The sequence below is a fragment of the Carex rostrata genome, chromosome 12 (genome assembly GCF_964058835.1).
Source record: "Carex rostrata chromosome 12, lpCarRost1.2, whole genome shotgun sequence".
NCBI lineage: Eukaryota > Viridiplantae > Streptophyta > Magnoliopsida > Poales > Cyperaceae > Carex > Carex rostrata.
The window spans coordinates 7,008,724-7,270,698 of record NC_135929.1 but is presented as its reverse complement, the minus strand read 5'-3'; the positions used below and the strand labels follow the sequence as shown (position 1 = coordinate 7,270,698).

The window sequence follows — 261,975 nt, the reverse complement described above, 5'->3', positions numbered from 1 at the left end:
CGTGTATGCTTACAAGGCAATTAACAATTCAAACCCAACAACAAGCAACAAAAACAAGTTTCTAATATAAAATCAGAGTACACAGTCTGGACAGTAAATAATACAACAAAAGTATCTCATCCGGATACCAACCACGAGGCCTACCCTAAATCTATACCACCAAAATATATCTAGGGTCATATACTGGTAAGCTACTAAGGCCTACTCCTCTCGTGCCTCTCCGGAATCAGTCGCACCAGTACCTGTAAAATAACCGGGAGGGTGGGGGTGAGAATAAATTCTCAGTGCGAAATTTGCCACAGTTTAGATTATTGGACTTGCAATCAAACTCTATATTCAACAATGAAACCCAAACAATAACAATGCAAACAGATATATGTATAATCATAAATAGCAGAATGCCAATACTCGACAACAATTTATCAACCTCAAAACAGTTTACGGAATTTACAAGATGGATTTCAAAACACAACATATATTTTGGCTTAACTCGATTCATAACTCAGTTCATTAGGGCTTGTAGCAATTACAGATGTTCTCTCGAGCTGAACCGTTATCAAACCCACATCTGTAGGGTTACAGACGCCTACAGATGGCCAACCAAGCTGGACCCTTTTATCAGACACCCATCTGCAATTGCTGTTTGGCTTAACCATTACCTAAGGTCCGGTTACAAGTCACCAATACAGGTCAACTTGACAAATGCAATCACCCGGAATCAAAGTTACCTATACAGGTCAACTTTGTTAAATCTCAAGCAAATATATATATCAAAGCCACACATACAGGTCAGTCTCGCAAAATCATAACAGGTCAAACGGATAAGTCAGCAGCGTCACCCTATCCAGCCACCTAAACAGGTCGGCCTGGCAAATTCTAACAGGTCAAACGCATAAGTCAGCAGCGTCACCCTATCCAGCCACCTAAACAGGTCGGTCTGGCAAATTCTAACAGGTCAAACGCATAAGTCAGCAGCGTCACCCTATCCAGCCACCTAAACAGGTCGGTCTGGCAAATTCTAACAGGTCAAACGCATAAGTCAGCAGCGTCACCCTATCCAGCCACCTAAACAGGTCGGCCTGGCAAATTCATAAACACAGGTCAACGGATAGGTCACCGTTACCTTATCCAGTCACCTAAACAGGTCGGCCTGGCGGATTCATTCACATCAAGAACAATTAATAGAACTAATCAAATAATAACCATACCAACATGCCAAGTAATCTTAACCAAACAATTCAAATCATTCTCAGTTATGCAAGAATCAATCTACAGCATGAATTCCAAAATATGCAACCATTAATCATTCAACATGACAAACGAATAAACAGTTTAATTCCTGAAAATAAAGTATCAAACAAGTCCAAGAATCCCGCACCTGAATAAGACGAGCGTACCGCTTAGCTACGGATCGGGCGTCTCGAATTGCCTCGTTAAGTCTTGCTCGACCGAGCCTACCCCTATATTATACGTATACTTGGTTTAATTCGGGTTCAGTGGTCTATACGTTTACTTAGGGTTTGTACAGTCCTAAATCAATTCTTATGTTTTGGTATCGATTCTTTTCGGTTCCTTCTTTCTTATTAAAAATCTCATATAACGGTGCACAATTGCATCTAGGCCCTCTAGCCATATACCCTTTCACTTTGGTAACCATCAATCACCGTTTCACTACTTTGGTTCTCGGATCAATTCAATTTACCGATTGGTTAAACCCTAATTTGGTCAAAACCTCAAATCAGCCGTTAAACGTTCTAAAAATTCAAGATCAGGAAGCAACCCTACCGATTACAAGTCTAATTGGTCGGGTTAAACAAATCAAATCACGATTATGCCAACTTTCAATTTTGGCACGAAACCCTAGAAATCAGATTTCACAAATCGGAAGAAATAGGGAAAAAGATTGACAAACAAACTAGTAAGGAGTGTAGAGGAACTAGTCCTCGAGCAATTTGAACACAAATCTCGAGTTTAAAACGAGAATCTGAGAAATCGAGAAAATTCGAGGTTTCGAAAGCAAAAAGGAGAGAAAGAAATACCAAATAGAAGGGTTCGGAGAGATCCTCGGCTGCTTTCTCGGTTCCAGACTCGATTTCTCGCAACAATCGGGAGTCTGAAAGAAACGAAAACTCACGGACTCTTTTCCTTCTCTCTTGGACGAAAATAACTTAAAAATGGGGAAATGATGGAGGAGAGAGAGAGAGAAGCTTTGATTTGGATTTTAGGGTTAATTTTACCCTGAATGCGGATGTACCCATCCGCACTGCGGGTGGCTTGATCCGCACTCGAGACTTAGTCAGTTGTCAACAGAATCCAGGAAAACTCCGAGCCTAGTGCGGATGAATCCCACCCGCACTGCGGGTCAACCTCATCCGCACTCACTACTTAGCCGATTTCAGGAAAATTCAGTGCAATACAGAAATTCATGAGTGCGGCTGGACCCATCCGCACTGCGGATCCCTCACCCGCACTCACTACTTAGTCAATTTTAGACACAAGTCTAGAGAAAGTCTGAGCCAACTGCGGATGACTTCCACCCGCACTGTGGGTCCATCCATCCGCACTCAGTACTTAGAAAAATGCAGACCAACATAGAATGGCATGAGTGCGGATGCACCCACCTGCACTGCGGGTCAATCTCATCCGCACTGAGCCTATAAAGTTCCGAAATCTCGAAATTTCGACGCGGTTTCGATTCACACTTAACTTAATTATTTAGGGGAACCTTAATTAAGGTTTAAACTTCTATTTTGTTAACATGATTTATCGATTCCTTCTATTAAATCATTTGAATTTAATTGTAAAAATTTCGTAACGTAACACAATTCCTTCTTCCTTGCACATCTACCCCTGACTTGTGAATGAAAAATCTCCCAACTTTCATCTATTTCACCGTTCAACCCATTAACTGCACTAAAATTGATCCTGGCTATCTCTACCAGCTTAGCCCACACCACTGTTGCATACTGACATTGAAAAAACAAATGAACAGCCGTTTCAACCGGACACTCCGCACACAAAACACATCTCAAACTACAATTCATGTGCCTAATCCTCATGTTATCATGTGTCAGTAGTTTGTCTTGTAGTAGAGTGTATGCAAAGATATGCACTGTTGGTGGCACCTTAGATTGCCACATGTTGCAATATCGAAATGCAGTTCTGCCCCCACCCATGAGCATCTCATACAGTGATTTAGAAGAGTACAACCCCATGTTATTCCAGTTCCAAATTATTGTATCGCTCTGAGTATTAAATGTCAGCACCAATACCTTATCTATGTGATCTGGAGCAATTGTAGCCACCAAGGGAAGCACTTCTCTTATCGAAATCCGGTAGTGAACTGGCCTCCAGTCAGCATTGCTCTTAATAGGTTGGCCACACCAAGAGTCATACCAAAAAGAGATCTGAAACCCATCTCCAATTTGCCACCTTGTTGATGCATGAAACAGGTCTTTAATGGTCTGTAATTGCCTCCAAAAGAAGGATCCTTCCTTAGTGAAGAGTTTTGGCCCTTGGATGTTAATAACAATAGCATGGAGTTGCTGCACAGTAACTGCCCAAAGGGAGTCAGGGGCATGACACAATCTCCACCACCACCTACACAATAGAGACTTGTTCTGAGTCTTGAGATCTGAAATCCCCATTCCTCCCCATTCTGTAGGCAGACATACTGTGGGCCAGTTAACCAAGGACACACCTCTACCATCCATCTTCCCCCATAGAAAGTCTTGTCTCAGTTTATCAATTCTCTTGATGACCCAATCTGGTAAGAAGAAGCAACACATGAAGTAAATCAGAATAGCTAACATTACCGATCGTACGAGTTGCCTTCTTCCACCTCTGGAAATTAGCTTCCTTTTCCACCCATCCAGTCGTTGTTCCATTTTCTCAATTAAGGGTATGAACGCAGACTGAGTAGGCTTGGATGTAGTTAGTGGCATCCCCAAGTAGGTAATTGGGAATGAAGCTTGCTGACATCCCATGATCGAACCCACTATTCAGACCCAAGATAAGACTGAATAATCTTAGGATAATCTTTAGAGTTATGATAGTGTTGAAATCACCGTCGCATTTGCAATGATAACAGTATCATCCGCATATTGTAGTGCTTTAATGGATTCATGGATTATATTAGAAATTAGGTCGTGCCTCTTCATAAGAGGGGCATCAGGCAGGGCGATCCGAATTCGCCCATGTTGTTTATCGTGGTTGTTGATGCCCTGCAGAGGATAATTAAGATAGCCGATTGCTCACCATTAATTACCACTGATGAAGAGGCAGTGTTTAGTATAGTTTCAATCCAACCAATCCACTTATCCGGGAAGCCCCGTGCCCTCATGATTTTGAAAAGGAATTTCCAGTTGACGGAATCAAATGCCTTAGAGAAGTCAATTTTGAGAAAAATGGCCGGGAAACCCATTTTTTCAATGTGTTGAATCATCTCTCTCGTTGCAAGAAAGGACTCTGCTATGTGCCTGTTTTTTATAAATGTCGTTTATTTTGTTGAGATGATGTTAGGCAAGAATTCTCTGAGCTAATTAGAGAGAACTTTGGAGATTAATTTGGGCAATAGGTTAACAACACTGATAGGCCTGAACCCGCTAATCTCGCTGGCATTATCTAATTTTGGAATCATGATTATGTTCGCTCTATTGATCTGAGCAAGGTGTAGAGTACCATGATAGAATTGATGAAAGGCTAGCATCACATCCGGTTTTAGAGTGTCCCAGTATTGCTTAATGAACTCATGAGGAACTCCATCTGGTCCTGACACTCTATTGGCCGCTAACTGCCTTACTGCCACAGTGACTTCTTGCTCAGTGAAGGGAATATGTAGACCAAATAGGTCCTCCTGCTGGGGATATAACTTGGTCGGATCAAAATCCAACACTCCCTCCTCTTTCCCAAGTAAGTCCCTCATCTGATTCAGGAATAGACCTCTAATCTAAGCTTGATCAGTTACAGTCTGCCCTTCATGATCAATCGATAATATAGCCTTTCCCCTTGTTCTAGCTGATGCGTAAGCGTGGAAAAACTTGGTGTTTTTATCTCCACATGCCAACCATCGGCATCTTGCCCTTTGCGACCATCTCATCTCAATTATGTTTGCCAACTCGTATGCTTTCTCCTTGATTTTCAATCTGAGTCTGAACTCTCTTTGGTCTAAGGCTTGCTTTTCTTCAATTCTATCAAAGAACAACACTGCCTCTTTACTTCCCATGAGTTGTTGCTCAATCTAAGAGTAATTAGCTTTGTGCCAGCTTCGTAAAGCCTCATGCACTGCCCTTGTTTTATCCCCAAAACTTCTTGCCACATCTTGAGAGTTGTCTTGTGCAAACATCCACTTCTGAAGAACTATTTCATTAGGTTCACGGTATTTTAGCCATAACGACTCAATTCTCAGAGGTGCCTACTTGGTTTGCATCCTTGCACAAGTTAAAACCAGTGGCACATGATATGACATAAGCATCTCCATTGCTCTAATCTTGATAATCAGATAGGAGGTAGTCCATTGAGTAGTGAGCATGATCTGATCCAATCATGAGAAAGATGGGTTTGGTCGTTTATTACTCCAAGTGTAAGATCGGTTATCCAATTGAATGTCTTGCAGTTCCAAATCACTGATTAACGAATTGAAAGCCGACATCAATGAGAAACCTCTCAATTGGGATGACATGTCAACTTACCATCTGACAAGGTTAAAGTCGCCCAATAGAATCCATCTGTGCCGAATTAGCTTATGGAGTGATCGAATTTCATTGAGGAATTGCCATTTCAATCCGTCTATTGATGGTCCATATACATTTATTACGGTAAATATCATCCCCGTACTAGTATGCTTCAGGATCACAGAAATGGAATGCTTAGTAGTTCAGCTATTGATTAACTGGAAAATTCACTTCCATGTTATGATACAGCCACCTGCAGTGTTGTTAGAAAACAAAGAAGCACAATTCCTATCGAAAAAAGAAGGCAAGACACTGTGAACATAGTGAAAATGATCCATGTTCGATTTCATTTCTTGCAAGCAAATTACATCACATCTTGACATCTTAATTGTATTCCTAACAACTGCGCACTTGGAGCTATCTCCAAGACCACGCACATTCCACGACAGAACTTTTAGATTTTTGTAATTCATAAAAACTAAATTAAACATCCCATCTTACAACAACAAGGAAGAAGCATCATCTATTCTTTCCCCGAGTCCAAGTCATCATCAGAATCAGTGTAATCGAATCTGACCTGTGCATCATCTCCGTCTTGGTGTTTTGTCTGCTCTTCCTGTGCTTTGAGGTGGTCATCCTTCCTGAGCCTATTATCTTCCTCAATCGTCTGAAGTACCGCATCTGGTTTGAGTCCCAGATTGTAAGCAAGGTCAACACATCTATTGTATTGAACACTTACTTCAAAAAATTGGCCCGAGTTTAATTCCATCACGGGCTTCTCCTTTCCTTTGCCTTTTACGAGCCTAGATGATCCTCCTTTTTCTTGTTTGCTGAGATCCGCTATTTCTACAGCCTTTCTTTTTTGTGGTCCTGCCTTTTGGGCCTCCTTAGCATCCCTGTTGGGCCTTTGGTTAGAGGAAGGCGCACGTGGTTGCTTGGGGTCACGTGGCACACTCCTCTTAGGATCACGTGTTAGGATGACCCTGGGTTTTTTAGCCATTGTGGCCTTCAGATCACGTGCTCGTATCTCCTTCGGGTCATGATCCCAAACCTTCCCATTCCCTTCCGTACTGCTTTGTCCCCGTGTGTAGCGATCCCGAGGTTGATCCTCTTTTTCTTTCCCCTTTTTAGGTTGGTTGTTTGGCATATTGGACAGGTCACTATGGGGGCCCACTCTTCCTTTTTTAGCTCCGAAGCTGTGCCCGTACTGCGGTCTGTGTAGCAAATGCCTCCGAGTTAACCAAACTATTCAACACACCAAAGGGAACATGCGGAGCATTCAAATTTTTCTGTGCCCCTGTACTGATTCCCTGTGTCCCTGAATCATGCATAGGCTGTTGTCCTTGTAGTGCGATCACTTAGCTTGTAGCCTGATCTTCACTTTGATTTTCTATGGTCATCGATTGGCTTGGATTTATGTTGCTGCCTTCTTCCTGGCTAGCCAGTAGCTCTCTCAGCTGCTCCGGTAGTGAATCAAGATCTATACCAGCGCAAATTTCTCGAATGGCTTTGATTGATACCAGTATCATCTCATCTTCATCCATGTTGTCCCCATCTTCTGATGAGTGTGGGGTATCTGACTCCTACCTTGAGTAAACTGGTGGTTGTTGTGACATATCCTCTACCTTGTACAATGGTGAGTGACTCCATGTGATGACTTTAACCAGCACCAATTTCTCCAGGCCTCCTACTTGTTGAAGTCCGCTGGGTTCTCTAGTTGCACCGATCCCAATAGGGTGCCAAATGAGCTGACTGCTTTGATGACCTCTTCTTCTTTCCAGAGTTCAATCGGAAATCCCACCAGCTCAGTTAGCACCCTAAAGTGCAGTACATTGACCTGTGCATCTAGCAATGGAGTCCATGGAGCAAAGGACAGCCCAAAGTCCCAAAGATCAGGTGGTGTCGCCCTGATGAAGGTGTTCGGCAGAAGGATGGATGGCAAGTGAATCAGGTATCTTCGTCCATGTAGTACTGCTACGCTGATTTCATCCCTTGAAACCAGCCCAATTCTAACCACATAACTGGCCACAATGTCTGGTTCAAACTGGACGTCGTCTCCCACCCACGTCATAACCACCGCATTTTTGAGTCTATCAACCTCCTGGTGGTGTTCTTCTTCCTGAGTAGCATAGTAATCCACCTTATACGGCCTATTGTCTGGCATTGGCTCCAATCTGGGGAAGGAACCCGTGAGGAGGTCATTATAGGATGTTTCTCCCCTAGGGTTGTTGGTTAGCTTACGCACTGAAATATAGGCCGGAGCTTCCGGGTTGAGAGGCTGTGTAGAGCACTTAGAGCCAGTATGCGCTGTCTTCCAACATTTACCACAACGTAGTGGGTTACGGCACTCAGTTTTGGTGTGGCCCTTGCTGCAGCACTTGAAGCAGCAGCCACGCCATGTTTGGAGGATGGCAGGAAGCAGAGGCCTATCAGGCTGTAGGGAGAGATGTAGACACCAAGTTTGGAGGAGGCTGTGGGAGACTGAGGTGGTGTGTTAGTTGGGGTGGTTCTTGTGCTACCGCCGAAAGCCGCCATTCTACCAGCTGAGGAAGGTGGTACGCGTTTGACCACCTGAGCGAATGAGCCACTGTGAGGGAAGGGTGTGTAGGGCTTGACCATGGTTGGGTTTTGGTGAGGTTGGGTTCTCTAAGCGTCTGGGTAGTGAGTTTTCCTCTGGGAGACTACTTGCCACTCTGTAGTAAAGTTTTTATATTACAAAGTTATCGTCAATTGCTTTTTTTTATCGTGACTATGAGAAACAATTTCATTATTCTAGATAATCTAAACGAGCTGGGCCGGCTCATGGGCTTTGAACTAGGCTCTTGAATGAGCCAAATTGAGCTGAGCTCAATTCGAGTTGAGTCCAAACTCAACTCGAACTCAAAATAATTTATCATTTCCCTAACCGAGTCAATCTGACCTGAGCCAGGCTACCCATTGAGTCTCTCTCTCGCGCACAGCCCTCGCTTCTAGCCAAAAATTTAAAGATTCATTCTTTTGCAATTGAAGGATACTCACAAGTACCAAAACCATGCTAAAATGGATTTTCTTTTCCCCTCACCCGACCTTCGAGCGAGATTCTACCTCGGCTTCTGTTAAAAGCAGCTCTAGCCTTGTTCCATTACATGCTTCCTCTATCTCCCAATTTGGGTGGCCGATTCGATCGGGGTTTATTGCAAGCGTATGTCTCAGTCAACAAAATATTTGTTGATAACAAACTATTAGGTTTAAACCTACCCACTTCTCTTTTCATCTGAAGACATTATTGGAGTGCTGAAAAGACATTCAATTGGAGTGTTCTATGAGGGTTGCAAGTAACAACTCTCAATGCCATTTGGAGACACATTTAGAGTACTACAAAGACCTTCAATTGGAGTGTTGTATTAGGGCTGAAATTACCTTCTTATTTTGCTATAGAAAGACAATGCTAGAGTGCTACAAAGACATTCAATTACAGTGTTGTACTAGGGTTGCAACTACCATCTTCTCTTCCTATATGGAGACATTACTAGAGTGGTGCAAACACCTTCAATTGGAGTATGTATTAGGGTTGTAACCACCCTCTTCTCTTGATGTATTGAGGCACCACTAGATTGCTGCAAACACCTTCAATTGGAATGTTGTATTAGGGTTGCAACCACCCTTTACTCTTGTCATCTAGGGACACTAGTGTGCTACAAAGACCTTCAATTGGAGGATTCTATTTGGTTTAAACTTACCCTCTTCTCTTGCCATATGGAGACATTACAAGAGTGCTGCAAACACCTTCAATTTGACTATTGTATGAGGGTTGCAAGTAACCTCTTCCAATTCCATATAAGGACACTACTACTGCGCTGCATAGCCCTTTAGTTGGAGTGTTGTATTCGGGTTGAAACTATCATTTTTTCTTACCATTTGGAGACAATACTATAGTGCTACAAAGAGCTTCAATTGGAGTGTTGTAATAGGGTTGCAACTACTCTCCCCACTTGTTGTATGGAGACACTACTAGAGTGTTACAAAGACCTTTAATTGGATTGTTGTACTAGGGTTGAAATTAACCTCCTCTCTTATTGTATGGAGACACTACCAGAGTGCTACAAAGACTTTCAATTAGAGTGTTGTATTAGTGTTGTAAATGCCCTATTATCTTTCCATATATAGAGACACTACTAGAGTGCTCCAAACACCTTCAATTGGAGTGTTGTATTTCAATTGTAAATGCCCTATTCTCTTTGCAATATGGAGACACTTATAAGGTGCTCCAAACACGATCAATTGGAGTGTTGTATTAGAGATGTAAATGCACTATTATCTTGCCATATTGAGACACTACTAGAGTCCTCCAAATACCATCAATTAGAGTCTTGTATTAGTGTTGTAAATGCTCAATTATCTTGCCATATAGAGACACTACTAGTGTTCTCCAAACACGTTCAATTGGAGTGTTATATTCGCGTTGTAAATGCCCTATTATCTTACCATATAGACACACTATTAGAGTGCTCCAAACACCTTCAATTGGAGTGTTATATTTCAATTGTAAATGCCCTATTATCTTGCAATATGGAGACACTAATAGGGTGCTCCAAACACGATCAATTGGAGTGTTGTATTAGTGTTGTAAATGACATATTATCATTCCATATAGAAGCACTACTAGAGTGCTGCAAATACCATCAATTGGAGTGTGGTATTGGTGTTATAAATGCCCTACTATATTGCCATATAGAGACACTACTAGAGTACTCCAAACACCTTCAATTGGAGTGTTGTATTAGGGTTGTAAATACTTTATTATCTTGCCATATACAGACACTACTAGAGTTCCCCAAACACCTTCAATATATGTGTTGTATTTTGGTTGTAAATGCCCTATTATCTTAATAGACGCACTACAAGAGTGCTCCAAACACCTTCAATTCGAGTGTTGTATTTGGGTTGTAAATGCCCGATTATCTTGCCATACAGGGACACTACTAGAGTGCGCCAAATACCATCAATTAGAGTGTTGTACGTGTTGTAAATGCCATGTTATCGTGCCACATAGAGACAGTACTAGATTGCTCCAAACACCTTCAATTGGAGTCTGGTATAATGGTTGTAAATGCCCTATTATCTTACCATATAGACACACTACTAGAGTGATCCAAATACCATCAATTGGAGTTTTGTATTAGTGCTGTAAATGCCTTATTATGTTGCCAAATCGGACCACTATTAGAGTGCTTCATATACCTTCAATTAGAGTGTTGTATTAGGGTTGTAAATACCCAATTATTTTGCCATATAGAGACACTACTAGAGTTCCCCACACACCTTCAATTGGAGTGTTGTAATATAGTTGTAAATGCCCTATTATCTTACCATATAAACAAACTACTAGAGTCGTCCAAACACCTTCAATTGGAGTGTTATATTTGAATTGTAAATGCCCTATTATCTTGCCATCTAGAGACACTACTAGAGTGCTCCAAACACCTTCAATTGGAATGTTGTATTATGGTTGTAAACGCCCTATTATCTTGCAATTTGGAGACACTACTAGAGTGCTCCAAACACCATCAATTGGAGTGTCGTATTAGTGTTGTAAATGCCCTGTTATCTTGTCATAGAGAGACACTACTAGAGTTCTTCAAACACCTTCAATTGGAGTGTTGTATTATGGTTGTAAATGTTGTATTATCTTGCAATCTGGAGACACTACAAGAGTGCTAGAAACACCGTCAATTGGAGTATTGTATTACTGTTGTAAATGTCCTATTGTCTTGCCATATACAGACACTACTAGAGTTCTCCAAACACCTTCAATTGGAGTGTTGTATTTGGGTTAGAAATACCCTATTATCTTGCCATATGGAGACACTACTAGAGAGTGCTCCCAATACCATCATCCAGCGTTGTACTAGTGTTGTAAATGTCATTTTATCTGGTAATCTAGAGACACTACTAGAGTACTCCAAACACCTTCAATTGGAGTGTTGTATTGGTGTCATAAATACCCTATTATATTGCCATATAGAGACACTACTAGAGTACTCCAAACACCGTTAATTGGAGTGTTGTATTAGGGTTATAAATGCTCTATTATCTTGCCATATAGAAGCACTACTAGTGTTCCCCAAACAACTTCATATATGTGCTGTATTTTGGTTGTAAATGCCCAATTATCTTACCATATAGACGCACTACAAGAGTGCTCCAAACACCATCAATTGGAGTGTTGTATTTGGGTTGTAAATGCCTTATTATCTTGCCATATAGAGGCACTACTAGAGTGCTCCAAACACCGTCAATTGGAGTGTTGTATTAGTATTGTGAATGCCCTTTTATATTGTAATCTAGAGACACTACTAGAGTGCTCCAAACACCTTCAACTGAAGTGTTGTATTTCAATTGAAAATGCGTTAATATCTTGCAATATGGAGACACTAATAGGGTGCGCCAAACACGATCAATTGGTTTGCTATATTAGGGTTGTAATTGAACTATTATCATTCCATATAGAGAACTACTAGAGTGCTCCAAATACCATCAATTAGAGTGTTGTATTTGTGTAGTAAATGTCCTATTATCTTGCCATATAGGGACACTACTAGAGTGCTCAAAATACCATCAATTAGAGTGTTGTACTAGTGTTGTAAATGCCCTGTTATCGTGCCACAGAGACATTACTAGAGTGCTCCAAATACCATCAATTGGAGTGTTGTATTAGTGTTGTAAATGCCCTTTTATTTTGTAATCTAGAGACACTACTAGTGTACTCCAAACACATTCAATTGGAGTGTTGTATTAGTGTTTTGAATGTCCTATTATCTTGCCACAAAAAGACAATAGTAGAGTGCTCCAAACACCTTCAATTGGAGTGTTGTATTTTCAATTGTAAATGCGCTAATATCTTGCAATATAGAGACACTAATATGGTGCTCCAAACACGATCAATTGGTGTGTTATATTAGGGTTGTAAATGCACTATTATCATTGCATATAGAGGCACTACTAGGGTGCCCCAAATACCATCAATTGGAGTGTTGTATTGGTGTTATAAATGCCCTATTATCTTGCCATATACACTACTAGAGTGCTCTAGATACCATCAATTAGAGTGTTGTACTAGTGTTGTAAATGCCCTGTTATCGTGCCACATAGAGACACTACTGGAGTGCTCCAAACACCTTCAATTGCAGTGTTGTATTATGGTTGTAAATGCCCTATTATCTTACCATATTTAGAGACACTACTAGAGTGCTCCAAACACATTCAACTGGAATGTTGTATTTCAATTGTAAATGCGTTAATATTTTGCAATATTGAGACACTAATAGGGTGAGACAAACACGATCAATTGGTGTGCTGTATTAGGGTTGTAATTCAACTATTAACGTTCCATATAGAGGAACTACTAGAGTGCTCCAAATACCATCAATTGGAGTGTTGTACTTGTGTAGTAATGCCCTATTATCTTGCCATATAGGGACACTACTATAGTGCTCAAAATACCATCAATTAGAGTGTTGTACTATTGTTATAAATGCCCTGTTATCGTGCCACATAGAGACATTACTAGAGTGCTCCAAATACCATCAATTGGAGTGTTGTATTAGTGTTGTAAATGCCCTTTTATCTTGGAATCTAGAGACACTACTACTGTACTCCAAACACGATCAATTCGAGTGTTCTATTAGGGTTGTAATTGCACAATTATCATTCCATATAGAGGCACTACTAGAGTGCTCCAAATACCATTAATTGGAGTGTTGTATTTGGGTTGTAAATGCACTATTATCTTGCCATATAGGGACACTACTAGAGTGCTCCAAATACCATCAATTGGAGTGTTGTATTAGTGTTGTAAATGCCCTGTTATCGTACCACAAAGAGACACTTCTACAGTGCTCCAAACACCATCAATTGGAGTGTTGTATTATGGTTGTAAATGCCCTATTATCTTACCATATAGACAAACTACTAGAGTGCTCCAAATACCATCAATTGGAGTGTTGTATTAGTGTTGTAAATGCCCTGTTATCGTACCACAAAGAGACACTTCTAGAGTGCTCCAAACACCATCAATTGGAGTGTTGTATTATGGTTGTAAATGCCCTATTATCTTACCATATAGACACACTACTAGAGTGCTCCAAATACCATCAATTGGAGTGTTGTATTAGTGTTGTAAATGCCCTTTTATCTTGCCATATAGAGACACTACTAGAGTGCTCGAAATACCATCAATTGGAGTGTTGTCTTAGTGTTGTAAATGCCCTTTTATCTTGTAATCTAGAGACACTACAATTGTACTCCAAACACGTTCAATTGGACTGTTGTAAATTCTCTATTATCTTGCCATAAAGAGACACTACTATAGTGCTCTAAACACCTTCAATTGGAGTGTTGTATTTCAATTGTAAATGCGTTAATATCTTGCAATATACACTAATAGGGTGAGCCAAACACGATCAATTGGTGTGTTGTATAGGGTTGCAATTGCACTATTATCATTCCATATAGAGGCACTATTAGAGTGCTGCAAATACCATCAATTAGATTGTTGTATTCGTGTTGTAAATGCCGTATTATCTTGCCATACAGGGACACTACGAGAGTGCTCGAAATACCATCAATTAGAGTGTTGCACTAGTGTTGTAAATGCCCTGTTATCGTGCCACATAGAGACAGTACTAGAGTGCTCCAATCACCTTCAATTGAAGTGTTGTATTATGGATGTAAATGCCCTATTATCTTACCATATCGACACACTACTAGAGTGCTCCAAATACCATCAATTGGAGTGTTGTATTAGTGTTGTAAATGCCCTTTTATCTTGTAATCTAGAGACACTACTACTGTACTCCAAACACGATCAATTCGAGGGTTCTATTAGGGTTGTAAATGCACTATTATCTTGCCATATAGGGACACTACTAGAGTGCTCCAAATACCATCAATTAGAGTGTTGTACTACTGTTGTGAATGCCCTGTTATCGTACCACAAAGAGACACTTCTAGAGTGCTCCAAACACCATCAATTGGAGTGTTGTATTATGGTTGTAAATGCTCTATTATCTTACCATATAGACACACTACTAGAGTGCTCCAAATACCATCAATTGGAGTGTTGTATTAGTGTTGTAAATGCCCTTTTATCTTGCCATATAGAGACACTACTAGAGTGCTCGAAATACCATCAATTGGAGTGTTGTCTTAGTGTTGTAAATGCCCTTTTATCTTGTAATCTAGAGACACTACAATTGTACTCCAAACACGTTCAATTGGACTGTTGTAAATTCTCTATTATCTTGCCATAAAGAGACACTACTATAGTGCTCTAAACACCTTCAATTGGAGTGTTGTATTTCAATTGTAAATGCGTTAATATCTTGCAATATACACTAATAGGGTGAGCCAAACACGATCAATTGGTGTGTTGTATAGGGTTGCAATTGCACTATTATCATTCCATATAGAGACACTACTAGAGTGCTGCAAATACCATCAATTAGATTGTTGTATTCGTGTTGTAAATGTCGTATTATCTTGCCATACAGGGACACTACGAGAGTGCTCGAAATACCATCAATTAGAGTGTTGCACTAGTGTTGTAAATGCCCTGTTATTGTGCCACATAGAGACAGTACTAGAGTGCTCCAAACACCTTCAATTGGAGTGTTGTATTATGGATGTAAATGCCCTATTATCTTACCATATAGACACACTACTAGAGTGCTCCAAATACCATCAATTGGAGTGTTGTATTAGTGTTGTAAATGCACTTTTATCTTGTCATATGGAGACACTACTAGAGTGCTCCAAATACCATCAATTGGAGTGTTGTATTAGTGTTGTAGATGCCCTTTTATCTTGTAATCTAGAGACACTACTAGTGTACTCCAAACACGTTCAATTGGAGTGTTGTATTACTGTTGTAAATGTTCTATTATCTTTCCACAAAAAGACAATAGTAGAGTGCTCCAAACACCTTCAATTGGAGTGTTGTATTTCAATTGTAGATGTGCTAATATCTTGCAATATGGAGACACTAATATAGACAGTACTAGAATGCGCCAAACACCTTCAATTGGAGTATGGCATTTCAATTATAAATGCCCTATTATCCTACAATATGGACGCACTAATAGGGTGCTCCAAACACGATCAATTGGAGTGTTCTATTAGGGTTGTAATTGTACTATTATCATTCCATATAGGCACTACAAGGGTGCTCCAAATACCATCAATTGGAGTGTCGTATTTGGGTTGTAAATGCACTATTCTCTTGCCATATAGGGACACTACAAGAGTGCTCCAAATACCATCAATTGGAGTGTCGTATTTGGGTTGCAAATGCCCTATTATCTTACCATATAAACACACTACTAGAGTGCTCCAAATACCATCAATTAGAGTGTTGTATTTGGGTTGTAAATGTCTTATTCTCTTGCCATATAGGGGCACTACAAGAGTGCTCCAAATATCATCAATTAGAGAGTTGTACTAGTGTTGTAAATGCCCTATTATCGTGCCACATAAAGACACTACTAGAGTGCTGCAAACACCTTCAATTGGAGTGTTGTATTATGGTTGTAAATGCCCTATTATCTTACCATATAAACACACTACTATAGTGCTCCGGATACCAACAATAAGAGTGTTGTACTAGTGTTGTAAATACCATCAATTGTTGTGTTGTATTAGTGTTTTGAATGTCCTATTATCTTGCCACAAAAAGACAATAGTAGAGTGCTCCAAACACTTTCAATCGGAGTGTTGTGTATTTCATTTGTAAATGCGCTAATATCTTGCAATATGGAGAAACTAATACGGTGCTCCAAACACGATCAATTGGAGTGTTGTATTAGGTCTGTAAATGCACTATTATCATTCCATATAAAGGCACTACTAGGGTGCTCAAAATACCATCAATTGGAGTGTTGTATTCGTGCTATAAATGTCCTATTATCTTGCCATATAGAGACCCTACTAGACTGCTCCAAATACCTTACATTGGAGTGTTCTATTAGTGTTGTAAATGTCCTATTATCTTGCCATCAAGAGAGACTACTAGAGTGCTCCAAACACCTTCAATTGGAATGTTGTATTTCAATTGTAAATGCGTTAATATCTTACAATTTTGAGACACTAATATGGTCTGCCAAACACGATCAATTGGTGTGTTGTATAGGGTTGTAATTACACTATTATTATTCAATATAGAGGCACTATTAGAGTGCTCCAAATACCATTAATTGGATTGTTGTATTTGTGTTGTAAATGCACTATTATCTTACCATATAGGGACACTACTAGAGTGCTCCAGATACCATCAATTAGAGTGTTGTACTTGTGTTGTAAATGCCCTGTTATCGTGCCACATAGAGACACTACTAGAGTGCTCCAAACACCTTCAATTGGAGTGTTGTATTTCAATTGTAAATGCTCTAATTTCTTGCAATATGGAGACACTAATAGGGTGCTCCAAACACAATCAATAGGTGTGTTGTATTTGGGTTGTAAATGCACTATTATCATTCCATATAAAGGCACTACTAGGGTGCTCCAAATACAATCAATTGGAGTGTTGTATTGGTGTTATAAATGCCCTATTATCTTGCCATATAGAGACACTACTAGAGTGCTCTAGATACCATCAATTAGAGTGTTGTACTAGTGTTGTAAATGCCCTGTTATCGTGCCACATGAAGACACTACTGGAGTGCTCCAAACACCTTCAATTCCAGTGTTGTATTATGGTTGTAAATGCCCTATTATCTTACCATATAGACACAGTACTCGAGTGCTCCACAAACCATCAATTAGAGTGTTGTATTAGTGTTGTAAATGCCCTTTTATCTTGTAATCTAGAGACACTACTGGTGTACTCCAAACACGTTCAATTGGAGTGTTGTATTATTGTTTTCAATATCCTATTATCTTGCCACAAAAAGACAATATTAGAGTGCTCCAAACACCTTCAATTGGAGTGTTCTATTTCAATTGTAGATGCGCTAACATCCTGCAATATGGAGACACTAATAGGGTGTTCCAAACACGATCAATTGGTGTGTTGTATTAAGGTTGTAAATGCACTATTATCATTCCATATAAAGGCACTACTAGGGTGCTCAAAATACCATCAATTGGAGTGTTGTATTGGTGCTATAAATGTCCTATTATCTTGCCATATAGAGACCCTACTAGACTGATCCAAATACCTTCAATTGGAGTGTTGTATTTTGGTTGTAAATGTACTATTATCTTGCCATATATGGACACTACTAGAGTGCTCCAAATACCATCAATTAGAGTGTTGTACTAGTGTTGTAAATGCCCTGTTATCGTGCCACATAGAGACACTAGTAGAGTGCTCCAAACACCTTCAATTGGAGTGTTGTAGTTCAATTGTAAATGCGCTAATTTCTTGCAATATGGAGACACTAATAGGGTGCTCCAAACACGATCTATTGGTGTGTTGTATTTGGGTTGTAAATGCACTATTATCATTCCATATAGAGGCACAACTAGGGTACTACAAATACCATCAATTGGAGTGTTGTATTGGTGTTATAAATGCCCTATTATCTTGCCATATAGAGACACTACTAAAGTGCTCCAAATACCTTATATTGGAGTGTTGTATTGGCGTTGTAAATGCCCTATTATCTTGCCATATAGGAACACTACTAGAGTGCTCCAGATACTTTCAATTATAGTGTTGTACTAGTGTTGTAAATGCCATGTTATCGTGCCACATAGAGACACTACTAGAGTGCTCCATACACCTTCAATTAGAGTGTTGAATTTCAATTATAAATGCGCTAATTTCTTGCAATATGGAGACACTAATAGGGTGCTCCAAACACGATCAATTGGTGTGTTGTATTTGGGTTGTAAATGCACTATTATCATTCCATATAGAGGCACTACAAGGGTGCTCCAAATACCATCAATTGGAGTGTTGTATTGATGTTATAAATGCCCTATTATCTTGCCATATAGAGACACAACTAAAGTCGTCCAAATACCTTATATTGGAGTCTTGTATTAGTGTTGTAAATGTCATATTATCTTGCCATATAGGGACACTACTAGAGTGTTGTAGATACTATCAATTAGAGTGTTGTACAAGTGTTGTAAATGCCCTGTTATCGTGACACATAGAGACACTACTAGAGTGCTCCAAATACAATCAATTGAAGTGTTTGTATTAGTGTTGTAAATGCCCTTTTATCTTGTAATCTAGAGACACTACTAATGTACTCCAAACACGATCAATTGGAGTGTTCTATTAGGGTTGTAATTGCACTATTATCATTCCATACAGAGGCACTACTGGAGTGCTCCAAATACTATCAATTGAGGTGTTGTATTTGGGTTGTAAATGTACTATTATCTTGCCCTATATGGACACTACTAGAGTGCTCCAAATACCATCAATTAGAGTGTTCTACTAGTGTTGTAAATCCCCTGTTATCGTGCCACATAGAGACACTACTAGAGTGCTCCAAACAATTGGAGTGTTGTATTTCAATTGTAAATGCGCTAATTTCTTGCAATATGGAGACACTAATAAGGTGCCCCAAATACAATCAATTGGTGTGTTGTATTTGGGTTGTAAATGCACTATTTTCATTCCATATGGAGGCACTACTGGGGTGCTCCAAATACCATTAATTGGAGTGTTGTATTGGTGTTATAAATGCCCAATTATATTGCCATATAGAGACACTACTAAAGTGCTCCAAATACCTTATATTGGAGTGTTGTATTAGCGTTGTAAATGCCCTATTATCTTGCCATATAGGGACACTACTAGAGTGCTCCAGATACCTTCAATTAGAGTGTTGTACTAGTGTTGTAAATGCCCTGTTATCGTGCCACATAGAGACACTACTAGAGTGCTCCAAACACCTTCAATTGGAGTGTTGTAGTTCAATTGTAAATGCGCTAATTTCTTGCAATATGGAGACACTAATAGGGTGCTCCAAACACGATCAATTGGTGTGTTGTATTTGGGTTGTAAATGCACTATTATCATTCCATATAGAGGCACAACTAGGGTACTCCAAATACCATCAATTGGAGTGTTGTATTGGTGTTATAAATGCCCTATTATCTTGCCATATAGAGACACTACTAAAGTGCTCCAAATACCTTATATTGGAGTGTTGTATTAGCATTGTAAATGCCCTATTATCTTGCCATATAGGAACACTACTAGAGTGCTCCAGGTACTTTCAATTATAGTGTTGTACTAGTGTTGTAAATGCCATGTTATCGTGACACATAGAGACACTACTAGAGTGCTCCATACACCTTCAATTAGAGTGTTGTATTTCAATTATAAATGCGCTAATTTCTTGCAATATGGAGACACTAATAGGGTGCTCCAAACACGATCAATTGGTGTGTTGTATTTGGGTTGTAAATGCACTATTATCATTCCATATAGAGGCACTACAAGGGTGCTCCAAATACCATCAATTGGAGTGTTGTATTGGTGTTATAAATGCCCTATTATCTTGCCATATAGAGACACAACTAAAGTCGTCCAAATACCTTATATTGGAGTCTTGTATTAGTGTTGTAAATGTCATATTATCTTGCCATATAGGGACACTACTAGAGTGCTGTAGATACTATCAATTAGAGTGTTGTACAAGTGTTGTAAATGCCCTGTTATCGTGACACATAGAGACACTACTAGAGTGCTCCAAATACAATCAATTGAAGTGTTGTATTAGTGTTGTAAATGTCATTTTATCTTGTAATCTAGAGACACTACTAATGTACTCCAAACACGATCAATTGGAGTGTTCTATTAGGGTTGTAATTGCACTATTATCATTCCATACAGAGACACTAGTGGATTGCTCCAAATACTATCAATTGAAGTGTTGTATTTGGGTTGTAAATGTACTATTATTTTGCCATATATGGACACTACTAGAGTGCTCCAAATACCATCAATTAGAATGTTCTACTAGTGTTGTAAATCCCCTGTTATCGTGCGACATAGAGACACTACTAGAGTGCTCCAAACACCTTCAATTGGAGTGTTGTATTATGGTTGTAAATGCCCTATTATCTTACCATATAGACACACTACTAGAGTGCTCCAAATACCATCAATTGGAGTGTTGTATTAGTGTTGTAAATGCCATTTTATCTTGTAATCTAGAGACACTACTAGTGTATTCCAAACACGATCAATTGGAGTGTTCTATTAGGGTTGTAATTGCACTATTATCATTCCATATAGAGGCACAACTAGAGTGCTCCAAATACAATCAATTGGAGTGTTGTATTTGGGTTGTAAATGTACTATTATCTTGCCATATATGGACACTACTAGAGTGCTCCAAATACCATCAATTAGAATGTTGTACTAGTGTTGTAAATGCCCAGTTATCGTGCCACATAGAGGCACTACTAGAGTGCTCCAAACACCTTCAATTGGAGTGTTGTATTATGGTTGTAAATGCCCATTATCTTACCATATAGAGGCACTACTAGAGTGCTCCAAATATCATCAATTGGAGTGTTGTATTTGGGTTGTAAATGCCCTATTATCATGCCATATAGGGACACTACTAGAGTGCTCGAGATACCATCAATTAGAGTGTTGTACTAGTGTTGTAAATGCCCTGTTATCGTGCCACATAGAGATACTACCAGAGTGCTCCAAACACCTTCAATTGGAGTGTTGTATTATGGTTGTAAATGCCCTATTATCTTACCATATAGACACACTACTAGAGTGCTCTAAATACCATCAATTGGAGTGTTGTATTAGTGTTGTAAATGCCTTTTTATCTTGCCATATAGAGACACTACTAGAGTGCTCCAAATATCATCAATTGAAGTGTTGTATTAGTGTTGTAAATGCTCTTTTATCTTGTAATCTAGAAACACTACTAGTGTACTCCAAACACGTTCAATTGGAGTGTTGTATTAGTGTTGTAAATGTCATTTTATCTTGCCATATAGAGACACTACTGGAGTGCTCCAAATACCATCAATTGGAGTGTTGTATTAGTGTTGTAAATGTCATTTTATCTTGTAATCTAGAGACACTACTAGTGTACTCCAAACATGTTCAAAGAGACACTAGTAGAGTGCTCCAAACACCTTCAATTGGAGTGTTGTATTTCAATTGTAAATGCTCTAATATCTTTCAATGTGGAGACACTACTAGAGTGCTCCAAATACCATCAATTGGAGTGTTGTATTGGTGTTATAAATGCCCTATTATCTTGCCATATAGAAACACTACTAGAGTACTCCAAACACCTTCAATTGGAGTGTTATATTAGGGTTGTAAATGCTCTATTATCTTGTCATATAGAGACACTACTAGAGTTCCCCAAACACTTTCAATACATGTGCTGTATTTTGGTTGTAAATGCCCTATTATCTTACCATATGGACGCACTACAAGAGTGCTCCAAATACCTTCAATTGGTGTGTTGTATTAGGGTTGTAAATGCCCTATTATCTTGCCATATAGGGATACTACTTGAGTGCTCCAAATACCATCAATTAGAGTGTTGTAAATGCCCTGTTATCGTGCCACATAGAGACACTTCTAGAGTGCTCCAAACACCTTCAATTGGAGTGTTGTATTATGGTTGTAAATGCCTTGTTATCGTGCCCTGTTGTATTATGGCTTCATCTAGGGCAACTTTCTTCTCCTGCAATTCAGATAAATAATCAGGGTATTTTTTAAAAGGTTTAGCATAATCCTCACAGCTTTGTTCCTTGACTAATTGATCAACTACGTCGATTGCGTAGCATGTTTCTAGTTCAGATGGTTCAGATGGGTACTTCATAGCTCGGCTGAGGTTGAACTCAACTTTTTCATCTCCAATCCGCAGAGTCAGAGTCTCATTCTCAACATCAATGAGTGTTTGAGCTGTTTTTAAAAATGGCCGTCCCAGAGAACGATTGGGACTTCCTTGTCCTCCTCCATCACCACAAAATAAACGGGTACATAGAACTTGCCAACCAGAACTGGCATAATGAGCACCAATTATGTATACTTTTGTATAGGATTTTATATCAATAACTTGACCAATTTCCATACATTTAGGTTAATTTAGTTTAATTTAGCTTAGAATTATACCAAGAATCAAATTACTGCCCTGTCTATTTAAATTTTAGGAAATGGAGCAAATTATAGATTTTCTCGCAAGCTTTCCGAAAAGTGGTAGAACACTGAAAACAGAGTTACGGATAATAAGTTATGCCCATTTGAAGTTTGGTTCATAGTAGAAACAGAGGCAGGACGCGGGCCGCGCAGAAAGCAGACAGAGCAAATATGGAAATTCCAGCTTTCGATATCTTTTCATATTTTTGCCATATCTTGGCCATAGGAACTCTGTTTTAGGCAAATAAAGGCTTGCTCAAAAGAGGACAATGAGATCTACAATTTTAGGAAGGTTATAAATCAGAATTTGTAATGTGCAAGTCGCAGGAACCTTTTTAGAAAGGCATCAGCTGAAATCTATTGCCATATCTAATGAAATCTTGATTGATTCACCTTTCATTCTTAGTTGCTTGCTCCCCAAGGCACAAAATAGCTATAAAGGAGAGGGAGGCAGCAGGAGGAGGGGCATCTTTCCTTTTGGGGGATCTCCCCTTTGGGGAGGCTATCTCTGAGATACCACCATTCTTCTCCACTTTGTTTCAAGGGCTTGGAAAGAGGAGACTCGGCTTGGAGCTTGATTTCTTTGAGTTTTTTCATTTCTTTCTTCTCTCTATTTGTTTTATTTGCTTTTTGATCATGTTAGGTTAGATCTTTTAGTTTCTAGGGTTATGATGTAGTCGGATATTCTATTTTATATGCATGTTATTTGAATCTATGTTGATGTTTGTGTTTGCTTGTTTGAGTATTAATTTAATTACTTAGTTGAAATTGCTTGAATTATTTTTGGTTTACTGTTAGATGTACTGCAACATCTTTCTTATAATTTGGCCTAGATATTTCTCTTAACCAAACTAAGTACATGAGGTAGGTTTGTAAGCCGAGAGGTAAAACCAATTATTAGCCGAGAGGTGAAACTTTCCATGCATCGAGAGATGGTGGATACCTTTAGTAAACCAAACAAGTAACTTAGGTAGAATGCCAACAAATGAGAGTTGAGGTTTAGAAACCTAAGAGGGTACAAATTGCAATTTTAGTATCGTGTTTATTAAAGCCAACAAACAAGAGTTGAGGTTTAGGAACATCGGGTACAGTCAATAGAACCCTACACATAACTATTAATACAGAAATGAATGACTTCTGTATTAACTTGAGGGCCATGCGCGCGTCAGGTATCGAGAGACAGAATTGAAGACGTAATCAGAAACCCTAGAAAAGCCTTTTATATTACTGAATTAAACCAAAATTTATTTACTCTTTTATTTGTTTTAATCTTTGTCATTGAACTATTTAGGAAATATAAACAACCAAAACCAACCCTTTTCCAACTTCTAGTTTTTAATTAATTTAAGTAGAGTCCGGTTTAGATTTGAACCGTCCCTATGATCGATACCCCACAATATACTACGAGATAGGATTGTGCACTTGCAATCTGAACTGAAACTTTGTGCATACGCTTTTGTGTGAACACGGCACATCCTCCACTATGCCAAGTGGTACCCTGACAGAAGAATCAGCAAGTTGCAGAGTCATGTACGTGGGTCTGAGCTCGCCTACTCCCATGCGCTCACGCTGGCCTCTAAGTCAAATAGTGCTCACTTGATTGTAGCTTTCTCGATTTTGCAAGGAATGGAGAATTTGCCAGGATCTTCTAGTTTTGGTGGGAGCTTGCTACTCAAGATTGAGCTGCACTGCTCCATGAGTTTCACCATCTCACGTCCCCCCCCCCCCCCCCAAGCTTCGCTTGTTCATGAGGATGTCCTTAGGAACTTGGTGTAGGTTGGTATTTGGTTCAAGACATCTGTGAATGAAATGGTGATGTGTAGTTGCTTGAGCACTTGGAAGAACTTGGCAAATTGCTCGTTAAGTCTGGACTCAGGTAGCCTCTGAGGAAAGGGGACAGGTGGCCTGTAAGGTGGTGGTTTCTCGGCCCTTTGCCTTCTCTGACTGTCAGTTTCTTTTGATGCGGCCCGTGTGTCAATGATGCGGTCCGCGTTCATAGGGTTCTCACTGCTGATGGCTGGGCGAGTCAACTCGACGTGGCCCGGGTTTTCTCCTTCAGGTTGTGACGCGGGCCGTGTGGGATCGACGCGGTCCGCGTGCCTTGCGGTCTGGTCCGTTGGCATGGCTGGTCCTTCATACTGGGTCCCACTTTGCAATGTGATTGATTTGACCTCTCATCTCGGGTTGAGCTCTGGTTGACTGAGTAGTCTTCCAGGAGGTGGTTGTGCAGAGGCAGCTTATTGACCCAACTGCGCCATCAACTTATTCTGTGCAATTAGTTGAGCATTCATTGCTTGCAATTACTCGAACATCATTTGGTTCATCTTCCCTTACTCATGCATGAAATCGCTCACAGCGGGAGCGATATACGGCTTGGGAGGACCGTATTGAAATGATCGATTGTTCAAGTCGGGAAAAGAAGCATTGTGGTAGAAGTCTCAGGTGTTGCCGCTCGAGGGATTGTTGAATAGTAGTCTCGGAAAGTGGGATGATTCATTGTTGAGATAGTTTACTTGCTCAGGTTCCTCATCCTTTTGCGCCAGTGGGCAATGCTCATAAGAGTGCCCTTTGTCTCCACAGATGACACATGGTTGTGGTTGATGGTTGCCGACTGCCTTCACACTCAACTTGTCAAAAGCCTTTTGCATGGCATCTAGCTTGGCAGATATTGTTGTGATCTGATCAACCTCGAATCGGCTGCCTCCTCAAACTCGAGAATTGTCATGGCCGGACCACTGTTGGTTCTAAGCCATGCTATCGATTAGGTTCATTGCTTCATGAGGTTCTCTTTCCATTAAGGCTCCACCTGCAACAGCATCAACAGAGGTGCGTGTACTCTCAGTCAAACCATCATAAAAGTCTGAATAAGCAACCAATCAGGTATACCATGGTGTGGACAAGAGTATTGCAATTCCCTAAACCTTTCCCAAGCCTCATTTAGGGGTTCATCAGACCTTTGTTTAAAACTGGTCAGTTGGGTCCTAACCTTAGTAGTTCTTTTATGATGGAAAAATCTGGTCAAAAACAATTTGGACAATTCCCTCCAGTTTGTAATAGAATCCTTTGGTAGTGACCCTAACCATTTTTTGGCCTTATCCCTAAGAGTAATATGAAACAAAGAAAGTTTGGTGTAATCGGCTGTTGCCCCATTGGTCTTAATGGTGGTACAGCACTCGAGAAAGGTTTAGAGATGGGCATGTGGATCCTCATGATCCATGCTATAGAAGGTGTTCTGTTGCACAATGTTGACAACTCCCGGATTGAAGTTCGGGGCACATTAAACTCGCGAAGAGTCCTTGGTATGAAGTCGGCCATGTCCTCTTCGTCAGTCAGGTTCGCTTCTCTATCTCTTTCGTCTCTTTCCCTGGCTTCTCTTTCCAGGTCGTTCATCCTTACTCGGCTCTAGTGTACTAAGTGTTGAGATCTTGTCTCTTCAACATGGGGCGTGTCGATTGTGATGCGGGTCGCGTCAAGAGGTGGTTGTGCAGGAACAGTAGCGTCTGAAGGAGTTTCTGTGATAGAAAGTGGTCCTTTGCTCCTCAGTTAGTAGTCACCTATGGGAGGTGGTACGGATGCCAGCTTTCCTGAGAGAGAGAAAAAGAAAAGAACATATACAAGTTAAAATCTAGATTAAATAAAGTAAGCAAAAATCCAGAAAATAAATGATGTTGTCTTCGGCAATGACACCAAAAACTTGTTCGCACAAAAGTGTATCACAAAGTTTTAGTATAGCAAGTTGTACCTTTTAAACCTTGATATAACTTCTGATTAAGACTGCAAGTGCACAATCCTATCGTATAGTAAAATCAGGTATCGATCCAAAGGCCGATTCAAATCTAAACTGGACTTTACTTAAATTAATTAAGTGCTAGAAATTGGAAAAGATTGATTTGATTTGTTTAATTTTCTAAGTTCAATAGCAATAATTAAAATGATAGAAAGTAAAATTTGATTTAAATCAATAATAAAAAGGCATTTTCAGGGTTTCTTATTTCTCGTACGCGGCTCGCGTGGCCCCCGAGTTGATACAGCAGCTACATATTTCTGTGTTGTTCCTTTGTGTAGGGTTCTATTGACCGTACCTGATGTTCCTAAACCTCACCTTTCATCTATTAGTCTTACTACCTAGGTATCTACTATCTTTCGATTAATAGAAAGTACATCTTTTGGCTACTAATTGATCTCACCTCTCGATTCATAGACCTACTTCATATACTTAGTTCTGGTTGAATGAATGTGCAAGGTCTTAATACAAGCTAGATGTGGCCAACATCTAAGAGTAAACCAATCAGAAACAAACAATTCAAACTAAGCAATTAAAATACTACACAAGCAAGCAAACACAAATTTCAACACAAATTCAAACAACTTGCATATAAAACAGAGTATTCGACTAGATCATAACCCTAGAAACTAAATAAACTACTCAGCATGATCAAAAAACAAATAAAACAAGTGATAAAAGAAATAGCCATGACAAAACCCGAAAAACAAAGAGGATCCGTGAAGAACTTGCGTCTTTCACTTCTCAACTTCGTCTCCTAGCTTGCCGTCAAGTCCAAACCCTAGTAATTGCTCTCTTGCTCCAGAAAATGCAGAATGACCCCCCTCTAGCAAGAAATCTCGTATTATAGCCTTTCTGGCCAACCTTTCCTTCATTGAGCCTCTGTTTCCTATTTTGTTTTGTTTCCGGAAAAGGTTGACGCGACTCGCGTCGGGTGTGACGCGGACTGCGTGTCTGTGTCTCTCACGTGAGTGTTGAGTGATCGCATCTATGGTCACGTCAGGGTATGATGCGGCCCGCTTCGGATGTGATGCGGCCCGCGTGTAGAGCTTCAAAATTCAACAACTTCCCTGATTTCGCTTGTTTTTTGCAAAATGAGAATAAAAGCGCAACAGTACCACATTCGATAGATATTCAATGTAATAGACACGATTTGGTGGTTTAAAACACATATTTTGGTACAAAAATTGGTCAGAATAATATGTCAAATTACAAGACATCAAGATGATAGAGAGGCAATATGGAGTATTGATCTTGTCATTTTACAGTATTCATCATGTTAATTTTATAGTATTCATTATGTGATTTTTATAGTATTCATCTTGTGGAAATCTGGAGGAAAGAGATGATAGAGAGGCGATATGGAGTATTGATATTGTCATTTTACAATATTCACCCTGTTAATTTTACAGTATTCATTTTTTGAAGAGTTACTAATGTTTAACAATGTGGTTGTGAATATTTGATGAATTGATGATTTATAATTTGCATCTGTTAGTTTTACTATTTACATCTTTTAAATTTATAGTATTGAATTTTGTAGTGTCTTTATCCCAGTTTTATAGTGTTTTAGGTTTCAAATTTATAGTTTGCATATGTTAGTTTTATAGTTTACATTTGAAAATTTTATATTATTGAAGTTCTATAGTTTGCATCTGTATGTTTTACAGTATGCGTAGTGTTAATTTATAGAATATAAATGCATATATAAATATTAATAATTGAAGAAAAAAATTATGAATTTCTTTTCAAAAAAAATAAATTAAATTTTAATTTTGAAAAAGAAAATTTGATTCAAAAAAATTAATTTTGTATAATTTTCAGGATTATTTTGAAAAAACTACAAGTTTGAGAAGTGGTTCAATTTTAAAATATTCTAGAAGGTTTTAAAACTGTCATTAACTGTAAGTTAGAGAAATACATCAAGTAGTCCTGCATCAAGTACAGTTAGTTTTGCAAGTTGTGCAAGTTGCAAGTACACAAAGTGGTCTCACTGGATGTTAGAATTTTAAAGTGCATTTTCTATAAGATTAGTTACATAAGTTTACAGTATTGAATATGATATTTTACAGGATTCGCGCAAGTCAAATGATAGTTTTTTGGTGGACAAAACATGGACAACTAGTTGTGAACAATTAGATGCTTCATAAATCTTATATTTTCTGAAAGTTATTTTTAATGCATCTGCAAAACTGAATAAATATTGTATGTATTTTATTATGTTGCTATAAGTACAAAATTATCCTAGGAATTTTTAATTTTAAAAAATAATGAGTTGGACGTCACATGGCATTCCACTAGTATTTTGGATGAAAATATTAATTACGTGACTTAATTAGAATAAATAAAAACTTCATTGATCGCTGATGACAAATTAAAATTGAGTTATTAATTCATGACAAAAGAGTAAAGTTTAGTGACCTCGAACGAAATTTACCCTTTATTTTATATAAAAAAAACTATTGTCCATTTCATTAAAGAAACTATTGTTAATTTACAACCATGACCTTACCAAGGACGACTATTAACCAGTACTACTTTCAAATATATATCCCAACACTAGTGCTCATACATAGCACAAGACAAAATATAACCCTAACATGACCAAAAGCAAAACATCAAGGGCTCCAGGCTAACAATGGGGCCTGTTTACTAATCAAGTTAGTATATATCCACAAAAAGTTCCAATAATTCTAAGCCACATAAACAAAACAAGGGCTGAGGCTATATCTAATAAGGTTAGGGCATTTCAGGCTATACAAAAACTTGGCTTTCCCAGATTAATTAATATAGATAATATGAACTAGGTCTAGCTATTCTTATCGAGTACTGGTCTAGTCACTGTAATCTTCATGTAGACTAAGCAAACCTAGGTGCCTCGCTGGAGCTTCGCTGCTTCCTGGTTCATGCATCTCTGCAACTGATAGTGCATGGTTCAAAGTGGAGGTGGAGGAAGCATCACCAACCTGAGAATCAACCAGCTGCTCTAATGGCTGGCAAGCCAAGGGCAATTCGCTTACTTCGATCGCCACAGGCTCAGTAAGGCTCTGCTTTCGGTCACGGGGAGGCGAAAACATTACCGGCATGTACTCGTGGTTGTCACATACAAACTTTTTATATTTGAGGTGCTTATTCAGTGCTTCAAGCAGAGGCCTGGGCCAGCCTGGGCCTTGGCCTGGCACCCTTCTCTTCACGCGGACTTCTCTTCATGCGAAAGGTAAACTGGCGAAACCTTGGTTCCGCAGCTTCCACCCCTGGTCCTTGCTGTTCTTGCCCCCCCCCCCCGATCAATCATTTTTGGTTACGCCACTAGCTTCAAGACCCTACATATGAAAACCATCCATATGAGAAAGCTCGTGAATATAATGTGCTTGACTATGACTTAGAATTTAGTTGAATTTTTAATATAAATTTTATATATGACAATTTACCTCATTGTAATTGCAAAATAAATGTTAATAAGCCAATTAACATTCGCATGACAAGGAGAATTAAAAACATATGTTTAATGGTTATGCAAATATTTTACCAGCTTATAAATCATCATGTCCTGAGAATTTCCATATAAAAAACACTAAATTCCATGCCGTCAATTAAAAGAAGGGGAAATTGGTTATTTGCCACTCCAAAACCTTCAAATTAGAAAAATGCCACTCCAAAATTAGAATTCATCAAAATGCCACTCTAAACTTAGAAAATTCAGAATTTTGCCACTCTAAATTATTAATGACCAAATTACCCTCCCATCTCTTCTTCTCCTCTGCCTCCCTGGTGGTTCTGTCCCGTGTTCTCTGTAATGAAATTGAACACTGCCCCGTCAGAGCTCTACCAGTGCCCATGTAGAGAGGATATTTGGGTGGTGCAGCGATTTAAGGAGGCCGACCCTAGAGTTTAATTTTGAAAGCATACTAGCAAAGGATCTTAGCTTCACCTGATTTAGATAGAAAAAAGAAAGAACTGAAATTAAAATTAGTAATGTTTCACTAATTACCCTGTAATTTTTTTTATATTGCAAATACAGTTGTTATGTTTAACTACTATATTGACCCTGACTGTACTGAGAATTTTTGCTCATTCAAAAAGTTTTGAAGATAAAACACATTCAAGAAAAAAGTTTAATTATTTAAAAGCATACCAAGCTTTCCTAGCATAAGTAAAACCCTAACAATAATTGATAATTTCAACTATGGAACAAAAGGTGCCAGGACTCCAGGACGCTATGCTTATCTCCTGATTTCAAACTATAATCAATTGCAAAAAATTATCACAGGCAAAAACAATGAAATACAAAAATAAAGAAAACCTAAGATTTTTGTACCTTGTTCCAGGCGACTTCAATGCCTTCTTCATAGTTAAATGCTCGGTACACCTTCATGGCACCAGCACCTAGAAGCTCTTTGTGCTGTCCATACCGACTAGTGGGATCAACCTCCACAAATGCTTCGCCATCTTTACACGTGTCTATGTTGTCAACCTCCGCCATACCTTTACCAGTGGGCTCACCCGATTCTATTGTTTGAGAAGTACTAACCATATCAAGCAGCAATTGTTCCTTGTTTCTACCTATCTATCAATTATGGCGAAAGAATGCTTGAATTGGAAGAGATTTAATTTTTAACGGATTGCTTTGAAAGAGTAAAAGATGATTTGTCGGGACAGAACCACCAGGGAGGCGGAGGAGATGAAGAAAACGGAGAAGAAGAGATGGGGAGGGTAATTTGGTCATTAATAATTTAGAGCGACAAAATTCTGAATTTTCTAAGTTTGGAGTGACATTTTGATGAATTCTAATTTTAGAGTGGCATTTTTATAATTTGAAAGTTTTGGAGTGGCAAATAACTAATTTCCCCTTGAAAGAAATGAAAATAACAAAACAACATGCTGGAAAAGAAAAACTGCAAGTTATCAGCAAATATTTCTGCACCAAAACATACATTTGACATAGCTATCAATTGAGTTTGACAAAACTGTTACACAGACATATAGATAAAAACTTAATGAACATTTCTAAATAAAGAACACAGAATTTAATGTAGCCAATTGGCTTCAAAGTTCAGTAGCTCAGAAAATCACTTACCAGAAAACTGCACCTTCTTGCTATTTTGAAAAATTAATAGAGCCTTGTACATTAGGCTTTAAACCATCAAATGTTTACGGCTTAGATAAAAAACAACAAGGAACAACCTGGAGAAATTTCAGCTTCAAATGATAAGACGACAGGGAAAAATTCAAATCACAATGTGGCACCCTGCCACAGTTTGGCATGGTCCAAAAATGAGTCTTTAAACCAGTTCGTCTACCCCTCTTTCAAATTAATATAAATTAAACCAATGATCCAAATGACCTGATTCCACCTCACAAAGACTCTCTGTTCATCCCTCTATGAAGTCATGAATTTTAATCATCAAACTCAATCTCTAAAGCTCTCAAAATTAAATCTCAAAATCTAATTTACCTCAATTTGAGAACCCAAGTAAAATTCGCCCAAGTCTCAAACTTTCTCCTGGCAAAATGTAAATTTATTTTACTGTTTACAAACTTTGCATCATATTTAATTTACCAAATTGAATACACACAGGGCATCATATTTGATTTTCTAAATAACTTGATTTATAAAGGGCATGTGCCTACTGTTGTGCCCTACAACTGTCATATAGACGGATTGTGTAAAAAAGGTGAAATTGAGAAGGAAATGGAGTTTCTAGATGACATGGTTTCTAAAGGGCCGTGCAAAAAAAGGTGAAACTGAGAAGTCAATAGATTTTTCAAGTATGCATAGGGACAAAATTGTCATATATGCTGTGTATAATATGCTGTTTTTGTATTTTTAAAAAGTCTTACTTTGAAAATAGCTAGAAAATAATAGAAAAATCCAAATGGAGAAAACTGCAGCTCTAAATCACCTGTTTTTTTGTCCTCTATCTAACTGTGTAAGTGGATTTTCGATTTGGACTTTTGATCAGCCTATATTGGCTAATCTGTCACAGGAGGTCAAGAAGGGATCTTACCCCAATTTAAAAATTCATTCAAAGAGTTTTACTAGTCAAATTTCATATTCTTTATATGAAAATTCTTAGAACATGGTGTTCTATATTTTGGTAAAGTTTCATAAATTTTGAGACTTCCTAGCTATAACAAACAATATGCTAAACACAGGGATAAACTAGGAACAGTGGTATCATTTTTGCTGTTTTTTCCTATTTCAAAGACTAAACTTCAAAATTTATTAAAAATAGCAAAAAAATCCAAAATGATCAAAATTTGGGCCTAAATTGCATGAAATTAAATCCTCTATCTGTCTGTCCTATTTATTTTACCAGAATTAGAGTTTATGTTCTCTGATTTGTCAGTTTTCAACATACGGATATTTTTGATCCTAGGCTATTAAAATTTAGGAAAAATTTCCGTTGTACCCATCCAAACATTCAAAATAGCTAATTTCTCCATAAATACATGATAATAGCTAATATTCCCATACAAAATTAATTTTCTTTCTTCTATCCCCTTTGATTTATTTTACTTTTTATTTAATTATTTTAAAAAGTAAATTAACCACTATATCCTTTAAAAATAAATGGAATGTCCATTAATTTTAATTGTTTCTTCATCTCCACACCCACTTCGTTGGTATCACTTTCATAGAAAAATAGACTGAACAATTCCCATTTCTTTTTCTTACGGTGGAAAAAGTGTAAGAGATCTTTCCTTCGCCAAATCTCATCTATCAACTCTATCAAAATTAAACAAGAGAAAGAGAAGTACAGTGAAGGATCGGATGAACAACTTGTCGAAATTGAACAACCCTGTTGGATATAGCTACCCGACTCTTTAAAAATTGACATATTTCACCTATCCTTTTCTCTTTTTGCGATCGCCTCATGTCTCCTATCCAATTATTTCAACTTACATTGTATTAATTTGACTATGGAAGCTTCTTTGACACACTATAAATGCGTACCATCTGTTTCAATTTCACAAAGCCTTATTTGAAGAATCTTATTCTCAGTATCAATCAAAATTAAACTTAAGAAAAGATGAAAGTTGTGCAACATCGGTAGTGTGGAGGCGCGCCTTGAAAGTGTCTCCCTATAAGAAGGAAAGGCGTCACAAAACAGCGAGCCTCAAAATTGACTCTGCTTGAGCTTTTATCAACTTGAAAGTGTCTTTCTTTTTTTGAAGGTTGAATGTTTTGGACATATTTTGTTTAGCTGAAACAATCCACTGTGGTGTATTGAGGCTAGATAAACAACTCAGGATTTGAAATTCTTTTGCTTTCTAAACAAATCTTGATTGCTCATTGAGTTTTATTTGAATGTATTGATCAATTTGATTTGATTAGTTATAGTTGCTAAAATGATAGATAAAGTTAACATATCAGTACCAGATACAAATTTTTTAAGTATTTATTTTGTCTATAATCAAAATTAGTGGCTACTATTGTTCATGTTGTTGCGATTTATAATAAAATTCTGCATTTGCAAGCATTTGCATGGACTTTTAATAAAATATAATATCTAAAAAGTGGTAAAGTATTTGCAAGCGAAGGGGGTTAAGTATTTGCAAGGACCTTCAATTAATTATAATATCTGACTTTCAAAATGTATTTACAAGGGAAGGACAAAAACATTTACAAGGTTGCAGATTACACATTTCCATGCGATACAATTTACAAGGGACTAGCCTTGCAAAAAGTTTGAATATTTCAAAAATGTCATTTCTTTTGCAAGGACCGTCCTTACCTTGCAAAAAACTAATCCTATATTTGCAAAAAACTCAGATTCTAGTAGTGGCGGCCTCCTTGTTTTGTGCCGGAGTTAATGGTACTAGAGGGCTTGAGCCCTGCCCTTATATTAATTCTAGTTTGGTGAAGGAAATCTCATAGCTCTATCTCATCCGATATATCCTTCGCTGTGCTCCTCTTTCTCTTGTTTAAATTCGTTTTAGTTGATAGATGAGATTTGGTCAAAGCAATCTCTCACACTTTCTCCCCCGTAAGAAATTATAAAAAAAAAGGACATGTAAAATGAAATGGGAACTGTTTAGTTTTTCTTCCTGATAAAGTGATACCAACAAGGTGGGTAAGAAGAAGAAGAAGAAACAATTAAAATTAATGGGCATCTCCATTCATTTTTAAAGGATATAGTAGTCAATTTACTTTTTAAAATAATTAAATAAAAGATAAATAAATAAAAAGAGATAGAAGAAAGAAAATTACTATTTTATGGAAATATTGGATATTATGGTAGTTTCATGGGTAAATTGGCTACTTTGAATGTTTACATGGGTACACTGAAAATTTTCCCTAAATTTTAAGTTCAAACATAAATAAAATCTATCCAAGAGAGAGGTTAGAGGGGTTACCTTATTCTTGAGATTGACTAGAACAAGTGGTTATCTGTGCCACCAGAGACAAGTTCATATCCTTTGGTAGTCAACCGCTGCACAGGTTTTTGTAACAACAGATTAAATAAAAGAAAGTTAAAACAAAAATTGTCTCCAGCAAACAATTTTTTTTTATCATAATTCAATTATTAATCACAAATAAATATATAGTTGATGTATGGACTTTGCTTACATTGATTGAAAATTTTAATTCAGTAGCAATCTTGAACTGGACCAAATACTAATACTAATTGCTCTGTATTTTATTCTTTTTTTTCTCATAAGCAGTAACAGTTACCTATCAAGCAGCATACTATGATAACTGTTGAATTGACTGGGTTTATATGTGTGGCAAAACCAATAATATTAAAATAAATTGAAAGTGCAGCCAAATCTAATAGTCAGATTTGTTGCTTGTAATGACATCGACAATACCTTAGATGTTAACATTCACCACTATAAATATGACAAAATATCCAGTGGCACAACCAATTTATCACAAAATTTCTCGCAAAATCAATTTAAAAATTCAATTTCTATACCTTAGATTCCAGCACAATCAAGTTCTCACAAAATAACAAGCATTTCATCAACAATTCAAGCAAGAAGTTCACAAGGCTAATCGCAAATTATTTCACAAATCCACAATTAAAAAAGAGTATCCATGATATAATTTTGTTTTATTAGTTGCTTTTTATTTTTTTAAATTTGTAGCTTTTTTTCCTTCTATTAGTTGCTTTTCACACTAACTATACACTAAGCAAATTGACATTTGCAGCAGCTTTTTATGTACCAGCTTTGCAATAAGTTTAATTCCTTTATTAGACAAAGAAAATTACCAGTACAAAATTGGTCAGAAATTATCAGACCAAACAAAGGAAATAAATTTAATGCCTTGACACTTTTTAGAGCTGATTTGAAATACAATTTATGGCCAAATATAGGGTTTCAGTCAAAGAATAATTATAACAAACCCCCACTCCCATCCCCCCATTTTCCCTGCACTCTCTCTCTTCCTTAACTGTCATATATCTCCCCACTAATTTATCTAAAAGTTTCCTTTTATCCCCCCACTAATTATAAGAAATCCCCCACTCCCATCCCCGCATTAATTATGCATTCCTCTAATAACAATTCTCGCGTTAATTATTGCTTTAAAAACAATCTGCGCATTAATTATACTGTTATCTAATAACAATCACTGTTAATAAATGCTTATCTGTTAATTGATGTTCAAAAAAATATTTATCATTATTTCTGAGAAGTATTTACCCTTGTAACATATAGTTTTTATCCATGTAACATAGAGTATTTATCATTATGTCTGAAAGTATTTATCATTAATGTTTTACTGTAAGTTGCAATTATGTCTGAGAAGTATTTATCTATGCAATACAAAGTATTTATCCATGTAACATAAAGTATTTATAATTATGCATTAGAGTATTTATCATTGACGTTTTACTGAAAGTTGCAAGTATGCCTGAGAAGTATTTATCCATGTAACATAAAGTATTTATCTATATAATGTAAAGTATTTACCCATGTAACATAAAGTATTTATCATTATGTCTCAGAGTATTTATCACTGGGTGAGATGATTGTTTATTTAATGGTCTCCAGTTGTGCGGGGACGATTCAAAAAAAAAAAAAATTTTGTGCGAAAACAATTAATGGATTGATTTATTCTTTCATAAATAGAGATCATTGCATAGGGTTTAATACCTGATAAATTCAAGTTAAATACTTTGATGCTTCAAGTTAAATACTAACAGTTTTTTAAACGCTCATTAATGATTGAGCGGTCCCCCCATATTTAATGGTCCCCAGTTGTGCGGGGACGATTAAAAAAAAAAGGAAATTTTGTGCGGGAACAATTAATGGATTGATTTATTCTTTCATAAATAGAGATCATTGCATAGGGTTTAATACATGACAAATTCAAGGTAAATACTTTAATGCTTCAAGTTAAATACCCGCAGTTTTTTAAACGCTCATTAATGATTGAGCGGTCCCCCCATGTTTTTTTTGGCAGTATCTGCGGGGATAAACCTGCGGGGATAACAAGCCCCTCACCCCTGTCCCCCCATTTATCCCCGCACTCTCTCACTTCCTTAACTGTCATATCCCCTCACTTATTTGGCTAAAAATTTCCATTTATCCCCGCATTAAATTAGAGTAATTTAATACCAATCCCCGCATTAATTATGCTTTCCTCTAATAACAATTTCCGCATTAATTATTCCTTTAAAAATAATTTCCGCATTAATTATACTGTTATCTAATAACAATCCCCGTTAATAAATGTTTATTTGTTATTTCTGAGAAATATTTATCCATGTAACATAAAGTATTTATCATTATGTATGAGAGTATTTATCATTGATGTTTACTGTAAGTTGCAATTATGTTTGAGAAATATTTATCTATGTAACATTAAGTATTTATCAATGTAACATAAAGTATTTATCATTATGTCTAAGAGTATTTATCACTGATGTTTTACTGTAAGTGCAATTATGTTTGAGAAATATTTATCTATGTAACATAAAATATTTATCTTTGTAACATAGAATATTTATCCATGTAACATAGAGTATTTATCATTATGACTTAGAGTATTTATCATTGATGTTTTTACTGAAAATTGAAATTATGTCTGAGAAGTATTTATCATCATTGGGTGAGGGGATTGTTTATTTAATGGTCCCCAATTGTGCGGGGACAATCCAAAAAAAAAGAAAATTTTGTGCGGAGATAACTGACAAGTATTTATGAGAGAATTGTTTATTTAATGGTCCCCAGTTGTGCGGGGACAATTCAAAAAAAAAAAAATTTTGTGTGGGGACAATTAATGGATTGATTTATTCAGTCATAAATAGAGATCATTGCATAGGGATTAATACTTCGCAAATTCAGGATAAATACTTTGATGCTTAAGTTAAATACTAACATTTTTTGCGGAGTATTAATAATTGAGCGGTCCCCCCATGACTTTTTTGGCAGTTAGTGCGGGGTTTTTTGCGGGGATTGTTATCAGCATCCTTCAGTCAAAACCATTAACATAGCAGTACAACCATTAATCCTCTAAATCAAGACCAGACTCTTTCTAAATTTTTTTCAATTTTGACCATGCACCAGATCTAAGAGTACCAAGTATGAACCAGTAAAACCAGCAAAGGAATAAAAAAAAAAGGAAAAATCACCAAGCACGCATTCAAGCTTTAAGTCAGCCATTAATGGCTATTTTACCCAAAATCAAACTAAACTTACAAAGAGAAAAAAAAAATGAATTATACCAATATCAAGAGAATCGAGCAAAGAAGGGTCTTGATTTAGTGCCTCTCCTCAGCCCTGTCTCGGTCTGGCTACTGCACCATTCATTTTACTTTTGATTCTGCGACAAATTGAAAAAGAGGAGGGTTTTGGCGAAGAGGAGAAGTGGATCGGAGGAGAAGAGGCGCGGAGGAGCTGCTAGGGTTCTGGCGCAGAGAGATATGGCGCCATTTTTTTTTTACGCCAAAATTTTCATCGACCGGCATTGGCACCGGTTGCTGATATCATTGGTCGCCTGATTTTGGGTGAAATTCTTTTTTTTTTGGGAGAAATTGAGTATCAGCGACCGGTGTAAGCACCGATCATTGATACCGGTTACTGATGCTCCTTTTTGCTGTAGTAAAAATAATTATTTATTTATTACGTTCAATATCATTTGTATTTTAGGTTTTATATATAAAGTATGAGTATTATTCACTAGCTGCTAGGTTTATTGATTAATAATAATAAATAAAAAATGAACCTGACATAATATTACAAAAAACTAAATAATTATACAACTGCTACTACTTTTTTTTCACTTATAAATAAAAGACACAAAATACTCTAAACCATTGCAGTAAATCGTTTTTTGATGAAAAACAGAAAAGTTACAACTGATACCTACTGGTACGTACCGTTCAGCTTAAAGAAGCCAACAAATCAACTAGCTAACATACATCTAAACAAAAGAAAATACATAAACTGAAATTTGCCATAAAAAAAAGAGAGGAAAACTACAAGACCTGCATCTTCTTTTGAAACTTAAAAAAAGCACATAGAGATAAAATTAAGAAAGTAATAGATTATCTACCTACCCACTCCTTTCGTTTCTCGAAAATTATTTAAAGGGCGGGGGAGGGGAACCTATTCATAACTTTCCTCAATTCTCTTGAGAACCTCACACCATTTACCAGTAAACTGTGAATCCTTCTTGTTCCACCGCCTTAGCCCCAATTTTACCAGCAAAAGCTGCTGACTACTACTTGTCCATTTGTGTTACTGTTCCATTGCCAGCCGCAGTATGTAAGCAACCTCTTGAGCATGTAATTAGTTTCTTGAGCGTGATAAATCTTATATTTTCTTGAAGTTATTTTTTAATGCATCTAACCTGAATAAATATTGTTATGTATTTTATTATGTTGCTATAAGCATAGTTCAAAAAATAGGCCGATTCCGAGTCAACTCGGTCGATTCAACTCGGAATTGGACTGAGCCGGGCCGAGTTTTACCCGAGAATTCGGGTCTATGTGATTTTCTCAGAAAAAATCGGATGAACAGTGACGGAATCGGCCAATTTTCTGACTTTTTCCGCCGAGTCAGCCGAGTTTTGTCCGATTCTCACTGACCTATGCGAGTTTTGTCCGATTCTCGTTGGCTGAGTTGTGCTAAGGAGAAGAGAAGTGGTCGGCCGGCTGAGGAGAAGAGAAGAGGAGAGAGCGGGGCATGGCTTCTCGCCGAAGCAAAAAGAAGAGGGAAAAATCCCTTCTCCTCTCTTCTCCACCTCTCTTCTCCAGGAAGGAGTAATGGAGAGCACAAGAGGGATCGGTGGGGTGTGCTAGTCAGCGGAAGAGAAACAGAGAAAGGGAGGTCGGCTCCTCTGCGTGGAAAGGACAAAGAGATGGAACGGGAAGAGGAAAAGAGAAGAAAGGAAGAGAAAAGGGCTGTGGGGTCCGCTATCAGTGGAACAAAACATTAGAGGGAATGGAGAGGAATGTGATGGACCCGAAAATTCCATTCAATTGGGTTAATTTAGCACATGAAATCAAATCAAAGCTTTGAGATCCGTGCTAGCTGTGATCCGACGAAATAAGAAAGGATTTTGAAAGAAATCAAATATTTGAATGTGGACCCGAATCCTTCAATTAAATTTGGTTAATTTCATTTCTTCTTCAAGACTTTGAGATTTGTACGGCTGGTATTTGATTGGTTAATGTACTTCCTAAATTCTAAATTGTCATATAGCACTTCAAATTTAGCTAGCTAAGAATCAACGGATCTATTTATTTATTCATAATTAACATAATTTTTTTACAAATTATTTTTATTAATTTTTTCTTATTTTTTGCTACAAAATAAGGCTTTTGCCAAAAATACCCGAGTTACCGATCCGATTCTTCCGATTCCGGTCGATTCATCTGATTCTGATTCGGCGGTCAAAAATCCGATTCCGATTCCAATTTTTTGAACTATGGCTACAAGTACAAAATTATCCTAGGAATTTTTAATTTTCAAAAAGATGAGTTGGACGTCACATGGCATTCCACTAGTATTTTGAATGAAAATATTAACAAAGTGACTTAATTAGAATAAATAAAAACTTCAATGGTCGCTAAGAAACAAATCAAAGTTGAGTTATCATGACAAAAGAGCAAAGTTTAGTGACCTCGAACGAAACTTACAACCATGACCTTACAAAGGACGACTATTAACCAGTACTTTCAACACTAGTGCTCATACATAGCACAAGACAAAATATAACCCTAACATGACCAAAAGCAAAACATCAAGGGCTCCAGGCTAACAATGGGGCCTGTTTACTAATCAAGTTAGTATCCACAAAAAGTTCCAATAATTCTAAGCCACATAAACAAAACAAGGGCTGAGTAATTAATTTAGATAATATGAACTAGGTCTAGCTATTCTTATCTAGTACTGGTCTAGTCACTGTAATCTTCATGCTTCTCTGCAACTGATAGTGCATCATTCAAAGTGGATGTGGAGGAAGCATCACCAACCTGAGAATCAACCACCTGCTCTAATGGCTGGCAAGCCAAGGGCACTTCGCTTACTCCGATCACCACAGGCTCGGTAAGGCTCTGCTTACCATCACGAGGAGGCGAAAATATTACCGGCATGTACTCGTGGTTGTCACATTCAAACTTTTTATATTTGAAGTGCTTATTCAGTGCTTCAAGACCCTACATATGAAAACCATCCATATGAGAAAGCTCGTGAATATAATGTGCTTGACTATGACTTAAAATTTGAGTTGAATTTTTAATATCAATTTTATATATGACAATTTACCTCGTTGTAATTGCAAAATAAATGTTAACAAACCCATTAACATTCGCATGACAATTTAAGAAGAATTGATAACATATATATGCACCATTAAACTAAAATAAAAATATGAAAATATGAGAGCTAGTATATATTGTTGTCTTCCAAAAGTTATTACTTTTACCGTCAAACATAGCATCTAGGATATCTGCAATATTACGAATGGCTTAGTAATTCAAGTTTATGCAAGAATAAAAAGAGCGAAACTAATATTAAAGAAAATGTCAAACTTTATGCAGTGACACATAACAGCTAGACCAGATTAAAAAAAAATCACCACCTGCAACTTAGCATAGGTTACTTCGCAAATCTTGCGAGAATTAAAGAACTCCCATGGCTGCTTGTGTAATGCTTTGTACAGACGAGTAGCTGCTTGAGGGGAGGTAAAATTCACAAATCCGTAGCCGACATTGCTCTTGGTTCTAATTGAGTAAAAAAAAAAGAAGTGCAATTTAAGAAGTAATCCTTGGTCAAAGTTCATAAAATATAGAATTGTTAACAGACAACAATACTACCTTAGTCAAAGTTCATAAAATATAGAATTGTTGATTCTTCCCTGATAAAAAAATATCTCGTCAGAACAAAAGAAACTAACAAATCTGAATTGTTCGAGTGTCGAAGACTACACGACTTTATTAAGCAAAGGGCAAACTGAGAAAAATGGCAATTTTACAAAAAAAAATAAAAATAATAAGCAACAAAGTTACAAGCAAATCTACTTACCTGAAATCAATTCGGAGGTAGACAAAATCATAAGCTGATGGAGGCTCTTTTCCCTCCACAATTTGCTCATTGCAGTGCATGCAATGGTTATCAAGCTTGTTCAGTAGCAATTTCTGACTGCACACAAAATAGACAAATAAAAAACAATGAAATATTCTCCATAAAATAACAGATATAAATAAATCAGAACAAAATAATACCTAACTATACAAGTACCTATAACTGTTGGGAATGTTTCTGATCATAACTGTTGTTCTCCCGTCATTGGAAGAGCTTCCATCTTCTGATTCTTTGAAAAGAAACTGAGAAGAGGCACTGTTGAAAAGTGGTGCTACTGAGTCATCCTCACTAGTTCTTTCAAGCTCCACATTGCACACTGCAAAGTGGGCCCATACCGCCTGCCCGCAAATCAGACCACTCCACATAGCACCACTACTGGTACTTGCCTCCGGCAAACCCCACTGTCTGACAGCCATAGGACAGCCATACAAATACAACTGTCCCAACCGGCTCTGCTGCCTCACATGCTGCTCCCTCACTTCTGTAAAAGCCGCTTGAGCACTTCTAAGATCATAGAAATGGACAGTCACAATTCCATCTGTGCCAAGGGACGACACATCAATGGCACGCACAGCACCGAAGCACTCCATGGCTGAAAGCACGTCATGCTCGGTCACGTGGCGAGGGACCATGCTGAGGACAATGCCATTTGTCGGGACAGCATTGTCGTTGACCCTGGTGGGGTGAGCATACTCAGCCGGAGGGGGTAGAATGAGAAGAGGAGGGTAGTAAAATAGTGGGAAAGGAGGCGGAACTGAAGGTATTAAGACGGCAGGTACATAAGAGGGGAGAGAGGGGTAGAATTCTTGAGCGGAGGGGTGTAGCTGGTTGCCTCCTACTTCCATGGCTGGACCTTATGGGTGTTGAGAGAGGAAGGGGACAGGAGAAATGAGGAGTGGAGGGGACGGGTTGGGGAAGGGAAAGTTTTTAAAGTAGGTTTTTGTTTTTTGTGAGAAAAAAGACTTCTATGTGAATGTAGCTCACTGTATGTCATCCGATCTAAGAGTATGCTATAATATTATTATTTAACTTATGTTTTATCTACTGTGACTATTTTATTTCTAACATGATACTTCCTTTTGTCTATTGTTTATGTACTTTCTTTTCTGAACAGAAAAAAGTTAGTAATCCCAAACTAACAGTGACCCGTAAAGTATATTACCACCATCTATAATATACATCAAATTGGAAATTTATAGTTCATTTGTATAAAATTCGGCCAACAACAAAATATCATTTATTACGCACCAATAGAAAAATATCATATAATACAAATAAATACTTAAAACACCTAGAAAACAGTTTTTCAATTATGTCCCATACTGGTCCAGTATTATAGATAGAAATGAATAACATTCTAATAATATTTTATAATTTAAATGTATCCTTGCCTCAAATATTTTAGGCTTGCTTCTTATCAATACTCCAAAAATGTTTATAATTAATATAGAATTTATACCTAAACCTAGGTTTATTTATGCATATATATATATATAAACTTTAATAACTTATAAATTAAAATTTAAAATCAAAATAAAATCGTTACATATTATTTATATTATTTTCTTTATGTACACATAAAATATTACAATATTTTGACTTTGCTTTGATCAGTAATGAGTTTGCAAAAATACACCAATGGAAATAATTTTAGACCTTGATCTTTTAAGTTATTGTAATTTAAAATTAAATAAATAAGTGAACTTATTACTACTAAACATGCATATATTCTAATTGAATTTTTTTGGGTATAATTATATGACGAGCTTTCATTAATATAAAATTAAGAGAGCAATCTTGGTATCAACCTGTTATAAATCAAACACTAAATATTAAGCTACATAAGATGTGTGGCTTTCGCATGATCTCCTGTCATTTGAAATTGACAATATTATTTTATAATGAAGATAAAAAAATGTTTGACCTCGATCCGATCTCCCTGTCAATTGAAAGTGATAATAATCTATAATAGTTTATAATGAGGCTCAAAGGATGTGTGGCCTGCGCATGATTTTTATGTCATTTTGAATCGAAAATGAGGGGGTCATGCATGCTGAGTTCTTACTTACGAATGATTCCTTATTGGTCATGTGCATGCAGATTGGAGCTGCATGAGTGTTATATTTTGAATTTCTCAGATATTATAAAATCAAAAATTTTCAAATATTAAGATGGTAACTAAGAAAATTTCTGATCGGAAACAAGGGACATAAAATAGGAACCAAGAAGCTCAACGCGCGTCTCTAGCTATCAGCTTATGAATTTGTCTATACCATCGAATTTATTTCTGGTATATTTATAACTAGAGTTGGTTATTTGTTTTTTCTGTGCTTATTGGGTTTCAAAACTGACAAAAACATTATTTGATACGTAAAAACAAATTGCACTGACATTATTCTCAGTTTGGGTTTTTTTTATTTTAAATTTATTTCTTTGTACGAGTGAATTTTGCAGACAAGATATCCCAACCCAAAAATGTAAGAAGCAGATCCTTACATAGTTAATATTAGATTGAGATCCCGACAAAAGAAGGTACAGGTCTGAACATTATTTTGGAAAAGCTTCATTCTATGTTGTTCTCTCACTCTCTCTCTCTAGAATCCGTACCCTGAACAAGCCATAATTTCTCTCCCTTACTGTCGCAGTCTGCGAGTTCGAATTTTTTTCATAAACCATAATTAATAAATCAAAAATTATGAAATCAATATGAATATTTTTTTTTCTTTGAAAAACCATAAGGACCAAATTGCATTTCTACAAACAAACACACACTATTTATGAACTTAAAATTAATGCCATAAAATAATGATATATGTATGAATCGTTTGAATATTGTGCTGTCTATTGACTGTCCTTATTGAATGAATATATATTATTATGAGATTATTATTATTATTATTATTATTATTATTATTATTATTATTATACTTTTATTATGTAAATCAGGTTGTAAATATTAGATACACCGGATATTAACTTCAATTTATTATTGTGAATTAGACTTTTTGAAATGAGCAAGAATTAACTAATAAAACCCTAGATTGGTAAAACATAAATTGGATTAATTGGATATTAAATAAATAAATAAAACACATGACCAAACAGAAGTCAGAAACTAGTCTTGCTCTCTGGTTTGACAAATCAGAAAAAAAGCAACCAACAATTTTTTTTAGAAAACTGACTATCATATTCGGTTTGGCAAACAAGCAAAATAAAAATAAAAATAAAAATAAAAAGAAACCGATTATCATGTTCGGTTTGATAAATTGGAAAACCGGTCATCTTCGGTATGCTTTTAAATTGGAACGAGTTGTGTTGTTTGTAACCATATGTCGCATTCAATTGATATCCGATTTCAAATTTTTATACCGAAGATCATCTTCATGGCAATTATTTCCGTTTATTTTCTTTTCTTTTTTCCCAATTCATAGCAATCAAACTGTATTGGACCATTTAATATATTACAGCTATCACTTTTTACTTAAAAAATATTAATTAAACAGATAGGCCATGTGTCACCTTTACATTTGTTGAAGGCAGGAAAATCCTGCCCACATAGGGGAGAGGCCAAGTTTTTTAAAAATAATCAAATTTATAAATATTTTATTAAAAATAACCACGTTTTTGACGAATTTTCAAAAATACCCAACCTGTGAAAAAATTCCACGGCCCGATTTTTTTATTCAGCCCAGCAGAAAAAATTCACGGCTCGACTTTTTTATACATTCACGGCCCAACTTTTTTATTCCGCCTCGCGGAAAAAATTCACGGTCCGACATTTTTTATTCCATCCCGCGAAAAATATTCACGGCTTGGGCCTATATAAGGGTGTGAGCTGTGGTTTCTCTCTCCTCAAAATCCAACTATCTCCTGTCATCCAAATTTTCACCAAAAATTCTCCTCTCTTCACCAAATTTGCAAGTCCCCCTATTTTTTTTAAATTTCATTTGTAGTGTAAAAATATAGATTAGTCCAATTATGTGTAGAATGTACCAAAATTAGTATAATGTAGTTTTAATTAACGTTAATTATATTTAGTTAGTTCAGTTAGTGTTAATTAGTTTTAATTAGGATTAATTAATTACAGTATCGAATTTAGTGGTATGTTAATGTAGGTACCAAAATTTTTGTAATTGGTGATAATTAAGGTACCAAAGTTAGTTTTAATTTTATTTCGAATTTTTTATTTCAAAATTTTACCGTAATTAGCCTATTTTAGAATATTTTTACCACAATTAACATATTTTAACATATTTGAGAATAGTTTTTCATATTTTAGCATATTTGACCCAAATAAGCATATTTTGACCGCAATTAGCGTATTTTAAGCCTAGAAGCTAGCAATTTAATTAAATCCTGCAATAGTTTTAATTTTGTTGAATACAAAATTAAGATTATATTTTTCTGGTGGCACGAGAGAAGTAATATATTCTAATTAATTTGTTTCTTTCATCTAGTTAGTACTTGAAGGAAGGTATGTGCAACGTAATTAAAGAATTAATTGGCTGTCATCTAAATATGGTACTGCATTTAAAACAAGAATCATTTAGGATATGAAGCAATTGATTTATTATCATTATTTCAAAAGAGATATATTTCAAAAGACCACCACCAGCCGACCCAGTTGATGAGCCCATTTCAGTGAACAGCCTGGAATATTTCAGTCCTTTGTTATGACTAAGTCACAAAGAGTATCGAGTCTCACTGGCATCCCGAGAGGTATTTTATTACTTTTTTCTTTGTTTTTTTTAAGTTTAAATTTTGTCGAGTTCTCGTATTTTCAGGTTTTTATGTTGTCTACTGTTTTCAACGCAGAGTGAGGACATTATAGATACCAGGAGTCGGTATTATGCATGCAGTACTACTCGCTAATGGACCCGTATCTACGAAATTTGGAGTTGCACCATTTGGTCGATATTCTGGAGGAAGAGACTAAGGCCATTAATGGGTCCCTTATTGCAGGACTAGTGGAGCGATGGCGTCTCGAGACGCACACATTCCACTTATCGTTTGGAGAGATGACAGTGACTCTCCAAGACGTTAGTGCCCTATGGAGTTTGCCCATTCAGGGCGAGCCCTTTGGTGGCATATCTAACCCCACCGAAGTTGATGAGAACATGATTAATGCTAGACTCGCAGAGCTGTTGGGAGTGGGGCTAGATATACACGATAATGATGGGAAATCTAGGTATGCTCTGAAGAGGACGAAGCTGCGAAATATGTTTCAAGCAGGTGTGCATTGGCGTTCCACACCACTCCAGATTGAGAGGTACTCATACAAACTACTCTAGATATATTTATTTTGTACTCTATTTTATGCCGAAAAATGAGTTTCTTTGTAATTTTGACATTACAGATACACACGAGGATTCGTGATGGACTTATTTGGTTCTGTCATGTTTGCTGATTCAAATGGTGATATCACTCCAGTGTGCTATCCAGAGCTGTTGCGAGACCTTCAAGGATCAAAAAAGTACAACTGGGGTGGGACTGTCCTGGCACATCAAAAAAGTATGATATTGTCATGCACCTGCAGTCTTATTTTAATTATCTAACTTGTTCCTGACATCTAATATTCTTCAAATTACAGCCGAAAAGTAAGAATATGTATGGGCCAGTACTTCTACTGCAGCATTGGTCATAGTCACGGCTACTAGTGGAGGTACCTGAGTCAAATGACTTGCCTGATTAGGGAGAACCCGATGGTGGAAACTGCCTGGCATTTGGCAAGAAATGGTACGGACATTACGAGTACATCAAGCAGCCTCACGGAAAGTCAATAGGTATCAGGCTGGTCCGAAGTCATATTCAGAGTCTGGGTGACACGCAGGTGATATGAACTCCATACTAAGAGCTATACAATAAGGGGAGGCTGCTGCAGATTGTAGCGGATGATCAGAATATGTGCTTCTGGATAGTGGAGTACCATTATCTAGACCAGGTGCTCCATTAATTTGGATATCCTCCACTCATCCCCACAGATCCAGACATCCCGAGATTTATGATCAGGAGTCTACATGGGTGAGTTATGTTATTTTAGCATTTTGTACTTAATATTAGTTCTTAGCTTTAAATTGCAACTAACATGTTAATTACAGGACGACCCATGGTAATCACCCCGGCTGAAATTGGACTATGCATCATCAAACCCACTACCAAAAGGTAGCGAATATGAGTGGCCACTTGTGGCATATACCGGAGGATGATGGGATGCAGTTCCAGGGAGATATCAGGCTTGGTTTCTGTAGGTCGGCATGGCATCAATATATCTAGAGGGAGAATACGGTGATATTTTTCCCTCAAAGATCTTCACAGAAGATGGTTATACCCCCACTGGCCAGAAAGGTGCTCGCGATGTAAGTAATGCACCTAAAACAATACATTTTTCTATCACCTTTAACATTTTTCCTATCTTCTTTTTGTAGGGATTTCATGTGTATGTCTATGTGGTGAGAATTTTAAAAAAAATTTCTATCACCACTTGGCTCAATACACAAAGGACGTTATTTATATGACAATTACAAACAAGAAACTTCTTAATAGTTTCATTAAGCACCTAATGTGTACTAAATAAAAATAACTAAATTTATTCATTTCTTATACAAGAGGAGATAATAATTTATACCTAAAGAGATTGTCAAATCTCTTGTTAGAGGGAAGTCGATTTCCCTTCTAGATCTCTTGGAACCGCCGTTCTCTTAGAAGCACCTCTTGGTTCACCTTGAACCTAAACAACGAACTACCACACCTCTTAGATAGATGGATGTGGAGTTCAAGGCTTAGATACAACCACCTCTTAATCTTTAAATCAACAAACTATTTAATTTCTTGGTGGCTAAACCTAACAAGAGAAGATGAGAGAGCAAGCTTCTCAACTTTCGATCAAGGATAAGAGCATATTTTGCGTTGATGCATTTCGATCATCTGATTGTAAATGGAGTCCATCCAGCTTTCGTCTATAGCGTAGGATTCTTTAATATTAGTGTGGATCTAAGAGCATCTACATCCCTGAAACTTTTAGAGTTTCTAATCTGATGTGGCAGTTTCTAAACCAGTTTCAGAGATGCAGATGAGTTTCTTATTTAGCAATTTTGCTTCAAAGTTTATTAATAAGAAATCGTTTATAAACTCTGACGTGGCCAAATAATTCGCTGAAATATTTTTCTCTTGTAATTTATTTGCTGATGTAACAATTAAGAAACTCTAATTTTAGTTCAGGGATGTGGAGGTTTAGAAACTTTCAGAGACAAAATTTTAAAAAATTAGTTAACAGTTATTTAGAAACTTCAAGAGTTTCAGAGATGTAGATGCTCTAATTTGCACAAATTTTAAAATTAATCAGACAGTTCATATACATAAACTCAAAATATTCCTCTCTGAGTTCATCAGTGAAGAATGGATAATTATGGTTGAATTTCTTGATCTGATCTGCAATTTGAGAATTCTTCTTCTTTTAGTTAGAAAATATTTTGTCTGCGAGGATAATCGTAGCTTAATATGCCAGTTCTGCTTCAGATAAATCGTGATTGATAAAGCTAATTATATCTGAGTCAAAATTTTTTTTTTTTACAAATTGAAAATTGAATTCAGTGAGGATTAGTCTGCAAAATGGATGCACTGTGAATCCAGGACCCTGTACAAGGGAGAACCTCCTGTGTGAAGCAGACATAAAATGACAATAGAAACAGATACTTGTGAGGCATTCAAATTTTCAATTTATATTTTGATTTTACTTGTAAAATGTTTTTATTGACTTTGGTTCTGAGTTAAACTATCTTCTAGCTTGCTTAATATTTGTGAAGAGGCTGAAAAACTCAGAAATTATGATTAATCATCGTTTGAATTGAAGTTGTTGGCTTGTTGATTATATATTGTTGGAAACCATTAAATTATTTTGATCTTGTGTAAAATTTTTTTGTCTATCTTGTTCTAACTTTTCTATTGCAGAAAGTGATATGGAAATAATTGTCACTAAATGATATTTTATTTCTGTTGGTGTGTGGTTTGTTCCGTACTTCTTTTTTTTTTTTTTTGTGATCTAGGTATTGAATTGTGTTAATTTAGTTGCGTTTATGTTTTTCAAATGCCGTCTTTTAATGGGAGATGAATATTCTGTGTTGCTGAATTTATGAAACTAATTTGCAATTATATTGGACAAATAGTTAACCAAAGCAAATCTTCTTACAAATTATTACTAGCTCTTTTAAATTTGACGATGTCATTTGAACATCAATTCTTAAATTTCAGCTTATTCAATTCCCTGTTAAGATATATTTTGTAATGTAAGGATTTGATCAGAAGCATTGAGGATGAATAAATGGGTTCTTCATTAGAAAAGAAAAGAGAAGATTTTGAATTGAAGTTGTTTGATCGGAATTAAAATTTTGAGGGGTGGAATTTATTGACTTTTTTTTTATATTTGCCAAGTCTAATAACAAATTTTTTTTTTTTTTGAACTCTTGGCAGTGACTGTCAAGTATAATTTTTATTAATTAAAACATAAAATTGCATCCATTGTTCTACATTCAGAACATCACACACATCAAACTACATCAGCATTAAAAAAAACATCCATATCTAAGCATCAACTTCTAAATCTTAACATCTAACAACACAAACAACTAAAACAACAAAATAAACAAACCCTCTCCTTTAGTGGTAAACACTATGACCTTCAACATCGGCTAGCCAAGTGCGGAGAGGGGGATGTTAGGAGATGGGAGGGATGGCAACTAGGGCTATTGCCATCAACGCTCCGGTGATTCTCCCAACAGTAGTGAAGGACGACAGAAAAATGCCAATAGATGAGAGAAATGACAAATTGGGTTATTATCGTAAAATATCTCTTTTTCTGACGGATTGGAGCAGAGATGGGAACAAGGAGGGGTAGGGCTTGATGGCGATTAGGGTTTCTTGATGAGAAGGGGTGATGGACAAAGGTGGAAGAGAGTGGATAAGTGAGACGAAAAGGAGTTGAGAAGGCAGAGAGAAGGGGGGACCTGGTAGTGTAGATTACCCACTCCCCCGAAGGAGAGCGAGAGGCAGCGATGGAGGAGGAGCGAACGATAGCTGATTGAAGGAAGGCGATAGGAAATAAGAGGAGGTGGATGGCTGAGACGACTAAATTTTTTTTACGAATCTTTTCTATCTTTCTCAAATACCGAATTAACCGCGGTCGTTAATAAAATGTAGATAATTAAATATGGAGAAAGGTAAGTCCAATAACAACCTTAATTTTAAGAAATTCGGACATCGATATTGACTCATTGACACAACAGAAATTGTCATTGACGCAATGTATATATAATTTATATGTTTATGGACAAGTTTGCCCCTTTTAAGTATTCCCTCTAGTAACAATTTTTGTTTGGTGGAACTGGTAGCAATCTTTTCATGCGCGTCGGCATACGCAGCCATACATCACAATGATATTTTATCTCCGCATCACCGAGGCATATGGAAATTTAGAGTCCCGATGAAGGTAACAAATTTTCATTTGTCTAATGCTAGACCATAAACTGCTAACCCAACATGTATTATTATATAGGGGGTCCTCAATCCAGACAGTCTGTCATCTATGTTCGACAAATATTGTCGAGACTAGAGATCACATTATGTAGGAATGCATTTATGCGAAAAGTTTTTGGACAGGGTTGATGGCGCAACACAACATATCAATTCAATGAGAGGTGGATATAGTTACCATATGGATTAAGGGTAGAAGTCAATTATCATCAGAGACAAACTGGGAAATGATTTAGGCAGCGGGAGCTTGGGCTCTATGGCGGGAGAGAAATAGGAGACTGTTCTCTGCAAAACAGAAAGCGGTGCATCGGCTAATCAACAATACGACACTGAAAATAGAGAACTGAAGAGCTAATCCTTAGAAAAAAATTACGGTACTATCACGAGTGTATGGCATGTCTGAGTGGAGTGATCTGTTAGTGGCAATAATGGTTAATAAGTCCCAGTGTATGGCATAGCTGGTAATATAAATGTTTTTTTCTTTTAAGAAATGATAAAATTAACGGTAATATAATTGATTTTTCCTCCAATTTCTCATGATTATTGTGTAAAACATAAAAATCTTAATGGCAAAAATACCAACTTACAAACATATATCCATGTATATATATCTATTAATTAAAGGGTAAGTGTTATCTATTACATCATACTAGCTAGATGCACATACAGTTGTCAGATTATTTTACTTTATTTTTCCATTTTCAAGGATTGCTGAGAGATTGCAAAATTAGGCGTGTTATATATAGCAAGATTTCATGTTTGTTGCATGTGTTATCTTTACCGACTCTATATCACTAATTTATTGTGTTAGCGGTACAAATAACATTTTAATATCATAGTCATATAGATATTGTGATTAACCAACTATTTCAATTGATATTTGATATTGAACTCCATAATATGTTGCAAGATTTAAAATTTTTTAATAAAATATATTTGACGAGAAATATATAGTCTGCTTTATTCTTTTAAAAAATTGTGTGGATGCATGATGACATACGTACTAATTTACTATAAAAGTATAAAGTAAACATATATTTCTCATTACAAGTGATGTAATGACTAAAAATTATAGAAGTCAAGAGTCATACCACGTAAAGGAAAAAAATTAAATATAAAAAATATCATGAAATTATAGTCAAATAATTGAAGAGTCATATCAAAATCTCATAAATGACATTATTGTCAATGTTCAATATTTTATACATAAGTAGGCCTGCGTATGACAGTGGGGAACAATTTGGATCCGGCAATGGGTTCCACGTAGGTGAAAACGGATCAGATAGTGGTAAAATCATATTCTTATCTGTTTTATTTTTCAGATACGGATACGGATCGGATACATACGAATACGGATCGAATAACGGATATCCGTATATATATATACATAAATATTTTTATAATTTATATTAAACTATATGTTGTATATATACTATTCGGATACGGATAATTATAATTCAAAACCATATTGGTACCACTATCCGTCCAGATATTAGATATCCGTATCTAATTTCCGAATACGGATCCGAATTCGATCGGATAATATCCAACCGTTTTCACCCCTAGTTCCATGTAAGTCATATCTGCTTTAAGATATATGGACACTAAATTTGTACAAATATTAAAGCAGATGCACAGGGATCTGAAAGAAAATCAGACGAACGCAGAACCCATAAGACTCAAATTGAGCGTCGGCCCCAAATTGTTCCCATGACAATGAAGATGAAATAGATGATTATATATGCTAACAATATTTCATCTCCACAGCACAAACCCTCTTGGCCTACTTGTTTGGATGAAGTGAGAATAGCTAAAAAAAAGTTAGGATTAGGCTATTCTATGTTTAGTTGGCACTAAAAAAGTTAGAATTAGCTTAGAATAGTTTACTATTTTCTATTCTAACAAAAAATTAGGTTGGACACTTGGACTATTCTAAAAGTTGGAATTAAACTACTCGGGGAAAGGCTATTCTAAGAAACATCCAAACATATATGCTTCTCAGGAAAAAAACCTTAGATACCGTCATATACCGTCATATCAGGCACCTGACTACTCGTACCAGTAAGGGTTATACAAACTGATCATACAAAAAAACCTGAATCAGTTAACATAGATTACCCTGCTGGAGCATCAACAAAATGTTGCAAACTCCTGCTGGAGTCCATGCCATAATACTACATCATCCGAATTGTGCGAGGGAATCGAAACTAAAATTATAATATACATCTTACAAAATATAAACTACATCATCTGAGTCAACAAAATACCATATAAACAGATTCAATAATATCGTTTTTCAGGTAACTATGTGAACCAACTTAATAAATATCAAAACACAATTAAAAACATGAGAAAAAAAATAGTGTTTATCATCTATACTATTCGTGTTTTTTATTAAAATTGCTTGCTAGCTTCCCCATTTGGAATCGCCAACACATAAAGTAGGCCAATCCCAAACCGAGGAGGACGAAGCCCCACACCATATCTCCCTCCGATTCCTTCTCCCAAGCCACCTCCTCTATCTGATATCCTTCTTTTCTTTGAACCAACACATAAGCTCTTATGCCTTCTCGGATTGCAACTGCAATGGCAGTTTTCCCCTCCTCCAACTCACTCTTGTCAGGCACTGCCGCCTGACTCCAGCTGTCGTCACTTTTAACTGAGAGAACAGATCGATTGGTGGCAACAACGAGTGATAAGTCACGATGCAATGCTATGGCATGGCCGGTTGGCATCAATAGCTTTGAGCTGCTGCTAGAGATGACCTCTTTCACAGCCCCATCATCCGAATCAACTTTAAAGATTTTCCCTGTCTCCGGCTGTAGAGAAAATAGAAGAAAAACTTAGTATTTTTAAATATGACATCAATAATTGAGAAATTTATTTAGAATGAAAATAATGCGACAAACTGCAACCAGTGCCCAACAAGGACAGTTGTGACAATTGCAATATTTTTTTTTTTTTAAAACCTTCGAAGAGGCTGCGAAGTCGCGACCTTTGGGTAACCAACAGTCCTGAGACTTTTTCCCAGCCAACTATGCTACCTCCCCTTTAGGCATTCATTTTATTGAGCTAATTACTACCAGTGCCCCTACATACTTTTGTTTTCCCTATTATGGTATCTCTATCATGTCCATAGGCATAGCTTTTGATTGGGTTCATCACAGAACCACTATTTTTTTTGTATGCCAAATGATTAAATAAGGGAACCATTTGACACAACCGGTTTCTGGTTTATTTTGTAGGTCCAATGATGGTTTACTAATTTTTTAATTTTGTTTTCAGTATCTTTATTAACTTGTGCTTAATTGCACAGCACAGGTTAAATTGAAGCTACATTATGTTGAATACATGTCACCTGGACTCTTAATTGTGACAAATTTGCACAAACTCAGGGTTGGCCTAGCAATTCAGCATTACAGTTTTGAGTTCAATTGCATAGACAATCAAAGCTTGTTTTGGTACATGTTAAGCATATTGCAAACTGTACCATACTCTTACAGGTACGGTCTTGATACTAACCGGTACAGGATGTAATCTCTGAACTGTACCATACTCTTACTGGAACGGTCTTGATACTAACCGGTACAGGATGTAATCTCTGAACTGTACCATACTCTTACTGGTACAGTCTTGATACTAACCGGTACAGGATGTAATCTCTGAACTGTACCTGTACAACAAGGAGATAACCACGGCTGACATGCACGACCCCACCGAGCCCTTGATCTCCGAAAATTTTAGATTCCAAAAGTACCCTCACTGTCCCTTCTAGCCCCACCTTCCAAACAACGCCTCTCTTGGTGCTGCTAACAAAGGCCTCCCCGCTTTTCAAATCCACAGCGACTCCACCAGGGATGGTATCCATCTCCGGCAACGGCGCCGCAAATATTCTCCCATAGGATTTCAGGTCGTAAGCTGCAATTGAACCAGGGTTTGAGAACCCAACTATGAGACGGCGGCGTATATGGTCAACGGCGACGGAGGTGGCGGATCCGGAAGCTCCGGCGACGGAGGGGTCAGAGAGGAGGTGCTCAACCACGCCAGCATCAGAGATGGCGTGGACTGTGGGACCTGTGATTGAACCCACCACAAAATGCTGAGCGATGGGGTCCCACGCGAGGCCAGAGGGTTGGAGAGGGGTGGAGGTGCGAAAGGTGATGACGTGGCTGGCGGAGGAGAACTTGGGGCATAGAAGGGAGAGGAGGAGAAAGAAGATCAAAGATGAAGACATTGATAATCAAACTAAATTTTGGGTTATTGTGATTTTCGAAGCTTATGACAATAAATTGTATTTATATGCGTATGTAGGTGTATATATGTATGTATTCTCATTTTCTCATTTTTAACTATGCACTAAAATAGAAATCTGTTTATATCTGTTTTCCTTTTAGATTTATGCACTAAAATTGTTTTCAGTCATTTTTAATGAAGTTATAAGTTTAAAATAGAAAATTTATCTAAGTATAGAAGAAATAAATGAAGGAAAACCAGTCGTATGCGGTGGCGCACCCGGGTAAAGATTTTAACAGGGTAGTTTTTGCTTCATGCAGCGCAAGAACCATATATAGCGTTGTTTTGATTTAATAGTTCGTGTGCTGCATGGCACCAAAACTACTATGTTAAAATCTTTACCCGGCGCACCCTCATGAAAAATTTAACTATACAGTTCTTCTTCAGTCTTATATTAATTTTTCTTTAAAAATAGAAGTTTGTATTTAATTCTGTAAAATAAAAATGAGAAACACAATTTTTATCTTCAAATATTCACGTAATTATTCAAATAGAATATTTAAAAAGGATGTTCATTTCGAAAATAAAAGTTTTGTACATAATTATTTATTTTTTTAAGATAAAATGAGATAATAATTTTTATTTAACATAGTCACATGAAACATTATTCGAATTTCGTTGTTGTATTGATTTTAATAAAGATTATCTTATTGTATATAATATAATTATCTAATGGTACTATAGTTATTGATTTTATTTTCTCATGATGCAATCTTTAAGCTATTTCATGAGCTTAATTGAGTTCAATCCGGTATTTTTCATATCTCGCCTTTTTTTTTTCCAAAATATTGGATATGTCAAATAAACACTTGGCAATTGGCATACATACTTTTTTAATTGTTTTATTCTGCTGAGAATATTAATTTGACTATCTTGTTACGTTGTACTCCGAGTCATACATTATAAATTGTTGCTTAAAGTAGCTATTAATAAGTTGTTTACTTCCTATAAACAAATCATTTTTTTTTTAAATTTGAATATAAACAAATCATTGCACAATCATTAATAGCTATAAATTGAACTTGGGTCCCATCCAGCCGATCCACGTTTGGATCTGTGGATCCAAATCTGCTCCTTGATAAGCACCCTCAGTGGCGTAGCTAGGAATTGAGTCAGGGGTGGACAGAACAATTCAACAATAGATACAAAATTTTCAACAATTCAACGATTTATGCAATGATATGATAAGTCCAACAATTCACCAAAAAATATAAAAATTTCAAAAAAAATTCAACAATTCAAGAATTCATCTATTGATCTAATAACTCCAATAATCCAACAATAAGTACGAAATTTTCAAGCCAATGACATTGAAGCGAGCAATCCTCTACAATTCTTCATCTTTTGAAATCTTTGCATAATTTTCTCATTATCCACACGAGCAAACACATTCTTCTCAATATAAAGAATCAAACAATCATTCATCAATTGATCTCCCATTTTATTCCTTAAGCGACTCTTCACTACATTCATTGCCGAAAATACCCTCTCAACACTTGCGGTAGCCACCGGCAATATCAAAGCCAAAATAAACAATTTAGGGTTCAGCTCTAAACAAAAAATTACAAAATCAACCTAAATCGGGTATAAACAGAAAAATTTAGTATACATACTTGAATAAATTTATATACTTGAGAAATCAAGTATAAACATACCTAATTTAATCAATTTATAAGGAAGTGCAGTCGTCTCGATTTTACTCAATCCATGACTCAATTTAATTAATTTATAAGGCATACGCCGCTGGACTCAATTTATAAGGCATACACCATTGGACTCAATTTAATCAATTGAGAAATCAAGTATAAACATACCTTATTTAATCAATCCATGACTGAATTTTACTCAATTTTATCAATTTATAAACAGAAATCAAATAGAGTTAGGGTTCAAATCGCCTAAATACCTCTCTTCTTGAATCAGCAAAGGGTCCGCCTGTGCTCAAATCGCGAAGACCGCCTGTGCGGTTGTGCCCTGAATCAGCGAAGGCCGAAGGGTTCGCCTGTGCCTGTGCTCAGCGAAGGTCGAAGGATTCTGGATGCTAAATAAGGGTTCGCCACTTCGTCTCCGCCTGTCTTTTTGAATCGCCTCGTCTCCGCCTGTCTTTTTGAATCGCCTTCAATTCTTATTATTTCTCCGCAGCTCCGCTTCTTTCTTTTGAATCAACGAGCTTGGTGAATTGTGAGTCCAGACGTCCAGTAGCTTTCTTTCTTTTTCTTTGAATTGGACTGTGGAATTAATAATAAGAATTTGGGCTAATGTATTAATAATAAGAATTGGGCTAATGGATTGATGTATTAAAATTGATTTTGTGGGCTGCAGAGGGAGGCAACAACTAATTCAGAGGTGGGCATCAATTGAAACCAAGCTTCTAAATAGCTAGCTATAGCTAAGCTATAGCGCCGCTATAGCGGTTTTGGACCCAAAAAGCTAAGCTACGGGCTAAAACTGCGCTAATCAAGCTACGACCGCTATAGCGGTAATAGCGGTTCGCTATAGCGCGTAGCGGCAATAGCGGCAATAGCGGTCCGCTATGCTACATGGGTTATAATTTTGCAATTTTTTTTTCTGAAAACATGATTTTGCAATTTTAATGGGCCTTAATATCTAGATTGATTTTTTTTTTACTTTATTAAGCTATATCAATACAATGGAACATGTGCGGGCTATACCGCTATATCAATTAAATTTTGTATCATGCATTAATATATGGTAGTGGTATATTTTGAATATAAAATATATCGATAGTTTTTGAATTAGGGATATTTTGAATGACAATTTGAACTTTGTATTGGTTTAATATGAATAATATTAGAACTTCTTAATTAATTTGATATTTTTTTTCTTAATGAGACATTTTTACTAGGCAAAGCCTTCTATGGACATAAGGACCTATTTGTAAAATGAACATATTTTTATTTTTAAAGTTCAAACAGTCGATCCGAACCGTTCATCTTGTTCTCCATATTAATATGTGCTTGGAGACCAAATTTTACATTTTTCTGATTTTTTTTACTATTTATTAAGATGGATACAAAATTCAATGGTCTGAATTTGATATTTTTTATACCCATCTTAATAAATAGTAAATAAATTCAGAAAAATGTAAAATTTGGTCTCCAGAGATATATTAATATGGAGAACAAGATGAACGGTTCGGATCGGCTGTTTGAACTTTGAAAATAAAAATATATTCATTTTACAAATAGGCCCTTATGTCCATAGAAGCATCACTCTTTTTACTATTAGTAGAAATATAAAATATAATTTTTGAAATAAAAAAACGCTATTTATAATAGCTTTCGCTATAGCTCCGCTATTCGCTAAAGCTTTTTTTTTTGTCTCCCCGCTACACCGCTATAAACGCTATTTAGAAGCTTGATTGAAACTCATATACCCGGTAAAAAAAAAAACAATTTCCAGGGGTGGGCAACTGCTCACCCCTGCATTGAATTGGCTCCGCCTCTGAGCACCCTCCTATTCCTCCATTCAAACCGTTCAAAATCGATCATACGGCTTTAATTATTTTTTTATTTTATATCAATATACTATATTAAAACAAATCATATATAATTGAAGTTGTACGATTGATTTGAATCCGGAATCTGTATCTTCTCAGTCTCATGTATCTTACTCAAACAAATTATAAATGGACGATTCAGATTAATTCCAGTATGACCAAAATCAGTACTTATAAAAACTATAGAGGGTCCGTTTTAAGATTTGTGTCAAGTTAAGAGAACTAATATGGACTGCCTGTTTATAATGAGGAGATTTGATTTCTTCATGTTATACAAAAATATAACGACTTCAGGTCTACTCTGTTCTAGTACAAATTGAACAGATAAAATCACCTCAAATCTCAATATTTAATTTTTTAATGTTTTTAAATTATACGTCCACAGTATTTTCAGTTTTCACCCATCTCCAAAGTGTCAACCGAGTTCAAATTCCGTAATTACGGAAACATATATTCAAATCTGAATTTAAATATGAACCATTCGTTGTAAATTGACATGAATTTTAATAAATTCCTAGATTAGTTTATATATATTGGTCTCAATTTTGATCGAACAATTCAAATTTAATTTTAAATTTACATCTTGTGTTACCGGCACTGCAGAGAATACCGACTCACGTCCAGACTCCTTAATTTTCTTGGTGGTCAATTATATCTATAATTTATTTATTTATTTTGAAAAAAAAAGGGCTGCTCTTGGCAAACTTCATTTCATCATTAAGTTAATATATATTTTTAAAAAAATATTCATCCAGCGTATGCCTATCAAATAATTTAGATACATAGAGATACAATTGTTTTTTTTTTTTTTTTTGAAATACTTAGCAGATACTGCTAAGTTTTACATCATGATAGAGATACAATTGTTATAGTAATAGATTAAGGAGCGGATCCAGTAAAGTCCAGAGAGGAATTCACATCCTCTCCAATATCTGATATAAGGGAATCTTTTACAATTATTAGATCTGAACTGTTCTTTTTAGCCTGGCACAAATCTCAAAGCCCAAAAATACTGTCCCCCTATTGCGGCTCGAATATCAAATCGGTTGAAATTTAATCTCAAACTGTAAAGTGAGGGTGATCCTCTGCAATACCGGAGAGAATATGGATTCATCAGAGAGAGGGACAATTGTTCCTCTTGAATTTTGAAATGTAGTAGAAAAATACAGACCCAATCCTTCTTTGCCTCCCTCGAAAAATTATTTCTCTCTCAAAATCCAGTAAGTCCAGACTTTCCTTTCCAGTGCAGTTAAAAAAATATATATATAACGGGCCAAGGTCGAAATCACTTCATCACTGCTTACAGCGCAGTCTGAAAAAGAAAATGATGGACCAAAGATGAAATTCGCTAACTCTTCTTCTAAGCGCTCAAACCAATTTGTCGCTCTCCATTAGCGCAAAACAAAGGTGAAATTGCCTGGCTAAGTCACTGGCTACGCTGGTTCCAAGTCGCTGGCTCTAATTCATCTCAAATTGTGAGTCTCAACCATATCTAGATTTTTCCATGTTTTATTTCTCTTTCAAATATTGTGGTATTTTTTTAGGTCTTAGGTGGAGAACAAAATTTAATTGGTATTTCTGAATGTTTTTTTCCTCACTATTTGATTTTTCGTATTTTTTTTAAATTTTTGATTTGCATGAAAAAAAAAATGTCACTGCTTTATGACTTCTTTCTGACTTCAAGTGACCAATTTTTTTTCTTTTGTACCAGATAAGTCTTTTGAATTTGATTTTTGCTCCTCAGCAAATAGATCTGCGTATGAGTGCGTATCCTCTGAGATATCTCAACTTTTGCGTGACCGACGTGTCTGGTGCCTATTCGGGAGTAATGTATGGGGTTAGTATTATGTGTGCTTTGAGATTCGTGCATAACGTATTAGATTTTCCATAAAGTCACGCAAAGCTTGAGATATCTCAGAGGATACGAATTCTCTGCGTATCCATGTACTGGGGGACCCAATCTGCCGCAGGAAGCTTCTAGAGAAGTACAAAGAACATCTACATGAAAATTAAATTAAATATAATTGTCATAAAAAATAAAAAATACTTCAAAAAAATCACTTTGAATTATAAGTTACAACTAAAAGTTCAAAATAAATTACCAATAAACAATCAGCGAATAAAAATTTAAACCTTTATCAATGTGAGAATTATAAAGTAATTTTTTAAATAAAGTTTGTTAATTACGAAATTTTGTTACATCTTCAAAATTGAAAAGAAAAAAACTGTCACAGAAATTAGAATAAAAAAATTCATTATAAACGTTTTTTGCATGTGTCAAATTTTTGGTTGAAAGTTTTAGTCCATGAAAAATGCCTCATAATTATAATACCATCATTAGTTCATCCGAAATTTTAATTTATATCATATTCTTAAAAAAAAAAACTAAAAAATCAGGTTTTTTACAGAATTCCAAAAATATCAAGATTGTCAATTCAATCTGCGACCTCATATTTAGTGGCACAGATTAAATTGGAGTTCTCCAAAAAACTAAATGTACTGTAATATATATATATAGAGTAGGACTAGGGTGCTCTTAAGTTCACCAAAGTGTTTGGTGAGCTTGACTCTAAAACCTATCAAATCGATTTCAAATGACGAATTCGAACCGTTGAAACCCGCCTATCTTACGTGTGATGCATCTACATGTGAAATTTTTAAACATTTGAATTAGTTTAGTATAAAGTCAATCGGTCAAAATTAGAAGGTTAATAAATTAATTTTAGTGCATTCATTTTTTGAACGTTTTTTGACCGCTTGACTTTATACTAAATTAATTCGAATGTTTAAAAATTTCACATGCAGACGCATCACACGTAAGGTAGGCAGATTTCAACGGTTCGGATTCATCATTTGAAATCGATTTGATGGATTTTAGAGTCAAGCTCACCAAACACTTTGGTGAGCTTAAGAGCACCCTAGTTCTACTCTATATATATATTTAAATTTTTAGAAGACCTCCAATTTAATCTGCAGGTTCCTAAAAATGAAGCTGCAGATTGAATTGACGGTCCTGATATTTTTAAAATTCTCCAATTTCATTTTTTTTTTTTAAATGGTTTTAATAAAAATTTCGGCTAGTTCGTTACTATTGAAGCATGTTGGAACTTGAACTCCATGACCTCACCATCTCGCAGCCGCAGGAATCGTGACCGTCCGATTGGGACAAATTTTCCACCTCAGGCATCCATAGATTTCAGCAAGTAGATCTGCATATCCACGTACAATGGGACCCACCCTGTCTCTCAATTAATTATTGCAGGGAAGCTTCTAGAGAAGTAAAAAGAAACAGTACCAGCAATTTTCTTTTAATAAATCTCTTACTTATTGTAAACTAACATGTCTAATGAAAGTATTATTAAGTACCGAATTTATAGTAGCTAATATCATTAGAAAATGAAATTGAATACAACTGTCATAAAATTAATAAAAATCAACTTAAAATATCTTCATTTCTCAAATTTATTCAAATTGCAACATTGAATTAGAAATTAGAATTAAAAGTTTGAAACTAAATTTAGTAATTAACAATCAGCCAACGAAAATCCATAATTTTATCAACGTAAACATTAAAAAGTATTTTTCTAAAATAAAATTTATTAATTATTTCCAAAAAATAAAAATAATTGTCACAATAATCAGATTTTTTTTTTTTTTGCAAAATATAAATTAAAGTTTAGTATAAACATTTTTAGCATGTGTCAAACTAAGAATATCTTCCATTCCCTAATCGATTAGAAGTTCAAAGAAACTTCGAAATTGTGACACGGCGACATAGAGACGCCTTTTGAAAGATTCAAAGGTGAAGCACCGTAGCGAGCTGCACAGTCTCGAACCTTCTTTTTTGATATATTTGGCAGGGGCTACCAAATTAAACAGTCTCGAACCTTCTTTTTTGATATATTTGGCAGGGGCTACCAAATTAAACAGTCTCGAACCTTCACGAACCCAAGATCTTTTCCACCGCCTTTGTCTACTAAATTCGCACATATACCCTTATAGAATCTATAATTAGATATCTAACTCTATCCGCTGAACAAAATAAATTACTCGTGTACATAACTAATTATCCTAAGTTGTATTAAGATATTTTGCGATGTAATAATTACTATTTTAATTTGAAATTTTAATTTTGAAAATTAAAAATAATCCAAACGGATCAATGTTATTTATATATTGTGTTTTCTTTTTAAATAATTTTATATTTGAAATGTTTTTTACTATTTTGTGGGCATAAAGAAATCTATTTTTTATGAAAATAGAATACTTCAATATCAATAGTTTTCTCTTATTCAAGAAATATTAAAAATGTATAACAAATATAAATTTGATATTTAATAATTTTTAAGATATGGATCATAAAAGATATTTCTGTATTTTATAAGGGAGAAACAGAAAAATTCCCGGTCATTAATCATTATTCAAGCGGAGATATTTTTGGATACATGCTTCCCGCCTCTTCTTTCCCTTTCTTTTCGATACATATCAGAGTAACTATAAATACACATGCCTTGATAGCGATTGCTTCATAAGTTCCTCTACCAACCTCCAGTAGAAAAATTCCTTTCAAATAAACAGTGAGAAGCATCGATCGGCACGATGGGAATGGAACACATGGAGCTCAATGGAAGGCGATCTCTCTACAGTATTCTCGGCGTTGCGCCTCGTGCCTCCTCTGCTGAGATTCGCAGAGCCTATCGAAAACTAGCACTGGTTTGTACTTTGTACAATCATTTAGGTTTTAATTTTGCTGTTTCTCCTTTTGTTTAAATAGATCTTCTTTCAGTTAATCGATGATTAACAGAGTTTTTTTTTGTTTTTACTTTTAATACAGAAATGGCATCCGGATAGGAGAGGAAGAGTGCCATGGCTTGTAGAGGAGGAAGCTAAGCGCCGATTCCAGCTTGTACAAGAGGCTTATGAAGGTAATAATTAAACCGACCTTCGCTACTATGGTAGCAATTGCTGAATATAAATTTATAAGTCAATTGGTTCCTTTGTGAGCTTAATTCAAAAACTTATTAAATTGGCTTTAAACGTTGCATCCAAACAGTTGAAATCGATGTACTTCACTGGTGATGATTTACATGTCAAATTTATAAATTTAGTTAGTATAAAGTTAGCTGGTCAAAAATGATGAATGTGTTTATTTTTATCATGTTTTGATTGTCTGACTTTATCCAAAATTAATTCGAAAATTTCTGAATTTGACATATAAATGCATCACTTGTGAATTAGGTTGGTTTCAACGGTTTTGGTGGGTCGTTTGAAGTCAATTCGATAAGTTTTTGAATTAAGCTCACTAAGGGGCTGATGAGCTTAAGAACACCCTAGTTCTACTCCAATTGGTCTGCTTTAATTTGTGTGCATATAGAGTTGATCAAATGATTATATAATGATCTGGTTGTTACATATTGGTGATTTAGATTATTCAATACACAACTTGTAGTAGTGGCTTGTGGGGTTATAAAGTTATTTGGTTTTTTAGGTAAACAAACTTACAATAAGGTAATTTTTTTTTTTTTTTTTTTTTGAGAAACGTAATTTTTTTATTTACTGCAGTATTATCAGATGAGAAGAGGAGAGAAATGTACGATGTGGGTCTATTTGACCTGTTTCAAGATGATCTAGGGGAAGATGAGGTGAGCATTCGCTTTTGTTTCAAATTGGAGTCTCTTTTAGAAAAACGTAAAGGAAATTGATTGATGATGGATGTTAACTAAAATTGTTTTGTAATTTGCAGGGTTTTCAAGACTTCATTCAGGAGATGGTATCACTTATGGCTAATGTAAGAAGAGAGGTAATTAAATGTGTTTTGAACTTTTTTTTCTTTCCCTTTTACATGCTTTTGTCCTTGCTTATTTGTGAAAAGAAAATTTGTTAATATCAGAGCTTCTTACTTTAGTTACACAAAACAGAGCCAGATTCATGACATGTTTATTTAGAATCAAAACCAGTAGTCTGAGGACAAGCCCAAATTAGTTTATTTATAATGTGCCAGTTAGGTTTAAAGCTGGTACCTAACAAATTCTCTAATTGGGCCTCTCTTTAGAAAAATTTTTCATGGTAATGTTTGTAAGATATCAATTACTATTTTCACCCATACCAAAATGAGGATACAATCTAAAAAATGTTGGACATTAACCTGTTTTTAAGTTCCAAAATGATTGTACTTCAGAAAAAATAATTACTGTAAATATTGTTTATCCCCTTTCAAAACAAGCCATACTCTTTTTGAATTGTTTGTGGTCACAAATGATGAAATAAGAAGGGATTAGCACTGGATCTATGTGGAAATTTGAGAAGGCTGTAGACCATAATTTTTTATATATTTTATTGAGTAGGACAAATATGATATATCATACATAAGAGGGGCATGGATGTCATTTTCAGAAAATCTGATATTCTGTTTGTAATTTTTTTCTTTTTTGTTGTTTGCTGACTACGAGCTAATGAGACAACTGGGTCTTATTTTCAGGAGCCAGTTTACAGTATGGAAGACCTTCAAAAAATGTTCAGTGATATGGTACAGGGCTTTGCAACAACTTTCGAGCCCACATCTTGTGCTTTTGACAGTACCAATAAATCAAAACGTCCCGAGCGTGACAGTACCAATAAATCAAAACGTCCCAAGCGATTTGGAAGCAATAAAAAAAGCTGAGGCAGCAGCTCAAATGGGCATGCATAGTTTTCACTGGTAGAAAGTATGGGGTGTTGCCAGATGTGTATATAACATTTAGATGCAAGATCAACCCGCTCACACACCACAACTACCACTACTGCAAAGCCCACTGCAGGCACACGCACGCAGAAAATAAAAGAGAAAAATTAGCGTTATATTGCATGTCAATTGATACTGTTCTGAGAAAAACTTCTGTCAGGGGCAAGGAGCAGCTAGTCTTTCAGAAAGCATTGCAAAATTTGCTTCTCTCTTTGGATTGGGTGGAGTTGGGAAAAAATTGGTAGTCATAGATGAGTGTTTCTTCTGTACAGACATTTTTTTTTTTTTTTTTTTTCATTTTTCCTGTTATTTTGATTTTCTTCAATGAGACTAGTGGGTTGTGTTATCATGACTTCCGTCTTGTGTGTGTTATGAACTGTGACTGAACTGGTTAATTTGCCAACAATACGGTTAATTTTGCAACTACACTGTGCATTCTCAAAAACAAGCGATCCGGTTTTTAAGTGAAAGATAAAACAAAATATTTGATTCCATGTTGGTTGATTAAAATATATTTTTCACTAATAACTACCAGCGTTATTATTTCAAATTTGGGTAATCAGGACGAATAAAATAATGCCCCAAGGTACAACTTTTAATGCAAAACTCGATTCCCATAGTATTTTTTTGAAAACAAGGTCGTAGGTATTTTTTTCTACGACTCGTTCGGTGTTCAAGTCTTATTTCCTATTTCACAATTTCTATAGGAGATTTATTTTCCTCTGTTTTCTTCAGATTTTATGAGGAAAAAAAAATAATTAGGAGCTGTGTTTTTCTTTTTTTCCAAGATGGTACAGCTCTTGCAAAAAATGAAAAAGCAATTGAATTGTTGATTGTTGACAAAATTTAAAATTGGTTGATCCTTATATTGTGATTGTTCCTGTGACATTGTTTCATATACTTCTACAGCTGTCTCAAGAAAATCCTTTTTGTGCCATGTCTCAAGTTACAGCAGTTATTGATTCATTAATTAAGAGATATAGTTAACTTGTTTATTAATTAATTAAAAGAGGAATTATACTCATCAATTTGAATTAATTAAATTAAAATTTTACTTGTATAATCAAGTACTCAGTTAAACAAATACAATTTAATAATACAGTAATTAGTATTAATACACTTAGTATAGTTTAATTATAGTATTACATCTACTATAAAAAGAAAAACAAACCAATATTCTAACAAATTTTCTATGTATTTGTTAAACACCTGTATTATAGAATTTTCTATGGATCAAATGACTTTGATTTTGACAAATTGAAATTCTCATTTCCACAAAATTTCTATGTTACCGAACAAACCCTAAGGTTTTATTAATTTGGGTCTTTGAGCTGTTAATTTTCAAAGTCAATTGAACAGATGAATAGAAATTTTTTTTATTTCTTGTTGATAATGTCATGATGTTTTCAATTTAAAAGGAATCAATTTTGTTAGCTCAAAAGGGTTGTCCACAAGAAATCAGTTTGGAGGCCCTTTCAACCTAATGCTCCAACTTACAGTCATTATACTGATACAAAAGTATTTCTTAGCAACTGAGACACTCTTCTGTTTACCTAAGTGATTTCATTTCGTAGGATCTCAATTTGATTGTTAAATGCTCACTCTTTCAGTTTGGTGTACCATGCAATAATATTAAAAATAACACGAGTACTAAAAAAAAAAATATTAATTTCACAACCTTTCTTATAAATCCAGACTAGCAGGCCTTGATACCCAATTCCATATCCCAAGTCCTAACCAAATCATAGAGGTAAAATATGAATCCTCTCAAATTAGCCCTTCTCATCACATGTGCATTAGTTTTAAATGCAACAACCGCAGCAACACTGACAAAACCAGATACTTCAGGAACCGTGCACGACGAGTCTGAATGCCCATGTCTTCTCTGCTGGTGGTGCGAGCCAGAAGAGCCGCACGAACCACCCCCGCATGAACTACCGCCACACGAGGAGCCGCACGATCATCCGATTCCAGAAATACCAGAATTGCCACCTTTGCCAGATCTGCCACCTTTACCAGAACTTCCACCAATACCGAAATTCTGTCCCCCTTCAGAGGAGGAGCCTGTAATCCCACACTACCCACGACTGGGACCGCCACCGTCACATGAGTACGTGTACCACCCTAATCCTATAAATATTGCTGCGGCGAGTGATTATTCTGGTTCAACGAGAAATTACATGGCGGTGCCGTTGGCTGTTGTAGCATGTGGATGGGTGGCGGTGGCGGGGTACCTATTTATTTGATTTTGCTGTTGATCTTATACTATTTTTAAATGCTTTTAAAAAAGAATTAGCATATGTACACATCTATGGTTTCTGCAATGTTATGATTATGGGCCTATTATGGGCCTTTTACTTTCTTGATTTATGGTTGAAAGTAGCTGATTTGCATTACATTCTTCGTTTGTGCTATTTTTACTGTCAGGTCCAAATGGTTTTTGTCGGTTTGGACAGTGAAGCAGCAAATTACAATTGGGTGCTATTGCAAACCTATTTGAGTGCGGGTTTTTGTGGATTTGTACAAAGTTTCATTCAAAATCGGACCTAAACCATCCAATTTAAATCAAAATTCATATAGACATTTAGATTCAAGGAGCTATTTAAATTTATTAAATTTTAAATATATTAACACAAATTTCAATGCAAATTGAACGTTTTAGTTTAGTTTTGAAGGAGGCTTTGTCCAAAACTCAATCCTGAGAAACAAAATGGTCCCCATGGATGTTAATCTTTAATTTAAACATCCATAATCCATCCAAACAAAATTTATGAAACCTTATTTTTCTCCCCAAATATGGGGGTGGCGCGTTGTTGTTTTGTATTTGTATATTTCAGATGGGCCATTACAATTAAGTTACGGTGCAAAAAATTATAATTTGCTTTAATTTATTTGAATAATTATATGCTTTTTCAATCGGTGACGAAAAATGTTGATTTAATGAACCTTCTTACCATAGTAACAAATGAATGTTTCGGATTTGGTTCGGCGGGGTTAATATTTCGTGATTCGGATATAATTTGGGTATAATTCAAAAATAGTTTGTAACTTAAACAAGACGTGTTACGAGTTTAAAAGTAGAATTTAAAATTTTTTAATTCTATTTAACAAAGTAACAGCAAATTACAAATTATTAAATTGTTTCTGTGTCAAAGTTACATGGAATTGTTTCACATTGCATCCTAGATTTTTCTTTCTTTTGAATTTTATTTTTTTGAGATTATTCTTTTGAAAAAGTTACTACCAAGTAGGGGTGGCAACGAACCGAACCGAACCGAACCGAACTTACCTTAGGTTTGAGTTTGGTTTCAATTAATTTCGAACCGAACCTGGTTTGATTCGTTTCGAACCGAACCCATTTCGAATCGAATTAATTGCGAACTACACATTTTTCGAATCGAACCCGAATCGAATCACGAACTAAATTATTTTTTAGCAGCCCTAGTTATACCGGTAGTTTATACATTAATTTTTTCTCGCGGGACAAAATTCACATGGCTTCCTTTTACCAGTATGAACTATGAAATAAGCGTTTTTAAGTTGAAAAATTGTTCATGAAAAAATACATCAGAGACGGCTTTCCTGGTATAAACTATAAGAGACGACCGAAGAGAGAGGAGAGACAGTCATCTAGGCCGGAGAGACAGCCAGTCGCCGAGAGCGTCGGCTAGATTTTAGAGCTAGAGGGAGAGTGAGTTAGGGAGAGGTGGAGAGAGAACTAGGTTATTGAGATTTGAGAGCGAGGGAGTGTCGGCTAAGTTAAATTATGACTCTCTATCTTGAATTTTAATTTCATCAGGTAAATGGATGGCCGGTGATTTTATGAGATTCGAACCACAAAAAAATCACGAACCTATTTCGATCGAACCAGGCTAAATTTGAGTTTGATTTGAATTAATTCCGAACCGAACCTGGTTTGATTCGTTTCAATTCAAACCTATTTCGAATCAAATTAAACTCGAATCAAATCCGAATCAAACCCGAATCGAATCACGAACCTCGAATTTTTTTGTCAGCCCTACTACCAAGTACTAACATTATAAAAGTTACTGCCAAGTTAAAGCCAACAATCACGTAATGGGCCCACAGATGAAAATTTTCATTTCTTGGCACTTTTTTCTAGGTGAGACCATGTGATGGCGTGAAGAATAGCGCCGAACTTTTGTTTAAAAAACGCGTTTAACTCGTAAAATACGTTAAATGCGAGAATAAAACGTTTACTTCGCGAACCAGTGTATTATAAAAACGTTTAATTTGCAAATAATTTGCGAATTAAACACGAACGTTGTTACTATGCTTCTTACACTTGTTATTTTTCAGAATTAATCTATATTTGAAAATATTTTCTGCAAATATATTCAAAATTTAATAAATTTAAATGGCTCATTAAATTTAAATATATGTATGTATCAATACAGATTGAACGGTTTAAATCCGACTTTTAATGAAATTTTATCCAAATCTGTTTAGACAAAACCCCACTAGTGTTTCTCTTGTGACCACCGAAATTTTTTATTTTGTTTTTTTCGAAATCTAACTTCTTTTTTTGTTACTCACCAAAGTGGAGTATTACCTCTCTTTCCAAACGGATTACGGACACATCCGACCCGATCCCCATAATTTTTTTTTTTATATGGTAAAGTTCATATTTAGTTGATTGTGAAGATATACACGGAAGAATAGATGGTCCGATGGGCATCAGCTTTGGTCCAGAACGATCCAGGAAAGTATAATAAGATGGATTTTTTTTTTTATTAAACGATCGAATCGGATAAAATTTAGGATGTAATAAGACGAATAATTGACAAACTTAAGATTAAAAAAAATTAAATTGTCCTTGTCTTCTTTTGTGATTCCCTGGACGTGCTTTACAAGCACAGATTCATTGACCATGGAAAGGTACAGTGAAAGAAGTCCCCTCTTTATGGTTTGCTAATCCCTCCATTTCACATATCAATGGAGATGGCCATTTAATTTGGGAAAAAGGCCACTGTGTACTAAAACAGATGAATTGTATGGTACGATTAAAATCGGAAGAAATTATTTTGACAATGATATTCTTCTTCACAATCTTTAAATTATATTTTCGAACCATTTATAAACAAGATTGAAAATAAAAAATAGATATATATTGATGGATGTATAAACAGTCAAATGTGCATTAAATTTCATTATTTTTCACACGGATGATATTAAAAATATATAGATGATAATTTTATTCTTGAAATTAAAATTAAACCTTTGTTTATTATTGTCAAAATTATATAGATAAATAATTATCAATTGATCTTTTTTCTTAAAATTTCATCACTTCCCTAGTTCTCAATTCTCATGGGACCTTTATAGGGCATAGCCAACATAAATGGAGACATCCAGTTTCTAATATGACTGGAGAGAAACATCTTTTTCAAGGTCTGCTTAACGTACTAAGTGGAGCCATAAATCAGGAAGTCCACTCACCACTAAAACGGTTATACCTGTTATTATTAACATGACTCGTTCAATGCCATCCATTACACGAACTAATTTTGTTTATTTATATATACCCCTTAAAACCATAATCTAATCACAAAGGCATCTTAAACAAACATTTTCCCACCTTAGTTAACAATGGAGGGCATTACCTCTAAGGTTTGCAAAACCATCAAAGAATATCTGAGACATAATACTTACCGCCGGCTAACAACACGACCATGGAAATCAAGGCCGATATTGCTCAGCCGACGAGCTTGGAGGGTCAAGATCGCTCGACCCACCATCAAGCTTCAATCGAAACCTAATTCACGGGTACGAATCAAACGATCTTATGTGACTGACATGTTGGTGTTTCTGTCTGGAGGAGAAGGGGGGCTGGTTTCAGGTCGGCGAACCGACAAGAAGTGCATTGATGATGATCAAGTTTGCGGCCAGCAACGCTCGATGTCTCGTCAAGTCAGCGGAAATGGTTGGGAATTCAAGAGGAAAATGATGCTCAATGTTAACGTAGCCGAGTTGTTGTTGCCGCGAAGGAGCTATAACGAGCGACATGGATACGCTGATCTTCGAGCAGTTAATTCGTTTCGAATTAGGATAGTACCTGAGCACTCTAACTAAGAAATTGCTTAATTGATACTGGTTTTTCTTTGTTCTTGCACTGAAATTTGTAAACAGTTAACAGGAATAATTCATTTGTAATTAATTGCTTGAAGAGCTTTATTTTTTGTCCTTCTTCTTTTTAATAAATTTTGAGGGTTGAGGGGAAGAAGAAGATTTTTCTCTTGACAGTGTGAATAAAATCCTCAAAGCATGATTTGATCCAACATTATTATAATGTTATATATGCTTTACTGACTTGTAAAATGCATGAATTGACTTTGGTTTATTCAATGCATCTATTTTCTCCTTTTTGGTGCTGGAGCTGGGCCCAGTGGAGATTTCAGATATCATAAGAACATAGCAATTTCTAGCAAAATGAAAATGAATATATTAATTTCTCAAGTTTACATTTTTCTTTCTTTTTCAGTCTTCTTGTAATGTCATGTCCTGACTGTCAGGGGCCTATTATTATTATTTTTTTTTTCTTTTTCAGTCTTCTTGTAATGTCATCTTTGTAAAATAAATTTATCTTAATGAGGCTGAATAAAACTAATTAGCCTTTTCTACTGCTGCTATTTTGAGAGCATGATTTTAATTTTTTTCTCATCTTGTTGTAAAAAGAAGATGAAACCTTTTTTTAAAAACTCTTTCGTGCCTGTCATGAGAGGATGAACAGGAAATAATAATATTATTTTTCGACTCGTGATTTATGTGCTACTCACAACATTAAATCGACGAGATTTTTATAATCTTTGAGCTGATATGTGCGGTTCACAACATAAACGAACTCTTAACGAACAAACTAGCTCTTACCGAACAAACTAGGCTCATTCTGATATGAATTGAGTTCAAACTTTGCCTAATTAATCTCGGCTCGGTTTGTACCGAACAGTGTTTAGAAATATTTTTCTATTGGGTTAAATATCCAACTAATTCCTCACAGGCCTTAAGGCTTGCGGAAATGATGTAATTGTTTGGGCTTGAATTGTCCTATATGGGCTTAAGGCCCATGTTTTCTAATTCCACATAAGGCCTCTACCTAACCGACATATCAATTGCTTTGCATGAAGATTCCGCGCACAATAAATCTCGAGTCCGGATACGTTACGATAAGATAAATTTTTAATTTGAATTCGAACCGTTGGATTAAAATTAGAATTCGGATCAAATTCAATTTAAAAATTCATAGAATATTCGTGAAAATTTGACCACTTCTGAACGAAAGAATCAATCAAATCTTTTGTTTGAAAATCTAATTTTTTAATTTCTAAATTATAAAATCCAGAATATCTGAATGACGTACACCTAAGCTCCAGCATTCTTTAATTCTTTATCATCTTTTTCTATTTTGGTGTGAATCACGCAGGAATTTTGAAGAGCTGGATTCCGTTGTATGCATATCACATTTTTTATATAAATATTACATTTTGTTTTGTTAAACAAGATTCGATATGAATGATTATTATTTTTTATTATCCAGTCACGTGTTTTTTCTGTACAAAGCGACTAGACTGCATGATTACGGGATTTGTTTTAATTTTTTATTAGATCCAGTCACATGTTTTCTCTCTAGTCTCTACAAGCCAAACCAAGTGGATCGCTGCAGCGGTGAAAACGGATCGTATACGGATTGGATAAAGAAAATCACATCGGCATTTGTTTTGTTTTTTCGATATGGATGCGGATTAAATATTAGATGAAGAGTTAGGCTGGGGTGCTATGGATAGCATAGTGGCCTCTATGCTACGGCTCAATATTCGAGTTTTCAAAATCCAAACGGTCGATCCGAACCGTTCATCTTATTCTCCATATTAATATCTGCTTGGAGACCAAATTTTATAATTTTATGAATTTTTTTACTATTTATTAAGCCACTTTGAAAATCGCTAATCCAACGGTTTTACTGTTTTGTGCAGCCACCGTTGGATCAACAATTTTGTAAAATACTTAATAAATAGTAAAAAAATTCAGAAAAATATAAAATTTGGTCTCCAAGCAGATATTAATATGGAGAATAAGATGAACGGTTCGGATCGACCGTTTGAACTTTGAAAACTCGAATATTGAGCCGTAGCATAGAGGCCACTATGCTATCCATAGCACCCCAGCCTAACTCTTAGATGAATATAGATGGGTTATACATATACGATTGGATATATGTTTTTCAATACTACTATTTAATAAAAAAATATATTTATTATTAAAAAAATATGGAAGTTTATAATATTAATTTTATTAGGGTGTGATGTTGTTACCAAGGTTTGGTGAGAACTTTATTATTAGTACTATTTCATCTATTTTTAAAAAATATAAAATATTAATCACTCTCTTTTTCGAAAAAAATAAATTTTAGTTTCTAAATTAAAAAAATCACGATAACGACTTATATATCCATGTTTATCAGAGAACATGTAGTACTGCTGGACCAAGGCTGATGCTTAATCAGAATCCATTATTGAGCCTCTGAAGTCTGAATATATAAATCTCCAACCTTTCGTGATAGCTGCTTCTGTTCATTCCATTAAGTCCATAAAGGTGACAACCATTTCACCACACTTCATATACAAATTTCGAGCGAGGGAGGCTCTCTTATATATATATATACAAATTGTGAGAGATGGAGGCCAAGGAAGAAACCAAGGGGTCTTATACAATTTTCATGGACAACGATCTTGACTCTGGCCAAGCACGCCTCCTTGAGCTCGGCTACAAACAGGAGCTCAAGCGCGACCTCTCGTAATTCTTCTTTTCTATTATGTTTTTCCTAATTTATTAATTGATCTTAATTTCGAGATAACACTATATATATGTTGATATATTGTGCTAACGTACAACCAGTTGAATATATATTCAAGCCCTTTTGTTTTGTTCTTGTTTGATTTTCCATAAATGAGGTTTAGCCGATGTTTTTCTTTCTCATTTCTTTTTTGGATATGTTGGTAGACAAAGCTTCTGACTTGAATTGGGATCCTTGAGCATTCCAATTTGTGCTATTTCAGTCTAATTGTGTACTTACATGGGATAGGTCTAGTGATTCTTTTTTCCCTCCTCTGATGCGGCATTGTACCAGGCATTGTACCAGTCATAGCGGATGCCTTTCAATTTGTCATATTTATTACTAGTATGAAGTGGTACCTGGTACCAAATTAAAGCCAACAATATCAAATGTTATCTTACTATTCAATCATTTACTGGGCACATTAATTAATTAGTTAAATGATTAAAACTCAATAGGTTTCTCTCCAACTTTGCGTTCTCTTTCGCAATCATTTCGGTTATGACGGGTATCACCACACTATACAACACGGGTCTGACGTTTGGTGGGCCCCTCACTATGACATATGGTTGGTTCATTGCCGGCGGGTTCACAATGTTGGTTGGTTTGTCAATGGCTGAAATATGTTCGTCTTACCCAACCTCGGGTGGCTTGTACTACTGGAGTGCCAAGCTGGCGGGTCAGTCATGGGCCCCATTTGCTTCCTGGATCACCGGCTGGTAATTGTTAACTGTTTGCTTCCAGTTCATAATGGAAAAATTATTTCAACTTGCTGCTTGACTATTGAGAAGAAGAAACCTCCTTTACTAATGTAATTGCCAATTAGAGGAACTTGCTTTTGTTATTACTAAAATCTTGACAAAATAATGCAAAGCCCTGTAGAATGTAAGGTTGGAATTTTTTTCTTCTTTTTCCTGTTCTAAATTTAAGCATTCCCCTTGTATCAAGTTACCTGGCTATTTTATGTAGCAAGCCTTGTTGAGTTCCAATTATTAACCAATTACTTTTCTTGTAACTGCAGGTTCAACATCGTCGGACAGGTAGTATATATATATATATTTTTTTTCTTTTGAAAGAAGTGGAGAATCCCACCGATTTTCATTGCAAAACAAAAACCATTACAACATTGAACTGTTCATGGTACCACCTTTCTGGTACCATTCAACCTAAAAGAAGACAACCTAAGCAAGTATGAAGAACATACCTACAGCACCCTTACAATAAAAAAACCCAAACTGAAACATTCTTAAAACTGACATGAAAAGAGATTTTAAGCACAAAAGACCCTGAGAAACATAAGATTCACAAAAAACATAGCAACTTTGACTTCTTTCTCAACTTCTCTTCTAACTTCTCTTCTGCCTTCAAGAATATTCATTTGTGTCGGACAGGTAATATTAAAAGAATAAAAAAAGAAAAAAATTTGATCCCCCAAAAATTTCCAAAATTCTCAGAATAAAATGTTAAATTTTACAGTGGGCAGTTACGACAAGCATAGATTACTCGTTGGCGCAGTTAATTCAAGTAATAATTCTGCTCAGCACTGGAGGACATAATGGAGGCGGCTACTTAGCTTCAAAATATGTGGTCATTGTTTTCCATGCCGGAATATTATTGATTCATGCTATTATCAATAGCCTATCAATTACTTGGTTATCTTTCTTCGGCCAATTAGCTGCTGCATGGAACATGTTGGGTAATCACAGTTCTCCAACCTATATACAAAAGAAAGAATCAAGTACATAGTACACCCAAATTGTAACAGTGCAAATTTGTTGCGGTAGACCAGTTGTAGAAAGTTTCTTGCTGTAATTGATAATATTTTCTCTGAATTATTCTCACATATGCAATCAAGCACCACATATGTATAAAGAATAAAGTACATGAATGCTTGTTTATTTCTACAAACTCTAATGGGGCTATTTCTTAACAGGTGTATTTGTTCTTATGATTGTAATCCCCACAGTAGCAACCAAGAGGGCTAGTGCCAAATTTGTATTTACGCATTTCAACACAGATAATAACGCAGGAATACAAAGCAAACCTTATATCTTTTTGATAGGCCTTTTAATGAGCCAGTATACATTGATGGGTTACGATGCCTCTGCTCATATGGTGAGAAAATATCTTTCATACTTTTTTTTTTTTTTTTTTTCTATTTTAGCAGTATATCAGTATATGTAGAGGACATATCAATTTTTCACTGAACAAAACTAAAGGTTTTCACATTTTTTCTGGTCTGTCCTGTGTTTCAAACTTTCAATTGCACACAACCATGGTGATTTGAGGCCTACTGACGCTTTTATTTAATCCCAGTTGCACAGCACTGAACTGAATGGTTTAGGTTTTATAAAGGCCCATTTTGGTCTTTTGGTTGGTAACCATGAACTGCAATCAAGGAAAACCAGACCTGTAAACAGCAACCACAACTGAAAATCATCTGAAAAACAAAGTATTTTTTTTTGCTGTATCAAACAGACAGAGGAAACAAAAAGGGCAGATATAAATGGCCCAAGAGGCATTATAAGCTCCATCGGCATATCCATAATTGTCGGGTGGGGCTACATTCTTGGCATCACCTTTGCAGCAACCAACATCCCTTACCTGATCAGTGAGGATAATGATGCAGGTGGATATGCAATTGCTGAGGTGTTCTACCTTGCGTTTAAAAGTAGGTACGGGAGTGGTGTTGGTGGGATTGTTTGTCTGGGAATTGTTGCCGTGGCGATATTTTTCTGCGGCATGAGCTCTGTTACTAGCAACTCTAGGTAACATATTGTTTAGTTAAGTTTTTATTAAGACATGTAAATTATAAATGGAATGATTTGAGGCTCAATTGCGCCATTGGAGATTCAAATTTTCATGATTGAGCCTTATTGGGTGTGTGTGTGGGGGGGGGGGGGGGGGGGGGTGGGGGGTGGCGTTGCGGGTGAAAAATCAAAATAGAAAAATTGGGATGGGGCTATTTGCATTATTCCTGTTGTTTGTTAGATTGCATAAAAAATGTGTCATTATGCAAATTGATCTGATACATCAATTAAATACTAAAATGTAAGAAGATCTATCATTTACTAGCGGTAATATTCTTTTGTGCCGCTTTGAATTTAATACTCTTTTCAAATTTTTTTTTTTTTTTGCAAATTCAGAATGGCATATGCATTTTCAAGAGATGGTGCAATGCCTTTTTCTTCACTGTGGCATCAAGTGAATAAACAAGAGGTCCCGATCAATGCAGTCTGGCTCTCAGCAGCTATTTCTGTCTGCATGGCTTTGCCGGTAATATTCCTCATAACTCATGTTTTCTCAGAAGTTACATAGCAAAAAAAATATGTGATAGAAATCTTATATATATATTTTTTGAAATACCTGGTGGAAGCTATCAAGGGAATCTTATATGTATTATATTTAGTTTATGTTGTTTTCACATTCATGCCAAAAGTAATAGTTGAAAGCTTATTTTTGCTGGTAAGTTGCCATTATTATACCTATTGAGTGAGTCTATGGTACTATGCATATCACAGGTTGTTATCGTGCTACGGCTTTATATTCGAGTTTTCAAATCCTAACCTTTCATCTTGTTCTACATATTAATATGTGTTTGGAGACCAAATTTTACATTTTTTGAAAATTTTTTACTATTTTTTTAGATATTTAGAAAATCACTTGATCTGAAAATTCTGGACCATCCAAAAACAGTGATTTTCAATAAATCTAAAAAAATAGTAAAAAAATTTCAAAAAATGTAAAATTTGGTCTCCAAACACATATTAACATGGAGAACAAGATGAACGGTTCGGATCGACCGTTAGGATTTGAAAACTCGAATATAGAGCCGTAGCACGGTAACAAATCGTAATATGCATAGTACCATAGACTCACTCATACCTATTATACCAGCCCAATCAAAACAGTCCAAAGAAAAAGATAGTTGATTAATAATAATTAATAATAATAGTACTAGTAATAGTAACAGTAGAAGAAAAGGTGCAGTGAAATTTTATCACTTGACAGCCATATCAGATAATATTATTTACCTGACCAACTGGGTCTCGCATTGATGCACTAACATTATGTGCCAGATGACACCAAAACAAGATTAGTGCATTCATTATTTCAAAAGAAAAAGAACCAGATTCTTAAAACTATTATGGTTCAGTATGATTTGGGTACCTTAATTATGTCAGTAATCCAGTATGCACCTGCCAATTTTGCAGTATGTGGTTTCAGTACCAGTCTGGTACATAAACAAAAACAGACCCTAGTGATGATCAGCACCAAACAACTAATTTCTTAACTTTTTATCCTTCTGTACCAGTCCCTGGGAAGTCTGGTTGCATTCCAAGCAATGGTATCAATCGCTACAATTGGGCTATACGTTGCATATGCACTCCCGATATTGTTTCGCATAACTTTGGCCCGTAGAACTTTTGTTCAGGGCCCGTTCAACCTGGGCCGGTACAGCCTACTTGTAGGATGGGTTGCGGTGCTTTGGGTCATCATCATTGCTGTTTTATTTTCTTTGCCGGTGTCTTACCCCATAACAAAGGATACATTTAATTACACACCAGTTGCTGTTGGTGGTTTATTCATTTTGGTGGTTTCATCTTGGGTTATCAGTGCACGGCATTGGTTTCGGGGCCCTGTAAGAAATATAAACAAAATAGAGGATATTGTTAGATTGATTGATTGATTGATAGAAGGACACAGAAACAGATATTTTGTTATTCATTATTTGACTACTTCAATTGTAAGATTACGCTACGAATGGAGAAAATCCAAAAACTTACTAAACTCAGGAAGAAAATTGTGAGTGATTCAGCTATGGCAAAAAAATGGCCCAGCAAGTGTTCTGATACCATTTGGCACATATCTGGTTGACCTTATTGAAAGCTTTTGAGTAACTAATATGAAATTTAAAGAATGTTTTTAGCTAGGGATTAGCTTTTGCATAAGGAATTTCAATTAGTTACTTATGGTATCAGACGTGATCGACCATTGAAATTCCTTATGGTATGAGAATGTTTTGAGTAATTAGCTTTTGCATCCTAAAATATTTTTTGTTAACATCAGACGTGACATATGGACATTGACTCTTTCAAAATGGTGACAATGGTGAACATTGATCAAAGCATGGCTGATCATTTTGCGATTATTTTTACGAAATACTAATATTAAAAATAGTTTTAATTAGTAAAAGTAATAAAAAGTAAATATTGGCTCTTTCAAAGTTGAGATATATGAATGTATGGCTCATGCTTATTTACTCTATAATATTAATTAAGCTCGTTGTCAATAATTATTTTCAATTGGCCGATCACGTCTGATGTTAACAAAAATATTTGTGAAAGTGGACTTCTTCTTGTGGGTTATTAGTTTCTATCAACACAGATTATATATATTAGAGCAAGTATCATACCAAGAAATCATTAAATTATTTGTTGAAAATTGGAATTAATTACCGTTTGTTTGTTAATTTATGGATAAAAATTCTAATTAAAGCAAATGATTACCAAGTATGACGACTTATAATTTCAAATATGATTCTATTAAAAAAAGTAAAATATTATAACATAATAAATTAACTTTTAAATGAATTTTTTTTTATCATGTGATGTATCTTTCAATGAGTCTTCTCTGATAATATACATTACGAGGTCAACAATTCAATTGATATTCAAAGTTGAGCTGCACTACAAGTTACCTAATATAATATATAGTATCAAATGGGCCTACGTTTTTTAAAGAGCCTCCGACTCGACTAATGTTGGATCGATCCATTCATAAAAACTAGATAAATTAGTAGATTAGTGATGCAAGTACTACGTAGCTTACACAGTACTGTGATGGCAATGATACTAACCCAACATCTCCACCTCCTCTTCCTCCTCCTCCTCCAGTTCAAAAGCACTGAATCTGCGAATGCCATCGCTCTGCCCGGGTGCCCAGAGAGCTGTGAGGGTAATGATATTCCCATCCCTTACCCTTTCGGTATTGGCCCAAATTGCTTCTTGTCTCAAGAATTCAATGTAACTTGCGAAATAATTAACAATGGTGTACCTACTCCTTACCTTGTTGCAAACAGTCTCCAGATTCTGAATATAAGTCTGTCCTCGGGACAGGCACGTACAAGCAGCCATATATCTTCCCAGTGCTACAACAGCACAACAAAGGAAGTAGAGTATAATGATAATTTGGGAAGTCAGCTTTCTGGCACACCATTCTGGCTCAACACCGAGAAGAACAAATTTACAGTTATTGGGTGTTATACACTTGGCTATCTCCGCCTCGACGAGAATAGTAATTACTCAGTAGGGTGTCTTTCTTCCTGTGATAGCCTAGATACCCTGAATAAGTATGGATCCTGCTCTGGAATTGGTTGTTGCCAGACAACTATTTTTAAAGAAACAAAATCTATTACGGTTACATTTGATAAGAGGTTCAACAACTCAGAGGTGTACAACTTTAGTCCTTGCAGCTATGCTATGGTGGTCGAGGAGGATGAGTTCAAGTTTGACACAACTTACATCACTACTAATTGGCTAAGTCCGGCACAATTTTCTGTGTTTTACTCTCAACCACTGCCGATGGTGGTTGATTGGGCTATAGGAAACACGACATGTGACATTGCACAAATTAACAAATCCTCCTTTGCATGCACAAGCGATCACAGTGTTTGTTTAAACTCAAGCAGTGCTGGTGGTGGTTATATCTGCAAGTGCTCCGATGGTTATGAAGGCAATCCTTACCTTGATGGAGGCTGCCAAGGTATCTCTCTCTTACACACTCTCTCCTGCTCTTCCTTCATTTTATTTTTATTTTTCTTTTGTTTATAATATTTGCAGAGATATGTAGACTTATAGATATTGTGTCATATTCTTTCAGACGTCGACGAATGTGCCAATCAAAATCCCTGCTCCAAGGCAGAAAAATGTCACAATTTTGAAGGAGGATATCGTTGCTCTTGTCCTTTCGGCTTACATAGTGATCATAACAATCCAGGAGAATGCGATCGCAACATGGAACTAGTTATAGGTATGTTATTACTTATTACCTTTACCAAATAACTTCCATGCAATTTTGAATGTTGTTACAAATGTACAAATAGAGTGTGTAAAGATTGCTTCCATGAACTTCGAAGTTTGAACATGGTACTTATTTCCTATCAAATTAGGACCAGTTGTTAATATCAAGTTGCTGGTACAAGAATAGAACAGTATCTGTGAGGGTAAAAGTTTTTTTTTTTTTTTTTTTCGACGGTATCGTCACGGATACTTCTGTCGGTAATACCGATATGCTCAAAAATAACACGTTTTTGTTGGTGTACCTTTGGTAATTGTAAATTTTTAGCCTTGCGGATATTGTTCCATTCTTGTAGATATATTTTGAAAGATTTTTGGAACACCCCGGCCTGCTTTTATTTAAAAAGTATATATATATGCACAAGCACAACTATATATACCACCTAGCAACGAAAATTTTTATTTAACAAGTATTTGAAGTAACGTCAAATGGTTCTCGTGTTACCAAAGATTTGATCAAGTCCCTGCTGAGGAAAAATTAAACCATCTGTCACTAAAGTTCCCCTATTGATTATTAACATCAAAGTACATGAAACTTCAACTACCTCCTCTTCATCTTCTTTAATTTAACTTCTTTAGAAGGCCCACCGTCAATAAAATTAAGAAACAACGATTTGACCTGCTCTTCACCAATCCCCTTGACAGTAGACATCTTCATACTTGAGAAATCTCTGAATAAATTATAAATGGCAACTGATCAATTGACCTTTAGAACAATGAAAGAGAGAGAAAAACAACGATGTTACCTGATGCTTCTTAACATTAACCTTAAAAGGTTAGTATTGGGGTTGTCTCTAAATTACAAATTGGAGATACCTAATTTGACAATAGCAAATTTTAAGAAAAACAGAAACACACACACACATACATACAAACATACATACATAGAGAGAGGGGGAGAGCCTGAGAGATCGGATAATTGGTCTGAGTGCAATCGGGGTCTAGGAGGTAACATATCTACTTTATTTTAGAAGAACTAAAAAAAAAACATCAAACATAAATACAACTAGGTACAAGATTGATCAGAAATGAAATTATCTATATAGATATAGTAGTATTATATATGAGCAACATTTACAAAACTTTTGTACTGGAAATTAAAGCAAATTTGCATGCACTAAATATTGTAGGAATTGCTGCTGGTATTGGTGCTTTATTATTTTTTGGAGTTGGTATCTATGTGGTCCTGGAAAGAAGAAATCTTTCTAAACTAAAAAAGAAGTATTTTCAACAACATGGAGGGTGGATTCTGTTGGAGGAGATTAAATCAAATCAAGGTTTTGGCTTTACAATCTTCACAAAGCAACAAGTAGAACAAGCAACAAACAATTTTGATAGTGCAAAGATTATTGGTCATGGAGGTCAGGGCACTGTCTACAAAGGAACACTGAGAGATCAAATGGTTGCCATTAAAAAGTGTAAGATAGTTGATGAGAGCAAGAAGAAAGAATTCGGAAAAGAAATACTTATTCTCTCACAAATTAACCACAAGAACATTGTAAAAATTCTCGGTTGTTGTCTCGAGGTTGAGGTTCCTATGCTAGTATATGAGTTCATCCCTAATGGTACTCTATATCAATATATTCATTACAAAAAGCAAGGATCACGCATTTCTCTTGCAACCCGTCTGAGGATTGCACATGAATCGGCAGAGGCACTTGCCTATTTGCACACTTCAGCATCTCCTCTGATTGTTCACGGAGATGTGAAGTCTGCAAATATCCTTTTGGACCACGATGACACGGCGAAGGTGTCTGATTTTGGAGCATCCATACTAGCTCCAACTGATGAGGCACAATTTGTCACGTTTGTGCAAGGAACATACGGGTACCTTGATCTAGAATATTTGCAATATGGCCAACTAACTGATAAAAGCGATGTATACAGCTTTGGTGTGGTTCTTCTCAAACTCCTAACCAGCAAACCCGTAATTGATTTTGATGTATCTGAAGAAATGAGGAATCTTTCATCTCGTTTCCTCTCTGCTATGAAGGAGAACAAAATGCAAGAGCTTCTAGATGATGAAATTAAACATGAAGATGACATGGAATTAATCAGAGCAGTTTCTAAATTAGCTGAGAAATGTCTCAGTATGAAAGGAGAAGAGCGACCTATGATGAAAGAAGTAGCTGAACAGCTTCATCGAATCAACATGCTTAAGCAGCATTCCTGGGGACAAGAGTACAATCTCGAAGAAACAGAGACTCTGATCAATGAACAATCTCAGCATGAGATAGAGATGGAGCATACAGGATATTATTTCAATATAGATAAGGAAGCTGAGGAGAGCATTGCTTTTGGTCGTTAATTAACATTCATTTTCTTCAAGTGTTGTCTTCACAAAGACACATACGTACATTTCTTGTTCTATTTTATGTCAGTTGTATATTTTATTTTCTTTGTAATTTCTCAATACTAATTATTACCTTTCTCGTTTATGTACACAATTGTTTTCGTTTCCTGTACATGCGTAGTATTATGTTGTGTCACAATGCTTTTAAATTTCATTGCAATCTTCTTATGGTGATGTATCATTTTCTTTTTGCTTGATCAGTTTGTATAATTTACTCTGCTTCGGTGCTTCCTTCTACTTTTAAATTTTTTTTCAGATATTATAGTTAATTCCAAAATATGTGATATATAGCGAATAAAATTCATCCTAATATAGATTAATTCTACGCTAATTAATAATATGATATTATGCATTGCAATGTGGTTGAAAGAAATACGCACATGAAATCACTAGTACGAACAGCTACATGCATCGAGTCTCTGTCATGTTGTTATATAAACTTTTTTTAGTCAAATGGATTCGCGGAATACTGGGAACCTACAAAAATAATTTGACATGATAAATAGATTTTAACATGCAAAATGATTACAGTAAGAAGCCGGAGGGGGTTTACGAAGTAAACTGTCTGAATGTGCATTACAAACTTGCAGGTGTAAATCTTGTGGGTCATGACTGATTGGTCGGTCTTACCATGCTCGAACACATAACCAGCTTCCTTTCACTGCTAAATCATCACTGATTCAGTGTAGAATGCAAAAACTAGAGATTTGTTGCGAAACAGAAGAGCCATTCTCCAACACCACAGCTCCCTAGCTTGGCTGGTACTGGGGGAGGATAAAATAATGGGTATAATATCAGTGTTCTTGAATGGTCCAAAATTTTCAGATCAAATGATTTCCTATCAATCTTAAAAATAGTAAAAAGATTCTAAAATATATAAATTTTAGTTTAGAAATACATATTCATATCAAAACTATGCTGAACGGTTCGAATTGATCAATAGAACTTTCAAACTAAAAATTTGAGTCTATAGCGTTGGCTAATATGCACTATGCATAGTACCATAGCCTCACTCTAAATATATTATAGACTTGTAGTCTGTTCCTTTTGGAATTTAGATTAACTCAAGATTTGTGTTTGCATCCAGACTGTTCGATCGGAGTTTGCACGAATATCAAAAGAGCCCAAGCTCGGACCAAATTTACACGAATTCTAAAATCAAATTTTGAGTTTCTATAGGAGATACGGACCCTCGAGTTCTTAGAAATATACTTCTGTTGGGTTAAATATCCAAGCAATTCCTAACAGGCCCTAAGGCTTGAGGAAATGATGTTTTGTTTGGGCCTGAATTCTGATATATGGGCTCAAAGCCCACGTCTTCTAATGCCACATAAGGCCTCTACCTGACCGACATATCAGTTGCTTTGCATAGAGATTCCGCGCACAATAAATTGAGGGTCCGGATATGTTAAGATATGATAAAATTTTCATTTGAATTCAAACCGTTGGATCACCATTTGGATCAATTCGATAAATTTAAAATTTTCATAAACCTCTTTTAATATTTGGATTACGGTCCGAATCGTAACTCAAAATTTGATAGCTGATGAACACTCCAAAAAAATGTGTCTGATCTGATTTTACACGGATATGAAACAAACCCGTACATTTTTAAATTGTATTTGATCATCCGAATTCTGATCGGACGGTATGGGATCAAAACTCAAATATAGAGTTACTTTAGGATCCATGTTAGAAGTCGTGAATTCTAACTCGAACCAGATTTACCTGAATTCTAAACTCAAATATTAAGTTACTTAAGGGGCTACAGACTCGTGAGGATTTAGGGTTATGGAAAACAAACGCAGATATCAACGCTAGTTCTCTCTCTCCCTCAATCTCTGAGTTGTAAATTTTAATTCTAGCTTAGATTTTTCAATTATTCTTTTCTTTTTAAATCTTCACATAAGCTGCGTTGTAAGAGAGAATTAAACTCTCGACCTTTACGTATAATGATCCTAAGATATTTTCCTAACCAACTATCCTACCTCCCCTTTCTTGATTTTCAATTATTGTTGACTCGTTGATTTGAGGTTTAAAATGGAGCACAATTGAGTAACTTTGGATGTTTCCTGGGCTTCTTTATATATAATTGACTTTTCATTTTTATCAATGCATGGTAGTATGTAGCAATACTTGGATGCGAATTGTACCACACTTACCAATTACTATATGCATCAATTATTATCAGATTAAAGTAGCCTTTTGAACAATTCCCCAAAGTGAAAGTGAAAGCATGAAACTGACATGATCTCTGCATTTGCCGTAGCCTTGCAATCCTATAATTACCTCAGATCAGGGGGTGTGGGTAGCTGTCAAGATCTTACAATATGAAAAATTGATGTCTTGTTGAATCAAGGCAGAGCCTTAGTTCAGACTTCATATAACCATAATATCTGGTACGTTTGTCCGTACAATGATATAAAACATGGCTAAGATCTTTTTGTTTATGTTTGTGGTCTGAGCCATCAATTTTAATCTGACATGAATGTCAAAACGAACCTCTTATATCTAAATAAACATTGAATTTCAATCGCTTTGTCGCAAGAAGTGGTGCACAAAAAGCTCGTAGCTCGTGATTCGATCAAGTTTGATTCGGAAAAAAAAATTCGGTTCGAAACAAATCAAACCAATTCGGTTCTGAAACAAATCAAACTTAGTCCGGTTCGAAATTAGTTCGAATCAAACTAGAATTGAGTATGACTTGGTTTGAAACTCTTTTTTTTTTAGTTCTAAACCCTGCTTCAATTTCAAACCAATTCAATTAGAAACTGGTTTGAATTGCATCGAATCAAACTCGAATTTTTGTTTTCAGGTTGAAACGCTGCTACAATTTCAAGTTAGCTCGGCTCGAAAATGATTTGAACTCGAACTGGATTAAGTTCAATTGATTCGATTCGTTTGCAGCCCTAGTCATAAGCTAATTTTCTGAGTGTGTTGTCTACTCCAAGATAAGGACTATAGATTAGGCGGTGCAAAATAATTTTTTTTTCTGATTGTTGAAGTCTGTCCGAGGGAAACGAATCTGCTGAAATTCTCGCCTGTGAACAGTGTTTCTAAAATTTCTGCTTTTCTGAATCCAACCGTTAGACTGTTTCAAGATGCGTGCACAGAAAATTCAGCTGTTTTGAGATGTGTGCAGAGGAAAAATTGAACGGCTGGATTCATAATTTCAGAAATTTCAGAAATACTGTTAACAAGCCAGAAATTGCAGCATATTTTAATTCCTGTCGGAGACCAAACTGTATAGTCATATGCCGTATGCGACTGAATGCTAATTAATTAATTCGGAATTTTAATTAATTAGCACAAGCGTGTTTGAAATGGTCGTCAAATTATGGACCAATTGACTGTTTAATTAAGAATTTGTATTAATTGTAGATTCTCAAACAGCGTTAAGCACATGTACGAAAGCGTGTATTTGAAATTAGGTTTGCATTTAAATTCAGATTAATATAAGCGTCATACTCTTTATGTTCTACCAATGACATTTATTGAGATTAAATAGTTTTGATATTTGATGTGCCAATCAGGAAAAAAAATGGAGAAGTTGTGCTCAAATTAATTTGTACGAAACATATATTTTTCTAATTTTACAATATCCTAATTAATATAAAATTTGCCTATATTTGTTGATGTTTGTTTTAATGTTTATAAAACCGTTTTTTAGATAGAAAGATGGAGATCAGTCTTGCAATTTATATTTAATGTTCATAAAAAGATGTTATTCTTTGTCACTAGACTAAATGCTAAATGCGGTTTTTATCAAACTTATAATTAATATTTGATTTTAGACAGTTGAAAAGTTTTTTAAAGGGCGAAAAGGAAATTTGCACCAAATATTCTTAAAAAAAAAGGTAATGAGAAATTGTCAAATTGATCATAATGCATGCTCGTTTTTTTTCATCCCTTTTAACTAATAATTTTAAATTCTAAATTTAAAATGACTGAAACGGAGAAAAAAACATAGAATTTGGTCCCAACTATTTTTTTATTGTCAATTGCAGATAAAAACAAACGAAAAGGTAGAGCTAGAAATAAAAAAAATTTAAAAATTTGTCCTGACTCTGCCCTTGCAAATAAATTTAATTTTGGGATCTTAGTTAAGGAATATGGACATAAAAAAGATTTCTTCCCTGACACCTGACTAGGACCAAAAAAAAAAAACTTTTCAACACAGTCACCCCGGTCCCCGCTCCCGATTCTTACGACTGACTCTGCCATTTAGAAATAGAGTCGACCAACATTTTTGTTATTTTATATCAAATAGAAAGCAGCACCACGGGACTGCATGATGAGGATCTAGCGGTTCGTAGTTTCTTTCATGGTATGACTTTTAATTTTTATTTATACCATATTTAGAAAAAATAAACCAAAAAACTACTGAAATTGAGAAATTCGAAAAATACTAAGGTATTTTTAAGTTTTTGTGGGGGGCGTTAATTCAATCTGTAACCCCTCACCTCCAAAGAATGAGGTCACATATTGAATTGATCGTTCTTGAATATATAATAGTAACGAGTCAGTCAGCTAGGGATGACAGATTGCTGAGATCGAAACTCCAAAATCTAATATATATGGAGTATAAAATTTAAAGAGTGAGGCTATATATGGTACTATGTATCACGGATTGGTTCGTATTATCGATCAATATTTTTATTTTTAAATTTTTAACAGTCCATTCGAACCGTTTAACATGGTCTCTATATGAATATGTACTTGTAAACTAAATTTTTTTTTTTTTTTTTACTTTTTTTTATGGGTAGAAAATCACTTGTATAGAGACCATGTTGAATAGTTTGGATCAACCGTTTAGACTTCCAAACTTAAAATTTTAGTCCATAGCGTGTGCCAATGTGTGCTATATATAATACCATAGCTTTATTCAAATATAAATATACTCATATTTTTTATTGCTATTTAGAGTCAGCTCCAGAAAAGAGTATGCAGAGGGAGGGGAAGGGAGAAACATTGTGCGAAGGGAAAATTTAGCCAAACCGCATCTAACCGCTTGGTTCACCTGCTACGGACGAAGCGAAATGAAGGTGAAATGGAGAGGGAGTGGAGGGGATATAGACTGAGTGGAGGGAAACTTCCTGTGGAGTTTTGACGAAATCCTTTGCCCTCAAATCGGAGTGGAAAGGAGGTGAAATTGTTGCATTCTCTTCCTTTTCTTTCATCCCGTTTTGTAAAACACAAGCTTAGAGGAAAAAAAAGTTGGTACCAGATAGAATATGTATTAGAATGTATATAATGTATGTATGATGTAGTTTGGGGGTAGATTTAATACCAAAAAGTATTCCTATGCGGTTAATTTTGAACCTAACTAACTTCATTTACTTCTATTTTTTTTATAAAGGGGTCTTCAAAGTTACCATGCAGCTATTATCGTAAATTCTGTAATGTACCAGCACTACTAATTTTTAATTTTTCCCAATACAACTGGTAAAGGTGGTAACAACCTGGCATGTTAATTTGGATCAGGTCCACTTCATATTGGGTCGGAATTTTTTGAATTCAAATTATTTTAATAAAATCACTTGATCTAAAAATTTTGAACCATCCAAATAAAATAGTAATTTTCTATCTATCTTAAAAAAAAAATCTAAAAAAAATATAAAATTTGATCAGCAAGTGCATTCATATGGGTATCATGTTCAACGGTTCGGATCAACTATTAGAATTTTAAAAACAAAATATTGATCCGTATTACAGATCAATCCGTGCTATACATAGTATCATAGACTCATTTTGGATTGTCAGTATAATTAATATCAAAAGAAATGATCTGCCGTGTGAAACGATTAATTAATTACTTTTTGACTGTTGAGTACCAGACCTGGAGATTGACAGCTGAACAACGACTCATTACATTCACACAACAGCAGACAGAGAGATCACACACGCATATATATATATAGAGAGAGAGAGAGAGACAGACAGACACAGAGAGGAGAAAAGAGACGGCAGTAGTTCACACGTTTTAACTCTTTAACTATTCGTTGTTTCATTGAGAGAGAGAAGAGCGCAAGAGCCACTAATTAATGACAGGCATTATTGCGAGCGGCATCAAATGGACAACTGAGAAGCTGTCTTCTCTGCTTACCTCGGCAGCCTATGCTGCACAAGAAACAAATGAAACTCAAAATGCATCTGTGTTGGAGGATCTGAGGAAGCTGGAGAGGACAATGAGGCGGATCCAATCCATCCTCATGGACGCTGGTGAAAGGGATGTTGAAGAACATGCCGAGAAGCTTCGGCTCAAGGAGTTGAAGGAGGTCGCTTACGATGCTGAGGATGTGGTGGGTGACTATGAGTATGACGTGCTTCATGCGAAGATTCAAGTGCGGAACAGGATGCTGCTCGGCATCGATGGTAGCAGCGGGCTAAAGCGCAAGCGTCAGGGGGAGGTAACATTTAAAAAAAAAAAAAAAAAAAAACTGGAAAATGCTTGCAAAGTACTTAATCTTGTTCTCCTTTTATTTGATTAAGAAAATAGTAGGCTATTCGCCTACTACAAAAAAAAAAAAAAAATAGGAACGAAAAAAAATCACATATAATAGTTTGGCAAGTTTTTCAATTATTGCTACTTTATTCATGAGAAATAATATAACCATTGCTTAGTTCAGATTTAGACTATTGTTGCATTTTAAAAACAACTATTTAAGGATAAAAATTCACTATTGCTGAAGTAGTTCATTATAAGGATTTTATATATATATATATATATATAGTGCAAAATTAGAGTGTGATGTGTTTATCAAGAGAGGTTGGTGAGCACACCTCCAAAAGATTATCAGATTGACTTCAATTCAAATTACGAATTCAAATCATTGAAATTTAAGTACTTCGTGAGTGATACATGTACATGTAAAATTTTTGATGTTTTGAATTCATTTAGTACATGATCAAGCGGTCAAAAAAATAATGAAAAATTAATACATAAAACAATTAAAAAAAACTTATAAAATGTTCATTGTTTTGACCGCTTGACCATATGCTAAATAAATTCAGAACTTAAAAATTTTGCATGTACATGCATCACTCACGAAATGCATAGATTTCAATGGTTTGAATTTGTAGTTTGAAGTCAATCCGATAGTTTTTTGAAGTTGTGCTCATCAACCCCTCTTGGTGAGCACATCACACCCTATGGTCAAGTGGTCAAAACAATGAACATTTTATAAGTTTTATTTTTTAATTGTTTTATGGATTAATTTTTCGTCATTTTTTTTACCGCTTAGCCATGTACTAAATGAATTCAAAACTTCAAAAAAATTACGTGTACATGCATCACTCACGAAGTACTTGGATTTCAACGATTTGAATTCGTAGTTCGAAGTCAATCCGATTGTATTTTGGAGACGTGCTCACCAACCCCTCTTGGTGAGCATATCACACCCTAGTTTTGCTCTCTATATATATAGAGAGAGAGAGATGGACTTGGGTGAGACGCGGAGCACCACGCGTTTGTACTTCACGCCATATTTTCATTTTGAAAGTCCAAACAACCGATCCGAACCGTTAGATGTGATCTCCATATTGAAATGTGCTTGGAGACCAAATTTTACATTTTTTGGAATTTTTTTACTATTTATTAAGCCACTTTGAAAATCTGAAAATCCGGGTGAACAGTAAAAACAGTAAAAATTTCTGGACCACCGGATCAGTGACTTTCAAAGTGGCTTAATAAATAGTAAAAAAATTCCAAAAAATGTAAAATTTGGTCTCCAAGCACATTTCAATATGTAGACTGTGTTGAGCTGTTCGGATCGGTTGTTTGGATTTTCACAATGGCTAAAATGTACCATGGAGCACCAAACGCGTATACTCCGCATCTCACCCAAGTCCATCTCTCTCTCTCTCTCTCTCTCTCTATATATATATAGAGTTTGGCTAAGATCAAAGTGGTAGTTCCTGAGCTTTGGTGCTACCAATTCGTTTTTCAATTTTTAAATTTCAAAACGTCAATCCGAACCATTCAAGTTGTTCTCCATATTAAATTGTGCTTGGAGACCAAATTTAACATTTTTCTGAATTTTTTTACTATTTATTAAGCCACTTTGAAAACAGCTGATCCAACGGTGGCTTCTGATTTTACTGTTTTGTTAAGCCACCGTTGGATCAACGATTTTCAAAGTGGCTTAATAAATAGTAAAAAAAAATTAGATTTGGTCTCCAAGCACAATTTAATATGGAGAACAATTTGAACGGTTCGGATCGATGTTTTGAACTTTGAAAATTGAAAAACAAATTGGTAGCACCAAAGCTCAGGAACTATCACTTTGATCTTAGCCAACCTCTCTCTCTCTCTCTATATATATATATATATATATATGGGTCTGTCTAAATTGCTGCTGGCAGCATTTCAGTAGAGGTGCTGCCCGGGCTATATTTAGCTGTGTGATGTCCAAACAACAAATCCAAACCGTTAGATGTTTAATCTATATTATAATCTACTTGGAGACCAAAATTTACATTTTTTGGAATTTTTTTACTATATATTAAGTTGGTTTGAAAACCGCTGATTTCAGTAAATTTCTGCAGCATTGAAATCAGCGGTTTTCAAACCAGCTTAATATATAGTAAAAAAATTCCAAAAAATATAAAATTTGGTCTCCAAGTAGATTATAATATAGATTAAACATCTAACAGTTTGAATTTGTTGTTTGGACATCACAAAACAGAAAAATGGGCGGCAGCACCGCCGGCAGAAATGTTGCCGGCAGCAAATTAGCCACAGCCTATATATATATATATATATATATATATATAGAGGTAGGCTAATATACAATCGATTGTTCCTAAGGTCCCGTACAACCAAGTCATTTTCCGATTTTTAAAGTCCAAATTATCGATCAAAACCGTTCATCTTGTTCTCCATATTAATATGTGCTTGGAGACCAAATTTTACATTTTTTTGAATTTTTTTACTATTTATTAAGCCACTTTGAAAATCGCTGATCCAACGGTAGCTTCTGGTTTTACTGTTTTGTTAAGCCACCGTTGGATCAGCGGTTTTCAAAGTGGCTTAATAAATAGTAAAAAAATTCAGAAAAATGTAAAATTTTGTCTCCAAACACATATTAATATGGAGAACAAGATGAACGGTTTGGATCGATCATTTGGACTTTAAAAAATCAGAAAATGACTTTGTTGTACGGGACCTCAGGAACAATCGATTGTATATTAGCCTACCTCTATATATATATATATATATAGAGAGAGAGGTGGGCTACGGTGAGTTGCGAAGTAAAACGCGTTTCTACTTCACGCCGTATTTTTATTTTGAAAGTCCAAACGACCGATCCGAACCATTAGATGTTTAATCCATATTGAAATGTGCTTGGAGACCAAATTTTACATTTTTTGGAATTTTTTTACTATTTATTAAGCATTTTTGAAAATTGCTGTTTTGTTGTGAATAGTAAAAAACAGTAAAATTTTCTGGACCATCAGATCAGCGACTTTCAAAATTGCTTAATAAATAGTAAAAAAATTCCAAAAAATGTAAAATTTGGTCTCCAAGCACATTTCAATATGGAGAACAAGATGAACGGTTCGGATCGACGTTTTGAACTTAAAAATCGCAAAATATGAGCGTGAAGTAAAATAGTCGCTTTACTTCGCAACTCACCGTAGCCCATCTCTATATATATAATCCTTATAATGAACTACTTCAACAATAGTCAATTTTTATCCTTATCTAGTTGTTTTTAAAATGCAACAATAGTTTAAATCTGAACTAGTTATATTATTTCTCATGAATAAAGTAACTCTTGGAAGGTAGTACACTTATTTATTAATATTATTAGCCCCTAATTATTTTTTTCATCTCTTATGGTAGACCCCAATTTAAGAAAGGAGTATCTCCAACTTAAATTGCACCAATAGTTTAAAAGACTGGACTATAGGTAAGCTTTCGTTGTCTCAAGAATAAAGTAACTCTTAGAACATAGTACATGCAACTATATATATATAGAGAGAGAGAGAGTAAGGCTACGCTACTTCGCGAATTAAACGTGTTGTTTTAATTCGCGCTCATATCTCTAGTTTCGAAGTCCAAATAGCCGATCCAAACTGTTAGATGTTTAATCTATATTAAAATGTGCTTGGAGGCCAAATTTTACATTTTTTGGAACTTTTTTACTATTTATTAATATGGTTTGAAAATCACTGTTTTTATTAAAATTCTACATCATTAAAAAACAGCGATTTTCAAACCATCTTAATAAATAGTAAAAAAATTCCAAAAAATATAAAATTTGGTCTCCAAGCACATTTTAATATAGATTAAACATCTAATGGTTTGGATCAGCTATTTGGACTTCGAAACTAGATATATGAGTGCGAATTAAAGCAACCCGTTTAATTCAAAGTCCAAATCGTCGATCCAAACCGTTAGATGTGATCTCTACTATAAAATGTGCTTGGAGACCAAATTTTACATTTTTTGGAATTTTTTTACTATTTATTAAGATGGGTACAAAATTCAATGGCTTGAATTTGACTAGTTTTTGTACCCATCTTAATAAATAGTAAAAAAATTCCAAAAAATGTAAAATTTGGTCTCCAAGCACATTTTATAGTAGAGATCACATCTAACGGTTTGGATCGACGATTTAGACTTTGAAAATGTAAAAAATACTTGTTGTAACTCAAAAATTGTTGTAACTTGATCTCTCCTCATATATATATAGAGATGGGCTATGGTGCATTACAATGCATGGAGGGGTTTGTGCATTGGACCATAAATCTAAAATTCAAAATTCAAATGGCCGATTCAAACCGTTCATCTTGTTCTCCATATTAATATGTGTTTGGAGACCAAATTTTACATTTTTCTGAATTTTTTACTATTTATTAAGTATTTTACAAAATTGTTGATCTACGGTGGCTGCTGATTTTTTTACTATTTATTTGTATATTTCTCTTTCATTCGGTGAGCAAACCATAATAATAAATATCATCAATAGTGATGACATCAACATAGAACAGCAAATGGCGAAGGAATTTCACAAAAACAATATTGGGCCAATTTGGCTGAATTTGGAAAAATAAATCTAACAGTGACATGTTATGATATAATTAATGAGATCAATATATACAGAGGCGGACCTAGGTCAAAGAAATGGGTGTCAACTGACTCCCATTTTTTTTTTTTTTTTTGTATTTACTTATGATTCTTAATATAATTTAGAGTAAAATGTTATGGTATAGAAAATTTGACACACATTCTTCATAGAAAAAATTTATATGATTGATTTTCATTGTGTGTTTGACTTTCGTAGTTTGAAAGTCTGATTCCGCTCATGTATATATACTGAACATCATCTCAACACATTAATCACAAAATTAATTTTCTCAACATATTGATATAAACTAAGTCCTCCAAAATAAAAATAGAACCTTTTATATACAGGTACTAGATCTGCACTCGATTGCTGTTATTGTTCCTGTATCTGATGAGATAGCCAGTAGAGTGAAGGAGATTACAGGGAGATTTGAGGAGACTACTCAGGTTTGGGATACCCTCAAGTGGGATTATTCTCTAAGTTCGATGCATCAAGGTCTCAACATGCCGACAAAGAGACTGACACGGCAACCTAGTAGCTCTCTAGTTCAGGAGGCTACTATTTATGGCAGAGATGAAGACAAGGAGAACATAATCAAACAATTAATATTTAACCAGGATGGAGGTAGCAGGGAGGGTAAATTGAAGGTACACACAATAGTTGGGATGGGTGGTATCGGTAAGACTACGCTTGCGCAACTGGTCTACAATGATGCAAGGGTGCGGGAACGTTTCGAATTGAAGGGATGGGTTTGTGTGTCTGATGATTTTGATGTTGTTACCCTGACTAGAAAAATAATCACATCTTTCACCAAGAAGAATTGTGATTTCTGTGAATTGGATGATGTTCAATCAAATTTACAGGAGGAGGTTATAGGAAAGAGTTTTATTCTTGTATTGGATGATGTTTGGAATGAGGAGCAGAGTCTATGGGATTCTCTGCTGCTTCCTTTACAATTTTCAAGATCAGGCACAATTTTAGTAACCAGTCGTAGTGCCGTTGTTGCTAAAGTTGTGCAAATGAGGCCACCTTATACTCTGGATTATCTCAACTTTGAAGCTTGTTGTTCGTTATTCAAGCAATTGGTTTTTTGTTTCCGAGAAAGAGATATAGATGGCCCCATGATGCAAGTTGCTGAAAGGATAGTTGCAAAGTGCAATGGATTACCTTTGGCCGTCAAAGCAATTGGAAGTGTTTGTCGAATTGAATATGATGTGAACTGTTGGATGGAAATCTTAGAAAGCAAGGAATTGAAACCTAACATTCGAGATGGTGATTGTTTTCTCATTCTAAAATTAAGCTACGACCGCATGCTGCCACCTCTGAAACAGTGCTTTGCATTTTTATCCTTGTTTCCCAAAGATCATGTGTTTCATGCTGACAAGATTATAAAGTTGTGGATGTCGGTGGGGCTTATCAATGGTTCTAACAGAAAAATGTTAGAAGATATTGGCAGAGAATATATAAATCATTTATTAGAGAGATCAATGATTCAACGAATAGAAAATCGGGATGTTGAACCTGAACAATTCTTTGCTATGCATGACCTTTTGCATGACTTAGCAGAGCTTGTTTCTGATAATGAAGTTGCAAGAAGGAAGCTGGAAATGACCGAAACCCGAATAGCAAAGAAATTTGATATGTCAGAAGCCAGTACAGTTCGATACCTATCAATCGTTCCGAGTCAGGAGGATCCTGACTGCATTAAGCAGAACAAAACACTCATGGATATGCTTCAACATTTTCAAGGATCGAGAATCATGCGACTGGTACAAGTTTTGACATGGGAGAATCATGCGACTGTTCGAGTCGAGATTCCCATAAACATGTTAGAAACCTGGAAGCATATACGAGCCTTAGATTTCAGCCATGCTGCAATAATTACCTTGCCTGAATCAATTGGGAACTTAAAACTGTTACGCTACCTCAATGTTTCCGGCACTGAACTAGAATTTCTTCCCAAATCAACTTTCAGTCTCTATAATCTACAAACCCTAGAATTCGATCATTGCCCCCTTAAGAAGCTACCAAATGGCATTGGGCAGCTAGTTAACCTCCGGCACCTTAATAATGACTCCGAGTATCCATGTTGTTTACCATATGGCATCGGGCTGTTAACAAACCTACAATCTTTGAAGACTTTTGTTATCGGGAAAAATAGTTCAGAATGCAATATCGGTGAACTTAAAAATCTGGCATTTCTCAGTGGAAGCTTAAGCATTTTTGGTCTCAATAATGTGAGTGATATAGAAGATGCTAAGGAGGTTAATTTGCACAAAAAGGGTTACATAGAGCAGCTAATATTAAATTTTAGGTGTAACTCTGAATTTGATATCAATGACCAAGAACCCATCGGAATAAGTAGGGAGTTTTCTGAGACATTGCTTGAAATACTCGAGCCAAACAAAAACCTTACTGAATTACAAATATTCAATTATAACGGCACAAGGTTTCCACGCTGGGTTAGTGACAAATCTTTTTGTAAACTGGTTAAGGTAAAACTCGCCGCGTTTCGCTGTGAATTGCTTCCTCCACTAGGTCAATTGCCGTCACTAAAGTATCTACAAATTCATTGGGCGTACAACGTTCATCAAATTGGACATGAATTTTTCGGCGTTGATACCATACCCGAGGGATCCCAGTCCCTTGATAGAATAGAAACAGAAAAAATGCCCATATCTACAGACCCCCAATTGGTTGCCCTTCCCTCTACTCGCTTTACAACTCTAACAACATTGGTGTTAATGGATTGCATTAAATTGAGCAGAATTCTCACTCTTCCTTCACTCTCGCACTTGGGGCTATTCGGGAAATTTCATGAAATGATTTTGCTGAATTCTCACTTACCAAAGCTTAAAACCATAGTTGTTTCATGGTCACATGAGGTAACCAAGCTAGATTTTAACAACCAAAATGTTCGTTTACTTGAAGCGCTAAATATCTACGGATGTGCATGTCTAGAATCCATTGATGGGCTTGCTAAGCTGACCTCTCTAAAGCAACTCACCATAACTATGTGTCCTCAGCTTAAAATCAATCCAGAGGAAGACTTTCCACCATCTCTTGATCGCTACGAAGTTCGTGGCTGTCATGATATAGATTATATGAGTAAGGTATACAATGAACTATATAATTATATATTAGCACTGAATGTTGCTGTTAAGTTGTTAACACTTTTTATTTTTAAATTTAACTTACGAGGCTACAACTCTTTATTTATTTTTTTCCTTTTAATATTTATTTTTGTTACCATTTAAAATTGCTTGTCAGGATTATCGACCGGGTAATGAACTCGCTGATGATGATCTTGGAGTGCGGATTAACATGATGTCACTTAATTAACAAGGCATCTCCCTTAAGGCCGTGCTCCACAAATAGGCGTGTAACAAAAAGGGAAGAGGTGGGAAGGAAGAAAACACTCGACGAGTTCACATCCTCCACACCTTGATTTGGAGATGAATAAATTTGCTAATTTTCTATATGCAGCTCATCCTCTCTTCCTCCTCCTCCCCTCCACTCCCTCTCAATTCATTTGGTTCTGCAGCAAATAACTGCCTCCGGTCAGCCACAGTCACACCCGTTTTCTTTCCCTCCCCTCCCTTTCCTTTGATGTCACCATACTCGAGCAGACCCTTAAGAGAAAAACGGTACTATTTTTATGTTAATAGGGATGCAGTAAATTTAATCCATCTTACCGAGGTTTTTTATATATGTCTTCTATTAATTTAACGTTATATATCTTGGTATGCAAAATTTTCAGATATGCTGGAGTAGAAGCAATTTCCGCAGAAGACACTAAACCAATTGCTTCAGTAGAGACATGTAAAGTGCAGGTAATTAAGTATGGTGAATTTTAATCACTAATTTAAAGCTAAATTGACATTGTGCCGCATGGGCCAGTTGCACCAATTATTACAATAGAATACATGCCCTGCATTGATAATCTAAAACACTCTGTTAAATTATATACTTCATTAATATTCTATGTCAGATTCAGGAACTTTCAAAACAGGATTTCCGTGCCAAACTTAAAATTTGTTGTAACTAATTGGTAGGTAGTAATGTTTATCATATGTGCTTAATGATCTAAATTTTGGTCGTATCGTCACACTAATTCTGACACTTTTTCAGCAGATGGAGAAGCAAAACTTGTTGGTTTTCTTTCAAAATAACCCTTTTACTTGACATATTGCGACAACAGCCTCTCTAACTTTAAAGGCTGAAAAACAAGTAGAGACGGAAAGAGGTTGGTGCGGAGATGCAATCTATGATTGGCACCAAGATCCGCGCAAGATCATACACTATGGTCCAGTTCTCGACCCTTTTTAGCCATTTTTTTTCTCTCAGAAACGCACGTTGTATGACCAAATATTTAAAGGGCTGTCATTGCTCTATGATCATGTGTAGCAGGAGATTGGTGGAAAAAGACAGAAAAGCATGTGTCGGAGTTTTTATTTCGCCCACTCACTGATTGCAAAATTTCAGTCACTAGACGATTGGATGGATTATATTTTTTTTTTAGTTATAGAATATATATATACATAATCCATCCAGTCGTCCAGTCACTATCTATTTATTGGCACTACACAAGGAACGAATCTTTGATGTTCGATTTGGACAGTTGTTTTCTTTATTGGGCCTTTTTTTTATAAGATTTTCTCTGTTGCGCTGGACCGCTTGTTGCATTCCAGTGGAGCAATATGTTCAGTGACTGGGAAACAATTCGAATGCAGCAACTGACTAAGAGCATCTTCAGTAATTAGAATTAATTACAACAACAGTTATGAAAATTTTAAAAATTAATTTAAAGTTAATTGCTAAGCGTTCGCATCCGTAAAATTAACTTTTATACCACGTCAGCATTATATCTCCTTCTTTTCCCGGATCCGGATCTGAGAGAGAAAGAAGAGAGAGGAGAGAGATAGGGAGAGAGGGAGATTGCAGGTAGGGGTGTTAATGGTACCTTTTTAGCCGTTTATCTGACCCGTATCGTATTCGATAAGGCGGGTATGGGTAAAGTTTTTTTTTCGTTAGCTTATTGGGTATGGGTATGGGTAATAATTTTTTTTTCGTTAAATAAATAGGTAAGGGTATGGATAATGACTATTTCGTACCCGTTACCCTATAAGGTAATTATAAAATTCAAATATATATTCAATTCAATTTTCAACCCACTTAAATGTATATTTAATTCAATTTCTAACCCACTTAAATGTATATTTGTGTTTTTGAATTTTTATTCTTTATAAAAAATAATTTAGTTGGAATTGATTGCACATTTATTTTATTTTTTATTAGAAATGCAATTATATATGTGTTAAAATGAATGAGTTTTTGATGTTTAATTTGTAAAATATAATAAAACTAATTATTATACTAGTATTATCCGTTATTCACCCGCTACCGTTTTGTTACCCGATAATATTAACGGGTAAGGGTAGGGTAGGGTAAGATCAATTTTTAATGGGTATGAGTAGGGTATGGGTAGGATCAATTTTAATAGGTATGGGTATGAAAATGTCTCCACCCGACCCGTACCGTACCCATTGACACCCCTAATTGCAGGGACCCTAAAATTTTCTTTGAAATTTCAGCGGATCTGAATTCTCTTTTTCCTGGCTCCTACCGACTCTGTTTATTTCTTCTTCTTTTTTTGTTCCAGCAATGTCTTTTTTCTTTTATTCTCTTCTCACATTATAACAATGACCTCCCTCTTTTATTCTCTTCTCACGTTATATCATTTCTGTTAAACTCGGATGTTAGGACGAGGTCGCACATGGTGGTCCCCATAGGCCCAGTGCCAAAAATTTTATTAATAGAACAATAAAGAAGCAATTCTCGAAAATTTAATATATAAACATGATGATCTATAATATTTAGAGGACATTATAGACTACAACATTCTGATTAACAAAATCAGATTATCGTTAATTACTGAAATAACCAGAGGAAAAAAAAAAAGGGATGTTGTAGGCAGGAACATCCAGAGATTTCAGTTTGAAAGTAGATTGCCTCATCATTTGTTCCCTCTTGCAATTACATCATTTCGAGTGTTTACAAATATTTTTCCCAGAACAGTTCTCTCTCCCACCCGCCCTCAAGCACCGAGTGTTTACAAATATTTTTCTATTGGGTTAAATATTCAACCAATTCCTCAAAGGCCCAAAGGCTTGAGGAAATGATGTTTTGTTTGGGCTGAATTGTGATATATGGGCTCAAAGCCCACGTCTTCTAATGCCACACAAGGCCTCTACCTGACCAAATGCCACACAAGGCCTCTACCTGACCGACATATCAGTTGCTTTGCATAGAGATTCCGCGCACAAAAAATTGAGGGTCCGGATATGTAAAGATACGTTAAATTTTTCAATTGAATTCAAACCGTTGGATCAACTTTCGGATCAATTCGATAAATTTAAAAATTCATAAACCTCTTTTTATATTTGGATTACAGTCCGAAACGTAACTCAAAATTTGATAGCTGAACTCCAAAAATTGTCGACTTCAGATCACTATACATTCAATTTTTGAATTTCAATTCCAACCGTCCGATCTGATTTTACAAGGAGATGAAAAGAACCCATACATTTTTAAATTGTATTTGATTATCCGAATTCTGATCGGATGGAATGGGATCAAAACTCAAATAGTTACTTTAGGATCCGTATTAGAAATCTCTCCCATTCGAGATTTAAGACGGAACCCCTAATTAATAAAATAATTATAAATTTGAGTTTGCACCCGGACCGTTTGCAAAAAAAAAAAAAAAAAATGTAAGTTTCTTCAGGGGATGCAGATCTATTTATGTTTGATCTCCATAGTTCGAAGATCTGACTCCGACTTCGCCTCCGAATGAAACTAGAGATTGAATTAAAATATTTCTAATTTGATGAGATAACTTTTAACATTTTTTGTAAGTGCTACTGATAAAAAGATTGGAGTGACATCAATTAGTTATGGATCCAAACCAACAGTAATTCTGATCCAGTGCAATACCTGACCAAGTAAAAGAGCAAAATGAGATCTGAGCCATCAATTTTAATCTGACACAAATCTCAAAACGAACCTCTTATATTTAAATAAAAACCGAATTTCATGTTCTTTTCTGATTGTTTAAGTCTATCCGAGGCTATGTTACTCGGATGCTTCATAGAGGACTCTGTACCAGGGATGTCAATGATACCCTTTTAACCGTTTATCCGATTCGTACCATATTCGATAAAGTGGGTATGGGTATGGGTAAGGTTTTTTTCGTTAGCTAAACGGATAAGGGTATAGGTAAAGGTTATTTCGTACCCGTTACCCTATAGGATAATTATAAAAACTATAATAATATAATAATATTTGAGCAATAATTAGTGTACTTTTGTTATTTAGTGTATCGTTTTTGTTGTAAGAAAAATTATTAACATACTACTTTTATGAGGAGGGTTCCAATGCCTCGTGTCTTTCATACCTCATATTTTATATCTTCATTTTCAAAGTTTAAATTATCGATCTGAACCGTTCAACATAATATCCATACTAAAATATGGTTAGGGATGAAATTTTATAATTTTTGCAAATTTTTTACTATTTTTTAATATGGGTAGAAAATCACTGTTTTTTGAACGGTACAGAAACAGTGATTTTGTATCTATCTTAAAAAAATAGTAAAAAAATTGCAAAAATTATAAAATTTCATCTCCAACCATATTTTAATATAAATATTATGTTGAACGGTTTGGATCAAGAGTTTGGGCTTTGAAAACAAAGATATAAAATATGAGGTATGAAAAGTATGAGATATTGGAATGCTCCTCTACTTTTATTTGGATATCTTGTTCTTTAATTAAATAATTAAATTTGTTGAAAGATATATTCTTGTTTTATAAAAAAATACAATTTAGTTAAAATTGATTAAATATTTATTTTTATTTTTTATTAGTAATGTCATTGCATATGTGCGAAACAAATGAGTTTTGATGTTCTATTTGTAAAATATAATTAAACTAATTATTATATTAGCATTATTAGTTATTCATCAGCTACTGTTTCATTATCCGATAATTTTAACATATAAGGATAAGATAGGATAAGATTAATTCTTAATAGGTAAGAGTAGGGTATGGATAAAATTATTTTTAGTGGCTATGGGTATAAAAGTGCTTCTACGTACCCTATCTGTATCGTACCCATTGACTCCCCTACTCCGTATTTGTGTTAGATACGATATCCGATACAGCCGTGATACGCATCCTTTACCACTCGATACGTACTTTGGCAGCGATACGGTTCTGTTAGGAAGAAGGACATGGCAGCGATACGCTAATCTTGTTTTTCACTTTATGCGCTGTCTGGATTCGTGAGTGCGTAGCCTCTGAGATATCTCATATTTTGCGTGACCGACGTGTCCGGTGCCTAGTGGTTTGCTAGTGACCCGTTCTGGGTAACCCGTTAGGGGTAACGGGTAGGACGGGTAAAGGGGTAGGCCGGGTACGAGTAAAACCCGTGACGGGTAGACGGGTAATTTTCCCAAAACCTCTATCCGGTCCGTTTATTACCCGTACCCGTTGTGGGTTGACGGGTACGGGTACCACGAGTACGAGTCCGGTCTGGGCGGGTTTTTTTTTCTGTTTAATAGAAACGAACGGCCCAGATTTACATAGGATTGTAGCAGATTTAAATAAAAAGTTGGATTTGGAATTGGAGGGACCCTACAATCCCTTAGGATTGTAGCAGAAGGGATTGTAGCAGATTTATTTCTACTCAGTGAGGAATTGCACTGGATCTGAATTTTAAAAGGAGGCCGCCAAAAAAAATTTGAAATTCAAATTTTGTAACGGGTCGGGTCGGGTACGGGCAACGGGTACAGGTAGACGAGTAGACGGGTACAACGGGTTTTTTTTTCAAATGCCTTGTCCGGCCCGTATATTACCCGTACCTGTCTACCTGTTTGACCCGGGCAACGGGTACGGGTCAAACGAGTAACGGGTACGGGCCGGGTAAAACGGGTTTAACCCGTTTCGGGTATAGAAAAACACTACCGGTGCCTATTCGGGGGTGACGTAGGAGGCTAGTATTATTTGAGCTTTGAGATTCGCGCAGAACGTATTGCAACGGTTGAGATATTTCAAAAAGTCACGCAAAATATGAGATATATGTGAATTCTGGATTCGTTTCCTTATTGGAGGAGGAATCACGTGGGTGTGGGGTATGCTATTCTCTCTCCTCTCTCCAATGCCTTCACGTGGGTTATGATGGGCAGTATATTATAATCATATTCAATTTTAAATTATAACACCTACTCTCTCCACTCTACGTTTGACCTCATTTTCAGTATTGTTTATGCATGTGGGACGAGTGCTTATCCTCTGAGATATCTCATATTTTGCGTGACCGACTTGTCCGGTATCTATTCGGATGATTCATATTTAATTTACGAAAAGTTGTATTTATTTTTGAAAAAAAATAAAAACTTTAAGTTATTTAATAATTATTATTTAAAAAAAATTCTCAAAATATATATAACTTGTTATAAATTAAATGTCCTAGAAGGATTACAATATTTTTTAGATTACATAGAAATAACTTTTAAACTAGAATCAATAACTCAGAATTTAAACATTTTGATTTTTTTTCCAATAACACATAAAGAAATATATTAATTTTTCTTACCGCCGCGAAAAATTCGGCCTGAAAAATATTGATCCGGGTTATTTGTTGCAGTCTTTCTAATAAATCAAATTATATTGTATTCCATCTATTTTTAAAGAAATATATTCAACATTTCTAATATTTCAATACAAAAAATATAAAATATAAAAAAATTTATGTTTAAAAAAAAAAAAAAATACAACTTTCCAACCGGATATGTTGTTTTAAAAAAAAAAAAAAAATTTCCGGTGAATGGTTAACCGGATATATTGTTTTGAGTCCGGGAATCCATTGACCGGAAATTTGTGACAAATCCGGTTATTGGATAATCGGATTGGGTATTTTTCGAATTTCATTCAAACAGTGGGTAAATTCCGTAATTATATATTTTTTTTGGGTATTTATAAAATTTTTGGGTATGATGTATATAATATATGCATGGTGTATTTTGGGTTAGATTTGATACCAAAAAATAATTCCTATGGGGTTAATTTTGAACCTAACTAACTTCAATTACTTTTATTTTTTTGATAAAAGGAACTTCAACGTTACCATACAGCTATTATAGTAAATTTTGTAATGTACAAGCACTACTATTTTTTAATTTGTCCCAATACAACTGGTAAAGATGGTAACAATCTGGCACGTCAATTTGGATCGTGTTGACTACATATTGGATCAGAATTTTTTTGAATTCAAATTATTTTAAAAAATCACTTGATTTGAAAATTTTGAATCATTTAAAATAATAATTTTCTATCTATCTTATAAAATAATAATAAAAATTCTAAAAAATATAAAATTCGGTCTATAACTATATATTTATATGGATATCATGTTAAACGGTTTGAATCGACTGTTAGAATTTTAAAAAAAATATTAATCCATATTACCAACTAATATGTACTATACATAGTACCGTAGACTCATTTTGGATTTTCAGTATAATTAATCTGTACTATACATAGTACCGTAGACTCATTTTGGATTTTCAGTATAATTAATATCAAAAGAAATGATCTGCGAGTGAGACAATTAATTAATTACTTGTTGACTCTTTTTCTGTGACTATTGAGTACCTGACCTCGAGATTGACAGCTGAACGACGACTCATTACATCCACACAACAGCAGACAGATAATGATCACACACGCATTTATATGGGTAAATATTTTAACAGAGCAGCTTCAGCTTCATGCAGCACATGAATCGTATGAAGAAGTGTTTGGATTTATTGTCCAAGCGCTGCATGAAGCGAAACCAGCTCTGTTAAAATCTTTACCCAGAGATAGAGAGAGAGAGAGAGAGACAGGAAAAGAGACGGCAGTAGTTCACACGTTTTAATTATTCGTTGTTTCACTGAGAGAGAGAAGAGCGCAAGAGAGTCACTAATTAATGACAGGCATTATTGCGAGCTGCATCAAATGGACAGCGGAGAAACTGTCTTCTCTGCTTACCTCGGCAGCCTATGCTGCTTCATCTTCGTCAATGGCACAAAAAACATATGAAACTCAAAATGCATCTGTCCTGGAGGATCTGAGGAAGCTGGAGAGGACGATGAGGCGGATCCAATCCATCCTCATGGACGCCGGCGAAAGGGATGTTGAAGAACACGCCGAGAAGCTTTGGCTCAAGAAGTTGAAGGAGGTCGCTTACGATGCTGAGGATGTGGTGGGTGACTATGAGTATGACGTGCTTCATGCGAAGATTCAAGTGCGGAACAGGATGCTGCTCGGCATCGATGGTACCAGCGGGCAAAAGCGCAAGCGTCAGGGGGAGGTAACATTTAAAAAAAAAAAAAAAAAAAACTGGAAAAATACTTGCAAAGCACAAAAGGAAAAATTGGTCGATTTCGAGTTGACTCAGCCGAGTCGGACCGGAATCAGCCGGTGGCGAGCCAATTTTTCCCAAGTTGACTCGGGTGTGAGAGTTAGATGCAGAAAACCGATAAAATTGATTGTCAATCGAAATAATCGGCCAAATTTTCTCTATTTGTCTTGCGTTAAGAGCAAAATTAAACTGTCTGGATGATTAAATCGAACCAATTTGTATTTTTCCATTGCCATCGAAGAAAATTGGGGAAAATAGATGCGGCTGCGGTGTAGAGAAGAAGGTTTAAAGCATTATAAAATGTTAAATAGATTGGGTGTACGTGAACTATACTGTTTTATTTTGAGAACATAAATTGTTTCATCGTAGACCATGTTCATACCAACTATTGGTATATTATGGAGTCAAGTAGATCCGAACAAATTGATGTGGACAGCTGATGACACTCAAAGTGTTTTGTGTGTGTGTGTGTTTTTTTTTTTTTATTTATTTATTTGACTAAAGGATGGGAGTATGGTCGTATGGGATTTACTAGGTTAGAAATTTGATTGTTCTAAAAGTATACAAGTAGAACTCAAAAATTTTATTTTTCTCTTGTAAATATTAGTTAGTATTTTTTTCCTATATTATATTTTAAAATTAAATACATTTTATTATTTTAAGTAATTACAGTACAAATTTGATTGTTATCACATTAATGACTTTATTATTTAGCTCAATACAACAATATCCTCTTTTATATTTAATATATAGGATGTCGGGATGATCTAGCCAACTCGTCATAACATTTGACAGTTAATTTTTTTTTTGGTTATAATGCATGTATTATACCATATTAGATTATTTGAGTATAATCTTTTGTTTTAACATAATTTCTTGACAAATTATTTTTTTTTACCAATTTTTTTATTATATTTTGGCTACAACAAGCTTCTGCCAAAAAAAAAATCCGAGTTTTCGATTCAATTCTTCCGATTCCAATCGATTCATCCGATTCCGATTCTGAGTTTCAGAACCATGGTCGGTACTCTTACTAATGTTTTTGTCGGTAATAACCATATCTTGGAAATAACTATCTCCATAGTCATTTTTTATCCTTATCTAGTTGCTTTTAAAATGCAACAATAGTCTAAATCTGAACTAGGCAATAGTTGCATTATTTCTCATGAATAAAGTAACTCTTAGAAGGTAGTACACTTATTTATTATTAGGATTCTTGATAATTGTCCTCACACCTCTATCCCCGCATTATCCTCTCACTTAATTTCCATAACTACTATGGGGGATAATAAAACATTAATAAAAGGGGCTATTTAACATAAAACATCAAAGTATTTAACATGAACAATATAAGTATTAATCTCTATGAAGGAAACTATATATAGTAGTTACGGAAGTTAAGTGGAGAATAATGCGGGGACAATTATTAGGATCCTTATTTTTCTCCTCTCTTACGGTAGACCCCATTTTCGGAAAAGAGCATCTCCAACTTAATTGCACCAATAGTTTAAAAGACTGGACTAGGTAAGCTCATTGTCTCAAGAACAAAGTAACTCTTACAACATAGTACATGCAGCTATATTATTATTATTTGTATAGTTCTTTTTGTCCCTTTATCTTTCATTCGGTGATCAAACCATAATAATATATATCATCAATAGTGATGACATCAACATAGAACAGCAAACGGCGAAGGAATTTCACAAAAACAATTGGGCCAATGTGGCTGGATTTGGAAAAAGAAATCTAATAGTGACATGTTATTGTATAATTAATGAGATCAATATATATACTGAACAGATCATCTCAACTCATTAATTAATCACAAAATTAATTTTCTCAACAAATTGATATAAACTAACTCCTCCAAAATATAAATAGAACCTTTTATATGCAGGTACTAGATCTGCACTCGATTGTTGTTACTGTTCCTGTATCTGATGAGATAGCTGGTAGAGTGAAGGAGATTACAAAGAGATTTGAGGAGACCACACAGGTTTGGGATACTCTCAAGTGGGATTATACTCTAAATCCGATGCGTCAAGGTCTCAACATGCCGACAAAGAGACTGACACGGCAACCTAGTAACTCTCTAGTTCAGGAAGCTACTATTTATGGCAGAGATGAAGACAAGGAGAACATAATCAAACAATTATTTTCCCAGGATGGAGGTAGCAGGGAGGGTAAATTGAAGGTACACACAATAATTGGGATGGGCGGTATCGGTAAGACTACGCTTGTACAACTGGTCTACAATGATGCAAGGGTGCGGGAACATTTCGGACTGAAGGGATGGGTTTGTGTGTCAGATGATTTTGATGTTGTTACCCTGACTAGAAAAATAATCACATCTTTCACCAAGAAGAATTGTGATTTCAGTGAATTGGATGATGTTCAATCAAATTTACAAGAGGAGGTTATGGGAAAGAGTTTTATACTTGTATTGGATGATGTTTGGAATGAGGAGCAGAGTCTATGGGATTCTCTGCTGCTTCCTTTACAATTTTCAAGATCAGGCACAATTTTAGTAACTAGTCGTAGTGCCGCTGTTGCTAAAGTTGTGCAAATGAGGCCACCTTATACTCTCGATTATCTCAACTTTGAAGCTTGTTGTTCGTTATTCAAGCAATTGGTTTTTTATTACCGAGAAAGAGATAGAGATATGGATGGCCCCATGATGCAAGTTGCTGAAAGGATAGTTGCAAAGTGCAATGGATTACCTTTGGCTGTCAAAGCAATTGGAAGTGTTTGTCGAATTGAATATGATGTGAAGTGTTGGATGGATATCTTGGAAAGCAAGGAACTAAAACCTAACATTCAAGATGGTGATTGTTTTCTCATTCTAAAATTAAGCTACGACCGCATGCCGCGACCTCTGAAACAGTGCTTTGCATTTTTTGCCCTGTTTCCCAAAGATCATGTGTTTCATGCTGACAAGATTATAAAGTTGTGGATGTCGGTGGGGCTTATCATTGGTTCTAACGGAAAAATGTTAGAAGATATTGGCAGAGAATATATAAATCAGTTATTAGAGAGATCAATGATTCAACGAATAGAAAATCGGGATGTTGAACCTGAACAATTCTTTGCAATGCATGATCTTTTGCATGACTTAGCAGAGCTTGTTTCTGATAATGAGGTTGCAAGAAGGAAGCTGGAAATGACCGAAACACGAATAGCAAAGAAATTTGATATGTCAGAATCCAGTACAGTTCGATACCTATCAATCGTTCCGAGTCAGGAGGATCCCAACTGCATCAAGCTGAACAAAACACTCATGGATATACTACAACATTTTCATGGATCGAGAATCATGCGACTAGTGCAAGTTTTGACATGGGAGAATCATGCGACTGTTCGAGTCGAGATTCCCATAAACATGTTTGAAAGCTGGAAGCATATACGAGCCTTAGATTTCAGCCATTCTGCAATAACTACCTTGCCTGAATCAATTGGGAACTTAAAACTGTTACGCTACCTCAGTGTCTCCAGCACTGAACTAGAATTTCTTCCCAATTCAACTTTCAGTCTCTATAATCTACAAACCCTAGAATTAGATCATTGTCCCCTTAAGAAGCTACCAAATGGCATTGAGCAGCTAGTTAACCTCCGGCACCTCAATAATGACTCCGAGTATCCATGTTGTTTACCATATGGCATCGGGCTGTTAACAAACCTACAATCTTTGAAGGCTTTTGTAATCGGGAAAGATAGTTCAGAATGTAATATCGGTGAACTTAAAAATCTGGCATTTCTCAGAGGAAGCTTAAGCATTTTTGGTCTCAATAATGTGAGTGATATAGAAGATGCTAAGGAGGTTAATTTGCACATAAAGGGTTACATAGAGCAGCTAATATTAAATTTTAGGTGTAACTCTGAATTTGATATCGATGACCAAGAACCCGTCGGCATAAGTAGGGAGTTCTCTGAGACATTGCTTGAAATACTTGAGCCAAACAAAAACCTTACTGAATTACAAATATTCAATTATAAAGGCACAAGGTTTCCACGCTGGGTTAGTGATAAATCTTTCTGTAAATTGGTTAAGGTAAAGCTTGCTGCGTTTCACTGTGAATTGCTTCCTCCACTCGGTCAATTGCCGTCACTAAAGTATCTACAAATTCATTGGGCGTACAACGTTCATCAAATTGGACATGAATTTTTCGGCGTTGATACCATATCCGAGGGATCCCAGGCCCTTGAAAGAATGGAAACAGAAAATATGCCCATATCTACAGACCCCCAATTGGTTGCCCTTCCCTCTACTCACTTTACAACTCTGACTACATTGGTGTTAATGGATTGCATTAAATTGAGCAGAATTCTCACTCTTCCTTCACTCTCGCACTTGGGGCTATTCGGGAAATTTCATGAAATGATTTTGCTGAATTCTCACTTACCAAAGCTTAAAACCATAGTTGTTTCATGGTCACATGAGGTAACCAAGCTAGATTTTAACAACCAAAATGTTCGTTTACTTGAAGCGCTAAATATCTACGGATGTGCATGTCTAGAATCCATTGATGGGCTTGGTAAGCTGACCTCTCTAAAGCAACTCACCATAACTATGTGTCCTCAGCTTAAAATCAATCCAGAGGAAGACTTTCCACCATCTCTTGATCGCTACGAAGTTCGTGGCTGTCGTGATATAGATTATATGAGTAAGGTATACAATCAACTATATAATTATATATTAGCACTGACTGTTGTTAAGTTGTTAACACTTTTTATTTTTAAATTTAACTTGCGAGGCTACAACTCTTTATTTTTTTTCTTTTAAAATTTATTTTTGTTACCATTTAAAATTGCTTGTCAGGATTATCGACCGGGCAATGAACTCGCTGATGATGATCTTGGTGTGCGGATTAACATGATGTCACTTAATTAACAAGGCATCTCCCTTAAGGCCGTGATCCACCAACAGGCGTGTAACAAAAAGGGAAAAGGAGGGAAGGAAGAAAACACTCGGCAAGTTCACATCCTCCACACCTTGATTTGGAGATGAATAAATTTGCTAATTTTCCATATGCAGCTCATCCTCTCTTCCTCCTGCTCCCTGCGCTCCCTCTCAATTCTTAACTTATTGGAGCAAATAACTGTCTCTGGTCAGCCACGGTCATGCTCCCGTTTTCTTTCCCTACCCTCCCTTTTCTTTGATGTCACCATACTTGAACAGACCCTAATTAGGAGAAAAACGGTACTGTTTTTATGTTAATAGGGAAGTCGTAAATTTAATTCATCTTACCGCGGTTTTTTATATACGTCTTCTATTATTTTAATGTTACATATTAAATTTTCAGATATGCTGGAGAAGAAGCAATTTTCGCAGAAGGCACTAAACCAATTGCTTCAGTAGAGACATGTAAAGTGCAGGTAATTATGGTGAATTTTAATCACTAATTTAAAGCTAAATTGACATTGTGCTGCATAGGCTAGTTGCACCAATGATTACACTAGAATACATGCCCTGCATTGATAATCTAAAACACTTTGTTAAATTATATACTTGACAGCCATATCAGATAATATAATTTACCCGACCAACTGGGTCTAGCATTGATGCGCTAACATTATGTGCCAGATGGCACCAAAACAAGATCAGTGCATTCATTATTTCAAAAGAAAAAGAAACAGATTCTTAAAACTATGATGGTTCAGTATGATTTGGGTACCTTAATTATGCCAGTAATCCAGTATGCACCTGCCAAATGTTGCAGTACGTGGTTTCAGTACCAATCCGGTACATATACAAAAACTGACCCCTAGTGATGACCAGCACCAAACAACTAATTTCTTTAACTTTTTATCCTTCTGTACAAGTCCCTGGGAAGTCTGGTTGCATTCCAAGCAATGGTATCAATCGCCACGATTGGGCTATACGTCGCATATGCACTCCCGATATTATTTCGCATAACTTCGGCCCGTAGAACCTTTGTTCAGGGCCCGTTCAACCTGGGCCGGTACAGCCTACTTGTAGGATGGGTTGCGGTGCTTTGGGTCATCATCATCGCTGTTTTATTTTCTTTGCCAGTGTCTTACCCCATCACAAAGGATACATTGAATTACACACCAGTTGGTGTTGGTGGTTTATTCATTTTGGTGGCTTTATCTTGGGTTATCAGTGCACGGCATTGGTTTAGGGGCCTTGTAAGAAATATAAACAAAAAATTGAGGATATTGTTAGATTGATAAAAGGCATAGAAACAGCTCTCTCTCCGGCTCTCCCTCAAACACCGAGTGTTTACAAATATTTTTCTATTGGGTTAAATATTCAAGCAATTCCTGACAGGCCCTAAGGCTTGAGGAAATGATGTTTTGTTTGGGCTGAATTGTGATATATGGGCTGAAAGCCCACGTCTTCTAATGCCGCATATATAAGGCTTCTACCTGACCGACATATCAGTTGCTTTGCATAGAGATTCCGCGCACAATAAATTGAGGGTCCGGATACGTTAAGATATGATAAATTTTTCATTTGAATTTAAACCGTTGGATCAACATTCGGATCAATTCTTTAAGTTTAAAAATTCATAAACCTCTTTTAATATTTGGATTACAGTTCGAATCGAAGCTCAAAATTTGATAGCTGAACTCCAAAAAATGTCGACTTCATATCACTATATATATTCAAATTTTGAATTCAATTCCAACCGTCTATCTGATTTTACACGTATATGAAAGGAATCCGTACATTTTTAAATGGGGGAATTTCATGTATCCCCTTCAAAAAACTTCAATATTACGTATTTCTCCCTCCAAGTTTTGAAATTACATATTTCCTCTTCTAAACTTCCCAAACTCACAAATTTATCCATTTAATCAATAAAATATATTTAATATATTTAAAAGTACTTAAATAATAATATTTCACATTCTAAAATTTATTTCAGACCATTATACCCCTTCCTCCTTCCAATCTCATTCTTTCTCGTCAATTACATATTTCAGATTCTTTCTCATTCTCTTTTTGAAAAAACAGGCAGTAGCTGCCAATCAAATTGAATATGAAATTGTTCTTACATCTTGGAAAAACAACAACAGACAAATAGAACCCATCTCTTATCACCTCATGGTGGGTTTAAAACCAAACTCACTTCTGTCTGGTACCCGGTACTAGCCGAATCCACTAGCTAATTAAATAGTTCCATTTTAGAAAACCACTGTCTTTATTCATCTTTCTGTAATAATTAGAATCAGGATCCGACCTGAGGTTATAACCCATTAATCTCCTTATACTGATATTGCAGAATTTTAACCACAAACACCCTTCTTCCACTATCTGATCTGCTAGAACTAGAGAGATAGTGAGCCATCTCGAGAAATTTTATTCGTTTCATCTCTTCCAGATGTTCCAACAAGCGCATAAGAATAAGAGCCTCTTCAGTTTTGTGGTCGGTACCATCAGCCTATATCCACATTTCTCATTCTCACAACTGCCATTAAATTGCTTCCCTCAATTAGAACCTCTCTAAATGGAAGAAAAGAAACAACGACACTCATGTATTCAAGAAAAGATAGAGTAGAGAAAGAACCGGAGTGAAGAACGAAAAAGAAAGGGATAGAATGGTCTGAAACAAATTTTATAATCTAAAATATTATTATTTAATTACTTTTGAATATATTGAATATATTTTATTGATTAAATGGGTAAATATGTGAATTTGGAAAGTTTAGAAGGAGAAATATGTAATTTCAAAGTTTAGAGGGGAAAATACGTAATATTGAAGTTTTTGAGGGGATACATGAAATTTCCCCCTTTTAAATTGATTATCCGAATTCTGATCGGACAGTATGGGATCAAAACTCAAATATAGAGTTACTTTAGGATCAGTATTAGAAATCGCTCCCATGCGAGGATTTCAACTAGAATTTGCACGAATATTAATAGGACTGTGAATTCTAGCTCGGCCAAATTTATCCGAATTCTAAACTCAAATTTTAAGTTACTTCAGGGGATACAAACCCGCGAGGATTTAGGGTTCTGGAAAGCAAATGCAGATGTTGACGTTAGTTCTCTCTCTCCCTCAAACTCTCGTGTTCTAAATTTTAATTCTAGCTTAGATTTGCAATTATATTGTTGATCACTCGTTAATTTGGTTTAAAATGGAGCACAATTGAGTAACTTTGGATGTTTCTTGGGCTTCTTTAAAATTGACTTTTCATCTTTATCAATGCATGGTAGTACTGCCGAACGAATTCCTACACATCTATTGGCCTTTATTAAAAGATGATATTATGTCAATGGTACATGGTTTTTTTCATGGCTCGCTGGATTTGAGCAAAGTCAACAACGCTAATCTGGTTATGATACCAAAGAAGGACGTTCCTGATGAGGTGGGAGATTTTCGGCCGATTAGTGTGATTAACTTGATACCAAAACTTCTTTCTAAAATTTTGGCAAATCGGTTAAGCTCAAAGATGCCGGGTTTAGTGTCGGCAAAGCAAACGGCTTTCATCGGGGGTCGCCAAATTGCAGATAACTTTGTATCGACAAGAGAGGTTCTCCAACATATAGCTAAAGAGGGTAAACCGGCAATCTTTTTAAAGCTGGATTTTACTAAAGCTTTCGACTCGGTCGAGTGGGAATTTTTAACTAAAGTCATGGTGACAAGAGGCTTCCCAGAGAGGTGGATCAACTGGATTAATATGCTTCTAAGAACTGCTTCTTCAAGGGTTTTGATAAATGGAGAAGCATCACAGTTTTTTAAACATCGGCGAGGTTTACGGCAAGGCGATCCTCTTTCGCCCATGCTTTTTAATATAGCTGTTGATGTTTTTCAACAAATGGTGGTGGCAACAAACAAAGTTATAGGAGAAGGGATCACAAATAAAATCACAGATTCCATTCTAGCCTTTCAGTATGCGGACGACACGGCCATCGTGGCATCAGCGGATATTACATCGCTAATTTCCCTCAAGTTAGTGACCCGTTTATTTGCATCAGCTTCAGGGCTGAAGGTAAATTACAAAAAAAGCAATTTCATTCCTCTGAATGTGCCCGAATTGGATTTGGAATGGGTTCAAGCCGTGCTGGGCTGTCACAGGACAGATTTCCCGACTACATACCTGGGTATGCCGCTATCAATAACAACACCAACGAGAGAAGCATTTATGCCCCTAATAGAGAAGGTCGAGCGTAAACTAGGGGGTTGGAAAGGCAAAATGATTTCCCGGGGAGGGCGATTACAATTGGTTCAATCGGTGCTCTCCACAATACCGGTTTACCATATGTGTTGTTTTTGGTTACCACAGTGGGTGATTCAAAGGATTGATAAAATCAGAAGGGGCTTCTTGTGGGCTAAACCGAAAGATGGCAGTAAGGGAATATCCTTAACAAATTGGGAAATGGCATGTATTCCGAAGATATGGGGAGGCATGGGACTTTTTGATCTTCATTTCTTCAATTTAGCTCTTTTGATAAGATGGTGGTGGAAAGCTTATTATGACAAAGAATCCCTCTGGACTGTAACCATCCACCTACTGAGAAGAAAGGGCTCTCCTAATCGAGAAACTAACATTTGGGTCATCAGCGGATCGTTCTTTTGGAACCAATTACAAAAAATAAAATATCTCTTCAACATGTGCACTGACTGGAACATAGGTGACGGTAAAACAGTGGCCTTTTGGTTTGATTCCTGGAACTGTGAGCCGGGGAGGGTGGGCAGTGGGTTCGGTTTAGTCAAACCAAACATTTGCCTGAGAGATGCATGGCCTCAGCTAGATGTCCTAGACCCGGACTTGACGGTTTCAAAGGAGGTACACTTCAACCTGAATAAGGATATAATAACTTGGAAAATTGAACCATCGGCAACTTACACTTCAAAGTCAGTGTATCGGGCCCTGACTGGCGTGGGAATGACCAAATGGGACTTCCATTTCACGTGGAAATGCCCTGTGCCCCCCACAGTCAAGATTTTCATTTATCTAGTTTTAAATGATAAAATCCTTTCAAGGGATGTGCTGGGGAGAAGGGGGATGCTTATAAACTTGCGATGTGCTATGTGTTGTACATGCCAACGGGAAACAACATTACATATGCTCTTTGTTTGTTCATATGCTACTGCCATATGGCGAAGGGTCTCAGCAATTTTGCAGGTCAAGCTCATGACGGTCGCAGATTCTATACAGGAAGTTTGGATTAGATCATGGGCAGCAGTCAGACAGACCAGAGGTATGAAACGTAAAGCATGGGCAACCAGCTTCATGTGCACAGTCTGGCACATCTGGAAGCAGAGAAATAGGGTGGTTTTTGGAGATGAGGCAATTCATACAAATATAGTGGCCGATAGATGTATACAGGAGTTTGGGCTATGGTACAAGCACTGCTGACAAATTGATGAAAATGTACCATTGCACTCTTGCACGGTACTGTGCACGCAGATTTAAGTTTATGCAATGCTGTTGCTTGTTATTTATTTAGTTTATTTTTTTCCTTAGACTGTTTACAACTTCTTGTTCTGGTTGTTTTATTTTCTTTTTATTTTATTTTTATTTTTTTCGTGGTCCTGATGTAATAGGTGTTTAAGGATGTCTGTAATGACTGTTTTTTTTTCTGGTAATACAAACCTTGGGAGTCACTTCCAAGTTCTAAAAAAAAAGCAATACTTGGATGCGAATAGTACAATACTTACCAATTAGGCAAATACTATATGCATCAATTATTAATTTATTATCAGATAAAGTAGCCTTTTGAACAATCCCCCAAAGTGGAAGCATGAAACTGACATGATCTCTGCATTTGCCGTAGCCTTGCAATCCTAATATGCAATGGCATGCATCGATTATAATTACCTAGTGTATTAATAATACCCTTAACGGGTTACCCGTGCCTTGCCCGCCCGTACCAGATGCCCGGGGTACCCGTGCCCGAGCCCGGGTATAGGTCGGGTACGGGCAAAAAACGGACCGGATCGGATTTTTTGGACAAATACCCGACTATACCAGTACCTGACCATACCCATACCCGACTTTACCCTATTCGGATAACCGCCTACCCTTACCTGTACCCGTACCCGTACCCGTACCCTTATACCCGACCCACTTTAATTCAAATTCAAACCCAAAATTTGATTTCCCCCACCCGGTTCAAAAAAAAAAAGAAAAAAAAAAGAAAAAAAGAAAACAGAAAAAAAAGAAAAAAAAAAACAGAAAAAAAAGAAAAAAAAACCAGACCGCTCTGCCCATCAAGGGTACAACGGGCACGGATATAGAACGGGCAGGGTACGGTTTTTGAAAATTATACCCGAGATACCCGTGCCCGTATACCCTAGTACCCGTCATACCCGTACCCGAGGCGTACCCGTGCCCGGGTATGCCCGGACCGCCCGTGCCCACCCGACCGTTAATACACTATAATTACCTCAGAAGTCAGATCAGGGGCTGTGGGTAGCTAAGCGGTCTAGATCCTACATTAATATGAAAAAATTGATGTCTTGTTGAATATAATATCTGGTACGTTTGTCCGTACAATGATATAAAGCATGGCTAAGATCTTTTTGTTTTTGTTTCGGGTGGTTAATGCCTGTCGACAAAAGTATGGCGGCTAAGATCTCTGCATCGTCATATATGAAAAAGAAAGGTACACGAATCTCAAACCGAACCTCTTATATCTAATAAACACCGATCGAATTCCAATAGCTAATTTTACTGAGTGTGTTGGCTACTCCAAGAAAAGGACTAGTAGTCATATGCCGTATGCGACTGAATGTTAATTAATTAGCACGCGTGTTTGAAATGGTCGTTGTTAAGTCAAGCACATGTAGGAAAGCGTGTATTTGAAATTAGGTTTGCATTTTAATTTAGATTAATACAAGCATCATACTCTTTATGTTCTACCAATTGCATTTATTGAGATTAAATAGTTTTGATATTTGTTGTGCCAATTAGGAAAAAAAAAATGGAGAAGTAATTTCAGTTACATTTCATGAACTAAAATGTGCTCAAATTAATTTGTACGAAACATATTTTTTTTCTAATTTTACTATATCCTAATTAATCTAAAGTTTGTCTATATTTTTTGCTATTTGTTTTTATGTTTATGAAACCTTATTTTAGATAGAAAGATGGAGGTCAGTCTTTCAATTCCTATTTAATGTCCATAAAAAAAAGTTATTCTTAATTTACTACGAGATTAAATGCTAAATGCCATTTTTATCAGACTAATGATTGAAATTTTATTTTAGACAATTGAAAAGTTTTTTAAAGGGCGAAAAGGAAAGACACCAAATATTCTTAAAAAAAAAAAGAAAAAAAAAAGCTAAAGACGCTAAATAAATGCGTTAAAGATGGCACATCGAATCAGCTATAATGAAATTGAGAAATTGATAATGCTCGTTTTTTTCATCCCATTTAACTAATAATTTAAAATTCTAAATTTAAAATGACAGAAACGGAGAAATAATAAAATTTGGTCCACAACTATTTTTCATTGTCAATTGCAGATAAAAACAAACGAAAGTAGAGCTAGAAATAAAAAAATATATATATAATTGTCCTGACTCTGTCCTTACAAATAAATTTAATTTTGGGATGTTAGTTAAGGACAGAAAAAAAAAAAAATTTCATAAACCATAATTAAAAAAAGAATTCTTAGGGAACGATATGATTAATTTTTTTTTTCAAAAATCATAAGAACCGTGGGAACGCCACGGTCTGTGATTTTTTTTTTCCAGACCGTGTGGTCCTCACGGTCTTGCAATTTTTTTTTTTATTTCTCCACACTTGCACGAAAATTGGCACAGAAAATATGGAAAAAAATTCAAGACCTTGGGAAGCTAACGGTCTTAACAAATTCAATTCTCAAGACCGTGGCAAGGGAACGGTCCACCCAAATTAAACTCAAGACCGTGGGGTTCCCACGGTCCGGCCTCCATTTTTTATTTTATTTTTATACCGTGACTCTTACTTCTTCCTGATCCAGTGAGTACATCTCTTCCCCATTTTTTTCATCTTCACTGTTCTTTCTTTCTTCTTTCCTTCATCTAAATTTTTTTTTTTTGCTCTCTCATAATTAGATTGATTTTTATTTTAATTACATAAGTTTGTATATTTTTGAAAGAGGAACAAAAAGAGCTTCAGATCTACAAATTTCGTTAGGTATGTGTTTAATTCTTTTATTTTTGATAAATAATCCGCAATTATGAATAAATGATTAGAATAGATTGTTTATGTAGTATAAATGGTTTATGTATAATTTTTTCTTTTTGTAGTATAAATAGTTTATGTATATTTTTTTTTTCTTTCATCTAAAGATTGTAGTAAGTTTTTTTTCAATGACGATTATATTTTAGGTTGTAAAATTGAAAATGATATCGATTATTGATTGTGAATTTTTTTTGTTCAGATAATGTCTCGAGTGATAATAAATGTTTATTATGGACGCAAAATTTCAGACGCATCGACCTGCACATTTTATGTTACTAATTTAATGAGTCTTGATGAGCTAAAAAACATATATATTTTAGCATTCATTTTGTCACACCCCAAATCCACCGGGTCTGACAGCCTGCCACGTGTATAAATCAAGCGTCACATATACACGCAAGGCAGTGGATCTTTTATATGCATTGCCAATATCCTCACTCGCTGCATCCGTAAAATAAACCTGAAAATAATCGGGAGGGTGGGGGTGAGAATAAATCCTCAGTGCGAATTTGCCACAGTTTAGATTATTGGACTTGCAATCAAACTCTATATTCAAAAATGAAACCCAAACAATAACAATGCAACCAGATATATATAAACATAAATAACAGAATGCCAATGCACGACAACAGTTAAATCAACCTGCAACACAGTTTACGGAATTTCCAAGATGAATTTCAACACACAACATATATTTTGGCTTAACTCGATTCATAACTCAGTTCATTAGGGCTAGTAGCAACCACAGATGTTCTTTCGAGCTGAACCGTTATCAAACCCACATCTGTAGGGTTACAGACGCCTACAGATGGCCAACCAAGCTGGACCCTTTATCAGACACCCATCTGCAATTGCTGCTTGGCTTAACCATTTCCTAAGGTCCGGTTACAAGTCACCAATACAGGTCAACTTGACAAATGCAATCACACGGAATCAAAGTTACCTATACAGGTCAACTTTGCTAAATCTCAAGCAAATATATCACAGCCACACATACAGGTCAGCCTCGCACAATTCATTACACATGGTCAACGGATAGGTCACCGTCACCCTATCCAGCCACCTTAACAGGTCGGTCTGGCAAATCCATAACAGGTCAAACGCATAAGTCAGCAGTGTCACCCTATCCAGCCACCTCAACAGGTCGGTCTGGCAAATTCTAACAGGTCAAACGCATAAGTCAGCAGCGTCACCCTATCCAGCCACCTAAACAGGTCGGCCTGGCAAATTCATAAACACCGGTCAACGGATAGGTCACCGTTACCTTATCCAGCCACCTAAACAGGTCGGCCTGGCAGATTCATTCACACCAAGAACAATTAATAGAACTAATCAAATAATAACCATACGAACATGCCAATCAACCTTAACTAAACAATTCAATCATTCTCATTTATGCAAGAATCAATATGCAACATGAATTCCAAAATATGCAACAATTAATCATTCAACATGACAAACGAATAAACAGTTTAATTCCTGAAAATAAAGTATCAAACAAGTCCAAGAATCCCGCACCTGATTATGACGAGCGTACCGCTTAATTTAAAGATCAGGCGACTCGAATTTCCTCGCGAAATCTTGCTCGACTGAGCCTACACCTATATTATACGTTTACTTGGTTTAGTTCGGTTACATTATCAAAACTTAAATTCCAAAAGCCGTCTTTCAATTCGTCAATTCTTTTATACCTTTCGGCTCATTGATAATCATTTTAATTTAATTTTATATTCCAAGATTGGGCTCAATTATTCATATACACACATCATGTCATTTATCAAATCAATTCAAAGGCCCAATCATTTAAATCAATTTATTGACAAGCCCAATTCATTAAGGCTCAAAGCCTTCTTCTATTTTATTTATTATTCAAGGCCCAAGCCTCCTATGCATGAATTATTTAATTCAATTTAGGCCTATTTATACAATTCAACTCAAAGCCTAATTACCACAATTTAATTCAAGGCCATGCCATAACAACTTAATTCCAAGGCCCAATTACTTAAGCAATTCAATTTGAGCCCAATTCCATATTAATATTCATAGGCATGGCCGGCCTTATACACCAATTTCACCATATTTACAATTTGGCCCCTTCATTCATACAATTTACAATAGTCATATACTTAACAATTCAGACCCTAAAATTTGCAATAATTGCAACGAGGTCCTTGTCTGGTCAAATACTGGTAACCAAAAAAAAAACCAGACTAATCACAGCACCACAACAGTACCAACTTTTGGGTAATTCGCACAACACAACCAAGGCCGGAACAAGACACAAGACAAGGCAATAACAAGGCAGCAGCAAGGCACAAGCCAAAGTGACAACAGGTCACTACTGAACAGACCAGCAGAGCAGAGCAACAAGGCAAAATAGAGCAAGGCAACACAACCATAACCAGAACAACAAACAAGCCAAGCAAGGCAACAGGTCAGAGAGGAAGGCAAGGCAAGGCAACATAGAAATCAAGCACCACAGAACAGGCCAGAACAGGTACTGGTACGGTACCAGTCAAGCATCAACCCAAGTCAGATCCTTGCCGAGAAAATCAACAACTCGTGCAAGGACAAATTCCGATCAATTTAAACGAGTAAACTAGAATTTTACCCGAATTGAGCTAACACGAGATGGAGTGGGAACAGAAACGGCCAGCTCCTAGAGAATACCAGAACAGCACCAGGCTGACACCAAGCACAGCACCAAGAGAGCACCGGGAACAACCAAGTCACAGAACCGAAAACCCTAACCTAGGGTTTGGAGAGAGGAGGGGAGGCAGAAAAGAGAGAGAGGGGGCGGGCGGGTCTGGCGGGTCGGACCGAGAAGAGAAGGAGAGGAGAGAATAGGGGCGGCGGCGGCGCTGCTGGCCGTGGCAGCGGCGGAAGGGGAGGGGGCGGAGACCCACTTGGTTTGGCGTAGAAGAGAAAACAGAGAGGGGGGGGGGATGTCTCACGGGTAGGGAGGGAGAGGAGAGAAAGAGAGAAGAGTTATTAAATCTGGGTTGCTTTAAGATTCGTGCTGGATCAAGATGAGAGGTTGATATAATTCCAGCATTTAAATTACAATATTCAAGATCCGTGTTAGATTGAATCGGATGGTCCTAATAATTCAGCATTTCATTATGGTCATTTTAATTGGTTAAAAATCTGTTTCTACTATAATTTCGAATCGAAGTTTCGTAAATTTTGCGATTAATTCCGTGTGAATATTTTGTACTTTTATTTCTCTATCCTAATATTCAAATCATTCGGTATTAATTGTACATCTCTATTTATATATATATTTATTTAATTAAACTTCTATAATTCATTAATAAACAAGATTTATAAATTTCATAATTTATGTGTACAAATAATTCGTATTGTTATATTTTATTTTATGTTTAAACTCTAAATTTTATTATACATAATTTCATACATTATTTATATTACGAAATTTTAGTTTCGTTTTAGTCGGTCAGAAAATTTCTGAACGATCGTTAAGTTAATTAAACTTTTTTTTTATTTAAGCCAATTGATCGATTTATAAATTTTAATCAAATTTTAAAATTTCGAAATGTAACACATTTGCTCCCTAGTCAGTTCGATCTGACAATCAAGGCTCGTTTGAACACGGCACCACCTGGCTCAACAAAAAAATATCAGTTATTTAGAGTAGACGAGGAATCGATATGGCACATGATGCTTGAATATGCCACTCCGGTACTGAATTTTAAACTTCTTGATTTAGTGGTTGAGTCAGTACCAATTGTTAGTCATACCAATTATGACCCATATCCGGGTAGTGTACCTAGAAGTAGTAGAGACACAACGGTGTCTGATTCACCCATATATTGTGATGACCCACCCGAAATACCGATAGTGGCTGATTTGGTAACTCGTTTTAACGAGATGAATAATAATACTAGCTCAGACACAAATCTGACCTTGGTGGCTCAGCTGTCGGGGAAGATGATATGGCTGAAATGGAGGATCAAATTAGAATGCAAGATGTAATGAAGGAGTGGGTAAATTCTATTCCCTTTATTAATCGAGGATTGCAGCATCTTTTTCTGGCATTTAATGACGATGTGCCGATGTCGTACAAGGATGAAGCTTTTTTTGGTTATCCACCCAGAATTGACGGTCAATTTTTAGTGGGACAGATGTTTGAATCCAAAGCCGATCTTAAATCCCAATTGGGTGCATTTGCCCTAGATAATAACTTAGAATTACAACGACAATATACCAATCGTACTGGTTATGTAGTTGTATGTAGAGCAGAGGGATGTCCATGGAGGGTATACGCAAAAACCACTGAGACGGGAAATTGGACAATTGCAACAAACTCAGACGAGCACAATTGTTACAGTATTGCTTGTAAAGTAGACAGTCGTCAGCTGAATGCTAGGATGATTGCAGATATTATCAAACCTGGTCTAAAGGAGGACCTGGAGATGTCAATTAAAGCATGTCAATTTGCAGTTAGAAGTCAATACAAAATGGTTGAGCCTTCATACAACAAGATTTGGAGAGGGAGGGAGTTGGCTATTGCTGATTTATTTGGTTCTTGGGAAAAAGCCTACGAACTGCTACATTCCTTGCTTGGTGCAATCCAGATGTCTACCCCAGGAACAAAATACGTAATTGAGCACGAACCATCTACAAAAATGGGCATCCGTATTTTCACCCGTGTGGCATGGGCTTTCGGTCCATGCATTGAATCCTGGACATATCTCTGACCAGTTATAAGTGTAGATGCCGGACACCCATCCGGCAGGTATAAAGGAAAATTATTCATGGCATGCGCTTATGATGCAGAACAACAATTATTACCAATTGCGTTCGGAATTGCGGATGAGGAGAGTTCATCCAATTGGGGCTGGTTTATGCAATTTGTACGTGAAAATATTGTCGGTCCTGGTCGGATATGCGTTATGTCAGACCAGCATGCTGCAATCCGTTCAGTGTTTGATAGACCTGATTTAGGGTGGTGTGAGGAAAGGGGTGAAACAGTTCATCGATTATGTTCTCAACATATTGCGTCAAATGTTTATAAGTTGTGCAAGGACCAAATTATCAAAAAATTATTCAAGAAATTTGTGTGTAAGATGAAACCTTGGAGGTTTTATGAGGGTATGGATTTGATAAAAGGCAGGAGTATTACTACTCATCAGTATGTCATGTGGTGTGGCAAACGGTTGCAAAATCTCGAAGAAGAGCCTTTGCAACTCCATAAGTGGGCACAATGTCATGACGGAGGCCTGAATAGGTGGGGTATAATGACTACAAACGGATCATAATCTTTGAACAACGTATTTCGAGTGGCTCGCCAGCTGCCTGTAACAGCAATAGTTGAGCGCATATTTTACAAAATTGTGGATTGGTATGTGAAAAGAGGTAAGGTCGCTCAACAGTGGGTTCAAAGAGGAATGAGATTTTCAAATAACATATTATCAGTTTTACAATATCGGACTTCAAAAGGATTAAAGCATGAAGTGATACCAAAGGGACCCAACATTTGTGAGGTCGTAGTTCATGATGGAGTCGTCAGAACGGTATGTCAGCTGTTTACTTAAATTATCAGTTTAAATTTATAAATGGTAACATTTAATTATTTTAATTTATTTATTGTAGGGAGTGAAGGGAGACATGAAGTATGAAGTTAGATTTTCATTTGGAGAGAGGGGGATGCCCGTTTGTCAGTGTCAAAAACCGTAATTTACTGGCATTCCTTGCGACCATGTCCTAGCGGTGTGTTGCAAGTTACGTCTAAATTCGACGAATTATGTAAGCCACTATTATAGCGTTGAAAATTATGTCAACACATGGAGAGGTAATTTTTTCGGCTTTGGTAACACCCACAATTGGCCATTTGAAGCTGGAGCACCCACAATCAGGCCGGACCCAAACAAAATTAATTATAAGGGTAGGAGGAAGCACAAGAGAATTCCAAATTCTATGGATGATATGGAAGCTCGAATTAGGCCTCGCAGTGCAGTACATCGTCCAAAGGGATCAAATAGAACAAGAACTTCAGGTTGGAAATTACATAGTGAATAAGTGAATATTTTAATTATTTGATACACGTAAACATTTTTTGTTATTATTTCTTAGGAGCAACTGGTGGAAGACGAAGAAGCGTATCTGGTCCACGTCCAGAGGCATCCGCTATGTATGCAGAGGCAACTGCTACACATGGTTCACGAAGAAGCGTATCTGGTAGCTAAGCAGAGGCATCCGGTATCCGTCCATCTAGTAACCAAGCAGAGGCATCCGGTAGCTGTCCATCTGGTAGCCAACATATAGCTAGTCTCTGAGTAGAATATTCAGATGTGGTAAACACTGAAAAAATTTGTAGCTGTTCTGACCTTTGCCCATTAATCATTAAAACTGTACTTATCTGTAATATTTTTGTATAGAGAACTTATGTTTTCTGGAAACTAGACTTCCATACCTTTAATTTGGTATAAAGTATATAAAAATCCATGTAGCCGTTTTCTCTAAATCGAACTTTTAATCTGGTCAAAAACTGGGACTTCAAAGTTTTCAAGTGTTACACTAAGCATAACTAATCTAAATAAAATAAATAAGTTAAACATAAACTAAATGAACTAAACAAGATAAATAACTACACTAAGTCTTCATCTTCATTTATAAATTCTCTGTCCCTAGCATGTCTGAATTTCGAGTCGCTATATTTGTTGGGTGTTTTTTTTTTTCCGTCGAGCAGGATTTGCCATTGATGGACTGGCACCACCACTTTCTCCTAGGGTATGCCCTTCTATCCTAATGGACCCCATCGACTGGAAAATGTCAGACATATCACCATACATGCTGGTCTGAGGAAATTCGACCCGTGGTTTCGTTGGAAATTGGTTTGGAAAATCAGTACTGATATCGATATTTCTTATATCAACTGGAAGTTCTGCCTGCTCGAGCATGGCTCTGAACAGTGCGGCCTGCCTGAGATCGGATAGGACATTGCGACAATTTTCAAGTATTATAAGTCCAAAGGCCTTCTGTCCAGGCGTCTTTATCATGCTAATTCCTTTTGCGGTATGTTTCAACTGGCGGAACCTCTACAAGAAAACAAAATATTTAAAAGATAATTTGTGCGATACAATAAAATAAAATAAGCTATTAAAAAACCCATGTACTTACCAAATGAGCTTGAATCATGGCATCTGGGACATACCCAATACCTGCTACATCTCCTTCCTGTTCGGGTACTGCCTGGCTCAGAATTTCTTCATTGTCTTACTTTGGATACACACTTAACATGTCATGATAGAAGAACCATTTCATATACTCGTGATACCTTGGGTAAAAATGAAAATTAATAAATATTTTCTAGCATTGTCAAATGTAAATATTTCATTTTATAAGGGTAGGATTTAACCGTACCTATCTAGAAGATAAGGATAAACTTGTCCATGTTCAGAACGCTGTGTAAAATTTTGGGAAGGATCCACGATAAATTGGTGAAAATGTTCGCTCCAGTCCACAGAGGATCCGTCTTCAAACAACCCTCGTCCTCGTGTCCATTTGCGGATATCCTCAAGTAAGCTGAAGGCTGGCGGAGCCGACGGAGGAATTGCCTGAAAGAATCCGAACTGTCGGAAAACTCTCTCGGGAAGGTGATACTCTACCTCCCAGAAATGGATGCACCACACGCGACATGGAAAGAACGCCTAGTCTCTTATCTAGTGCCAGTGCATTATGTTTTCGTAACCTCTGTACGGCGTCCAATTGACAACATTGGACTTCAAACACTCAAACTGACCCCGATAATACGATGTGCCTAAGTTGTAAACACATGACAATTATAAGTGTACATTCAACACAAACTTATATGGAAAAACATAATATTTATTATTCAAATGTACCTTTCCTAGGGTTACTCTTCCATCGATGCGGAATAGTCTATTTTGCTCCATAAGCCCGTCTCTCATCCACTGGTTCGCTGTTAGATGGTAAATCATGTGGTCTGGGCCGGCCTATAGGAAACCGAATCCAAGACCACATCTGCAGCAGTAGTAATGGACCATTAATTGAACTTGTTTTATATCTGCATGCCCATGACAACTCCCGATATAGGCATGCTAGTACAGTACCTCCCCAGTTGTAATAATTATCACTTCGAGGTACCAAATCCTCCAGGAATTGTAAATACATTAATCGAACGGAGCTTGAATTCGAATCGGGAAACATTATAGTCCCGAACAACTCCATTGCATATGCTCGTGTGTGCCGATTGATAACATCCTGGTCCTCCTCTCCATCCAAATCCGTATTTGCAAAAAAATTTCTCAACCATGCAAGACGCACATAGTTTTGTAAGATTGATATTTTCTCATTGGGTTGACCCGAATTCTCCACCTTTTTATGATAAAAATCATTATCATCCCATTCATAATCATCATACACTTCATGTCCTAGGCAATCTAGGATCAATTGTGACCAATTATCATCGGTACATCCAGAGATAGCCTTCCCTGTAAACATAGATGTTAAAAAAAATTATACTAGTACAAAATTTCATTTAATAACAAAAGTTTAAATTAGTAGCAAAAAATATTGTACCGGTAACAGATAAGCCCCACAAACAGCTAACATCTTCCAATGTCACTGTGCACTCCCCTACCGGAAGATGAAAACTATTTGTCTCGGGCCTCCACCTCTCCACGAGAGCAGTGATCAACTCTTTATCAACCTGGCAGTGGTGGACTTCGACCATCTGATACAATCATAAATTCTTCAAACCTTCTTTCATAGTTTCATGGTAGTCAATGTGCATTTGCAAAGCTCCAGGACGCAGTGCATGATCAGGCTGGAACAATAATTGTCATGCAAAAAAAGTTTAACCAAAAATTAAATTTGAATTCAAGAATTTAATAAGTAAATTTAAATCCAAACTGATATTAAACAAACACCTTTATAGATGCCGCATGTGATTGAGGTTGTGCATGAGGCAACTGCAATAAACATTCTTCACTTCTTTGCATTTTTCACTGCAATATAAATAAATACATACAAAAAAAAAATTAACATTCAATATTGACATGCATAACATGCAAACCCAATCAAATATTCACATTCATTCTATTACTTTACATTATTTATACTACATAAACCACTTATACTACTTAAAAAACAAAATAAACATAAACCATTTATTTATACTACATGCAAATTGTTATCACATTATTAGACCTATCATTTCGACTTGTTTCCATATGAAAATCTATGTTTTGAACCAATAAAAGGTGCCTTTTACATTGAACATCCATAGAATGTGGTACTGCTAAGTTTTGGTTCTTACTTTGCAGGAATCAAGCGAAATTGGGCAAAATCAGGCAATTGGCAGACTTCAGGAAGCTCTGATGCGAGTCGCATTCATCTGGTGCGAGTCGCATCCAAGCCCAAAGCGACCTGCGATGCGACCCTCACTGCTCTCTCTTGAAGACCATCTGATGCGAGTCGCATCCACCTGATGCGAGTCGCATCAACTGTTGCCGCCCAGTTCAAATTAAATCTGACAAGCCCAAAGTCAACTATGTTGCCTATATAAGGAGGTCCTATGCCAGAATTGAGGAGGCTTTTTCCCCCTCTACATTCCAGAACACAAAAAGAGCGAAGATCAAGAGAGAAGAAGGAGATTGGAGCTTGCTTGAAGAAGAGGAGAAGAAGAGAAGATTGCAAGATCCTCTCCAATCCACCTTGGATCTTCGAGCTCCATTATGATCTGCCTATTCTCTCTCTCTTTTTCATGTTTACTTTTGTTATGCTTGAGTAGATCCCTGTTTCATTGCCCCTGCCAGACGAGCCGGCGCCACCTTCTCCTCCTATCCAGCCCACTTCTCCAGTCCATGATGACGTCGCCATGCCAGATGTCCCTCTCTCTCCTGCCCACCCTTACACTTCTCCTATGCACTTCCATGATTCCACATTCCAGGCAGCCACATCTCCCTTCCAGGCAGGCACATCTACCTATCATGCTGGCCCCTCCACTTCATATGCTGGTCCTTCCTATCCACCACCAGTTCCCTCACCCACTATCCAGGATATCTACAGCCTCGTCTATGACATGAGGTCTGAGCAGGGTGCCATTCTCTACGACTTACAGCGCAGAGTGGGTGACATTGAGGATGTTTTGCGCGATTGGAGGTTCGACCCCTCCGATGACTGAGCAGGTTTGTTTTTCTTCTCCCCTTCCTTTTGCTTTATCCTAGAGTCTTGAAGCATTGAGGACAATGCTCAGACTAAGCTTGGGGGGGTGACTTTAGGATTTTTAGGATTTATTCGTTCTTACTTAGATCATGTTTACTTGTTTATTGCATTTTTAGGTAGGAATTTGTGTGATTGTGTAAATTGGAAACTTTTTGAATAATTGTTGGTGTTGATCAGGATGACCCTAGGAGATTCGAACTATCCCATAATTGACCAACAAACTGATGAGGACGAATGTTTTGACCATTTGTAATGATGAAAACTTGAAATGTATTGAGAAACTCATTTAGAAATTGACTTGTGCCTTCTCAAATATGGAAATGGGGGTTATTGATAAAGAAAGTTTGGGATATCATTTGGTATGAATGAATATCAAAGGATGTGTGTATTCATGATATGTGCAAAAGAATAAAAATATAATAATAGATGGAGAAACCAAGAGTACTGGCAATAAGTCCTTTTTAGGGCGCCTTTGAGCTCATCTCCTAAATAAAACAAAAAAAAAATATATAAAAAAAAAAAAGAGAAGAAACGAAAAGACGGAGAACATAAGAGTACTGGCAATAAGTCCTTTTAGGGCGCCTTTGAGCTCGTCTCCCACTTAGAAAAAAAAAGAGAAGAAAATTTTGCACATATCAACACGCGAAGTCTGCAACTTTCTGACCTAAGCTTGTTCCAAGCTTGGGGGGGTTAAAAAGGGAAAATCTCCACAAATGAGGACAATAGTTAAATAGATAAATGATAACTTGATTGATTCAAGTGCTCAGCTTTACAAGTATTCAAATATTTCAGAATTTGAAGTTTGGTTGGTCGATTTGTGTGGAGAATCAAGGTTAATTAGGAAAGTCCAAGTTATACCAACATGATTTTTAAAGTTCCCAATTGAAACAACTCATATAAATTCTTGCATTTAGGAAATTTGCATTTAGAGTCCAAACCGGTACCAATTTTTAGATTTCTGCTTGAGGACAAGCAAAGGTTAAGCTTGGGGGAATTTGTTATCACATTATTAGACCTATCATTTCGACTTGTTTCCATATGAAAATCTATGTTTTGAACCAATAAAAGGTGCCTTTTACATTGAACATCCATAGAATGTGGTACTGCTAAGTTTTGGTTCTTACTTTGCAGGAATCAAGCGAAATTGGGCAAAATCAGGCAATTGGCAGACTTCAGGAAGCTCTGATGCGAGTCGCATTCATCTGGTGCGAGTCGCATCCAAGCCCAAAGCGACCTGCGATGCGACCCTCACTGCTCTCTCTTGAAGACCATCTGATGCGAGTCGCATCCACCTGATGCGAGTCGCATCAACTGTTGCCGCCCAGTTCAAATTAAATCTGACAAGCCCAAAGTCAACTATGTTGCCTATATAAGGAGGTCCTATGCCAGAATTGAGGAGGCTTTTTCCCCCTCTACATTCCAGAACACAAAAAGAGCGAAGATCAAGAGAGAAGAAGGAGATTGGAGCTTGCTTGAAGAAGAGGAGAAGAAGAGAAGATTGCAAGATCCTCTCCAATCCACCTTGGATCTTCGAGCTCCATTATGATCTGCCTATTCTCTCTCTCTTTCATGTTTACTTTTGTTATGCTTGAGTAGATCCCTGTTTCTTAGGGTTAAGATGTAATCTCCAAACCTTTTCTTTGAGTTGAATGATGTTTTGATCTAATGTTGAACTTGTGTGATTGTTGTTTGAGTATTCATTGTTTGCTTGATTGTGATTTCTTGATTGATTCTTGATTGTCTACTGTTAGATGTCTATAGCATCTCTTCTAGTAATTAGGCCTTGATGTATCTTGCAATTGTAATTGAGCACTTGAAGTAGATCTAAGATCAATAGTAACCGAGAGGTGAAATTTCTATTATCGAGAGGTTATAGATACTTCTAGTTAACCAGACAATCAATCTAGGTTAGATACCAGTAGGCGAGAGCCACAGGTCGAAGCCTCGCACAAGAAATCAACTTAGATACGAACTCATGTCAGCTCTGCTCGAGGGCCATGCGACCCGCATCAGAGATGATGCGAGTCGCATCACACAGGTCGCATCAGAGATGATGCGAGTTGTATGATAGGTCCAGAGAAGGAAAAGTTTGGAGATGAAGTCTGAAACCCTAAGAACACATGTTATAATTGATTCAAAACCAAATCTTTTAATCGCTTTCATTTACCTTTAATTGAATTGTCTTTTGAAATTTAGAAATTGAAACAAATCAAACCCAATTCTTCAAACTTCTAGTACCTAACTTGGATTTGTGAAAGTCTAGAATTGAGTTTAACCGTCCCTGAGGATCGATACCTTATTTTACTACACGGATAGGATTGTACACTTGCAATCCTAGACGTGAGTGGATTCAAGGTTTAAAACAAGTACAATTAGTTGTATTTGGAACTTTGTAAGCACACTCTGAGAAGCGAACAAGTTTTGGCGCCGTTGCCGGGGAACGGCTATCAATTCCTTTCTAGATTTACACTTTTCTTAGTTAATCTAGATTTTAGTTTGTATCTTTTCTTTTGCTTTACTTCTTTATCACTAAAAAAAAAAAAAAAAAAAAAAAACTGGCTTTCATCCCCCCTACTGCAGGTAAATACAAGCTGACTTACCAACTGAGGAGCAGAGGACCACTCTTCGACGAAACACCTCCAGAAGACACAGTCCCTGCTCAGACATCGACTGAAGCGACCCGCACAGAGGTTGACGCGACTCGCATCACAACCGAAGCGACTCGCATCACAACCGAAGCGACTCGCATCACAGAGACAATGTCAGAACATCCGAGCAGGGAGGACAGGGATGCAGAAAGAAATAGAGAGCGAGAAGACTTGACTGACCAGTCTGACGACGACATGGATGTCTTCATGCCAAGGACCTTGCGAGAGTTCAATGTACCAAGGGCTGGAGATGTGAGAGGTGCAATCCGGCTGCCGCGCATTCCAGGACAACAACCCAACTTCAATCCGGGAGTTGTCAACATGGTGCAGCAGAACACCTTTCATGGACTCGACCACGAAGACCCGCACTCTCATCTCCAAACATTCCTCGAGTGCATCACGACCATCAAAACCAACGGTGAGAATGCTGATTACACCAAGCTTGCTCTATTTCCTTTCACTCTTAGGGACAAAGCAAAGAAATGGTTAGGATCTTTACCTAGGGACTCAGTTTTGACTTGGAGGGAATTGTCCAAATTGTTTCTGACCAGATTTTTCCCTCATAAACGAACTGCCAAGGTAAGACATGACCTGACCAGCTTTAGTCAAATTTTTGATGAACCCCTGAATGAGGCATGGGAAAGGTTTAGAGAATTGCAATACTCTTGTCCACACCACGGTATACCGGACTGGCTCTTGATCCAAACGTTTTATGACGGCTTGAACGAAAGCACTCGTGCTTACGTCGACGCTGTTGCTGGAGGCGCGCTGATGTCAAGGGAGCCTTTAGAGGCTATGAACTTGATAGACAGCATGGCGCAGAACCAGCAATGGTCCGGCCGTGACAACTCACGACGACGAGGAGGCCAAGGAGGTAGCCAAGGAGGTGGCAAGTACGAGGTGGATCACATCACGGCTCTCACCGCTAAGATGGACGCCATGCAGAGAGCGATGGACAAGCTCAGCGTCAAAGCAGTTGAACAGCAACCCCAAGCATGCGTCATGTGTGGTGATGAGAGACATGCTTACGAGCAATGTCCATTGGTGCAAGCTGATGAGGAGAGCGAGCAGGTCAATTCCATCAACAATGAACCTTCCTTTTTCCCAAAACCTCCCTTCAACCGATCCTACTCCAAGGATCCAATGGAACAACAGAATTGGAATAGGAATCAAAACAACCCTGCGCCTTTCAACAATGCTCCCAGGCCCCCTTTCACCAACCCCACCAACAACAATAACTCCTTCATCAATCCATCATCCGGCAGCAACTGGAACAATTCTTCTGGAGGAGGCAACAACAGAAACTTCTACCAGAACGCCTCCTTCCCCAATCAGAACAACCGAGCACCTCAAGCTGGCCCTTCCAAACCATATGTGCCTCCCTATGCGACGAACTTCACACACGAGCAAGGGAAGATGAACCAGATGATGTGGGAGCAAATGCAATCAATGGCAACTCAAATGGCCACCCAAAGCAAATTGTTGGAGCAACTGAGTCATATCGTCACTTCCAGCCAACCTCAACCTGGCAAACTGCCAGCGCAGCCAGAACCAAACCCCAGAGGAGAAGCTAAGGCGATCACACTGAGGAGTGGGACTCAGTACGATGAACCAGCTTTCCCAACTGATCAGATTCTAACCGATGCGACTGGCACCACCATTGATGCAACTGGCACCACCCCTGATGCGACTGGCATCAACTCTGATGCGACCTGCACCACCACAGTGCGACTCGCATCGACTCCAGAAGAACCTCTGGATGCGACTCGCATTGGTACAGTGCGACCCGCATCAAAGGAATCTGACAAGTCTGACAGAGAGAAAGGGAAAGGAGTTGAAAAACCTTACAGACCACCTGTACCCTTTCCCCGACGATTAGCTGAGAACAAGTTGAACGCACAATTCGCGAAATTCACTGAGGTGATCAAAGGCCTGCAAATCACGATCCCGTTCACCGATGCCTTGACTCAAATGCCCTCCTATGCCAAGTTCCTGAAAGATATTCTATCCAATAAGCGAAGCTTGGGGGGAAATGAAACGGTGAAGTTGACAGAACAATGCAGTGCCATTCTGAAGAACGACCTACCTCCCAAATTGGACGATCCAGGTAAGTTCTCCATTCCTTGCATCATAGGAAAGGCGACAATCAGGAAAGCTCTCTGCGATCTAGGAGCAAGCGTGAGTCTCATGCCACGCACGATCTACGAGCGAATGGGGGTAGGTGAGCTCAGACCAACGCGAATGTCATTACAACTAGCAGACTCCTCGGTACGACTACCACTTGGCATTGTGGAAGACGTACCAGTTCAAGTCGGTAAGTATTTCGTACCTGTCGATTTTGTTGTCATGGAGATGGAAGAGGATAAGGAAGTCCCCATCATCTTGGGACGACCTTTCCTCAGAACGGCAGGTGCAATCATCGACGTCTCTCAGGGAACGCTGACCATGAACTTTGGAGGAGAGAAAGTGTGTTTTCAAATCGACCGCGCCATGAAGTATCCTTCAACCGAATCTTGTTTCCGAGTAGATGTGATCGAAGAATGTTTAACGGATTTGGTAGAAGACTACCTTCTTGAGCGGACCAATGAGAGTATGAACGAGCATTTCGAATTTCTGTCTGAAATGCAAGTTGAAATAACGAATTCGGAAGTATGTGGAGCGGATGTGAAAGCAGCTGACTTTGGGGAGACTGGATGCAACCCGCATCAACCCCATGCGAGTCGCATCCCAAGGTCTGGAGAATTTGGAGCTAATGGAGGCGACTCAAGTACACCTGATGCGACTCGCAAGGAGTGTGATGCGACTCGCAAGGAGCATGATGCGACTTGCATCAAAGCCCAGACAGAGAAACCCACTCTTGAGCTCAAGCCTCTACCAGCCAACCTCAGGTACGAGTACCTTGGACCAGATCAATCTCTCCCCGTTATAGTAAACGTCGAATTGAATCCCGAACAAACCGCCAAGCTTTTGGAGAAATTGACACTTCATCGAGGGGCGATTGGGTATTCGATCAACGACTTGAAGGGGATCAGCCCGTCCATCTGCTCACACCGAATCTTCTTGGAGGATGATCACAAGCCATCTGTTGAGCACCAAAGACGGCTCAATCCGAACCTGAAAGAGGTAGTCAAGAAAGAAATTCTCAAGCTTCTAGACGCCGGTATTATATACCCTATCTCTGACAGTAGATGGGTGAGCCCAGTCCACGTGGTGCCAAAGAAAGGAGGGGCAACGGTGGTGAGAAATGCGAAGAATGAACTGGTCCAAACCCGTGTGGTGACGGGACATCGCATGTGCATCGACTACAGGAAGCTGAACGCAGCCACACGCAAGGACCATTTCCCTCTGCCATTCGTTGACCAACTCCTCGAACGACTTGCAGATCACTCCTATTTCTGCTATCTGGATGGTTACTCTGGTTTCTTCCAGATACCGATTCACCCACAAGACCAAGAAATGACCACTTTTACCTGTCCCTACGGTACGTACGCGTACCGTAGGATGCCATTTGGTCTGTGCAATGCACCAGCAACCTTTCAAAGAGCCATGATGGCCATCTTTTCAGACTTCATTGAGAAAGAGGTTGAAATTTTTATGGATGACTTCTCGGTGTATGGAACATGCTTCGACACTTGTCTGACCAACCTGTGCAAGATCTTGCAGAGATGTGAGGAAGTCCATCTCATTCTGAACTGGGAGAAATGCCACTTCATGGTCCAGTCAGGAGTCGTCCTTGGACATGTCGTGACCTCAAAAGGCATCGAAGTCGACAAGGCCAAGATCGAAGTGATCGAGAAACTAGAGATTCCGACGAGCGTCAAAGGAGTTCGAAGCTTTCTTGGACATGCTGGATTCTACCGTCGGTTCATCAAGGATTTTTCCAAGATTGCTAAGCCATTGACCAATCTGCTCATCAAGGAGTCTGACTTTGTCTTCACTGAAGAATGCGTCAAATCTTTTCACAGCTTGAAGGAGTCTCTCATCTCAGCACCTATCCTGCAACCACCTGACTGGTCTCTTCCCTTTGAGATCATGTGCGATGCGAGCGACTACGCAGTAGGAGCTGTTCTTGGGCAGAGGAAGGGATCGATGCCATGTGCCATCTACTACGCTAGCAAGGTGCTAGACCCTGCCCAGATGAATTACACGACTACCGAGAAAGAACTTCTTGCTGTTGTGTTTGCTCTTGACAAGTTCAGGTCGTATCTGGTTGGTTCGAAGATCATCATCTACACCGACCATGCCGCGCTCAGGTACTTGTTGAAAAAGCAGGACGCAAAGCCTCGACTGATAAGATGGATTCTTCTCCTGCAAGAATTCGATCTTGAAATCAGAGACAAGAAAGGGGTCGAAAACACCGTAGCCGACCATCTCTCCAGACTCCGTTTGGATGACGAGAGTTCTGCCGACTTGCCAATCGATGATTCCTTTCCCGACGAGCAGCTCTTCTCCGCTTCAACTCTGGCTCACCTTGATGCGACTCGCATGGAGTGTCTTGCGACTCGCATCCTTCATGATGAGACTCGCATGGGAGTCAATGCGACCCGCTTGAGCAGGTATCCAGACCCTTGGTATGCAGACATGGCCAATTACCTTGCCTCTGGGATCCTCCCAAACGCCATGACTTACCAGCAGAGGAAAAAGCTAAAATCTGACGCAAAATTCTATTTCTGGGACGATCCCTTTCTTTTCAAGTTAGGGATCGACAGCCTCCTCCGACGCTGTGTACCACATGAAGAGACACGTTCCATTCTCGAGCACTGCCATTCATCCGCCTATGGCGGACATGCCTCGTTCTCCAAAACGGCCGCCAAGGTTTTACAATGTGGTTTCTTCTGGCCATCTATCTTTAAGGACGCGAAAACCTTGGTGATGTCATGTGACAAGTGTCAACGCACTGGGAACATCACTAATCGCAATGAGATGCCTCTCAACTCCATTCTTGAGGTCGAAGTCTTCGACGTGTGGGGCATAGATTTCATGGGACCATTTCCAGCTTCATGTGGAAATGAGTACATTCTAGTTGCGGTTGACTACGTTTCAAAATGGGTCGAGGCAGTGGCCTGTCGAAGAGCTGACTCAGGCGCGGTGAAGCGATTATTCAATGATGTCATCTTTCCTCGTTTTGGAGTGCCAAGAGCTGTCATCAGCGATGGAGGGAAGCATTTCATAAACCGTCAATTCAACAATCTCCTGCAGCGACATGGAGTGACGCACAAGGTCTCCACCTCTTACCATCCTCAGTCGAACGGCCAAGCTGAAATCTCCAACAGGGAAATCAAATCTATCTTGGAGAAGACCGTGGCAAGAACAAGGAAGGATTGGTCTTTGAAATTGAGTGACGCGCTCTGGGCCTACCGTACAGCATTCAAAACACCGATTGGGATGAGCCCTTTCAAGCTGGTGTATGGAAAGCCGTGTCATCTGCCAGTTGAGATTGAGCACAAAGCGTTCTGGGCCACTCGTGCTATCAACATGGACTTGTTAGCAGCTGGAGAGAAGCGTATCCTCGATTTGCACGAATTGGAAGAGATGCGTCAGCACTCATACGAGAATGCGAGGATCTACAAAGACAAAACCAAACGAATTCATGACAAGCGCATCATGTCTCGCGACTTCAAGGAAGGCGATCTGGTCCTCTTGTTCAATTCCAGGTTACGACTCTTTCCTGGGAAATTGAAAACCAGATGGTCAGGTCCGTTTGTGGTACGAAGGGTGCACCATTTCGGCGCAATTGAAATTGGGAATGACACATGTGGGGATTTCAAAGTGAACGGTCAGCGTCTCAAGCACTATGTGGCAGATCATGATTATCAGGAGCGGGTTGTTCAAGACCTCTCTGATCCCGTCTCACCGGAGGATTAGCACAAAGAAGGTCGAGCTTGAGACCTGAAACAAGCGCTTCTTGGGAGGCAACCCAAGCCTTTTCAGTTTACTTTTAGTTAGATTAGTTAGCTATTTTTCCTTTCTACCGAAAAGAATTACCAACTTCCACTTGATGCGACTCGCATCATCTCCGATGCGACTTGCATCACTCGATGCGACTCGCATCCCACATGATGCGACTCGCATCAATGCGAACAGACGCAGCATCAGAAGGGGTGCGCCCAAACGACGCGAGTCTCACCATATAACCCTCACCCGCACCTCTCCTGTTCCTTTCTTCTTCCTCTGCCCAGCGAACCCCACCTCCCCTTCTTCTTGTTCTTCTTCGTTGCGACTCGAATCACCTCCGTGCGAGCCTCAACGAAACCCTCCACCGAAACCCTAAACCCTTCTTCTCCTACCCGTCGGTCTTCACCACCTCTTCACCGATCAACTCTCCATCCACCCCTGCCGAAACACCTACTCCTCACCCTTTTCTCCATCGCCCTCTCCACTCACGATCAAAACCCTCTCCTTCCTTCTTTTTCCGCCTCTGCTGGATCGTCCCTGCCACCAGGTACCAGTCAGTGCGACTCGCATCACTCCCAGTGCGACTCGCATCATCTCAAGGCGACTCGCATCAACAACAGTGCGACTCGCATCACAGCCATGTCAGATGCACCAGATTTTCCCACATTCAACGAGCGTCGCACCAAGCATAACTTTGAGCGACGTCAAGCCGAGCTTCGCCAACAGAGGGATCTCCGTATCCAACAGGGGATACCGGACCCTACTCCCTCTCCTTCAGAGTCTGAGGACCAAGACTGGTCTCAGCTAGGCGCCAGTTCAGCTCGCACCAGTGGTAACTCCTCTCACTCTTCTTCTTCTCATTCTTCTCAGTCTTCCTATCACCCTTCTCCCGCACAAGCAGGGGCTGGGTTGGGCACTATAGAGTACAACTCTGATGACTCTGACCCCATCTCGGGTAGGGAAACCCCCCGAGCAGCAGACTACCCAGCCCCTCACTTCACTCTCTCCAGCCATGGTATGCTGGAACGCTTTCTCTACCTCAGGCAGCGCACTTATGAGAACACGCGCCGAGTCGATTTCGACACTTTGGATGCCTTTGGGGTTCGCGAGGAATTCCTTCGTCTCACTGGAAGGATCGGGTTCACTCCCGCCTTCTGGGCAATCGAGCGTAACTGCTACACCGAGCTTACCCTCGAGTTCCTCTCCTCTCTCAAGCTGCGTCAGGATGTGCATGGCTACTACTACATCAAGTTCCAGATGCTCAACCAGACGCACCGGCTCACTCTGGTCCGACTCCGTGAGTGGTTCGGATTTGACAGCGACCCCGATACCGATTTCCTTGACCATCGCGTGGGGTTCGACAAGGCTCATTTCTGGCGTCTGATCTCTGGGATGATGAGTGCCACCAGTGCCCAGTACCGCAGCATTGCCATCTCTCACCCGGTACTGCGGTGCATCCAGCGCACCATCGGCTGCTCTATCTTCGCACGCGGGGAGACTGCAGCCCGAGTCAATGAGGAGGACCTTTGCCTTATGGACCACATGCTCCGTCCTGAGGCTGAGTTGGTGCGACCGGACCTGATGTTGTTCATGGTCCGTCACTGGGTGGATCTCCAGCGCAACACGAAGGTGGGTGGCGCTGTTCGCATTGGCGCCTATGTCACCCTGATCGCTGACAGGCTTGGCGTCTCGACCGCAGGCCTCACTCTCTCTACTGGCCATCTCACCCTGGATGCCAGGGCATACGAGCGGGCGACTTTTCTAAAGATTGAGCGCGGTCCTGCTGGCCACAGTTCTCGGTACTTCTGGGCTCTGAAGGGTCATGGCTTGCATCTGATGCCTCTCCGCCTTGCACCCTTGTCTTTCGATGATGAGAGCACCTGGTTTTTCACCGAGCCCCTGCCAGACGAGCCGGCGCCACCTTCTCCTCCTATCCAGCCCACTTCTCCAGTCCATGATGACGTCGCCATGCCAGATGTCCCTCTCTCTCCTGCCCACCCTTACACTTCTCCTATGCACTTCCATGATTCCACATTCCAGGCAGCCACATCTCCCTTCCAGGCAGGCACATCTACCTATCATGCTGGCCCCTCCACTTCATATGCTGGTCCTTCCTATCCACCACCAGTTCCCTCACCCACTATCCAGGATATCTACAGCCTCGTCTATGACATGAGGTCTGAGCAGGGTGCCATTCTCTACGACTTACAGCGCAGAGTGGGTGACATTGAGGATGTTTTGCGCGATTGGAGGTTCGACCCCTCCGATGACTGAGCAGGTTTGTTTTTCTTCTCCCCTTCCTTTTGCTTTATCCTAGAGTCTTGAAGCATTGAGGACAATGCTCAGACTAAGCTTGGGGGGGTGACTTTAGGATTTTTAGGATTTATTCGTTCTTACTTAGATCATGTTTACTTGTTTATTGCATTTTTAGGTAGGAATTTGTGTGATTGTGTAAATTGGAAACTTTTTGAATAATTGTTGGTGTTGATCAGGATGACCCTAGGAGATTCGAACTATCCCATAATTGACCAACAAACTGATGAGGACGAATGTTTTGACCATTTGTAATGATGAAAACTTGAAATGTATTGAGAAACTCATTTAGAAATTGACTTGTGCCTTCTCAAATATGGAAATGGGGGTTATTGATAAAGAAAGTTTGGGATATCATTTGGTATGAATGAATATCAAAGGATGTGTGTATTCATGATATGTGCAAAAGAATAAAAATATAATAATAGATGGAGAAACCAAGAGTACTGGCAATAAGTCCTTTTTAGGGCGCCTTTGAGCTCATCTCCTAAATAAAACAAAAAAAAAATATATAAAAAAAAAAAAAAGAGAAGAAACGAAAAGACGGAGAACATAAGAGTACTGGCAATAAGTCCTTTTAGGGCGCCTTTGAGCTCGTCTCCCACTTAGAAAAAAAAAGAGAAGAAAATTTTGCACATATCAACACGCGAAGTCTGCAACTTTCTGACCTAAGCTTGTTCCAAGCTTGGGGGGGTTAAAAAGGGAAAATCTCCACAAATGAGGACAATAGTTAAATAGATAAATGATAACTTGATTGATTCAAGTGCTCAGCTTTACAAGTATTCAAATATTTCAGAATTTGAAGTTTGGTTGGTCGATTTGTGTGGAGAATCAAGGTTAATTAGGAAAGTCCAAGTTATACCAACATGATTTTTAAAGTTCCCAATTGAAACAACTCATATAAATTCTTGCATTTAGGAAATTTGCATTTAGAGTCCAAACCGGTACCAATTTTTAGATTTCTGCTTGAGGACAAGCAAAGGTTAAGCTTGGGGGAATTTGTTATCACATTATTAGACCTATCATTTCGACTTGTTTCCATATGAAAATCTATGTTTTGAACCAATAAAAGGTGCCTTTTACATTGAACATCCATAGAATGTGGTACTGCTAAGTTTTGGTTCTTACTTTGCAGGAATCAAGCGAAATTGGGCAAAATCAGGCAATTGGCAGACTTCAGGAAGCTCTGATGCGAGTCGCATTCATCTGGTGCGAGTCGCATCCAAGCCCAAAGCGACCTGCGATGCGACCCTCACTGCTCTCTCTTGAAGACCATCTGATGCGAGTCGCATCCACCTGATGCGAGTCGCATCAACTGTTGCCGCCCAGTTCAAATTAAATCTGACAAGCCCAAAGTCAACTCTGTTGCCTATATAAGGAGGTCCTATGCCAGAATTGAGGAGGCTTTTTCCCCCTCTACATTCCAGAACACAAAAAGAGCGAAGATCAAGAGAGAAGAAGGAGATTGGAGCTTGCTTGAAGAAGAGGAGAAGAAGAGAAGATTGCAAGATCCTCTCCAATCCACCTTGGATCTTCGAGCTCCATTATGATCTGCCTATTCTCTCTCTCTTTCATGTTTACTTTTGTTATGCTTGAGTAGATCCCTGTTTCTTAGGGTTAAGATGTAATCTCCAAACCTTTTCTTTGAGTTGAATGATGTTTTGATCTAATGTTGAACTTGTGTGATTGTTGTTTGAGTATTCATTGTTTGCTTGATTGTGATTTCTTGATTGATTCTTGATTGTCTACTGTTAGATGTCTATAGCATCTCTTCTAGTAATTAGGCCTTGATGTATCTTGCAATTGTAATTGAGCACTTGAAGTAGATCTAAGATCAATAGTAACCGAGAGGTGAAATTTCTATTATCGAGAGGTTATAGATACTTCTAGTTAACCAGACAATCAATCTAGGTTAGATACCAGTAGGCGAGAGCCACAGGTCGAAGCCTCGCACAAGAAATCAACTTAGATACGAACTCATGTCAGCTCTGCTCGAGGGCCATGCGACCCGCATCAGAGATGATGCGAGTCGCATCACACAGGTCGCATCAGAGATGATGCGAGTTGTATGATAGGTCCAGAGAAGGAAAAGTTTGGAGATGAAGTCTGAAACCCTAAGAACACATGTTATAATTGATTCAAAACCAAATCTTTTAATCGCTTTCATTTACCTTTAATTGAATTGTCTTTTGAAATTTAGAAATTGAAACAAATCAAACCCAATTCTTCAAACTTCTAGTACCTAACTTGGATTTGTGAAAGTCTAGAATTGAGTTTAACCGTCCCTGAGGATCGATACCTTATTTTACTACACGGATAGGATTGTACACTTGCAATCCTAGACGTGAGTGGATTCAAGGTTTAAAACAAGTACAATTAGTTGTATTTGGAACTTTGTAAGCACACTCTGAGAAGCGAACACAAATAAATCATGCATGTACATTAACTATGCAAATAAATAAATCATTCAACAATTAGTACATGCATGTACACTAAAAAAAACTACATGCACATAAACCATGCATCTACATAAACTATGCAAATAAATAAATCATTCAATAATTAGTACATGCATGTACACTAAAAAAATATACATGCACATAAACCATACATCTACATAAACCATAAATAAATAATTCAAAAATTACTACATTCATCTACACTAAAAAAAACTACATGCATCTACACTAAAAAAAATTACATGCACATAAACCATGCATCTACATAAAACATGCAAATAAATAAATCATCCAACAATTACTACATGCATACTGAAAAAACCTACATGCAAATAAATTATTACATAAACTATTTTTTTATACTTCAATCACAACATAAACCATTTATACTAATAAAAAAAATACACATAAACTATTTATACTACAAAAAGAAAAAATTATACATAAACCATTTATTTATACTACAATTACTACATAAACCACAAATAAATAATTCAAATATTACTACATTCATCTACACTAAAAAAAACTACATGCATCTACACTAAAAAAAACTACATGCACATAAACCATGCATCTACATAAAACATGCAAATAAATAAATCATCAAACAATTACTACATGCATACTAAAAAAACATACATGCAAATAAATTACACATAAACTATTTATACTACAAAAAGAAAAAATTATACATAAACTATTTATTTATACTACATAAACCATTTATACTACATAAATAATTTATTCTACTCATTTATTCATAATTGCGGATTATTTATCAAAAATAAAAGAATTAAACACATACCTAACGAAATTTGTAGATCTGAAGCTCTTTTTGTTCCTCTTTCAAAAATATACAAACTTATGTAATTAAAATAAAAATCACTCTAATTATGGGAGTACAAAAAAAATTTTAGATGATGGAAGGAAGGAAGAAAGAAAAGGGAAGAAAAAAATGGGGAAGGGATGCGTGAGGAAGAAGGCCACGGTCTCGGGTAGGGAAAAAGAAAAATGAAGACCGGACCGTGGGAACCCCACGGTCTTGAGTTTATTTTGGGTAGACCGTTACCTTCCCACGGTCTTGAGAATTGAATTTGTTAAGACCGTTAGCTTTCCAAGGTCTTGAATTTTTTTTCAGATTTTATGTGGCAATTTTCGTGCAAGTGTGGAGAAATCAAAAAAAAAATTGCAAGACCGTGAGGACCACACGGTCTGGAAAAAAAAATCATAGACCGTGGTGTTCCCACGGTTCTTATGGTTTTCGAAAAAAAAATTAATCATATCGGTTCCCTAAGAATTCTTTTTTTTAATTATGGTTTATGAAAAAAATTCCAGAAAAAAGCTTTCTTCCCTGATAACTGACAAGGACAAAAAAAATACTTTTCAACACAGTGAGTCACCCCAGTCCCCGCTCCGTTTCTTACGACTGTCTATGTCTGACATTTAGAAATACATCCAAAATTGATACGCGTCAAAGTAGGGGTGTAAACGGTCAGATACAGATCGGATAGTGATTTTACCGTATCTGTATCTATTATAATTTTTCGAATACGGATAGTCTCAGATACGGATATGGATCAGATATCGGACGGATACGAATATTTTTCATAATTAGCTTGTTGGTTACAAAATATATATTATATTATTAAAATATTTGTCACTAATTATATCATGGATCCTGATAACAATTCCCGCAACTTTATCCCCGCAAAAAACCCCGCACAAACTGCCAAAAATATCATGGGGGGACCGCTCAATCATTAATAAGCATTTAGTAAAATGTTAGTATTTAACTTGAAGTATCAAAGTATTTATTTTGAATTTTCAAAGTATTAATCTCTCTGCAATGATCTCTATTTGTGAAAGAATAAATCAATTCATTAGTTGTCCCCGCACAAAATTTACTTTTTTTTTAATCGTCCTCGCACAATTGGGGACCATTAAATAAACAATCCCCTCATAAATACTTGTCAGTTATCACCGCACAAAATTTCTTTTTTTTTTCGAATTGTGCCCGCACAACTGGGGACCATTAAATAAACAATCTCTTCACCCAATGATAAATACTTCTCAGACATAATGATAAATATTTTATGTTACATGAATAAATACTTTATGTTACAAGGATAAATACTTCTCAGACATAATTGCAACTTTCAGTAAAACATCAATGATAAATATTTCTCAGACATAATGATAAATACTTTATGTTACATAGATAAATACTTTATGTTAATGGGTAAATACTTCTCAGATATAATTGCAATTTTAGTAAAACATCAATGATAAATACTTTAAGTTACATGAATAAATACTTTATATTACATGGATAAATACTTCTCAGATATAATTGTAATTTTTAGTAAAACATATGTCAAAGACAATGATAAATATTTTCTTGAACTTGTTAATAAGTAATGTTTAATCAAATCAAAGTATTATCATGTCAGAGACAATGATAAATACTTCTCAGACATTGTGATAAATACTTTCTTAAACATCAATAAACAGATAAACATTTAGTAGCAGATATTGTTATTAAAGGAAAGTATAATTAATGCGGGGATTGTTATTAGAGGACAATGTTGGTCTCAAAGGCACCTAGAGGGGGGGGGGGGGGGGTGAATAGGCATTTTTATATTTTTGGTCTAAGTTATAATATTATAGCGTGTCTATAAGGTATTCTTGGCGGAAACTATAATAACTTTGTCATAAACTAAATGTAAAGTAAATAAAGTAAATAATAGAGTTTAGAGACACATGACACGAGAGTTGTTTACGGAGTTCGGCACTAATGCCTACGTCTCCGGGACTCGCGACCTTCTAGATGGCGCGTCTTTCTTTACCCAATGAGAAAGGAGTACAAGGTGGAACCAGTGAGCCCTTACAATTCTTCTAGGAAGTCACACGGCCCTAACAACACAATCCGAGTCGCAAGGGCTTCAAGCAGGAGCGGATCCAGGATTTTAGTCAGGGGTAGGCACAAAACACTAATAAGAGCTCAATTTTTTTTTTACCATATAATCTCATGAGCTAAAGTACAAAATGCTAACAAGACTATAAAATAAAAAAATAGTATTGTTTTACATATAAAAAAAATATATAATAGTACATATCTAGTCAAATCAAGTTGATGACGATGAACCAAGGTTGCCTGTGCCGTTCTTCATATGTTGAAATCTTTGCATAATTCTTTCATTATTAACACCCTTGAACAAATCCCTCTCAATATAAGTAACCAAACAATCATTCAACCATTGATCTCCCATGCTATTTCTTGAGTCGTTTTTCACCACATTCATTGCCGAAAATACCCTTTCAATACTAGCGGTAGCCACCGGCAATATCAATGTCAATTTCACTAATTTGTAAATCAAGGGATAAATAACATGTTTTTTCTTTTCCACAAGTTTTTGAGAAAGTTCAACTAATCCCCTTAACTCCAAAAAATCACTATTGTTTTTCAAATCCAAATGATAATTCTCCAATTGATTTTCTAGAGTACCAAGCTCCCATTGGTTGAAATTCGAGGGATAGAATTGAGCAAGTTTAAGCAACTTGTCTTTTTAAATGAAGAAAAAGAATCATTTGGGGTCTAAACATGACATACACATAAGAAGTTCGGTAGTTGTTTCTGTGAATCTATCATTAAGCTCTTGTAATTGCATATCAATAACCGTGTTAAACATTTCCACACGATAGTAATGCAAATTATTAAATCCCGTTGGTCGACGCCGTGATATACAGGGACAGATACCCTCCATGTCCGGAATTTCAATACCATGTTTCTCACAAAATGCACACACTTCTTGGAATAACAATCCCCATTTCCTATCCCTCATTTGTTGCAACCGAAATTTAGCGGTTCTCACCAAACACATAGCATTAACCACATCTTGATTTTTACGTTGCAAGGCTTGCGATAAATCATTGGTGATGCCTAATAAATTTCTCATGAGATGACAATTAAACACAAAATCAAAAGAGCGCATTGTTTCCAATAGTCCAATTGTCTCTCCTCGATGTTCATCATTTACCTCCTCCAATTTTACTTCCTCAATGACATCTATTGTGGCTGAAAATAATATAATCAAACTATTTAAAGTTTTGTAATGAGAACTCCATCGAGTGTCACATGGACGTGCAAGACTCATTTCTTGGTTCAAACCTTTTCCAATTACAATCTCATCATTTGAAAGAGCTTCCACAATTTTCTCTAATTGTTTCTCACGTAATTGATCACGCCTTTTATAAGATGCACAAACAACATTAAGAATAGTAGAAACAATTTGAAATAAACGCCAAACCTTATTATGTTTCTTGGCCACCGCAACAAGAGTTAGTTGAAGTTGATGTGCAAAGCAATGCACATAGTATGCAGACCCGTTTTCCCACATGATTAATGTTTTGAGCCCATTGAACTCCCCTCGCATATTACTAGCTCCATCATACCCTTGGCTACGTAATCTAGAAAATGTTAGACCGTACTTACCAAATAAACTCTCAAGTGCCGTTTTCAATTGGAGAGATGTAGTGTTGGGAACATGAACAATACCTAGAAACCGTTCAACAACATAACCTCCTTTATTCACAAATCGAATCACAACTGCCATTTGCTCTTTGACTGAGACATCCCTTGACTCGTCAACCAAAACAGAGAACCATTCATCTCCTAGCTCTGCAATTACCTCCTTAATTGTCTCCTCTGCACAAGCATTCACTATCTCATTTTGGATTGATGATGCGATCAACTTTAGGTTTTGAGGACACTTGTCCAAAATCACCTTATCTATTTCTTTATTATGATCTCCTAAAAATCTCATAAACTCAAGAAAAATTTCCTTGATTGTTAGAGCTTTCAGACTCGTCATGCCCGCGAAATGCCAAACCTTGCCTCAAAAGAAGTCGAATTGTATCTACAATAGCATTTAGTTGTATTCGATAATCCATATATTCTTTAACACTATGTCTATCTAACACAGTTTGAATGCTTTGATTTTGATTCATCAAAGTCATACACATCCTATATGCTTGGTTGTGCAAACTATTTGAATCACCGATATGTTCGTCAAACCCTTTCTTTGATTTCCAATTTCTATAACCCTCTCCAACAAAAACGGTCCTTCCACCTGAACCAACATAATTCGGTCTAAATAGATAACAACAAAGGCAAAATGTCGCATCTTTTTCGACGCTATATTCCAACCAAGTGTTGTATTGATTAAACCAATCTTTGTTAAATCTTCTCATCTTACCACCTATATCTCTTTGGGGAAAATTATGGTTGTAAGGTTGAAATGGTTTTTTTATTAGATAAGAACAACATACACTGTCTTGCTCATTGGGTTGTATTGAGATATTGGTGGCCTTAAACCAGGATCAGGAGGAGGTTCTTGTTCGGCACTATTAGGCTCAATTTATCTTGGTTCTTGTGAAGTTGAACCAATTGGAGACTTAGGCATAGGTTTATAGAACTTGTTCATTTTTAATACCCTAAAATGTAGAATTCAATGTCATTAATTAGATCAAGCAAACTATACCCTTTCACCAAACTATATACAATTCACAATTCAAGATTTTCAACATTTCAATTCTCAATTCAAGCACAATTTAATTTCACAGTTCATTTGAGAAATGTGTGAAATTGAGAAAGGATGTGCAAGAAAGGTTTGAAATTGAGAAGGTTATGAATTATGAAAGATATTAATTCAATTAGTCAATTCAAACTAGCAATTGAGATCTTACAAAAAAATGAAAGAGAAGGAGAAGGGTGTGCTGATGCGTCAAGAGAGCGGGTGGAGAAGGAATAGGCACGATTCTTCTCTCTAGTGGACTGGCGCGTGACAATGTGAGGCAAAGGGCGGAACTGCGGAGGCGCCGACGAGTGGTGCTGCTGCCTGGCGTGAGTTAGCGAGCACCTAGCGGAGGTCTTTTTTTTCTCAATGGTCTTTTTTTTTCGTTTGCTCTCTGGCTCTAGAGACGCAAGGGCCTTTGTTTTTTTTTTTAGGTTTTGCTCACCTCTCCTAGCAGCCAATGAGAATTAAGTGACTTTTTTTTTATTTTGTTGCAAGTAAGTCAATCAAAGCCTCAAAGCAGCGGAGCAGTATTTTATTTATTGGGCCAGCGAATCAATAAATCGGAGCAGGCCTTGTTATAATTTTATTTGGGCCAAGGTTAGGCACTGTATCTGAGCCAGGGTTAGGCACAAGAGTAAAAACGTACTGGGCCTAAAAAAATTTTCAAATCCAGGGGTAGGCAAGTGCCTACCCCTGGGCCTATGTGGATCCGCCAATGACTTCAAGGATTGCAAGGTGAGCACAAAGCTCGAAGTAGTAAATGATTCGATCATACAGGATCACTCTAGGAGTTGGTTGATTGATTGAATAAGCTTGAGATTGATTGTGTATATTGAAGTTGGAGTGCACAAGCAACAACGGTTTTCTCTAGATCTGTAAATACGAAATATTGAAGTTGGAGGTGATTAGAGTGATACTCCAAACCTTGGTACAGCTTCTATTTATAGAGAGCTGATAAAAAAGAAGTGGTGCTGACCGTTGTAACGGTACAGGGGACCGTCACAATGGTAGGTCAATCGGAGTGGTTTGGAGTATAACGATGGTCACTGTTGATAACGGTAGATGACCGTGACAATGGTTCCCACCACAAAAATCCTCTGGAAGAGTTAGCGTTCGATGATGCTAAAACTATTTTAAGCATCACAGGATTTGTACATGATTTATTTATTCCGTTATCACGGTCACTGGACCGTGACAACGGTAGGCCTTACTTAGCTATCTAGTGTTTTGTGCCTTCATGACCACATCCATGATGTTGTATTGCAGTATATTAATTCATCCTTGATGTGTAATTACTAGTCCTTCACTTGTCATGAACCTACACAGATACTCAAGAGGAAAACTATAAAATGCAATTATGTATGTTTTGCAAATCTAGTCAAACAGATAAGCCGAGGGCTCCCAAAAGCCAACATACAGTATAATTAATGCAGTGATTGTTATTAAATGACAGTATAATTTAATGTGGGGATAAATGAAAATTATGAGCGAAATAATTAGGAAGATTAATGGCAGTTAAGGAAAAAAAATGAGAGAGAGAGTACAGTGATAAATGAGGGGGGGGGGGGGACAGGGGTGAGGGGTGAGGGGAATCATATAATTATTCTTATATCATAGTATTATATTATTCAAAGGAGGGATCAAGTTACAACAAGTTACAACAACAATTTTTTACATTTTCAAAGTCCAAATCGTCGATCCAAACCGTTAGATGTGATCTCCACAATAAAATGTGCTTTAAAATCAATTTTTACATTTTTTGGAATTTTTTTACTATTTATTAAGATGGGTACAAAATTCAATGGTCTGAATTTGACTAGTTTTTGTACCCATCTTAATAAATAGTAAAAAAAATTCAAAAAATGTAAAATTTGGTCTCCAAGCATATTTTATTGTAGAGATCACATCTAACGGTTTGGATCGACGATTTGGACTTTGAAAATGTAAAAAATTGTTGTTGTAACTTGTTGTAACTCAAAAATTGTTGTAACTTGATCCATCCTCTATTATTCATCAAAATATATATCTATATACAATTTAATAAATTATTGATACAATATGCAATTTAATAAATCAATTTAAGAACATATAGTACATTTGTTATGGTTTAAAAGTGTAAACGGTCAGATACAGATAGTCAAGGGCGGACGTAGTAACACCAAATGGGGGTCAATTGACCCCCATTTATTTTCAAAATTTATGTATGCATATGTGATTTTATGTATAGTTTAGATCAAAATGTTATGGATGCAGTAAAATTGAGCCCCATTTACAGTATAAATTTTTTATATGATTGACTCTCATTCACGTTTGACCCCATAGTTCAAAGGTCTGACTTCGCCCCTGCAGATAGTTAAAAGACTTACTGCATTATTATCCGTTATAATTTTTCGGATACGGATAGTCTCGGATACGGAGATCGGATAATTTAGATAATTTTCCGAATTCGGATCCGGAAAAAATTGGATAATATCCGATCCGTTTACACCCCTACGTCAAAGACTTATTTAAGAATTTAAGACAGTCGAATAACATTCTTGTTATTTTAGATCAAATAGAAAGTAGCACGGGACTGCATGATATGAGATTAGAAAAACAGTAAGTATATATTATCCCCAATAACAGAACAATATTTTCTTTCTGAACAGTGGTATAATGCAATTCGGTAAAATTTAAGAACATAGCAGCAGTCAGCAGAGAAGGTGTCTTTTTAGAAGGGCGAAGGGACATTATGATTTATGACCGTTGTTGAATATATAATAGTAACGACTCAGACAACTGGGGATGACAGATCACAGATTGCTGAGGAACTCCGAAATCTAATACTATATATATGGATTATAAAATCAAAAGAGTGATCGAGGTTATGGTACTATGCATCGCGGAATGGTCTGTACCAGTACTACCGATTAATATTTTGTTTTTAAAATTATAATGGTCGATCCGAACCGTTTAACATAATCTCCGCTCCGTATAAACATGTACTGGTAACAATCTGGCATGTCAACTTGGGTGGGGTCGACTTCAGATTGGGTTGGATTTTTTGAATTCAAATTATTTTAATTTTTTTTGTCGTCTTAAGTCGGGTTGGTTGAGTTTGGAATTCTCCGGTTTCAGGTGATTTTCAAGTCTCGGATTCATTTGGGTGTAGGTCTGACCGGGTTAAGATCTGATTATTTTGAATCAGGTCATTTTAGTTCATGGTTCTTGGCATCTGATAGGATCAAGTTGGGTTGTCTCATGTTTGGATTCGGATCATTCGAGTTGTGTTTTGGATTTCAGGTCCTTTTGGATCATTTGAGTTCAATTCGAATCGGTTTTTAATAGTCCAGGTTCCGATTGTCTCAGGTTATGTAGAATTAATTTTTCTTATTTAAAAAATAATCCATTCGAATCAGGTTCAGATCAGAATCTGATCGAACGGGTTCTTTTTGTATATCAGATTTTGCCATCTTTGCAACGAGAATACGAGATTGACATATGGATTCAACATCGATCATTCGTGCTAATTTTATGGCTGTCTTGTACCTTGTAGAGTGTTAAATTACTGACAAATTAACAACCACAAATTCAACAATGGCATGACATTTTGATTTTGCTCACTATTTTTTCCACAGACAGCAACACAATCATAAAGATAGATCATTAATTCATTTTTATGTTGGAGACTCAGATTGACAGAGAGCATATGAGCAGATCAAGAGATACAGCCTTATGCAATGAACCAAGCGTATCCAGTAATTAGCAAGAGGCACTTTTGGATGAGTGAGTACTATGGTACTATGCATCGCAGTGACAAATTAATTATTCAGGATCGGTTCAGCGAGGTTAAAAATTCGTGATACAGGAATAATTCAGGTATAATTTAGAAATGATTCGGAATTATCTGGGTCAGAGATCTCAATTCTACAATGAAGGAAAAAATAAAAAATACCAACAAAAAATATTTTGGGAAAAATTCGGGAAAAGTCCACGGATAATTCGTAAAATTCGGGAAATGTTCGTAAAATTAGCGAGTTATTTGGGAATAATTCGGTCAACCGAATAATTCGACGTTAGTTTCGGCATCACCAAAAAATAAATTATTCGCTAATAATTCGCAAATCTTGTAACTATGCTATACATAGCACGGATTGGTATGTAATACGAATGAATATTTTTGTTTTTCAAATCCTAGCAGTCAATCCGAACCATACAACTTGATCCACATGAATATGTACTTGTAGACCAAATTTAATATTTTTTAGAATTTTTTACTATTTTTTTAAAACGATTCAGATCAACTGTTAGAATTTTGAAAAAAAAAATATTGATCCGTATTACGGACCAATCCGTGCTATACTAACTCATTTTGGATTATCAGTATAATTAATATCAAAAGATATTATTTGCAACGAAAAATATTGCAGACGGAATTTTATATTTTTTATTATTTTTTAAGATAAGTAAAAAATTCACATGATCTAAAAATTCTGAACCATCCAAAAACAGTAATTTTCCACTTATCTTAAAAAATAGTAAAAAAAATAAAAAAAATTAGTTTGCAACTACATATTCATATGGATATCATGTTGAACACTTCAGATCAACTATTAGGATTTTGAAAACGAAAATATTAATCCGTATTCAGAATCAATCCGTGCTATACATAGTACCATATACTTTTTTTTGGATTGTCAGTATAATTAATGAGTAGAACTAGGGTGCTCTTAAGCTCACCAAAGTTTTGGTGAGCTTAACTCTAAAACTCATCAAATCGATTTCAAATGACGAATCCGAACCGTTGAAACCTGCCTACCTTACGTGTGATGCATCTACATGTGAAACTTTTAAACATTTGAATTAATTTAGTATAAAGTCAAGCGGTCAAAAAACGTTCAAAAATGAATGCACTAAAATTAATTTATTAACCTTCTAATTTTGACCGCTTGACTTTATACTAAATTAATTTGAATATTTAAAAGTTTCACATGTAGATGCATCACACGTAAGGTAGGCGGGTTTCAATGGTTCGGATTCGTCATTTGAAATCGATTTGATAAGTTTTAGAGTTAAGCTTACCAAAACTTTGATGAGCTTAAGAGCACCCTAGTTCTACTCATAATTAATATCAAAAGAAATGATATGCCGTGTGAGACGATTAATTAATTACTTGTTGACTCTTTATCTGTGACTGTTGAGTACCAGACCTGGAGATTGACAGCTGAACAACGACTCATTACATCCACACAACAGCATACAGAGAGAGAGACAGACAGACAGACAGAGAAGGGGAAAAGAGACGGCCGTAGTTCACACGTTTTAACTTTTAACTATTCGTTGTTTCATTGAGAGAAAGAGAAGAGCCCAAGAGTCACTAATTAATGACAGGCATTATTGCGAGCGGCATCAAATGGACAGCTGAGAAGCTGTCTTCTCTGCTTACCTCGGCAGCCTATGCTGCACAAGAAACATATGAAACTCAAAATGCATCTGTGTTGGAGGATCTGAGGAAGCTGGAGAGAACGATGAGGCGGATCCAATCCATCATCATGGATGCCGGTGAAAGGGATGTTGAAGAACATGCCGAGAAGCTTCGGCTCAAGGAGTTGAAGGAGGTTGCTTATGATGCTGAGGATGTGGTGGGTGACTATGAGTATGATGTGCTTCATGCGAAGATTCAAGTGCGGAACAGGATGCTGCTCGGCATCGATGGTAGCAGCGGGCAAAAGCGCAAGCGTCAAGGGGAGGTAACATTTAAGTTAAAAAAAAAAAAAAAAACAATGGAAAATGTTTGCAAAGTACTTAATGTTGTTCTCCTTTTATTTGATGAGAAATTTAGATATATACTCATCATAACTTCTTGAATTAGATATTTTCTCATCAAAACTTCAAAATTAGTTATTTTCCTATCTAAATACATTATTCAATTAAATCAATTAAAAACACTAATTAATAGTAATAGAGAAATAAAAGGGCAATTATACCCTTACATTAAAAACACATCATGTATGTTTGATCTTATATGGTCTTTATTCTTGACCTGTATCGAATTTGCAATATAAAATTATTGGTCCTCTATCGAATTTGCAACAAATTTGTTACATTAGATTTTTTTTGTAGTATCATTACTTTTTCTTGTGTCCTTGGTGTTGAGAAGCATTCGAGCACCTGCAGAGATACTGAGAAATTACATGATCCTCGAGGTTACTGGTGTTCCAAAAATATTTAAGAAAAACGCAAAATGCTGAAATGAATCTGAGAAATTACAATGACAGAGACAGTTAGCATGCACCGTAAAGGTTTTGTTTATTGTGCAATTGAAGGTGCTGGTTTTTTTCTCCCTCCATACGTTCTATTTTGTTAACTACACATATCCATGCACTTCAAGTGTTCGTAGAAATGCCTAGCTGAAGAAATTGGTCAATTTCCATGCTTTCCTTCTATTGAATCTCTCCCAGATAGGGTTGTCCCAACAAGCCAAGGATGTCATCCAGTGGCGGTGGAGCAAGACAGGTAGTTTAAGGTGAAATCGGCGTACACGGCTATAAAAGATGGACCAAATACTAACATCTACTGTCAACAAAATATGGGCACTCAATGCGCCGCCACGAATGAAGGTGCTTGGCTGGTTGTTGTTATGGGGAAATAACTAATTTTGAAGTTTTGATGGGAAAATATCTAATTGAAGAAGTTATAATGGGTATATATCTAAATTTCTCTTATTTGGTTAAGAAAATAGTAGGCTTTTCGCCTTCTTAAAAAAAAATCACATATAATGATTTGGTAAGTTTTTCAATTATTGCTACACGATATATATATAAATAATCCTTTTAATGAACTACTTCAAAAAAATTAGAAAAGGGATGTGCGCACTCTTAGGTGGAACATTCGCTTTAATTGTTTTAGAATTAAAATTGTAGGAAGTGAAGGAAGGTAAATGAACAAATTTCCTGTCTATTTGGTTATAATTTATTTTGAATTCTAACTTACGTACGGTAGACCTCATTTAATTAACAACAATATGTTTTAATTACTGTTACTAATGGTTTTTCGGGAGTCCGAATCTACTGTCGGAATTACAGGATTCTGAAATTCCGATATCAACCGTTCAAATTTTTTTGTGCGCAGATCTCGAAAACATTCTCGGAAAAGGTAAATTTTCATCCACGCATTTCGAGAATGACCAACGGTTGAGATCGGAATTATAAGGTCCTGTAATTACCCGAGTATTACAGCAAATTTATTTTTGTTTTTTCGGTAATAACCATATCTCGGAAATAACTATCTCCATAGTTTACCTTCATTAATAGTCATTTTTTATCCTTATCTTGTTGCTTTTAAAATGCAACAATAGTCTAAATCTGAACTAGGCAATGGTTACACTATTTCTCATGAATAAAGTAACTCTTGGAAGGTAGTACACCTATATATTATTATTAGCCCCCAATTATTTTTTTCCTCTCTTATGGTAGACCCCAATTTAAGAAAGGAGTATCTCCGACTTAAATTGCACCAATATTAGTTTAAAAGACTGGACTGGGTAAGCTTTCATTGTCTCAAGAATAAAGTAATTCTTAGAACATAGTACACATGCAGCTATATATTATTATTTGTATATTTCTCTTTCATTCGGTGATCAAACCATAATAATATATATCATCAATAGTGATGACATCAACATAGAACAGCAAACGGTGAAGGAATTTCAAAAAAACAATTGGGCCAATTTGGCTGAATTTGGAAAAAGAAATTCAATAGTGACATGTTATGATATAATTAATGAGATCAATATATACATATATAGGCGGACCTAGTTCAAAGAAATGGGAGTCAACTAACTACAATTTTTTTTTTTTTTTTTGTATTTACCTATGACTTTTAATATAATTTAGAATAAAATGTTATGGTATAGCAAATTTAACAGACATTCTTCATAGAAAAATTTTATATGATTGATCTCCATTGTGTGTTTGACCCTCATAGTTCGAAAGTCTGGCTCCGCCCCTGAATATATATACTGGCCAGATCATCTCAACTCATTAATCACAAAATTAATTTTCTCAACATATTGATATAAACTAAGTCCTCCAAAATAAAAATAGAACCTTTTATATACAGGTATTAGATCTGGACTCGATTGCTGTTACTGTTCCTGTATCTGATGAGATAGCTGGTAGAGTAAAGGATATTACAAAGAGATTTGAGGAGACCACTCAGGTTTGGGATACCCTCAAGTGGGATTATGCTCTAAATCCGATGCGTCAAGGTCTCAACATGCCGACAAAGAGACTGAGACGGCAACCTAGTAGCTCTCTAGTTCAGGAGGCTACTATTTATGGCAGAGAGGAAGACAAGGAGAACATAATCAAACAATTAATATTTAACCGGGATGGAGGTAGCAGGGAGGGTAAATTGAAGGTACACACAATAGTTGGGATGGGTGGTATCGGTAAGACTACGCTTGCGCAACTGGTCTACAATGATGCAAGGGTGCGGGAACGTTTCGAATTGAAGGGATGGGTTTGTGTGTCTGATGATTTTGATGTTGTTACCCTGACTAGAAAAATAATCACATCTTTCACCAAGAAGAATTGTGATTTCAGTGAATTGGATGATGTTCAATCAAATTTACAAGAGGAGGTTATAGGAAAGAGTTTTATTCTTGTATTGGATGATGTTTGGAATGAGGAGCAGAGTCTATGGGATTCTCTGCTGCTTCCTTTACAATTTTCAAGATCAGGCACAATTTTAGTAACCAGTCGTAGTGCCGTTGTTGCTAAAGTTGTGCAAATGAGGCCACCTTATACTCTGGATTATCTCAACTTTGAAGCTTGTTGTTCGTTATTCAAGCAATTGGTTTTTTGTTTCCGAGAAAGAGATATAGATGGCCCCATGATGCAAGTTGCTGAAAGGATAGTTGCAAAGTGCAATGGATTACCTTTGGCCGTCAAAGCAATTGGAAGTGTTTGTCGAATTGAATATGATGTGAACTGTTGGATGGATATATTAGAAAGCAAGGAATTAAAACCTAACATTCGAGATGGTGATTGTTTTCTCATTCTAAAATTAAGCTACGACCGCATGCCGCCACCTCTGAAACAGTGCTTTGCATTTTTATCCTTGTTTCCCAAAGATCATGTGTTTCATGCTGACAAGATTATAAAGTTGTGGATGTCGGTGGGGCTTATCAATGGTTCTAACAGAAAAATGTTAGAAGATATTGGCAGAGAATATATAAATCATTTATTAGAGAGATCAATGATTCAACGAATAGAAAATCGGGATGTTGAACCTGAACAATTCTTTGCTATGCATGATCTTTTGCATGACTTAGCGGAGCTTGTTTCTGATAACGAAGTTGCGAGAAGGAAGCTGGAAATGACTGAAACCCGAATAGCAAAGAAATTTGATCTGTCAGATGCCTGTACAGTTCGATACCTATCAATAGTTCCGAGTCAGGAGGATCCCGACTCCATTAAGCTGAACAAAACACTCATGGATATAGTACAACATTTTAAAGGATCGAGAATCATGCGACTGGTGCAAGTTTTGACATGGGAGAATCATGCAAATGTTCGAGTCGAGATTCCCATAAACATGTTAGAAAGCTGGAAGCACATACGAGCCTTAGATTTCAGCCATGCTGTAATAACTACCTTGCCTGAATCAATTGGGAACTTAAAACTGTTACGCTACCTCAATGTCTCCGGCACTGAACTAGAATTTCTTCCCAATTCAACTTTCAGTCTCTATAATCTACAAACCCTAGAATTCGATCATTGCCCCCTTAAGAAGCTACCAAATGGCATTGGGCAGCTAGTTAACCTCCGGCACCTCAATAATGACTCCGAGTATCCATGTTGTTTACCATATGGGATCGGGCAGTTAACAAACCTACAATCTTTGAAGGCTTTTGTAATCGGGAAAGATAGTTCAGAATGCAATATTGGTGAACTTAAAAATCTGGCATTTCTCAGTGGAAGCTTAAGCATTTTTGGTCTCAATAATGTGAGTGATATAGAAGATGCTAAGGAGGTTAAATTGCACAAAAAGGGTTACATAGAGCAGTTAATATTAAATTTTAGATGTAACTCTGAATTTGATATCGATGACCAAGAACCCATCGGAATAAGTAGGGAGTTTTCTGAGACATTACTTGAAATACTCGAGCCAAACAAAAACCTTACTGAATTACAAATATTCAATTATAAAGGCATAAGGTTTCCACGCTGGGTTAGTGACAAATCTTTCTGTAAATTGGTTAAGGTAAAGCTCGCTGCGTTTCGCTGTGAATTGCTTCCTCCACTCGGTCAATTGCCGTCACTAAAGTATCTACAAATTCATTGGGCGTACAACGTTCACCAAATTGGACATGAATTTTTCGGCGCTGATACCATATCTGAGGGATCCCAGTCCCTTGAAATAATGGATATAGAAAATATGCCCATATCTACAGACCCCCAATTTGTTGCCCTTCCCTCTACTCACGTTACAACTCTGACGACGTTGGTTTTAATGGATTGCATTAAATTGAGCAGAATTCTCACTCTTCCTTCACTCTCGCACTTGGGGATATTCGGGAAATTTCATGAAATGATTTTGCTGAATTCTCACTTACCAAAGCTTAAAACCATAGTTGTTTCATGGTCACATGAGGTAACCAAGCTGGATTTTAACAACCAAAATGTTCGTTTACTTGAGGCGCTAAATATCTACGGATGTGCATGTCTAGAATCCATTGATGGGCTTGGTAAGCTGACCTCTCTAAAGCAACTCACCATAACTATGTGTCCTCAGCTTAAAATCAATCCAGAGGAAGACTTTCCACCATCTCTTGATCGCTACGAACTCCGTGGCTGTCATGATATAGATTATATGAGTAAGGTATACAATGAACTATATAATTATATATTAGCACTGAATGTTGTTAAGTTGTTAACACTTTTTATTTTTAAACTTAACTTACGAGGCTACAAGCCTACAACTCTTTATTTTATTTTTCCTTTTAATATTTATTTTTGTTACCATTTAAAATTGCTTATCAGAATTATCGACCGGGTAATGAACTCGCTGATGATGATCTTGGTGTGCGGATTAACATGATGTCACTTAATTAACAAGGCATCTCCCTTAAGGCCATGCTCCATAAACAGGCGTGTAACAAAAAGGGAAGTGGGAAGGAAGAAAACACTCGGCAAGTTCACATCCTCCACACCTTGATTTGGAGATGAATAAATTTGCTAATTTTCCATTTGCAGCTCATCCTCTCTTCCTCCTGCTTCCCTCCGCTCCCTCTCAATTCTTTTGGTTCTGGAGCAAATAACCGCCTCCGGTCAGCCACGGTAATGCTCCTGTTTCTTCCCCTCCCCTCCCTTTCCTTTGATGTCACCATACTCGAGCAGACCCTTAGGAGAAAGGGTGGAGTTTTTGTCCAAAGGGCTTTGGACAAAATCTCATCCAAAGTCAGTTGTAAACCGTCCGATCTGCGTTAAAATTTACACTGATGGTTTAGATTTACAGAGTCATTTAAAGTTATTAAGTTTTAAATATGTTGGTACGAATCTTAAAGCAAATAAAACGGTAAGGATCAGATTTGGATAAGATTCTGTCCAAAGCCCTTTGGACAAAATCTAATTCCCAGGAGAAAAACAGTACTATTTTTATGTTAATAGGGAAGTAGTAAATTTAATCAATCTTACCGAGGTTTTTTATATGTGTTCTATTAATTTAACGTCACATATCTAGGTATGCAAAATTTTCAGATATGCTGGAGAAGAAGCAATTTCCGCAGAAGGCACTAAACTAATTGCTTCAGACATGTGAAGTGCAGGTAATTATGGTGAATTTTAATCATTAATTAAAGCTAAATTGACATTATGCCGCATAGGCTAGTTGCACCAATGATTACAATAGAAGACATGCCCTGCATTGATAATCTAAAACACATTATTAAATTATATACTTCATTAATATTCTATGTCAGATTCAGAAACTTTTCAAAACAGGATTTCCGTACCAAACTTAAAATTTGATTGTAACTAATTGGTAAGTAGTAATGTTTATGATATATATGTGCTTTCTGATCTAAATTTTCGTTGTATGGTAGCACTAATTCTGACACTTTTTCAGCAGACATGGAGAAGCAAAAACTTGTTGGTTTTCATTCAAAATAGCCCTTTTTACTTGATATATTGCGACAACAGCCTATCTACCTTTAAAAGGCTGAAAAACAACTAGAGACAGAAAGAGGTTGGTGCGGAGATGCAATCTATGACGTTCGTTGGCACCTAGATCCGCGCGAGATCATATAGTCCAGTTCTCGACCCTTTTTAGCTTTTTTTTTTTTCTCGGAAACGCGCGTTGTATGACCAAATATGTAACGAGCTGTCATCGCTTTAAGACCGGGTTAAAACTTAAAAGTGTTGCTTCTTTCAATGTTCATAGCATTTACGATCATGTGTATAGGACTACAGGAGATTGGTGGAAAAAGACAGAAAAGTGTGTGGCGGGGCTTTTATTTTCGCCCACTCACTCGTTGACACATTTCAGTTAGTGGATAAGAAATTTTTTATCCATAAAAATTATAAAATTCGTACTACAGAAATAGAAGTGTCTCATTTTTATCCATTGATTTTTTTTTTAAATGCACAGAGAATTTACCGGAAAAAAAAATTATAGATCCATAAAAGGATTCATTTTTTGTGATACAAAATCCTCTGTATCTACGGATACAGAAGGTTTGGTGCCGCAGAAAATCAATTATAAAATTAATGGATTATGAAAAGTGATTTTGATTCATAAAGGGATTTATTTTCTGTGGCACAAAAATCTTTGTATCGGTAAAAAATCAACGATTGTAAAGGGTTCTATGTCGCAGAAAATCAATTTCTTTATGAATCAGAATCATTGAGTCTGATTCATAAATTTTTCTTTCCCTCTCTGCAGCAGTTCAAAAAAAAATTAATTGATCGAACTCAATAAATCCGATCTTACTATATTTAATAGAAAGAAGACACTCTTTCTATTTCTATAGATCCGAATTTTATAATTTATATGAATAAAAGCTTTCCTACTGGACCACTGGATGGATTGTACACCGAACACCGCACTATTTATTTATTGGCACTAGACGAACGAACGAATCTTTGACGTTCGATTTGGACAGTTGTTTTCTTTATTGGTCTTTTTTTTTTTAAGAGTTCCTCTGTTGCGCTGGTTGCATTCCAGTGGAGCAACAGGTTGAGTTACTGGGAAACAATTCGAATGCAGCAACTGGCTAATATCATTTCCGCTAATCTTGGATGTCTGAGCCAGGTCGCACTCCCCATAGGCCCGGTGCTGCATGGAAGCGTATCCTCTGCAGAGCCAATCGCTGCGGAGTTTTTAATTTGATCTGTTTGTTTCGAATTGGACGGATCAGATCAGATCTTACAAAATTTGATAATTTTTTCCAATTCGGATAAGATTTGATCTGATCCGTCCGATCCGAAACTAACAGACCAGATTAAACCGCAGCGATTGGCTCCGGAGAGGATACCTTCCGGTGCTGCATTGCATGGTCCAATTAAATTAAACATGTCTTTTTTGGATTTTTTTTTTTTTTTTCAAACATGTGTCTTCTTCAATTTAAACTAATGGCCTAAATTTACCTAAATTTTAAATCTCATATAAATTGTCCGATTTTGTTACGTGTAATAAACAATGAAGCATCGATACATTCATATTTTTTTTCATTTTTTTTTTTAAATCTTCAAACTATAAGATGGCAGGATTCAAAAAGTGTTCGAGAATAGTCCACATCTGGTATGCCTATTTTCCCAATAAAGAAAATTGAGATGGTAATAAAAAGAATAACATACAAAACTAATATTGTAGCATATAACAGAATAACATACTATGTACATATTGGCCCGTGCTACGGACACAAATTTTCAGTTTGAAAATCCTAACAATCAATCCAAACCATTCAACATGGTCTCCATTTAAATATGTACTTGTAAACTAAATATTACATTTTTTTGCTATTGTTTTAGATGGGTAAAAAATCACTTGATCTGAAAATTCTGGACCATCAAAAATAAATGTGCTTATAACATCTTAACTACCATCTTACAATCACTCAAATTACAGTATTTGAAATGTTTCTCTACACACTAGCAATGCTTGGTCCCTTGTTATCCTTACAGCATATGAGCCATAATTTTCCTCTCTGATCTTCATAGCTAGCAGGTGTGGTAACATCATTTTTCTTCTGAATATGTACTCATTTCTTTGTGACAGCTAGGGGTGGCAACAAACCGAACCGAACCGAACTTATCTTAGGTTTGAGTTTGGTTTGAATTAATTTCGAACCGAACCTGGTTTGATTCGTTTCGAACCGAACTCATTTCGAACCGAACCCATTTCGAACTACACATTTTTCGAATCGAACCCGAATCGAATCACGAACAAAATTATTTTTTAGCAGTCCTAGTTATACCAGTAGTTTATACATTAATTTTTTCTCGTGGGACAATTCGCATGGCTTCCTTTTACCGGTATGAACTATGAAATAAGTGTTTTTAAGTTGAAAAATTGTTCATGAAAAAATACATCAAAGACGGCTTTCCTGGTATGAACTATGAGAGACGACCGAAGAGAGAGGAGAGACAGTCATCTAGGTCGGAGAGAGGAGTGATAGCCAGAGAGTGAGTTAGGGAGAGGTGGAGAAAGAACTAGGTTATTGAGATTTGAGAGCGAGGGAGTGTCGGCTAAGTTAAATTATGACTTTCTATCTTGAATTTTAATTTCATCAGGTAAATGGACGGCCGATGTTATTATGAGATTCGAACCATAAAAATGATCGAACCCATTTCGATCGAACCAGGCTAGGTTTGGGTTTGGTTTGAATTAATTCCGAACCGAACCTGGTTTGGTTCGTTTCAATTCGAACCCATTTCGAATCGAATTAAACTCGAATCAAACCCGAATCAAACCCGAATCGAATCACGAACCTCGAATTTTTTTGCCAGCCCTAGTGACAGCCATAAGGCACGTAACCCGTATCCTCTTAGTCTCTGGCATCGAACGCTTATAACCCATCCAGGATCGTTCCACCAATTATAGTAAAAAAAAATGTTTAGCTGGTGATAATCAGCCAACAATATTATGAAAATATATGTCTTAAAAAATCATTATAGTGAGGGTTTAAAACAAATTGCAAATGATGGTACATTAATTGCAATTTCAATTACAGCTACAGAGACGTGAAATAATTATTAATTTAACAAATTCTTTAGAAGCGACACATCATCATTTGTAATTATTTTCAAGTGTTATTTTTAAAATTACAAAAGAATAACTCCAATAGAGAAACATCGCATTTGACTAAAAAAAAGATCCATAACATGGCAGAACTAACTGGGCGTCTTCTTTTGTCCGGCCCGTTGGGCCTAGTTGAGAGAAAGGTAATAATTAGCATTGTGACACAACATAATACTACGTACGTACTGGAAACCAAAACAATTATGTACATAAAAGAAAAAGGTAATAATTAGTATTGAGAAATTACAAAGAAAATAAAATATACAACCCACATAAATAGAACAAGAAATGCAGAAAATTAATGTTAACGACCAAAAGCAATGCTTTCCTCGTAGGGGTGAAAACGGAGCGGATTCGAAGCGGATAATGGTCATACCATATCTGTATTTGTCTTTCAGCGAGCGGATATGAATACGGATACAGATAGTAAGCGGATATCAAAATTCAAAACTAAATCCGTCTTAAATGAATACGGATACAAAGCAGGTAATCTACGAATACGGATTCGAATATGAATGTCAAACGAATAATTATCGAATAATTAAGTCACATAAACTTTAAGATATGAAATATAAAAATAAATGAATATAATTTTACGTCACTTCTTTTTGCACGATTCTATGGACGAATTATTACATTAAATCATACAGTTAAAACACAAAAAGGCCCAACAAAGAGATATATTCATATATAGCAACATTAATATGTATAGAGTTAGTGTTGGTCCAAAAGATGAGTTGGTTCAAACAATTGTTGATGTCCGGATTTTAAGATCCTTAGTCCCACAAGAAAGGTTGATTACAAAAATTGTTACTGGTTAAGCTGTTGTCCTTGTCAAAAATTTCCCTTTTTTATTATTAATAGAAAAATAAAAATAAGAATATCAATAATAGAGAATGATTAAACGCACAGATATGGAAAACCTTGATCTGAAAATATATCAAAAATAATAATAAAAACTATGAAAAACTTTATTTTGAAAAATTAAAAGAATTCCAAAAAAAAATGTAAAATTTGGTTTTCAAACACATATATTATTATTGAAAATAATAGAGTAGAACTAGGGTGCTCTTAAGCTCACCAAAGTTTTGGTGAGCTTATTACTGGAGAATAAGTGATATATGGTGATTGTGGAATTTACGTTTATGTAATAAGTGATATATGGTGATTGTGGAATATATATGAATATAAATATGACTTCTACTTTTTCTTTAAAGAAATAATAGAAATTCGCACAATTTTTTTGTCTTTAAAAAGTCCCAGCAAAAATATGAAAAAAACATGGGAAATAATTATGCACTATCCGACCAGGATCAGATGATTTTCAATAATTGTAAAAGGGGGGTTATAATCGGCAACACAAAATGAACAATCTTATCCACAGAAGAAAAATTTGCAGCAAAATGATCAGATACGAATTAGACAATAATAAAATTATATATGTATTTTTATTATTTATCTGATATGTATCAGTATATTAAACTGATACAAACATAGTTACATATATATTTTAAATACCTAATTTTCATTTGTAAAACTAACATACTATCCAATAAATTATTATTCTATTAGAAAACAAAAATAATGTAACATTCTGAAAATTTAAGTAATTATTATTTGTTTACAAGATATTTTTATAATATATAAAGATTTTAATTTTTGTTACAAGCAGAATGAAATAATAAAATTACCATTTATGTTTTATTCTTAAAAACTTAGATTTGCGCTACAAGTTTTTATGTTTACTTTATTCCTTTAATTATAAATCTAATCAAGCTTATTTCTAAATTATATAAAAAAAAATTAAAAATTTATGAGACGCCTCTCATGCTCCCCAAAATCCCGCCCCCTCCCTGACCGACCTTCTAAACCTTCTGTATATATTAAATACGCTGCCGTATAGATCATTGTGAATCATAACATAACCGTCTCTTTTTAATTATTCTTTGCCGCAAATTACACTCCCATCTATTCTGACTTACATCACCAGATTCAAATGATTTGATTAAACTCATATGAATTCGCTCTCCTCTTTTATGTTTGGATCCAACCCTCTCTATTTTTGATAAATAGAGATATATATATATAGAAGAAATATTTTGTTGATGTTTTGATATCAAATATTATTGAATGCCCGATTCGAATCCGATTACGTTGCAGTGATTTTGAACCGTTGTTGCAAACCGAATGAAATTATGAATATCTCGCTAATAGGTAATCAGACTTCTCTATAACTGTGTTTTCGTTTTGTATGGTTGATTTGAATATTGGTATTGCATCTCTCCTCCTTATTAAGGAGCTTAATGTCTAGATCCTGCAAGGGTCTTGATTTATTGTGCACCGCACACCCTTTTTTCTGCTGAAGGCGGGATTCGAACCCAGTTGGGTTCTGTTGGTGCCAAAATTCTTACCACTACACTAGAGTTCACATGTGTTATCTTGTAGATAAATATAGTATTTAACTATTTTTCTCTACAAATTTGATTTGATTTAAATTATAATTATATAAATATCACATATAAAATAATATATATATATATATATATATATATATATATATATATATATATATATATATATATATATATATATATATAGAGTAATGCTATCCTACTTCACGAATTAAACCGCCTGTTTTAATTCACGTTTCTGACCCTTTGATCTGCTTCAAAAGTAGTGCTGATCGGATCTAAAAACAGCGAAACTGGACGTCTCCTGTTAAGCCCCTTTACATATCCTCATCTAATTATTAGAAATGGAGATCTCCAATTAAACCCCAGGCCTCCCGATCCCTCTCCTTCCCTCTCACGCGAAAAAGAAAAGAGGGCGATCAGCGCCTCTCTAAACCCTAGACGCGACCTCTCCTTCTCTTTCTCCTGGCGAACTCCTGGCAAAAACCTAAGGCAAGAGAGAACTCCTGGCGAAAACCTCTCTAAACGCTAAAGTAAGGAATTCACCATTTATACTCTCCGCAGCTCTCTCTGCTCAGGTAAGGAGCTTCCTCTCGTGCCGAAATCGACTCTCCCAGTCCGAGATTTTCATCCCCCGTACCAGCCCTCTCGTACCAGAAACTGTACCAGCCGGTATACAACCGACAAGCATTCACGAAATAATCTTTTTTTTTTTCCTTGTAGGCATGAAGTGGATTATACAAACATTCACGAAATAATCTTTTCTACAACCGACAAACCAAAGCTTATTACTCAGGTTTAGTCATGATTATTTTCATTCTTTTATTCTACTAATTTTTTTATTAAGTGGACAAATATTGAGGAAAGAAATGCAAATTGAGAAATAGGAAGAGAAAATTAATACTTCTGCCCATTGTAACTGAAATTTTCTATATATTTTCTTTCAGGTCGACAATCCAAAATTCAAGCAGACCACAGCTAAATGTGTCGCTAATAACAGAAAGATTGGCTTCAAAGGAGGCACAGGAGGAAATTTTAGCTTGCGAGGTGCCAATTTTGACATTCTGAACCTTTGTTATTTCATTTTAGCTTCCAAGGAACACAGCTAAAGGTGTCGCTAATTTGAAATTGCTTTCTTTGTTAACTTATTGTAGCATTTGGCAATTGATGAATTGTTACATGAAACAAGTAAGGTTGGGGCTGCTCAGCTGAGTTGTGTATGATGAGATAAGGCCGACGAAAGAAGAACACAAAAGAGACAGCCAAGATAGCGTCTCTACTAGTTTGGCCGAAAAATGGATTCACGCCGGCTATTTAAAATATAAAGCTGATTTTGACTTGCATTCTACTATAATTAGGAATGTTGCATTAGCACCTAAGCGGGCTCGACAGAAGCAGAAATGATTTTGGTGGAAAATGGGTTGAAGTATTTGAAGAATTAGATTGTTTAATGTTGTATGAATCATTTACATTGTTTTAGTCAAGTTGGTTTATATATAGATAAATTAGTTTTGTCATGACTGTTGATGCTTGCTAATGTAATTAGTGATGGTTAAACACTTTCTATTAAATTAATCTAAACTTGTTCTAACATATGGCGTAGGGTGTGACAGGCTCACCCAGCCCTTCCCGTGAGCAGAAATTTTCAGAATAACGAAAACACCTATATAAACACTGAACAGCAAATATCAACCAAAAATCAAATTTCATATTGCAAACAAAATTATCAAAAAATTGTAAGCTCTACAAAAAAATAAGGCATGGTAACACATGCTTATAAACAGAGTGATAAGACTAGCAGTTAGATTTTGCTTTGGATCTTGTTCACAGCTTCACAAAAAAATAGCGGTGCATGTCTTCCTTGGCTAATGTAGTTAGCCGTCACTTCTCCAGATCTTGACATTCATGCTCGAGTAGCTTTATGTAGTTAGCCGTCACTTCTGCTAATTCAGCCCACAGCCAAACTGTACAAAAATATTAATCTGGTGATTTATTTATTTTTAAAAGAACTGAAATAAAATTACCTTTCCAGAGTTGTTGTAATCAGGAAATTTGGCTAAGGCAATAACTTGAGTGTTCGGCAAAATTTCTGAGAGAACTGAAGTGCAATAGACCTGTACAGAAAAAAAATCTTCTAGTTATAATAACACAAAGGTTTCAACACCAAGTACTACACAGTTAAGTAGTTGATGACTAGTACCAGTACGTTAATATCTGTACCAGCCAACATATCTTTTATGGAAATCGTGAATTTTTTGGATATACTTTTCCTTATTTTATGACAGCATTCCGTAAGGCCTATCAAATTAACACAAAGAAAACGAAAGAAAAGTTAAATATCTAATTTCAACAAAATTCAACTAGTGCTAATGAACAACCAATTTCAACAAAATTCAGCAAACCAATTTCAACAAAATTTCAGGAAATCTAATAAATCTAACAAAACTAACCTGAGCGACTTTAGCGTTTAGAGAGGTTTTCGCCAGGAGTTCTCTCTTGCCTTAGGTTTTTGCCAGGAGTTCGCCAGGAGAAAGAGAAGGAGAGGTCGCGTCTAGGGTTTAGAGAGGCGCTGATCGCCCTCTTTTCTTTTTCGCGTGAGAGGGAAGGAGAGGGATCGGGAGGCCTGGGGTTTAATTGGAGATCTCCATTTCTAATAATTAGATGAGGATATGTAAAGGGGCTTAACAGGAGACGTCCAGTTTCGCTGTTTTTAGATCCGATCAGCACTACTTTTGAAGCAAATCAAAGGGTCAGAAACGTGAATTAAAACAGGCGGTTTAATTCGTGAAGTAGGATAGCATTACTCTATATATATATATATATATTAATAGCCGTATCGTATCCTTCATTTTTGAAAATTGCCGTATCGCCGTATCCGTATCCGTATCCATATCGTATCGTATCAGTATTATTATTGCTTTGAGATTTGTGCAGCACGTATTTGAATAGTTGATTTTCAAAAAGGTCACGCAAATAATGAAATAATGAAACGCTTGATCTTCTTCATTTTATAATATTTTATAATGAAATAATATGTTTCCGTTGCAACGCACGGGTACAATGCTAGTATTGAATTATGATGGCACATTTAACGGGATAGCGGGTCTAAGGTTGAAATTTAATATGTGATTGTAGCCTCCCACTGTTGGATGAATTTTCCATTGAGTTGGCGGCCTTCCAATGTTGGATAGATTTCCCATTGGATTAGTGGATTAAAGGAATTGTGTTATGAGAATGTGGGAATCGCCTGTGATAGGGATTACACATGTGTGAATGTGATGTGACTGGTGTTATGGATAACCTAGACTGACGTGCTATTGCTAGTTAAATATGCGTGTATAATTAGATGTGTATTTGTGTGGATTAATCCAGCCTATTTGATTGATTGTTAAATTAAGCCAATTATAGAGAAGCGCGTCGTTAAATAACCGGTTACTGAGCTTTGTAGCTGACTCTGTTTTGTTATTTTGTTTTCTTTTTTGTTAGCGATGTAGGTTAATAGGCCAAGGAAAGGTGTGAAGATGCTTATATAATCACACTCCGGATAGTAAAAATCTAGGGTGTGATAAATAACATAAAATATGGATATAGTTTAGATATCTGATCATTTTGGTGAACAAAATATTGTTGTAATGTTAAACTTGTTATGTCATTACAAAATATATATTTTGTTAAAAAAAATTAATCAATAATATAATCATATTTTTTAATCAAAAGATATGGATACAAATATTATCCGTATGTATATATGCACAAATATATATCTGAAAAATAAAAAAAAAATATGAATAAGGATACATATAATTATTTGTATTCATATTTGTATGCATATGGACAAATATTTTATTTTTTCAATACATATACAAATAATTATATATATGGATATTTGCTTTCAAAACTAAAATTGTATCCGTATACGCAAATTATCTATTTATATATCTAAATATCTGAATATGCAAACATTTGAATATGATCTTCATTAGTGGTGAGGAAATTTTATTTGAATTTTGAATTATAAAAAAAAGGTACACGGGTAGATGGGCACGGATACACGGGCACAGGTACACGGGTACACGGGCTCGGGTACACGGATACACGGACACGGACACGAAGGGCACGGGTATGGCGGGCACAGATACAATTCCGTCCAGGTATCAACGCGTTTTTGTCCGAAAAACCGGATCTGGCCCTTCTTATACTTGTACCCATGTACCCGTGATACCCGTGCATACCCGAGTACGGGCACGGGTGGACCGATCCGGGTAACCCCCCGGCGGGTATTGTCCAAACTCTATCTGGGGGAGTTGTTATTTATCTGCAATGGGAAGATGACATGTACAAGGTGGTTATTTGGAAGTTAATTTTTGGAGAGATGTTCCTTGGTAGTCGCTACCAGATTTAAAAAAAAAAAAAAAATTGGAGAGATGTCCTTATATTTTGAGAATACACGTTTCTGGTTTTTGAACTCCCGACATCATTATATTAATTTTGGACTTTGCATATTCGGATTACATAATTGGAAATTATATAATATTCTAATGACTACACAAATTCTATTCAAAGTGACTATTTTGTATTCTTATTAAATTAAGCTATTTGATTAAGAAAAGAAGTAAGATATCTTAATTATTTTAATCATATCTTAATATAATATTTTGATTTAATGTGGTGTTACTTAATCAATTATATTTTTAAAATGAAATTTTCACTTAAATTGTACGTACCTAAAATTACATGACATTACAGATAAATATATAAATTTCTCTATTTTAATTAGTTTAAACAAATGAAATTTCAAAAGTTTGTTATGGGTCTCATTAGGTTATTTCCTCATTAAAATATAGTTACTGATTTCTAAAATTAAGATCTGACCGCTAATTAATTAATGGATGTCATATTGTCAACGTTTGGATGCATTTTATTTTGGATTAGAGAAATTTTATTTCACAACTACATATTTTTATTTTTAATAAAAAAATAAAAAATTAAAACTGAAAATAATTTTTAATTTAAAAGATAATAAATTAATGAAATTGGTAAGTTTTAGAAATTTAAAAAGGCAAATTGTAAATTTTGGGAGGAGCACGACCGGATTCATTAATTTTGAACCCTCCATGTCTAACAGATTGAGAATTTGACTACTCAGATCTTTTTTTTTAATAGCAAAAGAGTAATCGAAATGAAAAAAAAGCTAGTGAAGAAAGCGTCCACATTTCCAGCTATAGAGAAATGAAGATCACACCTCCAACAATACAACTAGGGCTGCACAAAAAATTCGTAGTTCGTGATTCGATTCGAGTTTGATTCGAAAAAATTCGTAAAAAATTCGATTCGAAATAGTTCAAAATTAATTCAAACCAAATTCAAACTGGACCTAGTTCATTCGAAATAGGTTCGCGGACTTTTCTAGTTCGAAATTCGAAGTAACATGCACTGTTGATTCAACTGATGACTTATGTTGTTGATGACTTAAAAGTTAAAACATAAGGCCACCCAGTCATAAGTCATAACTCGTAAGTTGTAACCCTCGCTCTCAGTTCTAAAACCCTATACGACTTTCATCTCTCGCTTTCGGGGACTACGTACGATCACTCTTCCTTATCGTAAAAAAAATTGTAAAAGATTTGAAATTAAGTTCGTAAAAAATTCAATTCAAAATTAATTCAAACCAAACTTAGCTTAAAATTAATTTAAACCAAACTTAAACTGAAGTAAGTTCGATTCGGTTTGATTTGTTTGCAGCCCTAAATACAAGCCACATATCTAGGCCCAAGGTGTGTTTTTATTATATTCTGCGACCGACCTACTGTACGCATGCATGAATCAGGCTTAGTCTTGTTTCTCCCAAATTAGTGACAGTTAATTAGATGTTCTTTGTTAGGTTATTTCTAACTAAAACAATATTCTAATACTTGAAGACTTAATACCTGCTGATCGACTCACATGAGAATCCGTACGTACTCAAATCCATAACTCAACTTATAATGTAACAAAATATATAACCTACTAATCAAATATCAAGTAAGATTCTTTACGTTTATAGCTTACCGGTAAGAGTAAGTTCTTTTTCATTAACATAACAAATAAGGATACGGAGACTATTCTTTACTAGTTATCTTATATTTATACAGTAATTATTAAAAATGAAAATTATAAAATTATATTTATGGAGAGATGATGAATGATTTGATATACGGAGACTATTCTTTACTAGTTATCTTGTATTTCCATGACATCTTTTTATCCGTTTCGTACTCATTGACACCCCTATAGCTGCTGCACAGTTGAATTCCAAAATAGGATTTAGCAGTTGCTCTGGGTATACTTGGGCGTTCTGTAATAAAAGAGGTGATGGACGGGTATGACTACGTCCCAACTGAATTCTTGTTGGCAATGTTTTCGGCATTAGTGTATCCCGTGGGGCCTGGCTGGCTAACTAACGAATTCAACAGAAACATAAAAACTTTGGTAATTGCTTCTTTGCTGGAGATGAAGTTCATAATGGGGTCCACAAGAATATCACTACCCTCGCCGATATCTTCAAAGGTCCTAAATATTATTCTACTTGTTTATAAATTTGCAAATGTATGAACAAACTAATACAGGAACTGCTGGTTCACTGCACCAAGCTCATCTAGATGAGATAGACTAGCTTAGTTAGTTAGTGATTGATTGTAATAAAGGAATGCTGTTAGGCGGTTAGACTGATAGTTAGATAGTTAGACATTTGGTTAGTGTCTTAATACACAACCTATATAAACAGCTATTGTACTCTATTCAATAATCAATAAAGATCAATTTCTCTCAAGTCTTGAAATCTTTCATTTACCAGTACATGGTTTTAAACCTCTATGAAACCGTAGAGAAAAGATGAGAAATAAGAAAGATTGAATCTTTGAATCAATTCATTTCATTAACCTTTGTTTGTGATTACAGTAGGGGTATATATAGACAACAATGCTTAGTGTCTCCTAATTACAATCTAATACTTGGTTCTAACAGAATAGGCGTAACTGCCTAACTAATCAGTGGTGGACTGGATATGTCCAGTGCTTTGTCTATCACTCTATGATGTATGCTAAGTGAGTTACTTTTGTTGCATGCAGATTTAAATGAAAAATGCTTTGGAGAGAAGCTGCAAAATTTGCAAGACAAGCTTTTCCTTCAGAAGCTTCAGTCTCTCGTCGACTCCAAGGAAAAGGTAACTTTTACTTTGGTATACTTTTACTTTCTTTTGTTCTTCATTTTTTTTTTCATTTTTATTCAATTTCATAGGACAATCCATACTTAATTTTGGAGCACTGCAGAGTAAGTTTCGAATTTGGGAACTTGGAAGGCATCCACATCCACAAGAAAAGTATGAAAAGATCGGAGATCACATCCGCTGCTGTGCCTCAACCATCAAAACTCTCTCTACCACTGTAGAGAACTTGCACTTCGGTACGCATCTCCGAAACACATGCAAGGAGATATGCTCTGAATCCGCAAAAGCACTTATACTGCTTTCTGACTCCATGAAAGACAAGACTGCCCCTAAACCTTCAATCGATAATCATTTGACCACTGCGCAGAAACTCGCATGGCGTCTCATTAAGAACAAGCCAAAGCCGATGAATGCAATTGTCAAGCTTGCATCACACCCAGAGAACATGCTGGAGTTGAACATGCTGGAGAATAAGCTAGAGGACATAAGTCACATATCTCAGTTGGGCACCTCTGTTAAGATTATCGAAAGGCTGGCCAGTTCAATAAAGGAGCTTTCAGACGTGGCGCCTTTTAAACAACGTGAGCAAGATAGCAATGTACCAAAACGGTTTATTCCAGGTATTCAGGAAATGGCCACTCGGGCCAAGCAGCAGTTAGTGGCTCCCATGAAGATTCTAGGTAAATCAGAAACTCATAGAGAGGAGCTGGCCCATGTAACCATCGATATCAACCCACCTGCTGCTGCTGCCCAATCTGAGTTAACCGAGCCCATATATTGATATATACTCAACTACTAGATTGCCTTTTGTTTTTGGAGTGTTTCAGATATGTATGTATGTTTCTTTTGCTTTGCTCCATGACTGGTTAGCTTTATGATATCTCTCTGTTGTTGGTTAGATGTTTGCTTTATGTACTTCTCTAGTTTTGCTTCTTTGGTAAAGACGGTTATGTAAACTTGTTTGTATGTTTTTTTGCTTTTCTCCATGATTGGTTAGCTTTATGATATCTCTCTGTTGTTGGTTAGATGTTTGCTTTATGTACTTCTCTAGTTTTGCTTATTTGGTAAAGACGGTTATGTAAACAACATTGATCAGAACTTGTGTACCAACTGTTTGGTACCAGCTAAGTGATTTCATTTTCAATGAAATTGGTGGGTAATCCCCTGTTGAAGAATGATCTCAGAATGTAATTCATTTTAAATCTTTGATGTAAATAGTACAATAACCAATTTAGGAAACAACTCAAACGGTACACACTATTGTTTGTACCAAAAAATAGGAAGAGGTACGTACCAATGGCTATATCAAGCCTTATAATTATAAATAGCAACTTAGGATTGTAACAAATACACAATATAGCAAAATATTTTTTTTTTCTCCTCAGATTTGATTTCTCTGTTTTATAAAAACAACATGGTACCAAAACTTATCGTTCTGTGACCGCAAAACAACCGTGAAAACACCGTACTAGTAATACTGGACACACAGATGCTTTCTTATACTTTTTAAGTCCAGGTAGTAATTTTCATATTGTATGCAGAAATCCAAACACACTAGGCAAAGAACCACTTACGAGAACTTCAGGGAAATAAATTAAATATTAAACTGTTGCTCCAATACTTTTTAACTTAGATAAGACGGCATCATCTACATTGTCATAAAAGAGGGCAAAAAAAGAAAATTCAGCCAAAGGCGAGTTAGAAAGTAGTCTACTAGAAGGAACTAACTAAATTAAAAAAATTACAGAGGAAAAAAAAAATAAAGGAGTCAAAATTATACAAGACAATCACTGAATTTTTCTGGCTTTACTAACATCAGCTTCAGCCAGATACGCAAAAACTGGAGAATACTTGTGGTGTCTTATAATCATCACTAAGACTAGCGTGTTTGAAGCTAAAAAGAGAAGGCTTGCCATCCATAGTGGTAGAAAGACATTTTTACCCCTGAACTCAAGAAAGTAAGCCCACATTAGCCAATGCAATTGAGATACCATCCATGCAAATATGCATATTAGTCCTTTCCATTTAAGCTTCAAGACGGTCCAAGGAAGGATCAATGGTAGTAGGCAGAAGAACCATACAAAGTACTGTGCTGTCATAACCTGATAATTTTGAAAAAGGAACGTTAATAATAAAGAAATACATCAGGAGTAATGAAATGAAGGTAAAAGTAAACTTCAGCCTGTACTCTTACATGCCTTGTTGATGACGACCGATTTTATGTGATAAAGTATCCGTTGGTGACCATGTAAGAACGTATATTTGTAAATGCAAACAACAACATTTTGGGACCTTCAAGTGGATTCGAGCAACAATATAACTTCCCATTTCAACGAGTTTCAAGTACAAATTAGAACCTAGGAAGTCTCTTAACTTAAAATGCTTATACCCAAAAGCAGAATAAATGATCAGTATAGGTAAAGCTTGTATACCCAAAACCTTTGGTTGTAACCAGTTGGACACAAGCCAGTATAGTAAACAAGGCTACAAAACAAATTTTAGCTTTCATCTCCCTATCTAAATAACTGTTACAATCCTTTTCCTAAGAAAATAGAGCCACAAATTTACTCTGAATTTAAGCATTCTTGCATACCTTATTAAAGGCAACAAAAGCGACTGTCTGCACAAAAAGACAAAACGGCAGGTCCCATGCAAACCGGAAGACGAGTGCCAGTTGTACCATTAACTGTGGTAAGAATGAAACCACCTTTTCCCCAATTGAGAATCCCTTTTGGTGGTTGAGATAAATGTGGTAAAAATAAATTGAGAAATTATGCCTTGGGTCAGTTCTTGTCAAATGATACAACAGTGCCTCATTCAAAAACTCCCAGCCATATAAATAGAAGAAAAATGAGGTCAAGAACACAAAAGTGGATCCTGAGATTAATCCAAAGAGTAGTGTTTGTTTTGTAAAAAGACCCATGAGGTGAGAGATTAGACCCATTTTCTTTGGGGGCATTGGCATGGGATTTGGTTTTGGGCTCCATTGAGTTAGAGCAGGTTTCCCATTAATATCCATTTGTTGCTTGCTGAGGGCTAGAACAAAAGGAAGGCAATAAATTATCGGATAAATACGAAAATGTACGATGAGGCCATAGAAGAATGCCGCTTGAAGCACCTTCCCTAAATTGACAAAACACAAAAAAAAAAAATATGATTTTACAGAATAAAAGGATACAGAAAATGCCATGTTAAAGTGTCACTCCCATGGAAAAATATTAAAGCATTTCATTAAAAATTCTCAACAGAAAGCAAGAGAAAAGAAATTAATAGATGATAAAGACAATATGAAATAAGAGAATGAGATGAATAGAACATACACCGTTCAAAAGAGAGATGATGATCCATAGAATAACAGCACACACAATTGGCTCGCAGTTGCCCCTTGTACCAATTGTGAAAGTAAAAGGGTTAAAAAGCCATGAAATTACTGCCCAAGTACGTAAATTTTCAGGCACACCACGGAGCTTCAGAATTTTGTTGATAAATAGACCAACAAGCAAATCTGTCAAGAAAATAAAACAAACAAAAGAATATTAACCACATCTGGTTATAAAACAATTAATAAAAGGTTAAATTATAAATTTTGCAATTACAGCAGGTGATTAAACTCTCATCTTATTACTATCTGAAGGATAGTGATTTTGAATTTCCAATAAATTAAAGTTAATACCAGTGTACCAGTACTTAGTTGACTAATCAGAGCATCGTCTCAAAAAATTACCCTCAATTTGCAACACCACATTAACAATTCAAATCCATAACCAAATTCATAGTTTGATTCACGGAAAGAAATCAAAATCAGTGAAAGTTGGGGATCTGAAAATGTCATACCAGCTGAAGAGAAAAGGAGCTTGCCCCAGGAACGATGGAACCATGAATTGGGTAAAAGCAAGAAGGCTAGCAATGGCGAGTAGCGGTATGTTGATCGGTCGAACGGGGAGCGACCAGAGGCGACCATGGCGGAGGCGTCAGAGAAGACAAGGTAGTCGACGTCGGTGTACGGCACCTCCATGTGGGCATCTTGCCACTCTCCATAAAAGATCAGTATCAGACGCAGGATCGCTGAGATTACGATTAGACGGTTAAGATCTAACTTCGCCATTTTGAGAATTCAATGTGGTTTGGAAAAGCAAAAGAAGAGAAGCAAAGCGGCGGACTCAGCGGAGGAGCTAAAAAGTAAAAAACGAACCGTATCGTAGCCGTATGATACGGCTGCGTATCCGATACGGACGTATAGGTAAAGTATCCGAGTAACATAGATATGAACAATAATAATATTAAAATTGCATATTGACAAATAACTGAAATTAACTTAAAACTTAATTTTAGAGCGCCTGTACATCTGTACTATCTAATATAAGAATGTTTAATGTCTAAGTTTCTTATGTCATGTCACACTCGGTCTTGCCACCAATTTTTTTTTTTATTAAAATAGATTAGTTGGTAATAATCAGCCAACAATATCATAAAAATAAATGTCTTACAAAATCATTGTAGTGAGGCTTGAAAACAAATTGCAAATATAATTACAGCTACAGAGGCGTGAAATAATTATTAATTTTAACAAATTCTTTAGAACCGACACATCATCGTTTGTAATTATTTTCAAGTGTTAATTTTAAAATTACAAAAGAATAAACCGCAAAGACCAAATTTAATTTTACAGACATCAATACAGGTAAAACTCCAATGGAGAACATCGCATTTGATTAAAAAATAAATCCATAACATTGCAGAACCAATTGGGCTTGTTCTTTTGTCCGGCCCGTTGGGACTAGTTGGGCTTCAACGGATAATGATTTTTTTTAAGTATATACTATATGGCAACTACAAATAGGCTTTTGTAATTATTTGTTTAGAAGTGATGATGCGCGCCACTCTTTGTTAATCTCTAAATTGTCTCTAAAATGAATAGATCTTATATGTCGATCAAAGAATTTAAGTACAAGTAATATATTTTATATGTTTTTTTTTTTTTGAGTAAATGTTGAAGGTCAAGCCACCAAACTATTTAATATCTACAAAAAATTATCTTTTTTGAATTTCGAACCTACGACTTCTCACACAATGGGCATTGCCTTTACCACTAGACCCAAAAAATTTACTAATACCATTTAAAAAAAGCAATGAATCCATATGTTTAAGGGTTTTATTTAATAGATAAAAATAATTATTATTATATTAGTATTATTCATTATTTTTCCGCTATTAATTGTAACAGATAAAATGAATGTAAAGATTATTTTTGTTATCCGACAACCATAACAGATAAGATGGGAGTACTGATACGCCTAAATTATATACATATTCAATCTAATTTTTATCATGAAATAACATCAAATATCTTGTATTTTGAATATAAAGTGAATAAAATACACATAGGATCAAGTTACTGCGTTTGCTTGGTTTTAACTTGCAGGAAATGAAGAAAAATGAAGAAAAATGAAGAAAACCGAAGAAAAATGCCCACTGCGGACACACAGTTTGGGATATGGCCAAAATAAGTACTTAGATGGATTTCTGGACGCGCGCCAATTTTAAAAAGGTATAATAAGCTATACATCAAAATCCGTGCGGATGCACGGATATCGATGCGGACGCACGGATCTCGATGCAGCCGCACTCGGGTCGCACAGGAAAAGTCCGAGCCTAGTGCGGATCTCGATGCAGCCGCAGTGCAGGTGGTTCAGACGCAGTGCGGATCCTAGTGCGGATGATACTGTAGCAGTGCGGACGCACTGTAGCAGAACGCATAACTGGAGCCTGATCTTAAAATAGCCATAACTTTTGACTCGTAACTCCGATTTAGGATTGCGACCACTTTTTGGAAAGCTAGGAAGAAGATCTACAACATGAGAAACTAAAAAAGAAAATTTGGAACCAGTTGGACGCACTAAACTCGCAGACAGTCAAAAATACACGTTTTTGGACAGCGTTTCTATTTTTGGCGCATGATGGATACGTTTTTACAGTCAAACATGGACAAGGCATCCTGAGAAACAATCCAAATATAGCACCCACTAACTCCACTTCCTAGCCTCTTAATTGGGCATGGTCCTTGGCTATAAAAGAGGGAATTCATTCTCCATTCAAGGGATCGATCCTCATCTCATTCTCTCCCTCTCCACACACATCCCTTCCTCTTTCATTCTCTCTCTAGACACACAATACTTAGCGATAAATTCTGGAGAAAAGAAAAGCTTTCAAGCAAGGAGAAGAAGGGTTTCCTGAGCAAGAAGTCGACAAGATAGAGGTTTTTGATTTGTCAAAGGGTGTAATTACTTCCTTTATTTCATTTCTTCTTACTTTGCCAATTTTTGTAATGGATCTCTCCATGAGGGAGTAGTTCTCTCTCTAGGGGTTTAGGTCAATGCATGAACTTGTTTAATTGTATCTTATTCGGTTATTTGTCTTTGTTATGATTGTTTATTGAGATTTGATGTTAATTTCTGTGATTTATCATTTGTGTTAATTACATAATTAGTACTTGAAATCGCAGTAGTCACGCTTTGGTATCTCTTTGTCAAATGATCCAAAGAAGTTAGGACGAGAGGAGAGTACCAAATTATGAATGCAAATACCCTAGGTTTAGATTAGGATTGTAACCAATTTGTAATCTAAGCCGGAACTATAGAAATTAAGGTTAGGAATTTGGTGAAGAACCTAACTGTGAAGGCAAACCCTAATTAGGACATCTCAAATCGAATCGGGTATTGGTATGAAGGACTTAATCGTGAAGTATCAATATTTGAGGAGATGAGAGACTAACAAGAGCTTATGGTCTAAGTAGCTAGGGTGAAGGACCTAACCGTGAAGTCCGAATTACTTAGACACGTTATTAATTCACGAAAGTGACCCTTAATGACATATTGGGTTAGAAACCTCATCAAATCATACATGAACTTAAACAAATACCGAATAGATAGAATTAGCAAGGGATTGTAGACCGAATACCCCTAGATCTTCTCATCTAGAAAGCAATCCAATCTTTCTTTCATTCATTTACTTTTATTGTTTAAAACTCTCAATTCGGGTATTGAACCCAAATTTAGGAATTGTTAGAACAAACCCCCCCCCGCCCCAATTTACTTTTATTGCACTTTACTTTCCTTTTATTTTCTGAAATTTATTACTAAAGTTTAAACTAAGTTTTTATCATACTCCCTGTGGTTCGATACCTCAAATACTACTTTGATAGAATTGTGCACTTGCAATTTAACTCAAACGTGTGTTGAAGGTTTAAAAAGTACATCTTTGTACTGAAACTTTGTGCATACGCTTTTGCGCGCATCAAGTACTAATAAAATAATTTATAACAAATAAACTAAAGTACGAACAAAAAAAAATTGTAACATGTACGAGTATAAACGTCCACACCAGTGTCGTAAATAATGGTATGTGGTCGTTAGACGAATAGGTTATCATCAAGCGATTAATCGATATGGAGCCGATTTATCAGAATTATGCGGACAATATAATGTTTTTATTAAATTTATGTATATATATCATAATTTATTAAAAAAAATATTTAACTCATTAAACTTATCAAATAAACTTAATTTAACTTAGTTATATTATTATAACATGAAACCACGCTTATGTTTTTTAACGAATAAGCACTTTACATGTGTAAGTAACACATTTATTTAATGAAAAAATAAATTCAAGAATTAAGGTTTTTCAAATACTAATAACATATTATTTGAAATAAATGAAACATTCTAACATAAAATCACTAAATTTAGTTTATGATAACAACTTAGTTTTATAAATGAATATGTCGTACTAATTGAAAAAAATTACATCAGTAATTGGTAAGAAAAATATATAGTACATAAATAATAGAATAATTAATCAATTTCAAAGTAAGTAAGAAGAAAAAACGTATGTAAAACATATTGAATGTATGTCCAAGCACAAATAAAAGTATAATACAGGATTTATAAAATTATTATCACACACTATCACATGAAAGTAAAGTCAATGTGAAAAATAAATATTCACAGGAATAAATTGGAATAAACAAAAATAAACAGAAATAAACGAACTATTAAACGGTAAAATGGCCGATTAATGGGAAAAATACCAATTAATTATTTTCATCCGCAAACAAACATCCATTAAGTGTATTCGTAACAGTTTATCCACCGTTAACGATTAAACGGCCGATTAATCGGCCGTTAAAGACCGTTTTTTACAACACTGCTTTTGATCATTCTTTTATAAGCTCTTGATGACAATCCAAACAAAGTTGAAACATCGTAACATGTGCGTAGATAAAATTATGTAGATCACATCCAATGGTTTTATTTTAAATTTTAAGTTTCAAATTTTGAGTTATTGTAGTTTTTAAAAATAGAGGTATAATAGAGGCACAAAAAATGAAGACATTTGAACCCTCCAGTATATATAAAATATTTTCAACAATATCAAAATTATTCAATTGATTCATTTTCAAGGAATCTCATCCTTTTGAAAAAAAAATATGTGAGACTTTTGTTTTCTTTCATTCTAACGAGGTCACTGTATAGTTCAGATGAGCAAAAAAAAATTACATTAAATTAATTGTATGCCCAATTTGCTATTCTTCGAAGGAAACCGTGTGGCTACGTACCGCACCAATTGGAGAAGAATGATCACAATGCATGTGGGTTTTTACCATTTCTTGCCAAGAATATAACAATGCATGCATTCGCTGGTGATTGATTACAAGGAGCTTATATACTAGCAATCTAGCATGCATAAGTTGCGACCCAATTTTTGTATTAATATTCAACATTAATACAAAATAACACAATTGCCCAGGTTAGCTATTTATAATTACAAGGCTTGATATAGCCATTGGTACGCTTATCTACTAGCAATGTCCAGTATTACTAGTACGGTGTTTTCTTGGTTGTTTTGCGGTCACAGAAAGATAAGTTTTGGTACTATGTTGTTTTTATAAAACAGAGAAATGAAATCTGAGAAGAAAAAAAATAGATTTTTGGTATATTGTGTATACGTATTTGTTACAATCCTAAGTTGCTGTATATAATTACAAGGCTTGATATAGCCATTGGTACGTACCTGTTCCTACTTTTTTGGTACAAACAATACTGTGTACCGTTTGAGTTATTTCCTAAATTGGTTATTGTACTTTTTACATCAAAGATCTAAAATGAATTACATTCTGAGACATTCTTCAACAGGGGATATCCCCTGTTGAAAATGAAATCACTTATTTAGCAGAAACCTGGTACCAAACAGTTGGTACACAAGTTTTGATAAATGTTATTTACAGAACCGTCTTACCAAATAAGCAAAACTAGAGAAGTACATAAGCCAGATATCTAACCAACAACATAGAGATATCATAAAGCTAACCAATCATGGAGAAAAGCAAAAAAACATACAAACATATCTGAGACACTCCGAAAACAAAAGGCAATCTAGTACTTGCGTATATATGGGCTCGGTAAAGTCAGATTGGGCCAGCAGGCAGCAGGTGGGTTGATATCGATGGTTACATGGGCCAGCTCCACTCTTTGAGTTTCTGAGTTACCTAGTGGAACCGAGTTAACAGGAGCTGGGACGGTGTCAGGTGCATCTGAAGCAAACGAGCATTTGGTTATGAGTTTCTTCAGGTAGGCAAAGAGCCGAGACACCATATTCTTCATGGGAGCCACTAACAGCTGCTTGGCCCGAGTGGCCATTTCCTGGATACCTGAAATAAACCGTTTTGGTACATTGCTATCTTGCTCACATTGTTTAAAAGGCGCCACGTCTGAAAGCTCCTTTATTGAACTTGCCAGCATTTTGATAATCATAACAGATGTGACCAACTGAGATAGGTGACTTATGTCCTGTAGATTTTTTTCCAGTGTGGTCAACTCCAGCATGTTCTCTGGGTGTGATGCAAGCTTGACAATTGCATTTGTCAACTTTAGCTTGTTCTTAATAAGACTCGATGCGAGGTCCTGCGCAGTGGTCAGATGATTATCGATTGAAGGTTTAGGGGCGGTCTTGTCTTTCATGGAGTCAGAAAGCAGTGTAAGTGCTTTTGCAGATTCAGAGCATATCTCCTTGCATGTGTTTCGGAAATCTGTACTGAAGTGCAAGTTCTCTACGGTGGTAGAGAGAGATATGATGGTTAAGGCACAGCGGCGGATGAGATCTCCGATCTTTTCATACTGTTCTTGTGGATGTGGATGCCACCGAAGTTCCCAACTTCGAAACTTACTCTGAAGTGTTCCAAAATTAAGTATGGATTGTCATATCAAAATTGAATAAAAAATAAATAAAATAAAAAATAAAAAATAAAAAATGAAGAACAAAACAAAGTAAAAGTATACCAAAGAATTTTCCTTTTCCTTGGAGTCGATGAGAGACTGAACCTTCTGAAGGAAAAGTTTGTCTTGCAAATTTTGCAGCATTAACTCTCCAAAGCATTTTTCATTTAAATCTGCATGCAACGAAGTAACTCACTTAGCATACATCATAGAGGTTTGTTCATGCATTCGCAAAAAAAAAAAAAATTTCCTTTTTGACAACTAAAAAAGTAGAATATTTAGGACCTTTGAAGATATCGGCGAGGGCATCAATATTCTTGTGGATCTCATTATGAACTTCATCTCCAGCAAAGAACGGTAGGAGGAAAACCGAGAGAATTGTGAGAGCGTAAGTAATTACCAAAGTTTTTATGTTTCTGTCGAATTCCTTAGTTAGCCAGCCAGGACGGGGATACACTAACGCCAAAAACAATGCCATCAAGAATGCATTTGGGACGTAGTCATACCCGTCCTTCAGCTTTTTTATTACAGAACGCCCAAATATACCCAGAGCAACTGCACCAAGAGTCAACACAAAGTTACAAACCATATATCATCATCATCATCATCATAATCATTCTAATTATGTATCTGTGAGAGGCTCAAAATTATCAATAAACCATTAACATTCATTATTTTATAATAGTAATATTATTATTATTATCACTATCGTTAATAATAATAATAATAATAATAATAATAATAATAATAATAATAATAATAATTTAGAAATACTGCGATCGTTATTATTATCAATTATCAATGTTCTACTGGCTGTAAAAATTTAGAATACGCGTCGATGAAATTTACTTACTCAGAATAAATAGGATGGCTAGGAGAAATACTTTTCCGATGTCGTTTTCGCTGAATGTACGGAGTCCATACCCGAGCAGCGCACCAAGGATATATGCAACCATGTTCATTATCGCTTTGCTTATTATCTCGCCTGGATGAAAAGAAAGAATAAATTACCAACATCAAGTGCTAAATCCTAAATTAGAATTCAAGTATTCAACTGGGCAGCAGCTATAGGGGTACGTGTCAACCAGTACGAAACGGATAAAAAGATGTCATTGAATTATGACTTATGAGTAAAATTATATCATATCATTCATCATCTCTATATATATAATTTTATAATTTTCATTTTTAATTATTACCATATAAGATAACTAGTAAAGAATAGTCTTTATCCATCCAGGACTAAGAAAGTAAAGAATAGTCTTTATCCAACATCAAGTGCTAAATCCTAAAATATCAACGAGTACGAAACGGGTAAAAAGATGTCATAACTAGAATAGATATATACCAATTATAAAATTATTTCATATATCTCTCTATATATAATTTTATAATTTTCATTTTTAATTATTACCATACAAGATAACTAGTAAAGAACAGTCTCCATATCCTTATTTGTTATATATGTTAATGAAAAAGAACTTATTCTTACCGGTAAGCTATGTTGCATGGATACGGGTACAGGTATCGTGTCGGATACGATACGGAGAAGACGACACGATAATTTTTAAAAACCTCAGATACGATACGCCTATTATATATATTTTATTATTTTAATTATAATATTAATTCAAGTATATAAATACAAAAATACTTGGTACAATAACGGAAGTTCAAGGATGGTTATATGATCTCCTCAGCTCAGCCGGCCGTGAACGAGTACATTGACTCAGCTGTCAAGCATGTTCTTCTTAGGCTCGACTGGGACCCCAAGGGGAAGCAAGGCCTGAACACCTCTTCCTGACCTGGTCACCATCCATGCTCCCAAAGATGAAGATCAGTATGCCAGGCCTGCTATCATGGGGCTCGAAATCTAAATAGGTACGGGTCGCGTAAACGGGTAAAAGGATACGTGCCATTGACACCCCTAACCAGCTAGAACAAGAATAAGGTACAGAAAGACTTACCAACATGAAGTCCTGCAAGGGGCAGAATCTCCATCGCAACAAAGCAGACTGAATTAGCGAACTCGCCAAGTTGCAGTGGCAGTCCCGTGCGGAACACCGCCGCGGCAAAAACTACAACAGGAAATCTAATACTGTTCCAAAGATACCTTATGTATTCATTTGCATTGGAATAAGTGAAAACCATGTTTGATTGAATGGAATAAAAGCTATGTTTTGTATATTTGGAAGAGCCTTTGTGGTGATGGTAGTATATATAAAGAGAGAAGGGTGGTATGTTTTCGCGAGATGAGACGGTGTAGAGATCATGACTAGAAAAATTGGGCAACTTCATCTGTAAAACTCCGGATCCATTGTGAAACCGCCTTCGATCTCTACTCGTATTATTATTTTATCAAATGAGAAGTAAACATATAAAAACAGGAAATATATATCTTCACGTCCACTAAATGGAAAAGCGAATTGTTTAATGAAACGGAAAAAGTGTTGTGATATTTGATTAGTTGGTGATACTTATGCTATTATATATTTTGTTACATTATAAGTTGAGTTATGGATTTGAGTGCGTACGGATTCTCATGTGAGTCGATAGTACTATTGATCTTGTGCAACTTCAAATTTGGAAGTTACATTATTATTTTTTTCTTTTAAAAATTACAATACGAACTTAATTTACCTTTTAAATTTCAAAAAAATATAAATTTTATTATTTATTATCTTTATAATTAAAACTCATTTTAAATATATATAACTTTATATTTTGTTCTATATTAAAAAATAAAAAATATGTAGTTCGTGTAAGAATTTTTTTTCTCTAATCCGAACATTAATTGACAATGTGATGTCCATTTAATTAACGGTCAGATCTTAATTATATATAGAAATCAGCAGATATACATATGCATGAATCAGGCCTTAGTCTTGTTGTTTGTAATACTGAGAATAAAATTGCGATGGCATCACATTTGTCAATGTTAATTTGGATGCACATGCATCGCACTAAAACTGGTTCTGAAGTGTGCCATGATAAATCCGAAGTTTGCAATCCCACTTTTGTTATGTTTGTAAATAGCGTTGATGCCATGCATTTTAAGTCAATATTTTTATCTATTAAGCTTTGAAAAAGCATTGGTCTTATAGATTGTGACAAGAAACATAATAAATTCGAAGTTAATTTGCAATCCCACTTTTGTTATGTTTGTAAATAGCGTTGATGCCACCATTCTAAGTCAATATTTTTATCTATTAAGCTTTGAAAAAGCATTGGTCTTATAGATTGTGACAAGAAACATAATAAATTCGAAGTTAATTTGCAATCCCACTTTTGTTATGTTTGTAAATAGCGTTGATGCCACCATTCTAAGTCAATATTTTTATCTATTAAGCTTTGAAAAAGCATTGGTCTTATAGATTGTGACAGGAAACATAATAAATTCGAAGTTTGCAATCCCACTTTTGTTATGTTTGTAAATAGCGTTGATGCCACCATTTTAAGTCAATATTTTTATCTATTAAGCTTTGAAAAAGCATTGGTCTTATAGATTGTGACAGGAAACATGATAAATCCAAAGTTTGCAATCCCACTTTTGTTATGTTTGTAAATAGCGTTGATGCCACCATTTTAAGTCAATATTTTTATCTAAGCTTTGAAAAAGCATTGGTCTTATAGATATTTGTGACAGGAAACAATCTGCAGTGACAGGAAGGAAACCAATCTGCTCAAGAAAAGGAGGACCCTCTATTCTTCAAAAGACTGCTGTGACAGGAAGGAAGCCAATCTGCTTCTTTTTTTTAGAAAATGAGGACCCTTTTATTTTTTAATCCGAATCATTCAAAATCAATCAAACCGCTTTAATTATATTTTTTTATATCAATATAATATATTAAAATGAATCAGATGTAATTGAAATCATTTGATTAATTTTGAATAGTTCGGATTGGAAAATAGAAAGGTAGCAGATTTCTTTCCGTGACTGAAAGATGCTATTTTTTTTTTCTATAGGAGTGAATTTCGGCTATTGTGACCGTGCAATTGTATTGCTAGGTGGGTTTGAGTCGTTTGACTTGAGGTGTGGGCCGTGGCATGAATTTGTATCGTCTACATTAACTCAAAAGAGATTATTTTGAGTTAATGAATCTTAACCGTCCGATTTGTATGAATTAGATCTACACTAATATTAAAGACCCTCTATATTCAAAGCAGGAACTGAACTGGCTTCATTTAAAATCAGACAATTGAGATTCATTAACTCAAAAGATTTCCTTGTGAATTAATGCAGAGGATACGCGTTCGCCGTGGCATCTTTCATTTCGATATTGTAATTGGTCAACTTTATGCATGAAGAAAGAGTTTGGAGGGATGGGGTTATTAGACATTCACCAAATGAATAGAGCATTACTTGTCAAATGGATGTGGAAATTCAAGGATCCCACTTATCATAGTTTGTGGAAGCTAGTAGTTACTCATAAATATTATAATACTTCTCACCCCTTCCCGTTTTCACATTTCTGGTCCGCTATTGTTAAACAAGGGCGATTATGTCAATTGGGGCTGACCATGGTACCTGGTCAGCAAGGACAAGTATTGTTCTGGCACGATGTTTGGCATGGTGCATGTGCCCTAAAAATTTTATTTCCTAGCTTGTATGATATTTGCTCTACAACTATGATCACTGTACAGGAAGCTGTGATATCTCTTGGGGCAGGACTCCATTTTAGAAGGGTCTTGGGGGGTATTTTACTACAAGAATGGCACCATTTACTTACCCTCTTAAGCTCTATTTCTTTTACACATGAATTGGATAATATTGCATGGAGTTGGGAGACTCATGGACATTTTACTGTCAAGTCCATGTATTCTTTCTTAAATTTCAGGGGCATATCGCATAAACAGTTCCTTGTCTGGTGGAAACTTCCAATCCCAACAAAAAATTCAAGCATTCATGTGGCTAGTCCATAAACATAGGATTCTAACTAAGAAAAATCTGCAAAATAGAGGTTGGCAAGGAGAGTTACAATGTCAATTTTGTGAATTGGATGAAACCTCTAATCACTTATTTTTCAAGTGCTTTTATGCACAACAGATTTGGCACTGGATGGGTCGTTGCTCTTTTCTTTACAAGGATTGGAGATCAATAGATGATGTAGTCGATTTTGCTCTCACCTTAAACAAACTACACAAAACTGCTTTACTGATAGTCTCCTGTGCGGTTGTATGGAGTATTTGGAAACATCGCAATGACTTATGTTTTAATAATCATAGGATATACACAGCACGCAATGTTATCTTGCAAATTGTGTCTCTTGTATCTTATTGGATAGGTACTGCGGCGGAAGAGCTTCATGTTGCAGTTCAGGAATGGATGCCTCTAGATGTCGATGCCATCCCGTTACAGGTGCTGCCACCGGATGATGTGCAGATGGTGGACTGGGTGATTGCTGATGAAGCGGAAGCGTGAAGACTGAAGTCTTGCTCCTCTCCAACATAATTTGTTGTTTCTTTTTGTTGGAGATTCCGTTTATTACTATTTCTATCTTGTGTTAAACCTTTCAGTATATGCATGTGTGCATGAACTTGTTTTGGATGCTTTATCTTTGCTGCTTAGAACTATCTATCTGGTATGATGACTTTTACTGATTGAACTATGAGATGTAAGTTACCAGTTTCATGTTAATGAAACGGGCGTTAGCCTTTTTTCAAAAAAAAAAAAAAAAAAATCTTTCATTTCGATAAACTCATTGCAATTCAAATAAAATAAGATATGCGGGTTGTATTGTTGGAGGTGTGAGCTTGCCTAAAGTTGTATTGTTGGAGGTGTGGAGGCTTTCTTCACTAGCATTCTTTCATTTCCATGACTCTTTTGCCAAAAAAAAAAAAAAAAAAAAAATCTAAATTGTCAAATTCTGAATCTGTTAGACATGGTACGTCTTCGAATAGAATTAATGAATCAGGCTTAATTAGTCATGCTCCTCCCAGAATTTACAATTTACCTGTTTAAATTTCTAAAAAAATTATCAAAATTATAAAATTAATTATTTCTCAATAAACTCATATATTTTATCAATATATCTATTTCTTAATTTAACTTTATAAATATTATTAAAAGGATAATTATCCTAACTTTGAAGACTTTAGTACGGCTTTTCTTCCTTCTTTTTGCTAGCCCATTTTTAAATATTTTATCACTAAAATAAATAAATAAATTTATTTCTCTTTATTTCTTAATTTAATACTAATAAAATATAAAAATGACAATTTTCCTTCCTATCTATGTTTCTCTTTGGCAAATTTGACATATTGCTCTTCTTATTTAAAACATAGAACAAAATACTTTTTTTTAAAAATTGTTAACAAAATACTCTTGTGGAATCTACTTTTTTCCTCCCTTCCCCTGAATTCGTATCCTCTACATTAACTCAAAATAGAAACTTTTGAGTTGATAAATCTCAACAATCCAATCTATTTTAAGATTCATACAAACTGGATCCGCACTAATATTAAAAGACCTCCTATATTTTAGACAGGAGCCGGATTCACTCCGTTTAAAATCGGACGGTTGAGATTCATTAACTCAAAAGATTCACTTTTGATAATGCAAAGGATACCAGTGTTGTAAAAAACGCCCGTGATGACCGATTAATCGATGACGGTGGTCAAACTGTCACGCATACCCTTAACAGAGGCATGTTTGCAGTTTTTCCCGATTAATCAGTCGATTATTCCCGTTTACTTCTGTTTATTCCCGTTTATTCCAATTTCAGTAAAAAAAATTTCAACGAAACTTTTTTTTTGAATTCTGTAAACCAGTGTTGTAAATTTTTTTTATACATGTTTTTTCTTCTTATTTATTTTAAAATTGATTAATTATTTTTCTATTTATTTATCATATATTTTTCTTACTAATTACTAATGTAATTTTTTTAATTAGTACGACATATTCATTTATGAAACTAAATTGTTATTATAAACTAAATTTCATGATTTTATGTTAGAATGTTTCATTTCTTTCACATAATATGTTATTAGTATTTGAAAAAAGTTTAATCCTTGAATTTATTTTTTCATTAAATAAATGTGTTACTGAGTACTGGCACATATAAAGTGTTTTTGCGTTAAAAAAAATAAGTGTAGTGCCATGTTATAATAATGAAATTAAGTTAAATTAAATTTATTTGATAAGTTTAATGAGTTAAATAAATTATGATATATATACATAAATTTATTAAAAACGTTAAATTGTCCGCATAATTTTGATTAATCGGCCGCATACTGATTAATCGTTTGGCGGTACCCCGTCCGTCCGACGACCGCATACCGTTATTTACAACACTGGAGGATACACATTCCCTTTCACGGAAGCGTATCCTCTGCGGAGTTTTTCCGTGCGGAGCTTTTAATCTGGTATGTTCGTTTCAGATCGGACGGACCCGATTAAAAGTTTCGCAAATTTTGATTTTTATTTCAATTTGAACAAGATCTGATCTGATATGTCTGATCCGAAACGAACGAACCAGATTAAAAAGCTCCGCACGGAAAAACTCCGCAGAGAATACGCTTCTCCCTTCCACTGGGATCAGGGATCACGATTTGCTTTCCACGTGACCGTGAAAGGTGAGAATCTGCTGAGAAAAAATAGGAGAGAGAGAAAAATAAGAGAGAGAAAGGAGGGTTCTAAAAGGAGCAAGTCAGAAAGATACTGACAATTTGGCTTGTTGTGGAATTATAATTAAGAGAAAGGAGGGTCCTTTTCTTCGGATTTCATTCCACCGTGGAATGGAATATGCCTTGTTTTGGCAATTTGGCTTGTTGTGGAATGGCGAAGTTTTTGTTGACTCATAAACCGAGGAAAGTACCATTATTTTACACCTACTGAATGTGTAATTACAATATAAATGCGACGTTAATTATTCATCAACTAATAATTACGTCAGTTGTAATCATAAGCTGCAATGTATACTACGAACAAATTAGAGAGTAAATTAATGTAAAATTGGAATTTGAAACCAACGAAATAGTACAATATATATTCGTATGAATTACTAATTAAACCCCACATAAAAATTGACCTGTATCGATAGTACCGAATGCCTCTGTGAAAATTTGCTTTCATAAAAGTTATTTTAGATTTTATCACCAGCTAGACTCATACAAAAGGATTTTATACCTAAAGAAAACTATATTATAAATAGTTGATAGGGTTATAATTTAAACAACTACAATTCGTCCAGTTCTGAAACATAAAACGTAAAAAAAAGAAAAATAATTAAAAAATATATATATTTGATATGTTAGAATGACCACATAATGATTTTAACATTTTATAATAAAGAACTGCAGGCTGCAGACTTAGTGTAGTGGCAAGAACTTCATCTCTTTATATAGAGATGCAGTAAACAATTATCGTGCAAAAACATATAAAAGATGCTGAGAAGTATCGCGAGAATCTGGAATTCTTTTTAAAAAAAAATTACAATAAAAAATTCACATTAAAAATAATCAGTTAATTAAACTGGTAAATCACTATTTGTTGATATGCAAAATATGCGTGTATAAATAAGAATTAATATAATTTGACTATTTTTCATGTCTCAAGACCAAGCAATAAATTAAATTACTATTTCCTGATAATCATACTACAAGTGAAAATAAATGAACCATGAATTTGGTATAGTGACACGAGTTCTTGTCTCTCTATGAAGAGGCATGTTCAATTCTTAAAAATAACATCTAAAAGATATTGGAATTTACATCAATGCTATTTACAAGCAACCCAAAAGTGGGATTTCAGAAGTATAAGGTACACTTAACAACCAGTTTTAGTGTGATGGCATGGAAATTTTAATTTCAGTAACTACTGCTGCTACTTCCACATCTTTATGCACTCTTAAGACTCAAGGATATGGTATAGTGCATGCATGAATCAGGCCATTGCTTAAACACTTGTCAGCCCTACCAGTAAGAAAAATGAACTATAGCATGATGTATACTGATGAGACAGTTGTGTTAACATCAGTGGAGCCCAATGCAAGCATAAGCATATGCCTTACATTACAACTTATGTGAACCCAACTATATTCATAGCCCAGTGGCAGTTCAGATTTGGTTTCTTAGCCCAGTGAAGATCAATCATGGATATATGTTTTGTGAACATATGACTCTCTCATACTGTGAAGCCATGCTAGTCAAGACAAAATATAAGAAAACTAGCAATCGCAAATCTGATCAAGGCCTAAAGTCTCAAAATGATCCTAATTTTTCTTCTATTCATTATCTAATTTAACTGAAGGTTTACATTTGCACAATATAACCCAATATTTGAGTTCAGTTTCAATAGAAAAAAAGCCGAAAAAAAAGTAAAATTAAAGGTTTGGTTGAAACATGTACATACCATGCCAAGAATTAGAAAAATGCCTCGCTTTGCTTCGGCAATGATAATTATATATGTTGTATGAGTTGTTGATGAACAGCATAAAAGACTATAATGCATATCATATCCATGCTAAACTAATTCATAGTACATTTATCATGTTCTTATTGATAATACATATTCCAAGAGAAATCATTGAAATTTTATTGTGCAAATTGGAACATTTTAATGTCCCATATGTTAGTTCCATAAAGCTTATGCATTCATTTTGTCATATACGAAGGAAATCCAAGAATAAATGCAAAGATATTTAATAAATTTGTTATATGTAGTGCATTTTACATAATGTACTTACATTTCATACAAATCATACAAAACTTCAAATAAAAAAAAATTCAACTGCCGCTACCTTCAACAATAGCAAAATTATTTTTTTATAGCAAACCCTCAAAATAATGGGTTTTGCATCATACCCATTGAAACCACTCAAAATAATGGATTTAACATAATTTTGCACCATACCAGCAGTTCTTGCTATTGCAATGGTTCACCTCTGAATAAGCATGAAAGATAGTCAACAAATGCTTCTTGTTGACTGAGTTCCCATGGCTACAGTTGGAATTTCTATCTGATTCCATGGAGACTTTCAAGTTTCAAGTAACATTAAATTTTATCATTTCAGTTTTAATCAGTTTTAGATTGACTCTTTTAATATTAAGTGTTGGCTGATTAGTTTAAAAAAAATTAACTTAAAATTGTAGAAGCCTGATTTAACATGATCATAAGCTACTTGTACAACCTAAGACCATAGAATCCTGATCCTTTCTCACCTTGAGAACTGTAGGACTTGAAAGTATCCTCTCACTCCCAGCTTGACTTTGTATGTCATTTTTGTTTTTGAAGCCTCGTCATTTAAGCCTATAGTTCAAACTAAGCATGCAATAATTAAAAGGTTAGAAAAAGGCTTACTGACCAATATAACTAAGCAATTAGTTGTAAGGTTTGACATAAAGTTTTCGAAAGACCTAATTAACCATAATGATAACAAATCATTTCATCCCAACTAACATGCTCCCTAATAAGTTCTACTCTTGTATAAAAGGCTCAACATTAGTGTAATTCAATAGTATACCATTGAATGTATAAACTTTTTTATTTACTTTATGGATCAGAGCAACGCAGTGCACAATCATTATAAAAATTCAAAATACACTTGGTTCTGGTTAGTATAGAGCTCACTGTACTAAGGATGCAACAAAATATGCTATCAACACTTACATCCTCAAAAGGAGAGTCTTCTTCAATGATAAATTTTTTTGTAGGATGCTATTTGGGTACACAGCCTTAGCAACTTTCTTACCTAAAATATTAATATATCTGTCAATTAAAAATGGGCATCCTTTACAAAAAAAATAGGAGCAAATATAGAAGAACACATTAAACCAACTAAAAATGGCACCTCTTTATGTGTCCGCATAATGAGAATATACATAATTAACAAGGCAACAAACAACAGTCTCTAAACAACCAAAACTGATTGGGTTGACCTAACTTATTATCAATTGAATAGGGTGACATGTGTTATCATGGTTAAGCCTATTAGCAAATAACCCAGTAACTATAGTGTTAATTGCAAATATGTGAAATGTTGGGTGCTAATTGCAAGTCAGAGCTAATAAAGGGTAAAAATTTGTTTGAAAAGTGACAACATTCACAGAGTCACCCCAAAATTTCACTCAATTATTAGTTGTCATAGTTGTGTTTTTATGCGGGGTGCATGTAACAAACACTGCAAGGAGTAAGTATTGAAAAAAGAGGAGTTCACGGAGTGCATACCATCACTGCAGGTTGAGTATTTAGAGGTGCAGCAGCTCCCATTTGTAATAAATGTTTCTTCTTCAAGAACAGAAAACATGCTCAATTGTTCATACTCTTTCTTATTTACATCCTTTAAATTACTACATTCCCCCTTTTGTAAAACCTGAAAAATGAAATTGGGAGAAGGAAAAATGAAGAACTTATCAAAAGCTTATCTATCCAAACGCCAATGTTAAACTCCAAATTTATCAATTTTACACTCAAGCTAATTATTACTGTTTTGCAGTTGTGCAAAACCAGCTATTACCAGCAAGCAACTACATCTAGGTTATACTAACAAAATCTATATCATATCTTTGAAAAAAGTTGAACATTATTGTTGTCTGAATATAAAATATTGCAATTATTGATTGTTTGTTTGAAATATTATTAAAATAATTTGGTAAATAAATAAAATAAAAAATAATGGATCAACAGTAGCAGCAAAATATAGTTTTCTAAAAAAATGATTTTTTTTTATAGATATATAGATAGATTAGATATGGATAAGAAAGTTGATTATATTACAAATCTGAAGCAATTCAAACAAAAAAACAAAATAATCTGTCTAATAAATTAGTAAAACAAAAGGAATAAAAGAAAATAGAGAAAAACTAAAATTAAGCAAGACATATTAGAAATATACAACTATGTGAAAACAAAAGTTAGAAATATAATCCTCACATATCTATGCAACAATTCAGGTACCAACTGACGTAAGCTTTGCATTCCAATTTACTGGTACTTCTTTCTTTTTTCTGAACAATTTTGCATTTGGACCAATAGTGCATGTTTTATTTTTCTAAAAACAAATTGCAAAGGGGTATACTGGCACTTCTTCAGCTATAGGCGAATTTGAACCATTTAGATAAACGTGGTTCGCAACTGTTAAGTATCAATGCATAATTTGGAAAGAACAGTGAGTGAAGCGGGAACAGAGGCCGCTTTTCTAAGCCGCAGCTACCACATTAACAATTCGACCGCGTACCAATATCAAAACCATAACCAAATTCATAGTTTGAGTCACGGAAATCAAAATCAGTCAATAAAAGTTGGGGATCTGAAAAAAGTCATACCAGCTGATGAGAAAAGGAGATTGCCCCAGGAACGATGGATCCATGAATTGGGTAAAAGCAAGAAGGCTAGCAATGGCGAGTAGCGGTATGTTGATCGGTTGAACGGGGAGCGACCAGAGGCGACCATAGCAGAGGCGTCAGAGAAGACAAGGTAGTCGACGTCGGTGTACGGCACCTCCATGTGGGCATCTTGCCACTCTCCATAAAAGATCAGTATCAGACGCAGGATCGCTGAGATTAAGATTAGACGGTTGAGATCTAACTTCGCCATTTTGAGAATACAATGTGGTTTGGCGAAATAGAAGAGGGAGTAACACCAAGCAAAAGAAGGGAAGCGGAGCGGCGGAGCTAAAACATGGCAGAACTAACTGGGCCTCTTCTTTTGTCCGGCCCGTTGGGACTAGTTGGGCTTTATGGATAATGAATTTTTTTTTAAGTATATGACAACTACAAATGGGCTTTTATTTACTTTTGTTTAGAAGTGATGCTACCACAGTAACCACACTCTTTGTTTAACCTCTAAAATGTCTCTAAATTGAAAAGATCTTACAAAGAATTTAAGTACAAGTAATATATTTTATATGTTATTTTTTTGAGTAAATATTGAAGGTTAAGCTATCAAATAATTTAATATTAAGAAAGAATTGTTTCTTTCGGATTTCGAATCTGTGACTTTTCACACAATAAGTATTAAATTGTTTTATTTAATATATTTGTCAATTTAGCTTAAATTGTTTTATTGGTACCGACTGGAATTTAAATTGTTTTATTTGGTCTAACCTTTCTCTCCCTCAAAGCCTGGTAGGCTTCTCATTTTTTATAATCTGAAATTTTATGTATGTATGCTTTAAATTGTACATTGCTTGTATATTCAATATGTTATTTGTCCATTTGTTCAAAGCCAAATTGACAAACAAAATCGAACTGTACTGTTTCAGTTTGTAAAAATTGAAATAATGGTTCTGTACCAGTAACAAAATTGAAATAATGGTTCTGTACCAGTAACAAAAGAAACAAAATATTTGATGTACATTAAATTTGGTATTGTGAGAAATAACCTTGATTGCATTCATTTTTTTTTTTTTGGATTTTTCAGTATAGGTGTATGTGCATGCCTTCTTTTCTTTACTGAAGGAGAAGATTGAAGACTTAGTGCTTTTGGGAGTTCTTGGATTTTAATAGTTGGCAGGGGTAATTTTGCAAAATTGTAATATTTGTCATGTTTTTAGTATGGAGTTTGAACTGAATTTGTGTTTGTTTTTATGGCTTTTGTTGCAGATTTATATCATGTTTTTAGGGCTTTTGTTGCAAAAGATTTATATCATGTTTTTAGGGCTTTTGTTGCAAAAGATTTATATCATGTTTAGTTTCTTAAGAAGGATTTATATTTAGCAGGAGTGAAGAAATTTTATTTAGCATTTAAGATTTATATTCTTGTTGGTATTGAGTGACCTTTTATTACTTCCTCCCATGCCATCCATCGCTAGGAGTGAAGAAATTGTATTTAGCAGTAAGATGTAACAAGGTAAAAATAAGAGGGAAGTTGTAGATGCATACTAATATGTTCTGTCAAAGAAACAAACATGCGATAAGCAAAATCCTGGTAACAACATTCACCCAATCATTTGTCAAGTTCAATTACATCCATCAAGTGACAATAGACCAACACTAAACACTTTCTAAGTGACCCTAAAAATGAAACTATATTTCTACACTACTTGCATAATCAACCATTAAAACGCATTGACATACATATTCAAGCATCTCTACACTACTTGCATAATCAACCATTAAGAGGCATTGACACTACTTGCACATAATTATAATCAAAATACAAATCATCACAACAACATTTATAATCAACCAATGTCACGAAGATATGTCTCGTAGTCCTCTTCCCAGATCCAGAACCTGCACGAAAATGTCTTCTACAAAATAAAATAAAACCCATAGAATTAATAACTCATTGTTAGATTTTTATCTTTTTCCTATTGTACCCTTGTGTGAGCCCTCTAATCAAACATATCCGATTAAAGACTACAGAAAGAATCATGTTCCATGAGTACTGCACGCAATGATACATCAAGAAAGAATTAACTTGTAAAATACTACCATGTACCCGTAAAATTAATTTTTCTATCAATTAGCACAGCCAAAGCATCTAAAAGCTCTAGAATATTTTACAGAGATGTTCTAGGGTCCCACAAGAATTTAAAGTTTAGTTTAGTGGAAGGCAATCAGGAGCCCTCAAATGTACCATCTTCAGGCTATTGGTATCTAAAAATTTGATGAATTCAAATCAAATGGGCTTGTACCATCTAACTAGTATACAATTTGGTTTCTGAGCTTATGTACACTGTTACAAAATTGAAAAATTGGAGTTAAAATCATGGGCAACATAGTAAAATTCCTGGTACATGCATGTCATTAGTAATAATATACTGAATGAAACTTCAATTCTGACTCTTGATAATAATCATTTTGATGACATATTGCTTACATGGCATCAAGTTATCATTGATTTCATTTTTGCTGATTAAAAACCAAACTAGGATGTGAACTTGAATTTCTTTCATGGTGATTATAAACTTACATGAAAAATATTAAATATACAGAGCTGTATTGATTTTATGAAATTTCAAATCCTTTTTATTTCCAAAAGCCTAATACAACTGACACACTCAGAACAATTCAGTCCTAGTAAACAACAAAAAAATTAAATAAAAAGAAAGAATAACTACAAAATTCTAAGCCTCCGTACCAGTATTTTGGAAAATTATTTGATTGCAACAAAAAAATTCAAAAGTATCCCCATCAGTAAAGAAAAAATGGCGATTAGTAAAACAAATTGGCAATTAGTATAACTTATTTTATTGGTACCGACTGGAACTGGTAATCCTTTGGTACCAGTATGTACAGGCACAGGAAATCCGTAAAATCTAAAGATCATTTGTCAAAAAATTTAGTACCTTTTTGTTGTTTACGCATTTGTAGAATATCCTCTGTGGATTTGCTGTGGTACCGCTCACAAATCTCTTCACATCGATCCCGCAATTCGGGCATTGCACGATTGGCAACAGACTGTCACCCGGCTAGGCAGCGGTGGACGAAATCGATTGCGTAGAGTTTCCACTGCTGGATTGATGGCGATGCATGCTTGTTACGTTACGAAATTTTTACAATTAAATTCAAATGAATTAAAAGCAAGAATCAAGTTAATTGTGCTAACAAAATGAAAGTTAAAACCTTAATTTAGGTTCCTCTAATTAAGTAAGTTAAGTGTGAATCGAAACCGCGTCGAAATTTCGAGAATTTGAGACTTTACAGGCTCACTGCGTCCGCACTGGTAGGTGACTGCGGGTGACTGACCCGCACTGACTTCTGTTTTCCTTAAATTGCCTTTGAAATTTCTGTGAGTGCGGGTGACGCCACCCGCACTGCGGGTGGGTGCGGCCGCACTCATGATTTTCTGTGTTGAACTGAAATTGGCTAAGTACTGAGTGCGGGTGAGGCCACCCGCACTGCGGGTCAGTGCGTCCGCATTACGCTCGGACTTTTTCTGAAATTCTGCCAAAAATCTACTAAGTTCTGAGTGCGGGTGAAGTGACCCGCACTGCGGGTGAAGCCACCCGCACTGCGGGTGATTTCTGTGTTAAAATTCATTCCAAAAATCTACTAAGTTCTGACTGTGGGTGAAGCCACCCGCACTGCGGGTGATTTCTGTGTTAAAATTCATGCTGAAAACTGACTAAGTGCTGAGTGCGGGTGAAGTGACCCGCACTGCGGGTGGAGGACCCGCACCGACACCGATTTTTGCACTGGAAAGTGCTGGAAGGACCTACAAACTGTCGAGTGCGTCCGCACTCAGATCCAGTGCGGGTGAGTGATCCGCACTGGGTGATTCCAAGGGCTTATTTGCATAATTCCTGCTCTCTCTCTCTCTCTCACTTCATTCCTTTACCATTTTAAGTGAAATTTCTGCCAAGAGAGAAGAAAAAGAGCGAGAGAGTTTCCCGTTCCTCTCAAACCCCCGATTGTTGCGAGAAATCGAAACCGAAACCAAGTAAACGCCCGTGGATCTCTTCTAACTCTCCTATTCGGTATTCTTTTCTCTTTTTGTTTCTCTCTAAAATCTACGATTTCTCGATTTCTCTGGTTTTCGTTTTAAACTCGAGATTTGTGTTCGAATTGCTCGAGGACTAGTTCCTCTACACTCCTTGGTTGTTTATTTGTCAATCTTTTTCCCGATTTCCTCCGATTTGTGAAATCTGATTTCTAGGGTTTCGTGCCAAAAATGAAAGTTGGCATAATCGTGATTTGATTTGTTTAACCCGACCAATTAGACTTGTAATCGGTAGGGTTGCCTCTTGATCGTAAATTTTTAGAACGTTTAACGGTTAAATTGAGGTTTTGACCAAATTAGGGTTAACCCAAAGGTAAATTGAATTGAACCGAGAACCAAAGTAGTGAAACGGTGAATGAATGGTAACCTAAGTGGAATTGTGTAGGGTTTGAGGGACCCAGAAGTAAGTTGTGTGAGTTTTAAAGGTTTTGAGTAAGAAAGAAGGAACCGAAAAGAACCGATACCAAAGCATAAGAATTGAATTAGGATTGTATGAACCATTGGTAAACTAAAAGTGAACGTATAGACCACTGAACCCGAATTAAACCAAGTATACGTATAATATAGGTGTAGGCTCGGTCGAGCAAGACTTAACGAGGCAATTCGAGACGCCTGATCCATAACTAAGTGGTACGCTCGTCTTAAACAGGTGCGGGATTCTTGGACTTGTTTGATACTTTATTTTCAGGAATTAAACTGTTTATTCGTTTGTCATGTTGAATATCATTGATTGCATCATTGAATTGTGTAGAGCATTTGCATAGCCCAATCAAATTAAACTCGAATTGATCTGAATTGAATGATTTGCATGCTGGTATGGTTATAGGTTATGTTGATCTATTGTGATCTGATCTTGATTGAAAGTCACCACGAACTAAATGATTTGATATGTATGTGAATGGATTTACGAAGTTAAGCACTTGGATCCAATGAATTTGCCAAGTCGGGCTGTATGCTGACTTGGATTCCCAGGATCCTAAATGGCCTTAGGTGAACGGCCCTCGATATTCCCAGTACCGGTTGGGACGAGGGAGGGTGATTATGTTATGAGATGTGATTGAAAATCGTGGGTGACATGTGTAACGTCTATGGCTCGGTGGCATTCTCCTACGTGTTAATGCATTTGAAAGGTCGATTGAATATGACGAATATTGGAAACGATTCTAAAAAAAAGGATTTTCTTTATATGATTCGAACCAGACCTTAATAAACTGTTAAGCCAAGCGATTGCAGATGGGTGTCAGATAAAGGGTCCAGCGGTTGGCCATCTGTAGGTGTCAGTAACCCTACAGATGTGGGTTTGATAATGGTTCAGCTCGAAAGAACATCTGTAATTGCTACAAGCCCTATTGAATTGAGTTATTGAATTGAGTTAAGCCAAAATATATGTTGTGTTTGAAATTCATCTTGGAAATTCCGTAAACTGTGTTTCAGGTTGATTAAACTGTTGTCGAGCATTGACATTCTGTTATTTATGATTATATATATATCTGTTTGAACTGTTATTGTTTGGGTTTCATTTTTGAATATAGAGTTTGATTGCAAGTCCAATAATCTAAACTGTGGCAACTTTCGCACTGAGAATTTATTCTCACCCCCACCCTCCCGGTTATTTTACAGGTACTGGTGCGACTGATTTCGGAGAGGCACGAGAGTAGTAGGCCTTAGTAGCTTACCAGTATATGACCCTAGATATGTTTTGTTGTATAGATTTAGGGTAGGCCTCGTGGTTGGTATCCGGATGAGATACTTTTGTTGTATGATATTCTGACCAGACTGTGTACTCTGATTATATACTAGAAACTTATTTTATATTGCTTGTTATGTTGTATGAATTGTTAATTGCCTTGTAAGCATACACGGCGTTGTATGCTTACGGCGGGGGACTGTTACGACCCGTGGCCGCGGGGTGTGACAATGCTGAACGGAAGAGATGGATTGATGGCGATTTTAGAGAAGAGATTGGATCAGAGATTTCAGAGAAGAGAGGGATCAACAAAAGGAAGGAGGAATCGACGATTGTAAGAGGCAGAGAGGGATCGGCGAGAGAAGAGGCAGAGAGGCAGACAAGAGGATTGATGGATCGGCGAGAGAAGAGAGGAGGTGATCAATTGAAAGAGAAGAGAGGAGGATTTCTCACGTGAAAGAGGAGAAAGAGAAGGTATAATCAGAAAGAGAAGAGAAGAGGGGTATAATCGGAAATACATAAATACGTATTTCAAAACAGAAATTTTCAGATTATTTTAATAAAAATAGTATAAAAATTGTATAAGAATGGAAAAATTAGGAATAAATCAACTTTGGAGTGGCATTGGCATAATTTCCAACTTTAGAGTGGCATTTTTCAAAATTAAAGACTTTGGAGTGGCATTGGCACAATTTTCCCTAGATATAATATAAGATATAAAATGGTAGCCTTCACTTTTAACCCCATTATCCAAAATAAAATAAAAAGATTTAACACCCCCCCCCCCCCCCCCCCCCCCCCCCCCCCCCCCCCCCCGCCGCCGCCCTAACCACATGTAAACTTTTATTCCAACCAAATAAATTTTAAATTTCTTCTTTCTCACCCCATTAATCTTAAGTTCATCCTACTTTGGTTTATTTATCTAGAGATCTGATCTCAATAAACCGTACGACTAGAAATGAGCAAAAATTTGGATTCTGGACCCACACAAAAATCCAGGAAAAAGGTTTCTTTGACTCGGTAAATTGGATATTTCTATGACTTGTAAACATGTGGGTCATCAACTCATCAATCAAGGAAGATAATGGATACTGCATCAAAGAAAAATATCATTATTGAAAAAATCATCTAGAGGTGCCAATAACAGTTTTTTATCCGTTTATTTAACCCCTATCATATTTGATAAGATGGGTACAGATAAAAAAAATTCATAAATTTATTGGATACGGGTGAATATTTATTTTCATTATCTAAACGGATAAGAGTACGAGTAAAACCTATTTCGTACCTATTAGCTGATCGGATAATTATAAAAAAAATTGTATATTATTTATATATTAATAAGTATTGAAAATAGTACTTTAATTGATTTACTTACGTTTAATATGATCATATTTTTTTTTTCAATATAGTACAATATATTTGTGAAATGAATGTATTTGTTTTAACATTTTATTTAATAAATAATTAAAATAATTATTATATTAGTATTATTTGTTATTTATCCGTTATCGTTTTGTTATCTAATAATTATAACAGATAAAATTAAAGTACAAATAAAATAATTTATAGTAAATAAAAGTAAGAGATACAGATAAAAATAATTTGTAACATATACAATATAAAATTATCTATATCCAACTCTTACCGTATCCGTTTTAATAATAAAAAAAAAAAAAAGAGGATGAATGCTACATCATCACTTTAGTTTATTTGATTTTGTCCAACTAGATATGACATTGACAGATTGACCTAATATAAAGCCATAGAACTTGTTTAATATAGAGGAAGAATCTGGATCCTCTGCAACGCTCAGTCAAGTCATGGCAATCACAGCCGTAAATGCCAATATCAAGGGTCAAGATTTGTTGCACATCACGGTGTTGTACAGCGAAGGAAGTTTGATGATGAGAGAAAATAAATAATAATATTTTGTTTGCACAAATAAACCAAGGATATGAATCTTTTGACTGCTCATGAATCTCGATGAATCTTTTGAGTGCTCAAATAAACAAAGGATGCTATTTAATTTAGATAGAATTACAATTTTTGATATTCTTATTTAGTTGTGAATTCACTATTCCCATTAAATGATAAATTTCCAATTTAAGGCTTGCACGCTTGGTTTTAGCTTTTTAGGCGATCTCCATTTTACCAGTGCGATGATATATAAACCCAAACAGAATTATTTAGCATGTAAAGATCAATTGTCAGTAAATTAGAAAATTTGAAAACATGAAACCATGAACCATGCATATCTAATAATTAAGATGCGTGTTTGTATCATGTAATGATGTCTGAGAGATTGTAGGTTCAAAATTCGGACAATGAATTTTTTATATACATTAAATAGTTAAATAGTTTGACATTGATTTTTTCTGAAAAAAATATTTGACACAGGTACATGTTTTTTAATTTTTTTTAAATTATTCCTAATAAATAACTTTAGAAAATCCAATGTGTAATTCCTACTAGAAGCATTTCGCACAACAAAGAATGTGGGATTTCTTGATTGGGTGGGGACGCTATACTTACAAAATTCAATCCAATTGAGGATGTGATAGCATTATTTATTTTATTGAAATAAGTAAAATATGGATGCCTAAAATACACACACACAAAAAAAAATATAGAAAACGAAGCATTCCGAAACAATCATGTGTGGCGTAAATTAACCGAATTTTTTGTTTATACCATAATCGCAAAAACAAAAAAATATAAATCAAAACACTCCAGTTTGATGAGAATTTGAGATTTACTCAGGCTGCCAAACTGTTTAGCGACCTCAAAAATTGAGAGATGCTAACTGATCCCGTGGTCCCAATCAAGAAGCCTTCAAATGAAATAACAGCCCTAGAGCCTTCAAATTTTCCGATCGGTCATCAATTTGATCCAAAATGAAATACACAAAATCTTTTTAATATTGATACGAATGCTGATATGTTTTTTGAAACTTTTTGTTAACTTAGGGTAATATGAATTCTGACACTTTATCATTCTACAGTCTAAGTACAGGAATTGAATCTCCTGCACCTCTGAGGGCAGGAATTTCCTGCTTGTAGAGTCACTGTTGATGAATCTGAAGTGGACCTCAAATTAAATATTTAAATTTTAAAAATAATTCTGATCTCATCTGACAATGACTCTAGAGACAAATTTTCTACCAGTGATCTCGTTCCCTAAGTACGACCTTTCTTTATTATATTTTTCTTTTGGGGTGTGAATCACGCGAGGAATTTTGAACAGCTGGATTCCGTTGTATTCATATTTCACATCACATTTTCTTTTGTTAAACAAGATTCCATATGAATGTTAATTTATCAGATCCAGTCACATGTTTCCTCTGTACAAACCGAGTGGAGCGCATGATTACAGAATCTTTTTTTATTTAAAAATTAAAAAATCAAAACTTTGAAAAATAATTGATTATTTTTTCTTTGTAAAATATATGGAACCAATCATTTTTCGGACAGATATGTGGTAAAATGGGTATTTTATAAATTTAAAATGATTTTACTAAAAATAATTAATGGATTTAATAAATTTGTGAGTTTTTGATAATTTAGAAGGTTAAATATGATATTTTTACGGATTTTAAAGCAGAAAAAACATAAATTTTAAAGTTTTTGAGAGGTATACATGAAATTCTCCCAATAAAAATAGATTCAAATGAGGACTTCGAAATCGAATGAAATTGCCTTTGTATATATTCAAAATTGAAATATTTGACTCCATTTATATTTATAAAAACATTGAGTTTGAACTTTGTTTGGAATAGTTGTGAACTTGTTGGAAGATTATCAATAAAAAAAATCTCAAATAGTACCTTGTTTTAAAAAAAAAAAAAAAACACACACACACACAACGTTCTTCGTCGATTCATCAAAAAACCATAAGAAATTGGCATTAATATATTCTTACCCAAAAGAAAAAAAAATTGAATAATTGTATTGAGTTGACAAGCTACCATAAACCGAAATTTTTATTTTATACCATATTTCAAAAAATAAATAAACAAACATGCACTATAATATACTGATATTTAAGTTTTTGGGAGGTCTCCAATTCAATCTGCGCTCCCTCTTCCCTCCACGAAGAATGGAAATATAGATTGAATTGGAGGTCTTGATATTTTTCGAATTTTCTAATTCGGAGTTTTTTTTTTTTAAATGGTAGTCATAAAAATTGTGGTACCATAAATGTGCAAAACTAGATGGATGTTTAATACTAAAATGCAAACCGACTTATCAATTCAAACTTATTTTAATCCAACCAAGATTCAAAGGTATCTCCTCATATTAATGAAATACTCTACTGAATAAAAAAGAATGAAAAAGACAAATCTATGTTGATTCCTAAGATATTTTTTAATTTGACCAAGGACCAACACAACAAAACTAAGTACTTTAAATAAAAAAAATAGTTTGTATCCCCATCACACATCATTTTCAAATTCTAATTTATGTAAGATAGCTCAGTTACTATCTGATGTAATAAATTTGAATTGTAAACGCAATTGCTATGACTTACATGTTTTAAAATAAAATATATGTGCACTTAGCGTTACTGTATCTTCACCTTGTTAAAATATTTGTAAGTTATAACATCTTATAACAATTTAGTTTTGCAATTTTAAAAGTCTAAATAGTCAATCCAAACTGTTCAATATAATATCTATTTTAAAATATACTTGGACATAAAATTTTATATTTTTTTACTATTTATTAAGTATTTTACAAAACTGTTATTTTTAGACAATTATGTACCACTTAAAAACATCAGTTTTGTAAAATACTTAATAAATAGTAGAAAAATTAAAAAATATATATATAAATTTTTATCTTCAAGCAAAAAACATCAGTTATTTAACGAGGCTTTCTTAATTAAATTAAATTTAAACCAGTTCAGGCTAGTATAACTCGTTTGATGAAATAACTGAAAACTAAACTCCCTATTTCGTGATTTAAACATCAACCAAAAATAATTTATATGCGATATATATTAGCAATCGGATCTAACAAAAAAAATTTTACCAATTTGTTTTCACATTTACAACTGTGGAAAAAAGGTTGAAAGTTGATAGACAATTTCAGACTATTAGAAAAGTCAATAAAAAATTTCAAAATATTATTTTAGTGTTGTCTAATCTAAAAAGCTATAATTAATAACGACTTAGACCTTAGCAATAAAATATTTCAAAATATTATTTCGGTGTAACAGTGATTGGATTTAATTTATCTGTATGATTGTAACTTAGTGATACGCTTGTATACTCCCTTTTTTTTTTTTTCCGGGTGAAATCGTCCCAATTTGTGATCATATTATAATATATAAAATTGAAAATAGCAATTGTTTGTGTAGCTAACACCTGATGGGAAAATTTAAACGAAAATAAAAAATAAAAAAACACGATGAGAAGCTTGGATGCAATTTTACGTATCTTTTTGTTAGAACTTATCGCACCAATGGCCAATGGGAACAAATTCGCAGACTATTCTTACACTTTACAGTGTCCCAAGCTATCCACGGTCCCACTTTTCAGCGACTCTTCCTGCCTTTTTCCTTTGACTGGCTTAGCGGCTGAACTTTGAAAACGTTATAGATTCTAGACTTGGTCTACTGAACCATACATATTTACTGCCGAACGAGACGCCCATTTTCATGTAATGGTGTTGGAAGAACAGGTCTTGGTTAGCTCGGGAATGTAGCTAATTAACGTCCAAGATTCGTTTTTGAATGAAAATTGTACCAACCACGTGGCTCAGTTCCTCTCCGGCGTTTAAAACTGGACCTATCCATTATGGGAGAAGTTTTAATTCTGTGTGCTTGATGCACCACTGCCTTTACTATTATGTGGTAAATACACAAAATTAATACAAGCTAAGCGTCAATCAGTCAATACTTTGTTATACAGATTTTTATTAGAAAGCCATACAAGAATACAACAACATAAAAAATATAACTATACTACCTGTCTATCCCAGTGCTGTAAAAAATGTCCGTTTAGGTCGATTAATCGGCTAATTAGTCGTTGACGGTGACTAAACCATCACAGAATTTCTCGACTAATCGGCCGATTATTTCCGATTATAGCCGATTATTTCCAATTATTCCTAATTAATCGTTTAATGATACCTTGTTCATTCGACGACAACATACTGTTATTTACAACACTGGTCTATCCTACCAGAGTTTTCTAGAAAAAAAAAACATAAACAAACTAAAAGACCATTTTTACTCTAAAAAGGTAATTTTTTTTTTCAAAATATAGTTTTAACTGTATATTTGTAAAATCAATCTCTAATAAATAGTGTTTGTCCAAACACATACGTCGTGTGTAGTTTGTAACTCAAAAATAATCCACAAACTGCGCATCCCAGACTAGTTATTACATCCAATACACCTTTGAAACATATGTTATTATGTTCTAGCCAACTAACCCACAAACCACATCCCTAATTAGTTCTGCGGGTAGTCTATTTTTTTGAAGGAATGAAACTTTTATATACCATAACGCTTCAATGGTATTACAAAATATAACTACAAGTTATAAACAAATGATAAGTGAATTTGCAAAAACCACAAAAGAGATAGTTGACATAATCTTGTCACCCTTTCTTAATTAAATTTATCTTAATTAATACCTTATTATGTTTCACAAGCCATTAGCTAAATTTATCTTAGTTAATATCTTACTACGTTTAACAAATTATAAAATGATTCTGATTTTCAAAATGTGAGTTTACCTCAGCAAAAGATTCTATTATAAAATAGATAAGATCTTCTTTCTTCTCGCTTTGATTTTTTGTTTTTCAAATTATAGTAAATTTTAAATTAGAGATATCTTCAAAATTCAACTAGTTATAATAAGAATGTACAAAAAAAAATGCTCATTGGATGAATATTTTCATAGAAGTTGATCAGATGATATAGTATCTAAGTGGAAAATGAAATTGATAAAGTATATTATACCATTAAACTAAATACACAACAATTAACTGACTAGTAAAAGATAATGATGAATTAGATTGTAAAAATATTTGAGCTACAATAATATATATTAATTGTCAACTATACATATGAAAGAGATGAGGACAAAACTTTGAATTGGAAAATTAATAATTTCATTCACTTAATTCTTTTCATCCATGAATTAACCGGACCAGTCTTTTTCAGGCCAAATGGAGACGATCTCAAGCCTTCAATAATAATAAAATTCAGCACCATTATTGATCCTCTGAAGTCCGAATATATAAATCTCCAACTTTTCATGACATTGCTTCTGTTCATACCATTGGTCCATACTCCATAAGACGACAAACATTTCACCACACTTCATACGCCTTTCAAGCGAGGGAGGCTCTTGTTTATACAAAATTGTCAACCCCCATCCTCTCCCTCTCTCTCCCTCTCTCTAGTGCGTGTGTGAGTTGTAGCTTGTAGGTAGAGATTGAAGAGAGATGGAGGGGAAGGAAGATGGCAACGGGTCTTATACAATTGCCATGGACAACGGGGTGGACTCCGGCCATACACGCCTCCACGAGCTCGGTTACAAACAGGAGCTCAAGCGCGACCTCTCGTAATTCTTCTCTCTTCTATTATGTGTTTCCTAATTTATTGCTCTTAATTTCGAGATAATATAACAACCAGTTGAATATTCTAGCCCTTTTGTTTTTGTTCTTGTTTGATTTTCCATTGAGCTTTAGCCGATTTCTTTTTTCTTTTGTTTCACCTTCCTTTTCTTAATTTATCTTTTGGATGTGCTGGTAGATAAAACTTCTGACTTGAAATTGTGGTCCTTGAGCATTTCAAATTTATGCTATTTTGGTCTATGCCATATATTTTAATTTAAAATTATGGACGAAATTGTGTGTGTGTGTGTGTGTGTGTGTATTGCTTATTTGTCACGTGTTTCTTTAGTGGGGTATTTTTCAATCAAAAAACATATCATACCAGTACCAGCACCACTACCACCTAACATATCTGATATATAATTGCCATCTATTATTGAAGTCCAACATAACAGAGCTGTTTTGTACATATTTGAATGTTTAACGACCAAAATTAATAGTAAAGATTTTAACAGAGCTGTTTTGGCTTCACGCAGCGCACAAACCATAATGCGTCTTTGTTTTGATTCTATAGTCCGTGTGCTGCATGAAGCCAAAATTTCTCTGTTAAAATCTTTACCCCAAAATTAACTCCATAAAAAGAAACGGATAGTTGTAATTTAGGGGCTGTTTGTACTCTGTCTAATGGTATATTTTTATGGGAATTGGTCTGGTGATTATTTTTTCCCTCGGATGCGGTATTGTACCAGTCATAGAGGATGCCTTTCAATTTGTCATGTTTATTACTAGCATAAAGCGGTACTTGGTACCAAATTAAAGCCAACAATATCAAATGTTATCTTACTAGACTAATCTTTGAGAAACACATGATGTTATCCTATTCAATCATTTACTGGGCAGATTAATTAATTAATTAGTTAATTACTCAATAGGGTTCTCTCCAACTTTGCATTTTCTTTTGCAATCATTTCGGTTTTGACGGGTATCACCACACTATACAACACGGGTCTGACATTTGGTGGGCCCCTCACTATGACATATGGTTGGTTCATTGCCGGCGGGTTCACAATGCTGGTTGGTTTGTCAATGGCTGAGATCTGTTCGTCGTACCCGACCTCAGGTGGCTTGTACTACTGGAGTGCCAAGCTGGCAGGTCATTCATGGGCCCCATTTGCCTCCTGGATCACTGGCTGGTAATTGTTTATTGTTGGCTTCCGTTTCATAATGGAAACATTATTTCAACTTGACACTTGATTTTGAGAAAAAAAAATTCTTTTCGGTAATTTGATATGTATGCATTTTCACTCCTTTGACAAAGTGATTTACATAGAATTACTCTGGTAGAACAATTAAGGTTATATTTCTAGCTTAATAATCATAGTACACACAAAAAGAAGAAGCCTACTTTAATAATGTAGTAGCCAATTGGAGGAACTTGCTTTTGTTACTACTAAAATCTATACAAAATATTGCAAAGCTCTGTAGAATGTAAGGTTGGAACTTTTTCTTCTTCTTTTTTCTGTTCTCAGTTTAAGCATTCCCCTTATATCAAGTTATTCGGCTATTTTATGTAGCGAGATTATTGAGTTCCAATTATTAACCAATTACTTTTCTTTGACCTGCAGGTTCAACATCGTTGGACAGGTAATTTTTTTTTCTTTTTATAAAAGAGAAAGAAACAATTTTGATGCCCTGAAAATTTCTAAAATTCTCAGAATAAAATTTTGAAATTTTACAGTGGGCAGTTACGACGAGCGTAGATTACTCGTTGGCACAGTTAATTCAAGTAATAATTCTTCTCAGCACTGGAGGACATAACGGAGGCGGCTACTTAGCTTCAAAATATGTGGTCATTGCTTTCCATGCCGGAATATTGTTGATTCATGCTATAATCAATAGCCTATCAATTACTTGGTTATCTTTCTTAGGCCAATTAGCTGCTGCATGGAACATGTTGGGTAATCACGCTCCTCCAACCTATATACAAAGAAAGAATTTAGTACATAATACATCCAATAGTTAACAGTGCAAATTGTTGCAGTTGACCAGTTGTAGAGACTTTCTTGCTGTAATTGATAATATTTTCTCTGAATTAAATCAAGCACCACATATATATAAAGAAATGAAGTACATGCATGCTTGCTTATTTTTGCAAACTCTAATGGGGCAATTTCTCAACAGGTGTATTTGTTCTTATGATAGTAATCCCCACAGTAGCAACCGAGAGGGCTAGTGCCAAGTTTGTATTTACGCATTTCAACACAGATAATAGCGCAGGAATACACAGCAAACCTTATATCTTTTTGATAGGCCTTTTAATGAGCCAGTATACATTGACTGGTTATGATGCCTCTGCTCATATGGTAAGAAAATCCCTTTCATATTTTTTCCCTTTCTAGCAGTATATTATTTTAGAGGACATGTCAATTTTCACTGAACAAAACTAAAGGTTTTCACATTTTTACTGGTTTGCGTCCTGTGTTTTAAACTTTGAATTGCACACAACCAGGGTAATTTGAGGCCTAATGATACCTTTATTGAATCACAGTTGCGCAGCTCTGAGGTCAATTTTTAAGGGAATTGGAATTTTGTCCAAAGGGCTTTGGACAAAGCCTCATCCAAAGCCGAACTTTAACCGTCCCTTATGCATTAAGATTTGTGCAAATAATTTAAAACTTAATAAATTTAAATGACTCCTTGAATTCAAACCGTCCGGGTGATTTTTAACAAACATAAGACGGTTTGGGGCAGCTTTGGATGTGCCTTTGTCCAAAGGGCTGTGGACAAAATCCCCAACCATTTTTAAGTTTCTATCTGACCAACTGAATAGTTTAGGTTTAATATAGGCCAATTTAGAGCTAGCTCATTAAGAACTGCAATCAAGGAAAATTAGTACCTGTTCACAGCAACAAACTGAAATTCTTTCGTCTGAAAAAAACAAAATATTGTTTTTTGCTGTTTCACACAGACAGAAGAAACAAAAAATGCAGATATAAATGGCCCAAGAGGCATTATAAGCTCCATCGGCATATCCATAATTGTCGGGTGGGGCTACATTCTTGGCATCACCTTCGCAGCAACCAACATCCCTTACCTGCTCAATGCAGATAATGATGCAGGTGGATATGCAATTGCTGAGGTGTTCTACCTTGCGTTTAAAAGTAGGTACGGAAGTGGGGTCGGTGGGATTCTTTGTCTGGGAATTGTTGCCGTTGCGATATTTTTCTGCGGCATGAGCTCTGTTACTAGCAACTCTAGGTAACTTATTGTTTAGTTAAGTTTTTATTAAGGCATGTAATTATAAAAGGTTAGATTTGAGGCTCAATTGCACAATTGAAGCTTCAACTTTTGGTGATTGGGCCTTACTGGCTGGGGGGGCAAAAGTCAAAAAAGAAAATTTTGGATGGGGCTATTTGCATTATATATGCTGTATGATAGATTGCATAAAAAATGTGTTATGATGCAAATTGACCTGATATGTCGATTAATTGATTAAAATAGATAGCAAATCTATCATTTACTAGCCTTAATATTCTTTTTGTGCAGCTTTAACATTCTTTTTAATTTTGTGCAAAATCAGAATGGCATATGCATTTTCAAGAGATGGTGCAATGCCTTTTTCTTCACTGTGGCATCAAGTGAATAAACAAGAGGTCCCAATCAATGCAGTCTGGCTCTCAGCAGCTATTTCTGTCTGCATGGCTTTGCCAGTAATATTCCTCATAACCCAAGTTTTCTCAGAAGTTACATTAGAAAAATTACAATATGTGATAGAAATCTTATATTTATTTTAATTATTAGTTTATGGTGTTTTCACATTAATGCCAAAAGTGCTAGTTGCAAGATTATTTTGGTTGGTCAAGTTGCCATTATTATACCAGCAAGACTCCAAGCTATCATGATAAGTGCAATCAAAACAGTTCAAAGAAAAATATCTTATTATTATTATTATTATTAATAATAATAAAAGAAAAAGTGCCGTGAAATTAAGAATCAGCCTTTGGTCTAGTAGTAAAAGGCACACCTCCATCATTTTCTCTCTCTCAAAAAAAAAGCACAGTCAAATTTACCAGTTTACAGCCATATCAGGTAATACCGTAATAGCATTTACCTGACCAGCTGGGTCCAGCATTGATGCACTAATATTCTGTGCATTGATGGCACCAAGACAAGATCAGCGCATTCTTTATTTCAAAAAAAAAAGGACCGTATATATAAACTTACTATGGTTCAGCACATTATTTATGTGCATTGATGGATGAATGAGTCTATTGTACTATGCATATTACGATTTGTTACCGTGCTACGGCTTTATATTTGAGTTTTTAAATTCTAACGGTCGATCCGAACCGTTCATTTTGTTCTCCATATTAATATGTGTTTGGAGACCAAATTTTACATTTTTTGAATTTTTTTTACTATTTTTTTAGATTTATTGAAAATCACTGTTTTTGAATGGTCCAGAATTTTCAGATCAAGTGATTTTCTAAATATCTAAAAAAATAGTAAATTTTTTTCAAAAAATGTAAAATTTGGTCTCCAAACACATATTAATATAGAGAACAAGATGAACGGTTCGGATCGACCGTTAGAATTTGAAAACACGAATATAGAGCCGTAGCACGGTAACAACCCGTGATATGCATAGTACCATAGACTCACTCTTGATGGATACCATAATTATACTGGTATGCACCTGCCAATGTAGCAGTATGTGGTTTCAGTACCAGTCCGGTACATATGCAAGGACTGACTGCTAGTGATGACCAGCCCAATAAATAATTTCTTATTTTTTTTTTTTATCCTTCTGTACCAGTCCCTGGGAAGTCTGGTGGCATTCCAAGCAATGGTATCAATCGCCACGATTGGGCTTTACATCGCATACGCACTCCCAATATTCTTTCGCATAACCTTAGCCCGTAAAACCTTCGTTCATGGCCCGTTCAACCTTGGCCGGTACAGCCTACTTGTAGGATGGGTTGCAGTGCTTTGGGTCATCACCATCACTGTTTTATTTTCTTTGCCAGTGTCTTACCCCGTCAACAAGGATACATTGAATTACACACCAGTTGCTGTTGGTGGTTTATTTATTTTGGTGGTTTCATATTGGGTTATCAGTGCAAGGCATTGGTTTAAGGGACCTATAACAAATATAAACAAAATAGATAGATAGATTGTTAGATTAATTGATTGATTGATAGAAGGTACAGAAACATATATTTTGTTATTCATTATTTGACTACTTCAATTGTAAGATTACACAAGATTACGCTACGAATGAAGAAAATCTAAAAACTTGTTAAAAAAAGGAAGAAATATGTGATTTATTGAAAGTGTTCTGGTACCGTTTGACACATATATGGCTGACCTTTTTGAAAGCATTTTAGTAACTAATATGAAAATTAAAGAATGTTTTTAGTGGTAGTCATTCTAATATAATAAAGTATAACCTGAAATTACTAACAATTTGATTCAATATTAAGTCCTTTTGAAATCTAGATTGCCTATGTTTGTGGGTTCGGTGGACCAGAGTTCAAACAGCTTGGTTTGTTCAGTTTTTAATCGAACCGGAAAATTTCGATTTAAATGGATCGGTTTTTCGGTTTAAATGGATCGTTTCGGTTGAAATTTTGAATAATTGTGGTTTAAATTGATCGGTTGGGTTTAGACTTCTCAAAACCAACTAAACTGAACCGACCAGTTTATGTTGGTTTGACTCTAATTTTATTGGTGTTATAATGATTTTATTAAACCAAATTGGACCGAATCAAACTGAACTTCAATTGTTATATATGACAATGAATTATTTTTGTTAATAATGGTAACCAATAGGTTTACTTCGGTTTGAACCGAACAAATCGAAATTTACCTCGATTTGTTCGGTTCGATTCTTAATTAGTTGATAAATTTAATCGGCTTGATTCAGTTTTACTTTTGAAAATAAAAATAAAAAGTTTGGTTTGATCATTTTACTTCGATTTGAACTAAACTGACCGTTTGAACACCCCCTATCGTTGATAATAAGCACAATTTTTTTTGTATTAATAATTTTTAAATTCAAATGAGAAACCTAAATGCATGGCTCAATACGTTTACGGAATATCTAGTCAAGTCTCGACGAACTTAAGTTGCATCTATGCAATAAATCTCCATTAATTGAAATGAAGAATTTTATAAGCGAAGTCCAAAACATGAATGCAATTTTGTCAATTTTACAATAATCCGTTTAATTTCGCCCCAAAATTAAGAAGAAAAAAAACCTGTGAATCACACATAACTTGAAAACCCTACACCTTTACAAAAGTTAATATCTTTCACTAAATCAAGGACTGATCCATTACTTCAGTCCAACACCCGATACGTAATTGCAAAATTAGAAAAATGACTAAATATAACTATAATTGCAAAATTGAGATGATATGTAATTTATTTAGATATAAATATATAATTGCTAAAATTACCGATGAACAAAGAAGGCACTTGTGTTGTTTACTGAATTGAGATGATCTATTTTTTTTTTTTTTTTGAATGCCATGTAGTAGCTACACAGCTGGTACAAAAACAACAATAAAAATAAAACTATAATAAACAGGCAACACTTCCCAACTCGCCCAGACCTGGCTTCCTTTGTTTCGATATTCCATAAATAATTGATGCAATTTCGGAGAATTCATAAATAATTACATAATATTTGATAACGAGTTCCGATATTCCATCTGTCAAAATTATTTTCTTGGATCAATAAAAACTCGATCCAAATTTATCTCTATTGAAAGCAGTGATGTAAAAAACGTCTGTTTAAGCCAATTAATCGGTCAATTAGTTGTTAGCGGTGATTAAATTATTATGGATTTTTTCGACTAATCAGCTGATTATTTTCAATTATTCCTTATTATTCTCAATTAATTGCTTCGTAGTACCCAGTCTGTCCGACAAGCGCAAACCGTTATTTACAACAGTAATTGAAAGTCTTGAGCAATTTCGTTCCAATTAGTGTTAGGTAATCACCTTTTTAGTAAATAATTTTAATAAGGTTTAATCTTTAACAAGGCTTATAATTGATTCTGGTAGATTTAATCAATGACAATTAAATATACAATCTACTTTTTAGTTCAAGCAAAATAAAGTTACTAAGATAAGCGAGCCACAAATAACTGTTGTAAAATCAACAAATTGTGCTCTCTACATTTACACTGATGAAATCCTTACCGTCCGATGCAACCTCTTTAATTGCCCTGCAAATTTTGCTCGGCAGGGGAAACGTCTCCGTAGAGTTGGGATCCTCTGTGGCCAGCACACCTACAAAAAGATATCGAGAGTCACAGACAATGGGTCCAAGTAACTTGTACATTTCCTTTTTAAATATTTTAGTGTAGGCTTAAGCTCCACTACTCCACCAGTCAGCGAGCTATTTAAATGGTGGCTTTCTCGTACGTGCACCAGAGAATCTGTTTTTTTTCCTCAGGGCTATTTATTGAGTCCTTATTCTCTGCGGTAAGATAATATTTCTGTTTGGCTCCGTACCATCCAATCAGAGTCGTGGAATGCACGGGGATCCTTTAATATTCGTGCTGATCCGATCGGACAGTCGATATCTAAACAGACATATACTGTTACCTTAGGTGATAAAACTCCTTTTTCTGCTTTAGTTTTGTTTCCATCTCAAGAAGTTGCTCTCTGGTCTCTACTGTCCCCAAATTTTCCGATTTTCCCTCGCTAGGTACAAATTCAAACCCACAATTTCGTATCGCTTTTACAAGGTAAGCAAAAGAGGAGATAAAGAGAAGTGAAGTATCCGCCATGGTTAGCGCAGAAATTCTGATCTGTCTATTGTTTCTATCTTTTCGTTTTTTTGAGGGGTGAAAACTTAGGGTTTTACATCTTCGTTCGCAGGACGACGAAGGGAATGAGGAGCTGGAGCCACTATTCGATTACACGCGGGTACAGCCCTCTGTTTGCTTCACCTTTGATGGTAAGTTTTCGTTTTCTAACGGTTCTCTTTGGATCCAAGCCTTTCAAGCTTCAATTTTGTGATTTTCAATTACCAGTATAACAGCATTGGCTATCATTTTCTATGCTCTGAAAATCACAAAAAGGATAACGACATAATTTATACTTTATAAAACCCTGCTTGGGTGAGGTGTATCAATCTCAGTAGGGGAATTGAAAAAGAAAAACAAGTTCAACATCCTTGATCCCTGATTCAAAAAATTTAGATAGGATCTTAATAGGGCTATGTGATGCAAAATTGGATCAAAGTGGGGTTACAAATTTAACTGCAGGCTTAATTGGGGCATAATTAGAATTTAATCAGGGCTGATTTGGAACTGTATGGTTCTGTTTTCATCTCAATTCAAGTTTTATTCTTCTATTACAGATTCCGACATTGAGAAGTCCGAAATCTTTATACATTGTAGAAAGAAACTGAAAAGAACTACTGCTGTTGTAAGATTATTTTCTTTGTCTGTTTGCTTTCAACCTAATCTAACTTTAAATAAGGGTGAATCACCTGTATTTCCTTGTAATGGTACTATGTGCATTATGTCAGAAAAAACCTCATTCCCATGCTTTTTTTTTGAGGCTTCACTGTAATGATGGCCTAAAGTTAGGAAAACTCTAGTTCAATTGAGGTTCTTTAATCATGAAATTAAAGACTAATTGGGGTTTTGAACAATTGAGAAACTGCTACATACATGCACTGGCCAGAAATGCAATCTCTAATAAAGTTTTAATAGGAAGCAAAAGAAGGCCTGAAGGGGACAGGAGATTGTGTGTCAGTGCCAGAAGACAAAAATGATGCTAAAAATAAGGAAAACGAAGAAGACGATTGGTTGGCCCCACCACCAAAGACCCTATTTAGGACACAACGTGAAGAAGATAGCATTTTACGAGAATTAAGGTACAATGGTCTTGCAGTCAGTACCATGTGCTTACCAGATACTTAGTTGAGTACCTGCTGAAATTGGAAACCTTAGTTGTTAAAACTAGCTCTTTTAACATATAGATTATTGAATTCTTGTTTTTCAGTCTTGTATTTAAAGAAAAGATGTATATAATGCCTTATGTTTTATGCGCATGTCACACCTCTGCGCCCTCCCCCCCACAACCCTCACATTTAGAGTGAGATCACAGATTTTGTCTGTGAATACTTCCTAGTTAAATTTTTTTCCAATTTAAGATTCCCTTCTCACAACAACAACAACAACAACAAAGCCTTTAGTCCCAAACAAGTTGGGGTAGGCTAGAAATGAAACCCAAGTGAGGATTTTGTTTATGTAGACACTACACAAGCTCAGTTTTTTTATTTATATTACTAAATTAAAAAAAGTTGCACTAACCCCCCCACAACCATCTCCACAAATGCAATAGGAAAATAATAACAAGATTAATAATAATAAGAAAATAAATAGAAGAAGCAAAAGGAACATTATGATTATTAATGTAAACAAAAATAACTGATTAATGTCCATTTGCATGATCTTTGTTAATTGTTTCTTTGATTTTCTTTTAATATGAAGGCTAAGAAAGAAGGAACTCGCAGCATTAGCTACGCCAGTAGAAGATGTGTTGAATGATCTGATTGAAAATGCCAAAGCACAAGTGAAAAGCTTGAAAAAATCAGCAAAACCAGCAGTTGTGGACTTGCCATCAGAGGAGAGGGAGAAAATTGTCATTTCCATTCAAGATAAGGATGACAAGAAGCAGTTCTGCATATACAAGGTATATACCACATGGTACAGTTTTTATTCTAAAAAATTACAAAATTAAGCTGTTCATTGGAATCGTTAAAAAAAAACATTTGGAAGGTGTCTTATCACATAATGCAGCATTTTGATAAAGAATTTAGTAAAGGGTTAATATTTTATAAGTTTCCATTTGTGCCCATTGTTCGATCTGTGTTTATGATTTCTCCATGTTGAATTTGTTGTATCTACCAATGGACGGCTCTTACATAATAATATTATTTCAAAATCCAGGATGATAAGTTTGAGAAGCTATTCAAAATATACGCGAAGAAGATAAATATCAAGCCAGAAGATCTGGTTTTCTCTTTCGATGGGGAAAAAGTGGGCCCTGCATCAACTCCTGCTAGCCTTGGATTAGAAGACGATGACATGCTCGAAGTGAATGTGAAGTCCCATTAAAGTTAATAGATAGGTTTTCAATAGCAATGAATAAGCAGTGCTGTTTGAAATGACTTTTGGGTTTTTTGTTGTTGTTTTAGCTGATGTTCATATTTGTAGATTATGCCCCTCTTTAATCTGCTTCAGAGATTCTTAATTTTTGCACTAATTGTTGGGTATTTAGTGGACTCTTTTTCGGCCAATGAGCCCTTGTTTACAATTTTGTGTTATTTTTGTGTATTCTATCAAGTGTGTTGAAACTTGAAACGAGTAATGCGGTGTGGCAAATCTGGATCCCAGCTCCCTCTTTTTCTCTTTACATAATTGCTAGTGCTTCAAGGCCAGCTCAGCCCATCCACCAATAAGGATATGACACCTGTCTCAGTGCACAAGGCTGCCGATTTCTTTATTAATTGAAAATAAATAAAAATTAATGCGAAAGGGGCTCGAAAATTGAAATCTAGGAAAAACAGGATGATCTGTTCAAATACTGTAGTTCGATGGTCATCATGTCCTATTAATTTTGATCCTAATTAGTGATTAGTGATCTAACTAAAAAAAATGATGGAATAGATCATTCTGTCCAGCAGAGAATGAAAAAAAGAGTTGCTACAGTGTTGAATGGGATAATTTATTCTATTCAGGAACTTTTTTTTTCTTGCTTAGCAGGGCACTGATCTAGACATAAAATTTTGTACCATCTAGGGGATGGAATAATCAATCTTATTTTTCTTATATTTCGATTTTTCAGTAAAACGATCTCCCTTTTGCGATATTTTTTTCATTTTATTTTTTATTAATAAAAATAAAGGCAAGGCTGATAGAAAGATTTGTAAACCTTCCAATACTGTATTAAAGATTGTTATGAGATTATTTAGAAATAAATAAATAATATCTTACTATTTAGTAAAAACATTATGATTCTCACATTTCATTATTATAAATTGAAGACTGAAAAATAAATAAAGTAGAGAGAATGTATAAGTGATGATATTCTCTTATTCATGTTCTCTTCAAAACCTACAAAGTCTCTAGTTATGGTTATAAATTTTAATTAAAAAGCTATCTATATTAATTCCAACAATAAATGAGGAGATGGAGATGAATTATCATTGAAAAAATGGAGATAAATTATATATTTTCAACTTAAAGAATTAAGATAATTAATTGACATTCATTAATTATTTATTCATAACACTATTAGATTTTATCTAAAAAAATATTTCTATTTATGAATTAAATAACAATTTCAATTTCAAGTATAATGTTTTGAATTTCTCTGATATCTCAAAAAATGTTTTGTGCTAATATATTCATTTTGAGTTATAAAACAAGTGCTGGTCATGTACATGTCTATTTATCAAGTTAATTTTTCGGTGATAATTTCATTGGTACAAATTTTGTATATATAGCACAGAAGCTTATGAATCAAGAATCAAGGCGATGCCGACTACTCATAAACTCCATGTGAACCATTCATGCAGGAGCTTATGAATACATGCCTCAAAATGCTAAAACCATGTTGCATTAGAATTCGCTTAAAGGATGTGTAAATGGAATTGACAACGATAATTCAATAATGGAAGATTTTTTTTCCTTTTTAATTTTAGTACATAAAATTTAAAATTTTGAACAAAATTTTGTCATATTGATATTTTTTAAAAAAATCAAAATAAGAGACTTGAAACAACTTTCGTCCATAAAATATTAGGAAAGCTAGTATATACATGTAAAAAGAATGGATAAGAAAAAGAAAAGGAAACAATATAATTTAGGGAAAATTGGTTATTTGCCACTCCAAAACCTTTAAATTGTCAAAATGTCACTCTAAACTTTTAAATTGTCAAAATGCCACTCTAAACTTCATTAATTCCTAATTTTGCCATTTATACTCAATTCTTATACTATTTTTATTAAAAATTAACTGAAAAAAATACTATTTTGAAATACGTATTTCAGAATTGCACAACCCGGTACAGAAATATGTATTTCAAAATAGTATTTTTCAGTTAATTTTTAATTAAAAAATAGTATAAGAATAGAGTATAAATGATAAAATTACAAATTAATGAAGTTTGGAGTGGCATTTTTACAATTTCAAAGTTTAGAGTGGTATTTTGACAATTTCAAGGTTTTGGTGTGGCATTTTGACAATTTTCTCTATAATTTAATAAGAAGATATTTGCTCCGGCAAACCACTTTTTAAAGAAGAAATTGTGGATTTGTTGACCATCCAAAAATCAAGAATATTATCAGAAAACAAGTATAATTAGTTGTACATTTTTTGTAACAAAATTTATAGTTTGGATTGTGAAAAAAAAATAGAATGAGAAAAGAAGATGTTTTATGTTTAGTTATATTTTCCTCAAATATCGTGATAAATGAATAATTAAATAATAACTTTAGCAGAAAATGTTCTTATCAAATAAAAGGCATCCAGTTAATTAAAATAATTGATGACCTTATTATTTTTATATAACAAGCCTATCCTAAAAAACCATTATAAACTAAAAATTTGTGTTTGCATGTCGTGCACTAACCCATTGTCACCAGTACTGGCGAATACATGATTATACATAGCGTGTCATTCTGTGTCCGAAACGTGTCGAAGTGTTGACCGTGTCAAAAAGTTAGTTGCAAGTATAGTTGATATATGATAATAGACGAGGATTTTCAATATCTCATGCATTTTATATCTCATTATAAATCATTATTTATATCTTTGTTTTTAAAATTCAAAATGTCAATCTTAACAGCTCAACATGATATTCATATTAAATATGCTTCGATGAAATTTTATAATTTTTGAAATTTTTTTACTATATTTTTTAAGATGGATAAAGATCACTATTTTTGACTGGTCCAAAAACAGTGATTTTGTATCCATTTTAAAAAATAGTAAAAAAAAGTTATAAATTATAAAATTTTATCTTCAAGTATATTTTAATATGAATATTATGTTGAGCAGTTCGGGTTGATAATTTGGACTTTAAAAATAAAGATATAAAATATGAGGTGTGATGAGATACGAAAAGCACGAGGTATTGGAACCAAAGGAAAATTATAACCTGTGTCATTAATTAAAAAAATTATTTCTTTCTGCCTATAGTAAAATAGTAGGGGCATATTTATAGAATATGCAACCGAAGGAAAACCATAATCATGTAATAAAAAATTATTTCTTTTTATTCCTTTTTTTTCTCAAAGAATAAACAGCGGAAGCACAGTTCAGAATAACTAAACAAGGCAGACAGACTCCTATCAAAAACGGAAATGACTACTCAAAAGTGATGAAAACAAAAAAAAAATATAAAAGAAATGGTCCCTTTTAAATATTAGTTCTGACGAAGGGGAAAGCTTAGCCCAAATTTTTAAATCTAATTGAGTTAAAGATTAATGAGTAATGCAAAATGAAAATCGAGGAGGATTTAAATATTTCTATATTGTGTGTCTTTATCATGCTTTTATTTATTTTTTAATATTTTAAATAACAACAAACTCAAACTTTTATGTAAATATAAAATTGTTAAATGTGATGTATTACATGCACACAAAATATTATCATCTTTTTATTTTATATGAATCAAAAAATTAAAAATTAACATTCAAAAAATTACTCACATTAATTTATTTTTACAAGTTTTTAATATCACTCAGAATAAAGTCAACAATGTTTTTAAATTTGCAACATTATTTATAGTTTTTAGAATTTCTAATATGTTTTTATTTATTTTTTTCTGAATTTTCAACAATTTAAATTAAAATATAAAAAAAATTGATGTAACTAATTTACATCACGTCTGGTCACAACGTGACTAATGGGTAATGTGACCATCTGCCACCATTTTATTCACGCCACTAAAAAAAAAAAAAGAAGAAGTTAATCACGTCACATCACATTACGACGTGTCACGTATTTCAGTCTATTTTGCGATCTACACTGATTAATTTTGGTAAATTAAGGTATTGTAATAAGAAGTATATAATTATAAAACCTTATTGGGTTGGGCTTTTTCTTTTATTGGATCCGAAGGCTGATTAAATTACTTCATTAGTACAGGCTTTTACAAACTACTAGTTATGTATGCGTCTTGTTTTGTTTTTTCCAATGGAAATAAGGATACCAAACAGGCACCTATCAAGCATAAGTTGCAAGCCCAAAAACAATAATAATACACTTGAATCATTAGTTTTTCTACAACTAAATAAATAAACACAGTATACTTGTTGCACACAGAATTCCTTTCATCAAATAGTTAAAAACACACCTGACTTGGATTAATGGCAACAAAGTGAACCCCACCTCACCCCTGCTGCAAAATCCTTTCTCATTATTTTAAAATAATACCCAAATCTTTTGTGTTTTAAAATGCCATTTGAGAAAAGAACTCTAGTGCAAACAAGCAAACTAAACACTCTCCAAGGACACAATGAACTTCTACAACTTAAAGGTAATTAATTACATGACTATCACAGAAAAGGCTTATTTCTTTCCTCAGTCGCATTGTCAGAACTACTATGGGGTCACTATTTGGGAGACAAAAAGTGGACCCGTGCAAGAGTATACTCCTTGCCGGCCACCCAGACACCACTTGAAGACCACTGCACATCATCCCACTCAACGTGCTCGACCAAAATCTACATCCGTGGGTACACAAAAATGGAGAAAGATAAAATAATTGATAAATATCAATAGTGCAATACTTTTTAATAAAAGGATTATTGAAAAGACACTTCAATAAAAACCTTCTACCACAACAACCATGCTATATAACAGTATACGTGACAAAGTACCTAAATTCTTTGGTAAGAAGATAATGTGAAGATAATTGTACCTCATTGAAAGTACCTTTTTTAATACTTATACTATGGTAAGAAGATAATTGTTTTGGCCCTAAATTCCAAAATATACAAAAGTTCAATTCCTTTTAGTTAATCATTTGTATGATTTTCTTTGCTTTGCATGGAGGTGGACAGAATTTTTGCCCACCTAAGAAGAAAATATTATCAATATAAAAGGTATACCTCCAAGTGCTCAGGCGGCAGAGGGAGGCCAAGGGAACGCGTGGCATTGTCAGGCAGGGGCTTCCTGCAACGGGCCCACCTAAAGGTTTCAACAAGTTCTTCCTTTTGCTCTATGGACCCGGTCCCATTTTGAGTGTGGTGGTGGTTATGAGAGCTGCTGCTATGGTTGTTTTGGACGTCCGATGAAGTGGGGGTACGGTATAATCCATTACCGATAGAGACTCTCTCTCCACCATACGACAGCTCATACCTTGCAAGATAAGGAAAAGAAAGAACAAAACTGAGTTGCACTGCTTTTAAGTTTCTTACTTCCAATGGAAAAAAGATAGGCTACAAGAGACAAGTTGGGCAAAATATATAAAAAAAGTAAAGGTTTGTTACAAGTCAATTGGAATACATCAACAGATCAACTAATTAAACAGCCATTAACTGGCATGATAAATAATAAAATAGAAATGGGAGGGTCCTAGAGAAGTCTTAATTGCACAATGGAGCATTCATTGAGGCAAAATCAAATCAAATTAAAGATTAGCAGCAGAAACATTTTTATAAACTTACAAGTCCAGTTGAGAGTTCATTTGGGCAACTAAAAAATTCAATATGGGACCCCAAAACAGGCCAAAAGAATATCAGTTCGGTTCTAAAATAAAGATATTTATATAGAGTTAGGCTAATATGACATTGGTGTTATTTGAAACTAAATAACACCAAATCTTAAACCCTTAGATCTGCTTTAAGATTCGTACAAAATAAAGTGCTTGAACAGTAAAAGCGGATATTACGAATCTTAAAGCAGATCTAAGGGTTTAAGATTTGGTGTTATTTAGTTTCAAATAACACCAATGTCATATTAGCCTAACTCATTTATATATACATAAATACAACTTGCTTCCTATTAGTTTTCGAGAGATCTGATATTGTACCTGTTGTAATGTATTTCCACAAATATAACTTCATTTTTATAAATCTATAAGGTCGGTTGAGAGTTCATTTGAGCAACTAAAAAATTTAGTTTGGGACCCCAATGAGGCCAAAAGAAAATCAGTTTGATTCTAAAATAAAGATATTTAAATATAGATAAATACAACTTTCTTCCTATTAGTTTCAGAGAGATCTGATATTGCACCTGTTGTAATGTGTTTCCACATATATAACTTCTCCCCTTTTGAGCCTGGTTGACGTGAACATGGACCTTTTTAATCCTCTATCAGCAACAGCACTAATACTGTACTTCAACCTAAATAAAACAAAAAATAATAACAATGAAGATTAAGAAGGAAAATAATAAATCGTTGATCCAGGATTTTCACATGTTGCATTTTCTTTGTGCTCCTATATTCAGCACCATTTGTCATCTACCTCTTAATTGAGGTCATTTATAAAATCAATTTGGACAATTTACATTTAATGCAACCATGGAGTTGAAAAGATCAATAATTTTCTAAAGATACAAGTTCCGAAAAATTTACCATGGCTCGTTACAAAGACTGTATTGAATTGTCACCTCACGAACAAATCTGTTGTGACGCGATGCATTCTGAAAAATAAAATAATATCAACTTAGTAAGTTAGCTTCTACATCTATAATATCCCTTTTTCCATCTTAAGCTGCTCAATTCTGGTATAGCATATATGAGAGCTAAACTAATGCTTTACTACCAAGATTATGAACACAGGTTCTGATTATAGAGAATGAAATAAGAGAAGGAAAAGAAAATAAATAAAATATGACCGTACCGAAGCGGCAGCTCGAGTAGTCATTGTGCGTTCAACTGAGACAGGAGCGATTGTTGGTTCCAGACCTGATGTATGCTGAAGTCTTGGTTGCAGTTCAATTGTACCACCTCCTCTCTGCCTCCACAACAGTAGAGGATGAGTTTACAGTTTACAGTTTACAGTTTACTGGCTATGTTAAGTGAGTACACCATCTAGGTACCATGCCTGTATCAGGTGCATGTCTAAATATATTTTAACATTTAACTGGTACCATACCAAAATTCCCATCTATAGACCAAGGTGTCACTATATCCCGAATCAAAGAACTTGTGTGAGGAGTTGGCTTTTATTCAGCTTAGAACCTATTTGGAAATCATGAGCTGTACCTTTGTTTTTATTTCTTCCATGCTTCTATATAGAAAAGAAGTGTATTTAATATGAACCGAAACTGTTGTAGCACACAAAATATGCAACAACCGCATTTGCATATGTTGAAGAGTTGTTTTTGGATCATCTGTAGCAGGAGTATGACAAGTGCATGATTCACTTAATACTAGTTTTTGGTAAGGACGATTCACCTTAATATCATTTATATAAAATCATGCTCTATAAAATATAATGACCTTGCTTTATAATTGTGCAGGTCATTTAATTCTATAAACCAAAAATTCCAGGTAGGTAATGTTACAAAAAGATTATTTCAGAGTAATTTTGTAACTATACAGTGAATCAAAAGAAAATATAAGAATTATATTCACATGTTAAGACATTCCATACCCTACAATTTTTGGAATATTACTGTATTGCTTGTATCCTTAACCATGACATAGGTTACAAGGATAATGAAATGAAGGAACATATCATGCAGCAGTGAGCAATTATAATTCATCTTGAAAAAGAATCAGCCCCTCCTTTAACCCTAATTATGTAGAGGGAAATAGGACGAAACATGGGATTTATTGAAGAAAATGGTAAAGGGGACCTAATGCATGATTCCCCCATGATATGTTAGCATAATTATGTCACTCTTATACAATCTATATCTGATCAACATTTATGGATTCATAAAAGGTAATACCTTAACAATCCAGGCATGCTCAACACGATAGCTGCAGCTTATCCCGGCACCCCAAGCACGCGACCGTACGTTGTTCCTTAATGTAGAGGTATAATCTGCAAATAGAAAGACAAAAAAAGGGGACCTAATTACGAAACTGCACCTTTCATTGTCAATGATGGTAAATTCAGATCAATAAAGATTACTTCTCTTAAATGCAAAATTGCCCTAACAGTGCCATTCTAATAACCAGTACTGCACCTTTTACATAATATAACTTGTGCAAGACACCATCAAACTCAAATTAGAGCAAACAGAACTTCAGACAAAAGAAAAAAATGCAGTCAATACTGGATAACTGAGGGCCTAGTTAGGAAAGATAATAACAACAACAATAATAGATCAAAAAAGATAAGAATGCATACTCTGCAGAGGTGCAAGAACACGAATAATAGCTCGAAGCTCTTGGATTGCAGAGGAAGGAGGAGTGGAGGGTGGAGAGCAGTACCCCATGTGCATCAGCACTAAAAGTAAAAAAAAAAAAAAAAAAGAATGAGACCCATTGCAAATTTTAAAAATTAAAAAAAATATATATATATATATATATATTTTTTACCCAACAAAATATTAAAACCTTCAAATCATCCACATCTTTTCTTCCCTACCGTTTGAAGTACGGGCAAGTTATTCATCTTTGCTTTCTCCTCTATGTTAAAAAGTAGGAAGGAGGATAGTTTGGAAATCCTCAGATGGAAAGTTGAATAGAGGGACAATTTTTTTTTTTTTTTTGCTCTGTATACAATAGTACAATACTATATTTCTGTTGTTTTCATTTTTGGAGAAGTATCAGGTGAAGGTTCTCAATTTGCCAATGTACAATGCATTTATTGCATTGAAGGTAGAACACATAAAATCACACATGCTTAAAAAATATAAACAATTAAGTGATATACCAGCAACAAGGTCTGAATCATTCGTGTATATGTCAGTTCCCCACAGCTGAGCTCCCTTAACCTAAAAATAGCACACTTCATTTAAGCCTAGATGCAAACATAACCGAGATTAAAAAAATTGGTGGATTCCAAGTCCCATCCAGTATGTTATAAACTTTTCAGTCAGTACTCAACACACATTACCAGTTAGTTAAAGTTTGATCCCAATTCAGTTTGTTTCCTCTAAAGATGTTTAGATCTTGCCACATAATACTTAAATCGATCTAATTTGCCAAAAAGGGAATTCTTTGAATCTCGCTAAAATAAACAGCAGTAGTCTCTGGGGGCAAAAATGGAAATTTTTATATTTACCTGGCGGTTAGTGGAAGTGACATATTCTGAGGGTATACGTATCTCCAGTACAGGACCACTGTGCGAGCCTTCGCCATTTTTGGCATCTTGGGAGGACACCTCAAATTCCTTCCAAGATTTCAGAAGCTCTTGCATGCATTCACCAGGCTTGTATACTACAGCAGACTGCTCTGATTTAACTGAAAAAGAACAAATTTATAGAGCCGTGCAATTAAAAGAAGGGTGTCAGCTCATACCACCAAGAACTCCATCACCTAAGCACCATCTTAATGAGTCTAGAAATGTAGCAGTAAAGTGCATACAAGTGGGCATGCACAAAAAGGGTACTATTTACAAGATGTCAAATTTAGGAACTAGGAAGTGCAGAGAACAGCAAGTTGGCAAAAGGTCATGATGTACAAGATGGTATGTTACGGAATCAGATAGCAGAACTTTAGAAGAAAGTACTCGGAGAAGTAACATAATGTGGGTAAGACAGCATTATTCAAAAGGCACTATAATATTTCACAAAGAACATCATGTGGAGAACGGCATATTGACAACATGATGCAATCTATACAAAATAGTATTGGACATAACATGATATGTTGACATAGTTCATTATATAATGCACAAAAAAGTTTCTTGTGTTTGTGACAGAAGGGTTTTTCAAGACGTGAAATGTTGACAAAAGTATGATGCATGCAAAAAGTTATGCCGTAAGATGGTGATTCAGTTAATTTAGAAGTGATATCAAATAAGGAAAGGGAAGAGACTCTGAATGAGGAACTGGAAGTGAAAACAAATGAGGAACTGGGAGAGCTTGACTCACCTTGCACCCTGAAACAAACAACAAATAAACAGAAGTTAATAAAAAGCAAGTACAAAATCTAAAATCTATAAACAGCTAGTAATACAACAATTATTGCAAATAAATGAGGATGTCTTTATATGAGGTCTCAAATTGACCTAAAGCCAACTCAATCTGTTGGACTCTGCACTACCAGTTGAACCGTACCAGACCATTTTATTATGTCAAGTAACATATCAGGTATGCACCCAGGTCAATCGTACCTAAATGATGATTTGACAATTCCAAGTCACAGTATGATGCACAACCATCTAAGTGATGCAATGCAAACCTTATGATAACCATGTTTCTAAACCTAGAAAAATATTTTGAAATGCAGAATGGAAGATGAATTCAGTCAGCAGAGACCCAACCAAAAGAAAAGAGAATAATAGAAGCAATAGCATACAAGAAGGAAGAAACTGGAGCATGAGAGAGGGTCAACATTTTGAGGGGCTTCTAGCATACCGGGCTAAATATCTGATTACTACTTTAGCAGCCCAATTTTCAAACAGCATAGGACTAAATAAATGGTATGTATTTGCCATTCACCCCATAGAACAGTAAATAACCCCTTATACACCTATAAGCATTGAAAATTCAAATATCCCATTATCAAAAATACAAAAATTACCCCTAACTTGTGAACTGTGAGAGAGAGAGAGGAGATATACCCATCATCGCGGAGCCTACTAGACCGGGAGCGCGGTTCACGATGCGCTGCGGCATTTGGGCTTGCCCTGGACCGTACTTGCCGTCTCCTCTGGTGGATCCCACCAAATCCACCTTCCTTTTCTTTTTCTGGTTCCACCGCCGGCATCTGTCCTTGAGCCAGAGCTGAAGAACCCCCCTCCTCAACTCTGTTCCTCTGCCTTTCTGCTGGGTCAGTATCTCTCTCCTTCTTTCTTTCCTGGGGCCCACCTGCCTGCTCAGAGGCTGATGCAGGACCTGCCTCCTTCTCACTCAGTTCTTTTTTCACTGGTTTGGTACCAGTATTGACATTCTCTTCAGTAACTGGTACAGACTTAGCGGGCTCGTCACTACTCATGTTGGTTGTGAAACCCCATGAAGAAATACCAGAAACCCTAGCATGACCCTTTGTTTCAGCCTCCTCTACTTTTGCACCATCAGGCCTGGCAGCTGCACCAGTTTCAGCCTTAACTGGTGGGGATGGGTCCACCACGTCAGAAGAACTTTTCAAGTGGTCAGACAATGGGGCGAAAGTAGAACCGGTCTTTTGCATGAAGGAGGAAGGTGGAACTGGCCGCTTGTCATCACGGTTTTCAATGCGTGGGGCCTTGCCAAAGCGAGAAGCATCTTGTACATGCTCAAGTTGGGCATGGTAATCAGCTGTGCTGCCAGGCTGGATGGACTTGGAGGTGGGGCCCGAGTATAAGCTGGAGGTAGTATCTTCATGAGGTCTCTTCTGTCCACTGCCGGCCTCTTCATGAGGCTTCTTTGGTACACCACTCATAGCAGATCTGGTTTACACAGGGGAGGGGGAGGGAGAGAGAAAGAGAGAGAGTTAACAATTTTTGTACCATTATGCAATAAACTTAATTTGAGATTTTAATATTTCATTACCTGAGGAAAGCTAGCACTTTTATATTCACAAGTAACAGAGACATTTTTTGCACTCTGAATCAACAAAACTTCATGTAATTTTATCTAATTATTGATTAATGAATTTGATAATAATGATGAAATGCCCCAAAATAACAAAATTGGACATCATCATAAGCATCACATTGTTAATTTGACTCTGTAACTTGACTTTCAACTGACTGAGAATTGGGAGAGGTAAATCCTAAAACTCCTTCAATCTTTTTCTTCTTTTTTTTTAAATTCAGTTTGCCAAGGAGTGTATTTCAGGTATCAATTAAGACTCAGCTTTAACTAGTAAAATAAATGAACTCAAATCTGTGAAAAATATCATTATCCTAGATTTTTTTTTTCCTGAAAGAGAACCACTGACTAAGACTAATGAAAAGAGATCGTTTTAACCCTCAAAATAGAAAATTTGAACAGAGTTTACCGGATATTTTACAAAAAAAAAGGCTAGAGTTTCTAGGCATTAACTGTAAAAAAATGTCAAAGAAAAATGAGAACCACGTCTGCAATTTCAATTAGCAATGTTTAGAGAAACAAATTGCTCGCTTTGCACTGTCCAAGGCGAATTTTAAGAAAAATGAACATAATAAATCAGAACCCAACAACAGATTTCCACCACAAGTAAAATTTTGCTAAATAGCATTGCTATCCAAACAAGAAAATTTTCACACTAAAATGTAGGGTTTTTTTTTTTTGCGAAAAATCAAGGCATAATTAAGCAATTAAAGCAATCAATGAGAAGACATTACAAGACAACTAGCAGAGCGCTAACGCAGGAGTTGAAGATGAGAAATGGCGAATTAGAAAAGGTCGACTGGAGGAGTGGCGGAGAAGAGATAGCGGCACCAGTGGAGAGAGAGAGAGAGAGAGGAGAGGGAAGTTTATTAAAGAGAGAGAGAGAGGAGAGAGATGTAAAGTGAGAAGAGAAAAGAGCATGAGAATTGTGATTATCTGATCAAATAGGGTTAGTTTTGGTTGAATTCATATCACCTGTGGTAACATAAATTTTGAGTTTAGATCATCTTCCTTTGCATGAATTTTAAAGTCGTTGGATTCTAATCGGACGGTCTTGATATAAAATTAATATTGTATTACCTCAGAGGATTTGTACTCGTTTTGGTTTACCTAAGGATGTGATTAGATTATGCCATTTACCTCATCGAACGGTCGACGAGGCATCTTAACTTTGGCAAGCATTGACTGTTGGTTTTTGATGAACGGGGTAAAGAGGATTTTTCATGCAGCGCCCGAACCATATGGAATGCTGTTTTGATTCTGTGGTATGTGCGCTGTATAAAGCCAAAACTACTCTGTTAAAATCTTTACCCGCTGAACGGGGTATTGAAATTATGGTGGGCCCAGATGAAAAGAAATAAAAAGGAAATCATCCTTTATTTGGAGGTTACCGGGTAAATCCCCTCCAGTTACTTGAAACTACAGGCAATCCAACAAGGGCAAGCAGGTGAGGGGTGTTCATCGGTTCAGTTAGGTTTAGGAAAACCGACCCGAACTAGGCAAACCAAAGTAATAATTCAGTTTCAAAAATAGAACCGAACTGAACTGATTTAGCATTGCAACCGAACCAAAGTCTCATTTCAGTTTGTTCGGTTTGTTAGGTTCAAACCGAAATATATTAATTTTTTTATTAAAGCAATTGATTTATAATAAACCGAAGTATATTAAGAAAATAAACGGGGTATTAAAAAATAAATTGGGATATTAAGAGATAGACCAAAGTACTTGAATCAATTAATGAAGAAATAAAACGGAACAGTCCGGATCAAATCCATAATATATAAAGGTTCGATCTGTTCGGTTATTTTAGTGTTGAAAATTTTCAAACCGAACCGGAACAAAACCAAAAAAACCAAACCCAATGAACACCCCTAAGCAGGTCTACCTTGTGCGGTTCAAGGAGACTGGATCTGTTTTAAGTTTAAAAAAATGGAGAGCTGTTATAAGTTATAACCGAATTATAGAAAGAGAAATAAATTTCTCCGAGGAAAATTAAAAAAAATATGAACCAGTCAACCAGGTGTTTCCAAAAGTGAATTATGTGTAAAAAATAATATAATAAATTAATAGCAATATCGCCAGAATTTTAATGAATCAATAACAGTCAGATTCGGAATTAGAAAATTTTGATAGATAAAACTGAAACTTAAAATGCACAATATGGAGTGGATGAGAATTGAATCCAATTTTTCACTCTAACAATATATAGCTTAACCACCACTTCACCCGGAGTCTGTGTCCCTCCAGGCACCTGAGGTACAATAGAAAAAAAAAAAAAACGGTCTAGATTAATCCCAGCCAGCCCAAATCTAATCTGAAATCTGCTTTGAGATTCGTGCCACGTTAAAAACACGATCTTCTTGCACCTTAGATATCTGGGGTGATACGGATTCTTTCACCGGACTGCAAGTAAATAATGTTATTTCATAAAGAGTATTGGATTTTAACAAGATTTAAAAATTTTAATTTAATTAAATTTCAACATATATATTTTAAAATTAAAAATTACAGGAATAACTCAGTAGATCCGTCCAGGAAATAGTAGAAGCTGATTGTTTGCAAGTTTTTTTTATAAAAAAAGGTTGTTCTTTTTTTTTTGAGAGAAAAAAAAAAAAAATTTGTTCTCAAAGGCAGTAGCGTAGGAATCTTTTCTAGCAAGGAACAGAAGGAGATTTAATTAACAGCACCGAAGAATATCATTGGATCATGTTTGAATGTGAAATACCGTAAAGATTTAAAAAGAAAATAAATGTTGTCTTCGCTTTCAAAAGGATAAGACATAAGAATCGTTCATTTATTGTATTTCCAAAATTAATAATTGTTCAACAAAGTGTGTATTCGAAAGATATCTGAAATTGAAATCAAATAAAATACAACATAAATAAGTTCAAGACATGTCTAAATTATTTGCAACAGTGTTGTAAATAATGGTATACGGTTATCGGACAGACATGGTACTACCAAGCGATTAATCGGGAATAATCGGCTATGATTGAAAATAATCGGCTAATTAATCAAAAAAATTCATGACAGTTTGGTTACCGCCAACGACTAATTGGCCAATTAATCAGCCTAAATGGACGTTTTTCACAACACTGATTTGTAAAGCAGTACCATCACATAAAATTCATATCCCCTGAGTTAACTCAAATTTTGAGTTAAGATCTGGGCCGTCCGATTTAGATTTGCACTACTATTAAAGGGCTATGTTTGTTATAGACTTATAGGCGTGAATCGAATTGATCAGAATTTTGATCGTACGGTCTGAAAATTAACTCCAATTATGTGTTAGTGCAGAGGATATGGGTAGACATATTGACACCACACACATTTATATTAAAACAATATCTTTACAAAAATTTAATGTATGGACAATTTTAACCCTCATTAAATGTCTTTCTAACTACCATATTTTTTTCATAATGTAATTAATACAGTGATCATTAAATTATTTAGTTTCTATAATTGCTAGATATTTTTTTTTATATTTTGCTAGATATTTTTTTTTATATTTTGCATTCATGTTAAATCAAAAGCTACAAAATTTCGTTGATCTTCCCTTTTTTTCAAGGAAATATAGTTGTATAATTTACACAAGAGAATATTCAATTCAATTAAGGTTTAAAGCAGTCAAGTCAAAATATGTATTTAACTTTTCTTTTTTGTAAATTTACATTTTTATATTAACATTTTTTTTGTATTTTTAATATGTGATATATTCCAACTCAATTTTTTTTTATATATTTTTTCATTAATATTCTGTAATTAATTTATTTTTATTAATTGAATAGATGGATCAATCCCCTAACCCGCTAGAAGAAAACCTTGATAATCAAGTTTTGAGTTATGCAAGTGAAGACAATCAACTTCTTAATTTGAAGTTTGAAAATTCTAATGATATGCTTCTTGTTGTTGGTGATTTATATGATGCTAAAGGCTATGTATGCTAACAACTCGCGGCTTGCGATCAAATAAATTTGTTATTTTGTAGGGTTTTGAAGTACTTTTAATTTATTATTTTAATCATAAGTTGAATGCCAAATTATTCATTATAATTTGCATTTAATATGCTTTTCATATAAGTAATCATGTCGTTTTCTTAGTGTTATTGCATAAAATAAAGAAGATAAAATGTTAATAGACAAAATAATTTTTTTATAGTAGATTGTTTAAAAAAATTGTGAAGCTTTATCAAATAAATCGATATATAATTATATACAATGTTGATAGATTTTCATAATATAATAAAATCAATTAATCATTGTAGTTTTCTTAAAAAATATGAAAGATTTGATTAAATAAATAATGAATATTTATTATATGATAACATAAAGTTTATGAACATATTTTTTTAGTAACTTTTAAGGAACGGACTTTAAAAGAATATATGACAGAAAAAGACATTTTAAACAAAATAACATTTATAAAGCATAACTTTTAAGGAAAAACAATTATGTGCTAATATATGAGAGAGAATTAGTTTTTAAGGGTGTGTTTGGATGAAGCAAAGAATAGTGCTAACCCGGATTAGCTACTATTCCGAACTACTATTTTACGTTTGGATGTGTTCGGATTAGCAAAAAGGAACTATTATTTGTTTGTCTTTTGTGAGTTAGCATGCTATTTTACTAACTCAACTAAAAGTTATACTAGCTCACTATTCTCACTAATTCAAGTCTTCATTCAAACACGCCCTAAAAAAATACTTAATGAAAGATAAAATTGTATATATATAGTAAAATATTTTGATAATGTTGTGTTAATATAAAATTAAGTTGTTTTAATATCATCACCCCATAGATTCCCCTCGCACGTAGGAATAACCTTTTATTCATCTTTAAATTTTGTATTCCGATTCGATGTCTCATCTCATCTCCTTTCCAATTGCACGGTTGCGTGGAAGGAATGAAATGAAATCATGCACATATTTCTTGCTAAGTTAAACATAATTTAACAACAAATAGAAAGGAAAATATTGTAATTATATATTTCAACTTTTCTGGAAGTTAAAAAGAAATGAAAGTTACTTAAATATTCAATTTTGTCCGAATCTGAATCCAGAAAGTTACTTAAATTATCCAATTCGTATCTGTATCCGTATCCAAAAAATTATAACGGATAAGATTATGATAAGATTTTAAACTATCCGTAACTATCCATATCCGACTGTTTACACTCCTACCACAACAAATGTACTCTATATTATTAAATTGCAAATTTATACTAGTAATTTATTAAACTGTATATACATATATATTTTGTGAATCATACAACACTATGACATGATTAGTGACTAATATTTTAATAATATGATATATATTTTGTAGCCAACAAACTTATTATGAAAAATATTATATCTAATTTATGAATGAAAAATTATATTTATGTATTATTCTTTACTAGAATATACATTAGTAATTTATCTTTAATTATCTGAATTATATTCATAGACAATCTGTATCCGTTCGATATCTTATCCGTATCCGTAGCATTTAATATATGATACGTATCCGTATCCGAAAAATTATAACTGATAAGGATACAATTTGACCACTATTCGATCTGTATCCAACCGTTTATACCCAAGGCGGATATCATTGAAGTAGGGGTGGCAAAAAAGCTCATAGTTCGATTGTGACTTGTACCTGACTCGCTCGCTCGTTGTTGGACCAATCTGTTAACGAGCTAGTTCACCACTAGCTTGGTCCAGAATTAACCAGTTCAAGTTAGGGCCTAGCTTGCTCGCCATCTCGCGAGCTAACTCGGCTGACATTAATTTGTGTGCATTTTATACTGTCTAACTCGATCCAGCTTGGTTCAGCTCGATCAAAAAAATTTGCAGAATTTCTGTTTTCTTAAAACAAGATCCAGCTCGTCAGCTCACGAATTAACTTGGACTAGCTTGTTACGATTTCAAACTGAGATTTTAGTTCGGATGTCCTAAATCCAGCTCGTTCAACTTTAACTTGATTTAGAATTAACAAACTAAACTAAAATCTAGCTCGGACCGACAACCAGCTCGTTGACACTCCTACATTGAAGCACGTAGCGCAGTTTCGCAATTGGGATTTCAGTTGCAAGAATTCTATTTTTTTTTCTCTAGAAATTTCAAAGGGAAATAAAGAGGAACTGCGCCAAGCCGCCAACTATGCACATAGTCAAAGGACAGTTGGATTAGCATTGTCAATTTGGAAGAGTACGGTTGTCAATTTAATTTTTAAAATAATTAAATAAAGGGTTAAATAAATGAAAAGGAATACATTAATAATGTCAAATTTTAATAAAAATATTGGATATTATGATAATTTTATAAAAAATAGTTATTTTGAAAGTTTCCATAGACACACTAGAAATTTTCCATTAAAAATAAATTTTCAGATGTTAAATTCGGAAAGATGCATCATGCACGGTCCAAGTTATCACCAAAGATCAAACGTTAACCATTGATTGATAATTTGATATTAAATAAACGGTTCAGATTTGATCTTAAAAATACAATTTTTTTCAGACCTGATATGGATTATTAAGAACATGTACATATGAATTACAGAATTACCTCTTTTTATAACCATTTTCTATTAACTTTTATGGACTTTTTGTGTACCTTAAAATCAGAGGTGGATCTTAATGCAAATTAAGAAATACATAGTCACTTCTATAATTTTAAATTTTTTAATTATGTGTATTGAAATTAAAAGTTTTTATATAATTTGACTCTCTCATAGAAAGCTAAAAACGTGTGCTGAAAATGTAAACATATCTTTTTTTTTAGTGGACATATCTGTTGTATTAATGCGCGCATGTCTCTATCTTGCTGGTGCACACAACTATATAGTCAGGGGCGAATTCAGGATTTTTGTCAGAGAAGAGCAAAAAAATAACGAATCAGATTTAAATAGTTAATCGGGTTCAAATCCATTAGCTAATTAGGTATTAGATAAAAAACAATACTCTAGTTTCTAATTTCTAATGCTCTAACTTTTAATTTTTAATACTCCAAATTCTAATCATAATTACCAATTAAAATTCAACAAATTTATAATATTTTTAATTCTAAATTTAACATTAATTATAAATCAAAAGTTCAGAAGGAAGCAAATAAAATTCTTGAGGGAGATAAAGTTGCCCCCTCTGGAGTACACTGGATCTGCCGACATTTTTATTTTTACCCCATTAAAAAATTATTTTAATAATAATAACCAAAGTTTAGCAACAATTTTAAAAATACCCCACCCGTGAAAATTTTCCACGTGCTGGAATTTTAAGTCCCATTTTTTTTTTTATAAAACAGAAATTTGTTTTTATTTTTTATTCTTTGTATTGAAATATTAGAAATGTTGGATATATTTCTTTGAAAATAGATGGAATACAATATAATTTGATTTATTAGAAAGACTGTAACAAATAACCCGGATCAATATTTTTCAGGTTGGATTTTTCGCGGATGTAAGAAAAATTAATATATTTCTGTATGTGTTATTGGAAAAAAAATAAAAATGCTTAGATTCTGAGTTATTGATCCCGGTTCAAAAGTCACTTCTATGTAATCTAGAAAATATTGTGATCCTTATAGGGCATTTAATTTATAAAAAGTTGTATCTATTTTGAGAATTCTTTTTGAATAATAATTATTAAATAACTTAAAGTTTTTTTTGCCAAAAATAGATACAAGTTTCCATAAATTAAATGTCCTAGAAGGATCACAATATTTTCTAGATTACATAGAAGTGACTTTTGAACCGGGATCAATAACTCAGAATCTAAGCATTCTTATTTTTTTCCAATAACACATACAGAAATATATTAATTTTTCTTACAGCTGCGAAAAATCCGACCTGAAAAATATTGATCCGGGTTATTTGTTACAGTTTTTCTAATAAATCAAATTATATTGTATTCCATCTATTTTTAAAGAAATATATCCAACATTTCTAATATTTCAATACAAAAAATAAAAAATAAAAACAAATTTCTGTTTTATAAAAAAAAAAATGGGAATTAAAATTCCAGTCCGTGGAAAATTTCCACGGGTGGGGTATTTTTAAAATTGTTGCTAAACTTTGGTTATTATTATTAAAATGATTTTTTAATGGGGTAAAAATAAAAATGTCGGCTGGATCTGCCCATGGTATCGATATTCATTTGTCTATTTCAGACTTTCAGTTAAGATGTAACTATTAATTGACTTAACCTCAACCCTAATTCTTCCATTAAAATACTCAGGACCATGAATAGTACACTAGTGCGATTGTTTCTCTGTTTTTCCCAATCAGGTGCTCTCCATTACTCCACATGCTTGGTTTTCAAGAAACCCGCTAGAGAACTTGGTTTTCAAGAAGGAACCCTTCGCCATTGGATTAAAACTATTACAAATTCCAGCCCATAAAAGCCCATCCAGCCCAAGCCTTCTTTTCACTTTAACTCCCTTCTCTCTCTCTCTCCCCCCGTAAACCCTTCGCCATTGTCAGATTCGCCGCCTCTCATCTCTTTCTTAGTATAGCTTACTTTGCTTTTACTCGATATTTGCTGAAATTGCAAAATGGCGGATGCATCTGACGAGAACCCACAGTCAATCCCAGTCGTTGATTCGTCCATCTCTGCATCCTCCGCTGTTGGATCTCTCTCTCTCGACGCCTCTCCTGCTTCTTCTTCATCTACAACTGAGTAAGAAATTCTCTCTCCCTGTCGCATTCTTCCTCCAAGTTTAAAGATAAAAGGATCTTTCCCTTGCTTGAGAACTGAATTGTATTGGATTCTCTGCAAGTAAATTGAGTTAAGTTATACATGATATTTCAGAATGACGCCAGAGGAGAAGTTTCAATTGGTGAGGAGTGTTGGTGAGGAATGCATTCAAGAGGACGAGTTGAGAAATTTGCTTGCGAAGAAGCCAAATCCGATCTGCTATGATGGATTTGAACCTTCCGGAAGAATGCATATTGCCCAGGTTTTATTTGAGGCCTTCTTCTTTTGTGCTTCGGTGTACATAATATTTTGTCTGTTATCATTTTTCAAATCTGTGATGGATGAACTCTAAGCAGTTGTTTCTTGTCGGTGTTAGATTAAATACTTTCAGTAATTGAGCTTGTTTAGTGAATTTGTGCGTATAATTAGTTAGCTTGTACGAAAAGGTGGGAATATATGCAAATCAAGTTCACTATGAATAAGCAATTATATTCATAGAAGGAACATTTTAATGAGTTTTTGTAGAGCTGAAATTCTCATTCCTGATACAACAGCACCTCCATCAAATTAACAATTAACAATTTTTTAGGGTGTGATGAAAACAATCAGTGTGAACAAGATGACCAAAGCTGGATGCACTGTTAAGATATGGATTGCCGACTGGTTTGCGCAATTGAATAATAAAATGGGGGGTGATCTGAACAAGATCCGAACAATCGGCCGCTACCTGATTGAAATTTGGAAGGCTGTTGGCATGGACCAAGAGAAAGTCGAATTTCTATGGTCTTCTGATGAGATCAATGGCAGGGCTAGTGAGTATTGGCCACTAGTCATGGATATTGCAAGAAGAAATAACCTTGCTCGCATTACTAGGTACTTCACTTTTTAAAATAAAAACAAGGCAAAGAACCCATTTCGTTATCACATCAAATAGAGCTAACTTACACCCCCTTACTGCCTCACTTGTTCCAATATCCATTCAACAACATTCAGCACAAAACAAGGAATTAACATCAACATTCACAAAACTATCTCTAATGAAGTTAACATCAACAGTAACCACCCAAAGGCACTCAAGCAAAATTTGAGTTTACCACGACCATGCCTGGTACGTATAGTTATCCTAAAGAAGCCCTACTACTTGTTTCCTATCTCATAAGCCAGTCTATGAATCTTCCCTCTGATACACAACCATCTGAGCATCTCTAGGGTCCCAGACCCTCAAAGGAATGACACCAAGGCATTCTGGCATCCATTTGGTTGTTGCTTCCTTTACTCTTGGTGTAGTATGACCCGTGTCCAGTAATGAATTAAGGAGATAATAAGTATAATAATTGACCTAGCAGTTTTTTTTGTTTAGCATTTTTAAAACATATCTCATTTCTACACTTCCATAACCAATAGAAAAGGTAGACCTGTCTTCTTTTGCTGAAGTATTAAGAGAATTGCAAGATATCTTTACAATTTATTATTACACAAGTTGTTCTGAGATCATATGGTTGAATTAGTTTTTCTTATGACCTAGTTTACTATCCACTTAGGTGTTGTATTTCGGTAATTGAATGTGGTAAATTAGTACATATTCCATTCCTCAGGTATGTTGTGGGGAACTGTGAGTGTGCTGCACTCTTTCTTTGTTTTTGTTTTTGTCCTTTTTTTATCTTTCTGAACTATACAAAGAAGAGGATGCAGAGGATAGTTTTCTTTGTTCTGTAGGGATGCCTTTTATTATTACTATTATTATTTGCATTCATATGCTACATATGTTAAGCATGTCAGTAACTATGAGTGTTATTACTGATGTTGTATTTTTATAATAACCTACATGAATCGTTGCCTAATAAGATAATGGTTATGCAGATGTTGTCAGATAATGGGTCGGACAGATCAGGATGACCTCACGGCAGCACAGATATTCTACCCTTGCATGCAATGTGCTGACATATTTTTCCTCAAGGTGCCTATTTTTCTTTACTCATTTGTCCATTAAACTTATTGTGGTGATAGATAGAGTTATTCTGTCATAAAAAAATGCATTTGCTTGTAGTGCTAGCTTTTTTGGAATGGGAATTTCATGTTAAAATGCACATAAATTGAAAAAAAAATTCTTTTTTTTTTTTTTCATAATGCATTGTAGGCCGACATATGCCAGCTAGGGATGGACCAAAGGAAGGTTAATGTGCTGGCCAGAGAATACTGCGACGACATCAAGAGGAAAAACAAGCCCATTATTCTCTCTCATCGTATTCTTCATAACCCCTTTGTGGTCCATTATTGATTTAATATTTTTTGTTATTAATTGCAAATATAAGATCTTCTAATTTCCAATTTTCAGATATGCTACCCGGTTTGAAAGAAGGCCAGGAGAAAATGTCAAAGAGTGACCCTACTTCTTCCATCTACATGGAGGATGAAGAGGTATCATGTCATATCTAATATCGAAGGTTTAAATTTTCCTTAAAAATATTTTTTGCCCGAAGATACTTCTGATATGACAATCTGTAATCTCCTGCTGATGCGTATAGGCAGAGGTGAATTTGAAGATAAAGAAAGCTTACTGCCCTCCTAAAATAGCAGAAGGGAATCCATGCTTGGAATACATAAAGTATATAGTACTCCCTTGGTTTGGTAAATTTGAGGTCACGAGACCAGAACAGAATGGGGGCAACAAGTGAGTTTTATTTTCTTCTAGTTTCACCCTCTGGTTTTAGTTTCCTCCTAGCACACAGATTTGTTGATGCTTTTTATGTATTTGTTTATTGTTTTTTTCTATGCAGGGTTTTTGCTACAATGGAAGAACTGATTGCTGACTATGAAAGCGGTAGCTTACATCCTGGTGATGTTAAGCCTGCCCTTGCTAAAGCCATCAATCAAATTTTACAAGTAATTATCTCTCTTTTTTTAGTTTTACAATTGTATTTGGGTGCTCTTGTTTTGGATCCGTGTAAGGTAATTTATATCGTGATTGATGTGATAAATTTTCTTATAAAGAGTAGTATTAATTTTGTAGATTAGATCCTACATCTAACTATGATTGGATACCAGCATCTAGCAATGTCATATTTGTTACTAATTACATTTTTATTTGTGGGATTTGAAGAGATCAATTAAAGTAGATTGTTTTTTCCCTAATTAGTTCATTGCAAACTTTGGAGAAATAATATGAACTCCCTGGTTTGATTTAAGCTCAATATCAATTTTGGCACGGAATAACTTATCAGGCTATTGCCTATATTTACAATAAAAAAATTCATTGCAGTAATTTAGAGGCTACTGGTTATTAATAAAAGATGTTTGTTAGCTGTTGCAGATACAAGGAACAAAAATAAAAAATTTGGGTTTTAATTTGTGAAAAGACTTTGATGTAATATTTTCTTTTGTTTTTGTAGCCTGTGCGTGACCACTTCAAGAATGACAAAACTGCAAGAGATCTGCTCAAGGCTGTCAAGGTACGACACTTTTGTTAGAAATTCCGAGCATTGCTTTAAATCTTTTAATAGTAAATAAATTAACGAGTTGAATGTTCTTTTTTTCAGGCATACAGAGTAACTAGGTAATTTAGAGTGGTTTCATTACAATTGACTTTTTTGTGACCAAAAATTAATCTGGTCAGAATATTTCAGTTGAATTGAAAGTGAAATACCTAGATTGAGCATTTTTTACGGTGCCTCGTTGGATTCCTGTTGTTAAATATTGAGAAACTATATATTCGTAGTTATTTATGCTCTCTTTTAAAATGTTTTGTAATGGGTGGTACAAGTTAGGTAAATTAATTTTACTCGTATAAATTGTTGGATAAATTAATTTTATTTAGAGTTCTATTTTATGATGTGATGAGATTTATTTTTAGTTTTTCGTTGGGTATGTGATTGATTTGGGAATAATTAGCTCGTTTAGGGGGCCTTTAGGCACTAGCTGTCAAGATATTTGGGGATGAAAGTTGACCAAGTTATGGTATCGAAAGGGAACGTTGATAAATCCGATTACAGAGGTAAACTTGGTAGAAATAGATGAGGTACCGACAATAGAAATTTAATTATCTTAGGGAAACCAACATTTGAAATTAGGAAATTAGAAAACGTAATGCTTATCTAGAGTTTGGTTAATCACAGAAATCAATGCATTTAGAGAAGCGGGATCTTTTTTAGACAGGATATTATGTCACGGGATTAATGCATTTGGAATAGCGGGATCTTTTTTAGATAGGATATTAAGTGTTGTGTGAAGCCGGAAATTCTAGGAATTTGCTTTTAAAAATATTTCCTATTTTAAATTTGCGATGATTTCGGAATTTGATGACTTAGCTAAATTTTAGAAATTACTCAGCATTGGTTAGTCAAAATAGTTGAAAAATTAATAACTTGGTACTCAAAATTATCCATGCAGAAACAACACTCGATTACACTATAAAGTAGGTTTATTCGCTTCGTAAATCAACTTTTTAGTCGTTTTTAAGGCAAATATTTATAAGCACATAATTATCAACCTCAATTTTCTTCAAGCTTTAAATGATTTAATTATTAATGTTACATAGTAATGAAATATAAAAATTTGAATTCGCATTGTCTAAATGAATTTTATTACTAGTTGCTCAACTTTTAGTCTTTCTATTGCAACGAGAGAATAATTCGCTTTTCTTAATGTTACAGCCTAACGCTGGCACAATAATCATCAGGGAAACATCATTATCAATGGCTTCAGGAGCACTCCACCTCTACCACTAACTACGTTTATACTAATTAAAAGCTAAAAGCAATTGTCGACATTTCCACCCGGCAACTAGCTTAGATATTATTTAATTCCCTGGTTTAAACGGATAATTCACAAGAAAATTAGGCCTGATTATTCCGCATACAGTTAGTCTACTAGGAAACCACGTTGGTAACCTTTCATTCAACTGCATAGAGAAAAAAATCCATGCATTCCAGCCACAATAAAAAAATGCTTTAAGATTAGCGCTTGCTTGCAAGTTACCTCATTTTCGAAGGAAATCGAGACACTAGAAAATATGACTGGAAATAAACTTCAGCAAATTAATGTTTGCATGGCACAGGCATCCTGCAAAATAGAGTGCATGCAAAAACACTGCAAGTTGGTGCAGAGCACTGGTCTGCCCGTATCAAATAACACTACCTATATAACATTAGCCATGTATACAACATTAGCCATGTCACTTTCACGCATGCCCCTTTGTTCGGTACACAAAACAAAACTCCAGTTGATCAAAAAGGCACCACATGAAGGACCACAGAATACAACAAAGTTGGTGGCGATGGCGGCGGTGGTTAGTAGTCGAGGTCTCATGTTAGCTATTATACCTTCTACTTCCGCACCAATCTCGTAAATAAGATCATTTCCATAATTTGACAAACTTATCATGGCTAGCTGATGCAATCAGACCTGTTACATTCGACACAGCCAAGGCTGCAATTAATCCGTCATGCGCATTGAGTGTCATTGTCTTTCCCTCTCTCATGTCCCAAAGTTCAAAAGACTGCACGAGAAAGATAAGAACAGATGTAAATATCGTTTTTGCCCCTATAAGACTCAAAATATCAATCATACAAAAAGTTTTATAGCTCTGATATTTGAATACACTGCTACCATCTCAATCACCACTTACCACTTTACCTTAAATTGTCTAAAATAAAGTTTAATGTCTTTCTTGTACAAATAAAAATCTCAATTCAACGATTACCACAGGTCCACAGCCCACCCACCATGCAAATATAAAACTAGCAATGTACACATTTAGTACTCATCACAACAACAAATGATCCACAGTTCAGTTGATTGACGATTACTCAGAACTCTGATTGCTGCCAGCAGTTCCCAAAGGCTGGTGCTCAAATCATAACTTTAAATATAAAAAAGGTACCTGATAACAGCCAATGACCAGGAGAGAAGGAAAGGTCGGATGGAACACACAAGAATGGAACTTGTTGCCAACGCAAGTGAGCTCATGCACACACTCCCCCTCGCCTCCAGCACCAAATGACCACACCCGAACCGAGTCTTCACTCACTGATGCCAAGTACTCCCCTGATGGGTCCCAGCACACAGAGTCCACATGCTTCGTGTGACCCTACAATACGAAAGAAAATGCAGTTCCATTATGACAGAACGAGAATGATTAAATATAGAAGAGTACAGGTGTTTGCCAGCCAATGGTATGTCAGTAGATAGATGATGTTTGATTTACAAAACTTCACTGAACTGATTTAATTTTGATATTCACATGCATGCAGCCATGCACTCACATTTAACCATGCAAAAACACTTGTACAATGACAGCCACGAATCTCACAAACCACCATATATAGTGGGTATAAACTATAAACAAAGGTTTTGCTCAAACCAGAACACAGCATGAAAAATGGCAAATCCAAGAAAATAACCTGCAGCGAACTGTGCAAAGCTTGCGTCTCCACATCTAATATGGATATTAAATTCTCCCCAGCAGCCGCAAGATACTTTCCTTGACGAGGCTGGAATCTCATTTGTGTCGTGCCTCCCTGAAAGAGATAGATAATAAGAAATAAATACTAATCATAAAATATGTTTCTCATTTGCCTCGGGATAATATTTCAGACATCTCCACAAAATGATCAAATTATCCTCATCATTAAGAAAAGCAAAACAAGAAAATCTACCGTGTCCACTACCTTGCAAGTTCTTAAATTTGCCGCAACCACCTTCCCATTTTCATTTATCCACGAAGAGTAATTGTTCCGGGCATGTTATTTAAAACAAACCCAATGGAATCTTCCTCTTTCGACAGGGCAATCTGTAGGCTCTGTACAGGGGTTATTCCCATATTACACGGGGTGTTATGTGCTGGTATTTTATGAGTTGAGACTAGCATTGTGTTGTTTAATGACAAGTCCCTTTTCATGTACAATATTAACTTTTTAATGTCATAAAATGTTTTATAACAAATTAGCACAAAGGATACCTTGAACACCCTGATGCAGCTACCGTTATTAATGCTCCAATAACGAACTTCCCCATCACCATCACATGAACAAATGAGATCTTCCTTGTTCGGGTGGAAGTCCAGAGACATCACCGATGCCGAGTGCCCCGTAAATGTGCGCAGGGAGTACCCTTGCTGCATCAAGTGCAATGCCACTTAAAAATACAGATATGGAGGCAAGAAGTAAATGCCCTTTCTGGCCATTAAAAAAAAGGTTAAGTCTTGTGACAAGATACAAAATAGGAGCACCTAGGCAGAATTCACTAAAACCAGTCAAATCTGGTTCTTGTATCGTGTTGGCCATAGTTTTTGTTCAGCATTTAGAGTTTCAGTAGTGAAGGATGTTATGCCATTGGTATATCAGAACATTGATGCCAAGTTATTGATCTTCAGGAAGTATAATGTGTGAGAACGACAAAAGTGAGAGCTTGTGAGTTAAAAATAAAAAGGAGGGAACATCATACTACATTGTCGGCGTCCCAGACTCTGACGGTGCGATCAAAAGATGATGTGGCAAGGCGAGGCGTGCTAGGGCTGAACCGCACATCAGTAATTAATAAAGAATGCTCCTCAAGGGTCGACTTGGCCTTCAAGCTATCCACATGCCATAGCACAGCCTGCATTGTTATAAGTTTTCCTTTTCAATTTTATTACTGTATGTTGCTTCAATACATACAAGAGGAGCTTCAATACATACAAGAGGAAAAGGTTTCATTCATCACTGTACAAATCTACAAATCTAAGGGGATACCCCTCACATTAGGAGATATGCATTCCATATAAAACAAAAAACATCACTTACACCCTGCTCTCCTACTTCAAATTCACTTATTACCAATTTCCTTTCTACTTTCTTCGTAGACTGTGCACAGAAAAAAGCACCAACAAGGCAGCTTAGGAATCTTTTAAAGAGAATGCAAAAGAGATGACTCAATAGTGCCAATATTTCATGGGTGTAAACTTGATATTTCTTGTTTTGTGAGGCATATGTCATACTAGTGGGTTTTCAGAAGCAGAAATGAAATGGTCACAAGGGGTAAATACAGCAAACATGCTAAGACAAACAAAACCTTCTTATCATGCCCTCCTGTTGCAAGCAACTTCCCATCAGAAGAAAAGTGGCAACAGATCACTTTGCTGGTGCTTGCCCGGGTAGAGCCAATCTCGTTGAATGTAAACCCTGCAACGCAAATTTCAAAAGGAAAGGTTATGAAGGTGGTAAGTTTGAATAAATACATTTTGGTGCAGAAAGAGGGGACAGGTATTAAAAAAAATAGGAGGGAGAGAGAGTGAAGCACCTTTAGCGACATCCATGCCCCGGCCCATAGTCTCCCTTGGATCCATCTCATCATGCGATAAAAAAGATTCAACATTGTCATCCAATGATCCATCCTCTACAAATCGATCCATATCAGCCTGGAAAAAGAAAGGAGAGAAGATATTTAGATTCCACCTTACATATCATGTTATTTATTTGTATGGGATGTTCGGCACGAGGTAACAATTTCAATCTATTTTACATGTTCAATCACGTCAGGACCCTAGAGCAGCACATTCACTGTTCCTGCATCCAATCAATTAGTAACCAAAATGGGACAATTGCGGAAAGCCCGGGGGGGGGGGGGGGAGCTCCTCACCGGACCTGACCAAAGCCGTTTATTTGCTGCACAAGGGATTAATATGAGAGGGAACAGAGGAGAACGAGGGTGAATGGCATATAGATCGGGGTGTAGAGGAGGAGGTGAACCATTTCCTTCCCTTCCCTTCCCTTTACACAAACCGTTTCTGGAGCACATACCTACTGATAAAAGCTTGCAGTTCAAAAGAACAAGCAAAACTGGTTTCACACAGGATAACTACCAAACAATAACATGGGGTGTAGTATAGGCTTACATCAAGCAACTCAAATCCGTTACCAAGCGAGCTCACAAATAAGCTCAAATAGCCACAACTACAGAACTTTTAACACCAAATAAACTTGATGTAGACATAGGTATACCAGCTGGATTACTGGGGAGGTCAGGCTGCCAGGGCCATCAGAGCCAAAGACCACGAGAGCCTTTGAGGTGCCATTGTGAGGCGGCTGTGGCATGGACATGATGTCACCTGGTGTGTGTGTTGATGGTGTTGAGGGGGCTGAGCTGGGAGATGGTCCACCTGCAGTGTTTCCTGTTCCTGAGCTGTTGGCAGGTCCCGATGAAGAGACTGGCTGCTTCCGCTTCCGCCCTATCTGGGTTTTTGACACCTAATAAGACCAAAAGGGCTATCACTACAATAACACATTGCAAAACCAAAAAGAATACAACAGCATCCAATGCGCACTGGCATCAAATACCCACCTCTGTCAAAAAAAAAAAAAAAAAAAAACCATAGAAGGAAAGATATATAATAAGCACATAGATTGATCAACTACCCTCTGCACCTCTCCATATAATCACATACCCACAAAATGATAGGATCAACAGTACAAGGCAACAACACTCACCCAACATTTTCATGTTTGCAAAAGGATTCAGAAAAGAAACTACTTTGAATATGAAACCATCAACATAATTGTATGAATACCATGGAGAAGAAATGAGCTTAATTAGAGGCTGTCAGACATCTAAAAATCATGAACATTATAAAGAACCACACAGATACTACTGCAAGATAAGACATCCACACACCCCTATAAAACTATCCAACATAACATGAAAATCGTCTCGCCGCAAAGCAGCTTATGAATAAGCCAGAAAACAAGAAGACATTACCTGGTCAGCTCTAAAAGAGGTAGGCATGCTTCCGTCAACAGTTCCGTTACCAGGTATGGATTTCTCTGGTGGGGGCAGAAGTGGGTTCGAATTTTGGGATTGCTGGCTTGAGACACAAGGCTGCTGGAGTTGACTGCCACTCTGCTGTTGCTGCTGTTGCTGTTGCTGTAGCTGAACAATTTTCTTCTACTAAAAAGAAAGTAACATCATTAGCACTTATAACATGCATGAAGTAAGAACTAATTACTGCGCCCTTAGCTTCAATCCTTGGCTTCTTGCTGTTCAAATATTATTTAAGATTTAAGAATACATAATAGCTGACAAAATACCGAACGGGCTTGTTATGAGAGGAGATCAGGCAGAGTTTAGCACCAAACAATTCGGAAAAAAGGATGCAAACTAAATCTTTTCAAACAGTAATAAAAATAACTACTTTTACCTTTATGAGCATATCAATATCACTGCGGCCCATTCCGGACACAGGGCCTGGGAAGGGGGAACCAACATTTGGCACAATATCACCTCCCATAGGGTTTGGCTGGCCGGGACCATCCTTCCCGAGAACCATGCTGCGGTTGCTCATGAGCATTCGCAACCTCCTACCATCAACATCACTGGCAGCAGCAGCTCCCGCATTTGGAGATGAGAGGTTTTGCTGCGCCTGGAGTAGCAGATGCTGCTGGTGCGGTGTCAGGAACTGCTGCATCTGATGGAATGGTTGGGGCGATTGCATGAATGGTTTCTGTTGCTGGAGTATTCCTGTCCTGAGCTGCTCTAATCCCTGTCACATAAGAAAGAGCAAGTTAGGAGTAGTGAACATAAGGTATAATTAAGTTGCTATTGTTATATTTCACTATTTAGTTCACTAAATTTCTGCACTGAAACTATTTGAGAATTGAGAGTTGGATTGGTAATAACTAATAAGAAGGTTTAGATACTAGGTCCAAATTTTCTTTTCACTAAAGTTTAATTAATTTTGTGCAGATTTGGTTTTTAATTTACTTCTAAGATGCCATGTAAAATTGCTTGACAACTACAGAAACAGACTCCAAAACCTTAATCTGAATATCTCAATCATCTTCAAGACACATGTGTAATATTTTTCAGAACCAAATTTTGTTGATTACCGTGAGGGGCCATCCTTTCAAAGTTAAATTACTCCCAGGCTGATTTGATCCAGCTGAAAACAAAGAATAATCAGTAAGCACATAGTCATAGTCAGTCTGTTTAGACTAGTTGTAGTATGCCGCTGAATTTTAAAACCAACTTAGCATTAATTTAATTAAAAGTAAATACATCTCAAGTAAAATAGTAATAATAGTAATACTAATAATAATAATCAATAATAATAATAATAAATTTGAGCAATAATTACCTTGAACTCCCATTAATGGTCCCTCAGGCCCCAGAGGTCGGGGTGACAACATAGTATTCATCTCAGTTTTGATGCTCTGACCAACAATACAAATTGAATAAAAAATCAGTAACTTAACACAAACAAAGACAAAGAGACCCACATGACGAAAGTGATTGCATGTTTTTTTAATTACCGGAATGGGGCCCGGGAGTTGTTGATTCCTAGACTGAACCTGTTGTAGGGTCCCCGACAATCCACCACTCGTGCCATGAAGAACTTGTCTGCATAACAGAAGGAAATAAAATTAAAAGCTTGTACACTTCCTCATAAATTCTTAAAACAGATCCCTAAATATGAGTTTTTAAATTATACCCAGATGATTGTCCAGCTGCAGCCGACTTCAGAAGTGAAGCATGGCCCGGATCCATCGCAGGGCCCACATTTTCACCGAACCTCTGCTACAAGTAGAGTTCGAATTGACCAAATAAGTACGTGATAAGTAAGATAAACAAAATAAGTGAACAGGTAAACTGTGCCTTGAAAGCATGAAATATCAGGATATCACCTATCTTACGATATGACAAACATCTCGTCTTTACAACAAAGATAGTATTAATATATAACATGCACACTGTTATCTAACAAATATTTCCAAAAAATCAAGTCGCCTCTATTTATTCTCCCTCATTTAAGTCAAATACAAAAAATCGCCCTTACAAAGAAAACAAGAAAAGACAGCAAAACTCAAATTCTTTTTTTTTGTATGAGATAGTTCAGGTTCCGCTAGGTACAAGGAAAATTATCACATTTTAAAGAGGCCAAATACTCAAAACTACCTTCAAGGAGGCTTCGTCCATTGAATCTCTCTGAAGAGGTAACTTCAACCTCTCTTCGTACATCTTAGTAGCAAGTGCATTTGCAGTGCTTCCAACAAGACCAGTTGCCCCATTCAAGATGTGGCCCCCAGCACCCTCTCTTCTCAGCTGTTGCTGTTGATGATTCTGATTTTGGTTTTGCTGCGGTGATGGCTGCTGCAGCTGTTGTTGTTGCTGCTGCTGTTGTTGTTGGTTTTGGTGGTGCTGTTGCTGCCTCTGGAGGAGCATTTGTTGCATCTGGAGTTGCTGCTGGTTTTGAGTTTGGTTTGTATTTTGCTGTGGCAATTGTTGGTGTGGTGATGGCTGTTGTGAGTTGTTCTGTTGCTGCTGCTCTCTTGCCTTCATTAGCTGAGTCTGTAATAAAAATAATAAATAGGAACGGTCCTGTAAATTTGACACTAAAGGATAGTCATCCCAGTTGAACACCATAATCAGGTACAGCACATATTAGTACCCATCTGAAAATTAAAGTACTGGTACGATACCAGGTTAGTTCACACACCATGCAAGTAAGCCCCAAGCAAAATACAATGCTGCATGGTACACATCCCTTAATGCTCAATAAGTTTCAAAAATAGCCAACTATGCTCCGCATTTGTAAGAATGCTCGAAATTAATCCTGGTTGTCTTCAGTTAACCTTCATATGATTAACAGACATCCAGTTGGTCTTCACTGTGAGCTTTGGTTCAACCCACCATGTTCGAATAATACAATTTGTCATGAATTTTTGAACCCAACCTCAGTTAACCCCAAAATTACATAACTGAGCACCAAACAAACTAGGTAAAGCAAACCAAAAGACCATTCCGTGCAACCAATGCAAGTTCTAAATGATTTGCTAACAGAAAGCTTTACCTCAATATAGGAAGCGGCGATGTCAGAGTGCTTTTCATTTGTTCTTGCAATAAATATATCCCAAAAAACCGACCACCATTCAAATAGAAACCCACCAGGTGCATCAATTGCTGACAATGTAACAAAATTTCAATGAGAACGGAACATTAGCTACAAAGTAATAATCGAAGATTTGGTAATAGCAAGTCATTGTACTACTAACACCTTAATATTTAAGCCAGCTTTAAGCAATCTACAACAGTTAGCCAAAAAAAAAAATCACAGAACAAAGGTGCATACCAACAGGATCAGAGGAGACCTTCCCTTCCGCTTGAAATGCCTTGGCAGTTGCTTGTAAATTTCTCTTTACGAAATAGTCATAAATATATACATCCAACCTGTTTCAACATGAAAGAAAGGAACACCAGGTTTAGAACATTTTCTTCCTGTAGTTTGGCAGAAAGGAAGATTTTCGACCAAGAACAAATATGAAGTTAAATCAAGTATTGCAGTAGAAATTATGCCAAAAGGTCTAATGCAATACCAATCGTTCTGAAAATATAACTTTTTTGAGAAAGAATCATATAAGTACATTAATGAACAGCTTAGTTTATAACATAAAATGAAATGTTTACTTCAAAAATTTGCATTCTTTCATGTTAACAAAACTCTGGACATGCAACTCATCTGAAATTGTATTCTAACTGATATACAATCACAATTGCTAACAAGAACATACAAGTCAGAACTAAGGTAACCAACAAAATATCCCAACAACTACTGTAAAAAAATGAGGTGAGTATCACTGGAATCTGGTGAATTTCGATAAGAAAACTTAGAAATTCTTCTACTTTTAGCTTTAGGAAAAAAAAACTACATCGGTATTATCTCATGCATAGAAGATTTTTCCTTTTAGATTTAGAATTGTGACATTTTAAAAACTGAAGTTCAAGTTACCAAAACTCTGGACATGCAACTCATCTGAAATTACGCACAGCAATTGAGTTCAATCTACATAATTTTCAGATAAAAAAAATGGTCCCCGTCATCTAAATAACCTACCAATTAAGGATAAGCTTAAGAAATAAGAACTACCGCTTAAAAAATGAAAACTTACTAAAATTAAAAAATTAAAAATAGGAGAAAATTTAGTGCCTGGAAAATTCTGTTTTGATAAAAATAACAACTGAAAGCAGCTACAGAGCAAACAGAAAAATTCACAAAAAATTTCCCCTTGATTATAATTCAAATTTAGACAACAGAGAGCAACTTGAACTAAAAAGTACTGATACTGGTGACCTATTGTGAAGATAAAAGATGCGAAAAGACCAAAGTTGTTACTCCCTTTTCACTGTTTCTAAATAGAGAAATGCCAAAGGGATAAATAATTCGTAGTAAATAGGCAACAAACATCAAAACCCAAGCCTCATAAAGCCACTAGCCGCATCTAAAATAGCCAAAAATAAAATTACTATAGCGAGAATAGAGCATGTAGACAGTTACAAATCCAACGGAAACCCTTCCCAAAACAAACAAGAAATCAACAAAATTTGCCTAACAGAGTTCAATCTTTAAATAAGTGAAAAAATCGACTAAAAATTCATCCAAAAATATAAAAGCTTACATTTTATCAGCCTCCCAGTTGGTCTGAGACATGATTCCTCGGAAACCCTAATTGCCAGCTCGAACACTCGTAACCTTCAATTTTAGCGAATATAAATAAAAAAAGAACTGAAAACAAACCCTAGAAAGTGATGTAAGAGAATTGAAGAGGAGAGAGTGAAAAGTGGTAAGAGAGAAGAAAAAGGGAAATAAAAATTAAAAAAAAATAGAAAAAAGGAGTCCACTCGGTCGGAAGCGGGACATCCGACCGGGCTTTTATTTATAGTCCGAAGAGAAATTCGGGAACGTTCCTCTGACAACAAAATTTACTTCAGTTTACTAAAAAAACACGTGGTATTGTTAAATTAGATGTTTCCTCGGAAACCAATGGGAGTGTTACACGTGTAAGGAATATGGGTTACTGTGAACCAATTGCGTAGATCTGTCGGAGATGAAAAGATAATACAAGAGGCGAAAGTAATATTTTAATTCGCACTCTTCCCGCACCCTCTGGTCTCTGTAGTTGGTGCGTGCGCTTCGTCCACGGTTACACTCGTAAACCAAATTACAACAATTTTCAGGAATCTCACGTCACGGGAATTTTTCTTTTTTGATTAACCAAATGTTCAGGCATTAACTTATGAAATAAGCAAAATAATACAAAAGTTTTAGAGGAGGGATCTACTTATATTTTTTTTTTGTGACACCGAATTATATTTTATATTTTTAAAGTTCAAACAGTCGATTCAAACCGTTTAATATAATGAATATATTAAAATGTGCTTGCAGGTCAAATTTTATATATTGTTTTTTTTTTTGCTATTTATTAAAATGGATGCAAAAATTCAGTGGCATGTTAACAGCGATTTTATAAAATACTTAATAAATAGTAGAAAATTTTAAAAAAAAATTAAAATTTAAAAATATATAATGTAATTGTTGTCATAAAAACCGATGTAAGCAGATCCTCCTCAAAGTTTTATTCTATTTATTTTTAGTGTATATCGTGGATTGTGTTTAAATCGACGCACATATTGTAATTTTTTTAAGTAATTATAATTTTTTATTGAGAAAATGGAGAGTTGTGAGGTGGCAATTAATCCAGCGCTCACAACATTGTAATTGTGTTTGGCAAGCATAGTGATGATTTATGTGGTTCAAAATGATTTTTAGCACATTGAATGGAACTCTTTTTGCGGTCTTTGACATTAAATAAAGTTAATGTATCTTTAGGGAATAAAGGTAGAGCATTAAATTTAGAAAATTTAGACGTTTTTATTCTGTCTCAGTTACTAACATAATGCAAAAATATAATTTAATATTTTATGTAAAATGCTACTTTATTCATGTATCGTCCTACGATCGAATGTTATACAGTGTTTAGCGAACTACTTGACCGAAATTTTTATTAGTAGAAAAAAATATCAATAGAGAAAGAATTCACTGAAATTAGATATATACGAAAAATGTGATTCTTTATAACGTCTTCTGGATGTTATAGATCAATACGTTCATATTAACGAAATCACATTAACCACTAATTACGTCTTAGACTTATGTTGTATCACGGCTTGATTCTTAGCAAAAAATAAAAAAAAAATCCGGTCGTTATCTTATATCACGGTCTGGTCCTGATATTACTTCACTGTTGTTCCTTTCTTTCAGTTTCACGCTGTCTCTAACTCTACCTCCGCCTCACTGGCCGTGATGGACAAATACGTCCTATAATTTCTTTTTCTTTTTTTGCCTCTCCGGACGTTGTTAAGTATAACATCATGTTTTTATTTTTCTTTTTCTTTTTTGCTTTTTTCGTTGTTTCATTAATCGGTAATCTGAGTGCACTAATCACGACGTGATGATCTATAATGTTTTTTGGACGTCATAGATCATTACATTTTTTTTCTACATTTTGAATTTTCCTGCAATACTTTCTCTATTGTCGTTGTTTTCTCTTTTACATTTTTTTATTAATAAAAAATTCGTAACTACTTGAGGATCAAATTAGCAAGATGGCATGCCATTTCGGATCTATAACGTTTTCTGGACGTCATAAATTATTACATTTTTTCAACATTTTGAATTTTCCTGCAATACTTTCTCTATTGTCGCCGTTTTTTCTTTTACATTTTTCTATTAATAAAAATTTCGGAACTACTTGAGGATCAAATTAGCAGGATGGCATGCCGTTCCGGCTAAAAATGATGGTCTAACATTCATTAATCGAAGTATTTAAAATTGGTATATAATTTGTTGTTTAGCAATTAGTTTAAATAACAAATCAGCGATGGATGGACTAATCATTGTTGTATTTCCATTATCATTATCATCGTCATCGTCAATAGCAATCTCATTTGTTTTTGGTTTTACTGTTTTTTTTAATAATCTCGTCGTTATTGTTATTCAAACTGACATTTTTCCGAACAATAATTTTGATTTTCTGAGTAGCATAATATAACTATTTTAACTATCGAATGTATAACCAGTGTTGTAAAATACGTCTATTTAGGCTGATTAATCAGTTCGTTAGTTATTAGCGGAGACAAAACTTTTACATATTTTTTCAACTAATCAGCCGATTATTCTCAATTATGACCGATTATTTATAATTATTATTGATTAATTACTTGGTAGTATCGCGTCCGTCTGTCAGATGCATACCGCCATTGAATACATTGTGTGTAACAACATTTACTTGCAATTATGTTGTTCTTATTAAAATAATATTTTTTTTACAAAGTTGGAGGTCAAGCCACAACTATTTAATTATCTCGTTATTATAACAAATTATTTCTCCTATCTGGATTTCGAACCCATAATATTTCACATAAAGACCTTCACTACCAAATGCTAGTTCTTTATTAAAATAATGCTCGTTAATTTGTCAAGCGAATTATAACTTTTCAAAGTGATTTAGTGTATAATTTGTTCCACTATTAAACATGGTGCATTACAAAGTAAGAACCTCTCTTTACTTCTCATTTGTATATTTTATTTCAATGTTCATGCTTGAAAATCAATTAATTTTCACGTTTTCTTTTAGAAACTTTGACTATTTTTTCATATAATTATAAAATCGTTTTGTTTTGGTTGGTCAAAAATCTTTAAAAACAACAATTTTTAATCTATCTTAAACAATAGTAAAAATATATTTTTTTAATATAATTTGATGCCTAACATATTTTAATAAAAAATAATATATTTAACAATTCCGATTAAATATCTTGACTTTAAGAACGAAAATACAATGTAAAACACAATCCTTACTTTACAAATACATTCCTAACTTATTCGTTATATTATTTCTACATGTCACTAGCTTGTCAAACAAGGTAGGCACTTGTCTATATAATAAACCCTAATTTCACTAGTTTGTCAAAAAGGTTCTAATAACGTGCTACACACTTGTCTATGTAACATTGCGACTTCTAAATGCAAACACACGTGACAGCTTACCAAATTTTGTAAATATTTGTATGATTGTATTATTTCCTCATTGATCTATTAATTAATGGCGTGTTTTAAAATTTGGCACTATCTTCTGTTGTATTGCCGTGATGGATGAAAAGGATAGTTCACGAAAATTATCATTTTTGATGCAAAAAATAAATAAATTATCATTTACTCAGTCTCGAATTTGGCAAATGAAGACGACCTGTTGGAATATGACCGAAATTTGTATTTATATCATATTTAAAAAAAAAATAGATTTAATGGAGAATTTTAAAAATACTCGAGCAGCCAATTCAATACGTGACTCGATTTTTGGGAGGTTCCCAGAAATCCAAAAATACACTATAGTATACTGATATTTAGGTTTTTGGGGGGCATCAATTCAATCTGCAGTCCTTCAAAAATAGAGCTGTAGATTGAATTAGCGGTCCGAGTTTTTTTTTAATTCTTCAATTTCAGAGTTTTTTTTATTTTTTTAAATGATATTAATAAAAATTTCAGAGAATATGGTCACCGCAAGGCCAGTTGATAAATAATAATAGTACCAGCAGGTCCGGTTGATACACACATTCAAAAATTCTAAATTTATATTTAGAAAAATGAGTGAGTCTATGGTACTATGCATATGACGGGTTGGTCCGTGTTACGGCTCAATATTCGAGTTTTCAAAATTCTAATGGTCGATCCGAACCGTTCATCTTGTTCTCCATATTAATATGTGTTTGGAGACCAGATTTTACATTTTTTTAATTTTTTTTACTATTGTTTTAGATATTTAGAAAATCACTTGATCTGAAAATTCTGGACCATAAAAAAATAGTAAAAAAATTTCAAAAAATATAAAATTTGGTCTCCAAACACATATTAATCAAACACGGATCGACCGTTATAATTTTGAAAACTCAAATATTGAGCCGTAGCACGGACCAAATCGTAATATGCATAGTACCATAGACTCACTCTAGAAAAATTATGTCATCAGTTTCTGTTCTTTTTGATACTCGTTCAAATGCGATTATTATATTTTTTTTTGTTGCGTGTAATTAAAATCGCAACGTCTCAGTTTTATTTCGATGGATATTTATAAATTTTGTGCAAATTTCGAGATGCAAGTAATTTTTGCACCTGATTTTTTAGTCCACTGGATTTATTAAAATAAAGTCAAAATGTTATAAAGTTTATAACGAGTATTTTGCAAATAATATAGATTATCTAACATGTTACACTATGTTTTGAATTTTTTATTTATTTTAACGTTTGAAAAGTGAAGGAACGATGAACAGACTAGGGCCGCATAAAAAGCCGGTGGCTCGTGAGCTGTTTGAACTCATTTTGGTACCAAACTCGCTAACAACTTATTCGTTAAAAGTTTGAGTTACTCCGACTCGAGTTGAGTTCAAGTTGGACTTAACTCGCTCGTTTTAACTCGGACTCGGTTGAGTTAAGTACCTGCGTCCCATACTTTTACTTTTTGAACAAATTAACAATGTTTCAAGCGATTTCCATTTTCACCGGTAAACAAAAATAACTATGACAAACAAGAATATTTACAATAATTTATGCTAGAACTGTTGTTTTTTGAACAGATGGATCTTTCTAAAAATAGTTTATTACATAATAACAGTTCAACAACTTAAAATTCAAAGTATTAGATTACTAGTAGGTAATTAGAATTATTGATCACGAGTTAATTCATGAGTCACGAGTCAACTCGAGAGTAACTCGAGTTGAGTTTGAGCTAGCAAGCCAGCTCGATTCAGACTTTCTAACCCTAGCTAACTCGGCTCATTAGCAGCTCTAAAACAGACAAACAAGATGGATAGTTAAAGCCTCTTTGTAAAATAATAAAACGCTGTTGGTTTATTCGGATTAAAATTAAAACATCGTGCAAATTGTTGTATTCATAGTAGACTTAAAAAATACAGATTTAACAGCCACTGTCAAGGTTTAAAAAAAAAAAACACACACACATATTTAAAAACTAATGAAGTCTTGCTCTTTAATCGCATTAAACGTCTACAATTGCGGGTAGAAAAATTAACAGAGCAATTTGACTTCCTGCACCTCACAGACCGTAGAATCAAAACAGTAGTGTATATGGCGTGTGCGCTGCGCGAAGCCAAACTTCCGTGTTAAAATCTTTATCCAGAGTTTCACCAATTTAGGGCCTGTTCGGACGAATCACTGTTCACGTGGAAAAAAAAAATTCAGTTCAACTTAACTTTTTTTTTTCCCACGAGAACAATGTTTTTCAGTTCAATTCCCGTGCCCAAGCCCATTCCAATTTGTCGGCCGAACAGGCCCTAAGGGCTATACACTGTTCTAGTACTTGTAACCTTTATACAGGCCTTTTGAGTAATCTTCCTACTAACTAGATTTAATTTTATTTCTATGATAAAAAAAATCTCAATTACAGTTCGATTTGCATTATGATGCGTGTATTTCATTTTAATATTCGTGTATATCTGTTTTAATTTTTGTGCATACAAATTTAAATGCAAAACGTCCGATTCGCATCATAATGCGTGTGTTTTGCTTTGAAATCCGTGCATATCTGTTTCAATTTTTATGTGTACAAATCTCAATACAGATCCAACGGTATTATAGCTCATTGAATTCAAAAGCAAGTTATACGTCGTTCTTCGTAATGAATACCGAGTGTATTTAGTAGTTAGTTACCAGTCACAGAGCACTTACAAGCGGATTACATTTAATGCCCATTGATTGCCAAATAACTATAGTAATGTGCTCCACAAAATTACACAACGACAAGTACTTCAGCATCGGTGTATAAAACCAAGTACAGGCAGAATAATTTGCGGCAGGTTGATCTGACCACCAAGCCCTCTCCGTCTGACAAAATTCCGATCCGTACGGCTCTTGCTTTAACATCTACTGAACGATCTCATGCGACTGAATCCGTACTTTAAAAGCAGATGCATCAGGCTGACAAAGTGAACAAAAATGCGTCGCATCCGAGGAAGTTAAAGCTGAGAAAAAGATGCCCCTCGGCAGAGTATCTCTACACGGATGACTCATTTGGATGCATACAGATAATCAGATGAGTCAGTGGTGGTACGCTCGAGAAAGTGACGAAGCCAAGCCCGCTGGTACTTGCTTCGCTAGTCCGGTCCGCATTAAAAATTGAGAACGATTTTCCTGGAAGACCCCGAAAAGGAGTCCGAATCCTCCGAACTAAATCAAATTTTGAGTTTAGATATGCACCGTCCGATCGGACTGGATCCGGATCTTCCGAGGTATCTGATTGAATCTGATCGAAACGAACGACTCAGATTGGAACCAGATCACCTGTCTTCTGGGAACAGAAAATTCCTGCTACTACAGTCACTGTCGGATGAGTTCAGGATGAGTTTTAATGTTTAAATATTTGATATAATTTTGTCTCGGGTCTACCTCGAACCCACCAATAGTGACTGTAAGGGCAGGAATTTCCTGTCCCCCATAAGGCAGAAGATTCAATTCCACTCAGCTTTACTCTCAGTCTATGATTACTCAGGATGGTGTAGGGACAGTATTTATTTCGGATTATTCTCGATTAATTACTCATATGTACTATGTCCGTCCAATGAGCGCAAACCGTTATTTATAACATTGTGTATAACAATATTTACTCGCAATTCCGTTGTTCTTATTCAAATAATTCTTGTTAGTTTGTCAAGCAA

At 35.6% G+C, this 261,975-nt stretch overlaps 14 protein-coding genes, 4 long non-coding RNA genes, 2 other non-coding genes and 2 pseudogenes across 41 annotated transcripts; 13 read left to right on the top strand and 9 right to left on the bottom strand.

Annotated features, from left to right (window-relative positions):
- Window positions 1-25,682: 25,682 nt before the first annotated feature.
- LOC144563737 (small nucleolar RNA R71) lies at window positions 25,683-25,789 on the top strand. The gene has a single exon (XR_013514406.1). It is a non-coding gene; the product is annotated as a small nucleolar RNA R71 (small nucleolar RNA).
- Window positions 25,790-40,581: 14,792 nt separating this feature from the next.
- Window positions 40,582-43,002, bottom strand: LOC144563693 (protein terminal ear1 homolog). The gene is made up of 4 exons (XM_078313179.1): window positions 42,287-43,002; window positions 42,071-42,187; window positions 41,628-41,769; window positions 40,582-41,202 (listed from the first exon to the last, which is right to left on the bottom strand). The coding sequence occupies exons 1-4, from the start codon at window positions 42,973-42,975 to the stop codon at window positions 40,942-40,944; spliced, it is 1,209 nt and encodes a 402-aa protein (XP_078169305.1). The 5' UTR covers window positions 42,976-43,002; the 3' UTR covers window positions 40,582-40,941.
- A 6,595-nt stretch (window positions 43,003-49,597) lies between these two features.
- LOC144563740 (small nucleolar RNA Z223) lies at window positions 49,598-49,686 on the top strand. The gene has a single exon (XR_013514409.1). It is a non-coding gene; the product is annotated as a small nucleolar RNA Z223 (small nucleolar RNA).
- Window positions 49,687-53,843: 4,157 nt separating this feature from the next.
- LOC144563372 (uncharacterized) lies at window positions 53,844-55,924 on the bottom strand. The gene is made up of 2 exons (XM_078312839.1): window positions 55,329-55,924; window positions 53,844-54,474 (listed from the first exon to the last, which is right to left on the bottom strand). The coding sequence occupies exons 1-2, from the start codon at window positions 55,887-55,889 to the stop codon at window positions 54,034-54,036; spliced, it is 1,002 nt and encodes a 333-aa protein (XP_078168965.1). The 5' UTR covers window positions 55,890-55,924; the 3' UTR covers window positions 53,844-54,033.
- Window positions 55,925-57,145: 1,221 nt separating this feature from the next.
- On the bottom strand, window positions 57,146-58,133 carry LOC144563690 (uncharacterized). Its single transcript, XR_013514395.1, has 2 exons — window positions 57,855-58,133; window positions 57,146-57,443 (listed from the first exon to the last, which is right to left on the bottom strand). It is a non-coding gene; the product is annotated as an uncharacterized LOC144563690 (long non-coding RNA).
- Window positions 58,134-64,018: 5,885 nt separating this feature from the next.
- LOC144562997 (uncharacterized) lies at window positions 64,019-66,538 on the top strand. The gene is made up of 6 exons (XM_078312369.1): window positions 64,019-64,181; window positions 64,303-64,393; window positions 65,031-65,110; window positions 65,212-65,268; window positions 65,947-66,070; window positions 66,114-66,538. The coding sequence occupies exons 1-6, from the start codon at window positions 64,068-64,070 to the stop codon at window positions 66,167-66,169; spliced, it is 522 nt and encodes a 173-aa protein (XP_078168495.1). The 5' UTR covers window positions 64,019-64,067; the 3' UTR covers window positions 66,170-66,538.
- An 8,235-nt stretch (window positions 66,539-74,773) lies between these two features.
- LOC144562703 (amino-acid permease BAT1 homolog) lies at window positions 74,774-113,281 on the top strand. Of its 2 annotated transcripts, none has more exons than XM_078311945.1 (8): window positions 74,774-75,000; window positions 75,499-75,759; window positions 76,062-76,080; window positions 76,517-76,736; window positions 76,974-77,155; window positions 77,519-77,808; window positions 78,187-78,316; window positions 112,834-113,281. In XM_078311945.1, exons 1-8 carry the CDS (start codon window positions 74,882-74,884, stop codon window positions 113,200-113,202), a joined length of 1,590 nt encoding a protein of 529 aa, XP_078168071.1. In that variant the 5' UTR covers window positions 74,774-74,881; the 3' UTR covers window positions 113,203-113,281. The 2 variants fall into 2 exon arrangements, with proteins under 2 accessions (XP_078168071.1, XP_078168070.1); XM_078311944.1 differs by lacking the exon at window positions 112,834-113,281 and adding an exon at window positions 79,356-79,801.
- Window positions 80,884-84,486, top strand: LOC144562938 (wall-associated receptor kinase 3 pseudogene; annotated as a pseudogene). Its single transcript, XR_013514230.1, has 3 exons — window positions 80,884-81,805; window positions 81,923-82,072; window positions 83,250-84,486. The product of XR_013514230.1 is annotated as a wall-associated receptor kinase 3 pseudogene (transcript).
- LOC144562701 (putative disease resistance RPP13-like protein 1) lies at window positions 90,422-100,159 on the top strand. 3 transcript variants are annotated; one of them, XM_078311940.1, is made up of 5 exons: window positions 90,422-90,882; window positions 95,895-98,660; window positions 98,818-99,194; window positions 99,308-99,380; window positions 99,749-100,159. In XM_078311940.1, exons 1-3 carry the CDS (start codon window positions 90,517-90,519, stop codon window positions 98,887-98,889), a joined length of 3,204 nt encoding a protein of 1,067 aa, XP_078168066.1. In that variant the 5' UTR covers window positions 90,422-90,516; the 3' UTR covers window positions 98,890-99,194; window positions 99,308-99,380; window positions 99,749-100,159. The 3 variants fall into 3 exon arrangements, with proteins under 3 accessions (XP_078168066.1, XP_078168064.1, XP_078168065.1); XM_078311938.1 differs by having other exon boundaries at window positions 99,682-100,159; XM_078311939.1 differs by having other exon boundaries at window positions 99,679-100,159.
- LOC144562700 (putative disease resistance protein RGA3) lies at window positions 106,491-161,700 on the top strand. Of its 2 annotated transcripts, none has more exons than XM_078311936.1 (5): window positions 106,491-106,962; window positions 108,911-111,679; window positions 111,830-112,210; window positions 112,314-112,395; window positions 161,388-161,700. In XM_078311936.1, the coding sequence occupies exons 1-3, from the start codon at window positions 106,579-106,581 to the stop codon at window positions 111,899-111,901; spliced, it is 3,225 nt and encodes a 1,074-aa protein (XP_078168062.1). In that variant the 5' UTR covers window positions 106,491-106,578; the 3' UTR covers window positions 111,902-112,210; window positions 112,314-112,395; window positions 161,388-161,700. The 2 variants fall into 2 exon arrangements, with proteins under 2 accessions (XP_078168062.1, XP_078168063.1); XM_078311937.1 differs by having other exon boundaries at window positions 161,385-161,700.
- LOC144563567 (uncharacterized) lies at window positions 124,113-124,877 on the top strand. Its single transcript, XM_078313059.1, has one exon. It carries the CDS (start codon window positions 124,113-124,115, stop codon window positions 124,875-124,877), a length of 765 nt encoding a protein of 254 aa, XP_078169185.1.
- Window positions 146,654-148,636, bottom strand: LOC144563566 (uncharacterized; annotated as a pseudogene).
- Window positions 154,575-160,380, top strand: LOC144562702 (putative disease resistance protein RGA3). 2 transcript variants are annotated; one of them, XM_078311942.1, is made up of 3 exons: window positions 154,575-154,991; window positions 157,363-160,128; window positions 160,290-160,380. In XM_078311942.1, the coding sequence occupies exons 1-3, from the start codon at window positions 154,626-154,628 to the stop codon at window positions 160,359-160,361; spliced, it is 3,204 nt and encodes a 1,067-aa protein (XP_078168068.1). In that variant the 5' UTR covers window positions 154,575-154,625; the 3' UTR covers window positions 160,362-160,380. The 2 variants fall into 2 exon arrangements, with proteins under 2 accessions (XP_078168068.1, XP_078168069.1); XM_078311943.1 differs by lacking the exon at window positions 154,575-154,991 and adding an exon at window positions 155,181-155,944.
- Window positions 161,701-167,334: 5,634 nt separating the features above from the next.
- LOC144563704 (uncharacterized) lies at window positions 167,335-168,551 on the top strand. Its single transcript, XR_013514396.1, has 4 exons — window positions 167,335-167,536; window positions 167,682-167,754; window positions 167,906-168,005; window positions 168,113-168,551. It is a non-coding gene; the product is annotated as an uncharacterized LOC144563704 (long non-coding RNA).
- Window positions 168,552-168,646: 95 nt separating this feature from the next.
- LOC144562574 (uncharacterized) lies at window positions 168,647-169,580 on the bottom strand. The gene is made up of 2 exons (XR_013514154.1): window positions 169,409-169,580; window positions 168,647-169,072 (listed from the first exon to the last, which is right to left on the bottom strand). It is a non-coding gene; the product is annotated as an uncharacterized LOC144562574 (long non-coding RNA).
- A 6,190-nt stretch (window positions 169,581-175,770) lies between these two features.
- On the bottom strand, window positions 175,771-197,041 carry PNT1 (mannosyltransferase family protein). 2 transcript variants are annotated; one of them, XM_078312425.1, is made up of 4 exons: window positions 196,701-197,041; window positions 177,485-177,667; window positions 176,756-177,285; window positions 175,771-176,264 (listed from the first exon to the last, which is right to left on the bottom strand). In XM_078312425.1, exons 1-4 carry the CDS (start codon window positions 196,969-196,971, stop codon window positions 175,950-175,952), a joined length of 1,299 nt encoding a protein of 432 aa, XP_078168551.1. In that variant the 5' UTR covers window positions 196,972-197,041; the 3' UTR covers window positions 175,771-175,949. The 2 variants fall into 2 exon arrangements, with proteins under 2 accessions (XP_078168551.1, XP_078168550.1); XM_078312424.1 differs by lacking the exon at window positions 196,701-197,041 and adding an exon at window positions 177,997-178,348.
- Window positions 194,063-196,684, bottom strand: LOC144563058 (uncharacterized). 8 transcript variants are annotated; one of them, XR_013514242.1, is made up of 4 exons: window positions 196,309-196,684; window positions 195,604-195,748; window positions 195,046-195,127; window positions 194,063-194,697 (listed from the first exon to the last, which is right to left on the bottom strand). It is a non-coding gene; the product is annotated as an uncharacterized LOC144563058 (long non-coding RNA). The 8 variants fall into 8 exon arrangements; XR_013514245.1 differs by having other exon boundaries at window positions 194,063-194,685; XR_013514244.1 differs by having other exon boundaries at window positions 194,063-194,320.
- Window positions 197,042-209,763: 12,722 nt separating the features above from the next.
- On the top strand, window positions 209,764-215,335 carry LOC144562790 (amino-acid permease BAT1 homolog). The gene is made up of 8 exons (XM_078312080.1): window positions 209,764-210,089; window positions 211,014-211,274; window positions 211,707-211,725; window positions 211,820-212,039; window positions 212,263-212,444; window positions 213,050-213,339; window positions 213,662-213,791; window positions 214,898-215,335. Exons 1-8 carry the CDS (start codon window positions 209,971-209,973, stop codon window positions 215,252-215,254), a joined length of 1,578 nt encoding a protein of 525 aa, XP_078168206.1. The 5' UTR covers window positions 209,764-209,970; the 3' UTR covers window positions 215,255-215,335.
- A 578-nt stretch (window positions 215,336-215,913) lies between these two features.
- Window positions 215,914-244,279, top strand: LOC144562791 (Tyrosyl-tRNA synthetase, class Ib, bacterial/mitochondrial). 3 transcript variants are annotated; one of them, XM_078312082.1, is made up of 12 exons: window positions 215,914-215,923; window positions 240,272-240,426; window positions 240,559-240,706; window positions 241,034-241,317; window positions 242,305-242,401; window positions 242,582-242,687; window positions 242,780-242,862; window positions 242,970-243,115; window positions 243,222-243,327; window positions 243,834-243,893; window positions 243,981-243,997; window positions 244,058-244,279. In XM_078312082.1, exons 2-12 carry the CDS (start codon window positions 240,302-240,304, stop codon window positions 244,074-244,076), a joined length of 1,191 nt encoding a protein of 396 aa, XP_078168208.1. In that variant the 5' UTR covers window positions 215,914-215,923; window positions 240,272-240,301; the 3' UTR covers window positions 244,077-244,279. The 3 variants fall into 3 exon arrangements, with proteins under 3 accessions (XP_078168208.1, XP_078168207.1, XP_078168209.1); XM_078312081.1 differs by lacking the exon at window positions 215,914-215,923 and having other exon boundaries at window positions 240,207-240,426; XM_078312083.1 differs by lacking the exon at window positions 215,914-215,923 and having other exon boundaries at window positions 240,207-240,426; window positions 243,981-244,007; window positions 244,068-244,279.
- LOC144562727 (Ubiquitin-like superfamily protein) lies at window positions 217,727-220,473 on the top strand. 3 transcript variants are annotated; one of them, XM_078311969.1, is made up of 6 exons: window positions 217,727-217,884; window positions 217,975-218,053; window positions 218,459-218,526; window positions 218,817-218,980; window positions 219,600-219,801; window positions 220,059-220,473. In XM_078311969.1, the coding sequence occupies exons 1-6, from the start codon at window positions 217,882-217,884 to the stop codon at window positions 220,224-220,226; spliced, it is 684 nt and encodes a 227-aa protein (XP_078168095.1). In that variant the 5' UTR covers window positions 217,727-217,881; the 3' UTR covers window positions 220,227-220,473. The 3 variants fall into 3 exon arrangements, with proteins under 3 accessions (XP_078168095.1, XP_078168096.1, XP_078168097.1); XM_078311970.1 differs by having other exon boundaries at window positions 217,734-217,884; window positions 218,459-218,523; XM_078311971.1 differs by lacking the exon at window positions 218,459-218,526 and having other exon boundaries at window positions 217,749-217,884.
- Window positions 224,355-231,620, bottom strand: LOC144563565 (zinc finger CCCH domain protein). Its single transcript, XM_078313058.1, has 11 exons — window positions 230,811-231,620; window positions 229,803-230,126; window positions 229,308-229,500; window positions 228,957-229,017; window positions 228,429-228,527; window positions 228,025-228,119; window positions 226,968-227,081; window positions 226,700-226,767; window positions 226,357-226,467; window positions 225,231-225,480; window positions 224,355-224,843 (listed from the first exon to the last, which is right to left on the bottom strand). The coding sequence occupies exons 1-11, from the start codon at window positions 231,608-231,610 to the stop codon at window positions 224,733-224,735; spliced, it is 2,226 nt and encodes a 741-aa protein (XP_078169184.1). The 5' UTR covers window positions 231,611-231,620; the 3' UTR covers window positions 224,355-224,732.
- A 1,174-nt stretch (window positions 244,280-245,453) lies between the features above and the next one.
- On the bottom strand, window positions 245,454-255,097 carry LUG (transcriptional corepressor LEUNIG). 4 transcript variants are annotated; one of them, XM_078312078.1, is made up of 18 exons: window positions 254,865-255,097; window positions 253,541-253,638; window positions 253,262-253,371; window positions 252,367-252,759; window positions 251,903-251,988; window positions 251,724-251,811; window positions 251,549-251,624; window positions 251,301-251,353; window positions 250,613-250,954; window positions 250,174-250,359; window positions 249,420-249,665; window positions 248,719-248,836; window positions 248,491-248,600; window positions 247,888-248,037; window positions 247,400-247,555; window positions 246,843-246,959; window positions 246,323-246,529; window positions 245,454-245,938 (listed from the first exon to the last, which is right to left on the bottom strand). In XM_078312078.1, the coding sequence occupies exons 1-18, from the start codon at window positions 254,894-254,896 to the stop codon at window positions 245,795-245,797; spliced, it is 2,712 nt and encodes a 903-aa protein (XP_078168204.1). In that variant the 5' UTR covers window positions 254,897-255,097; the 3' UTR covers window positions 245,454-245,794. The 4 variants fall into 4 exon arrangements, with proteins under 4 accessions (XP_078168204.1, XP_078168202.1, XP_078168203.1 ...); XM_078312076.1 differs by having other exon boundaries at window positions 247,885-248,037; window positions 254,865-255,096; XM_078312077.1 differs by having other exon boundaries at window positions 247,885-248,037; window positions 251,903-251,985; window positions 254,865-255,096.
- Window positions 255,098-261,975: the final 6,878 nt, after the last annotated feature.

Bases quoted from the DNA above. Each gene is read 5' to 3' on its own strand.
- LOC144563693 (XM_078313179.1), bottom strand. From the start codon at position 42,975: ATGGAAGTAGGAGGCAACCAGCTACACCCCTCCGCTCAAGAATTCTAC. The intron at 41,770-42,070 runs GTAAGTAGATTT...TTACTCAATTAG, and splicing joins TACCTCCGAATTGATTTCAG to AACCAAGAGCAATGTCGGCT. The intron at 41,203-41,627 runs GTGGTGATTTTT...TTTCATATGTAG, and splicing joins TAACCTATGCTAAGTTGCAG to GGTCTTGAAGCACTGAATAA.
- LOC144563372 (XM_078312839.1), bottom strand. From the start codon at position 55,889: ATGTCTTCATCTTTGATCTTCTTTCTCCTCCTCTCCCTTCTATGCCCC. The intron at 54,475-55,328 runs GTACAGTTCAGA...TTTTCTCTACAG, and splicing joins GTTATCTCCTTGTTGTACAG to CCGGAGACAGGGAAAATCTT.
- LOC144562997 (XM_078312369.1), top strand. From the start codon at position 64,068: ATGGGAATGGAACACATGGAGCTCAATGGAAGGCGATCTCTCTACAGT. The intron at 64,394-65,030 runs GTAATAATTAAA...TATTTACTGCAG, and splicing joins TGTACAAGAGGCTTATGAAG to TATTATCAGATGAGAAGAGG. The intron at 65,269-65,946 runs GTAATTAAATGT...TCTTATTTTCAG, and splicing joins TGGCTAATGTAAGAAGAGAG to GAGCCAGTTTACAGTATGGA.
- LOC144562703 (XM_078311944.1), top strand. From the start codon at position 74,882: ATGGAGGCCAAGGAAGAAACCAAGGGGTCTTATACAATTTTCATGGAC. The intron at 76,737-76,973 runs GTAATCACAGTT...ATTTCTTAACAG, and splicing joins TGCTGCATGGAACATGTTGG to GTGTATTTGTTCTTATGATT. The intron at 77,156-77,518 runs GTGAGAAAATAT...TGTATCAAACAG, and splicing joins ACGATGCCTCTGCTCATATG to ACAGAGGAAACAAAAAGGGC.
- LOC144562701 (XM_078311940.1), top strand. From the start codon at position 90,517: ATGACAGGCATTATTGCGAGCGGCATCAAATGGACAACTGAGAAGCTG. The intron at 90,883-95,894 runs GTAACATTTAAA...TTTTATATACAG, and splicing joins AGCGCAAGCGTCAGGGGGAG to GTACTAGATCTGCACTCGAT. The intron at 98,661-98,817 runs GTATACAATGAA...ATTGCTTGTCAG, and splicing joins ATATAGATTATATGAGTAAG to GATTATCGACCGGGTAATGA.
- LOC144562700 (XM_078311936.1), top strand. From the start codon at position 106,579: ATGACAGGCATTATTGCGAGCTGCATCAAATGGACAGCGGAGAAACTG. The intron at 106,963-108,910 runs GTAACATTTAAA...TTTTATATGCAG, and splicing joins AGCGCAAGCGTCAGGGGGAG to GTACTAGATCTGCACTCGAT. The intron at 111,680-111,829 runs GTATACAATCAA...ATTGCTTGTCAG, and splicing joins ATATAGATTATATGAGTAAG to GATTATCGACCGGGCAATGA.
- LOC144563567 (XM_078313059.1), top strand. From the start codon at position 124,113: ATGGCTGAAATGGAGGATCAAATTAGAATGCAAGATGTAATGAAGGAG.
- LOC144562702 (XM_078311942.1), top strand. From the start codon at position 154,626: ATGACAGGCATTATTGCGAGCGGCATCAAATGGACAGCTGAGAAGCTG. The intron at 154,992-157,362 runs GTAACATTTAAG...TTTTATATACAG, and splicing joins AGCGCAAGCGTCAAGGGGAG to GTATTAGATCTGGACTCGAT. The intron at 160,129-160,289 runs GTATACAATGAA...ATTGCTTATCAG, and splicing joins ATATAGATTATATGAGTAAG to AATTATCGACCGGGTAATGA.
- PNT1 (XM_078312425.1), bottom strand. From the start codon at position 196,971: ATGGCGAAGTTAGATCTCAACCGTCTAATCTTAATCTCAGCGATCCTG. The intron at 177,286-177,484 runs GTGTATGTTCTA...TTGTCAATTTAG, and splicing joins CATCATCTCTCTTTTGAACG to GGAAGGTGCTTCAAGCGGCA. The intron at 176,265-176,755 runs GTATGCAAGAAT...CAAAATTATCAG, and splicing joins CTTTTGTTGCCTTTAATAAG to GTTATGACAGCACAGTACTT.
- LOC144562790 (XM_078312080.1), top strand. From the start codon at position 209,971: ATGGAGGGGAAGGAAGATGGCAACGGGTCTTATACAATTGCCATGGAC. The intron at 210,090-211,013 runs GTAATTCTTCTC...ATTACTCAATAG, and splicing joins GAGCTCAAGCGCGACCTCTC to GGTTCTCTCCAACTTTGCAT. The intron at 213,792-214,897 runs GTAATATTCCTC...CTTCTGTACCAG, and splicing joins CTGTCTGCATGGCTTTGCCA to TCCCTGGGAAGTCTGGTGGC.
- LOC144562727 (XM_078311969.1), top strand. The intron at 218,054-218,458 runs GTAAGTTTTCGT...CTTCTATTACAG, and splicing joins TGTTTGCTTCACCTTTGATG to ATTCCGACATTGAGAAGTCC. The intron at 218,981-219,599 runs GTACAATGGTCT...TTTAATATGAAG, and splicing joins AGCATTTTACGAGAATTAAG to GCTAAGAAAGAAGGAACTCG.
- LOC144563565 (XM_078313058.1), bottom strand. From the start codon at position 231,610: ATGAGTGGTGTACCAAAGAAGCCTCATGAAGAGGCCGGCAGTGGACAG. The intron at 227,082-228,024 runs GTATTACCTTTT...TTGTGGAGGCAG, and splicing joins AGCATGCCTGGATTGTTAAG to AGAGGAGGTGGTACAATTGA. The intron at 225,481-226,356 runs GTGCAATATCAG...TTATCTTGCAAG, and splicing joins GTGGAAACACATTACAACAG to GTATGAGCTGTCGTATGGTG.
- LOC144562791 (XM_078312082.1), top strand. From the start codon at position 240,302: ATGGCGGATGCATCTGACGAGAACCCACAGTCAATCCCAGTCGTTGAT. The intron at 243,116-243,221 runs GTGAGTTTTATT...TTTTCTATGCAG, and splicing joins GAACAGAATGGGGGCAACAA to GGTTTTTGCTACAATGGAAG. The intron at 243,328-243,833 runs GTAATTATCTCT...TTGTTTTTGTAG, and splicing joins CCATCAATCAAATTTTACAA to CCTGTGCGTGACCACTTCAA.
- LUG (XM_078312076.1), bottom strand. From the start codon at position 254,896: ATGTCTCAGACCAACTGGGAGGCTGATAAAAT. The intron at 249,666-250,173 runs GTAATGTCTTCT...TGGTCTTATTAG, and splicing joins CCTCTTTTAGAGCTGACCAG to GTGTCAAAAACCCAGATAGG. The intron at 246,960-247,399 runs GTATCCTTTGTG...TATCTCTTTCAG, and splicing joins GCTGCATCAGGGTGTTCAAG to GGAGGCACGACACAAATGAG.